The 253,440-nt window shown below is 39.3% G+C and overlaps 5 protein-coding genes and 1 long non-coding RNA gene across 10 annotated transcripts; 2 read left to right on the top strand and 4 right to left on the bottom strand.

Moving 5' to 3' along the window:
• Positions 1-5,591: 5,591 nt before the first annotated feature.
• Positions 5,592-19,003, bottom strand: LOC133635469 (dual specificity protein phosphatase 22-B-like). The gene is made up of 7 exons (XM_062028686.1): positions 18,983-19,003; positions 18,871-18,904; positions 16,683-16,765; positions 15,617-15,666; positions 12,773-12,847; positions 12,521-12,692; positions 5,592-9,107 (listed from the first exon to the last, which is right to left on the bottom strand). Exons 1-7 carry the CDS (start codon positions 19,001-19,003, stop codon positions 8,961-8,963), a joined length of 582 nt encoding a protein of 193 aa, XP_061884670.1. The 3' UTR covers positions 5,592-8,960.
• A 14,358-nt stretch (positions 19,004-33,361) lies between these two features.
• Positions 33,362-51,181, top strand: bphl (biphenyl hydrolase like). Its single transcript, XM_062028144.1, has 7 exons — positions 33,362-33,480; positions 39,605-39,708; positions 39,786-39,952; positions 40,069-40,222; positions 40,332-40,463; positions 44,097-44,220; positions 48,590-51,181. Exons 1-7 carry the CDS (start codon positions 33,410-33,412, stop codon positions 48,690-48,692), a joined length of 855 nt encoding a protein of 284 aa, XP_061884128.1. The 5' UTR covers positions 33,362-33,409; the 3' UTR covers positions 48,693-51,181.
• A 19,955-nt stretch (positions 51,182-71,136) lies between these two features.
• LOC133634879 (uncharacterized) lies at positions 71,137-74,357 on the bottom strand. 2 transcript variants are annotated; one of them, XR_009821985.1, is made up of 8 exons: positions 74,242-74,357; positions 73,913-73,989; positions 72,126-72,198; positions 71,881-71,972; positions 71,688-71,765; positions 71,524-71,598; positions 71,392-71,418; positions 71,137-71,273 (listed from the first exon to the last, which is right to left on the bottom strand). It is a non-coding gene; the product is annotated as an uncharacterized LOC133634879 (long non-coding RNA). The 2 variants fall into 2 exon arrangements; XR_009821984.1 differs by lacking the exon at positions 74,242-74,357 and having other exon boundaries at positions 73,913-74,133.
• Positions 74,358-83,240: 8,883 nt separating this feature from the next.
• Positions 83,241-138,412, bottom strand: LOC133635217 (serine/threonine-protein kinase MAK-like). 3 transcript variants are annotated; one of them, XM_062028138.1, is made up of 17 exons: positions 138,138-138,412; positions 128,128-128,249; positions 125,915-126,071; positions 125,666-125,798; positions 117,176-117,230; positions 107,822-107,943; positions 105,900-105,982; positions 103,619-103,751; positions 101,704-101,875; positions 95,502-95,669; positions 93,879-94,193; positions 90,008-90,204; positions 89,821-89,942; positions 89,496-89,606; positions 87,827-87,928; positions 87,593-87,670; positions 83,241-83,745 (listed from the first exon to the last, which is right to left on the bottom strand). In XM_062028138.1, exons 4-17 carry the CDS (start codon positions 125,764-125,766, stop codon positions 83,594-83,596), a joined length of 1,911 nt encoding a protein of 636 aa, XP_061884122.1. In that variant the 5' UTR covers positions 125,767-125,798; positions 125,915-126,071; positions 128,128-128,249; positions 138,138-138,412; the 3' UTR covers positions 83,241-83,593. The 3 variants fall into 3 exon arrangements, with proteins under 3 accessions (XP_061884122.1, XP_061884124.1, XP_061884123.1); XM_062028140.1 differs by lacking the exons at positions 87,593-87,670; positions 87,827-87,928; XM_062028139.1 differs by lacking the exons at positions 125,666-125,798; positions 125,915-126,071; positions 128,128-128,249; positions 138,138-138,412 and adding an exon at positions 124,194-124,401.
• psmg4 (proteasome (prosome, macropain) assembly chaperone 4) lies at positions 137,963-150,576 on the top strand. The gene is made up of 3 exons (XM_062028143.1): positions 137,963-138,439; positions 141,207-141,282; positions 150,087-150,576. Exons 1-3 carry the CDS (start codon positions 138,263-138,265, stop codon positions 150,206-150,208), a joined length of 375 nt encoding a protein of 124 aa, XP_061884127.1. The 5' UTR covers positions 137,963-138,262; the 3' UTR covers positions 150,209-150,576.
• Positions 150,246-210,312, bottom strand: LOC133635218 (solute carrier family 22 member 23). 2 transcript variants are annotated; one of them, XM_062028141.1, is made up of 10 exons: positions 209,434-210,312; positions 193,682-193,785; positions 189,327-189,481; positions 175,200-175,386; positions 172,565-172,692; positions 167,597-167,699; positions 167,043-167,269; positions 165,166-165,198; positions 164,930-165,053; positions 150,246-153,032 (listed from the first exon to the last, which is right to left on the bottom strand). In XM_062028141.1, the coding sequence occupies exons 1-10, from the start codon at positions 209,842-209,844 to the stop codon at positions 152,612-152,614; spliced, it is 1,893 nt and encodes a 630-aa protein (XP_061884125.1). In that variant the 5' UTR covers positions 209,845-210,312; the 3' UTR covers positions 150,246-152,611. The 2 variants fall into 2 exon arrangements, with proteins under 2 accessions (XP_061884125.1, XP_061884126.1); XM_062028142.1 differs by lacking the exon at positions 193,682-193,785 and having other exon boundaries at positions 209,434-209,600.
• Positions 210,313-253,440: the final 43,128 nt, after the last annotated feature.

Here is a 253,440-nt window from a genome sequence, read left to right as displayed (position 1 = left end):
TGGCATCTTATTTGTCCAGCTTCCATATTCGTTTTTATACACTTTACAAGAAATACATTGGTGGAAAAATCCGTAGCTTGCTAGCTTGTTTGCGCAGGCTTTCGGAGACTCTTATTTTGTTAGCGCAGGCGCGATGGAGCGGCACTTTTATTGTGAAGACAGGAACTGTGCGGTCAGTCTTTAGGCTTTTGACGGGAGGTACAGTTGAAATAAAAAAAGTGTCTTTTTTCCTTTACATTTTTGATTGATTGATTGAAACTTTTATTAGTAGATTGCACAGTACAGTACATATTCCGTACAATTGACCACTAAATGGTAACACCCGAATAAGTTTTTCAACTTGTTTAAAGGCCTACTGAAACCCACTACTACAGACCACGCAGTCTGATAATTTATATATCGGCAAAGCTTCGCCAGGCTGGAAAGCATTAACCGTGTAGTTGCAGGTCCACTACTACCGACCACGCAGTCTGATAGTTTATATATCAATGATGAAATCTTAACATTGCAACACATGCCAATACGGCCGGGTTAACTTATAAAGTGCAATTTTAAATTTCCCGCTCAACTTCCGGTTGAAAACGTCTTTGTATGATGATGTATGCGAGGGACGTCACTAGTTAAACGGAAGTATTGGTACACCTTTGAATCCAATACAAAAAAAGCTCTGTTTTCATCTCATAATTAAAATCTTAACATTACAACACATGCCAATACGGGTTAACTTATAAAGTGCAATTTTAAATTTCCCGCTAAACTTCCGGTTGAAAATGTCTATGTATGATGACGTATGCGCGTGACGTCAATCGTTGAAACGGAAGTATTCGTAAACCATTGAATCCAATACAAAAAGCTCTGTTTTCATCTCAAAATTCCACAGTATTCTGGACATCTGTGTTGGTGAATCTTTTGCAATTTGTTTAATGAACAATGAAGACTGCAAAGAAGAAAGTTGTAGGTGGGATCAGTGTATTAGCGGCGGCTACAACGACACAACCAGGAGGACTTTGAGTTGGATAGCAGACGCGCTACCGTGAGTACAGCTTTGGTTTCCAAACATTTGATCGCTTGCCCGTACGTGCGTGGCGCTATGTGCATGTCACATACGTAACTTTGGGGAAATATATGTTTCTTGCCGACTCTGATGGCGGCCGGGCTGTCGTCGAAAGCTACAACGCCCGCCGCCGCACCGCTGTCCTCACCTTGACTTCCTCCGTCTCCGGGCCGCCGACCGCATCGATGATCGGGTAAAGAAGTCTTTCGTCGCGCCGTCGATCGCTGGAACGCAGGTGAGCACGGGTCGTGATGAGCAGATGAGAGCTGGCGTAGGTGGAGAGCTAATGTTTTTAGCATAGCTCTGTCAAATCCTGTAGCTAAGTTAGCTTTAATGGCGTCGTTAGCAACAGCATTGTTAAGCTTCGCCAGGCTGGAAAGCATTAACCGTGTAGTTGCAGGTCCACTACTACCGACCACGCAGTCTGATAGTTTATATATCAATGATGAAATCTTAACATTGCAACACATGCCAATACGGCCGGGTTAACTTATAAAGTGCAATTTTAAATTTCCCGCTCAACTTCCGGTTGAAAACGTCTTTGTATGATGACGTATGCGAGGGACGTCACTAGTTAAACGGAAGTATTGGTACACCTTTGAATCCAATACAAAAAAGCTCTGTTTTCATCTCATAATTCCACAGTATTCTGGACATCTGTGTTGGTGAATCTTTTGCAATTTGTTTAATGAACAATGAAGACTGCAAAGAAGAAAGTTGTAGATGGGATCGGTGAATTAGCGGCTGGCTGTAGCAACCAGGAGGACTTTGACTTGGATAGCAGACGCGCTAGCCGACGCTAGCCACCGACAGCACGGATGATCGGGTGAAGTCCTTCGTCCTTCCGTCGATCGCTGGAACGCAGGTGAGCACGGGTGTTGATGAGCAGATGAGGGCTGGCTGGCGTAGGTGGAGCGCTAATGTTTTTATCATAGCTCTGTGAGGTCCCGTTGCTAAATTAGCTTCAATGGCGCCATTAGCAACAGCATTGTTAATCTTCGCCAAGCTGGAAAGCATTAACCGTGTATTTACATGTCCAGGGTTTAATAGTATTGTTGATTTTCTGTTTATCCTTCCAGTCAGGGGTTTATTTATTTTGTTTATATCTGCATTTGAGCCCGATGCTATCACGTTAGCTCCGTAGCTAAAGTGTTTCGCCGATGTATTGTCGTGGAGATAAAAGTCACTGTGAATGTCCATTTCGCGTTCTCGACTCTCATTTTCAAGAGGATATAGTATCCGAAGTGGTTTAAAATACAAATCCGTGATCCACAATAGAAAAAGGAGAAAGTGTGGAATCCAATAAACCCTTGTACCTAAGTTACGGTCAGAGCGAAAAAAGATACGTCCTGCACTGCACTCTAGTCCTTCACTCTCACGTTCCTCATCCACGAATCTTTCATCCTCGCTCAAATTCATGGGGTAATCGTCGCTTTCTCGGTCCGAATCGCTCTCGCTGCTGGTGTAAACAATGGGGAAATGTGAGGAGCCCTTCAACCTGTGACGTCACGCTACTTCCGGTACAGGCAAGGCTTTTTTTTATTAGCGATCAATAGTTGCGAGCTTTATCGTCGATGTTCTCTACTAAATCCTTTCAGCAAAAATATGGCAATATCGCGAAATGATCAAGTATGACACGTAGAATGGATCTGCTATCCCCGTTTAAATGAAAAAAATTCATTTCAGTAGGCCTTTAATAGTATTGTTGATTTTCTGTCTATCCTTCCAGTCAGGGGCTTATTTCTTTTGTTTCTATTTGCAGTTAAGCCCGATGCTATCACGTTAGCTCCGTAGCTAAAGTGTTTCGCCGATGTATTGTCGTGGAGATAAAAGTCACTGTGAATGTCCATTTCGCGTTCTCGACTCTCATTTTCAAGAGGATATAGTATCCGAGGTGGTTTAAAATACAAATCCGTGATCCACAATAGAAAAAGGAGAGAGTGTGGAATCCAATGAGCCCTTGTACCTAAGTTACGGTCAGAGCGAAAAAAGATACGTCCTGCACTGCACTCTAATCCTTCACTTTCACGTTCCTCATCCTTGAATCTTTCATCCTGGCTCAAATTAATGGGGAAATCGTCGCTTTCTCGGGCCGAATCGCTCTCGCTGCATTGAAAACAATGGGGAAATGTGAGGAGCCTTTCAACCTGCGACGTCACGCTACTTCCGGTACAGGCAAGGCTTTTTTTTATCAGTGACCAAAAGTTGCGAACTTTATCGTCGATGTTCTCTACTAAATCCTTTCAGCAAAAATATGGCAATATCGCGAAATGATCAAGTATGACACATAGAATGGATCTGCTATCCCCGTTTAAATTTAAAAAATTAATTTCAGTAGGCCTTTAAGTTGTTCAACAGTCTCCGTTGTGGTATTTTAGGCTTCATATTGCGCCACACATTTTCAATGGGAGACAGGTCTGGACTACAGGCAGGCCAGTCTAGTATCCGCACTCTTTTACTATGAAGCCACGCTGTTGTAACACGTGGCTTGGCATTGTCTTGCTGAAATAAGCAGGGGCGTCCATGATAACGTTGCTTGGATGGCAACATATGTTGCTCCAAAACCTGTATGTACCTTTCAGCATTAATGGTGCTTTCACAGATGTGTAAGTTACCCATGCCTTGGGCACTAATACACCCCCATACCATCACAGATGCTGGCTTTTGAACTTTGCGCCTATAACAATCCGTATGGTTCTTTTCCTCTTTGATCCGGAGGACACGACGTCCACAGTTTCCCCCCAAAAAATTAAAATGTGGACTCGTCAGACCACAGAACACTTTCACACTTTGCATCAGTCCATCTTAGATGAGCTCGGGACCAGCAAAGCGTTTCTGGGTAAATTGAAATAATAATGAAATAATTAAATAATGGGTAAATTTGCTTTGCATAGTAGAGTTTTAACTTGCACTTACAGATGTAGCAACGAACTGTAGTTACTGACAGCGGTTTTCTGAAGTGTTCCTGAGCCCATGTGGTGATATCCTTTACACACTGATAGTTGTTTTTTGATGCCTGAGGGATTGAAGGTCACGGGCATTCAATGTTGGTTTTCAGCCTTGCTGCTTACGTGCAGTGATTTCTCCAGATTCTCTGAACCTTTTGATGATATTACGGACCGTAGATGGGGAAATCCCTAAATTCCTTGAAATAGCTGGTTGAGAAATGTTGTTCTTAAATAAACAATTTGCTCACGCATATGTTCACAAAGTGGTGACCCTCGCCCCATCCTTGTTTGTGAATGACTGAGCATTTAATGGAAGCTGCTTTTATACCCAATTACCCACCTGTTCCCAATTAGCTTGTTCACCTAGGGGAAGTTATAAGTAAGTGTTTGATGAGCATTCTTCAACTTTCGCAGTCTTTTTTGCCACTTGTGCCAGCTTTTTTGAAACATGTTGCAGGCTTTAAATTCCAAATGAGCTAACATTTGCAAAAAATAAAGAAATTGTTCCAGTTCGAACGTTAAGTATAGTCTTTGCAGGCTATTCAATTGAATATAGGTTGAAAAGGATTTGCAAATCATTGTATTTTGTTTTTAGTTACGATTTACACAACACGCCAACTTCACTGGTTTTGGGTTTAAGCCATAAAAATATTGCATTGAAGTATATGTCACATCTGGCTTTTAACTTAAAACTTAAAAAAAAGCCTGACACAACTTATTTGTCACTCCATTTTTATGAGTCAAGGAACAATCAACAGCATTGGATTTATAAACTTATTTGGTTTGTCAAACATCCAGTCAAATATATAGAGGCAGTACAGTATGCAGTTGTATTTTCTTCAGAGAGTAAAGACTATTTTAATTTTATAGCGTTTTTCTTTTTTATCTTTTGTGAAGTTTTGATGCGGGCCACGTTCAATTGTATTTTTGGAATTAGCTGTACTCAAATATTTATATATCCTTTAATACAGTCAATTACATTTGTTGACTAATAAGTTATAATAAACAATATGATAAAGATAAAAATACCATTAGATGCAGATATATAGTTTTACCTAATTCATATTACCTCAAAGAGAATATAGTAAAATTTTGAGCATATATGAAAGGACACACATTGCATAACTTGCGGGGGGAAGATATACTTAAAAATTAGCATTTACTTCTTTTCCTCGGTTTAATGCTTGACTGCACTTGGGTGTTGTTTTGACAGTTAGGGCCAAGAACATGTCTTGTCATGGGACTGATAGTGTAAAAAAAAATCCCCAACCATTTCATTGCAAATCCTGTACGATGTGATCAGAGAATAAGTTTGTTTCGGATCTGTGAGGTTACTGAAACATGGATTACGAGTGGGGATATCGATCCAAACTTCAACAGTAACTATATCAAGGGTTGTATCAGGATGACCAAGGTGTGTTTATTTCCGACATGCTCAGCAAGTTACAACAAAGCTCATTACATAAACACAATGTATCATATCCAAATAGGAAGAGGCATAGTTTTAACCCTTCTCCAAATTTTTTGCAATTATAAAAACTTATTTGTCAACTTGACACTTCAGTTTGTGTGTTTAGTTGTTAAAAAGTTTGTCCACTTTAAATACTACCCTTTTTTATTAGGGAGAAAAATAGACAACATGTAAACATACATATTGTTTATAGTTTATTCAGTTATGAAGAAGATAACATTTAAAAATAAATAAACGAAAAATTTAAAAACATAAATAAATAGAAAATACATCAATTAAAATCAAGATAGAAATTAATGAGATACATAAATAGATAATAAATACAGGAGTATAAAAATGTACAGAACAATTATATAATGTGTATCAATACACAGGATATGAATTGTACAACAGCTTATTAAGAAAGTTTGCCAGAGAGTGTTGAGGAAAGCAGAGGACATAATTGGGACTTCTTTCCCCTGTTAAGACATTGGAGACAAACGTTGTTTGGCCAGAGCATGGATCATCGCCTGGAGCCAACACCTGAAGTATTTAAGCCTGCTCTGGCAAGAAGTCCTGCAGTATCGGGTGCATCCCTAATGTCAACGAATCTGTACCTCAAGCCAGAACTGGTACAAACCACATCAGTACTGTTGTAATATTGTTATATACCGTAGTTATATCGTTTATAAACCCTCACATCAGGTACACAAAAGAGCAGAGGAGGCAAAAAGTCAGGATTTGAATAAGAGCCCGTAGCAGTTATTTATTTTGTTTAGTTATTTTGCACTATTAACTTTATTTTGCTCTTATAATTGCGTGTAATAAATGTATAAAAGGGAAGAATTACCATATTTTCCGGACCATAGGGCGCACCGGATTATAAGGCGCACTGCCATGAGCGGGTCTAGTCAGATTTATTTTCATACAAAAAGGTGCACCGGATTATAGGGCGCAATAAAGGAGTCATATTATTATTCTTTTTTTCTAAATTGAAAACACTTCCTTGTGGTCTACATAACATGTGATGGTGGTTCTTTGGTCAAAATGTTGCATAGAATATTTTTAACAGATCATCTTCAAGCCACTTTCTTCAGGATGCGCCATTTTGTGGGCGGTCTTATTTATGTGGCTCCCCTTCGGCAGCATCTTCTCCCTGTCATCTTTGTTGTAGCGGTGTAGCGTGCAAGGACGGGAGTGGAAGAAGTGTCAAAGAATGGAGCTAACTGTTTTAATAACATTCAAACTTTACTGAAATCAATAACGGAGCAGCATCTCCTCATCCGTGGCTCACCAGTGCAACAACAATGCCGGAACGTCCGACCGGAACTCTCTAATAACTAAAGTTCCTTGGGTGAATAATATAAACTCACTACACCGGTATGTTTTAGCGCTTTCATGGCGAGTTTACTGAACTTTACACTACTTTATATTAGAAATGGCAACAGCGGAGGATGAATGTCCCATAACAAGAAGATAGAGAAAAAGAAGAAAAGCTTATCGACTACGGTGTCGGCACGGACTACAATGGCGGATGCGTGCAAATTTTCAGGACTTATGCAGATCCTAAATACAGACCAACAGGTACCAGAAGGTAAGAAAAGTGGCTTTTGCACAATATTGCGAAACAAAACGCCAGATAATATGTCTTACCTTATACACACAGACCATAATAATTGAAGCACAGTACAATCCATCAAGCGGTGTGGCTTCATAGCTTACCAAAGTCATACTAAAACATTTTGATAGATTTTTGAGCGCCGTGTGTAATGTTCTATATTCTCAATGGAACATATAAAATGTTGGTGTTGTTTACTTGACTCATATTGCAGTCTACAGTATCTCTTATGTGTGACTGCCATCTACTGGTCACACTTATCATTTCACCATGTACCAAATAAAATAGCCTTGAGCACAACCAAAATTATAAGGCTCACTGTTGAGTTTTGAGAAAATGAAAGGATTTTAAGTGCGCTTTATAGTCCGAAAAATACGGTATGTTTTGTTGATATTGTTAAATTGTCTCGTATTGTTGTATTTACTGTGTATATTGTTCACAAATACAATTGTCACTAAAAATATTTTGTGTCTGTTTGCCTAAAACAGGGGTGTCCAAACTTTTTCCACTGAGGGCCGCACACGGGAAAATTAAAGCATGCCGGGGCCAATTTGATATTTTTCATTTTCAAAACCATAACAAAATATATGGATTTTTGTATTTATTTATTTTTTTTACCTTTAGGGCTCCCAGGGACCATAAAGGGTCTCAATTATTAGAATGTTAAAATTTGTTAAAAAAAAGTTAAATTATTATTTTTTTAATTTATTTAACGCTTACAGTAAATCTCTACAGTATATCAACTTCAGGTTGATATTAAGTTTAAAAAAAAAAGCCTTTCCTGTCAAAGACAACTTTGTTTTTTATAATAAAACTGAAATATGCAGTATTTCCCCCACTGCCAAAAACATTCAGAAAGCAATGTTTGATGTGAAGTAATTAGAGCCTTAAAAAGATCAATAATGCAGGACACCTATGATTTTAATTTATTATTATTTTTGAGTAATCAGTGAAAAGATGAATAAAATCCCATTAAATATATTTGGGATCCAAAAGGTGCCCCACTCATAAAGTGATACATTTTTATTAGTTGTTTTTACTTTCAACACTTAAGTTACGGGATCAACTTCAGATATATCTGTCAATTTTACGTTTGAACTATTATTTTGTTTGTTTTATGCTCTTTTGTCAAAGAAAATGTTGATATTTGTATATGGCAACCACACAATATATGCAATATTTTCCACATAAAACATTTTAAAGTGAAATATTTTAAATAATTGGAGCCTTGAATAGGTCAATAATTAATCAATTATAACATTGATTTTTTTTTGGATTTTTTTTCTTTGAGCAATGGCAAAAAAAGAAAATAAAGATAGACAAAAGAAAAAAAACAGCCTGCATGGCAGCTTTGTGTCAACATTGCAACTTTTTGTAGTTAGATTCCACCTCATTCCACATTTTTTTAATGTTTTTTAAAATTTTTTGCAATAGCATTTCCAGAATGTGTGGCAACACATTCAATTAGCTGCGGGTCGCAAATGGCCCCTGGGCCGCACTTTGGACACCCCTGGCCTAAAATCTTTATGCTGTATTTTTTTAAATAACATTTTTTTTTTGTAAAATGTATAAGTTTCAGCAATACTGACCGTGTATTTCATTTGTGTCGGATTGACACCAAAGTGTGTAGTATCACCCACCCCAATTAGTTACTGCTTTCTTTGGGTTATTAGTTTATACAGGTTAAAATATTGTAGGCAGTCTTTAGTTAAATGACTTATCCAATCTCTGCTTTTTGCAACACTGGACAACATGTAATTCACTCCTTTGTTGTGGTCATATTTCTCTGTTCACAAGGTTGTGTCGTGGTATTAGTGACAAAGTTTTTGTGACCCACAGTTCTTGTGTTTATAGTCAAAAGAGGGGCAGTAGAGGACTTTGTGACCTCGTTCAAGAGCCGCTTATGGCCAGAGATTTTGTGATACTGGTTGGAAAGTCACTACTGCTGCCATTGGATCTTCGCATTAAAAGTTGTCTCACTTCCTCTTCATCATGGAGTGAGTGTTTGCCACAAAGTGTGCTCCACCAGGTCCGGTGCTAGAAGAGATGAGTAAAAAACACAAAAGTGAGTTACTGTGTGTTAAAATGTAATAAAGGAGAAGGTCACCACTAGACAAACCATTAACATGAATTAACTGTGATGTAAGGCTAACCAGTGGATGGATGGGACTTTTCCATTTGTCTCACATTAAATATGTGTATATTAACCCATAAGAACCTATGGTGACATGCACGTCACTAACAATTGAAATGCCCAAAATGAGTGCCATATAAACGCATGATAAGGAGCCAGTTAATAATCCATACTCATATTTTATTGGTCATTAAAAAGTAAGTTCAAACCCTGTTTAACAAGTCTAATGTTTTACAATTTACAATGTTGGACATTACAATTCCACTGTTTGAACAATTTAGTTTGAATATTTTTTCAAACAACATTAGCTTGGGAAATATAGCTGTGGCATATTGCCATTGGGCTTTTAGCCTGACAAGTATTAGTCACAATAGCAAAAATTACAATAAGCCACTCAATACATTTCACTGTTTTATTTACTTTGAATGTTCTTTTGTTCAATTCATTGCACGTTTGTGGTAATAAGTTGGAACGTTACGATTAAGGGTTTTATGCTGCAGATTCCAATACGATCATCCACAAGTGAGATCGTTCGATACTGATAGCAATCACATGTATTAACTTTAAATTGTTTAATTTATTTATGGTGAGTGCTATTGGCCGTTTAACAATATGAGCACAATATTTCAACTCGTTCCTTATTTTCTTCCTCTTTGTGTAAAACGTTCAGCCTCATCCTCCAGTGATAATGTTAATTGATTAATGATGCTTATGATACACAAAATGCAGTTTATTTGCCGTAGTTGAGGTTGAAGTGGCGAGCACTGGCGGCTTAAAAATAAACAGTGTCAGCCAGAGGAGATTGGCGTTTGTGATCGCAATAAAATGTATTTATCAGCAATAGCGATCACATACTTTTTCACGATTGATCAGCAAATACTTAGTAATACGCACAACAAACTGTCAATTTGACTTACGTTCAAATTAGAAATACATTTACTTTCAACACCCAGTGTAACATATGTAAATGTAACATTACAAATCTTAACATTGAAAATAAAACAGAGAATTGAACTGAGTGTACTACTTGGTCTGAAGTATATCCCCTATATAGAATATAGAAATCATTCAGATATACAAACTCCGTTTCCATATGAGTTGGGAAATTGTGTTAGATGTAAATGTAAACGGAATACAATGATTTGCAAATCCTTTTCAACCCACATCCGGAGGACACGACGTCCACAGTTTCCAAAAACAATTTGAAATGTGGACTCGTCAGACCACAATACACTTTTCCACTTTGTATCAGTCTATCTTAGATGAGCTCAGGCCCAGCGAAGCCGACTGCGTTTCTGGGTGTTGTTGATAAACCGTTTTCGCCTTGCATAGGTGAGTTTTAACTTGCACTTACAGATGTAGCAACCAACTGTAGTTACTGACAGTGGGTTTCTGAAGTGTTCCTGAGCCCATGTGGTGATATCATTTACACACTGATGTCGCTTGTTGATGCAGTACAGCCTGAGGGATTGAAGGTCACGGGCTTAGCTGCTTACATGCAGTGATTTCTCCAGATTCTCTGAACCCTTTGATGATATTACGAACCGTAGATGGTGAAATCCCCAAATTCCTTGCAATAGCTGGTTGAGAAAGGTTTTTCTTAAACTGTTCAACAATTTGCTCACGCATTTGTTGACAAAGTGGTGACCCTCGCCCCATCCTTGTTTGTGAATGACTGAGCATTTCATGGAATCTACTTTTATACCCAATCATGGCACCCACCTGTTCCCAATTTGCCTGTTCACCTGTGGGATGTTCCAAATAAGTGTTTGATGAGCATTCCTCAACTTTATCAGTATGTATTGCCACTTTTCCCAACTTCTATGTCACGTGTTGCTGGCATCAAATTCTAAAGTTAATGATTATTTGCAAAAAAAAAAAGTTTATCAGTTTGAACATCAAATATGTTGTCTTTGTATTTAACTGAATATGGGTTGAAAATGATTTGCAAATCATTGTATTCCGTTTATATTTACATCTAACACAATTTCCCAACTCATATGAAAACGGGGTTTGTACATAGAAATAAAAATACAAGTCATTCAATATTTTGATTGTTTCTTTGCAGAACAGAGCATTCGTCACTAATCAATGTAATATTAGTTAATGTGCTTAGTATATTCGATGGTATTTTCCATTCGATCATTCCATGTTTTTCTCAACTACTTATCCCACTCTTTATATGTACATATATCATATTGCAGGGATGTTACTGACGTCACTTCCAGCCCAATGAATACTGGTGGTGGTGAAGCTAGCTCTGTTTTAATGAGTACTCATCGCCATATAGCCTTTCTCGAAGACGAAATGCCCAATGCTTGTGTTGTTTTCGGCTGTGCGAACAGTTTAAATTGCGGAATGGACAAACGTTTCTTCAGAGTTCCTCGAGAGGTTATCAAAAAGGGCGGAAAAGTACAAGATTTGTGTAAACGACGATGAGAAAATCCTGCAGCTCACACTCTAGTCCTAGCGAACTGTCGGAAAATGGATGAGTTTGCAGTGATCCCTTCAATGGGTTTGTTTGGTATACTTTTAACGGTTATTATTTCCCATTTAAGTATTATCTTGATATTATTTGTATTTCTTAAACACATGTTTGCTAGGAGTGTTTCGAAAAGCACCAACTCGGCGTGTCTAAATAAAAGAAAGCAAATGTGAGCAAAACAAGGCAACAATCATATATGACGCTTTCAGCACATACACAATATTGACATCTATAGTTATATTTTGATAAAGACGGGGGAAAACACGCTACTTGTAAACGGTGCATGCGACAGCAACAAACATGGGAGCTTAGACGCAAAGTTAAATCATGAAATGCAACCTTACCCCAGCAAAAACGATGCATATTTATCCGGGAGAGTCTTGATAACAATATCCTTGACCCAGTCTCACACAAATAAGTTGTGGACCACCAGGCTTTTCCAAGTTTTCATCTATTTTGTCGTGTAGAATGGCGCAAAGCAACGTAATCCTTGATATCAATCTACAAATCTTATTTTCATAAAGTATAGGGATCTATTCCATTGCATAGTTTGATGTGTTGCTCGTATCTGCTTTTTGCAAGAAGATCTAAGCCTCTTTTGTGGGCTGCCTGCTGTACAACAGCCATCTTAGCTTGGTCAACAACCACTGGTTTTCACTTCCGGGGAGAAGTCATGTGACGGAATACCAGCAATATAGTTAAATTCCTTGTTTGTGTGTATTGCTACATTCGTTGCTTAAATGTTACAAATATCTTCAAGTTTACATGATAAAGCACATCAACATTTGTAGTCAAAGCTTTAGCACAATCAGCAAGCATACTGTTTCTTACTTGTTCTAGCTTTGTGTTCTCAAACTCCTCCAACTGACGTAAGAAGCCCAGGTTGGGTCTTGCACATGGCCGGGCTGCCCTCACTGCCGCTAGAGACTCTACCCAACCGTGACCTGTCACGGTCATGATATAGGCCACCACCAGTGTCACACTACGGGAAACCCCTGCCACACTGGGACAAAGGAGCAGTCATATATTCAGACAAGTAGCTTTTGGTAAGAAATGGTAGCTGTCTTTGCTTGCACTACTTACCAGTGGACAAGGCACCCCTCTCCTTTCATTCTGGATTTGTGCATGAATATGATGCTGTCTCTGAAGTACTGAATCCTAGCAAAATCAAGACATTTAAAAAAAATACAACATTGTGATAGCTGCAAAGAAAACAAGTCATTTTATATGTATTATATTTGATTTGATGAACATAAAAAAATATTCTATTCTCCAATACATACTCCCCCACCTCTCCCAAAAAATATATTTATATAATAGTAATATTTTATATAATAAGAGTATAATAGCAGAGACATTGGAGAATGCGGTGGGCCACTTTGATATATTTTCTACATTAAAGAAGCTAAAACCAATTAATTGTAGGTCATTATACCGTACAGTTATTATACATACATTAATCAATTTGAACAAAACATCTTGAATCAACATCTAAGCTATAGGTATCAGCAAATTAGCATAATATCTAATAATAGATATGGATAATGAATTTATTTTATTTTTGCAATATGTCGAGGGCCAATAAAACAACAAGTTGCAGGCTGAAAATAGCCCGCAGGGCACCACTATCTGGTTTGTAACCTTTCTTTTCAGGAAAGTGCAACATTAAAGGCCTACTGAAATGATTTTTTTAAATTTAAACGGGGATAGCAGATCCATTCTATGTGTCATACTTGATCATTTTGCGATATTGCCATATTTTTGCTGAAAGGATTTAGTAGAGAACATCGACGATAAAGTTCGCAACTTTTGGTCGCTGATAAAAAAGTAGAGTGACGTTGCAGGTTGAAAGGCTCCTCACATTTCCCCATTGTTTACACCAGCAGCGAGAGTGATTCGGACTGAGAAAGCGACGATTACCCCATTACCTCCACGACAATACATCGGCAAAGCACTTTAGCTACGGAGCTAACGTGATAGCATTGGGCTTAACTGCAGATAGAAACAAAATAAATAAACCCCTGACTGGAAGCATAGACAGAAAATCAACAATACTATTAAACCATGGACCTGTAACTACACGGTTAATGCTTTCCAGCCTGGCGAAGTTACAATGCTGTTGCTAACGACGCCATTGAAGCTAACTTAGCTACGGGAACTCACAGAGCTATGCTAAAAACATTAGCGCTCCACCTACGCCAGCCAGCCCTCATCTGCTCATCAACACCCGTGCTCACCTGCGTTCCAGCGATTGACGGAGCGACGAAGGACTTCACCCGATCATCTATGCGGTCGGCGGCTAGCGTCGGATAGCGCGTCTGCTATCCAAGTCAAAGTCCTCCTGGTTGTGTTGCTGCAGCCAGCCGCTAATACACCGATCCCACCTACAGCTTTCTTCTTTGCAGTCTTCATTGTTCATTAAACAAATTGCAAAAGATTCACCAACACAGATGTCCAGAATACTGTGGAATTTTGCGATGAAAACAGAGCTTTTTGTAGTGGATACAATGGTGTCCGAATACTTCAGTTTCAACGATTGACGTCACGCGCATACGTCATCATACATAGACGTTTTCAACCGGAAGTTTCGCTGGAAATTTAAAATTGCACTTTATAAGTTAACCCGGCCGTATTGGCATGTGTTGCAATGTTAAGATTTCATCATTGATATATAAACTATCAGACTGCGTGGTCGGTAGTAGTGGGTTTCAGTAGGCCTTTAACAGTGTCACATGTTGTTGGTGACGAACCCCAAGATGCAGAGATGGCAGGCTTGGTGCAGGAAAACATGATTTAATGTTAAAAATAAATGTAAAACACAAACCAGGAACTAGGAATAGCCAAACTGAAAACAGGAACCAGCAAACAGAAAAACTGGAAACAGCTAACGGCTAACTGGATATAGGTAAGGAAAACAAGAAGCTAGGAGACAGCAAAATACAAATAGCTATCAGGAACAGCTTACCGCTACGACGACAAGTAGTAGCCAGGACAGGTAGTAGACATTGACATCGACAAGTATTAGCGACATGTAGTAGCTACAATAACAAGTATTAACGACAATACTCCAGCACAGACTGGCTGGCAAGGCAGGTTTAAATAGCATCTGGCTGATTGACACCAGGTGTGGCCAGGTGCCAATCAGCCTCAGCTGAGGGAACACAGCGCTCAGGGAGACAAGCAGGAAACAACCAAAATAAAAGCGCTGACAGGAAATAAAGACAAACACAGAGGAAAAACTAAAACATAACCAAACTGTCAGGGACAAGCCTGACAAACAGTCTGCAGAAATTATTATATTATTATTAGAACATTAAAGTTCCCTACTGAATTGTGCTGCTTCCTCGAAAAAAGCTACCAGTAGCGTAAAAGGAGATTAAAATGAAAATGTCAGCTACCATTATTTGCGTCAATTTGAATTCCCTCGCCCTATAATTGTCTACATGCTTGCTGGTCAGAAGATACAATGAAATAAACATAATTTAAAATCACTACTCACTGGTACACGAGGCATATAAGACAGCTGTTTCAATTAGTATTTTGTTCGAGGAAAATATTTTAAATATTTGCGTTTGTGCGCATGCATGCTCAGTAGCGTTGGGTAGCAGACATTAATGTGTAGCAGTTATCACACTGCTTTTGTCTTATCCACTTGTCTTTGTCCGTTTATGGATTTCACCAGGAAGGCAAAGTGTTACGAAAACAGGAGACTTTAACGGCGGATGCTCTGGCTTGTCCCTTTGCACGATCATTAGTCATTACTCCTGCTGGCCAAAGGCTGGACTGCACTGTATTTGTTTATGGAGTAGACATATACATGTGGGAAATCGGTACGCCTCTATACCGAAATGAAAATAGTAAAAACTAGTAAAACATTTTATTATGAATAAATGTACCAATACCATAACCCCACTATATTGTACTTACATATTTTGCCTCCTGTGATCAGCTGCAGATATACAAAGATATGTCATGTCCTACAAGAGAGAAAAATACTTTAGACATAAAAAAAAAAATAAAAAAATTTTTTTTTTTAATTTCCAGATAAAAGGAAAAAAGGACATCTTCCAAGAAGAGTCATTAAAATTATTATTTAGGGTGCGGGAACACCCCCAAAACCTTGCCACTCTGACCCTGCAACTGAACACGGGTGTAGTAGCTCATGAAGTAACGACATGTGTCTGAGTGTGTATTTTCTGCACATGCCAGATAGTGAGTACACGCATGGCCCAGAAACCCTGCAATGGCGTAAGGAGGCAACTCATAAAGCCCCTGAATCCCTCTGGGACAGACAGACTTGTGGAAGTGGTACACAGATTATTTACAAACCTCTGTAAATAATTACTTTTCCTTCTAATTGTACCATTACGTAGCTCATTAGTACCAATAAATAATGCTCCTAATAGATATAAACCGAGGCTATATATATTGGTTAATGGGCAAATCTATGTCAGAATAAAAAAATCACATCAGAGCTATAGTCAAATTGACACTATAAAGCTGTGTCTGGTCAACCATTTGTACTGTCCTCCCTGAGGTACGACAACGTTTTCCCAGAATAAGTCAGTCAAATTATCAACAGTTACTAATGCAAATGAACCTCTTCATCTGCTCATTTACAGTGACTTTGCTGAAACGAATCTGAGTCATCAATGTACCACACAGCTCAAAAAGCTGCGCCGTACTGTATGTAAAGAAGAGGGAAACCTCTAATATTCTTTCAATCAATACTTCAAATGCCTAATCTGAAATTATAATACAACCATAAAACCTAATACAGTACATCCTAATTGCATATTTCAGCATTGGTTGTATTTCCTTTTCTATGTTGTAGAATGCTAATGCTAAAATCCTAAGCATCTTCTCTTCGGAAGGACGCAACACAGACTTGAGTTAAAAAGTAAAGTGGTGTTGGAGTTGCTATGCACTGACTGCACTGCTTTATTTGTCACTGAGTAGGTCCAACAGGCTACCAAGACCAAAGGCAATTTACCTCGAACACGGGTGCAGCTGCATCGTGGATGGACAGGATGTGGGTGATGTTGTGCTGCACCAACAGATCCTTGTCACGGGCATCTGTGGATTCAAGCAAAACCACAGGATTATAATTACAAATTACTAAAAGTTCAGTCAAACCTAATAATACCTATTTTTGCCCAACAACAAACACCCTTTCAACTTGTCTCCATAGAAAATGTCAATTCATGGTCAACAATCTTTGCTTGTTTTAAACCGAAAGAAAAACCGGAAAACCAATGTTTCGAAAACGTCTCCCAACTTGGCCTAAAGCAAGAAACGTAAATGTTTTAATCAAATTTTGCTTTTCAAAAGGAAGCTAAGCCTTGGACAGGTGTGTCTTGTTTTCAGGCTTTGCAAAATGCTCATTACACTACCTTGACCCCTGTAACCTCGTCCACTGGGGGTAGGCGGATCGATCCAACTATTGATAGTATCTATACTATCTATACTTAATATCAGAATCGAATGAATACTAGCATGATGAGATCAATATTTTGTTCATTTACACATTGTTACATTTTGGATATTGTTATATTTATATGCTGTTGCATTCCTCACAAACAAAAACTCCCCTGTTCTTGGACAAAAGACTGAGCTTTGAGGGCAAAATACCAAAATATTCAAAAGAGACATCCATCCATCCATCCATTTTCTACCGCTTGTCCCTTTCGGGGTCCCGGGGGGTGCTTGAGCCTATCTCAGCTGCATTCGAGTGGAAGGCGGGGTACACCCTGGACAAGTTGCCACCTAATCACAGGGCCAACACAGATAGACAGACAACATTCACACTCACATTCACACACTAGGGCCAATTTAGTGTTGCCAATCAGCATAGACAATAATAGTTTGTTTGTACTATTGACTTTATTTCGCTCTAACAAATGCATGTAATAAAAAGCAGTCAGTTTTTATTGATATTGCTGCACTGTATTATATTGTCGTATTCATGTATAGTTAAACTTAAAACATGTATAACACATATGCTAAAACTATGTGAATTTGGCTTCAAATCTTTATCCTGTACTGTATTTTGTCAATGATCATGATCAACAAATTAAAAACAAAATAATTTGATGATCTTAAAAAATATTCAAGTAAAGCGTATCAGTATTAGCAAAACCGGCCCAGTATTTACCTGTAATCGAAACAATATTATTTTTAACATTTGCAGTTTCACCCACTGCTACCTTCAAACCGCATCTGCAATCGTAGCATTATTGAACATTTGAAAAGGTGCTTAACATGTAAGTTATATCATATCAGATTTTGAGACTGTACAAAACCAATAATGATATTTATCTTGTTAGACTGAAATAATCAGAATCAGATTTATTAGCAAAGTACATTTAACACCCAAGGAATTTGACTTTGTAGACTGTGCTCTTTGTTGAATGCAAAGAAAGACACAATGACTACGAGAGCGCACAGTACCGTGGCAGCCATCCATGAAATAATACAAATAAGACATGTCCTTAGTTGTCAGTGAGGTATAAAATAGGCTTCCATTAAAAAGCAAACCATTTTTCAGTTTTCAGAATTAGCAGGAACCACATAAGTGAATGTGAATTTCAACTGTGGGACACCCCATCTTACACGACCCCTACATATGAGCGTACCTAAAACATTAGGCTGATTTGATTTGAAATAATTTATAGACAGATTAAAACTGACAGAAGAAGTACAATGATTTTTTGTTTTGTTTTGTCACTATATATGACAACTCTCTCACCAAACGCTCACTCTGAAAGCCCATCTACCCTCAGATTATCCCCCAACCAACAAAATACATGTCCAAAATAAATGTTTTTTCACTGCAGCTATGTAGTAGACCGTGTAGCTGCATTGAAAAAAAGATTACTTACTGTAGATATGAAATTTAAATATCAATGCAAAGTGCTTACGTTAAGTTTGCCACCTTACTTTTTTTGTTTTATGAATTTTTTCATACTAAATGCTGGCCTGAGACTGTACACTTGCTTATGACATTTGCCCCATGTTAGGTCTTGTGGTTTTAATTGTCTTTTGTTTACCTAAAATCAGTTAAGTAAGTTATTTTACCAGACATTCTCTTACCTGGACATGTGTTTATTGACACAGACACAAATAAGAAGCCCCCTAGTGCCAGTTTTAAAAGTTAACTAGACATGGAAGAGATCATTTACCTTTGATATTTCCAACATAAAGATCTGGAAGAACCTAAACGAAAATAGAAAAATAAGTTACACTGTGAATAGAGAGGTCATCAGAAGGAAAAAAACGAGAACTGCTACTAACCTTATTAATGCCATTACCCATGTTTGCCAAAATAATCCAAAAAGCTTTTAAAAATCAAAGACAAAAAGCTTTTTGAACTTCACTGCAAATACAGTATCCCTTCAGCCAAGTCTTGTCAACCGCTTGTTGACCAACGTTGCTCCTCGTCACGTCCATGGCTCCAATGACGACTTTTTAACATGACCCATTGCATCATAAATCTCTCAATGTGGCTGCAGCTCACACCCTTATGTTGATTTGGGATGAGGCAACGTGACCAAAAACAGCAAAACTGTTGCTTGGATAGTTTATATTTAGACTTTATGGGGGTCATAGGACTGATGACGAGCACATTTCAACTCGACAAAGATGGTCACGGACCAGAAGGTATTCATGTGACTTAATAGGGAAAAGTGTCTAGAAAATTAAATTCAAAGTGTCAATCAAAACTGAGCATCATTATCTTTGCGAATGCAGAATATTAGACGCAATCCTTGTGTTGAAGTTCATTTTAACATGCAATTTCACCTAATGAAATTAATCATAGGTGAGTAAGACCGACTTTTCCCAAACACAACATCAAGGAATGAACATTTGCTGAGAATTTTACTAGCGCAACTTGATTGTAACGTGAGAAGCAGTAGGAATAATAACTGTAACAAGTATAATGATAATTTGAACAGTTGTGAATAATATTGAATCTGAATCTAAATACAAAACTAGAATTGCAAAATGACTGAGCAGACAAAACATTAAACTTAAGTTGGACAAGATGCCAAAAAACACTAAATTCAAATGTCAAATAATTTGGTTGAATAGGAAAGAGTTAATTTTTTTAATCAAAAAATTATCAAACTTTCATGGATCATTGATCTTTGTTCGCAAAAACATTTAGATTGTAAAAAAATGTAGATTGTATTACAGATACGTATATGACCCATATGAGGTCACATTACAAGCATGCTCACCACGTGTGCAACTTTGTGACTTTACTTCAGCTTTGAGTATGACTCATTAAATTAGTCAACAACGCATTTACAGAAAATTAGGCTATATCTTAAGAGAAATGTATATATATATATATATATATATATATATATATATATATATATATATATATATATATATATACACTACTCTGCACTGACAGGCAGAGTAGTGTAGGGGCAGCTTCAGAGAAGATATGTCACTCAAAATGTCTTTCATAGCCCTGCTGTTTGCGAAGGGGAATTTGTGCTAGATTCCCGCATACATACAGTACAGGCCAAACGTTTGGACACACCTTCTCATTCACAACACAACTGATGGTCCCAACCCCATTGATAAAGCAATGAATTCCACTAATCAACCCTGATAAGGCACACCTGTGAAGTGAAAACCATTTCAGGTGACTACCTCTTGAAGCTCATCGAGAGAATGCCAAGAGTGTGCAAAGCAGTAATCAGAGCCAATGGTTGCTATTTTGAAGAAACTAGAATATAAAACATGTTATATATATATATATATATATATATATATATATATATATATATATATATATATATATATATATATATATATACACATACACTACCGTTCAAAAGTTTGGGGTCACATTAAAATGTCCTTATTTTTCAATGAAGATTACTTTAAACTAGTCTTAACTTTAAAGAAGTACACTCTATACATTGCTAATGTGGTAAATGACTATTCTAGCTGCAAATGTCTGGTTTTTGGTGCAATATCTACATAGGTGTATAGAGGCCCATTTCCAGCAACTATCACTCCAGTGTTCTAATGGTACAATGTGTTTGCTCATTGGCTCAGAAGGATAATTGATGATTAGAAAACCCTTGTGCAATCATGTTCACACATCTGAAAACAGTTTAGCTCGTTACAGAAGCTACAAAACTGACCTTCCTTTGAGCAGATTGAGTTTCTGGAGCATCAAATTTGTGGGGTCAATTAAACGCTCAAAATTGCCAGAAAAAGAGAACTTTCATCTGAAACGCGACAGTCTATTCTTGTTCTTAGAAATGAAGGCTATTCCACAAAATTGTTTGGGTGACCCCAAACTTTTGAACGGTAGTGTATATATATATATATACACATACAGTATATACATCAGTTTTCAGTAATCCGTCTAATCATGAAAAACCAAAGCAATGTATTTCTCATAGGCAATAATGTACATACAGGACACCACCTCAGTAGCAGTTTGCTACGAGTTCTTTCTTAAATAATTTTTTTGCTGTAAGTTAGGAAATAGAAATATGGCCTTAGTCTTCTGAGTTGAACAGCAAATGTTATATTTGTATAATTTATATTTCTTTATATACTTCTGTCTACTCTTTCTCATTCACGTTCTATTTTAATGTTGTATCAATCATTGTTATTTTGTATTGAGTAAATGAAATACAATCATAACTGTAAATGGAAAAATATGTAACAGTGTTTCTCACTTTCTTTATCAAAGTGCTGGTACTCTGCTTTATATCCAAGAACGCACATGTGCTCATTTTACTTTTTTTACATCAACTGATGCAATCACACACGACACTCACAACTTTCTCTGGTCCCACATTGAAAATATTTTATAGCCAAAAAAACTCCACAGAGGCAATTGGCAGACTAAAACAACAATGCACAGTTTCGAAATGTATAAAATTTGATAAATTTAGATTTTACAATATGTAAACATTTTCTGCATTTTTTTAATATTTCTTGCCACTTCAAAACTAAAACAACTCACGATTTAGAATAATCCGTACATACATTTCCTACCACTTGTCCCTTTTGGAGTTTAATAATAAACTGAATAGAATAAAACGACTACACCTTATAGAAATTATGTTATTTTACAGCACATCCACACTAACTTTGGTATTTCAGAAAGCAGTTTTTCTTACTGTACGTTTTGCACTTGCAACGTCAGTTTCGGCACCTTTCTGCAAGGCTGCAGTCTACCAACTCTGGCATGGCATGGTCCCATGTTTTCTTAACGATGCTTCTCGGTGTGAAATTATCTTTTTAAATGGTGGTCAGAAGATTACATCTACATAAACACACAAAGTGTACGTGTAAGCTTTCTGTAGCTTGAGTTTAGTGAATCACATTGACAATAAATCAATAATAATGGAAAATGTTCAACCTCATGTTGTTCTTTAAGACAAATAAGTGTGATTGTAGGAGAAAAACAACATTGTCTTGGCAGATTATAGATTCACTTGTTTTTCTTTTTTTTTTTTATAATTGCTGATTGTAATGTTGTCTGAGACTTTAATTTAAATTCTAAACCAGGGGTGCCCATTACGTCGATCGCGAGCTACCGGTTGATCGTGGAGTGTGTGTCGGTCGATCACCAGCCAGGCATTAAAAAAATAGACCTCAAAATTAGCGATCATCAATCTTCACTATGACGTCACGTTTGTCACTTGATTGACATTCACGGCACCCGAGGGTCTTGTGAGATGACGCTGGCTGCTGTGAGCTCATTATTAAGAAAAAAATGACAGACAGGAAGGCGAGAAACACTTTTTATTTCAATAGACTCTCGCGCCGTACCTGCCGTCAAAACTCTATAAAGACCGACTGCACAGTTCCTGTCTTCACAATAAAAGCGCTGCTTCATCCTGCCTGTGCTAACAACATAAGAGTCTCAGAAAGCTGGCGTGCACAAGCTCGCAAGCTACGGAGTTTGCCGCCAATGTATTTCTTGTAAAGTGTATAAAAACGAGTATGGAAGCTGGACAAATAAGATGCCAAAAACCAACCATTTTCATGTGGTATTTGACAGAAAGAAGGACTTTTTTTCTCCTCCATCTGAAAATGCGGACGTTATCAGCACTACTGTCTGATTCCAATCAATGCAAGTCATCAGAATCAGGTAATACACCAATTTATATTTTTGTCTTCATGAAAGAAAATAATCTAGCATGCTTGTGTTATCATAAAACACATTTAACTTGTTAACAAAAATGTCTCCATAAATAAATAAATATAAAATATATATTTGAATGAGGTAGATCCCCTCGACTTGGTCAATTGAAAAGTAGCTCGCCTGCAGAAAAAGTGTGGGCAACCCTGTTCGAAATGGATAAAAGCAAATCACATATAGCTTTATTTACAGCAAATGATGCTCAACTTCGACCTGGATCATTTTAGCCCTTATACATTTTTGTGTTCCTGTGTGTGGTCCAGAATTAGGGGAAATGGCCCAGATGCACTGACAGGCAGAGTAGTGTAGGGGCAGCTTCAGAGAAGATATGTCACTCAAAATGTCTTTCATAGCCCTGCTGTTTGCGAAGGGGAATTTGTGCTAGATTCCCGCATACATACAGTACAGGCCAAACGTTTGGACACACCTTCTCATTCACAACACAACTGATGGTCCCAACCCCATTGATAAAGCAATAAATTCCACTAATCAACCCTGATAAGGCACACCTGTGAAGTGAAAACCATTTCAGGTGACTACCTCTTGAAGCTCATCGAGAGAATGCCAAGAGTGTGCAAAGCAGTAATCAGAGCCAATGGTTGCTATTTTGAAGAAACTAGAATATAAAACATGTTTTCAGTTATTTCACCTTTTTTTGTTAAGTACTTAACTCTGCATGTGTTCATTCATAGTTTTGATGCCTTCAGTGACAATCTGCAATATAAATAGTCATGAAAATAAAGAAAAGGCATTGAATGAGAAGGTGTGTCCAAACTTTTGGCCTGTACTGTATGTCAGTTTGGGATTTAAATCGTGTCAAAAAAGGGAACTAAATTTGACAGCATTTATCTAAAATAAAAATATGGATCATATAGCTAATGACCAACTCCAGGAAGATTTAAATTAACATTACACATCTATCAAGAATGAAAGTATCACCGCCTGCTGCCACCTTGTGAGTTCCTGTGTTTCCCTGTGGGCGTAGCTGTGAGACGTGCACAGCTGTGTCCAATCTCACCAGCACTACTTAAGCTGCACCTGGTCAGCTGGATGGCACTCGGCTATTACACTCCTTGACTCTCTTCGTATGAAGACCCCTATGCTCCTTGTATTTTTGCTACGTACCTTCTTGGCTATTTCCAGTGCCATCCAGCTTGGTATGTATTATGATAGTTTGCACGTCTTGCAACTCCGACCCAAGTTTATTTAGTTTTGTATATTAGCTTTTGTTCTTTTTGTCACGGTGCTCTTTTTGTGTTCTCTTTTTTGCACCATCGCTTTTTGTTATATTCTATTTTTGGATCATTGTTGTGAGTGCTTTTTTCGTTAAGTAAAGAACTGTTTACTCACACTCCATCTGCATCCTTGGGTTCCTCTGTTCCACATTTAATTGAACTGTGACAGAATAGCCGAGTCGATTATGGAACCCGCAGATGAGAATCAGATTCAGCTGGCCCACAGGGCTCATGGCCAGCGAATAAGTGATCACGAACAAGCTTTGTTAAACCTCACCACACTTGTGGAGGAGATGCATACACACCTGTTTGTTCCTCACCCGCTCCCAGACTCAGAGGCTGCTCAACCTGCAGCGTCTTCTTACCCCGTGGCCTCGACATCGGTTTTTCCTACCCGGGAGCCCAGCATACCACATCCGCCCAGGTATGAGGGGGACTTTGGACAAAGCAGACTTTTTTTATATCAATTCTCTTTAGTTTTTGCACAGCAGCCTCACACATATACAACAGACTCTGCCCGTGTGGCATATGTACTCAGTTTACTGGCTGGAAGAGCAGCAAGCTGGGCTATGGAGGTGTGTGAGAGTAAACCCGGACTTTGTTCCAGCTTACCCCTATTTTCCGCTGAGTTGCGCAGCGTCTTCGATCACCCTGTGAGGGAACGAGAGGCAGGCAGCCGCCTCCTCGCTACACGCCAGGGGTCCTCATAAACAAATAAACAGTGGTGTGCCATCAGGGCCAGCAAGGCCTTCTCTGCTGGCCTAACATAACCAGAAATTATGATCATAATTAAAGATAAAAGTAATTTTTAATTTACTTTCCCTAAATATCTAAAAATATTAATATTCTCTTCATGTCATATTATGCTCCATCCAGCGCTGTTTTTAGTTTATAGAGTTCTTATCCAATTAGAATTCAGCTGGCTTATGTTGCCATGCTGTACCAAATCTGCCAGAAGCCTTCAGATTCAGCAATGCGGGCGTCCGTGCACTGTAAGCGAATGTGGACATACAATGATAGACAGTTGCAATAGCCAATCAGATCACGCGTAATGTTGTCAGTAAGGCCTTCTAGATGGCCTAAGGCAGATATATAATGATGTTATGAGCCAGGTAACATAAGAACTCCATTACCCCGCATGCCACAGTAGTGAAGAGCATGCGCAGTAGCCCCGTTTAGGTTGTTTAATGTGGACATGCAGGCAGCGGGATGTTTTTGATGAGCACGCTACGGAGTAAACTTTAAGAAGTCAGCCAACATGCCTCGTCTGCATCTTTTATGATTAGACAAGACAACACATATATTTGCAAGGCCATTTTCAAGAAGGATATTTAAAGAGAAACTACATCTTGTGAGACAATGTCAGCCAACCCCGGAAGCTAGGTCAACTGTCGATGAAATTAAAGTTAAAGTACCAATGATTGTCACACACACACTAGGTGTGGTGAAATTTGTCCTCTGCATTTGACCCAACCCCTTGTTCACCCCCTGGGAGGTGAGGGGAGCAGTGGGCAGCAGCGGTGCCGCGCCCGGGAATCTTTTTTGGTGATTTAACCCCCAATTCCAACCCTTGATGCTGAGTGCCAAGCAGGGAGTTAATGGGTCCCATTTTTATAGTCTTTGGTATGACTCGGCCGGGGTTTGAACTCACAACCCACCGATCTCAGGGCGGACACTCTAACTACTAGGCCACTGAGTAGTAAATGTGAGTTCAGATATTTTATTTCTTTATTTTTTCACGTTTAAAATGTTTTTTTGCAATTTAAATTTTGACAGTACAACATATGATATGTTTTAATTGCTGATGCGGGTTTATTGATTTTTAAATGTGCCAGAAAATAACCTGTTTTGTACCATGCCCAGTAGTGCGTAAATGTGTTTCTGTACAGTATTTCTCCAGCAATGGTCATGTGGTGACATAAATTATGGTATTTTGAGAGGTAATCTTTGAAGTCGGACATCACTAAAGGCCTAGGTGGGAAACGCACGGCCCGCCACTGCTTGAAATAAATATTTCATTTTTCACTTTTCATTTTACTCTCAACAACACAAAAGGACAAAAGGGCAATTTAACTACGTTGATTTTTAATCTGTAGATGGACAATGAAGATGATTGTGATATAGCGAAATAAATGTTAAAGGCCTACTGAAACCCACTACTACCGACCATGCAGTCTGATAGTTTATATATCAATGAAGAAATCTTAACATTGCAACACATGCCAATACGGCCGGGTTAACTTATAAAGTGCAATTTTAAATTTCCCGCCACACTTCCGCTTGAAAATGTCTCGGTATGATGACGTATGCGCGTGACGTAGCCAGGGAAACAGAGGTATGGCCCCCCATTGAAGCCAATACAATATAGCTCTGTTTTCATCTCATTATTCCACAGTATTCTGGACATCTGTGTTGGTGAATCTGTTGCAATTTGTTCATTGCATTATGAAGAAAGAAGCTGAGCAAGCAAAGAAGAAAGTTGTCGGTGCGAAGCGGAGTATTTTGCGAGAGAAGTCAGCAACACAACACAGCCGGTGTTTCATTGTTTATATCCCCGAAAGATGCAGTCAAGATCGAAGAACTCGTACAACAGAGACTCTTACCAGGAGGACTTTGACTTCGATACACAGACGCCTGTAGAGAACTGGGACAACACAGACTCTTACCAGGATTACTTTGATTTGGATACACAGACGCAGACGCGATACCGTGAGTACGCAGCTGTGCTTCCAAACATTTGATCGCTTGCCCGGACGTGCGTGTCACGTACGTAACTTTGGTTAAATATATAAGCTTTATGAACCTTGGTCAGGGGTCGGCAACCTTTACCACTTAAAGAGCCATTTTGACAAGTTTCACAAATTAAAGAAAACAATGGGAGCCACAAAACTCTTTTGAAAATTTAAAATGAAATAACACTGCATACAAAGCTTTTTTTGCTTTGTGCTATGTTTTAACCAGGGGTCTCAGACACACGCCCCGGCCCGCACCTTGATATAATAATTTAATGTTGGTGCGACCCAGGGTTTTAAATGTATGGCGCTTGATAGCGACATACTTGTCAACCCTCCCAATTTTTCCGGGAGACCCTCGAGATTTAGAGCGTGATGGCACTGCTTTAAGCACCCTCTACAGCAGGGGTGGGCAATTAATTTTTACCGGGGGCCGCATGAGCAACCCGAGCACTGCTGGAGGGCCACACTGACAATATTTCAATTAAATTTTGCTCAAATTATTTTTGATATACCGTAAGATAGATAATAATAATAATAATAATAATATTTTCATTTAACCTAACTTATCTTTATACAAAAGCAGATGGCTTTTGATGGTTTTATTTTTAACACTTTCTTACACAACACTTCCTGATGTATATTACAATACAAAAATTTCAATTTCTGTCACTTTATCCTGCATCCTCTTTGTTGTAAAACCTTTATTTAACCAGATAAGAAAACGTTGTGAACGTAGCACGTACGCCTGTAAGGTGATTGGCGAAGAAGGAGGAAGCGTTGCTGTTGCGGAAATGAGGAGTGAGGATTGGTTTTCCTTTTGGAAAGAACGAGATAAGTTGAGCTGTGTTAGTATAGCATGCTCAATAAAAGTTTAAAAAGTGCATCAGACTTGGTGTGCACTTCTTCTGGACGCTACAATTGATGTCAGAAGTGGGATGAAATGCCTCCCAGTTCGCCTTGCCATCAAACCTGGGAGTCTTCATTGAGGGCGGAATTCCCCCCGTGGCAAGCAGCGTGGCTGCACCTGTAAACGCTCTCTCTCTCTCTCTGTCTCTCTCTCTCTCTCTTTGCGGCGAGCTCCTCACTTGGCACTTACCTCCCGATGACGTAGCACACAAACAGTGCAGTATGCGCAAAGTTTTACTTCTGCCACCAATTGTAGCGTCCAGAAGAAGTGCACATCAAGTCTGACGCTCTTTTTAAACTTTTATTGAGCAAGCTATACTAACACAGCTCAACATATCTCGTTCCTTCCACACGCACGTCTCCTCACTCCTCATTTACGCAACTCAAGAAGACAACATCTACTTCAGCAGGTCGTTACACTATATTCTTTAAACACAGCAACGTGTGTACCACAAATAAGCACACAGCTTTACCTTTACTTGTCTTGTTGAAAACACGCCATTCGTCATCAACTTTTCTCTTTTTAGCGTTTCGGGGATAACCGCTGTGCGCCTTCCCTCACAGGACATACGCACATATAACACTTTTCAAAATAAAAGCAGCACAGTTGTATTGCACGCACGACAAAGATGCTTTTTTAAATTTATTTTGTAATTTGAGATTGCCGCTGCGCGCACGAGCATACGTCCACACGGAAGTAATACAAATAACGCTTTTCAAAACAAAAGCAGCACCGTTGTATTGCACACTCGAAATAGATGCTTTTTAAAATTTATTTTGTAATTTATAATTGGCCTCACGCGGGCCGGACAGGGACGTACAAAGGGCCGGATGCGGCCCGCGGGCCGCACAATGCCCAGGTCTGCTCTACAGCCTGCTCAAACAGTGTGCCTGCTCGGCCACATGTTGTATACAGCTTCAGCATGCACACGTAATTGACAGCAAGGCATACTTGCTCAACAGCCACACAGCTTACACTGACGGTAGCCGTATAAAACAACTTTAACACTGTTACATTACAAATATGCGCCACACTGTGAACCCACACCAAAAAATAATGACAAACACATTTCTGGAGAACATCCGCACTGTAACACAACAAAACAAACACCCAGAATCCCATACAGCCCTAACTCTTCAGGTCTACCCCCCCCCCCCCCCCACCAAACCCCGCCCACCTCAACCGACGCAGAGGGAGGGGGGGGGTTGATGTGTGGGGGGATTTGGTGGGGGGGGGGGTATATAATGTAGACGGGCTGCATGGGATTCTGGGTATTTGCTGTGTTGTGTTTATGTTGTGTTACGGTGCGAAGGTTCTCCAGAAATGTGTTTGTCAGTGTAAACTGTGTGGCTGTTGACCAAGTATGCCTTGCTGTCTCCTGCGTGTGCAAGCAGAAACTGCTTACACCATGTAGCCGGGCTGGTACGCTGTTTGTACAGACTATAGAGGACAATAGATGCAGTGCCATTAAGGCACACCCTTAATTTAGTTGTTAGGGTGAAAACCGGAGGATATTTGCCCTGGGAGATTTCTAGGAGAGACACTGAGTTCCGTAAGTCTCCAGGGAAAACCGGGAGGGTCGGCAAGTATGCAGCTGAGCCGCAACAGAGTGGTCAAAGAGCCGCATGCGGCTCCGGAGCCGCGGGTTGCCGACCCCTGGGTTAGGTGAACGGTCCTTCGGGCTGAGTGATTGTGTGTGTTGTGCAGGTGTTTGAATTGTATTGGCGGGTTATATGGGCGGGAGCTAGTATACTAGCTGCTATAGCTAGGAGCTAGCATAACAAACACCTAGGTGTTTTTATGCGGGATTAATTTGTGGCATATTAAATATAAGCCTGGTTGTGTTGTGGCTAATAGAGTATATATACGTCTTGTGTTTATTTACTGTTGTAGTCATTCCCAGCTGAATATCAGGTCCCACCCGCGCGCTTCCAAACATTTGATGGCTTGCCCGTACGTGCGTGTCATGTACGTAACTTTTGGTAAATATATAAGCTTTATGAACCTTGGGTTAGGTGAACGGTCCTTTGGGCTGGTTGTGTTGTGGCTAATAGAGTATATATATGTCTTGTGTATATTTACTGTTGTAGTCATTCCCAGCTGAATATCAGGTCCCACCCGCCTCTCACAGCATCTTCCCTATCTGAATCGCTTCCACTCCCCACTAGTCCTTCACTGCACTTTCCTCATCCACAAATCTTTCATCCTCGCTCAAATTAATGGGGAAATAGTCGCTTTCTCTGTCCGAATCGCTCTCACTTCTGGCCGCCATCACTGTAAACAATAGGGAACTTTGCGGAAATGTACAACTGACTACATCACGCTACTTCCGGTAGGGGCAAGGCTTTTTTTTTGTCAGATACCAAAAGTTGCGATCTTTATCGTCGTTGTTCTCTACTAAATATTTTCAGTAAAAATATGGCAATATCGCGAAATGATCAAGTATGACACATAGAATAGATCTGCTATCCCCGTTTAAATAAAAAAAATTCATTTCAGTAGGCCTTTAACGCCGTTCTTACAGGCTGGAGGACAGAGTAAAACAACTTGCACTGAGCCTAGTCTATAAAATTCGCTACACCTCCCTGATACCGAAGTACATGTCAAACTACTTCCATAACGTAAATGACCGCCATAACCACAACACCAGGGGGAGCTCCACAATCCACGTTAAACCCAGATTCCGATCTAACAAAGGTCTTAACTCATTCTCCTTCTATGCCACATCAATATGGAATGCACTCCCAACAGGTGTAAAAGAAAGTGCATCTCTACCCTCCTTCAAAACCGCACTAAAGGAACACCTCCAGGCAACTACAACCCTAGACTAACACCCTCCCCCCACCACATCCCACCTCCCCAGATTGTAAATAATCAAATGTTACTTGTTCTTATGCTTTCTGAACTCACTATGTTCTCTGCTCGCTGTACATATCCTACGAAGTCAGACCTACACTGTTTCAATGTCCATTCCTCAGATGATATAATTGTTGATGACTGAAGTGCTGACATCAACCAAACCTAACCCCCCCGCCCCAACCCCCTCCACATCCCACCCCCCGGATTGTAAATAATTAGAGATGTCCGATAATATCGGCCATCTCTAATTATTTATCGGCCGATATTATCGGCCGATAAATGCTTTAAAATGTAATATTATATTATATATTATAATATTATAATTATCGGTATCGTTTTTTTTTCTATCGGTATCGTTTTTGTTGTTGTTTTTTTTTGGTGTTTTTTTAATTAAATCAACATAAAAAACACAAGATACACTTACAATTAGTGCACCAACCCAAACCCCCCCCCCCCCCACATTTACACTCATTCACACTCATTCACACAAATGAGTGTATATCAATACAGTCTGCAAGGGATACAGTCCGTAAGCACACATGATTGTGCGTGCTGCTGGTCCACTAATAGTACTAACCTTTAAAGGCCTACTGAAATGAAATGTTCTTATTTAAACGGGGATAGCAGGTCCATTCTATGTGTCATACTTGATCATTTCGCGATATTGCCATATTTTTGCTGAAAGGATTTAGCAGAGAACATCGACGATAAAGTTCGCAACTTTTGGTCGCTGATAAAAAAGCCTTGCCTGTACCGGAAGTAGCGTGACGTCACAGGTTGAAGAGCTCCTCACATCTGCACATTGTTTACACCAGCAGCGAGAGCAATTCGGACCGAGAAAGCGACGATTACCCCATTAATTTGAGCGAGAATGAAAGATTTGTGGATGAGGAAAGTGAGAGTGAAGGATTAGAGTGCAGTGCAGGACGCCAGGGTGTATCTTTTTGTCGCTCTGACCGTAACTTAGGTACAACGGCTCATTGGATTCCACACTTCCTCCTTTTTCTATTGTGGATCACAGATTTGTATTTTAAACCACCTTGGATACTATATATATATATATATATATGGTGTATATATATATATATATATATATATATATATATATATATATATATATATATATAAAATGAGAGTCGAGAATGCGAAATGGACATTCACAGTGACTTTTATCTCCACGACAATACATCGGTGAAGCACTTTAGCTTCGGAGCTAACGTGATAGCATAGTGCTTAACTGCGGATAGAAACAGAAGAAACATGCCCCTGACTGGAAGGATAGACAGAAGATCAACAATACTACTATTATTTCTACTATCAGGAGACACCGAACCAAACCCTGGACCTGTAACCACACGGTTAATGCTGTCCAGCCTGGTGAAGCCTAGCAATGCTGTTGCTAACGACGCCATTGAAGCTAACTTAGCTACGGGACCTCGACAGAGCTATGCTAAAAACATTAGCTCTCCACCTATGCCAGCGCTCATCTGCTCATCACGACCCGTGCTCACCTGCGTTCCAGCGATCGACGGCACGACGAAAGACTTCACCCGATCATCGGTGCGGTCGGCGGCTAGCGTCCGATAGTGCGTCTGCTATCCAACTCAAAGTCCTCCTGGTTGTGTTGCTGTAGCCAGCCGCTAATACACCGATCCCACCTACAGCTTTCTTCTTTGCAGTCTCCATTGTTCATTAAACAAATTGCAAAAGATTCACCAACACAGATGTCCAGAATACTGTGGAATTTTTCGATGAAAACAGACGCTGTTTGTATTGGGACACAATGGTGTCCCAATACTTCCGTTCAATCCGTGACGTCACGCGCAAACATCATACCGAGACGTTTTCAGCTGGATATTTCCCGGGAAATTTAAAATTGCACTTTATAAGTTAACCCGGCCGTATTGGCATGTGTTGCAATGTTAAGATTTCATCATTGATATATAAACTATCAGACTGCGTGGTCGGTAGTAGTGGGTTTCAGTAGGCCTTTGACAGTTAATTTGACTCATTTTCATTGATTACTAGATTCTATGTAACTGTTTTTATATTGTTTTACTTTCTTTTTAATTCAAGAAAATGTTTTTAATTTATTTATCTTATTTTCTTTCTTTATTTTTAAAAAGGACCTTATCTTCACCATACCTGGTTGTCAAAATTAAGCATAATAATGTGTTAATTCCACGACTGTATATATCGGTATCGGTTGATATCGGTAACGGTGATTAAGAGTTGGACAATATCGGAATATCGGATATCGGCAAAAAAGCCATTATCGGACATTCCTATAAATAATGTAAATAATTCAATGTATATACTCTGTTGATTAACTTGTGTGATGACTGTATTATGCTGATAGTATATATTTGTACCATGAATTGATTAACGTGGGCCCCGACTTAAACAAGTTGAAAAATGTATTCGGGTGTTACAATTTAGTGGTCAATTGTACGGAATATGTACTGTACTGTGCAATCTACTAACAAAAGTCTCAATCAATCAATCTGAGTCGCGTACGTCATCCTGTCGTGTAGTAATCAAGTCATTTAATCCATAATAATTCAAAGTTTATAAATAAATAATACAAGTTTCAATCAATCAAAAAATATGACCATTATGACCATTTTAAAATTCTTCATTGTTATTTAAAAAAGACAAGAAATAAATCTCATGTAACTGATTTTACCAGCACATTGGGGGAGTGTCCATTTATTTGTGTACTTTCACTTTAAAACAGCGAAGGTTCGTAGTACATTACGGCAGGAGTGTGGACTTTGTTTACCACTTTCCGCGCCAATGGCGACGTTCTTGCGGGCAGGGAGCCTGTTTCACATTCAGAGAACGACGACAGCGATGCAGTCCTACTGGTAACGTGCTCATCTTCTACCGAAAAATGTATCCGCTGAAATACCCTTACCTTGTTTTATGAACACATTTGTGTCGTTGAATGAGGTCGCTCGTTGCATGTTCCTTCGAGATGCGCGACTCATGAGCGAGTCGTTCCAAAACTCCCGAGTGTTCTACTGGATCCGGTCATACGTACCTGTTTTCAATCTGTTTGCTCGTTCGCTTACTCGCGGAGGTGAAACGAGTGTCACTACCCGATCGGTACCGAAAGACCCGATCGGTCCGCGCAAGCGCAAACCATACGTCACTTCGTTCCTGGACTTGCAATATTTTACACAGATCTTCTGCGACGTCAAGTGCTGTGATATTTGAATGCTTTATTATTGTTTTGTATAAAATAATAGTTTACCTCGGCGTAAAAGGACACAACTATATAAATATAAACAAAGGGTAGACTTAAATGTTCAACCACATTGACTCTTCAGTGAATGACGCCAGGGGGTGCCACTGACTAAAGAACAGGCGCCATTTTTTCTACCAATGCAATGGGTGAGGGCCGACATCCGGGCAACTGAGCTACATACGGGTTCTTCGAGCCATAGCAACCAGACTGGCGTTGAAAACAAACCGTTGCCATTACTCTTTAACCTGTCGTCCTACGCTGATTAAACCCGTCATTCTGCCTCCAAAATGCCGAAAAACTGTGTTGTTTTTGGTTGTGCTAACCACAACTGGAAACAGGGAAAAGAAAGGTTGTATTTTGTTCTGCCAAAACGTGATAAAAGCCCACAGAGACGAGACAAATGGCTCGCAGCTTTACACCGGGAAAACGAACGCTTCTACTTGGACGTCAAGCAGAACGCCAAAGGCCGCTTCTTGCAGATAGCCAAAGTCGGGGCCGGTGGCAACAAGAGCCGCCTCACGCTGTCTATGTCGGTGGCGGTCGAGTTCCGCGACTACTTGGGGGACTTCATCGAACACTACGCCCAGGGCATGGTGCAGGATGAGCCGCGGCGGGCCCTGAAAAGCGAGTTCCTAGTGCGGGAGAATCGGAAGTACAACATGGACCTGAAAGAGAACCAGCGGGGACGGTTCTTGAGGATCCGGCAGACCGTGAACAGGGGGCCCGGCTTGGGGTCAGACCATCGCGCTCCCGGCGCAGGGACTTATCGAGTTCCGCGACGCTTTGGCCAAACTTATTGACGATTACGGCGTGGACGAGGAGCCCGCGGAGCCGCCGGAGGGCTCGTCGATGACTGTGGACAACAAGCGCGTCTTCTTCGACGTGGGCTCCAACAAGTACGGCGTGTTCACACAAAGTTGTTGATAACTTCCGCGTCTCTTTCTTAGTAGTGCGCAGGCTAAGCTAACTAGCAAGCTAAGCTAAGCCTGAGAAGCTTTAAAGTTCACTGAGACGAGTCTGACGCAAATAATACATTTTCGTTTTTTCACACGATATGCGAATAAGTAAAAATGCGTAAATGAAGGATTTAACGCCGACTTCCAAGCCACAACGCTCGTTAAATGCTTTTTCTGTCAATGCTGTGTTCGCTGTGAGCTGGTTTGTTTTCAACGAATTCCCGGTTGCTAGGGGATTGGTAGGCGAAAGTGACGTAGGTCCGCCCTCACCCATTGCTGTCGTTTTGAGGTTAGTTTTTCTGACGAAATAAACAAAAACTTTATGTATTTATATTTTTTCAGTTCAGTTCAGTTCAGTTTCAGTTTATTTCGAACATGCATACGATACAATGTAATGCTTCACACAATTCCAGTTGTTTCATTACAGCACGTCCGAAAAGGGGTAGGAAGAAGCAGAGCTCATTTAATCCTACCCATTTTCATACCATAGGAATTGTATCCAATTTCTTTGTTCTCTGTAACAGAACAGTGGACAAGTTAATAGTAAGAAAATAATATACAAATATAAAATACATAAATAATCTTTGTCTCAATAAAAAAAAAGATAAAAAGGAAAAAAAAGTGTTCAAGATGTACTTTGTGAACATTTGTAGTTTGAACTCTCTTAAACTGAATCATATTGGTGCTTTGTTTCATTTATTTGGTTAATCTGTTCCATAATGTAATTCCACATACTGATATACTAAAGGTTTTAAGTGTTGTACGAGCATACAAATGTTTTAAATTAAATATAGTTCCAAACATACTCCAGTTTATAAACTTACAATAAAACATGCTTTAATTCTGTGAAAGTATAATTTTGCGACCTTATTTAATATAGTCTGCTGCTGCATTCATGCAGTGTTTGGTGACAAGCAGGCTCCTGACAGCGCAAGAAATGTAAAAATCAATGCACAGAACGACCAAAAAAAAAAATTTATTACCCTCATTTTGCCAAAATCTCCTTCAGCTTTGGAGAAATTATGTGATTGTCTGAAGCATTTCAACTGTGGTGGCTGTTTGTAAACGCTGTACATGCTATGTCTGTGCTTTTCAGTTTATTTGGAACATGCATACGGTACAATGTGATGCATCACATATTTCCAGTTGTTTCATTACAGCACGTCCCAAAAGGAGTAGGAAGAAGCTGATCTTATTTAATCCTACTCCTTTTCATATCTTAGCAATTGTATCCCCTTTCCTTGTTCTCTGTAACAGAATAGTGAATAAATAACAAATGAATAATATACCATGGTAAGTAAACAAATATTAAATACATAAATAATCTTTATCTAAAAAAAAAAAGGGTTCAAGATGTTCATCATAATTCTTGTTCTGTGTACTTTGTGAACACTTGTAGTTTGAACAGTCTCTTAAACTGAATCACATTGGTGCTTTGTTTCATTTATTTAGTTAATCCGTTCCATAATTTAATTCCACATACGGATATGCTAAAGGTTTTAAGTGTTGTACGAGTATACAAGTGTTATTTGATTTTCCTCTAAGGTTATATTTCTCCTCTTTTGTTGAGAAAAAATGTTGTACATTCTTGGGTAGCAGGTTATATTGCTTCATACATAATTTTAGCTGTTTGCAAATGCACCAAATCGTTAAATTTCAATATTTTTGATGCAATAAAAAAAGGGTTTGTATGTTCTCTATATCCAACAGTATGTATAATTGAAATTGATCTTTTTTGTAACACTGTTAGTTAATAAAGCGCACATTTGTAGTTTTTCCTATATTTCTGCATAATAATTTAGATATGGTAACACTAGTGAGCAGTAGAGAATATGAATATATATTCAATTGAATTTAGGATTTGCAAATCATTGTATTCTGTTTTTATTTACGATTTACACAACATGCCAACTTCACTGGTTTCAGGTTTGTATTAGCTATCTGAACCATTCAAAAGCAAAATATATATTTCATATAGAAACTCTTTAATAAAAAAGCATGCTACACTATTATCAAAACCCATATTACACTTAGTAAATCTATCCATTAAAAATGGTGAATTCCCATAAAGTTTTAAAACAGCTGTTGTGACACCAATTTTTAAGTCTGGTGCAGTAGATGAGGCATGCAATTATTGACCAATTGGTCAATACCACCAGACTTGAGAAGCTGGTGGCTGAACAATTGATGATTCATTTAGAAGAAAATAATTTACTAAATCCTAAACAAATTGGATTCCGGCCCAAACATTCTACTGAAATGGCTGTGTGCCACTTCACCGAAATGGTCAAATGTAGTCTGGACAAGGGTAAATATGTTGGAGCAGTATTTTTAGATTTAAAAAAAGCTTTCGACACTGTAAATCACAGAGTGTTGATGACAAAATTAAAACAATTTAATTCATCAAAACAAACCGTAAATTGGTTGAAATCATATTTTGAATTGCGACAACAATGTGTTCAAATGAATGGTGTAAAATCAGACATAATAAATGATGATTTGGGTGTGCTACAGGGATCTATTTTGGGCCCGCTGCCTTTCAGTATATATACTGTATAAATGACCTCCCCAATATTTGCAAAAATACCATCTGCCAAGGCCGACACCCCTTAACAGGCTTCAGAGATATTGAACAGACAGTTAGCTGAAGTATCAACATGGCTTCAAAATAACTGTTTAACCCTAAATTATAACCAAACAGTCTAAATGTGTTTCTTTTTGAAGAAACAATCATTAAATGAAATTCAGGTCAACATTAATCAAAATAAAATAGAGCAGGTATAGGAATTTAAATATTTGGGTGGTATTTTGGACCCTAAGCTAAAATGTGATGGCCATATTATAAACACGACTAAGTCCATAACAAGAAATATAAATTTTTTCAGGCTTATTAGACCTTGTTTATCTGTTCAAGCTGCACAAGTTTACATGCATGCAAAGGTTTTATCCCATATGCCTCTGTTGTCATTATATAAACAAACACTAAAGATAGTTGACTAAAAAACAATGAAGCATCATCACTGCCATATTACCCAAAAATATAACATGATGAGTTTTGATAATTTAATACATTTCTAATTTTTAAAAGCTATTTTTAAGTGTCTTAATGGATTAGCCCCTGATGTGATGTGTAAAGAAATACAAAGATACAGTAGTGAAGGTGTGCGGACTCGAGCTGCAGTCAGTGGGAGCTGTAGAGTGAAAAGCTGCCAGACGACTCTGAGTCAGTCTGAGTTCTCAGTGAAGGCCTCACATCTGTGGAACTTTTTGCCATTGGAGTTAAAATCACACAAAAAGGTTCATTATGTTTTCTTATTCATGTACTTTTTACATTGTCTCATAATCAGACAATATTTTTGGTAAATTACATGAAAAATTCCATCTAATATACCGAAAATATTGTCTGTTTACAAGAAAATGTGAAAAGTTAAAGTCACAGTCGGACATTAAACTTTTCTCCACAAAACTGAAAAAGTGGCTTAAGGAAAATCAGAATTATGAGCACTAGAACTGGATGTACTATAGACAAATGGGGCCAATTATTTTTAATGTATTTTTATTTTGCCCTGTTTTTCACTTTTCTCAACTTTTCTTTAAAAGCCTAACAAGGGATAAGGGTTGCAAATTAGCCTGTGGCTAGAAGTCCTATTTACTTTAACATCGGTTACCTATGGGTAGCAATGTTTAATTGTACTGTCCCAGTCAAATAAAAAAAACATTGAGGCTATGTTACTGTGGTGTTATAAAACCTCTGCTTGATGAGCAGCTTGCTTTTCTCTGTATTTTATTGTTGCTGCCTGAGCAAACAACAGTGAAAACCTGGTAGCTTTTCCAAAAGTGTTTTGTTTACATCTTCTTTTCCTAAAATGTATATGTTGCAATGCACTGAAGTTTTAGTACTACAATTTGCTCATACATAATAGGGGAACCGCCTGTTTTGTCTGTGTGTATTTAAAAATTAAATACAATAGCATTGTTCTGACACGATGCATGATACATAAAAAATGTTTCACCATGCAAAGATTCAATCTGAGAAACAGCTGAGAAACAATAATCAAAATAAGTATGGTGCCAGTATGCAGTTTTTTTTCAATAAAATACTGGAAAGGATAGAAATGTAGTTTGTCTCTTTTATCCGATTATTAATCAATTAATCTAAGTAATAATCGACAGATTAATCGATTATCAAATTAATCATTATTTGCAGCCCTAATATATATATATATATATATATATATATATATATATATATATATATATATATATATATATATATATATATATATATATATATATATATATATATATATATATATATATATATATATATATATATATGTATATATATATATATATATATATATATATATATATATATATATATATATATATATATATATATACACTACCGTTCAAAAGTTAGGGGTCACATTGAAATGTCCTTATTTTTGAAGGAAAAGCACTGTACTTTTCAATGAAGATAACTTTAAACTAGTCTTAACTTTAAAGAAATACACTCTATACATTGCTAATGTGCTAAATGAATAAAAAGGCAATAAACGGGGACATAAATTTAACTCGGATATATATAAACAAAACAAAACACAGGCGAAAAGCGATAATCGATAAAAAGCAAGTAAACCAGAGTTTTGACCCAGAGAAGGCAGGGTCGGTAAAAAAAAAAATAATAATCCGCCCGTCTTCTCTGATTTCAATGCGTAAAAAGACACATTAAGTGCGTTAACGCCAACAGTGTAACGTAAGACATCTGTTTTTTTTCTGCAGCTCTTCACTGACCTCTGGCAGGCAGCTTGTTAATGGAGTGGGTCTTTACTATGAGAAGACAGGCACAGGGAAACACGCTGTGCTGTTACTTCCTGGTGCTCTGGGTACATACCACAATACAATATATACATAGGAGTACAGTAAATAATCTCATCATCATTATATATATTTTTTACAACAGGAAGCACTAAAACAGATTTTCAACCCCAGCTTAAGTCTTTGAACAAGGAGCTCTTTACTGTTGTGGGCTGGGATCCTCGGGGTTATGGACGATCACGACCCCCGGACAGAGACTTCCCAACAGACTTCTTTGAAAGGGATGCAAGGGACGCAGTGGATTTAATGAAGGTAAAATACATTGTGATTGGAAAGAGCATTTCATACAATTTCCTGTAGAAGTAAACCACTAGCGCAGATAATGCTAATGTATTTCAGCTCACTAATGCATAGTATTTTCATTTTAGACTTTGGGGTTTGTCAAGTTCTCTCTGCTGGGGTGGAGTGATGGAGGAATTACAGCCCTAGTAGCTGCTGCCATGAACCCCATGTTAATCAACAAGATGGTCATATGGGGATCTAATGCTTTCGTATCACAACATGACCTTGACATTTATAATGGTGATTTCCCTGTACATTTCCTTCTTCAACTCGTGTAGATTAGTATATTAACAGGTATGTTTTGTCACGTAATTGTCTTGCATGCCTGTGGCTCTGTGCGACCGCCAAGTGGTCCGTGATGTGTCCAGATGGAGCGCAAAGATGAGACAGCCTATGGAGGAGGTGTATGGTGCAGAATTGTTTGCTAAAACATGGGTGGCCTGGCTGGATGGAATCTCCCAGTTTGCACAGAGACCAGAAGGTACTGATTTTGTGTTGTCAACCATAAGCGAGTAAAAGCAGGATCATAAGGGTGATCCTGGAAAGTCATATAGAAACACACACATATATATATATATATATTAGGGGTGTGGGAAAAAATCGATTCGAATTCGAATCGCGATTGAAATTCGAATCACGATTCTCACATTGTGCGATTCAGAATCGATTCTCAATTTTAAAAAATCGATTTTCTTTTTTTTAATGTATTTATTTAATTTAATTGTTTAAAATTAATCAATTCAACAAAACAATACACAGCAATACCATAACAATGCAATCCAATTCCAAAACCAAACCCGACCCAGCAACACTCAGAACTGCAATAAACAGAGCAATTGAGAGGACACACAAACACGACACAGAACAAACCAAAAGTAGTGAAACAAAAATGAATATTATCAACAACAGTATCAATATTAGTTACAATTTCAACACAGCAATGATTAAAAATCCCTCATTGACATTATCATTAGACATTTATATATATAAGAAAAAAAGAATAGTGTCACAGTGGCTTACACTTGCATCGCATCTCATAAGCAATATTTTCACAAAGATAAAATAAGTCATATTTTTGGTTCATTTAATAGTTAAAACAAATTTACATTATTGCAATCAGTTGATAAAACATTGTCCTTTACAATTAAAAAAGCTTTTTACAAAAATCTACTACTCTGCTTGCATGTCAGCAGACTGGGGTAGATCCTGCTGAAATCCTATGTATTGAATGAATAGAGAATCGTTTTGAATCGGGAAAATATAATTTTTGAATCGAGAATCGCGTTGAATCGTAAAAATCTATTTTGATCGTGACCCCAAGAATCAATATTGAATCGAATCGTGGGACACCCAAAGATTCGCAGCCCTAATATATATATATATATATATGTATCTAAATACAAAACCCAAAACTAGTGAAGTTGGCACATTGTGTAATTCGTAAATAAAAACAGAATACAATGATTTGCAAATCCTTTTCAACTTATATTCAATTGAATACACTGCAAAGCCAAGATACTTAACGTTCGAACTGGAAAAAGTTGTTATTTTTTGCAAATATTTGCTCATTTGGAATTTGATGCCTGCAACACGTTTCAAAAAAGCTGGCACAAGTGGCAAAAAAGACTGAGAACACTGAGGAATGCTCATCAAACACTTGTTTGGAACATCCCACAGATGAACAGGCTAATTGGGAACAGGTGGGTGCCATGATTGGGTATAAAATCAGCTTCCATGAAATTCTCAGTCATTCACAAAAGAGGATGGGGCGAGGCTCACCACTTTGTGAACAATTGCGTGAGCAAATTGTCGAACAGTTTAAGATTAACAGGATTACACCATCTACGGTCCGTAATATCATCAAAAGGTTCAGAGAATCTGTAGAAATCACAGCATGTAAGCAGCAATGCCCGTGACCTTCGATCTCTCAGGTGGCACTGCATCAAAAAGCAACATCCGTGTGTAAAGGATATCACCACATGGGCTCAGGAATACTTCAGAAAACTACTGTCAGTAACTACAGTTTGTCGCTACATATGTAAGTGCAAGTTAAAACCCTACTATGCAAAGTCAAAGCCATTTATCAACAACACCCAGAAACACTTCGCTGGGCCCGAGCTCATCTAAGATGGACTGATGCAAAGTGGAAAAGTGTTCTGTGGTCTGACGAGTCAAATTGTTTTTGGAAACTGTGGACGTCGTGTCCTCCGGACCAAAGAAGAAAAGAACCATCCAGACTGTTATATGCGCAAAGTTCAAAAGCCAGCATCTGTGATGGTACGGGGGTGTATTAGTGCCCAAGGCATGGGTAACTTACACATCTGTGAAGGCACCATTAATGCTTAAAGGTACATACAGGTTTTGGAGCAACATATGTTGCCATCCAAGCAACGTCTTTTTCATGGACGCCCCTGCTTATTTCAGCAAAACAATGCCAAGCCACATTTGCACGTGTTACAACAGCGTGGCTTCATAATAAAAGAGTGCGGGTACTAGACTGGCCTGCCTGTAGTCCAGACTTGTCTCCAATGGAAAATGGTTGGCGCATTATGAAGCGTAAAATACCACAACGGAGACCCCGAACTGTTGAACAACTTAAGCTGTACATCAAGCAAGAATGAAAAATAATTTCACCTGAAAAGCTTCAAAAATTGGTCTCCTCAGTTCTCAAACGTTTACTGAGTGTTGTTAAAAGGAAAGGCCATGTAACAACGGCGTAAAAATGCCCCTTTGCCAACTTTTTTGCAATGTGTTGCTGCCATTAAATTCTAAGTTAATGCTTGTTTGCAAAAAAACATTTAGTTTTTCAGTTCGAACATTAAATATATTGTCTTTGCAGTCTATTCAATTGAATATAAGTTGAAAAGGATTTGCAAATCATTGTATTCTGTTTTTATTTACGAATTACACAATGTGCAAACTTCACCGGTTTTGGGTTTTGTATATATATGCACAGTTCACTTTTTCTACATTTGGTTATATTACTGCCTTATTCCAAAATGGAATAACATCATTTTTGTCCTTAATGTCCATAATGACAATGTGAAAAGGTTTTTGATTTTTTAAATGTATTTATTATAGATAAAAAACTAAGATATTCAAAGATATTCAAGTATTCACAGCCTTTGCTCATTACTTTGTTGACGCACCTTTGGCAGCAATTACAGCCTCAAGTCTTTTTGAGTATGATGCAACAAGCTTGGCACACCTATCTTTGGGCAGTTTCGCCCATTACTCTTTTCAGCACCTCTCAATCTCCATCAGGTTGGATGGGAAACGTTGGTTTTGATCATCGAATTATCAAATGCATATGCATTTCGATTAATCATGATTAATCACAGGTTATTACCCGCATGCATAACGTAAATTAATTTTAAAAAACGGCCCTCTGAAAGCAGCCATTCCTGCGATGTGGCCCTCAATGAAAAAAAGTTTGATAACCCTGTACTATGGTATAGTAGATCTTATATACAGTATAGTAACTATTTCTCAGGTAAACAAGCTCGCAGACAACTACATTTATGGTTATACTAGTTATCCCACAGGTATAATTGTCAGCGTACCGATCAAATGGTTAAAATATCTACATATTCATTAAACTATGTGTATTATATGGTAGCATGTCATTTACTGATGAATATATTCCTTCATAATTAAATCAGTCAATCAATCAATCAAAGTTTATTTACATAGCTCTTGATTACAAATGTCTCAAAGGGCTGCACAAGCCACAATGACATCATTGGCTCAGATCCCAATGGGAACAATGAGAAACCTTAGAAGGTTTGGAAGTGACCGGTGCAATGGATGCTGAGAGGATACAGTTAATACAATAAAACAAAGCTAGAAATCTACATTTCTTCAGAAAATGCTTGTGAGCAGTGAGAGACGTGGTTGCTGAGCCAAAGAAACCAAAATAATTTTAGAACTACAATGCTGATTAATACACCATAGTATTTTATAATATTCCCAATATATGATACGCACATATATCAATGTTTTGAAATAGATTTTTTGGGGGGATGGAAATGTTTCAATATCAAGAATCACATGATACTGGTATATTGTATAGAAGTACATGTCATTTTATTTTGTTCAAATGTCTTGTTTTTAGGGAACATCTGCATTGAACTTCTTCCTCTGATCAGATGTCCGACTCTGATCATTCATGGAGAAAAAGATCCAATGGTCCCCAGCTTCCACCCACACTTCCTTCTCAAACATATCCAGGGATCAAGGTGAGGCAATGTGAAATAGTTGGGGAAAGGAGTATTTGATTCCCTGCTGATTTTGCAAGTATGCCCCATTATAAAGCTGTGAACAGTCCATTATTGTTTATTGTAACAGCCAGACAAACATGTGAAAAAGTCCACACCCTAATTTGGTAGGGGAAACACTAAACCCGAAATACTCCACAAAGTGAAATCTTGTAAAAAGCTCCAGAGTCAGGGCATTTGACTGTTATTTCCTCCATTTTAAAATTATTGCACCAATAGTAGAGATGTCCGATAAATGCTTTAAAATGTAATATCGGAAAATATTGGTATCGGTTTTATCATTACCGGTATGGTTTTTTTGTGTGGTTTTTTTGGTTTTTAAATTAAATCAACATAAAAAACACAAGATACACTTACAATTAGTGCACCAACCCAAAAAAAACTCCCTCCCCCATTTACACTCATTCACACTCATTCACACAAAAGGATTGTTTCTTTCTGTTATTAATATTCTGATTCCTACATTATATATCAACATATAACAATACAGTCTGCAAGGGATACAGTCCGTAAGCACACATGATTGTGCGCGCTGCTGGTCCACTAATAGTACTAACCTTTAACAGTTCATTTTACTCATTTTCATTGATTACTAGTTTCTATGTAACTGTTTTTATATTGTTTTACTTTCTTTTTTATTCAAGAAAATGTTTTTAATTTATTTATCTTATTTTATTTTATATTTTTTTTTAAAAAGGACCTTATCTTCACCATACCTGGTTGTCCAAATTAGGCATAATAATGTGTTAGTTTTACGACTGTATATATCGGTATCGGTTGATATCAGTATCGGTTGATATCGGTATCGGTAATTAAAGAGTTGGACAATATCGGAATATCGGATATCGGCAAAAAGCCATTATCGGACATCCCTAACCAATAGTGATCTCTTTGCAGAGGTGGGTGGTATCACGTTACATTTACTGAAGTAACTTTTTGGATACATTTTACTTTTCAGAGTAATTGTAATGTTGTTTTACTTTTACTTGAATATTTTTGTCAAGAAGAAATGTTACTTTTACTGTTACATTAGACATTTTAATGGAGATTTTCATCTCCATGAAAATCTTCTGCACTTCCATCTGATCCTCTGGGCAGTACGGCCGTATGCAGAACACTGAAACAAATATTATAGTTATAATCATCGTTATAACTATTTATAATTTATTGATTACTACTTGCAAAGACACATTCATTCGGTTCGTTTAGAGAGACTTGTTTCAGCATGCACGGCCACATGACTCTGTTTCACCTAGCCAATGTACAAAACCCAAAACCAGTGAAGTTAGCACGTTGTGTAAATCGTAAATAAAAACAGAATACCTTGTTTTACAAATCCTTTTCAACTTATATTCATTTAAATACACTGCAAAGACAAGATACTTAACGTTCGAGCTTTTAAACTTGGTTATTTTGGGCAAATATGAGCTCATTTGGAATTTGATGCCTGCAACATGTTCCAAAAAAGCTGGCACAAGTGGCAAAAAAGACGGAGAAAGTGGAGGAATGCTCATCCAATACTTATTTGGAACATCCCACAGGTGAACAGGCTAATTGGGAAAAGGTGTGTGCCATGATTGGGTATAAAAGCAGCTTCCATAAAATGCTTAGTCATTCACAAACAAGGATGGGGCGAGGGTCAACACTTTAACAAATTTGTGAGCAAATTGTCCAACAGTTTCAGAACAACATTTCTCAATGAGCCATTGCAAGGAATTTAGAGATTCAGTATTTCAAGATCCACAGTCCATAATATCACCAAAGGTTCAGAGAATCTGGAGAAATCACTGCCCATGACCTTAGATCCCTCAGGCGGTACTGCATCAAAAAGCAACATCAGTGTGTAAAGGATATCACCACATGAGCTCAGGAACACTTCAGAAAACCAATGTCCGGAACTACAGTTGGTCGCTACATCTGTAGGTGCAAGTTAAAACTCTACTATGCAAAACCAAAGCCATTTATCAACAACACCCAGAAACGCCGGCGGCTTCACTGTGCCCGAGCTCATCTAAGATGGACTGATGCCAAGTGGAAAAGTGTTCTGTGGTTTCACGAGTCCACATTTCAAATTGTTTTGGAAACTGTGGATGTTGTGTCCTCCGGAACAAAGAGGAAAAGAACCATTTATGTTATAGGCGCAAAGTTCAAAATCCAGCATCTTTGATGGTATGGGGGTATATTAGTGCGCAAGGCATGGGTAACTTACACATCTGTGAAGGCACCATTAATACATACAGGTTTTGGAGCAACATATGTTGCCATCCAAGCAACGTTATCATGGACGCCCCTGCTTATTTCAGCAAGACAATGCCAAGCCACGTGTTACAACAGCGTCGCTTCGTAGTAAAAGATTGCGGGTACTAGACTGGCCTGCCTGTAGTCTAGACCTGTCTCCCATTGAAAATGTGTGTCACAATATGAAGCCTAAAATACCACAACGGAGACCCCGGACTGTTGAACAAGCAAGAATGGGAAATCATTTCACCTGAAAAGCTTCAAAAATTGGTCTCCTCAGTTCCCAAACGTTTACTGAGTGTTGTTAAAAGGAAAGGCCATGTAACACAGTGGTAAAAATGCCCCTGTGCCAACTTTTTTGCAATGTGTTGCTGCCATTAAATTCTAAGTTAATGATTATTTGCAAAAAAAAAAAATGTTTCTCAGTTCGAACATTAAATATCTTTTCTTTGCAGTCTATTCAATTGAATAAAAGCTGAAAAGGATTTGCAAATCATTGTATTCTGTTTTTCTTAACGAATTCCACAACGGGTTTTGGGTTTTGTACTTCTATAGTTATATGTATATTTGCATACGTTTATATATAATATGTATATGTGTATACAGTACAAGCCAAAAGTTTGGATACATCTTCTCATTCACAACACAACTGATGGGGCCAACAAACCCCATTGATAAAGCAAGAAATTCCACTAATAAACCAGATAAGGCACACCTGTGAAGTGAAAACCATTTCAGGTGACTACCTCTTGAAGCTCATCGAGAGAATGCCAAGAGTGTGCAAAGCAGTAATCAGAGCAAAGATGGCTATTTTGAAGAAACTAGAATATAAAACATGTTTTCAGTTATTTCACCTTTTTTTGTTAAGTACATAACTCCACATGTGTTCATTCCTAGTTTTGATGCCTTCAGTGACAATCTACAATGTAAATAGTCATGAAGATAAAGAAAACGCATTAAATGAGAAGGTGTGTCCAAACTTTTGGCCTGTACTCATATATATATATATATATACATATATATATATATATATATATATATATATATATATATATATATATATATATATATATATATATATATATATATATATATATATGTATATGTATGTATGTATATACACATGTACATGTGTATATATATATATATATATGTATATATATATATATATATATATATATATATATATATATATATATATATATATATATATATATATATATATATATATATATATATATATATATATATATATATATATATACACTACCGTTCAAAAGTTTGGGGTCACCCAAACAATTGTGGAATAGCCTTCATTTCTAAGAACAAGAATAGACTGTCGAGTTTCAGATGAAAGTTCTCTTTTTCTAGCCATTTTGAGCGTTTAATTGACCCCACAAATGTGATGCTCCAGAAACTCAATCTGCTCAAAGGAAGGTCAGTTTTGTAGCTTCTGTAACGAGCTAAACTGTTTTCAGATGTGTGAACATGATTGCACAAGCGTTTTCTAATCATCAATTAGCCTTCTGAGCCAATGAGCAAACACATTGTACCATTAGAACACTGGAGTGATAGTTGCTGGAAATGGGCCTCTATACACCTATGTAGATATTGCACCAAAAACCAGACATTTGCAGCTAGAATAGTCATTTACCACATTAGCAATGTATAGAGTGTATTTCTTTAAAGTTAAGACTAGTTTAAAGTTATCTTCATTGAATAGTACAGTGCTTTTCCTTCATAAATAAGGACATTTCAATGTGACCCCAAACTTTTGAACGGTAGTATATATATATATATATATATATATATATATATATATATATATATATATATATATATATATATATATATATATATATATATATATATATATATATTCAAAAGGTTAAAGGACCCCTGGGATAAGGGTTTTAAGGTACGTTTTAGGGTGTGGCTTTTATCCACATAACACATTGAGATTAGGAACATTTTCCTGTGGGGGTCAGAATGCTTGCTGGTTGGTATGGGATCAAATTAACTTTTTTACTCACATACAAACTAATTCATAACAATGTTTTTCAGTGTTATTAAAATTATGTCCCAAATTTAGATTACACCTGATGCCAAACGGAAAACACAATCTCCATCTGAGGTTCGCTGAGGAATTCAACAAACTAGTGGAGGACTTTCTGGAAGAGGGAAACAATAATTAACACACTGAAATAATCACCATGATGAAGAGGTCATTGCATCAAGCTTTTGAATGTTTTATGTTCATTTTGGTTAACAATTAAGATCTAAGTGTTGTTTCAATTTAATTTAAAGGAAAACTACTTTTAACATTTTGCCTATCATCCACAAGCCGATTATGAGACAAAAACACACAACCTCCCTTTTCTGTGCGTTCTCGATAGTAAAAAAAAAATGCTATAATGAGGTGACTAACAATGCATGTAAAGGGGAGTTTACTATTTTGTTCATAAATCCCTCTACAAAACATTTTAAAAATGGCCAACAACACTCCATTTACATGACGTGGCCTGCATATTAACCAAGCTATAGCAACATTGTTGTTGTAGGAGCTATTTCCGAGGAACTACTTTACTGGCATAGTGACACAGTGTCTTGCTCACAGTGTCCCCGGCTACTATCGAGAGCTGATATGTATGCTAGTAGCTACTGGTGTTGCTGCTAAATCCCCTTAATGAGTTTGAAAAAGTTTGAAACTTAAAAATTCTTCACGCTACCAGCTAAAAAGGGATTTGCTTAGCACCCAGCTTAAAAAACGTGTAGCTCATTGTAGAGGTCGCTTCCTAGCGGTACCACTGGCATACACTTCACAGGAGCCAAGTGTGCGAAGTTGAACAAAGTTTTAATGTACATAGATATTATCAAATTACTTTCTCCAGCAGAACGTGATTTTTCAGTCACGTCTGTATCCTCTCTCTCCTCCTGCTCCCGGCCATTTACTGTTAAAGACAACAGATGATTAGATTAACACGTACCACCTGTGAAATCTAATCACCTGCCAGCTGTATCTCGCCGTCAGCACTGCCACACCCCCGTCTGATGGTACTCTGTCCTCAGCACCATGGACTGAGGCGGTGACCTTTGGTCCTGCAGGCAGCGCTGGCCACATCTCCCTCCACACTCATCCTACAGTATATACTCAAGCTCAAAAAGATAAGGTTCTGGATCATCACTTGTCCCAAAATAGTGATTGTTGGCTCTCACAAAGTCTACCATGATTAGAAATGAATCCCTATGACCTGCATTGTTAGTCGCTTCGCGCTAGCCGTTTTTTGCGTGCCAGCAACTTGAGGGTTCCAGGTTTGATCCCTGCTTCTGCCATCCTAGTCACAGCCGTTGTGTCCTTGGGCAAGACACTTCACCCACCTGCTCCCAGTGGCACCCGCATTGTTTTAATTGTAACTTTAGATAATGGGTTCCAGTATGTAAAGCGCTTTGAGTCACTAGAGAAAAGCGCTATGTAAATATGATTTACTTAACTTCAAAAAAGGGAAACACTGTGTGTTCTTGTCTCACATAGTATAGATGATGAGCAAATTCCTCCCCAAAAATAGTTTTCCTTTGACCATTCAACCACCAGGACAGCAGTAATTAAGCTATTTTACAATTAGTAGACTTTTAACATTTTTTATTTTGTTTTCACTTGCACTGGTCCGCCGGAAATTGGAAAATGATTCAAAGAAACAGATCTCATCATCATCGGCGGTCACTCGAACGAGTATGACGATCCTCCTGGTAGGGGTGTATCCCTTTATGGAGGATGCCTGTGCGTGACTTTCTTTTACGTGGGGAGACTGGTGCACAGACAGTCACCACACGATCCTTGACAGACTCGGGTCAGGGTCCAGTGGCATGGAGTCCAAGACGACTGGGGACCCTTTTCTGCTGCAGCCTTCTTCCGCCATCGCAGCCGTTGTGGTAGTTCTTAAATCTACCGTCTTCCGCCTGCTCCGCCGTTGAGGTCTTCACCGTATCCCTGGCTAGGGGGCAGTCAGGTACTAGCCTTTGCCAAGGGCCACCTGGGGTAACAGTAGTAAAGGGGTTAACCTCCTAGTGCCCCAAGACCCCATAGAGGAGCCTCCACTGCCGGATGCACTTTAACGTCATGCCCAGGACAAAAAAACCCAGATCTATTCCTTAGTGTTTAAGGGGAAGCGTTTTCAGCATTTTTACCCATCGCTGTCCTGAAGTCCACAGAAGTGAAATGATGACATAGTACTGCAGAGGAAATAACACCTCAGCATGGCAGTTTGTAATTCTGTCTGCTTCATATCAACAATTCCCCACCAACAATCAGATGCTCTGTGGGTCATGGGTGCTGTTAATAGGGATGTATATCGCAATCTGTCATTCTTATAGCCAGACCTGTGTGTTTTTTTCCGTACCTGATGGTTTGCTGCTACAACTGTTGCCTTGACAACCTCTAAGGAAGGCAACACTTGTAGCCGAAACCGTCAGGTATGGAAATAACCACACAGGTCTGGCTATAAAAATAACAAACTGCATAATTATTTGAACACCTAATGAACCTATTTGGATTAGGGATGTATATCCTCGAGACTGTGTCCATACCGATACCAATATCGTTATTTCTTTTTGATACCGGTATTCATCGTTACTCTTATCGGTACTATTTGAAATTGGTGAGTAAATAAAGATGTGAAAAAATTCATTTTTTATCACCGTTTTTATTAGCACAACAGGTTGTGCACCACCAACATCATGTAACATCTCAATTCAAATTCAATTAAAACAACTTTCTTAATCCCTCAAGGGGCAATTCAATTTGAGCAACAGCTTGTCGTGGTTCACAAAGCCTACATGGCTCACAATTTAAAAAAAAGGTCAATATATACATAAACAATACAACACTATTGTGGACTTGGAGAAGGCGTTCGACCGTGTCCCTCGGGAAGTCCTGTGGGGAGTGCTCAGAGAGTATGGGGTATCGGACTGTCTGATTGTGGCGGTCCGCTCCCTGTACGATCAGTGTCAGAGCTTAGTCCGCATTGCCGGCAGTAAGTCGGACACGTTTCCAGTGAGGGTTGGACTCCGCCAAGGCTGCCCTTTGTCACTGATTCTGTTCATAACTTTTATGGACAGAATTTCTAGGCGCAGTCAAGGCGTTGAGGGGATCCGGTTTGGTGGCTGCAGGATTAGGTCTCTGCTTTTTGCAGATGATGTGGTCCTGATGGCTTCATCTGGCCAGGATCTTCAGCTCTCACTGGATCGGTTCGCAGCCGAGTGTGAAGCGACTGGGATGAGAATCAGCACCTACAAGTCTGAGTCCATGGTTCTCGCCCAGAAAAGGGTGGAGTGCCATCTCCGAGTTGGGGAGGAGACCCTGCCCCAAGTGGAGGAGTTCAAGTACCTCGGAGCCTTGTTCACGAGTGAGGGAAGAGTGGATCGTGAGATCGACAGGCGGATCGGTGCGGCGTCTTCAGTAATGCGGACGCTGTATCGATCCGTTGTGGTGAAGAAGGAGCTGGGCCGGAAGGCAAAGCTCTCAATTTACCGGTCGATCTACGTTCCCATCCTCACCTATGGTCATGAACTTTGGGTTATGACCGAAAGGACAAGATCACGGGTACAAGCGGCCGAAATTAGTTTCCTCCGCCGGGCGGCGGGCCTCTCCCTTAGAGATAGGGTGAGAAGCTCTGTCATCCAGGGGCAGCTCAAAGTAAAGCCGCTGCTCCTCCACATCGAGAGGAGCCAGATGAGATGGTTCGGGCATCTGGTCAGGATGTCACCCAAACGCCTCCCTAGGGAGGTGTTTAGGGCACGTCCGACCAGTAGGAGGCCACGGGGAAGACCCAGGACACGTCGGGAAGACTATGTCTCCAGGGTGGCCTGGGAACGCCTCGGGACCCTCCGGGAAGAGCTGGTTGAAGTGGCTGGGGAGAGGAATGTCTGGGCTTCCCTGCTTAGGCTGCTGCCCCAGCGACCCGACCTCGGATAAACGGAAGAAGATGGATGGATGGATGGAATACAACACTAAAAAAAAATAAAGAGTTTAAGAGTCTGAGTGCAATATCCCACAGCATCTCACAGCAGGGAAGCCTTTTATCAACACCTGCTTTTTAAGTCTTCAACAAGTCATTTTTGTTTGCAGTGCAATGGGCAATGTAGTTATGTGAAGTGAATTATATTTATATAGCGCCTTTCTCTAGTGACTCGAAGCGCTTTACATAGTGAAACCCATTATGTACACCATTAAGTTACATTTAACCGGTGTGGTTGGGTAATGTGTCTTGCCCAAGGACACAACGGCTGTGAATAGAATGCCAGAAGCGGGAATCGAATCTGGAACTCTTAGGTTGGTGGTACGGCCGCTCTACCAATCAGAGCCCCACCGCCCCCTCATCATTTTGTAGAGACCACACAGCTCAAACACTGTGTTTCTATTCATTGCGATTACACTCAGCTGGAAATCTTATTTATGTATGGCATTCATATGCAGAGCACAGATGGTACATGGTACGTTATATCAACTGTATAATACAAATCAATAGTGTACAACCAATTAGCATGTTAAGTTGGTGTGCATTTAAGCAAGGTGTGTTTTGATGCCAACCAAATGAGGCCTGTCTTGCTCCAGAGCAACTTTATGGATTATTATATCACTTAATTTTAGATTTTAAAAAAGTATCGCAATCTTTTTGTCCATATCATCCGATCTTGATTAATATAAAAAATGTTTACATTGTTTTTAACCTACCATTTTTTCGGCATCTTTAATGAAAACCAAATACACAAGGATTAGTTAAACATTGTATTAACATTCTAGTATTAGAAGCTTTCAAGTTATCATTATTTACCAATGAAGATAGGTTAGCATTAGGAGCACCGTGTTTTTCCACACAGCTTTTGGACGACAAGTAGTTATCAAATTTACAAAGGAAACAAATCACCTGACATCAGAAAGTAATTTGGGAACTTTTCGGCTCTGTATTTTGGAGTTACTTTCGTAGTTTGAGGTGGCCGTTGTCCCAGAAGCCGGCACAGAGATGGCCTGAGAAGGGTATAGGACAGGCCTGGGCAATTATTTTGACTCGGGGGGCCAAATTTAGAGAAAAAAATGTGTCTGGAGGCCGATATATCTATTTTTAGGAACACTAATACAAAACCTCACAATAATGTCCGAATGCTAAAAACGTTATGACAGACCGCCTTAAAAAACGCAATGGAATTTAAATTATTTTTACTGAATGAGACAACCAGAATGTACATGAAAATAAAGAATGTGGGTGTGGTAGTCTCTTGCTGGTGGGTTCACCTAACACCGACAGATCTTCGTGGAAGCCCGGGAGTCTGGTTTTATCAGGACTTTTATTGTGACTTGCACACGCCAGAACAGCACTCCGCTCTACAACTTTTCAGTTTTGCCTTCTGTGTAAACACCCCACGACAGTCTCTTCCCCGTGACTTTGCAGTCTTTCTGGCGTGTCGTTCTTCTGGCCTCCTCTCTCCAGCGTGTGTGCACGTCTGCCCAACAGCTCCAAATCCATCCGTGTGACTTGGCCCCGGCTGCTGCTGATAAGCATGGCAGGTGATTGGATGATCAATCCCAGCTGGGTAATCCAATCACCTGCCAGCTGTGCTTCGAGGCCGGTCCTTAAACACCCCACTCCTGCAGCAGGTGCGCCGACCACGCCCCCCTCAACACTGGGATTTACAATAGTAACTATGAACGATAACACACTGAATATTGACAACATATGAACGTCACACCCCCTCTCGATCGACTTATTTTACAACCAAGCGAAACGCAACACAAATGCAACAAACACAGCGAAATATGAACACGAAGGGTAAAAAAAAAGCCCACCTACCACTAACAGTGGCGGATGCTGGTCTCTCAAGGAGGGGAAGCTAAATATCGGCCTACATCATAAAATGTGTTGGTTTATTTATATGTAAATTCTACCCTTCGTTCCTTTTTAAGAAAGTGACCTGTGACCCTGTCGTACCAAGAAGGCGTCTTTTCCAGGGATTTGACAAGTGTCCTCTCAATGGCCAGCAGAGCTAGGCTCATGGTGTTGCGGGTGTAAGACTTGAGCCCATACTTGCCAACCTTGAGACCTCCGAATTCGTGAGATTGGGGGGGAAGTATATTTATAGCTACAATTCACTGAAATTAAAGTATTTCTTATATATATATATATATATATATATATATATATATATATATATATATATATATATATATATATATATATATATATATATATATATATATATATATATATATATATTGTACAGTACAGTACACAGTAATGAAAACACAGTTGTTCTACTAACTGTACTATAATGCTACTTACCTTTCACTATTTGAGTAGCCTTTGTTCTGCCATTTGAGTACTGGCGAGTGATCTCTGAATCCGGGAACATATCCTTCACGGATTTCTTGAAAACATCCGCAAATGAGAACGGGATGTTGCTTGCAAGGTGGCCCATAATACTGTGTTGCCGCCGCCTTGTGCTTCTCTGACCGTTCCTGAGTGACTATATCCATTCGGCCACCGTGTTAAGAGTTATAGATAAACCTATGGATAACGGAGACATATATAATAGTCTCCTTTTCAGGTGAGAGGGCGCTAAAGGCAGTGCCTTTAAGGCACGCCCCCAATATTGTTTGTCCGGCTGGAAATTTTGGACATTACTACTTGCCGTAGTTTTGAAGCAATGCATGATGGGAATCCGGATGTTGTGTGTCAGTGTATTAACATGACGGCTGGAATAAACACACGCTGAGAAATAGCTCCGTGCCTAACTACTTTATGGGTTATAGATAAACCTATAGATAACTGACACATATATAATAGACTTCTTTTCAGGTGAGAGACGACGCTAAAGGCTCTGCCTTTAAGGCACGCCCCCAATATAGTTGTCCGGCTGGAAATCGGGAGAAATTCGGGAGAATGGTTGCCCCGGGAGATTTTCGGGAGAGGCACTGAAATTCGGGAGTCTCCCGGAAAATTCGGGAGGGTTGGCAAGTATGCTTGAGCCGCTTTAAACAGGAGAAGCTCCTCTCCACACCTGCAGATGTAGCTCCAATCGTTGCCACTAATGACAATAGTTTGTACACTTGTGTGCATTATAAATGTATGTTTGTTGTTCAATAAAAAACAAAACAAAAAAAACAACATTCAAATTATCTGCCATTATGTGCAGCTTGCTACCTCGCTAGCTCGCTAGCTGGGACTGGCGCGAGGCTAGTGCGAAGTGTGTCTGCCTGTGAGTGCTTTGAGACGGTGGAGGAGCTCAGCAGCACCCGCTGCTCGGTAGGGACAGATACTGCAGAGTGAAAGAAGTCTGTCTCCAAACACAAAAAAAACACCACAAATAGAAGCTCTATTTCTCGCTAGTCGTTTTTAACAAAGAAAATGTCGCTAAGAGGATCAGGAAAGTCTCGGGTTCAACTCAGAACAACAGAATGAATATTAAAAAATGCTCCCACGGACATTTACAACACAAGATCGCTGATTCGCTCATTTCGCTGGCAATCAAAAAGGGAATCAACCTTAGACAGATCATCCAATCATCATGCAGAAGTTGAGAGCCCACTGCCCCATAGACCCCCAGAGACGCCGAGCGTCCGATGGACGGGACAAAGCCAAGCATTTATCGAATGACTCGTCTCGTTTCGCTTCCCCATTGAACTCTGTGGACAGCCAGCGTCTATCTACACTGTTTAAAGCACCGTGAAGCCGCGGGAATGAGACAGAGGAAAGCCGCGTCGTTACCAGTGATAAGAAGCTGATTATGAACAAAAGAGCGTGTTGTAGCGCATATTTAGTCAATAACATGTACACACAACACTATATATTTAATCGCTTATTTTTTGACATTTTAGGGGAAGCTGAGCTTCCCTTGCAGTCTTAGAGCAATTGCGTCTGATCACTAAGCTTTAGAACTTAGTTGTAAAAATCTCCTTCCACGTCTGTCCCTGACACCCGCATTTTCAGGCTGGCTCTGGAAACACTCTGTGGAAACGCTCCCCACCCACACCGCTTGGTGCCTCGTCTGAGCTGCTGGGACTTACATTACCATAGTAACTAGTATATCATGCAAAAGTGCAGATTCGAAGCATAAAAATACCTTGTATATTCAAGCCTCCCGTCATTTGAAAACATGACTGCACATCATAATGGCAGCTACAGTTTCAATCATAAAGATCTAAAAAAAATTATTTGGGAATGTCTGGCGGGCCAGATTGAAAAGCTTGCTGGTATAGGGCTACCGACTAGAGTGCTGGGCCCTGGCTGAGTATTTGTCAAAAAAACACAATTTCCCCTTTTTCTCACAATGACAGTATCTTAGTGATATTACGGCAATTTGCACATTTTGATTCTGTATTTGGCGAACCTTGATTCCATCTCCGATTCCAATGACGCGTGTCATAGGGCCCTATAACTCCAAGTTATTGCTGACATTTATTTTGCTGCCTTCAGCTGCGCGTTTAGCTCCAAGTTCGGTCATTGTGTTCATATCTATGATTCTGTTTACTTCTGCGTACCTTGTAACCGGAAGTGGGGCAGCAACAAGTCGACTGCGATTGGCTGTTTTGCCATGCTTGATCACATTAATATATGCTTAGAGTCAGGCCTGGCCTTAACCAACCTGGCGCCCTAGGCAAGATTTTAGGTGGCGCCCCCCCACATCGGCAGTATATACTCACAAGAAACCGAATAGCTTTGTCTTTGACATTTTTTTTTACTTAAAGAAAGCAAATCAACATATTATATGAGAATGTTATGTTATGATTATCTTTAACCGAATCACAGCAGTGCTCAAATTAAAAAACAGCATTCCCTCTCATGTGATATTGCTTCATTAACATTAATGATGTGCACTTTAACAACTAGGCTTACAACTATACCTAATATATAAAGGGGTGGAAAAGTGACTATTACCTGCAGGGCAAACATTAGCTAACCAGAAGGCAATAACAATGTAAACAAAAAACACCTGCTTAAAAGATCTAATACAAATGTCCCTGAGGAATGTAAGGTGGGAGTAATGTAATTACCTAACGTTACATTATTATTTTCCATAACAATTTAGCCCCCTCCACAATATTAACCCGACGTTAAAACAGAACTGGCTATTTATTGATTAGCAATTGCTGAATCATGTAACATTAGCTTAATGCTAAAAAAAACAGGTTATACTGTCACATTCTGTAACAGACAAATAATTTCATGTAGGCTAACGTTACCTACCTGCTACCTCTGTCTTTTTCTCGTTTCCCTCCTCTTCTTTTCTCTTTTTTCTTCCCTGGGCATCTGACAGTTTTGGCCGTTTTGACATCTTGTGTTGAAGGGAGGGAAGGGAGGGGGCGCACCGTAATGTTGTAACAAATAATATTTCTATTAAATAGGCTTTACTTTGCATTTTAATTAACGTGGGAATATTTTTTGTATTTAGAAATAATAGTACCAACTTTCTTTTTTTTTTTTTTTTTTTCTCCAACATTTGTGGCACTGGCGTGGCGCCCCCTGATGGACGGCACCCTTAGCATTTGCCTATACGGCCTATGCCACGGGCCGGCCCTGCTTTGAGTTGATCACCGTGATCGACCTAAAATGTATCAAGATCATCGATCACGATCATATAATCCAGGGGTGTCCAAACATTTTCCAGCGAGGGCCACGTAGAGAAAAATTGAAGGACGCGAGGGCCACTTTTATACATTTTGTACATGAAAAATACTCAAACCAAAACAATGTGGGTGAACATATGCTAACATTTGAAAAACACTTCTACATCCTAGCTTTGTGTTATAGATAACAAAGCAATAAAATCATTAATGATTATTTTAATAATTATTTTATTTGTATTTATGTTAACTGTGCTCTAAAGTAAGCTTGTATTTACTAATATTGCTATTATACCGTCAACTGAAATGCTTTTGAGGGCTTTAGTACACTCAAAAACATATCATGTCTCATAAGAAATCTGTACACTTTTTCATCACGATACCAATATTTTGGTACCGGTACTAAAATGATTTAGATACTTTGATACTTTTCTACGGAGCCCCTAGAGAGACAAGGACAGGACACACGGAAATCATCAAAGACCTCATACAGTAAGACGCTCAGGTTGTCGGCTATTTTGGTTTTCAGGTCCCATTTTTGGGGGGATTTGGTACCGTTGAATTTTTCATAGTTTTTTGTTCTCATTTGATTGATTTGAGTTTTTTCTTGTAATTTGGGACCTGTTTAGTTTGTCTTTAGAATGTGTCGCGGGCCAATAAAAATTGCGCTGCGGGCCGCAAATGGCCCCCGGGCCGCACTTTGGACAGCCCTGATATAATCTATTAGATCCTACCCGTGTCTTCTTTTATGCGTTGCAGCGGCACCTGAATGAATGTGCCAGTGCATGCATGTCATAACTACAACAGTCAGCAGGATTAAAAATATATATATATCAGGGGTCCTCAAGTACAAATCTTGAAGGTCCACAAATGTTATTTTGAAACAGGCTGGGTCCGTTTATTATCGGTCAAACTTATATAGTAGCAGGGGCGCCGAAAAGGGGGGGTAAAGGAGACGGATTCTAGGGGCCCATGATGGAGGGGGCCCAGAGAGGCCCCTAATGATGATGAAATTATAATACAGGGGGCCCTGTAAAGATTCTTTTCATGGGGCCCAAAATCCCTAGCGGCGCCCCTGGCAGGAGGTAGGTAGTAGTTTAACATTTTCTTAAAATTAACAAAAATAAAATAAATATCCAATAAAATACATTAAAGATTTTCTTTGAAACTAAATTAAATAAGAACTGAAATAAAATAAATATTTCAGTACGTCTGGTAGCTGTGGCATCAGAGAGTGGGATTTGATTTATTTTAGCTGTCATTTCCTCCTTTTCTTTGCCTTCTAACATGGCACCCATCACTTCAGTCAAGCATTATTTAATTATTTCTGCACCAGAGAATGGGTTCTTGTGTTTACCCAAAACCCATGCCACTCTGAGTGAGCACTCTGTTGCTATTTGTTGTTGTGTCATAGATTTAACAAAAATCTTGCTTGATGTTTCATATGACTTTTTCAGCCTGGTGATTTCTTTTTTTCTTAGCTCCGAATCATGAGGAAATGTCTCTTCAAATTCGCGGTGCTCTTTCAGATAGTGACGTTTCAGATTTTCACTTTTCACCAGAGCAACAGTACTGTTGCATATTAGACACATTGGTTTGGTACTTGCAGTAGGTAGGATGAAAACATATTGCTCTGTCCATTCTTCCTTGAAACGTCGGTTTTCCCTGTCCACCTTTCTTCTACCAGCCTGAGCCAACTTGGAGCATGCCATTGTGATTTGATTCACATTCAGTGACTGACGAGTGAACAGTTAGCGAAGTAGCGATACGAGACAACTGTATGCCTGCAGCGAAAGGTTCCATGCATGTGGCATGAGAAGCTGTATGACCCAGGTGGTAACAGCCTATCAGCGCGTCGTTGTGATAGAGATGACAACCCATACTCTGATTGGCTGATTCCGCAGCCAATCAGAGTGGCGTTCTCTCGCTCTCACTCCGTCTCTCTTTCTCTCTCAGAGAGAGAGAGAGACGGAGTGAGTGAGACACGGAGAAGTGTAAGGAAACGTGGAGATATTTGACTAAAAACAACAAAGAACGTTGACTTGCGCTAGCGATAATTCAAAGATAAATACAATTATTATATTTTTTTATAATAATTATAATTTTAAAAAAATTATTATTATTATTTTTTTTTTTACTATAATTCGTGCTGGGTCGGACGGACACGTCGCTGGGTCCGGACATGGACCGCGGTCCGCCTGTTGAGGATCTCAATATTAGTAAATACAAGCTTACTTTAGAGCACAGTTAACATAAATACAAATAAAATAATTATTAAAATAATCATTAATGATTTTATTGCTTTGTTATCTATAACACAAAGCTAGGATGTAGAAGTGTTTTTCAAATGTTAGCATATGTCAGAGGTGGGACCAAGTCATTGCTTTGCAAGTCACAAGTAAGTCTCAAGTCTTTGCCCTCAAGTCTCGAGTCAAGTCCCGAGTCAAGACAGGCAAGTCCCGAGTCAAGTCCAAAGTCAAGACTGGAAAGTCTCAAGTCAAGTCACAAGTCCTGCATTTTGAGTTTCGAGTCCTTTCAAGTCCTTTTAACCACAGACTAATATTTTTACACAGATTGTGTATGCTTTTAAACCGCTGTATTTATTTATTAAAACAAGTGCATTTGAAATAGCAGGAAAAAAAATAGTACTGACATTGCAATTCATAATAGCACTATTAACCAGTCATTTTAATAGTTTAAACAATTTTAAACATTTAACTCATTCCTTTACAGAATAAACACATTTGCAAAAACAAGTGCAACTGTACTTATTTGTACAAAAGTGTTAACATTGTATTTCCATGGCATATTGCATTGTAACTAGTTCCACAGCAGTTTCTATTCTGTTCTTACCTTATCTCATTGATCTCATCTCATACTGTATGTGTGTTTATGTGTGCGTACATATGAAAAACATAACAAATACATGAACATAACAATGAACAGAGTTTTACTTTTTAGATGTCAGGGCTTATGCAATATGTACACATATTCTTAATATAGTATACATTTTAACTGACCTTTATTTGACTATGTTTGTCTTTTTGTAGGTGGCTAAAATACACGGTGCTGCTGACCGCCGTCTAACGTTATGTTACTGTGTGTGATACATTGACTAACGTAACGTTAAGTGTAGGTACCTCATGCAACCCTGCTTAAAAAAATCACTTGATAAAAAGTATGAATAAGGTAGCAAACTGCAGTGGACGCAACATATTGCTGTGTTTGAAACTATGTTATAACCATAGACATCTTATAAGTAGACGCAGTATTGGTTGCTGTGACACGAGCATATTGCATCTTGAAGTGGTGATGAGGAGCCGGCGAGCAGCCTAAACTGACAGTTGACAGGTAGAAAACAAAGATGCCGGGCTGGTGTTCAGCGTTTTCCTGCTCAAATGAGCGGACTGTTGAAAATAGGAATCGGGGGATTACTTTTCACAAGTAAGATTTAACATTAATGTACTATTGGTTGTATTTTATGAAAATAACATTACCACAGAGTTGAGAAGGAGCAAAAATCTTCAATATATTTATGTGAAAATCACAAATAAATCTTCTGGGGGAGGATGACGACCCTACAGGGGTTTGCTTTACAAACTTTCAGACCCACCTAAAACAAAATTCACCAGCCGCCACTGATTATGATGCATTCTCATTTTAGGCAAAATATAAGACAATACTTTCTTAACAGTATAATTGTAACCAGGAATAAGTCTTCAAGTAACAATATTCAAATACTAACATTGTTGGGTAAGACAGCATTTGGTTTTATTCTGAATCCAGTGAAACAGATTGGTGGTTTTAGCTGATATAAAGACTTTCAGGTGTTTATATATGTTTAAGTATTTGGCAGACGCTTTTATCCAAAGCGACATACATAAAAAATACATATATAACAATCACTGTAAACATGATCATTTAAGGGAAGAATGTAATACAAAGTATCAATACAAAGTGTCAAGACATAATAAACTCTCTGCTGCTGCAGCAACAGAGATACGGTCTATAAGATATATAGATATCTAATGTATTCATACATTGTTTATGTAGGATATACGCATGTATATATAACGTAATTATATTGTTTCTTCAACTTAAAAAATAGCTGACCTTTTTTCCCCCCCTTCTCTGGGCTTATATTCCCGGTTTTGATCTCGGACGTCTGGTCACTTATAGCATATAAGAATATTATATTACTGTTAAGCAAACTATGAATAATAAAACATGTGTCCGTTATCATAGCTACACGTATGACAAAAAAGCGTGTGAAAATGAGTGGTATTCAGTGAGGTAAAATGAATTAAATGCGCTGACAGTTCATTGCTCCTGCCAAATGAATTGCACTGAGTGTAGCGGATCACCACTCCAAGATGGCGGCCCCGCGTCTCGTCTGCGCCAGTAGGCAGTAGCGCTCGATGCTGTGTACCCTTATAAGATGTCTATGGTTATGACGTTAGCAGTGAGTTTACAGCCTCACTGATTTAACTACACAGCAAATAAAAGTCACGTTACTTAGCCAATAAACGTTATCTTACATTCAAAACTTACCCTTCTTTGTGCAACTTCAAATGTCGAACGAAGTTGGAAGTTGTTGCGTCTCCGTCTGTAATATTCAAACAGCGTGATTTGCATACGGCAATTCCTTTTTTGTTGACCAAGTCGTAGTTTTTATACCCGAACGAAACCAACTTTGGCATAATTGTTTCTCACTGGCGCGTTGTTTGACAACTCTTGTTCATTGGTTGTCCTGCAATTTGATTGGCTGAATGCTGTGTGATGAAAACAATGTAGATCTAATTTGATTGGCTGTTGTACTGAGAGCACACGCGCTGACACGCAGCACACACGCTGATAGACAGACACGTACAAAATGAAAGCTACGGAGCGCTCCCAAATAACTTTTTAAGCTTTAGGTTTTGGGGAAAGTAGCAAGTCATGTCAAGTCAAAAGGCTCAAGTCCAAGTGAAGTCACAAGTCATTGATGTTAAAGTCTAAGTCGAGTTGCAAGTCTCTTTACATTTTGTCAAGTCGAGTCTAAAGTCATCAAATTCATGACTCGAGTCTGACTCGAGTCCAAGTCATGTGACTCGAGTCCACACCTCTGGCATATGTTCACCCACATTGTTTTGGTTTGAGTATTTTTCATGTACAAAATGTATAAAAGTGGCCCTCGCGTCCTTCAATTTTTCTCTACGTGGCCCTCGCTGGAAAATGTTTGGACACCCCTGGATTATATGATCGTGATCGATGATCTTGATACATTTTAGGTGATTCTGGACAATTTTTCTCTACGTGGCCCTCGCTGGAAAATGTTTGGACACCCCTGGATTATATGATCGTGATCGATGATCTTGTTACATTTTAGGTGATTCTGGACAAATGATACGGCTATTAATATATATTATATATCAATAGCCGTATCATTTGTCCAGAATCATAAAGGGGAACTGCACTTTTTTGGGAATTTTGCAGATCGTTTACAATCATTATGAGAGACATGAAGTTGGAGAATCATTTTTTTGTATATTAACATGTAAAAATCAACTCGTTCTATGTAGCTAGCAATGCAGCTAATGGGAGCAATCAATTCTACCACTAAATCACTTTCAAATTGCATTCAAAAACCGTCACCAATACTTCATTTACGTTCTGTAACCTGTATGATAACCAAACTGTGGCAACATTGTTAGTATAAGAGCCTTGGCAAAGAGAAGGCCAGGGTCCAATGGCATGGAGACCAAGACAATTGGGGGCCCATCTTTGCTGCAGCCTTCTTCCGCCTTTGTGACCATTGTGGAGCTTCTATGCAACCATCATCCGCCCACTCCGCCGTTGAGGTCTTTATCGACGAGGGATACGTGCAGACTCCAACGTCACTTCTTTGCTGTGGGGAGCTGTATCCGGTGGCAAGGGAAACCCAGGACGACCGGCACCTCTTCACAGCTGCAGGAGGCTGCAGGAGGCTGCCGGAGCTCCGGTCTGTCGGAGGACCGCCTATGGTGCGCCTACCAGCACTTGCTTTTCTCTCAGGGTGTGCTCCCCTAGCCTTTTGTCTTCCCAGACTAACCCACAAGGCAGGGGGGTATTCCAGTAATACAGTTATACAGTAGTAACTACACTATTGTATTGCTAAAAAGTCCATAAAACAGCTCTGAAAGCTACTTTAGTATGAGCATGCAAACTAATATCCATTATCAATATCCATCACTTTCTCTTGCAGTCCGATGTTATTAGTAATAAAATAACTTAATGCAGCCAAAGTAAGACGACTATTTCAGATGAGTAGGCCAGAATGGCTTAAGATGTCTGATAATGATTTAGATCAGTGGTCCCCAACCACCGGGCCGCGGCCCGGTACCGGTCCGTGGACCGATTGGTACCGGGTCGCACAAGAAATAAAATTTTAAAAAAATAAAAATAATGTATTTTTTATTTTTATTTTTTTTAATGAAATCAACTTAAAAAACACAATATATACATTAAATATCAATATAGATCAATACAGTCTGCAGGGATACACTCCCTAAGCACACATGATTGTGTTTTTTTCTGACAAAAGTTTGATGAGTTTATTAGTAGCAAGGTAACTATCGACCTGTTCATAAACTATTTTCTCCATTACTTTCGAAATGGAACTGAGAATAGAAACAGGTCGGTAGTTACCAGGTTCCAATTTGCTTCCTTTTTTTAAAGAGGGGAGTTACTTTTGCTATCTTAAAATCTTTTGGTACTTGGCCTTGTGTAATTGATAGGTTTATTATGTGCGTGATGATCGGGGCAATGATGGAGGCAGAGTCCCTGAGGAATCTGGAGGGAATATTATCAAGGCCGGTGGCCTTCCCACACAGCAAAAACACTCCGCGGCGGATCCCCCGCGGAGGTATCGCGCTTTCCGGAACGGAACCGCAAAACGGACCCGCATCGGCGTCCACTTGCTCTCAGGAACGTATCCGCCACGGCGGCGGGTCGCGGATCCGCCGTGGCGGCGCGCTAAATCCGCTCCTCATGATCAAAGCCTTATTTCCGCGGCGGGTGCGCCTGGACGGCGCGCTGCATCCGCTCCGCACCCATGATCAAAGCCTAACCTCCCGCCGCGGACCATCAACGGACTCATAAAAACCCTGGCTCATCTGGCCGTTTTGGACCCCTTTATCTTATTTTCAAAATCCCCTCTGTTCTTGCTGTAGGATAAAATAGGAAACTAAAAAATTCACTAAGCCCTACTACAGCAATATAGGCTTACATATGCATTGCCTTGTATTTTTAAACTAACAATATTGTCAATATGCAGAAACAGAAAATGGTCAATTCACTCTATAAAGTAAATATATAATATATAAATATATATATAAAAAGTAAATATACGTATTTAATCTATTAGGCTACAACTTCCCACACAGCAGAAGACTGCTATACGGATCCGCCTTCAAGTCGCCCAACCCGTGATACTGTCACATTCGTTTTGGCTCCGCCTAGAGCAGTGTTTTTCAACCATGTTTTTTCAACCAGTGTGCCGTGAGATACAGCCTGGTGTGCCGTGGGAGATTATGTAGTTTCACCTATTTGGGTTAAAAATATTTTTTGCAAACCAGTAATTATAATCTGCAAATAATGTGCCGTTGTTGAGTGTCTGTGCTGTCTAGAGCTCGGCAGAGTAACCATGTTATTCTCCTCAATATAAGTAGGTGGAAGCTGGTAGCTAATTGTTTTGTAGATGTCGGGAACACGAAGTGTGAGACGATGATGGTTTGTCGTGATTACAATATGCAGGCGACAGCGGGAGGCAGTGTGCAGGTAAAAAGGTATCTAATGCTTAAACCTAAAATAAACAAAAGGTGAGTGCCCATAAGAAAAGGCATTAAAACTTAGGGAAGGCTATGCAGAACGAAACTAAAACTGAACTGGCGACAAAGTAAACAAAAACATAATGCTGGACGACAGCAAAGACTTACTGCGTGTGGAGCAGAGACGGCGTCCACAAAGTACATCCGTACATGACATGACAATCAACAATGTCCACACAAAAAAAGATAGCAACAACTTAAATATTCTTGATTGCTAAAACAAAGCAGGTGTGGGGAATAGCGCTCAAAGGAAGACATGAAACTGCAACAGGAAAATACCAAAAAACAGGAAAAGCCACCAAAATAGGAGTGCAAGACAAGAACTAAAACACTATGCATGGGAGCACAACCAAAAACCTCCAAATAAGTCACGGCGTGATGTGACAGGTGGTGACAGTACACCTACTTTGAGACAAGAGCTATATTGATACATAGTTGGTTATGGTTTGAATTCATATCCAACAATTGCGTCAACAAGTTTTTATTGTCTATTGAGTTTCATTTCTTAATGATTTCTGCTGGTGTGCCTCTGGATTTTTTCAATGAAAAAAATGCGCCTTGGCTCAAAAAAGGTTGAAAAACACTGGCCTAGAGGATACAGCTCCGCCTCTGAAAATTGTACGGTCTGACAGCTGATCCTGAGCGGACTCGTGTCTGATTCGCATACGCAGACGCGACAAACTAAACCGGCGCGCGCCGCCTAGAGTTATAGGCTCCGCCTACGCGCGCTGAGCCGACCAATGTCTGCACCCGCAGACCCGCATATTAATATAATAACAAAACAATGTCAACCTCCCAAAGTTGGGTTATGGATATTTATTTATGCCCCCCACCCCCAACCCCCCGCCGTCGTCATCCAACAGAGCCAAACAAGTACTCGGATCAAGGAACCAAATAACGATATTGTTTGAACATTTTGGATGTCTGGCACACCTATACCCTGATCACAAATTCATAGTTTACGCACCTTATTTTAACCACCTCCAGTAACTTTAAGTCATGTTTTTTTTTCAAATGTAATCTCCTTAATACCTATCACATATTTTGTATTGTGTAAGCATACTTGGCTTTGGATGCTACATACCATAAACATAAACGTATCTGTCTTGTAATCTTGTTTGATTACAGGTGCTGTGAGTAAAAATGTGTTGACAAGGTCAGCCACGGACGCTGAGGTCACCAAACACGCCATCAGGTGGTTCAACTTGGCGGGGGATCGGGCAACGAGGAGACGAGTCCCGCTTCCACCTCCTCAGGAGGAATAGAGATGTATATGTATAAATAAACAACCTTTTATTGGTTGATTGTCATTCACCAGTTATTCATTTTCTGATATGTTAGCTGTGCATGGAGTAGCGTTTCCTTTGCTATCATTCTATGTTTGTATTCGTGTAGGCCAGGGGTGTCCAAAGTGCGGCCATTTGCGGCCTGCAGGTCATTTTTATCGGCCCCAGGGCACATTTTTAAAAAATACGATCGAAATAAATAAAAAACATTAAAAGTGGTATTTAAAGAGCAAACAGGTGAAATGTAACAAGAAAATGTAGCAATGTTTACTCTAATCACACAAAGCTGCCATGTAGGCTGTTTCTTTCTTTAAAAAATAATAATGAATCAAAATCAATGTCATTATGAATTATTGACCTATTCAAGGCTTAAGAAATTTACCTTCGCAATCAGCTGGTCTTGGTTGTGCTTAATAGTTTCCAGCAGGCAAAGGATGTGGATTACCTCAGGCGCTGTTGACAAACAACAGTATAAAATTAACATGTTTCAGTGTTTATCCTCATTACTCATAATCCTGACATTAGCTATTGACCTTAGTTAATGACAAAAGTTATTGACAAAGTTTGAAGAAAATATGTGATTGCTTGTGAATTAGAATTTTTTCCAAAATTTGTGGCACAGAATGACCATCCGGTATTTGTCAGTTATTGCTCACCAGAGCAGGAAATGTTGTCGGCCATTCTTCCCCCTCGCCATGTTGGCCTGTAGGCCAGGCTGGATCCAGGCTCCTCTGTCTGCCACATGTTGAGGGCTGCTGGTGAGGGGGGTGGAGGGAGTCGAGGAGGGACTGCCGTTCCTAGTGAGGTGGGCATTGTGAGAGAGCCATCAGTTAACCATGACTGGTAATACCCAAGGGGCCTATCTATACACTAATATTTCAGAGATCAGTCCCTACCTTGTGTAACTCTCTGCATGTTTAATGCAGGTGCAGGTGAAGGCATATGAATACGTCCTTCCCCATGGTGAGGTGCTAAGGGAGATAAATTGGTATTAAATGGTTGTGATCTGTTAACTTTGGTTACTGGATGCTGAGATATTATTTCAGAGATCAGTCTTTACCTAGAAAGTTATCTCCAGTTGAGGAGTCGAGTTGACAAGTACTCATGACTCTTGCTGGCACTCGGCGAGACGGTGGACCTGGGAGAAGGGATACAAGGAGAGGGGAATATCTTTAGCACTAAGAATGTTAACCATATCTTTAATATTAATGTGGTGGTTTCGGTTTTTTGATGTTAAGAGATTATTCCTTACTCTGCCTGTGCAATTGGCTTGCCAACCCCAGAGATGCGAGGTCACCATTTCCCGGGTCTTCTTCGCTATCATCCGAGTCCCCGAGACGATGGCTGTTGGGTAACCATATCATTAGGATTATTGCAATACCAAAATTGCCAAATATACATATAGTACAAGCATCTCTGGTCTATTTTTGAATGCTACCGGAAATAACCTTCCAATTACTGTAGAAACATGACAAAAACAAGACGGAACACACTTACACTGGCTTCCTGTTCCTTTTTTCTGGCAGCTCCTCGTTCTCTGCCTCAGATTGCAGGTCTGAGGTGTCGCAGCCCTTTCCATATTGTTGCATTATTTTTAATGCGTCTTTAAAGGCCTACTGAAACCCACTACTACCGACCACGCAGTCTGATAGTTTATATATCAATGATGAAATCTTAACATTATAACACATGCCAATACGGCCGGGTTAACTTATAAAGTGACATTTTAAATTTGCCGCTAAACTTCCGGTTCGAAACGCCTCTGAGGATGACGTATGCGCGTGACGTAGACCGGCGAACACGGGTATGCCTTCCACATTGAAGCCAATACGAAAAAGCTCTGTTTTCATTTCATAATTCCACAGTATTCTGGACATCTGTGTTCGTGAATCTGTTTCAATCATGTTCATTGCATTATGGAGAAGGAAGCCGAGCAAGCAAAGAAGAAAGTTGTCGGTGCGAAATGGACGTATTTTTCGAACGTAGTCAGCCACAACAGTACACAGCCGGCGCTTCTTTGTTTACATTCCCGAAAGATGCAGTCAAGATGGAAGAACTCGGATAACAGAGACTCTAACCAGGAGGACTTTTGACTTGGATACACAGATGCCTGTAGAGAACTGGGACAACACAGACTCTTACCAGGATTACTTTGATTTGGATGACAAAGACGCAGACGTGCTACTGTGAGTATGCAGCTTTGGCTTTTTTTTGCGTATGTACGTAACTTTTTTAAAATATATAAGCTTTATGAACCTTGGGTTAGGTGAACGGTCTTTTGGGCTGAGTGATTGTGTGTGTTGATCAGGTGTTTGAATTGTATTGGCGTGTTCTATGGAGCTAGGAGCTAGCAGAGGAGCTAGGAGCTAGCATAACACGTACCGTACCGTACGTGCGCGTCACGTACGTAACTTTTTAAAAATATATAAGCTTTATGAACCTTGGGTTAGGTGAACGGTCTTTTGGGCTGAGTGATTGTGTGTGTTGATCAGGTGTTTGAATTGTATTGGCGTGTTCTATGGAGCTAGGAGCTAGCAGAGGAGCTAGGAGCTAGCATAACACGTACCGTACCGTACGTGCGCGTCACGTACGTAACTTTTTAAAAATATATAAGCTTTATGAACCTTGGGTTAGGTGAACGGTCTTTTGGGCTGAGTGATTGTGTGTGTTGATCAGGTGTTTGAATTGTATTGGCGTGTTCTATGGAGCTAGGAGCTAGCAGAGGAGCTAGGAGCTAGCATAACAAACACGCAGGTGTTATTATGCAGGATTAATTTGTGGCATATTAAATATAAGCCTGGTTGTGTTGTGGCTAATAGAGTATATATATGTCTTGTGTTTATTTACTGTTGTAGTCATTCCCAGCTGAATATCAGGTACCGTGAGTATGCAGCCTTGGCTGCTAAACATTCGATAACTTGACCGTATGTGCGCGTCACGTACGTAACTTTTTAAAAATATATAAGCTTTATGAACCTTGGGTTAGGTAAACGGTCTTTTGGGCTGAGTGATTGTGTGTGTTGATCAGGTGTTTGAATTGTATTGGCGTGTTCTATGGAGCTAGGAGCTAGCAGAGGAGCTAGGAGCTAGCATAACAAACACGCAGGTGTTTTTATGCAGGATTAATTTGTGGCATATTAAATATAAGCCTGGTGGTGTTGTGGCTAATAGAGTATATATATGTCTTGTGTTTATTTACTGTTGTAGTCATTCCCAGCTGAATATCAGGTCACCCCCGGCTCTCACAGCATCTTCCCTATCTGAATAGCTTCAACTCCCCACTAGTCCTTCACTTGCACTTTACTCATCCACAAATCTTTCATCCTCGCTCAAATTAATGGGGAAATTGTCGCTTTCTCGGTCCGAATCTCTCTCACTTCATGCGGCCATCATTGTAAACAATAGGGAACTTTGCGTATATGTTCAACTGACTACGTCACGCTACTTCCGGTAGGGGCAAGCCTTTTTTTTATCAGATACCAAAAGTTGCAATCTTTATCGTCGTTGTTCTATACTAAATCCTTTCAGCAAAAATATGGCAATATCGCGAAATGATCAAGTATGACACATAGAATAGATCTGCTATCCCCGTTTAAATAAAAAAAATTCATTTCAGTAGGCCTTTAAAGTTGTCTAAAATTGAATATGTTAAAATGAACATGAGTTTCAAATTAGCTGTAGAGCTGAACAGAATATTATTATTATTATTGATGATGATAAATCAGGTCTCTCTCTTACAAGAGACCTGGTCAGAACATAGACACAATAGGTTATTCCAAGCATAAAGAGAAGCAACTATGACGTTATTTTTAAACAAGAAGATTATGAATTTGCATACCACAAGTTCGGACAACAGAAACGTCAAATCTTGGCCAGTTTGGCTCATGCTGCTCCTCATTTAAAGCGGCCTTTTCCATTCTGTCGGTGTTTTTATAGCTGGGCCAGAAAACCATCCTATCATCATACCATCCACTTGGGACAACCGCAATGTCCCTGTTCATTATAAATTTAATCAGATGAAAAGGCACCCTTAATGTAGAAAGAAAGAAAAGGGGTATTTATTCATCGTCAAAGGAACAACTTGGACAAAAGCATGCACAGGTGTTAGTGTATACAAATAAGCAAGTAAGATGAGCTGAGATTTTACCTGAATGGTGCCCCAAGGTGGTAAGAACTATAAGAAAGGTAAAAGTACAGGTCATAATAGTCAGAACTTCAGCTCAATCGTAAAGTAGGGTTTGAAATTATGGGTGTAGTGTATACAAAGATCAGTCCCTACCTTGTGTAACTTTCTGCATGTTTAATGCAGGTGCTGGTGAAGGCATATGAATACATCCTTCCCAATGGTGAGGTGCTAAGGGAGATAAATTGGTATTAAATGGTTGTGATCTGTTAACCATGGTTACTGGATGCTGAGATATTATTTTGGAGATCAGTCTTTACCTAGAAAGTTATCTCCAGTTGAGGAGTCGAGTTGACAAGTACTCATGACTCTTGCTGGCACTCGGCGAGACGGTGGAGCTGGGAGAAGGGATACAAGGAGAGGGGAATATCTTTAGCACTAAGAATGTTAACCGTATCTTTAATATTAATGTGGTGGTTTCATTTTTTTCAATGTTAAGAGATTATTCCTTACTCTGCCTGTGCAATTGGCTTGCCAACCCCAAAGATGTGAGGTCACCATTTCCCGGGTCTTCCTCGCTATCATCAGAGTCCCCGAGATGATGGCTGTTGGGTAACCATATCATTAGGATTATTGCAATACCAAAATTGCCAAATATACATATAGTACAAGCATCTCTGGTCTATTTTTGAATGCTACCGGAAATAACCTTCCTATTACTGTAGAAACATGACAAAAACAAGACGGAACACACTTACACTGGCTTCCTGTTCCTTTTTTCTGGCAGCTCCACATTCTCTGCCTCAGATTGCAAATCCCAACTCCATGTTCCTCAGTAATGTGACACAGGAGGAAATAGTTACAATCGTGAAATTTTTTTTAAATCTAAGACTTCAACTGATTGTAACGGAATTGATATGGAAACGATAAAAAAGGTTATTGAAGAGATCTCAGGACCATTGATGTATATTAGTAACCTATCATTTCAAACAGGTAAATTTCCAAACAAAATGAAAATAGCCAAAGTTGCACCAATTTATAAGACTGGAGACAAACATCAATTTACAAATTATAGACCTGTTTCTTTACTTCCACAATTTTCTAAAATCATTGAAAAATTAGAGAGTTTCATGAATAAAAATAGAATACTTGAAGAGAACCAATATGGATACAGAGCTAATGTTTCAACTTCAATGGCTTTAATTGAAATTACAGAAGAAATTACCAATGCAATAGATAGTAAAAAATGTGCGGCAGCAGTTTTTATGGATCCAACTAAAGCATTTGACACAATTAATCACAATATTTTAATCAAAAAACTAGAACGATATGGCATCAGAGGGTTAGTCTTAAACTGGATAAGAAGTTATCTAACGAACAGGAAACAATACGTGAAGCTAGGCGAACACACGTCTACAACGCTAAATATATCCTGTGGTGTACCTCAGGGATCAATACTAGGACCTAAATTATTCAATGTCTATATAAATGACATTTGTAAAGTTACAAAATATTTAAAGTTAGTATTATTTGCGGATGATACAACAGCGTTTTGTTCAGGAGAGAACACACAGAAGATAATACAAATAATAACAGAAGACATTAACAAATTAAAAAGATGGTGTGACAAAAACAGACTATCTTTGAATCTCAGTAAAACTAAAATAATACTATTTGGTAACAGTACAAGAGAAAGTCAAACACAAATACAAATAGACGGAATAGAAATTGAAAGAGTAAATGAAACCAAATTTCTAGGTATAATGATTGATGATAAATTGAACTGGAAATCTCAAGTAAAAAATATACAACATAAAATAGCAAGAAACACGTCAATAATGAATAAAGCAAAACATGTTCTAGACAAAAAATCACTTCATATTCTCTACTGTTCACTAGTGTTACATATCTGAGTTATTGTGTAGAAATATGGGGAAATAATTACAAAAGTACACTTCATTCATTAACGGCGTTACAAAAAAGATCAGTTAGAATAATATATAATGTTGGATATAGACAACACACAAATCCTTTATTTATTGAATCAAAGATACTGAAATTCCACGACATAGTGAATTTGCAAACAGCTAAAATTATAAACAAAGCAAACTATAACCTGCTACCCAAGAATATACAACAATTCTTCTCAAAAAAAGAGGAGAAAAATAATCTTAGAGAGAAATGTAATTTAAAACATTTGTACGCACGTACAACACTTAAGACCTTCAGTATATCAGTATGTGGAATTAAATTATGGAATGGATTAAGCAAAGCAATCAAACAATGTACTAATATGATGCTTACATGTGGAAATAATAATAGTAAATAAAATAATAATAATAAAAAAAGGTAAATAAAGCATAAAATAGTCTAATAATTTAATTAAATAAAAAACAGTATATAAAATATATACATCAGCAAATAACAAAAATATAGATCAAGAAAAAGGATCCTTAATATGTGCAGCAATTTTTCCCACTCACATCACCTCATTTTATATATTTTTTTACAATTAACTATGCCAAAAAACACATAATAGACATACCTTTTTTTTTTAATGGAAACAAAAACAACAGGGCGTCACACACAGCTAGTCCACAGTAAACAGGATCTCGAGCTCCACTAAAGAACAAAGAAAGAAATAATACACACTCATATTAATAGCAAAGAACGGCTGTTTCCACTCCGTTAACGTTACGTTGTTGACTAACGAAGTAACGTTAGCGACCTGGGCCTAAACAACACTGACAATAAAGTAATACGCTTTCGTTTCAAGCAGTTGGAAATATGTAGAATATCGTAGCATGTAACCTACACACATTCACAGCCTCTAACAAAAGATAGCCTAAGTTAACTGTATTGAACGTTACTCACCGGCTTCACGCGGGAAACTTTCAAATTCTGGAGTCGGGGTCCCCCAGAACACAAAACACAGATAAAATCAATCAATCAATCAATCAATGTTTATTTATATAGCCCTAAATCACAAGTGTCTCAAAGGGCTGTACAAGCCACAACGACATCCTCGGTACAGAGCCCACATACGGGCAAGGAAAACTCACCCCAGTGGGACGTCAATGTGAATGACTATGAGAAACCTTGGAGAGGACCGCATATGTGGGTATCAGCTGTGACCATTTCTAATTTGAAATCATCGTTGGATACTCCTAGCTTTCTGTAGAAGGCTTTAATGTGTTCTACACCAAAGCGACCAGAGTGGTGGCACAGCTTGTTGACAAGAGTTGCGGCTATGCTGGTGAAAAATATGTTAAGTCTGCTAGCTACCTCCATTTTGTCTGTAATGAGGGAGTCACCCTCCTTGATGCTGATGTTGGTGAGTCTTGTTTTAAGTTTCTGGCTGCAACCAGGAAGCTGGTTGTTGAGAATTTTCCAGAGCTCACGTGGCTTATTTGTGTTTTCCTCTATTTTGTCGTTAATGTAATTTTTTTTTAAGGATTTAGTCAGGTTGGTTGACTTATTTCTTAATTCATTGCATTGCTTTTTGAGTGTTGAAAGGAGTAATTTGAGGTTGATATTATTGGGTTGTTTATCTACTTCTGTTTTACATTTTTGGTATTCAGAGTATTTTCTGTCTCTGTCTTTTATGGCAGCTAATAGGTCCGGATTCATCCATGGTTCCGAGCGGGCTTTGATCCTGACTGTTTTCACGTGAGCCATGTCATTTAGTATCTTTAGGAACGCCGTTTTGAAGCGATCCCAAGCGATCCCATCGACCAGGTTGCTCGCGAGCACAGGGGACCAGTCCCACTCATCTAATTTTAAATTGAAATTGTCATTGGAGTATTTTTTGAGGGATCTGGATTGGGCTGCTATGTGGCCATTGGCTTTGGGTTTAGCTATTTTGCGGGTCCAGAAGGTTAGATAGTGGTCGCTAAGACCACTATAAAAGACTATTACTACAGTCTGTTACAAATAACAAACTCACCTGGATCTGAAGTACATGTTGAGTCTGTCTCTCAGCAGCAAACGTGCTGCTGCTGCTGTCTGAATAGATGTTGTAGTGTATAACACAAAATGGCACAAATGTCATATCTGCATGCATTGCAACTCTAAAGTACTTCTTGTAATATGAAAACAAAAAATACATTCATATTGTACAAAACCCAAAACCAGTGAAGTTGGCACGTTGTGTAATTCGTAAATAAATAGAATATAATGATTTGCAAATCCTTTTAAACTTATATTCAATTGAATACATTGCAAATACAATATATTTCATGTTCGAACTAAAAAACTTAATTTTTTTTTGCAAATAATCATTAACTTAGAATTTAATGGCAGCAACACATTGTAAAATAGTTGGCACAGGGGCATTTTTACCACTGTGTTACACGGCCTTTCCTTTTAATAACACTCAGTAAACGTTTGGGAACTGAGGAGACCAATTTTTTAAGCTTCTCAAGTGGAATTATTTCCCATTCTTGCTTGATGTACAGCTTAAGTTGTTCAGCAGTCCGGGGTCTGCGTTGTGGTATTCTACGCTTCATAATGCGCCACACATTTTCAATGAGAGACAGGTCTGGACTACAGGCAGGCCAGTGTAGTACCCGCACTCTTTTACTAAGAAGCCACGCTGTTGTAACACGTGCAGAATGTGGCTCGGCATTGTCTTTCTGAAATAAGCAGGGGCGTCCATGAAAAAGACGTTGCTTGCATGGCAACATATGTTGCTCCAAAACCAGTATGTACCTTTCAACATTAATGATGCCTTCACATATGTGTAAGTTACCCATGTCTTGAGTACTAATACACCCCCATACCATCACAGATGCTGGCTTTTGAACTTTGCGCCTATAACAATCCGGATGGTTCTTTTCCTCTTTGGTCTGGAAGACACGACACAACGTCCACAGTTTCCAAAAACAATTTGAAATGTAGACTCGTCAGACCACAGAACATTTTTCCACTTTGCATCAGTCCATCTTAGATGAGCTTGTGCTCATCGAAGCCGGCGCCGTATCTGGGTGTTGTTGATAAATGGCTTTTGCTTTTCATAGTAGAGTTTTAACTTGCACTTACAGATGTAGCGACCAACTTTATCATTGACAGTGGTTTTCTGGAGTGTTCCTGAGTCCATGTGGTGATATCCTTTACACACTGATGTCGGTTTTTGATGCAGTACCGCCTGAGGGATGCAAGGTCGCGGGCATTCAATGTTGGTTTTCGGTTTCTCCACATTCTCTGAACCTTTTGATATTACGGACCGTAGATGGTGAAATCCCGAAATTCCTTGCAATAGCTCATTGAGAAATGTTGTTCCTAAACTGTGGACAATTTGCTCACGCATTTGTTCACAAAGTGGTGACCCTCGCCTCATCCTTGTTTGTGAATGACTGAGCATTTCATGGAAGCTGATTTTATACCCAATCATGGCACCCACCTGTTCCCAATTAGCCTGTTAACCTGTGGGATGTTCCAAATAAGTGTTTGATGAGCATTGCTCATCTATATCAGTCTTTTTTGCCACTTGTGCCAGCTTTTTTGTTGCAGGCATCAAATTCCAAATGAACTATTTGCAAACAATAACAAAGTTTACTAGTTCGAACGTTAAATATCTTGTCTTTGCAGTCTATTCAATTGAATATAGGTTGAAAAGGATTTGCAAATCATTGTATTCTGTTTTTATTTACAATTCACACAACGTGCCAATTTCACTGGTTTTGGGTTTTGTACTGTATTTACCTTATTTTGGTCATTTTCGGGATTGAAACTGATTTCCGTTTCCATAGCAGCGCACTTCCGAATTCCGTAAAAAAATGTGTGTTCCTACTTCAGGAAACAAACGCAAGTGTTTTCTAATCATGGCAGACTTGGTAACAGACAACACATTTTGGACAAATGAGGATTCACACCCTCTGAAGCTATCTTTTTGTTACGGAAGGTAGATAAAGTATTTTTGGCGGTTTTTGAATGCATTTTTAAAGTGATTTAAAGGTAACAGCTGCATTGCTAGCTACCTAGAACGAGATTCTCGTCTCTCATAATTGATTGAAACTTTTATTAGTAGATTGCACAGTACAGTACATATTCCGTACAATTGACCACTAAATGGTAACACCCCAATAAGTTTTTCAACTTGTTTAAGTCGGGGTCCACGTTAATCAATTCATGGTAATCAATTCATTGTTATGTTTCCAGTGAAAACATGTAAGACAATCATTTGATTACTCACAAACACGTCTTTAATGTCATCAGGTAGGACATCAGCTAATGACAGACACCTGGTGGTTTGTTCTTCTTTGCTATATATCAGGGGTCACCAACCTTTTTGAAACCAAGAGCTACTTCTTGGGTACTGATTAATGCGAAGGGCTACCAGTTTGATACACACTTAAATAAATTGCCAGAAATAGCCAATTTGCTCAATTTACCTTTAACTCTATGTTATTATTAATAATCAATGATATTTACACTTAATTGAACGGTTTAAAAGAGGAGAAAACACGAAAAAAAATTACAATTAAATTTTGAAACATAGTTTATCTTCAATTTTGACTCTTTAAAATTCAAAATTCAACCGAAAAAAAGAAGAGAAAAACTAGCTAATTCGAATCTTTTTGAAAAAATAAAAAAAATAATTTATGGAACATCATTAGTAATTTTTCCTGATTAAGATTAATTTTAGAATTTTGATGACATGTTTTAAATAGGTTAAAATCCAATCTGCACTCTGTTAGAATATATAACAAATTGGACCAAGCTATATTTCTAACAAAGACAAATCAATATTTCTTCTAGATTTTCCAGAACAACATTTTTAAAAGAAATTCAAAAGACTTTGAAATAAGATTTAAATTTGATTCTACAGATTTTCTAGATTTGCCAGAATAATTTTTTTGAATTTTAATCATAATAAGTTTGAAGAAATATTTCACAAATATTCTTTGTCGAAAAAACAGAAGCTAAAATGAAGAATTAAATTAAAATGTATTTATTATTCTTTACAATAAAAAAAAATAGATTTACTTGAACATTGATTTAAATTGTCAGGAAAGAAGAGGAAGGAATTTAAAAGGTAAAAAGGTATATGTGTTTAAAAATCCTAAAATCACTTTTAAGGTTGTATTTTTTCTCTAAAATTGTCTTTCTGAAAGTTATAAGAAGCAAAGTAAAAAAATTAATGAATTTATTTAAACAAGTGAAGACCAAGTCTTTAAAATATTTTCTTGGATTTTCAAATTCTATTTGAGTTTTGTCTCTCTTAGAATTAAAAATGTCGGGCAAAGCGAGACCAGCTTGCTAATAAATAATATTTTAAAAATTGAGGCAGCTCACTGGTAAGTGCTGCTATTTGAGCTATTTTTAGAACAGGCCAGCGGGCTACTCATCTGGTCCTTACGGGCTACCTGGTGCCCGCGGGCACCACGTTGGTGACCCCTGCTATATATACTAAAGGAGTCACCTACACACATGATCCCAGCGTGCCCTCTAGTGGCTCTATTATGTACAACAACTATCACCACATCCCTTTTTTTTTTTTAACATTATCTATACCCAGTCACATCTTCACCAGTCGTGGTGTCCTTTGCAGTCTCCGTAACAGCAGTAGTCAAATCTTCTCCAGTTGTGTCTTTAGTTTTGAGCAAACTTCGTCAATGTGTCCGTCTTCAGTTTTGACAATGTAAGATCTCGGAGCTTTTTCTTCGAGGACAGTGGCTTTCCTATTCCAGATATCGGCATCTTCTACTCTCACTGTATCATGTCTAGTCAGTGGCACCAGATTTTATGTAGTTTTATCATAATTTGATTTTTGCCGTCTTTGGAGATTTGTCAATTTCTGCCTCAACTCCTTGTTTTTATTTTGCAGTGTAAGGTAGAGTGGTGCGCAGTTTACGTCCCATCAGTATTTCAGCAGGAGATTTACCATGTTCCAGTGGAGTGGAGCGATACCTCAGCAGAGCCAAATATGGGTCTGACTTGCTGTCTTGTGCCTTTTTCAGTAGCTGTTTGACTATATGGACTCCTTTCTCTGCCTTCCCATTGGATTGCACAAACAAAGGGCTTGCGGTCACATGTCGAAAATCATACTCCACAGCAAAACTCCTTACAGTTGTAACAGGGTCCATTATCGCTGTATACAACCTGTGGGATCCCATGTCGAGCAAATATTGATTTCATGTGTCTTATAACGCAGGTTGCTGACATGCTTGGAAGTAGCGCCATTTTGGGATAATTTGAGAGGTAATCAATCACAATCAAGTAATTATTTCCATCCAAATAGAACAAATCCGTCCCAGCTTTTTGCCAAGGCTCCTCCGGTAAGTGTATAATGGTCATTGATTATTTTGCTTGCTTTGCTTGATGTTTTAGACATGTTTCACATCTTGAAACCATCTTGTCAATATCTGAATTCATTCTTGGCCAATAAATAGCAGTTTGTACTCATCTCTTACTCTTCTCTATGCCAAGATGCTCTAAATCACATATGTCAGAGTCAAGGCCCGCGGGCCATATCCGGCCCGCGAGAAGGTTTTTTACGGCCCTTGGGATGATCTTGATTTATTATTAGAACCGGCCCGCAGACCGCAGATCTTTTTTTTTTTTTTTTTTTTTTTTTTTTTTTTTTTTTTTTTAGACCGCAGATCTTTTACACGCACCAAGCGGATGCCGGTCCAAGGTTCCGAAAGGGGGTGAGCGGCCCGCCGGGACGCGCCTGCCGGCCGAAGGGCTGCAGCCCGGCCGTCAGTCGCGGAGCCCGCCGTGCCACGCGCGCCAAGGGGGCGGGCCGAAACCCTGCCCCGAGGCCCTGAGACTTCTGCTTTGTTTCCCCAAACCGCGCGTCACCGCCGGGCCCGCACCACCGTCGGGCTGCAGCCCGAGCGTCGGTGGCGGAACCCGTCATGTGCCGCGCGCGCCAAGCGGAGCGGGGGGGTCAAGCGGGCCGAAACCCGCAGGCCACCCCCTCACCACGAGGCCCTGAGACTTCTGCGTTTGACCCCTACGCGCGGCCCGTCGGGACGCGCCCGCCGTCAAGCCACGAGGGCCAGCCGTCGGGTCGCGGAGCCCGCCGTGCCACGCGCGCCAAGGGGCGGGCCGAAACCAGCGGGGGGTTTCGGGGCACCCAACTCGCCTCCCTCCCACGGAGGGAGGAGGGGGGTTTAATGTGAACATTACTGTGCAATCACATATTTAGAGTTTTTACTCAATTCAAGTTTAAAAGTTAAAGTTTAATATTTGTTTTCACTGCATGTTACTTTTCCTTAAACAAAGTGTTGTTTTTGATTTATAGATTTTTGCACTTTATTTTATTGTATTTCAATTTAATTATATTTTAAAAATATTTCAGTTGAGTGGATGATAGAAAATTGCTATTATTGTTTTTTTCTTTGAAGTAAATTTAGCCCACTTTTGCTAAAATAGAAAATATAGGCTACTGATGGTGCCTTGAATACCGGTTTCTTTCATTTAATGTTCATGTTATGGGGATTTTTATATAAAGGAAATTTGTCTTTTGTGTCTGTTGAAAATTAAAGATTACTGACAGAGCCATAAGAAAATATTGCTTTATTTATCTGATCATATTGGAATATATTTGTTAGGTTTTCAGTAGGTTCAATTAGGTTCACTAGACTATATGCGTCATTTAAAAATTTTTCAATGAACATTCGAACAGTCCGGCCCTCGGCTTGTAGCTAAATTTTTTATTTGGCCCTCCGTCCATTTGACTTTGACACCCCTGCTCTAAATGAAGTCGTTTAAGCATTTCTAACCTCAGTGACTGCGGGATAAGTGAAGTGAAGTGAATTATATTTATATAGCGCTTTTTCTCTAGTGACTCAAAGCGCTTTACAATAGTGAAAGTCTCAGCGAACATGCGCCTACGGCCTCTACCAAACATTCATTCACATTCATACACCAGTATGAGTGGCAAAGGGAGCAAGGTGGGTAAAGTGTCTTTTGGCTATCCTTCTTTCATACTCCTGATGACTCTTTGTAAACAAATGTCTCTGTTTCAGCTGCGATATGCCTGGACTTCATATCTGATACAGGTAACGATTCATAGATGAGGTTTACATGCAAATTTACATCAGTCTCTGTAGAGCTAATGCTGGGAGCATCACTGTATTTTGTAGCTTGTGACAGAGCACAATGTGCTTCCAGGCGTATAGATGAGGTCGAAATCATAGCGTTGTAGCTTTATCATGAGCCCTTGGATTCTTGGAGACATCTCGCTGAGATTTTTCTTGTTTATTGCAATCAATGGTTTGTGGTCTGTCTCTGCTACAAATGTAGGAAGCTCGTATATGTAACTGTGGAATTTTTCAAATCCATACACAAGTCCGAAGCATTCCTTTTCGATTTGTGCATATCGACACTCCGCTGCAGTCATTGTTCTTGATGCATACGCGACTGTCCGCCTTCACCTTCTGACTGCAGTTTTATTGCAATCAATGGTTTGTGGTCTGTCTCTGCTACAAATGTAGGAAGCTCGTATATGTAACTGTGGAATTTTTCAAATCCATACACAAGTCCGAAGCATTCCTTTTCGATTTGTGCATATCGACACTCCGCTGCAGTCATTGTTCTTGATGCATACGCGACTGTCTGCCAATCTTCACCTTCTGACTGCAACAAAACTGCTCCAATTCCATCCTTTGGAGGAGTCTGTAGATATGTTCGTCTTTTTTGATGGATCAAAGTATTCAAGCACGGGCTCCGCTGTTAATGCTGTTTTTAGCTGAGTCCATTCCTTTTCATGATGTTCTGTCCACTTGAAAACACATCTGTCCAACAATAGTTGTCTCGGGTACATAGCTTTTGAAGAAAGATTTGGAATTAATTTCCCAATGAAGTTCATTATTCCTAAAACCCTCAAGACTCCTTTTTGATCTTCTGGTCTGGGCATTTCTAGTATTGGGCTTATTTTTTCCTTGTCTGGTTCCACTCCAGCAGCTGTGAGCTTGTCTCCAAGGAACGTGAGTGCCGTGAAACCAAACAGAGGCGGGGGAGGAAGATCCCCTGTGGCCCCTCGTGGGCGCGCTCGCGGAGCTGGCGGCGAGTAGCCGCCAGCGGCTGGAGGAGTCCCGCCAACAGTTGCGGCTCCAGCACATGTTGGCGGACCGGACGGGGAGTTGACGAAGGAGTTGACGAAGAAGTTGACGAAGAAGTTGACGAAGAAGTTGACGAAGAAGAAGTTGACGAAGAAGTTGACGAAGAAGAACTTGACGAAGAAGAAGAAGTAAATGAAGAAGTTGACGAAGAAAAAGACGTAAATGAAGAAGAAGTTCACGAAGAAGAAGTAAATGAAGAAGAAGAAGTTGACGAAGAAGAATAAGTAAATGAAAAAGAAGAAGTAAATGAAAAAGAAGACGTAAATGAAGAAGAAAAGGACACAGAAGAAGAAGAAAATGACACAGAAGAAGAAGAAAAGGTCACAGAAGAAGAAAAGGTGGAAAAGGAGAAGACCGGGGCCACAGGTGGACCTGGCCGTCATTACTTCCCGCTCCCTCGGAAAAAAAGGGGGTGGGGGGGGGAGTAGGCTCAGCTGGTCGGAATCCCGAGAGGCGGGGCTGGCAGTCCGACAGCGAGGCAGGGCACACTGGAGCCCGCTCCAAGATGGCGGCGAGGAGGCGTGGACGGCGAGCGAGAGCAGCCGGGATCGACGCCGCAAACAGTATCAGGTGCATGGATCGCCCAGCTGGGCACAATCAAAGAATCCTCTTGAACTGTATAAAAGGGCGGCAGCCGGGGACGTGGGTGAGAGAGGCGGAGATCAGAGACAGAGCCAACGAGAAGCGAAGGCTGAGCGAGAGCGCAAAAGAGCCCAAGGAAGGCGACACGCAGCTGAAAAGCATGCAGCTGAAAAGCTGGAGCGGAGAAAAAAGCAGGACACAGCAAGGCTGAAAAGCAACCCGGAAGAGACTTATTTATTGAAAAATAAAAGAAGTCTACACCTGCTCAACAATGTCGTTCCTTGATGGTCCTGAGAACCCGCACGACGGCTTTGAGACCGTCATATACATACATTTTTATTTATGTATTTGTTATGAATTTATTTTTTGGAATATTTTTTTTTACATTCTGCATTTTGGCACCCCCTCCATAGGATGGCGTCCCAGGCGGCCACCTTGTTCGCCAAGTTACTGCTGCAGACACACTTTGAACTGCTTTGCAAATGTATATCGCTGTGGTTGACAATATTTAAACCCAACTCAAGTAATAGAAAATGGACAACATTCAGTCCTGTACATGAGTCAACCCTGTTCTACCGATTGCCTCCATATTTAGCAGTCCAGTCCACTCGTCCATGCACTGGTGGGATGTTCGTGTTTCTGGAGAATGTATTTATTCCTGTGAAGCCTGCATTTGGACAAGGGACTTGAGGAGATCTGAAGACATTGTGGTCTCTCTGAATCTCTGAAAACAAGGAAGGGTAGATTATTGCAACAGTTTAGACTTTTAAAATATTGTACTTATACATATGCAAAATTAAGTACAGCATTTTAAATGTTGGCAACTATTTTATTACAGGACAGGCCAAAGGTTTGGACACACCTTCTCATTCAATGCGTTTTCTTTATTTTCATGACTATTTACATTGTAGATTGTCACTGAAGGCATCGAAACTATGAATGAACACATGTGGAGTTATGTACTTAACAAAAAAAGGTGAAATAACTATTCTAGTTTCTTCAAAATAGCCACCCTTTGCTCTGATTACTGCTTTGCACACTCTTGGCATTCTCTCGATGAGCTTCAAGAGGTAGTCACCTGAAATGGTTTTCACTTCACAGGTGTGCCTTATCAGGGTTGATTAGTGGAATGTCTGTCATGATCTGTGGTCTGGATCATGTTTTTTGTTATTTTCTGTTAGTTTAAGACTCCATAGTTCCTGTTTTTGTGCACCCTTGTTTTAGTTTCCATAGCGACCTATTAGTTTCACCTACCTCTGGTGTTCGGGACACGTACATGCTCTAATCAAGAGACCAGTATTTAAGCCTGTCTTTGCCTGTCAGTCGGCCTGGCGTCATTGCTTGTGTCATGCGATTGCTTGTTTCATGCTTAGTTCATGCTGCTCGTGTCCAATCCCAAATTTTTGCTAGTTGTTCGATTCATGCTGTGTCCACGTAAGTCATGTTTATTTCATGCCACAGTTTCGTGTTTGTTCCAAGCCATAGTTTATGCTGTTTGTTTCATGCCACAGTTTTGTGTTTGTTCCAAGCCATAGTTTATGCTGTTTGTTTCATGCCACAGTTTCGTGTTTGTTCCACGCCATAGTTTATGTTTGTTTACCTCATGCCCTGCCAAGATTTCTTGAGAAGATTAAAATCATCTCCTACCTCACACTGTTGTCCGAAGTTGTCCGTTCTGCATTCCTGGGAGAACGACCCCGCAGTGAGCCGCAAAACCCCCTCGTGACAATGTCTTGCTTTATCAATGGGGTTGGGACCATAAGTTGTGTTGTGAAGGATAAAGCACTCTAATACATGTCCAACCCCCACTGTAGGTCAATATATCTTTAGCTATCTGTCACTATCTACGCTTGGAGAAATTATTGAATTTTTCCCAATCTCACCTTATTTGGTGAAAAATTATGTTTATCTTCAAATGCAAATTTTGATGGGTATGCCTTCACTTTGGCTGTGCTTGGTTAACAGCATTTCTATATAGGAGCTTTTAACCATGCAGATAAATAGCAATAGTTTAAAAATCGCAATGATTGTTGAATTCTTAAGACATAAAATCCTTATTGCTTGAATCTAAGTATTATTAGTTCCAGCTTTTAGCCACATTTCCAATCTCTACTGAACAATGCCGACAGACTGCTTTCATTGTATTCTCTTGTCTTTTGTCTGTCACGAAGGATACGGGTATCCAGGTTCTGGTTTCTCCTTAAAACTATTGCTTAGTCATGACTTCTGCTACCACACGTTGTGCTGCGCTGTCCAGTATTTTTCTACCAGTATTTTTCTACCGAGTAGACATAAGTAGTGAGGCACTTTCCTGTCCCTCTAACTCGGGGGTCAGCAGCCCGCGGCTCTTTAGTGCCGCCCTAGTGGCTCCTTAGACCGTTTCCAGAGAGTGAGAAAATGGAAAAAAAAGAACTTTTTTTTTTGTTTTGATATTGTTTCTGCAGGAAAACAAACATGACACAAACCTTCCTAATTGTTAGAAATCCAACTGTTTAATGTTATACATGCTTCACTGATGAGAGTATTTGGCAAGAAACGTTTTGTCCTACTAATTTCAGTGATCCTTGAACTCATCGTAGTTTGTTTACATGTACAACTTTCTCCGATGCTGCCACAGAAAGAGGTGTTTTATGCCACTCCTTCTTTGTCTCATTTTGTCAAACAAACGTTCAATGCTGTGTGTGAATGCACAAAGGTGTGTACTAGGGCTGCAACAACTAATCGATTAAGTCGATTAAAATCGATTATCAAAATAGTTGGCGATTAATTTAGTCATCGATTCGTTGGAACTATGCTATGCGCATGCGCGGAGGCTTTTTTTTTTCTTTTTTTTCGCTAATTTTTTTGTTGTTGTTTTTTGTTTTATAAACCTTTATTTATAAACTGCAACATTTTAAACAGCTGAGAAACAATGATCAAAATAAGTACAAAAACAGTACAAAACAGCGCCAGGGCGGCGCTGAGGCTACGTCTCATGAGGTGGCGTAAGCTAGCCAAAGATGTGGTCATGTGCAGCTCACGTGGCGACGCCGTCTCCTTTGCTGGAAACATATGAAAAATGGCGCAGGAAAACACTACCGATAGTTTAGCGGAGAAACATCTTAAGGTTATTGCTTCAATGGAGAAAAGTGTACGACCTAAGTCGTCAAAAGTGTGGGAACACTTCACTTTAAAGACTTCAAAGAAGACCGTTTCCTGCAAAATGGCACGGAAGTACAACATTGCTTCAGGAGCACCTGCAAAAGGAAACATGTTGGAGCCATGGATGAAGGGAACTCATGGTACGTAACTTTTTAAGTCCATAGTGGCAACAGGCATTCATGAGTTCAGCTTTTTTGTGAGTAACGTTAACGTTATGCCTTTGTTGCAACGCGGGGCTGATAATGTGTCTCCGGCACATTTGACTCCGTTTTGAGAGAGAAAACGCACGGTTACCAATTTCGAAATAAACGTAACGGACAGAAATATCTCAGGTTGGGTTCATAATGGATCAATGTAGCCGGGCCGATAAAGCTATATAAATCTATTTAGATTTGAGTGACGCTTTAGTATAACTAAACGTTATGAAGGTGCTGGAATATTTCATGCTATTATTCAGAGGCAGCCTAAAATGAATCCTTTATTATTCACAACAGAAACATGTACAATATCTGATTCAGTTCTGATCTGATGAGTTACATTTCTGTGTTATTATTGGTGTATGCTGCACCCCCAATGTCCAGAACATGGTGCCAGTAAGATGGGTTTTTTCAATAAAATACTGGAAAGGATAGAAATGTAGTTTGTCTCTTTTATCCGATTATCAATCGATTAATCCAAGTAATAATCGACAGATTAATCGATTATCAAATTAATCGTTAGTTGCAGCCCTAGTGTGTACATATTGATTCATTATGCCTCGTTTGTAGGTATATTTGAGCTCATTTAATTTCCTTTACTTATTTCCTGTGGGTATTTAATTTATATTTGCATGTCTCATGACACATTATCTGTATGCAATATTGGCTGCATTTATGATAGTTGTTTGTGTGCCATGTTGTTCCAGACCACAGCAAACATTACCCAGCTTGCAAAGATTGTAATAAATCCATGAGAAGAAGACAGCCTGCCGTTTCCTTTAACTTGGACACACACATCTATACCTTTGGCAATTCTGAGCCAGTAATTTCCAGAAGTTATCTAATCCTGTGAGAAGCCTCTATTTTACTAATGTTTTCCAATGTTGTAAAAATGTGTAGAACATTTTTTAAAATACAACATTTTTGCCAACAAATAATAGTAGGCTAACATAGCTAATATAGACACTTACATCATCTGTTGCCTTCATTATAACACTTATACAAGGCTTTACATTTTTTGCGGCTTCACACAGATTTGTATTTTTTATTTTTAGTCTAATATGGCTCTTTCAACATTTTGGGTTGCCGACCCCTGCACTAACTCAATGTGTACACTGTGAGGAACTTATTCACCTCTGTTCAGAAATCCAAAGTTCTGTGCTGAACATTTAGATTAAAAATAAACATCTACCGTTACATTCATAGTATAAACTTTTATTTTACTTTCTTTACCTTGATGAGAGAAGATCACATTCTTGGACAGTTTGATTTTTGAGTCAATCCTGAGATCAGCAGGGGTTGACAAATCAACTAAGCATGGAGATGAAAAGTCAGTTGGAGGAGTTGAGCAAATGAACACAACAGCTGTTAAGCATTTTAGCCATTTTGTACTACCAGGGGGTTAGTATGCTGATTTATAAAACCGGTAACTAAGATAGTAGCACGTGCTGATATACAGTAACTTACTAGCACAGGGGCCTCCTATCTGAGTCTGTGGGGTTATCAGTTTAGCATCTCTAGTTTCTGACTTCTCACCAGGTGAAATTTTTGTCTTGTACATCAAGGAGTCTGGAAAGAATAATGCAAGTGATGCATAAGTTATTTAGCCACAGGTACCTGCTTCCTTCCTTTCACCTTGTCATTAAACAATAATTAAGTACAAAACCCAAAACCGGTGAAGTTGGCACGTTGTGTAATTTGTAAATAAAAACAGAATAAGCATGTTGCAAAAAAGTTGGCACAGGGGCATTTTTGCCACTGTGTTACATGGCCTTTCCTTTTAACAATACTCAGTAAACGTTTGGGAACTGAGGAGACCAATTTTTGAAGCTTTTCAGGTGGAATTCTTTCCCATTCTTGCTTGATGTACAGCTTAAGTTGCTCAACAGTCCGGGGTCTCCTTTGTCGTATTTTACGCTTCATATTGCGCCACACATTTTCAATGGGAGACAGGTCTGGACTACAGGCAGGCCAGTGTAGTACCCGCAATCTTTTATCATGAAGCCAAGCTGTTGTAACACGTGGCTTGGAATTGTCTTGCTGAAATAAGCAGGGGCGTCCATGATAACGTTGCTTGGATGGCAATATATTTTGCTCCAAAACCTGTATGTACCTTTCAGCATTAATGGTGCTTTCACAGATGTGTAAGTTACCCATGCCTTGGTCACTAATACACTCCCATACCATCACAGATGCTGGCTTTTGAACTTTTCGCCTATAACAGTCCGGATGGTTCTTTTCCTCTTTGGTCCGGAGGACACGACATCCACAGTTTCCAAAAACAATTTGAAATGTGGACTCGTCAGACCACAGAACACTTTTCCACTTTGCATCATTCCATCCTAGATGAGCTCAGGCCAAGCGAAACAGGCGGCGTTTCTGGGTGTTGTTGATAAATGGCTTTTGCTTTGCATAGTAGAGTTTTAACTTGCAATTACAGATGTAGCGACGAACTGTAGTAACTGACAGTGGTTTTCTGAAGTGTTCCTGAGCCCATGTGGTGATATCCCTTACACACTGATGTCGGTTTTTGATGCAGTACCGCCTGAGGGATCGAAGGTCACAGGCTTAGCCGCTTACGTGCAGTGATTTCTCCAAATTTTCTGAACCTTTTGATGATATTACAGACCTTAGATGGTGAAATCCCTAAATTCCTTGCAATAGCTCGTTGAGAAATGTTGTTCTTAAACCGTTCGACAATTTGCTCACGCATTTGTTCACAAAGTGGTGACCCTCGCCCCATCCTTGTTTGTGAATGACTGAGCATTTCATGAAAGCTGCTTTTAAACCCAATCATGGCACCCACCTGTTTCCAATTAGCCTGTTCACCTGTGAGATGTTCCAAATAAGTGTTTGATGAGCATTCCTCCACTTTCTCAGTCTTTTTTGCCACTTGTGCCAGCTTTTTTGAAACATGTTGCAGGCATCAAATTTCAAATGAGCTAATATTTGCAAAAAATAACGTTTTCCAGTTCGAACGTTAAGCATCTTGTCTTTGCAGTCTATTCAATTGAATATAAGTTGAAAAGGATTAGCAAATCGTTGTATTCTGTTTTTATTTACGATTTACACAACGTCCCAAATTTGCTGGTTTTGGGGTTTGTACATTTTGCCATTGAACTTGTCTAAAACTGACCTTTAATAATAGGCAGGTCCCCTTCTTGTTCTTGAGCTAAACCCAGGATGTGCCGCAGGGTTGTACTGACTCCTTGTTTCCCAGTCGATGAGTTACTCTTTGGATCAATGCCTGAAAAAAGGGTCAGCATTAATCCAATTTTGCTATGCTTCTTCATCGGTTTGCACATTTTGCAAAGTTTTACAATATCCATCCATCCATTTTTTTATACATCGTTTGTACCTATTAGGGTTGCGTGAGCCCGACAGAGAAACTAAGACCATGAGAAAATTTGATAACTCAAGTAAGACAAGCATCATGGGAGGACTTGATAGCGTTTTCTCACCTGGTAGATATCTGGACTGCCGCAGATAATGTTGCTTGGGTGACAGTGTTGCGGAATCCCCTCTGTCCAATCTATTCCTGCTTGTTTGTTTTAATGGCGGCGACGTCTTGGACTCTGGAAAACTAGACAGCAGTGTTTTTTTTGGTTTTTATATACTCCATATGGTTACTAAAATGTTGGTACATACCAACTGCTGGCAGCATCAATGGTTCCATCCCTCAAAGAATTAATTGTTGGTTTTTTGGAGATGGACACTCCAATGTCGGCATCATCAGCAATGTCCCAACTGGTGCTTGACTTGATAGACGTCTGGCCCCATCGTCTTCGTCCAGCCCTCACCCTGGTAACACTGTTCTCTGTCCCTGCGGCAGCTACTTTCGTAGTCTTTCATATTTTATTGGAGGATGGAATTACTTCTTTTAAATAATGTTGCTGTGTATGATGGGAAACTGCAGGCGTACTCACACTAGGCCATTTGTACCGTGCTGGACTTGGGCCCCTAACTTTGCGGATTCTTTCCAGTCTGATTAATTACTTGCGAGAAATGAAATGATTTCTTGATACAGTCATGGCCAAAAATATTGGCACCCCTGCATTTCTGTCAGATAATGCACCACTTCTCCCAGAAAATTGTTGAAATTACAAATGTTTTGGTATTCACATGTTTATTTATTTTGTTTGCATTGGAACAACACAACCCCCCCACTGCAAAAAAAAAAGCCAAATCTGATATTATTTTACACAGAACTCCAAAAATGGACTGTACCTTTTCAAAATTGTAATAAATAGTTGTATTCTAAGCATATAATGCTCCTTTAATTTGTAATTAAACTCACCTGTAGCAAGTAACAGGTGCTGGCAATATAGAAATCCCACTTGCAGCCAGATAAAATGGAGAAAAGCTGACTCAATCTTTGTGTTGTGTGTACCACATTGAGCATGGAGAAAAAAAAGAAGAGCAAAGTGTTAGGAACTCGCATGGCTGCCGTTTTTGTGACCCCAAGATGCAAGAACCAGGAGGACGATGAGCAGGTAAGATGATTTTAATTATCATCAACAGAGGAGAAAGCAGTCTTGCATGAAACAGTTCCAACATAAAGGTGATCTTCGAGCATCGAGGAGTGCTCGAGACAAAGCATAAATAGGATACATGTTGATTGGCAGCCGGTGTGGACCGGCTGCCAATCAGCGGCAGGTGAAGAAAAAACAGTGCTTCGCGGAACAAACAGGAAATGGAACAAAATAAGAGCACTGACGGGAAGTAAATAGAAAAACAAGGAAACAAACAGAAATCAAGTGACCGATCGTCACACAAAGAACTCTCAGAAGATTTGAGAACCAAGATTGTGGAAAAAGCATGGACAATCTCAAGGCTACAAGTCCATCTCCAGAGATCTAAATGTTCCTGTGTCTACTGTGCATCATCAAGAAGTTTAAAGCCCATGGCACTAACCTCCCTGGACATGGACGGAAGAGAAAAATTGATGAATGCAACGAAGGATTGTTAGAATTGTGGATAAAGAACCTCGATCCACTTCCAAACAAAGTCAAGCTGACCTGCAGACACAGGGTACAACAGTGTCAGCTCGCACTATCCGTCGCCATCTCAATGAAAAGGGACGCTATGGAAGAAGACCCAGGGGGACCCCGCTGCTCACACAGAGACATAAAAAAGCAAGTTTGGAGTTTGCAAAAACTTACCTGAGGAAGCCAAAATCCTTCTGGGAGAACATCCTGTGGACAGATGAGACTAAAGTGGAGCTTTTTGGTAAAGCACATCATCACACTGTTTACAGAAAACAAAAATAAATCAAAGAAAATAACACCATCCCAACAGTCAAACATGGTGTAAGGTTCACTGATGTTTTGCTGCTTCTGGTACCGGATGCCTTGACTGTGTGCATGGCATCAGGAAATCTGAGGACTACCAAATAATTTTGGGGCATAATGTAGGGCCCAGTGTCAGAAAGCTGGGTGTCTGTCAATCAATCAATCAATCAATGTTTATTTATATAGCCCTAAATCACAAGTGTCTCAAAGGGCTGCACAAGCCACAACGATATCCTCGGTTCAGATCCCACATCAGGGCATGGAAAAACTCACAACCCAGTGGGATGTCAATGTGAATGACTATGAGAAACCTTGGAGAGGACCGCAGATGTGGGTGAACCCCCCCAACCCCCCTCTAGGGGAGACCGGATGCAATGGACGTCGAGTGGGTCTAGCATAATATTGTGAAAGTCCAGTCCATAGTGGATCTAACATAATAGTGAGAGTCCATTCCATAGTGGGGCCAGCAGGAGATCATCCCGAGCGGAGACGGGTCAGCAGCGCAGAGATGTCCCGGACCTGTGCCCCCCCTTCCACAAGGGAGGGGGGGGGGCAGAGCAGAAAAGAAAAGAAACGGCAGAACAACTGGTCTAAAAAGGGGGTCTAATTAAAGGCTAGAGTATACAAATGAGTTTTAAGATGGGACTTAAATGCTTCTACTGAGGTAGCATCTCTAACTGTTACTGGTAGAACATTCCATAGTACTGGAGCCCGAATAGAAAACGCTCTATAGCCCGCAGACTTTTTTTGGGCTCTGGGAATCACTAATAAGCCGGAGTTCTTTGAACGCAGATTTCTTGCCGGGACATATGGTACAATACAATCAGCAAGATGGAGCTAGACCGTGTAGTATTTTATACGTAAGTAGTAAAACCTTAAAGTCGCATCTTAAGTGCACAGGAAGCCAGTGCAGGTGAGCCAGTATAGGCGTAATATGATCAAACTGTCTTGTTCTTGTCAAAAGTCTAGCAGCCGCATTTTGTACCAACTGTAATCTTTTAATGCAGGGCAGCTGTGGCTATGAAAGTAGCTTACCACCACCAGGTGTGAATGAATGATGGGTTCTACATGTAAAGCGACTTTGGGTACTTAGAAAAGCGCTATATAAATCCCAGGTATTATTATTATTATTAATGCTAGACATAGGGAGACCCGAAAATAATACCTTACAGTAATCGAGACGAGACGTTAACGAACGCATGAATAATGATCTCAGCGTCGCTAGTGGACAAAATGGAACGAATTTTAGCGATATTACGGAGATGAAAGAAGGCCGTTTTAGTAACACTCTTAATGTGTGACTCAAACGAGAGAGTTGGGTCGAAAATAATACCCAGATTCTTTACCGAGTCGCCTTGTGTAATTGTTTGGTTTTTAAATGTTAAGGTGGTATTATTAAATAGGTGTCAGAGGTCATGGTTCTTCCAGCAGGAAGAACCCAAAGTATACTTCAAAAAGCACACCTAAATGGCTTAAGACAAAGCGCTGGCGAGTTCTGAAGTGGCCATCAATAAGTCCAGATCTAAATCCTATAGAACATCTGTGGAGAGATCTAAAAACAGAAGTGGGGAGAAGGCACCGTTCAAATCTGAGAGACCTTAAGCAGTTTGCAAAAGAAGAGTGGTCCGAAATTCCAGTAGCAAGGTGTAAGAAACTCATTGATGGTTATAGGAAGCGATTGATTTCACTTATTTTTTCCAAAGGGTGTGCTCTCAAATATTAAGTTGAGGGTGTCAATAATTTTGTCCAGTCCATTTTTGGAGTTCTGTGTAAAATATCAGATTTGGCTTTTTTGTGTGCTGTTCCAATGCAAACAAAAGAAATAAACATGTGGATATCAAAGCATTTGTAATTTCAACAATTTTCTGGGAGAAGTGGTGGATTAACTGACAGAAATGCAGGGGTGCCAATATTTTTGGCCATGACTGTAGTTGCAGGCAAGCGAGCATGCTGTAGGGTTTGGCTTTTTGGATTATTTTGAGTCTTAATATTTTATTTCTAATATGGATGGTATACCGTATCTTTAAAAGCTTTACAGTCGTATTACAGTCATTACAGAAGTTTTTGGTTTGACTTGGATGGGTTGCGTGAGTGCGTGTTCATGTATTCGTGCCGTGGTTACCCTCGTCTCTTGCCAGAGGACAGGAAGTGTGTCATACTTTAGGTTGACAGTAGGCTTGAGGACGGAACCGTTTGCCTGCTGTGAGTAGGCCCTGAGTGATACGTACCGGCATCGACTGCCTGTTTTTAACCAAGCTGAGAGGTTCCTGCTGTTCTTCTGACTTTATGCTCGGACACATTTGTTGTTGTGCGTCTGGCTGCTGGTACAGTTGGATAGGCTGAAGGGGCGGGTGGAGAGGCTGGCTGCAGATTTGAGACTCTAATTGGGTCTTTCTGGGCTCCAACTTGCTTGTCTTACACAGAGACAAAGCTTTTGCTTCCACAGCTCCTTGGGCTGTCATTGCCTGGACATTGTTCTGCTTTGAATACTTGAGTGGGCCTCCAAGTACCTGGCCCACATAGAAATATGGATACCGCAGAGCCTGAAAAACACAAACCATGTTGAGTCATAAATGGTTTTGACTTGACACAGGCAGCGGCAGGTGAAGACCAATTCTTGAGTTTTGTTTGAGGCTTACTGCTCAAGGTGGGGAAAATATCAATAGTATCACAGGTAGTATCAGTATTGAATCAAAGCTAGCATGAGGAAATACATATTTTTCTGCTCTCTTCTATGTTTGTCATAAATATCTGTGTATGTTTTGTTGTTGCGCTCACATTTATACACACGTTTATATTATTGTTATATTGTTTACAGACAAAAACCTATCTAAACGTATCGGGAAAGGAATCTGTGGACACAGAAGAGCTCTGGGCACAAAAAGTCATGGAATGTAATAAAGGGAATAAGAGAATCATTGTATTATTTAGTTTTTATACAGTGTGTTTTGAAGGTCTGAAGGACTGAAACACATTGGGGCCTAAGGTCCATTAAGACATGCCGTGAATATTAAAAAAATTTCAACTGAATTAGCGAGTGCCTTAGTTATTTTTTGCAGTAAATTACAAAGAGCATCTCTTTTCTTGATGACCCTTTTGATGACCATTTCACTTTTTGATGCTCTAGCAGCCTTTTTAAAAATAATTTTCAGATTATAAAAACCTGATTAATCACGCTTGAATTTTGATTAATTGTAAAAAATTTGCAGTAAATTACTTGGTCACATAACTCAAATTAGCTTCACAGAAGATCCCAATATTTAAAAAAAAACACACACAAAAAACATCCAATTATTTTGACAAAAATGCAATTGTATTGTCCAAATTGTCAATGATTGGATGTTTTACCTAAATGCATCTATGTTCTTCCTCAAAACTTGGTAACAGTATTGTCTAAATGGCACTCATCTTTGCACTGGCGTATGCATTGACTCGAACATATAAGTGAACGTATGGCGCCTTTCAGGTACAGTAAACATAAATACATTTTGTGATTAATCTGCGTTTATAAATGATTAATACCCTATATTTTTATTAATTGCATGTCCTAACGCGTTAATTTTGACAGCCCTTAAATATGTGTTTTATTGTGTCTATAATCATGATCAACAAATTAAAGGCAAAATCATATATTATTAAAATTATCAGTATCTGCAAAACTGGCCCTGTTTTTAGCTACTTGTTATTAATGCCAAAATTTGTATTTTGGCCCACCCTTACTTGAGGAAGTTTTTCCTTGCCTCTGTTTCCAATACTCGCTCATGAGAAGTTCTGTTGGTTCGGACATACAGTTTGTAGATCTTTTTGCAGGTTTCTGTCTTAAACTAATTTACCAACACATTTCAATGTACCTGAGCAGCACTTGGCCTTTTCTTCGGATCCCATTGCAGCATGTCTTTCATCAATGTGATTGCTTCTTCGCTGGCGTTGGGAATCAGAGAGCTGAGGCAGGTCGGGACACATTTTGGGAAGCGGAAGTTGATTCGAGTGGCTAAAGTGTAGCCTTCAGACCATTCTGCCTAATGCGGTGAGACACATGATCGAAAGACAGTAGTCAGTATAAGTGATTCTGTCACAAATCCAAGTTAAACTTTCAAACTCAAGACTGTTTTGCTAAAAAAAAAGTTTTTTTTTCTCTGCATGTACGAGATTCTACAGGAATGATCTTGCTAACAATGTAAATGAAATACTTTGATGCTTGTTGTCGATATTAAGTCGCAACCTACAAAACCCAAAACCAGTGAAGTTGGCACGTTGTTTAATTCGTAAATAAAAACAGAATACAATGATTTGCTAATCCTTTTCAACTTATATTCAATTGAATAGACCTCAAAGACAAGATGTTTAATGTTCGAACTGAGAAACTGATTTTTTTTTTTGCAAATAATCATTAACTTAGAATTTAATGGCAGCAACACGTTGCAAAAAAGTTGGAACAGGGGCATTTTTACCACTGTGTTACATGGCCTTTCCTTTTAAAAACTTAGTAAATGTTTGGGAACTGAGACGACCAATTTTTGAAGCTTTTCGGGTGGAATTATTTCCTATTGTTGCTTGATGTACAGCTTAAGCTGTTCAACAGTCTGTGGTTTCCGTTGTGGTATTTTAGGCTTCATAGTGCGCCACACATTTTCAATGGGAGACAGGCCTGGACTACAGGCAGGCCAGTGTAGTACCCGCACTCTTTTACTATGAAGCCACGCTGTTGAAACCCGTGGCTTGGCATTGTCTTGCTGAAATAAGCAGGGGCGTCCATGATATTGTTGCTTGGATAGCAACATATGTTGCTCCAAAACCTGTATGTACCTTTTAGCATTAATGGTGCCTTCACAGATGTGTAAGTTACATATGCCTTGGGCACTAATACAACTTTGCACTTATAACAATCCAGATGGTTATTTTCCTCTTTGTTACGGAGGACACAACGTCCACAGTTTCCAAAAACAATTTGAAATGTGGACTCGTCAGACCACAGAACACTTTTCCACTTTGCTTTTTGATGCAGTACCGCCTGAGGGATCGAAGGTCCGTAATACCATCGCTTACGTGCAGTGATTTCTCCAGATTCTCTGAAACTTTTGATAATATTACGGACCGTAGATGATGAAATCCCTAAATTCCTTGCAATATCTCGTTGAGAAATGTTGTTCTTAAACTGTTCGACAATTTTCTCACGCATTTGTTCACAAAGTGGTGACCCTCGCCCCAACCTTGTTTATGAATGACTGAGAATTTCATGGAAGCTGCTTTTATACCCAATCATGGCACCCACCTGTTCCCAATTAGCCTGTTCACCTGTGGGATGTTCCAAATAAGTGTATGATGAGCATTCCTCAACTTTCTCAGTCTTTTTTGACAATTGTGCCAGCTTTTTTGAAACATGTTGCAGGCATCAAATTCCAAATGAGCTAATTGCAAAAAATAAAGTTTACCAGTTCAAACCTTAAGTATCTTGTCTTTGCAGCCTTCAAGGTTTATTGGCGCTCTGTACTTCTCCCTACGTCCGTGTACACTGAGGCGTTTTAAAAAGTAACAAATGTAACTTTTTCACACAGATACCGATAATTTCCGATTTTACATTTTAAAGCATTTATCGGCATCTCTACTTAGAATAGCTTTCGTCTTCCACTATAACTCACTGAACAAGCAGCATAGGTGGAGTAACATAGATTTTCATAGCTACCAGAGGTGTGAATCTCAAAGGGGTCATATTAGTATTACTTTTCTACATTTAAAACACTTATTTGTGGTGTTTATAACATGTAATGGTAGTTTTGCATAGATTATGTTTACAGACATTTTTCAAGCCGCTGACCATCTCTTAGAGTGGCCGTTTTGTGGGCGGTCTTATTTACGTGGCTGTCACACCCTGTTTGACAATTCAGTCCAGATTTTGCTGTTTTCCGTGTTTAATGCTTAGTTTCTGTCCTTTGCTCCTATTTCATAGTTTTCATTTCCTGTTTGCTTGTCCGTGCAGCACCTTTACCTTGTGGGCCAGAGCACCTGTTATTATTTGTAATCAAGGCGATTTAGGTTCCGTTGTTGCTTCATCTCGTGTCGGAACATTAGGTTTTGTAAATGCTTTGTTTGCTTCCCATTGAGAAACTTTTGCTGTCCTTGTTTACTTTTTAGCCTGTTTAGTTCTTTTGTAGCTCTATCTGCTGACGTCACAAAATGGATTACCCATAAAGGGAGGCAATGTATAAGTATAAACCCCAAAACCAGTGAAGTTTGCACGTTGTGTAAATCGTAAATAAAAACAGAATACAATGATTTTCAAATCCTTTGCAACTTATATTCAATTCAATTTGTGTGCGGGCCCAATCACATAATATCTACGGCTTTTCACACACTCACAAGTGAATGCATGCATACTTGGTCAACACCCATACAGGTCACACTGAGTGTGATCATATAAACAACTTTAACACTGTTACAAATATGCGCCACACTGTGAACCCACACCAAACAAGAATGACAAACACATTTCGGGAGAACATCCGCACCGTAACACAACATAAACACAACAGAACAAATACCCAGAACCCCTTGCAGCACTAACTCTTCCAGGATGCTACAATATACACCCCCCCCCCACCCCACCTCAACCCCGCCTCCCCCCAACCCCGCCCACCTCAACTTCCTCATGCTCTCTCAGGGAGAGCATGTCCCAAATTCCAAGCTGCTGTTTTGAGGCATGTAAAAAAAATAATGCACTTTGTGACTTCAATAATAAATATGGCAGTGCCATGTTGGCTCTTTTTTCCATAACTTGAGTTGATTTATTTTGGAAAACCTTGTTACATTGTTTAATGCATCCAACGGGGCATCACAACAAAATTAGGCATAATAATGTGTTAACTCCACGACTGTATATATCGGTATCGGTTGATATCGGAATCTGTAATTAAGAGTTGGACAATATCGGAATATCTGCAAAAAAGCCATTATCGGACATCTCTAATTCAAAGTGTGGCTTCCAAGCTCGGCCAAGTTTGACCCTTTTAGTATTTTGTCTTGTCAAACTTTTCATGACTTATACTGATCTCAGGCTGTTTGCTTATATCAATAGCTTTGTGGTTTGAATTGTCCTATGTTTTCCTACAATCGATTACATTTAGCTTCCAGCTGACGTTCTTCTATTTACATCTTGTGGAAATGTTTATTGAGAAATTGCCATAGCAACACAGAACTTACCATAGCAACACAGAAATTACCGTAGCAACACAGAAATTACCGTAGCAACACAGACACAACACTTAGAATTTGTCAGACTACTCTACTCGGGAGAGTATTTGATAGTGTGAAAACCACAATTAAGCCTACAGATGTGAAGATAGGGCTGCACGATTATGGCCAAAATAATAATCAAGATTATTTTTTATCAATAATGAAATCATGATTATTAATCATTATTATTTACTATGTTATAGGGTTGTACGATATACCAGTACTGGTATGGTATCGCGGTAGTAATGAATCAAAAACGGTATTGTGGAAGGGGCGTGGTCCACGCGTCACCTGCGGGCAGGGCATGTGCAGGAGCCGGCTGTGAAGCAGATGACAGGTGAGTGGATACCTCAGCTGGAACGAGTTATCTAATCACCTGTCTCTTTATTAGCAGCGTTGGGGACCGCAGAGGGGGAGTTGAAAAGCTGGAGAGGAGAGCCGCAAGGCGAGAGTGAGCAAGAAGAACAAAGAGAGAAAGAGACTTTAAAGAAATAATAAAAAGAAGATTGTAAACCTGGCAACCACGCTTGGCTCCAATTATATCGGTCCTAAAAGAACCACACGACACCAGTCGTTCACAGGTATATTTGAAAAGTAGCGGTTCCCGGGCATGACGGCGCGTCGTCACGTTACGATATTGCTGGTTTGGGAGCAGAGGAGCATGTTCGGCAGCGCACAATCACGGAGTACTTACAAGCAGACAGTGTGTAGACAGAAAAGGGAGAACGGACACATTTTGGCCTAAAAACTAAAGATAAAGGTGAGGTTATAACACTGAAACGCCCTCAGGAAGAGGTGTTTTAAGACATGGCTAGCTATTCGGCAGTGCTTTAGCTACTTCTGAATCACTAATCCTTGCCTCCATGGCAACAAATAAAGTGAGCTTCTTACAAGTATCATCCCTGCAGGACGAGGAATAGCTAAACATGCTTTACTACACACTGTAGGACAGACCTGGGCATTGTACGGCCCTTTGGGCATCCCTGTCCGGCTCGCGTGAGGCCAATCATAAATTACAAAATAAATTTCAAAAAGTATCTATGTCGAGTGTGCAATACAACGGTGCTGCTTTTGTTTTGAAAAGCGTTATTTGTATTACTTCCGTGTGGACGTATGCGCATGTGCGATTGTGAGTGAATTGAACGGCGCAATCACAAATTACAAAATAAAGTTTAAAAAAACATCTATGTCGTGCGCGCAATACAACTGTGCTGCTTTTATTTTGAAATGTGTTATTTATGCCGTATGTCCGGGGGGGAACCTGTGAGTGAAGGTGCATAGAGAAGTGATGAGACGCTAAAAAAAGAAAAGTTGATGACGAATGGCGTGTTTTCAACAAGACATGGACTGGCAAGTATTTCTTTACATAAATTAATGGTAAAGCCGTGTGCTTAATTTGTGGTACACAGCTTGCTGTGTTTAAAGAATATAATTTTAATCGCCACTACACGAAGAAACACGAGGGAAAATACCGGAATGTGTCTGATGAAGCGCGCGCAAGGGAGGCCGATGCGTTGATGGTAAAACTGCAAACCCAACGAGGACTTTTTGCCATATTTCACACCCCCAGAGATGCAGCCGTCAGGACAAGTTTCGTCATTTCTCACAAAAGCGCCAGAAAAAGTAAGGCGTTTTCTGACGGAGAGTTTATTAAGGAGTGCTTATTGGACTCTGTTGCGCTGATATGCCCGGAGACATGGACTGTTTTTCGCTAACTTTGGATGAGAGCTGTGATGTACGTGACACCTCCAGCTGCTCTTCTTCTTACGTGGGATAACTGCAGACTTTCAAATCACGGAGTAGCAGGCAGCCATGCAGTCAATTAAAGAGACAACCACAGGTAATGACTTGTTCACAGAGGTAAATGCGTGTTTGGACATGTTAGGACTGAAATGGGACAAGCTGGCAGATGTGACAATCCAATCCACTTTATTTATAAAGCACATTTAAACAACAAAATGTTTCCACAGTGCTTGCCAACAATATTAAAAACAATATTCAAATATTATCCTTAGCTCCACCAATGACTGAATAAAAAGAAAAAACAATTACATATAAAACCAATATAAAATAAATATGATTAAAAACTATTTTTAACAACAGATGGTTGTCCAAATCTGATGGGGAAAAATGTTGGATAATGCAGGATAAAGTGACCATCAAAAGCAGTCTGCTTTTGTATAAAGTTAAGTTAGGTTAAATTAAATTATTATTATTAATTATTATTATTATTATCATCATTATTATTTATCTTACGGTATATCAAAAATAATATTGAGCAAAATTTAATTGAAATATTGTCGTGTGTCCCTCCAGCAGCGCTCGGGTTGCTTATGCGGCCCCCGGTGAAAATTAATTGCCCACCCCTGAGTTAAAGACTTACGGTCATTTGAAAACATCACTGCACATCATGGCTACAGTTTCCATCTTAATATAAAAAAAAAAAATTGAGGAATGTTCGTCGGGTTGCCCAGGTCTGCTCTATGGGAGAGAAGGGCACCAATGGAATAATGCATTTATTTTTCCAAATCTTTTCGGGAGCTGCAGACGGGCAGCTGATCAACTGTCAGTGACCCTCTCACTCATTCTTACTCGCACTCTCATGAGTCCACTGTCCTTCGGTCGCCCCCTGGTGGTTGGTTGACTGTTGGTTGTGAAAGTACTTGAATTGATATACAGGTACAGCGCAGCCTGCTTTTTAAAGGTTGATATCGCCGACGATCACCCTCATTTAATCGTAACGGCCAAAATCGTGAACACAATTAAAATTCGATTAATTGTGCAGCCCTATGTGAAAGCAGATGTTATTTTATGTTGGCTCACCTTTTTCAAAGTCCCCAGCACCTGACAAATCTTAAAGATCTGATCCACCTCACTGTTGCCGGGAAACAATGGTCGAAGAGCATACAACTCTGCCATGATGCACCCTAATGCCCAGATGTCAATGGGTGAGCTGTATGAGGTGAACTTGAGCAAAATTTCTGGAGCTCTGTACCTGTTAAAACACAGCTCTATACTTATAACATTCTCACATAATTAACAACATTTCACACTTCACATATTTCTCTTCAAATATAGGTTCTGTGTTTTTTTTACAATCACATACTAAATATAAATCCTATATTACAAAACTCAAAACCAGTCAAGTTGGCACGTTGTGTAAATCGTAAATACAAACAGAATACAATGATTTGCAAATGCAAAGAAAATATATTTAATGTTCAAACTGGTAAACTTTGTTGTTTTTTGCAAATATTAGCTCATTTGGAATTTGATGCCTGCAATATGTTTCGAAAAAGCTGGCACAAGTGGCAAAAAAGACTGAGAATTTGGAGGAATGCTCATCAAACACTCTTTTGGAACATCCCACAGGTGAACAAGTTAATTGGGAACAGGTGGGTGCCATGATTGGGTATAAAAGCAGCTTCCATGATATGCTCAGTCATTCACAAACAAGGATGGGGCGAGGGTCACCACTTTGTGATCAACTGCGTGAGCAAATATTCAAACAGTTTATTTATTCTATTGCAAAGAATTTAGGGATTTCACCATCTACGGTCCGTAATATCATCAAAAGGTTCAGAGAATCTGGAGAAATCACTGCACGTAAGTGGCAATGCCCATGACCTTCGATCCTTCAGGCGGTACTGCATCAAAAGGCGACAACAGTGTGTAAAGGATATCACCACACGGGCTCAGGAACACTTCAGAAAACCACTGTCAGTAACTACAGTTCATCGCTACATCTGTAAGTGCAAGTTAAAACTCTACTATGCAAAACCAAAGTCATTTATCAACAACACCCAGAAACGCAGCCGGCTTCGCTGGTCCTGATCTCATCTAAGATGAACTGATGCAAAGTGGAAAAGTGTTCTGTGGTCTGATGAGTCCATATTTCAAATTGTTTTTGGAAACTGTGGACGTCGTGTCCTCCGGACCAAAGAGGAAAAGAACCATCCGGTCTGTTACAGGCGCAAAGTTCAAAAGCCAGCATCTGTGATGGTATGGGGGTGTATTAGTGCCCAAGGCATGGGTAACTTACACATCTGTGAAAGCATCATTAATGCTGAAAGGTACATACAAGTTTTGGAGCAACATATGTTGCCATCCAAGCAACGTTTTTTTCATGGACACCCCTGCTAATTTCATCAAAACAATGCCAAGCCACATTCTGCAATTGTTACAACAGTGTGGTTTCGTAGTAAAAGAGTGCGGGTACTAGACTGGCCTGCCTGTAGTCCAGACCTGTCTCCCATTGAAAATGTGTGGCGCATTATGAAGTTTTAATATACGACAACGAAGACCCCGGACTGTTGAACAACTTAAGCTGTACATCAAGCAAGAATGGGAAATAATTCCACCTGAAAAGCTTAAAACATATGTGTCCTCAGTTCCCAAACGTTTACTGAGTGTTGTTAAAAGGAAAGGCCATGTAACACAGTGGTAAAAATGCCCCTGTACCAACTTTTTTGTAATGTGTTGCTGCCATTAAATTCTAAGTTAATGATTATTTGCAAAAAAATAAAAAATGTTTCTCAGTTCGAACATTAAGTATCTTGTCTTTGCAGTCTATTCAATGAATATAAATTGAAAAGGATTAGCAAATCATTGTATTCTGTTTTTATTTACGTTTCACACAGCGTGCCAGTTGGTTTTGGGTTTTGTATGTACAACAATATCAACCATCAAACCATCAGTATTGTCAAACTAGCCAAGTGCTATCTAATTTGAGTCTCACCATCTGGTGGACACATAATCAGTGTATGGTGGCTGGGAGCGAATTTCTCTGGCAAGTCCAAAATCTGCAATCTTAACCAACTCCGGGCCCATGCAGAGTAAATTCTCCGGTTTCATGTCACGGTGGAAATAGCCTGGATCATCAAAATGAGAAAGTACAATGGTTGCATTTTGACAAGAAATGTTTGCCCTTTTGATTCCAACCTACACTGATCATGTCCACTTCCCTGTTGTATCCCATGTAAACAGGGGTGTTAAAAGTGCCGTTTTGGCACGCAGCTTGTGTTTTGTTGGCCCTTGGCATATTACAAATAATCAAATTAATTCATAATAATGTGTTATAATAGGATTTTTGGCTTACAAAATGTGAGCCAGTGACATAGAGCAGCTTTAAAGGGAAACTGCACTTTTTTTGAGAATTTTGCCTATTGTTTACAATCATAATGAGAGACAAGAAGACAGATGTATTTTTTTGAATGCATTCTAACTCGTAAATAAACGTACATATAAGTCCTCTTACAACGGAGGCAATGTAAGGTCCTCTATTTCTCCCATATCCATCCATCCATTTTCCTACCGTTTATCCCTCTTGGCGTCACAGGGGTGCTGGAGCCTATCCCAGCTGTACTTGGGAGGAAGGCTGGGTACACAATCTGGACAAGTTGCCACCTCATCCAAGGGCCAACACAGATAGACAGACACACTCACATTCACACACTAGCGCCAATTTAGTGTTGGCAGTCAACCTATTCCCAGGTGCATGTCTTTGGAGGTGGGAGGAAGCCGAAGAAGTCAAAGGGAACCCATGCAGTCAGAGGGAGAATATGCAAACTCCCAAAGACCCAGAGCCTGCATATCGAACCCAGGACCTTCTTATTTTTAGGCGCTAACACCTCTGCCACCATGGTGCCTATTCCGCCCATAAAACCCTCTAAATAACCGGCGAAAAAGCACCAACAATATTTAATTTACATTTCGTGACCTGAAAATTAACCAAATATTAGTGATATTGTTATTATAAGCGCTAATGCAGAACAACTAAATCAAGCGCCACCGTGATCACAGAGAGTAGCTTGTGCTGATATTGAGCTACTTTCTCGCCTCTGAGCTCGTGAAAGTTTATTCTAGCTCATAAATAATGCCTCTCACCAGCATAGTAGAAGGATGAGGACATAAAACGACAGGGTGGTAAACTTTGGCATCCGATTTAGACCCGGTAATGGCAAGAAAGACACAAAAAGATGTTTAGTTCCACACTGTCCGGTTCAAACACTGATGACATCTATTGAACGAGACAAGAAGCAAAGAAATAAACAGAGACAGAATTTAATTTGGCTCGATTGAGGAGAAACGCGGAGACTGTACTCTCTGTAAAGTCTTCCATCACACTCTGGCAAAAGATTGTACGCCACCTCTTTTTATTTGGACTTTCCCTGTTTACATAACAACAGCTGTTTTCTAAAGGAATGGGGAGTATGTAAACAGTCACTGTTTTCGGTCACATTAACACAAAAGAAAAAGATGCTTCGGGCTTGGGCTGGTCCTGGATTCAGCTTGGGCAAGTCTTGGATCACAATAGATAACCCCCATCCCATCTCCTCACATCGTACACAATGGAATTTTCCAAGCCTTTGCTTGGTGCAACAAAGACAACCTCTTGTCTGTTCATTGGGAACTTAGAGAACGGAAAGTTTTTTGATAATTTACATACAATTTTTCTACAATTTTTCTGACATACACCCTTTTTTCTTTGCGAGGATTATGAGTCATTTTTCATCCAAATAGGAATATATCAACATCCTAACAGTCGATAACCCAGCGAGAGCAGACATTGTACAGTAGGTGATGTTTTATTATGTTTGTTGGCTCTCATGAAGTCTGCAGTCAGTAGTAATCAGTAGTAAATGTGCCTGTTACTACATTACATACTTACAGCGTGTGTATAAAACCTTAAAGGAGGTGTTTGGATGTTGTTTAAGGGCTTTACAGGCAGAATAGAGCGACTCCCAGAGGCTCCATTGTAAGCGGACCTTTGTTCGCATTTATATACTTGTTTCAATTCATTAAAAATAGAACAACATATGGGAGCTTGTCTTACATAAGGATTGAGAATGATAGGCGAAATTCCCCCCAAAAAGTGGAATTCCCCTTTAAAGTGACATTTAAAGTGATCAAGTTAACCTGACCACCAGGATTTGTAGATGTTTCTGTATGCATTCCTAAATTATTTAAGTAATTGGTCAATTAATATCATATAAAGGCAAAGAAAATGATTTTCTTACCATGTTTATGCATAAACGCTAAGCCGGAAAGCACTTGAAACATGATGTTCCTTATCTCGTTTTCAGAAAACATTGCGCAGTTCCTGGAAGCAAAGTAACAAAAGACAACAAATACAATGAGATTTGAGTTCAAAAGAATATTCAGTGGAAACACATGCTGTACGGAAATGAAAATGATAGAAAGACATATAAGCTCAAGAAACTAAACGAGCAAATTACACCAGCAGCTTTAAATATCTTTAAATAATAGTCTTCATGCATTTTTTTCCCTTCAGATTAGAGATGTCCAATAATGGCTTTTTTGCCGATATCCGATATTCCGATGTTGTCCAACTCCTAATTACCGATTCCGATATCAACCGATACCGATATATACAGTTATGGAATTAACACATTATTATGCCTAATTTTGTTGTGATGCCCCGCTGGATGCATTAAACAATAAACAAGGTTTTCCAAAATAAATCAACTCAAGTTATGGAAAAAAATGTCAAAAGTCACAAAGTGCATTATTTTTTTTAACATGCCTCAAAACAGCAGCTTGGAATTTCGGACATGCTCTCTGGTTGAAGTGGGCGGGGTTGAGGGGGTGGGGTTGAGGTGGGGGGGGGATAGTGGGTAGCGGGGGGTGTATATTGTAGCGTCCCGGAAGAGTTAGTGTTGCAAGGGGTTCTGGGTATTTGTTCTGTTGTGTTTATGTTGTGTTACGGTGCGGATGTTCTCCCGAAATGTGTTTGTCATTCTTGTTTGGTGTGGGTTCACAGTGTGGCGCATATTTGTAACAGTGTTAAAGTTGTTTATACGGGCACCCTCAGTGTGACCTGTATGGCTGTTGACCAAGTATGAATGGCATTCACTTGTGTGTGTGAAAAGCCGTAGATATTATGTGATTGGGCCGGCACGCAAAGGCAGTGCTTTTAAGGTTTATTGGCGCTCTGTACTTCTCCCTACGTCCGTGTACCACTCCGTACAGCGGCGTTTTAAAAAGTCATACATTTTACTTTTTGAAACAGATACCGATATTTTCCGATATTACATTGTAAAGCATTTATCGGCCGATAGTATCGGCAGTCCGATATTATTGGACATCTCTACTTCAGATGTTTGGCAGTTTTCAATTACTTCATATTGTACATTTCCACCAACAATAGGCAATAGACAATAGAAAATACCACAGATTCACATAACAATTGGGAATAGTGCCATATTTGCATGGCAAGAACCCATAAAATTCTGGTGCACATGGGAATACAAATCTAAATATTGGCTATTCATTTGTCTGCACACAAGATGTCACTAATGTTAAAAGATGAAATGCAATCTATCCATCCTCCCAACACACCTGCTATATTTAGGGGGGGCTCAGCAGGTACTCAACACGCCTCCCTCCCATAGAGGGTGGTGTGGTGTTTAATGTCAGACGACTGCGAGGTTGATAGTCAAAACAGACTCCTCCGAATCGAATTGCATAATTGATAAAATAGTCCTATTTCATGTATTTGCAAATTCTGTGCTATTGCCATCATTTCTGTCTAAACGCTGCTACTTTTTTCCCTACACGTTGAACCCTGCTCTTTGTACAATACTGCGGCTAATTTATGTGTTTTTCCGGGGTAACAAAGCACCTCCGTCCCTGAAGAGTGGCAGCACATTCAAACACACACATGACTTTAATTCCCTCGCAACCTGCTGTCAAGGCCATTATATTAGGAATACCAGTGATGTCATTTCCCCTCTCTACCCTCTGTCAAATACAACTCTAATGTGCACAATCAAATATGTTTTTTCGCCCACAAGTTGACAAAATGCACACGATGAACGCGAAAGCGACCTGACCATCAAAAAATGAAGGCTGTCAAAGTTAAGGCGATAGTAACGCGTTAACTATACATTTCAATAACAGCACTGGTGATTTATCTTACCTGTCATTCATGAGCTGGTAGAGGTTTTCTTTCATATATTCAAAAACAAAGAAGAGATTATCATTTTCCCTTATGACCTCCTTCAGTTTTATTACATTGGGATGATTCAGTTTCTTCAGTGACTGTACAGAAAGGACAATGAAACAATTAAAAACAGTTAAAATTTCCAATAAACTCAATTGACAAAATCCGTAAAGAAGAAATTACGGACTTTATCAAACTTCATCAATCAATCACCGTATCAATTAATCAAAAAAGCTTTTCTTGACCACAGAAATAAATCTGTAAATCATTTATCTACCTAATTGCCAACATGCTGGCTCCAAACTTGGGCACAAAATAATGACATTGAATAAAAGTTGTGTATTAAAATATGATAATACAGACATGGATGAAATTGATTTCACCCTTCGTTAATAAAGAAAAACCCACAATGTTAACCGAAATACCTCAATACTGACAGAGGTGATCATTTAAAAATGTTGGGGGAATTTGCCAAAATGCTCATTAGCGAGTCACATCAGTTTATGGATGTTTATGGATGCAAAAATGAAACAAACCAACCGTGAAACAGGGAGAAGACTTGGTTATGTTCCAGTGTTGCTTTGCAGCAGCCAACACCGTGTATTTATTTCATAACATGAAATTAAATCTAATCTATGGAAAGAGCTGAAAACACGCAGTCTGAGGAAGGCAACTATCAAAAATACCTCAACAGGTGCAAAAGTCCCATTGAGAGTTACAAGAAGCACGACTGCAATAATTGCTTCAAAGGGTTGTGAAACTAAATCTTTGGTTAATGGTACCATCATTTTTGTCCAAGCCCGTTTCAGAATTATTATTTTTCACATATTTTAAAGTTATCAAAACAACATTCTACGAGCAATGTCTGATTTCCATTTGTTTCCTATTATTCCAATGATTCCGTGTTTTTTTTTTAAAATTTTATATAAAGGGGTCATACTCAATTATGATTATTGATGTATATTTAAAATAGTCCTACATGGTCTATATAACCTGTAATGGTGGTGCTTTGGTGAAAATTGTGCATACATTTTGCTTCACTGACCCATTTTAAGCTCCTTTCTGAGTCTCTCTCGAAAACAAGCCGTTTTAGGGGCCAATCTTTTACGCTGTCTCTTAAAAGTATCGTATTTTCCGGACTGTAAGGCACACTTAAAATCCTTTTTTTCCCCTCAAAACTCAACAGTGCGCCTTATAGTGCGTCTAATGTACGGAATAATTCTGGTTTTGCTTACCGACCTCGAAGCAATTTTATTTGGTACATGGTGCAATGATAAGTGTGACCAGTAGAGGGCAGTCCAACATAACAGATACGTGTAGACCAGGGGTCCCCAAACCTTTTGACTCGGGGGCCGCATTGGGTTAAAAAAAATTTGGCCGGGGGCCGGGCTGTATATATATATATATATATATATATATATATATATATGTATGTGTGTATATATATATATATATATATATATATATATATATATATATATATATATATATATATATATATATATATATATATATATATATATATATATATATATATATATATATATATACAGAGGTGGGACCAAGTCATTGCTTTGCAAGTCACAAGTAAGTCTCAAGTCTTTGCCCTCAAGTCTCGAGTCAAGTCCCGAGTCAAGACAGGCAAGTCCCGAGTCAAGTCCAAAGTCAAGACTGGAAAGTCTCAAGTCAAGTCACAAGTCCTGCATTTTGAGTTTCGAGTCCTTTCAAGTCCTTTTAACCACAGACTAATATTTTTACACAGATTGTGTATGCTTTTAAACCGCTGTATTTATTTATTAAAACAAGTGCATTTGAAACAGCAGGAAAAAAAATAGTACTGACATTGCAATTCATAATAGCACTATTAACCAGTCATTTTAATAGTTTAAAGAATTTTAAACATTTAACTCATTCCTTTACAGAATAAACACATTTGCAAAAACAAGTGCAACTGTACTTATTTGTACAAAAGTGTTAACATTGTATTTCCATGGCATATTGCATTGTAACTAGTTCCACAGCAGTTTCTATTCTGTTCTTACCTTATCTCATTGATCTCATCTCATACTGTATGTGTGTTTATGTGTGCGTACACATGAAAAACATAACAAATACATGAACATAACAATGAACAGAGTTGTACTTTTTAGATGTCAGGGCCCTATGCAATATGTACACATATTCTTAATATAGTATACATTTTAACTGACCTTTATTTGACTATGTTTGTCTTTTTGTAGGTGGCTAAAATATGCGGTGCTGCTGACTGCCGTCTAACGTTATGTTACTGTGTGTGATACAATGACTAACGTAACGTTATGTGTAGGTACCTCATGCAACCCTGCTTAAAAAAATCACTTGACAAAAAGTATGAATAAGGAAGCAAACTGCAGTGGACGCAACATATTGCTGTGTTTGAAATGATGTTATAACCATAGACATCTTATAAGTAGACGCAAATTGCATCTTGAAGTGGTGATGAGGAGCCGGCGAGCAGCCTAAACTGACAGTTGACAGGTAGAAAACAAAGATGCCGGGCTGGTGTTCAGCGTTTTCCTGCTCAAATGAGCGGACTGTTGAAAATAGGAATCGGGGGATTACTTTTCACAAGTAAGATTTAACATTAATGTACTTTTGGTTGTATTTTATGAAAATAACATTACCAGAGTTAAGAAGGAGCAAAGATCTTCAATATTTGTATGTGAAAATCACAAACAAATCTTCTGGGGGAGGATGACGCCCCTACAGGGGTTTGGTTTACAAACTTTCAGCCCCACCTAAAACAAAATTCACCAGCCGCCACTGATTATGATGCATTCTCATTTTAGGCAAAATATAAGACAATACTTTCTTAACAGTATAATTGTAACCAGGAATAAGTCTTCAAGTAACAATATTCAAATACTAACATTGTTGGGTAAGACAGCATTTGGTTTTATTCTGAATCCAGTGAAAGAGATTGGTGGTTTTAGCTGATATAAAGACTTTCAGGTGTTTATATATGTTTAAGTATTTGGCAGACGCTTTTTTCCAAAGCGACATACATAAAAAATACATATATAACAATCACTGTAAACATTATCATTTAAGGGAAGAATGTAATACAAAATATCAATACAAAGTGTCAAGACAGAATAAACTCTCTGCTGCTGCAGCAACAGAGATACGGTCTATAAGATATATAGATATCTAATGTATTCATACATTGTTTATGTAGGATATACGCATGTATATATAACGTAATTATATTGTTTCTTTAACTTAAAAATAGCTGACCGTTTTTTCCCCCTTCTCTGGGTTTATATTCCCAGTTTTGATCTCGGACGTCTGGTCACTTATAGCATATAAGAATATTCTATTACTGTTAAGCAAACTATGAATAATAAAACATGTGTCCTTTATCATAGCTACACGTATGACAAAAAAGCGCGTGAAAATGAGTGGTATTCAGTGAGGTAAAATGAATTAAATGCGCTGACAGTTCATTGCTCCTGCCAAATGAATTGCACTGAGTGGAGCGGATCACCACTCCAAGATGGCGGCCCCGCGTCTCGTCTGCGCCAGTAAGCAGTAGCGCTCGATGCTGCGTCTACTTATAAGATGTCTATGGTTATGACGTTAGCAGTGAGTTTACAGCCTCACTGATTTAACTACACAGCAAATAAAAGTCATGTTACTTAGCCAATAAACGTTAGCTTACATTCAAAACTTACCCTTCTTTGTGCAACTTCAAATGTCGAACGAAGTTGGAAGTTGTTGCGTCTCCGTCTGTAATATTCGAACTGCGTGATTTGCATACGGCAATTCGTTTTTTGTTGACCAAGTCGTAGTTTTTATACCCGAACGAAACCAACTTTGGTATAAATCTTTCTCACTGGCGCGTTGTTTGACAACTCTTGTTCATTGGTTGTCCTGCAATTTGATTGGATGAATGCTGTGTGATGAAAACAATGTAGATCTAATTTGATTGGCTGTTGTACTGAGAGCACACACGCTGACACGCAGCACACACGCTGACAGACATACACGTACAAAATGAAAGCTACGGAGCGCTCCCAAATAACTTTTTAAACTTTAGGTTTTGGGGAAAGTAGCAAGTCATGTCAAGTCAAAAGGCTCAAGTCCAAGTGAAGTCACAAGTCATTGATGTTAAAGTCTAAGTCGAGTTGCAAGTCTCTTTACATTTTGTCAAGTCGAGTCTAAAGTCATCAAATTCATGACTCGAGTCTGACTCGAGTCCAAGTCATGTGACTCGAGTCCACACCTCTGTATATATATATATATATATATATATATATATATATATATATTCCGAGCGCGATGTCACGTTATCAATGGGGAAATGCATTTTTAGACAATATGATTTGCCTGAGTGGCTAGGAGACGCCGAGAGTAACAAGCGGTAGAAAATGGGTTAGAAAGGATAGATTTAGAAATTATAATATTCATTTTATTTTTCTTTTAACTTGGGACTTTCCGCGGGCCGGATTTTGGACGCTGGCGCGTAGTTTGGAGATCACTGGTGTAGACTACTATGATGGCAATATGACTCAAGTGAACAACACTAACATTTTATACGTTCCATTGAAAATATAGAACATTACACACGACGCTCAAAAATCTATCAAAATGTTTTAGTACGACTTTGGTAAGCTATGAAGCCGCACCTCTTGATGGATTGTCGGCGCATTAAACATACGAGTATTATTATGGTGTGTGTATAAGGTAAGACATATTATCTGCCGTTTTGTTTTGTAATATTATGCAAAAGCAACTTTTCTTACCTTCTAGTACCTGCTGATGTGTATTTGGGATCTGCATAAATCCTGACTCCGTAGTCGATAAGTTTCTTCTTTTTCTCTATCTTCTTGTTATGAGACATTCATCCTCCACTGTTGCCATTTCTAATATAAAGTAAGTGTAAAGTTCTTACTTATATCTGTCAGTAAACTTGCCACATAAGCGCTAAAACATACCGGTGTAGTGAGTTTACTACATTATTCACCCAAGGAACTTTAGTTATTAGAGAGTTCCGGTCGGACGTTTTTTCACGGGACACATTTCCATGAAATGTGTTCCACTTGTTGTTGTTTCCGGATGAGGAGACGCTGCTCCGTTATTAATTCAAGTAAAGTCTGAATGTCATTAAAACAGTTGGCTCCATCTTTTGACACTTCTTCCACCCCCGTCCTTGCACGCTACACCGCTACAACAAAGATGACAGGGAGAAGACGCTGCCGAAGGTGAGTCACGTAAATAAGACCGCCCACCAAACGGCGCATCTTGAAGCGACTGTCAGAAAGCGGCTTGAAGATGATCTGTATATGATCTGTATATGATCTATGCAACATTTTGACCAAAGAACCACCATTACATGTTATGTAGACCACAAGGAGTTGTTTTACATTTATGTCTCCTTAAATGCGCCCTATTATCCGGTGCGCCTAATATATGAAAAAAGATCGAAAATAGACCATTCACCGGCAGTGCGCCTTATAAGTCCGGTGCGCCCTATGGTCCGGGAAATACGGTATACAGGCTATTATTAATATTATTGTTATTAAGATGTCTGTCTCCAGAAATGACATACTGGATGTAAATAAATATGTCTCATTACAAATTGTCTGTCTAATGTTATTAGACTTACTGCTTAATTTTATCTATCGTTGCCATAAATAATAGAGTATAGGCATTGATCTCGCCATTAAATGTAGTGTCTCGGAAAATGCTTCTTAATTTTGTTGGTGGATATTGGTAAAGCAGCCGTCTTCAAATCGGTTTGTGCGTACACACGAAGACTCATTTAACCGAAACACAAACTTAAAATAACCAGGAACTTCTTCCGATGAGGTTGGATGATTTTGTAGTGGCATGTGCTGGTTCATACCACCAAAAACAGCGCATTATTGATCATTACCCGATGAACATGTTTCTGTTTGGACTAAAAAAATAACATTTGCAGATTCAGTTACGTTGTGCGGGAAACATTTATCACATATTGAGATATCCGCTGGTGTTACAAGTCGGGGCAAATCTCAAAAAGCTTGTTTGGAACAGGGCAAGATTATTTTACAAATATCTCTGCAGCACCTAGGGTTTGCACCCCTTTGAAGATACCAACAATTGTGACCATGTGTGTACACCTAACCCAAAATTTGAGCCATATTGGACCAAAAATACAAAAAAAATCTGTCTGGAGCCGCAAAAAAATAAAAGCCTTCTTTCTATAAGTGTTACAATGACGTCAACACATGATATAAGTGTGTGTATTAGCTATAATAGCCTACTATCAAAATGACTATGTGTCGCAGGCTGAAGCAAATCTTTGTTGACAAAACGTTGAAATGTTATATTTATTCTACACATTTTTACAACACTAGAAACCATTAGTAAATTAGAGTCTACTCAGAAGGTGAGATAACTCCTGGAAATGACTGTCTTAGAATGGCCAAAGGTATAGGTGTGTGTGTCCAAGTTAAAGGAAGCGGAAGTCTGTCTTCCGTCGATCTGTCCGAAATACTGTCAAAGCGCTTTGAGTACCTTGAAGGTAGAAAAGCGCTATACAAGTACAACCCATTTATCATTTATTTATTTATCTTCTTTTAATAGATTGCTATCTTTGGCAAGCTAGGTAATATTTGCTGTGGTCTGGAACAACATGGCACACAAACAACTATCTGAAATGCAGCCAATATTACATACAGATATGTTTCATGAGACATGCAAAAATAAATTATATACAAAGAAGATAAAAATAAAGGATATTAAAGGCTTACTGAAATTATTTTTTTTTATTTAAACAGGGATAGCAGATCCATTCTATGTGTCATACTTGATCATTTCACTATATTGCCATATTTTTGCTGAAAGGATTTAGTAGAGAACATCGACGATAAAGTTCGCAACTTTTGATCGCTGATAAAAAAAGCCTTGCCTGTACCGGAAGTAGCGTGACGTCACAGGCTGAAGGGCTCCTCACATTTCCCCATTGTTTACAATGCAGCGAGAGCGTTTCGGACCGAGAAAGCGACGATTACCCCATCAATTTGAGCGAGGATGAAAGATTTGTGGATGAGGAACGTGAGAGTGAAGGACTAGAGTGCAGTGCAGGACATATCTTTTTTCGCTCTGACCGTAACTTAGGTACAAGGGTTCATTGGATTCCACACTTTCTCCTTTTTCTATTGTGGATTACGGATTTGTATTTTAAACCACCTCCGATACTATATCCTCTTGAAAATGAGAGTCGAGAACGCGAAATGGACATTCACAGTGACTTTTATCTCCACGACAATACATCGGCGAAGCTCTTTAGCTACGGAGCTAACGTGATAGCATCGTGCTTAAATGCAGATAGAAACAAAAGAAATAAACCCCTGACTGGAAGGATAGACAGAAAATCAACAATACTATTAAACCATGGACCTGTAAATACACGGTTAATGCTTTCCAGCCTGGCGAAGCTTAACAATGCTGTTGCTAATGACGCCATTGAAGCTAACTTAGCAACGGGACCTCACAGAACTATGATAAAAACATTAGCGCTCCACCTACGCCAGCCAGCCCTCATCTGCTCATCAACACCCGTGCTCACCTGCGTTCTAGCGATCGACGGAAGGACGAAGGACTTCACCCGATCATCCGTGCGGTCGGCGGCTAGCGTCGGATAGCGCGTTTGCTATTCAAGTCAAAGTCCTCCTGGTTGTTTGCTACAGCCACCTGCTAATACACCGATCCCACCTACAACTTTCTTCTTTGCAGTCTTCATTGTTCATTAAACAAATAGCAAATGATTCACCAACACAGATGTCCAGAATACTGTGGAATTTTGAGATGAAAACAGAGCTTCTTTGTATTGGATTCAATGGTGTCCGAATACTTCCGTTTAACTATTGACGTCACGCGCATACGTCATCATACATAGACGTTTTCAACCGGAAGTTTTGCGGGAAATTTAAAATTGCACTTTATAAGTTAACCCGGCCGTATTGGCATGTATTGCGATGTTAAGATTTCATCATTGATATATAAACTATCAGACTGCGTGGTCGGTAGTAGTGGGTTTCAGTAGGCCTTTAAATGAGCTCAAATATACCTACAAATGCGGCATAATGATACAATATGTACATACAGCTAGCCTAAATAGCATGTTAGCATTGATTAGCTTGCAGTCATGCACTGACCAAATATGCCTGATTAGCACTCCGACAAGTCAATAACATCAACAAAGCGCACAGCATAAAACGTTTGGTGGACAAAATGAGACCAAGAAGGAGTGGAAGATTTTACATGTAAACAAACTGTTGCGTCACAGTCCACACTATGGTGAGTTCAAGAACCGCCAAAATGTGTAGGACGAAACGATGTTCACCAAATACTGTCATCAGTGAAGTATACACACAAACATATTAAACAGTGGGCTTTTTAACAATTGGGAAGGTTTGTTTCATGTTTGTCCTCAAAGAAAAAAAATACTAAAACAAAAAAATGTATATATATTATATATATATATATATATATATATATATATATATATATATATATATATATATATATATATATATATATATATATATAATTATTTTTATTTTTAATTATTTTTCCCGCTTTTTTTTCAACGCTTTTTTAAAAATGCTCCAGGGAGCCACCAGGGCGGCACTAAAGAGCCGCATGAGGCTCTTATCTTATCTTGCTGACCCCCGGCCTATGGAAACAAATGATAATATTTATATTGCCGAAAAAGTATGAATTTAACAATACAGTATGTGAATTATTATGGTTATAAGTTGTAGAAAGAGGTTCCGCAGCCTCGGTAGCAGAACCTCCAGGTTCTGTAACAGCTTCTTCCCTCAGGCCGTAAGACTCTTGAACGCATTTTATTAATCCCCTCAATTCCCCCAAAAATTGATTAACTCGCTGGAATATAAAGACAATATAACATACATCCATAAACGTGGATGCATATGCAAAAGTGCAATATATTTATCTGTACAGTAATCTATTTATTTATATCTGCACCTTATTGCTCTTTTATCCTGCAGTACCATGAGCTAATGCAACGCAATTTTGTTCTTATCTGTACTGTAAAGTTCAAATTTGAATGACAATAAAAGGAAGTCTAAGTCTAAGTTTAAGTCTAATGGTGCGGAACTCAGAGGCTACCACCGTGAAGGGTGAAAAATTAAACATTCAGTTTGTTGCATCGCACCTGAAAGTACGATAATACATAAGAAAGGGTCTCTATAGATTGTGAAGGTCAATCTGATATAGTGCTCAAAGACCCAAAAGTGGTGAAAAAAATGTAATAAAATAACTTGTTCGAAATGTCACCTTTAACTCCCTCAGATTCATGCACTCTTCCCAAGAGTAAAATTTCCTCTTCATCCTGTAAAATGACATGATTTCAAACCTCATTATCAATATTACAGACTTATTTACACATCTCAAACAAGTACAATGATATCTTAGTTTGTATATGCCCCGGTTTTAGTACAATTCAGTTTTAGGCAAAAATATTCACCAAAAATATGTCTCAGTTTTCATCATACACTGTCTCAGTTTGAATATGATAATACACACTTTGTTGACTCAGTGCCTGTCCACATGGGAGCATTTTTAGGTCAGAACAGTTAAGAATGATGTCGTTGTCACATGATCAGAAGAAGAAGAAAGACTTCAAGTCAGCTTTCTCCTGATTGTTGTCTTACATGCATTATTTAGATTTCACCATTTGCATCTGGATGTATTAATTGACACGTGTGTGGACGCAATTTTTTCCACCTGCTAAAAAACAAACACGCATAGTACTGACTACAGCTGCAATAACCCACCATAGAGACAAATAAAGTTGAAGCATACAGTTATAGTCCAGTCTAGGGTTGTACAGTATACCAGTATTAGTATAGTACCGCGATACTAGTGAATCATATTCGGTACTATACCGCCTTTAAAAAGTACCGGTCCCCCATCTCCTCGAACCCCCCGTCGTCGTCACGTCGTGTCATTGTTGGTTTTATGAGCAGAGGAGCATGTTCGGCAGCGCACAATCACGGAGTACTTACAAGCAGACACAGTGTGTGGACAGAAAAGGGAGAACGGACAAATTTTGGCTTTAAAAACTAAAGAAAAAGGTGAAGTTATAACACTGAAACGTCCTCATGAAGAGGTGCTTTAAGACATGGCAAGCTAGCTAGTGGCTAACGTTCATCCCCAGTCGGCAGTGTTGTAGCTACTTCTACATCACTAATCCTCGCCTACATGGTGACAAATAAAGTACGTTTCTTACAAGTTTCTTCCCTGCAGGACGAGGAATAGCTAAACATGCTTGTGTCATGTCTGTGTGATCATGTTTTGTTTTAGTCATGTTCGGTTTTGTTTTTGGACTCCTTGTGCACTTTTGTTTGCGTTGTCACCATAGTAACCCATTCGTTTGCACCTGTCATGTCACGCACCTGTTTTCACTGATCATGTCACTATTTAAGCCTGTCTGTTTCTGTTGTTCGTCCTGGTGACATCCTCTATCATTTCATACCATGCTTCATCTATCCATCCATGCTACTGCGACCCACGGAATTAATGTTTATTATAGTTTATTTTTCATGCCATGCCAAGTAAGTTTTTGTTACTGTTCATAGTTTTTTGGCCTTTGTGCATGTCTTTTGTTTTCATAGTTAAGTTTTGTTCTTCCGCCATTGTGCGCGCCTTTTGTTTATTCTTTTTTTGAGTGTTAATATTAAATCATGTATATAAATTCACGTCTTGCCCGCGCCAACTTTCTGTTGCCTTCTGGAAAAACAAATCCCAAGGACCAAGTCCTGACAGCTTCACTACACACCGTAGCTCAGCGGCGTCACAATGTAAACAAACGCCATTGGTGGATCTACACCTGACATCCACTGTAATGATACCAAGTACAGGAGCGTAATTAATCGATACTACTATGATTACATCGATTTTTTTTAGCATCACAAAATCTTCTTTCGTTTTAAAAAAATTCACATTATGTTTATAAACTCAGGAAATATGTCCCTGGACACATGAGGACTTTGAATATGACCAATGTATGATCCTGTAACTACTTTATATCGGATCGATACCCACATTTGTGGTATCGTCCAAAACTAAAAAGTATCCAAACAACAGAAGAATGAGTGATTATTACATTTTAACAGAAGTGTAGATAGAACATGTTAAAAGAGAAAGTAAGCAGATATTAACAGTAAATTAACAAGTAGATTAATAATAAATGTTCTACCACTTGTCCTTAATAATTTTAACAAAATAATAAAATGATAAATGACACAATCTGTTACTACATATGTCAGCAGTGTCACGTGGGGGTTTACGCTTGCTGCGGTTCGTTCTCTCAATGCAACAATGGACGGTTCTGGACGACAGCGTGAAGGTAGGCTTTGGTTTATTAAACATAAATAATCCAAACTACCAACAGTACAGGCAACACAACAAAAAGAAAGGCAGGCGTGCCTAAAACACGAGAGGCTAATCACTTAAACAGATGCTATGACATGGAACTACAAAACTTACTTGGTACAGGCGTGATACAAACAATGAAGCCACACCGAGTGACCGGAAAAGGCAGAACTACATAGAGTCTCTGATGAGCAACAGGTGTGCGACAAGTCAGGTGAAAATCATAAGTAACCATGGTGACTAAACTCAGGAAGTGCATAACCAGGAACTAAAAGGAGTCCAAAACAAACCGATAACACAAAACATGATCCGACCACGGATCATGACAGAACACCCCCCTTAAGGACAGATTCTAGATGTCCTAAAAACAAAACACAAGCAGGGTCAAAAGTCACGGGAGGGCGGAGGGAGGACTTGGCGGGGGGTCGCCAGGCCAAGTGTCCCCGAATCCACCGAGGACAAGTTAAGTGGCGGCGGCGAGTGGAACGCCGCTGCAGCAGGCGAGGCGGGCGACCCGGGAATGGCCACATTCGTGGCCGGCGGGGAGGTGGGTGGACTTGGCGAGGCGGACGTCTGCGTCGTCGTGGCAGGCTTGGAAGTAGACGACGAGTCAGGCGTGGACGCAGCAGCAGACGAGTCAGGCGTGGGTTCGGCAGGCGGCGAAGCTTGGCGTGGTGCAGGTACAGGCGGCGAAGCTTGGCGTGGTGCAGGTACAGGCGGCGAAGCTTGGCGTGGTGCAGGTACAGGCGGCGAAGCTTGGAGTGTCAGCCGAGGTGCAGGAACAGTTAATGTCAGACATGTGAGCAGTCCATGCTTCCAGTTTGGATGACCGAAGACAACTCTTTCACATTCACATGAGCAAAGTTGCTCCAAATTCAGTCCCCAGCTTATTTTGTTTTTTTGCTGCTGGCAAAACATCCATCCATCCATTTTCTACCGCTTGTCCCTCTTGGGGTGGCAGGGGGGCTGGAGCCTATCCCAGCTGCACTCGGACGGAAGGCAGGGTACACCCGACAAGTCGCCATCCATTAATGGAAAAAATTCCTTGTTCTGTATTTTCAGTTCCTGTACTTAATTATGTGTTTAGTAGTGTTGTCCCGATACCAAAATGTATTTTGATACTTTTCAATACTTTTCTTAATAAAGGGGACCACAGAAAATTGCATTATTGGCTTTATTTGAACAAAAATTTTTAGGGTACATTAAACATATGTTTCTTATTGCAAGTTTGTCCTTAAGTAAAATAGTGAACATACAAGACAACTTGTCTTTTAGTAGTAAGTAAACAAACAAAGGCCCCTAATTAGTCTGCTGACATATGCAGTAACATGTTGTGTCATTTATCATTCTATTATTTTGTTAAAATTATTAAGGACAAGTGGTAAAAAATTAATTATTAATCTACTTGTTCATTTACTGTATCTGTATCTGCTTACTTTCTCTTTTAACATGTTCTATCCACACTTCTGTTCAAATTTAATAATCACTTATTCTTCTGTTGTTTGGATACTTTTTTGGATGATACCACAAATTTGGGTATCGGTCCAATACCAAGTAGTTACAGGATCATACATTGGTCATATTTAAAGTCCTCATGTGTCCAGGGTCGTATTTCCTGAGTTTATAAACATAATATACATTTTAAAAAAACGAAAGAAGATTTTGTGATGCTAGAAAATATTAATGTAATCATAGTAGCATCGACTAGATACGCTCCTGTACTTGGTATCATTACAGTGGATGTTAGGTAATGGCGTTTGTTTACACAGTGATGCCGGTGAGCTACGGTGTGTAGTGAAGCATGTTTAACTATTCCTCGTCCTGCAGGTATGATACTTGTAAGAAACGTAATTTATTTGTCGACATGGAGGCGAGGATTAGTGATTTAGAAGTAGCTAAAACACTGCCAACTGCGGCTGGTCTTTAGCCGCTAGCTAGCTAGCCATGTCTTACAGCACCTCTTCCTGAGGGCGTTCCAGTGTTATAACTTCACCTTTTTCTTTAGGTTTTAAGCCAAAATGCGCCCATTCTCCCTTTTCTGTCTTCACACCAGTGGCGTGCGGTGAGGTTCATGTCAGGTGAGGCACTGACTTCATCACAGTCAGATTTACAAACATATGAACCCTAAAGAGTATCTTATTCACCATTTGATTGGCAGCAGTTAACGGGTTATGTTTAAAAGCTCATACCAGCATTCTTCCCTGCTTGGCACTCAGCATCAAGGGTTGGAATTGGGGGTTAAATCACCAAAAATGATTCCCAGGCACGGCGCCGCTGCTGCTCACTGCTCCCCTCACCTCCCAGGGGTGAACAAGGGGATGGGTCAAATGCAGAGGACAAATTTCACCACACTTAGTGTGTGTGTGACAATCATTCGTATACTTAACTTTAACTTTACACTTACAAACTGTAGCACACAAAAAAGCACATTTAATAAAAAAAACGTTATTATGGTCTTACCTTTACTTATAAGTGCGGGAGCAGTGGTGTTCGTGTTGGAAGAGTTGTGAATGAATGAAATATGAAATCCGCGCTGCATTCTGCAGGTGTACCTAATGTTGTGTCCCTATTCACGGCTCCTCCGGCGCGCCGCACGAGCATTGTTGTTTTTGCACTTTTTGGCTTCTTGTTAAGTGACTTTTTTTGGGTGGATTCGGTCTTGCACGTGGAGGGTTTGGGTGTGGGCTTTGGTTGGTGTGGCGCTCCCGTCGGGCGGTGCATTCTGCGGCGGAGGTGCTTGGCACCATGAGGCGGGGTTATGAGACGAGCCTCCAGTTTTATGATCGCTCAGCACAAGAAATACGTTACACACATACAGTTGTTGACAAAATACACTGTACATTATATACCTCAGCTAACTAAACTACGGAAATGTATAATATAATTCATATAGCAATACGGTCTCACTGCACAGCAGGCCAGCAGTTAGCCGAATCATTGCGCAATCCATGTTGAGGCACAACTGAGTGACGTGCCTCAACTGGCTGCTGATCACCGTCTCTTCTCAGTATTTGAACGGCAAATGTGAAAATAAAAATAAAAATAATCTAAAACTGGTGAAGTTAAATGGAAAATAACTTTAGTATAATCACTGGATACATATAACAATTTAATTATTATTTTTTTCTTATTACTTTTTTTTTTCTTTCCATGATGGCAGGTGAGGCTGTGCCTCCCCTGCCTCTAGTGACTGCACACCACTGCTTCACACTGTGTCTGCTTGCAAGTACTCCGTGATTGTGCGCTGTCGAACATGCTCCTCTGCTCGTAAAACCAACAATGACACGTGACGACGACGGTGGGATGGGGGACCGGTACTTTTTAGAGGTGGTATAGTACCGAATATGATTCTTTAGTATTCATTAGTACTATACCAATACCGGTATACCGAACAACCCTAGGTTTAGTTACTTCCACTTGCTGTTCTTTATGTCTTCTTCTCAGATCACCTGCCATTTTTGCTTGTTCTGTTCTCCTGGGGGACTTGTTGCTTCGTCCCAGCTTGTTTTATTGCTTGTTCATGTTACGTTATTTCACGGTGCCATTTGAATGCGCTGTGGCTTCTTGTCATCTCTCTATTTTCTTAAGTTGTATTTTTTGTAGACTATCCTGCAATCCTAAGCCAGTGTTTATAAAAGACTCTTTGTTGCTCTTTCTTGTGTTGTCTCTGCATCTGTGGTCCACGTAGGTACAAATACAACATTTGCACAGTGCAAAGCCACTTCTAAGTTAGCAATCCTCACCTCCATGGTGGCAATTACACTGTTTCTTACAAGCATCATCACTGGAGAACGAGGAATAGCTAAACATTCACTACACACACTGTGAGAGGATATGCTAACCTAACCTCTAACCGCAAGCCAGCGCTCTTGAATGTAATCAAAGGTAAGTGGATATATACAAATATTGACATTAACGATACCAAGTAGTATAGTATCAGGTCGATTCCACAGTGATTAAATTAATATTTTTTTTTACCATTAAAACATCTTTTGTAATTTTTGCTATTGTTTACAAACTCAGGAAATGAATCCCTTTACAGAGGAGAGCTGTCCGCCAAAAACCAGATTATTTCAATCAGAGCCAATAGTAGGAAATAATTTAAATATTTAATTTAGAATCAGCAAATTATATTGTTACACTGCAATCCTGTGTTTTTAATAATTCAATGATCTTGAACATTTGTTCAAGATCAATAAAGTAATTTAGTAGAATGTAAAACATATATATGGATATATATATACTGTATATATATATATAGTAATGTGTATAGTTATAAGCTCACACAAGTTCTGTAAATATTTTAAATTTGGAGCATAGCATTATAGTTTTTTAAACCCTTTTTGGTTGCTAGGTAGCGTTTTAAAGTAAAGTTCTAACTCTTTTTTTAAAGGCACAAAAAACAGGTTGGGTTTTGAGAACCTTACATTTATGAATATAAAACATAGTCAATAGTATAATGAGGTTGCAAAAGTAAAATTCCTTTTCAAGTTTTTTCTCATACAGTGTAAATCCAAATAGCAGATCTTTAAGATGATACTCGCAGATGTTGATTCAAACAAACGTGACATAGTATCGGCTGGTTTCGGTGGGTGCCAAAAAAGTACCAGATCTGGTGCCCATCCCTATTGACAAAGCATGATCGTAGTGTAATACATTTTTATTTTGTTTATGCAGTTAAACCGGCTGTATAGCGTAGCGCTTTTATTTTGAAGCCAGAAAAGTGACTGGTTTGATGTTGGATGGACTGTTAGCAATAAAAAAAAAAGTCTCCTTTCGACTTCCTGCCGACCGTCTTTCATTTCTGTTGCGCTTTTATGTCATCTTACTTACTAAATCAGTCACAGCAACAATCTAAATGTTATGTTATCACTGCACCTTAACCGTAACCTGAACACGGAAGTGAAGCACCACCCACCTCTGCTGCAGGGATGTCATCTCTTCTCACGGAGAAAAATAGTCCTTTCTTGTCGGGAGAACAACTTGCCATGGCTTTGAACCTGATATTTCCATAAGGTAGACAACTTTTCTTTGTCAATTTCTGCTCGCTTGTGGCTCATAAGTAGCAAGAGAACTGCAGACAAGTTCGCCCCCGCTACGGCACCGCCCGATGGTCAAAAAGGACGTGTGTGCGTTAATCGCCTGTTAAAAAATCTGTGCCGTTATTAAAATTTATATAGCGCTTTATTATCGCGTTAACAAGGACCGTAAGTGGTAAAGATGCGTTTTCTATGAGAAAAGAACTGCTGACAAAGACCTTTCTTGAAAAGGTGAATAGTGAAGACGGTGGTCTGGAGTACATTGCTGTACGGTGCAGAAACATAGACACTTCGCAAAGAAGAGATCAGACAACTGAAAAACTGTGAGATGTGGACGTGGAGGAGCAAGCATCATGAACATACGGTGGTCAAAAAAGATAAGTAATGAAGTGCTACGGCAGGTTGGAGAAGAAAGGGCTACAGTGTACATCGTCCAAAGAAGGCAGAGAGCCAGGCGCTACGTCCCGTAGATCTGCTAGTGTTCATGATTGAAAGTAGAGTGGAGGGCAAGAGGCCTCTGGGGGGGAGAAGATCTGGAATGCTACATAGGGTAAAGGATGGTGGCGGGCAGCTCCTACGAACATGTCAAGAGGAGAGCAGTGAAGCGGATGCTTTAAGGACTGGACCTACCTTCGGGCAGATGCCTAGAGAGAGATTGCCTATCCCTTTAAACTAAGTTAAATATGCTTCCATTTTTTTCTACAACCTGTTTTGAACATGTTTCTTTGATTTGCCATTTTCTAGTTCCAGGGGTATGCAAACTGTGTGTTAAAGGTCTCGAAAAACATTCAGCTATCCCCATTTGCCTAGTCTTGCAAAAGTAATTAAGTAGAATGAAGGCAATAATCAAATCCTTAAAACGAGAAGATTTAAAGTGATCATTTATTAAAAATACAGAAGCTATACCACACTTTGAGGTATAACTATGTTTGTATTTCTAAATGTGAGCTCTCTGACTGTCACTCCTTAAAATAACTTGCTTTGTCACAAACTGCTGCATTGACTTATCAAATTTGCTGCAAAGAACACAGTCAGACCCTGTTACATAATAAATATGAATGGGTTGTACTTGTATAGCACTTTTCTACCTTCAAGGTACTCAAAGCGCTTTGACAGTATTTCCACATTCACACACACATTCACACACTGATACAAGGCACTACCAGCAGCCATCAGAGGCAAAGGGTGAAGTGTCTTGCCCAAGGACACAACAGACGTGACTAGGAAGGTAGAAGGTGGGAATTGAACCCCAGTAACCAGCAACACTCCAATTGCTGGCACAGCCACTCTACCAACTTCGCCACGCCGTCCCTATCTTCTTATTGTGCACACATTAGTGGTTTGAACTTGCCTTTTTATGGCAACCAGCTCCCCGGTTTCATTGCTCCTGCCTAGGAGCACACTTCCATAGGTACCGTCCCCCAGTTGTTTGAGCATGACATAGCGGTTCATTTTCCATAGACTGTCACTCCAGCAAATAATCCCTATAAGCATTGCAACAAAGTATGTCTTCAGACTAGCGAGTATGTTAATACTCTGCACTTCCTAATGGTTTTTACTCAATTAATGAATAAAAAAACTATGGCCCTTTTTAATCTACCTTTTCTCCCTGGAGATGTAGGCTCGTTGCTTGGCTGCAGGTTCCAGTTGCTCTTATCCAACCGAAGATAAGCCTTTCACAGCAGACAGAAAATCCCCAATGAAGGGAAGTGGATTAAGTTGACATGTGGTTCAGAATGCGCGGGTCAGGAAACAAACTAGAAGGAGGGTCGGAGAAGGGGTGATTGTTAAGTCTGCCAAGCTTGAAAACTGCAGCAGGTTGTAATGCATTTACAAACCCCAAAACCAGTGAAGTTGGCACGTTGTGTAATTCGTAAATAAAAACAGAATACAATGATTTGCAAATCCATTTCAATGTATATTCAATTGAATACACTGCAAGGACAATATATTTAATGTTCGAACTGAGAAACTTTTTTTTTTTTTTGCAAATAATCATTAACTTAGAATTTATTGGCAGCAACACATTGCAAAAAAGAGACATTTTTACCACTGTGTTACATGACCTTTCCTTTTAAAAACACTAAGTAAACGTTTGGGAACTGAGGAGACCAATTGTTTAAGCTTTTCAGGTGGAATTATTTTCCATTATTGCTTGATGTACAGCTTAAGTTGTTCAACAGTCCAGGTCAGTTGTCATATTTTACACTTCATAATGCGCCACACATTTTCAATGGGGGACAGGTCTGGACTACAGCAGGCCAGTCTAGTACCCGCACTCTTTTACTATGAAGCCACGTTGTTGTAACGCGTAGCTTGGTATTTTCTTGCTGAAATAAGCAGGGGCGTCCATGATAACGTTGCTTGGATGGCAACATATGTTGCTCCAAAACCTGTATGTACCTTTCAGCATTAATGGTGCCTTCACAGATGTGTAAGTCACCCATGCCTTGGGCACTAATACACCCCCATATCATCACAGATGCTGGCTTTTGAACTTTGCGCCTATAATAATCCGGATGGGTCTTTTCCTCTTTGGTTCGGAGGACACAACGTCCACAGTTTCCAAAAACAATTGGAGTTGTGGACTAGTCAGACCACAGAACACTTTTCCACTTTGCATCAGTCCATCTTAGATGAACTTGGGCCCAGCGAAGTGTTTCTGGGTGTTGTTGATAAATGGCTTTTATCAACTTGCACTTACAGATGTAGCGACCAACTGTAGTTACTGACAGTGGTTTTCTGAAGTGTTCCTGAGCCCATGTGGTGATATCATTTACACACTGATGTCGCTTTTTGATGCAATACCGCCTGAGGGATCGAATGTCCGTAATATCATTGCTTACGTGCAGTGATTTCTCCAGATTCTCTAAACCTTTTGATGATATTACAGACCGTAGATGGTGGAATCCCTAAATTCCTTGCAATAGCTCGTTGAGAAATGTTGTTCTTAAACTGTTCGATAATTTGCTCACGCAGAGTGGTGACCCTACTCCCATCCTTGTTTGTGAATGACTGAGCATTTCATGGATGCTGCTTTTATACCCAATCATGGCACCCACATGTTCTTAATTAGCCTGTTAACCTGTGGGATGTTCCAAATAAGTGTTTGATGAACCTTCCTCAACTTTCTCAGTCTTTTTTGCCACTTGTGCCAGCTTTTTTGAAACATGTTGCGGGCATCAAATTCAAAATGAGCTAACATGAGCTAAGGCAGTATCTTGTCTTTGCAGTCTATTCAATCGAACATAGGTTGAAAAGGATTTGCAGATCATTGTATTTTGTTTTTATTTACGATTTACACAACATGCCAACTTCATTGGTTTTGGGGTTTGTAGGATATAATTAATACAACTCCAGGGTTGTTATACTGCACTTATTAACACATTTGGTCAACGTATGCTTATTTCCACTGTCCACAATTTATTCTATATTCGATTGTATGGAGATGGAGCCGCTCAGAGCTGAATTTGTGGCAAGGGCAGACTACACCATGGGCTGGTTGCCAGTTGCAGGACACATATTGCCCCTTAGAAACCAGATCCATTTCTATATGGAGAATAATGTGTGTCTTTATTAAAAAAAGCTTTTTTTGGACACTGAATTCATTTTTGGGTTAAATTTAGTGAACTGATTTTTTTTTTTTACATCAAATTATTCTGACAATTTCATTGAATAAACATTTCTGAGGAAAATGTGTGTGTTTAAAAATTCAGTTTGTTAAAATACAGTGTTTTAAATTTCAGTGTAAAAAAAATCAGTGTATAAAAATTCTGTGGAGAAAATTTTGTTCCTTCAAAACTTAAGACTCACTTGGTAAATCAAAGATCCTGTATCCGAACCAGCCAATGAGATGTCAAGTTTGAAGCCATGTGACATGGGTCTTGCTGAGCAGCAAAAATGCAGTTTATGCAGCACAACACTCTGCAACAGACCTAGGCATAATACAACATAATACACATGTTAATCCAGCCCGCAAGATGTTTCCGAACTATAGAAACAATTCCAATGGTTAGAATTTGCACTTTTGAGTGACTTGGGTTAATACGATAATCTAAGTTACACTGCAAACCAATTATGATTTTTTTTGCACTCAAGTATCACGGATCAGATACATTTTGCCAGTCTAAAGGCTCCCAAGTGCTTCAAATCTGATCTTTTCGTATCAGGCCCCGTTTACACTGCACACTCGTGTTGTCCCGATACCAATATTTTGGTACCGGTACCAAAATGCATTTCGATACTTTTCGGTACTTTTCGATACTTTTCTAAATAAAGGGGACAACAAAAAAATGCATTATTGGCTTTATTTTAACAAAAAATCTTAGGGTACATTTAACATATGTTTCTTATTGCAAGTTTGTCCTTAAATAAAATAGTGAACATACAAGACAAATTGTCTTTTATTCGTAAGTAATCAAACAAAGGCTCTGAAATTAGTCTGCTGACCTATGCAGTAACAGATTGTGTCATTTTCCATTCTATTATTTTGTCAAAATTATGAAGGACAAGTGGTAGAAAATGAATTACTAATCTACTTGTTCATTTACTGTTAATATCTGCTTACTTTATCTTTTAACATGTTGTATCTACACTTCTGTTAAAATGTAATAATCACTTATTCTTCTGTTGTTTGGATACTTTACATTAGTTTTGGATGATACCACTAATTTATAAATAAATGATAAATGGGTTGGTTATACTTGTATAGCGCTTTTCTACCTTCAAGGTACTCAAAGCGCTTTGACAGTATTTCCACATTTACCCATTCACACACTGATGGCGGGAGCTGCCATGCAAGGCGCTAACCAGCAGCCATCAGAGGCAAAGGGTGAAGTGTCTTGCCCAAGGACACAACGGACGTGACTAGGAAGGTAGAAGGTGGGAATTGAACCCCAGTAACCAGCAACACTCCGATTGCTGGCACAGCCACTCTACCAACTTCGCCACGCCGTCCCTTTAGGTATCGATTTGATACCAATTAGTTACAGGATCATACAATGATCATACTCAAAGTCTTCATGTGTCCAGGGACGTATTTCCTGAGTTTATAAACATAATATAAATATAAAATATAAAAACAAAAGAAGGTTTTGTGATGCTAAAAAATATCGATGTAATCATATTAGTATCGACTAGATACGCTCTTGTACTTGGTATCATTACAGTGGATGTTAGGTGTAGATCCACCAATGGCGTTTGTTTACATTGTGACACCGGTGAGCTAAAGCGTGTTTAGCTATTCCTCGTCCAGCAGGGATGATACTTGTAAGAAACATACTTTATTTGTCGCCATGGAGGCGAGGATTAGTGATTTAGAAGTAGCTAAAACACTGCCGACTGCGGATGGACTTTAGCCGCTAGCTAGCTAGCCATGTCTTAAAGCACCTCTTCCTGAGGGCGTTTCAGTGTTATAACTTCACCTTTATCTTTAGTTTTTAAGCCAAAATGCGTCCGTTCTCCATTTTCTGTCTACACAAATTGTCTGCTTTTAAGTACTCCGTGATTGTGTGCCGGTACTTTTTAGAGGCGGTATAGTACCGAATATGATTCATTAGTATCACGGTACTATAATAATACCGGTATACCATACAACCCTACTGCACACTTAATTGTATTTTTTTGCCCTCAAGTGACACAGATGGGATTTATTTTGCCAGTCGAAACTGTCCAAAGTGCTTCGATAATATCCGATTTGGGCCACATCAGGAGAACTTTGCACTACTTTATATTAGAAATGGCAACAGCGGAGGATGATTGTCCCATAACAAGAAGGTAGAGAAAAAGGCAAGGCTTATCGACTACGGTGTCGGCATGGACTACAAAGGCGGCACGTGCAATTTTTCAGGATTTATGCAGATACCAAATACACATCAGCAGGTACCAGAAGGTAAGAAAAGTTGCTTTTGCATCATATTGCGAAACAAAACGCCAGATAATATGTCTTACCTTATACAAACACCATAATAATACTCGTATGTTGAAGCACTGTACAATCCATCAAGCGGTGCGGCTCCATAGCTTACCAAAGTCGTACTAAAACATTTTGATAGATTTTTAAGCGCTGTGTTTAATGTTCTATATATAAACCCCGTTTCCATATAAGTTGGGAAATTGTGTTAGATGTAAATATAAACGGAATACAATGATTTGCAAATCCTTTTCAACCCATATTCAATTGAATGCAGTCACACCTGGGTGATGTCTGGTCTGGGTTTCGTCTGGTTTCATGTTTTGTCATTTCCTGTTTTATTTTGAAATGCTGACTCTCCCTCTCATTTCAGGTCACTTGCCCTTCCTCCTGTTTCCCTGGTCTGACGTCTTTCCTGATTGCCTGATTGCGCCCACCTGTGTCACCCTCCCTCATGTGTATAAATGTCTCATCCTCCTTCTGTCCTGTGCCAGAGTGTTTCGTATCGTCTTGTGCGTACCTCCAGCGTTCCTTGCCACAGTCTTGTCTTCAGCCATTGCCACGTTTTTTTGTACTTTTGATCCACGGGAGATTCTTTGTTTGTAACCTTTTGTCAGGTAAGCTTAGCTTCTTAGCATCGCCTCCGTTGGAGCGCCTTTTGTTGTATTTGTTAGTTTTTGTTCTTTAGCCCCTTTTTCCCTCCGTAGCCGGAGCGTTTTGAGTTGTTAATATTTTTGTTAGTTTAGTAGTCAGGTTAGATCTGTTTTGATAGCCAGTTTTGTTTCTCCCGTTTTGGACCCCTCCCCTTCTGAGAATAAACTGTTTTCAGTAATCCTGCATCTGTGTCCAGAGTCCTAGTCGGGTCGTGACAAATGCACTACAAAGACAAGATATTTGATATTCAAACTCATACAATTTTTTTTTTAAGCAAAACCAGAATTATTCCGTACATTAGGCGCACCGGGTTATAAGGCGCATTGTCGAGTTTTGAGGGGGAAAAATGATTTTAAGTGTGCCTTATGGTCGGGAAAATACGGTACATAACCTGCAGCATGTAGTGCCTACAAGCGTGATACCCCTTGGCTGGTTCTGAGATGAGACAGATTAGTTAGGTCTTAATTTATCGGAAGTGTGTCTTGAGTTTCTTTGAAACTAATATTTTTGTCCTGAACTTTTCTGCACTTTTTTTTTTACACTGAATTTTTCTATAGTGAACTTTTACACATTCAATATCAAGACACTGTAGTTAAAGGCCTACTGAAAGCCACTACTACCGACCACGCAGTCTGATAGTTTATATATCAATGATGAAATCTTAACATTGCAACACATGCCAATACGGCCGGGTTAACTTATAAAGTGACATTTTAAAATTCCCGGGAAATATCCGGCTGAAACATCGCGGTATGATGACGTATGCGCGTGACGAAGTCCGAGTAACGGAAGTTATGGTACCCCGTAGAATCCTATACAAAAAGCTCTGTTTTCATTTCATAATTCCACAGTATTCTGGACATCTTTTGCAATTTTTTTAATGAACAATGAAGGCTGCAAAGAAGACAGTTGTAGGTGGGATCAGTGTATTAGCAGCGGACTACAGCAACACAACTAGGAGGACTTTGTTGGAGCGCTAGCCGCGCTAGCCGCCAACTTCACCTTGACTTCCTACGTCTCCGGGCCGCCAAACGCATCGGGTGAAGTCCTTCGTCCTTCTGCCGATCGCTGGAACGCAGGTGAGCACGGGTGTTGATGAGCAAATGAGGGCTGGCTGGCGTAGGTGGAGAGCTAATGTTTTTAGCGTAGCTCTGTGCAGTCTGGTTGCTAAGTTAGCTTCAATGGCGTCGTTAGCACAGCATTGTTAACCTTCGCCAGCCTGGAAAGCATTAACCGTGTATTTACATGTCCACGGTTTAATAGTATTGTTGATTTTCTATCTATACTTCCCGTCAGGGGTTTATTTATTTTGTTTCTATATGCAGTTAAAGCAAGATGCTATCACGTTATCTCGTAGCTAAAGCATTTCGCCGATGTATTGTCGTGGAGATAAAAGGCACTGAATGTCCATTTCGCGTTCTCGACTCTCATTTTCAAGAGGATCTAGTATCCGAGGTGGTTTAAAATACAAATCTGTGATCTACAATAGAAAAAGGAGAGTGTGGAATCCAATGAGCCAGCTTGTACCTAAGTTACGGTCAGAGCGAAAAAAGATACGTCCATCGCTGCCTCTCAAGTCATTCACTGTAACGTTCCTCATCTACGAATCTTTCATCCTCGCTCAAATTAATGGTGTAATCATCACTTTCTCGGTCCGAATCTCTCTCGCTCCATTGTAAACAACGGGGAATTGTGAGGAATCCTAGCTCCTGTGACGTCACGCTACTTCCGGTACAGGCAAGGCTTTTTTTTATCAGCGAGCAAAAGTTGCGAACTTTATCGTCGATTTTCTCTACTAAATCCTTTCAGCAAAAATATGGCAATATCGCAAAATGATCAAGTATGACACATAGAATGGATCTGCTATTCCCGTTTAAATAAATAAAAATCATTTCAGTAGGCCTTTAAAGAAACAGATTTTTTTATACACACAATATTTGCACACCAATTGGTATTCAATTGTCAGCATTATTTGTTATAAAAAAAAAAAAAAAAACTAAAAATCCAGGTACATAAATTCCATCCATCCATCCATCCATCCATCTTCTACCGCTTGTCCCTTTCGGAGTCGCGGGGGGTGCTGGAGCCTATCTCAGCTGCATTCGGGCGGAAGGCGGGGTACAGCCTGGACAAGTCGCCACCTTATCACAGGGCCAACACAGATAGACAGACAACATTCACACTCACATTCACACACTAGGGCCAATTCAGTGTTGCCAGTCAACCTATCCCCAGGTGCATGTCTTTGGAAGTGGGAGGAAGCCGGAGTACCCAGAGGGAACCCACGCAGTCACGGGGCGAACATGCAAACTCCACACAGAAAGATCCCAAGCCCGGGATTGCACTCAGGACCTTCGTATGCACTAACCCCTGACCCACCGTGCTGCCCGTTACATAAATTAATTTTTGAAAAAAGCTTTTGTAATTAAGACACACATCTCCGTACATTTTTACTTAAAGAAAAACAAGTGAGGAATATTGTTATATATATACACATTAACCCCCATTTGTATACATTGGCATATACACTATATTGCCAAAAGTATTTGGCCACCTTCCTTGACTCACGTATGAACTTCAAGTGCCATCCCATTCCTAACCCATAAGGTTCAATATGATGTCGGTCCACCTTTTGCAGCGATTACAGCTTCAACTCTTCTGGGAAGGCTGTCCACAAGGTTGCAAAGTGTGTTAATAGGAATTTTCGACCATTCTTCCAAAAGCGCATTGGTGAGGTCACACACTGATGATGTTGGTCGAGGAGGCCAGGCTCTCAGTCTCCGTTCTATTTCATCCCAAAAGTGTTCTATCGGGTTCAGGTCAGGACTCTGTGCAGGCCAGTCAAGTTAATCTACACCAGACTCTGTCATACATGTCTTTATGGACCTTGCTTTGTGCACTGGTGCACATGTGATGCCTTCACAATGTGGGATGTATATGTTTTCTGTCAATCACTTTTTATTGACAAAGGTTATAGCCGTTTTCCATCCATGTGAGTGCAAAGACAGAAATGAAGAGCGGAACTAATGTGTAGTGAAGTAGTTGCCTGTAGGTCCCTTTTTAGGTAGGGGTATTTCCTCCCCTTCCCCTCAGAGGAAACTTGGGAAGCTTCAAGGATTGTTTGTGTCTTCACTCTTCTTAAACATTGCCTGTGTTTTCCAGGAGTTAGACTATGAACACAGTCTTTTGTCTACTGAACTCACACGCCTGTGAGACCTGTAACACACAGTCATGTTAGAAGAAGGGGCCCGCTCCAAACTGTTCCCACAAAGTTTGGAGCATGGATTTGTCCAAAATGTTTTGGTATCCTGGAGCATTCAAAGTTCCTTTCACTGGAACTAAGGGGCCAAGCCCAACTCCTGAAAAACAACCCCACACCATTATTCCTCCGCTGACCACTCTCAGTCAGTACGTGGCCTATCACTTTGTGGCTGAGTTGCTGTTGTTCCAAAACTCTTCCATTTTCTTATAACAAAGCCGACAGTTGACTTTGGAACATTTAGGATTGATCGATTGATTGAGACTTTTATTAGTAGATTGCACAGTACAGTACATGTTCCGTACAATTGACCACTAAATGGTAACACCCGAATAAGTTTTTCAACTTGTTTAAGTTAAAAACAAGTTGAAATAATCAATTCATGGTATAAATATATACTATCAGCATAATACAGTCATCACACAAGTTAATCATCAGAGTATATAAAAGGAATTATTTACATTATTTACAATCCGGGAGGTGGGATGTGGAGGGGGTTGGGGCGGGGGGAATTAGGTTTGGTTGATATCAGCACTTCAGTCATCAACAATCATATCATCTGATAAATGGACATTGTAACAGTGTAGGTCTGACTTCGTAGGATATGTACAGCGAGCAGTGAACATAGTGAGTTCAGAAAGCATAAGAACAAGTATATACATTTGATTATTTACATTTGATTAATTACAATCCGGGGAGGTGGGATGTGGTGGGGGGAGGGTGTTAGTCTAGGCTAGTAGTTACCTGGAGGTGTTGTTTTAGTGCGGTTTTGAAGGAGGGTAGAGATGCACTTTCTTTAACACCTGTTGGGAGTGCATTCCATATTGATGTGGCATAGAAGGAGAATGAGTTAAGACCTTTGTTAGATCGGAATCTGGGTTTAACGTGGTTTGTGGAGCTCCCCCTGGTGTTGTGGTTATGGCGGTCATTTACGTTAAGGAAGTAGTTTGACATGTACTTCGGTATCAGGGAGGTGTAGCGAATTTTATAGACTAGGCTAAGTGCAAGTTGTTTTACTCTGTCCTCCACCCTGAGCCAGCCCACTTTGGAGAAGTGGGTAGGAGTGAGGTGTGATCTGTGTTGGAGGTCTAGAAGTAACCTGACTAGCTTGTTCTGGGATGTTTGGAGTCTAGATTTGAGGGTTTTGGAGGTGCTGGGGTACCAGGAGGTGAGCGAGGAAATTTCACAACTGGATTTGTTGCACACACTGTCCTAAGACAGTTCCACGCTGAAAATCACTGAGCTCCTGAGAGTGGCCCATTCTTTCACAAATGTCTGTAGAAACAGTCTCCATGTCTAAGTGCTTGATTTTATACACTTGTGGCCGGGCCAAGTGATTAGGACAACTGATTCTGATCATTTGGATGGGTGGCCAAATACTTTTGTTGACTTGGATAAGGGACGGTGTGGCGAAGTTGGTAGAGTGGCTGTGCCAGCATTCGGAGTGTTGCTGGTTACTGGGGTTCAATTCCCACCTTCTACCTTCCTAGTCATGTCCGTTGTGTCCTTGTGCAAGACACTTCACCCTTTGCCTCTGATGGCTGCTGGTTAGCGCCTTGCATGGCAGCTCCCGCCATCAGTGTGTGAATGTGTGTGTGAATGGGTAAATGTGGAAATACTGTCAAAGCGCTTTGAGTACCTTGAAGGTAGAAAATCGCTATACAAGTATAACCCATTTATCATTTAATTAACGAGTGTTGTTGTATGTACTACAACCTGTGGCCAAAGGGAGGCACTGTTGGAAAAATTAAAGCATGGCTGCCACCCGGACTCCCCAGAAATCGTGTGTGTTTGGCTTCGTTTTAAAGGAGCATATCTAAACTTACGTCACGCCAATATTTCCACAGCCGTTTTCAAGTTAAAGCCCGAAACGTCGTGTACAGTATCAATAAGTGCAATGCAGTACAAACCTCATCGAGCTGGATGCAATCTTACTTGGAGGGGAGGGAGCAGGTGGTAGCTAGGTGAACGGCACCGTGTCCCCCCCCCCCCCTCAGTAAGCTGTGGAGTCCCCTAAGGCAGTATATTAGGGCCTTTACTGTTCCTAATATACATAAACGACATGTCATCAGCATGCGACTGTGAATTGTTCCTGTTTGCGGATGACTCGGCCCTGCTGGTATCCGGCAAGGACAAGTCACAGGTGGAGAAAATCCTCAGTGCTGAACTCTGTAGAATTTGCACCTGGCTCGCTGACAACAAGCTATCCATACACTTGGGTAAAACGGAATCCATCCAATTTGGGTGCCACATCAACCTTAAGAAAGTCAATGACTTCATGTAAAAGTGGGTGACATTGTTATCACCAGGAAAGATGAGGTCACCTACCTAGGTTCCATTCTAGAGGCTAATCTTTCCTGTGATAAAATGGCAACCAAGGTAATCAAAAAGGTCAACCAACGTACGAGATTTCTCTATAGAATCTCCTCTCTGGTCAACAAAAGCACCATGAAGATTCTAGCGGGAACTCTCATTCAACCCTTTTTCGATTACGGATACCCTAGCACCTCCAAAACCCTCAAATCTAGACTCCAAACATCCCAGAACAAGCTAGTCAGATTACTTCTAGACCTCCACCCCAGATCACACCTCACTCCTACCCACTTCTCCGAAGTGGGCTGGCTCAGGGTGGAGGACAGAGCAAACATCTTGCACTGAGCTTAGTCTATAAAATCCACTACACCTCCCTGATACCGAAGTACATGTCAAACTACTTCCTTAACGTAAATGACCGCCATAACCACAACACCAGAGGGAGCTCCACTAACCACGTTAAAGCCAGATTCAGATCTAACAAAGGTCTTAACTCATTCTCTTTCTATGCCACATCAATATGGAATGCACTCCCAACAGGTGTAAAAGAAAGGGCGTCTCTACTCTCCTTCAAAACCGCACTAAAACAACACCTCCAGGCAACTTCAACCCTTGACTAACACCCTCCCCCCATCACATCCCACCTCCCCGGATTGTAAATAACCAAATGTAAATAATCAAATGTATTTCTAATGTATATACTTGTTCTTATGCTATCTGAACTCACTATGTTCTCTGCTCGCTGTACATATCCTACCAAGTCAGACCTACACTGTTTCAATGTCCATTTCTCTGATGATGCAATTGTTGATGACTGAAGTGCTGATATCAACCAAACCCTCCTCATCCCACCCCCCGGATTGTAAATAATGTAAATAATTAAATGTATATACTCTGATGATTAACTTGTGGGGTGCCTGTATTATGATGATAGTATATATTTGTACCATGAATTGATTTACGTGGACCCCGACTTAAACAGGTTGAAAAACGTATTCGGGTGTTACCATTTAGTGGTCAATTGTACAGAATATGTACTGTACTGTGCAATCTACTAATAAAAGTTTCAATAAATCAAAAACCACACCATAATTCCTTTGCTGACCCCTCTCTGTCAGTTTACGTGGCTGAGTTGCTGTTGTTCCCAAACTCTTCCATTTTCTTATAATAAAGCCGACAGTTGACTTTGGAATATTTAGGAGCGAGGAAATTTCACGAATGGATTTGTTGTACAGGTGGCATCCTATGACAGTTCCACGCTCAAAATCCCTGAGCTCCTGAGAGCGGCCCATTCTTTCACAAATGTTTGTAGAAACAGTCTCCATGCCTAAGTGCTTGATTTTATACACCTGTGGCCGGGCCAAGTGATTAGGACACCTGATTCTGATCATTTGGATGGGTGGCCAAATAATTTTGGCAACATAGTGTACATTGACTTGGATTAACGAGTGTTGTTGTATGTAATACAACCTGTGGCCAAACGGAGGCACTGTTGGGAAAATTAAGCATGGCTGCCAGCCGGACTCCCCAGAAATCGTGTGTGTTTGGCTTCGTTGTAAAGGAGCATATCTAAACATACGTCACGCCAATATTTCCACAGCCGTTTTCAAGTTAAAGCCCGAAACGTCGTGTACAGTATGAATAAGTGCAATGCAGTACAAAGACCAGTAGGGGGCGGGAATTCACCTCATAGATGAGATTCTCCCAAGCACCGGATGCATCGATGGCTTTGACCTGCTTTTCTGTTCCCAACCCGGAAGCTGTTTCTGTAATTTGTCGTCTCTGCCTACGTAAATAAACATTCGAGGAAAATGAATGAAGTACACAACGGTGAGATTTTGAATCCCATTTCAGTTCACAATTTTTCTGAGAGGATCCTGGAGCAGACGGTCCACTTTCACATCATGAAGCTCAGCGGCGGCTTTTTCCTGTGGATTGGTTCGAGCCCACTTTTGTCCAACTTGGCGGTTTCAATGAGCAGCAAATACGTGAGGAAACACGTTGGTTGTTTTTGACGTTTTTGTTTTTGATTTCACGACTACGTTCCAAGAGGTCGTCATACAAGCTATGCATGTGTTGCCTTTGATTTGCTATTAAGGAAATACTAAATGGCAGTTTGATGATAACTATTGTATGTTCTCCTTTAACGCCACACTACATTATATTACGAAGTATAGAATGACAGTGCATCCATGCAAAGTTGTATTCGCATTTGTATTATGCTATATGCGTTTTTTTATAAATGTACACAATTTTAAACTCCTCAAGGGACAAATTGTTCGATATTCATTTTCAAATGTATTTCAAATTCCATTGCAAAACATCATTTTCACTACAAATTGATGATAAAAGGACATCGTTTTCACTACAAATTGAGGATAAAGGGAAGCATGCTAGCGAATTGCCACTTAATTTTGCCATTAAATATAATTTTAAGCCAATTAATAAATTGTAATGCTTTAATAGTGTTACTATACCATACCGTACCATACCAACTTTATTTATAAAGCCCTTTAAAAACAACCACAGTTGAAGAACAAAGGGCTGTACACCACAAAGAAATAGAGGCAAAGTACAGACTAAAAATTAACTTAAGACTTAGACTTAGAATTCCTTTTTATTGTCATTCAAATTTGAACTTTACAGTACAGATAAGAACGAAATTTCGTTACATAAGCTCATGGTAGTGCAGGATAAAAAAGCAATAAGGTGCATATGCGGTCCTCTCCAAGGTTTCTCATAGTCATTCACATTGACGTCCCACTGGGGTGAGTTTTTCCTTGCCCGTATGTGGGCTCTGTACCGAGGATGTCGTTGTGGCTTGTGCAGCCCTTTGAGACACTTGTGATTTAGGGCTATATAAATAAACATTGATTGATTGATTGATATATAAATAAATAAATAGGTTATTGTACAGATAAATATATTGCACTTTTTCACATGCATCCACGTTTATGTATGTATGTTGTATTGTCTTTTTTATTCCAGCGAGTTAATCCATTTTGGGGGGAGTTGAGGGGATAATTATGATGCGTTCAAGAGTCTTACGGCCTGGGGGAAGAAGCTGTTACAGAGGTTCTGCTTCGGAGAGAACATCTAAAACAGAAGTAAAATACACATTGATAAAGCAAATACAAATTACCCTAAGAACAATTTGTTTGATAAAAAGCAGTTAAAAAGTTAAAAACAGTTAAAAAATTTAATAAACAGTTTAAAGTCTCATGCTGGGTTAAAAGCCAGTGAATAAAAATGCGTTTTAAGAAGGATCTTAAAAATAGCCAAAGAAGGGGCCTGTCTAACATGGAGAGGGAGATCGTTCCAGAGTTTGGGACCCGCAACAGAGAAGGCCCTGTCCCCTCTGAGCTTGCGCTTTGATTTGGGTACCTCCAGGATCAGCTGATCAGCTGACCTGAGGGACCGGGTGGGGGCATAGAGGTGGAGCAGCTCAGAGAGGTAAGGTGGGGCAGGACCACGTAAGGATTTAAAAACGAGTAAGATCATTTTAAAATGGACTCTAAAATACACAGGCAGCACTATCCATCCACCCATCCATTTTCTTCTGCTTATCCGAGGTCGGGTCGCGGAGGCAGCAGCCTAAGCAGGGAAGCCCAGACTTCCCTCTCCCCAGCCACTTCGTCCAGCTCCTCCCGGGGGATCCCAAGGCGTTCTCAGGGCAGCCGGGAGACATAGTCTTCCCAACGTGTCCTGGGTTTTCCCCGTGGCCTCCCACCGGTCGGACGTGCCCTAAACACCTCCCTAGGGAGGCGTTCGGGTGGCATCCTGACCAGATGCCAGAACGACCACATCTAGCTCCTCTCGATGTGGAGGAGCAGCGGCTTTACTTTGAGCTCCTCCCGGATGGCAGAGCTTCTCACCCTATCTCTAAGGGAGAGCCCCACCACCCGGCGGAGGAAACTCATTTCGGCCGCTTGAACCCGTGATTTTGTCCTTTCGGTCATAACCCAAAGCTCATGACCATAGGTGAGGATGGGAATGTAGATTGACCGGTAAATTGAGAGCCTTACTTTCCGGCTCAGCTCCTTCTTCACCACAACGGATCGATACAGCGTCCGCATTACTGAAGACGCCGCACCGATCCGCCTATTCGATCTCAAGATCCACTCTTAGTGTTACTAATCACATTCAAATTGTTCTCAATGTATCTCTTTAATTATTATAAATCTATTTACATAATACGTTAAATGGAAACTTGTAATATGCCACTCATTAAATGTGTTACTTAGTTACAGAGTCATTATTATTATTATTATTATTATTCATTTTAAAATAAATACATTTTCGACAAATTTTAAGTGTTTAAGAATAAACCCAAATGTGTTTAATGTGTTCAATTTGATCCGTGGTACAACACACATCAAAAGAGTCTGGGATTTTATGGGCTAAATAAAATACATCCTGCCCTAAAACTGATTCTATTTTTTGGATTATATATTCAGATGTATTATATCCAGCTATTAAAAGATAAAGTGAATTGTAAATTACAATGATACAGATTATACATTTGCATTGCACGCATTTAAGTGATACGCGTAAAGTATATGAGCTAATACAATGTAACTTAACCTGTTTATTATTGTATGGGCAAATTACAAAAATCTGTCCACAGAAGAGGCATCGTCTCTAAAAGTGTTGAACATTATAACTGTCTACTACTATCGGTATCAAAAATGAAATGCACAACAATGATATCAAGCTTGATTGAGTCCTACTTAAACGTGTCTGTCTTTTCTACAGGACTCCATGCCATTATCGACATTAGTGATGGGGGACCCTTCCAACACTGCTCCAAATTCTTTGGCACAGAGATTAGGTATTGCTGGGTGCTTTATTGTTTTTTTTAACTACACAGTAGAATGTCCAAAGTTGACCTTTATCTGTTCCATAACACAGGTAAACTTCTTGTTTACCAATGTAGTTTAAAGCTTATTTATTTTCTATGGGGATCAATTGTAAAAAAATAAATAAAATAAAACTGTTCCAGTGTTAAACTGTCACTTCACCAAACGTTACCTATACCAGCAATGTTTTTGATCATTTTTATTTGAAACAGTACTAACCGTCAAGAGTTTTACAGCTGTTTATAATTAATACCAGTAGATGTTACAACTAATTCATGCAGCCTGACTTGGTGTTAGAACGAGACATGTAAGTAGCGTTCTTTTCTACACCGGATAACCCGCTGCGCCTGATGTACGGAATAATTCTGGTTTTGCTTACCGAACTCAAAACTATTTTATTTGGTACATGGTGTAATGATAAGTGTGACAAGTAGATGGCAGTCAAACATAAGAGATATGTGTAAACTGCAATATGATGGCAGTCACACACAAGAGATAGGTGTAGACTCCAATATGACTCAAGTAAACAACACCATCCTTTTATATGTTCCGTTGAAAATAGAACATTACACACTAAAAAATCCATCAAAATGTTTTAGTACGACTTTGGTAAGCTATGAAGCCGCACCTCTTGATGGATTGTACCGTGCTTCAACATACGAGTATTATTAGGGTGTGTGTGTGTATAAGGTAAGACATACAGTATTATCTGGCGTTTGTTTCGCAATGTTATGCAAAAGGTACTTTTCTTACCTTCTGGTACCTGCTGATCTGTATTTGGGATCTGCATAAGTCCTGAACAAATGTGCACATCCGCCATAATCGATAAGCTTCTTCTTTTTCCTCTACTTGTTATGGGACATTCAACCTCCGCTGTTGCCAATTTTAATATAAAGTAGTGTAAAGTTCTAACTTATATCTGTCAGTAAACTCGCCATGAAAGCGTTAAAACATACCGGTGTAGTGAGTTTACATTATGCACCCAAGGAACTTTTGTTATTAGAGAGTTCCGGTTGGACAGTTTTACACGGGACACATTTCCGGCGTTATTATTGCACTAGTGAGCCACGGATGAGGAGATGCTGCTCCATTATTGATTTAAGTAAAGTCTGAATGAGGCACAGGCCTCCTAATAACTCCAAAAGTCCGAACTCACACCCACGGCTCACACCCACGGATGGGGAAGCGTCATTTAAAGGGGTCACCTTACCATTTTTTTTCTACATTTAAAACACCTCCTTAAGGTCTACATAACATGTAATGGTGTTTTTTTGTCAACAATTTGCATAGATTATGTTTTACAGACCATTTTCAAGCTTCTTTCTGACTACTGTCTCTTCAGGATGCGTGGTTTTGTGGGCTGTCTTATTTACATGGCTCTAAATTGACGTCTTCTTCTCCCACCATCATTTTTGTAGTTTTTAGCGCTTCCATAGGTAGTCTCTTTATAGATTAGTTTCGAACAATACTCTACTTTGTATTAGAAATGGCGACATCAGAGGATGCGTGTGCATTTTATGAGCCAGTCTGCTTCACAACAAGAAGATAGCGAAAAAGAAGGAGCTTATTATTACAATGGTGGACACGCGCAATGCTTTTTGGGTAAAGCTTTACCATATATGGGTAATTTGCTGATGTCACCAATAGGGAAAACTTCTCTAATGGGGCAAATTCCAAGTTCAAGTATGAAAGGAAGACAACACTGTTTTTTAAAAACCTCCGCAATGCCTCCACGTTTCAATTTAAAGTTGTGGGACTTATGCAAACTCCAAATAGACAAAAGCAGGTACCAATAGGTAAGAAAAGCTGGTTTTGCATTATAGGGCGCCCTTAAGTATTACCGTATTTTTTAAGGCGCACTTAAAATAATTTGTTTCCTCTCAAAACTCGATAGTGCGCCTTATAACACGGTGCGCCTAATGTACGGAATAATTTTGGTTTTGCGTGCCGATTTCGAAGCCATTTTATTAGGCACACGGTGTAATGATAAGTGTGACCAGTAGATGGCAGTCAAACATAAGAGATATGTGTAGACTGCAATATGATGGCAATATGACTCAAGTAAACAACACCAACATTTTATATGTTCCATCGAAAATATAGAACATTACACACGGCACTCAAAAATCTATGAAAGTGTTTTAGTACGACTTTGGTAAGCTATGAAGCTGCACCGCTTGATGGATTGTCGGCGTATTAAACACACGAGTATTAATATGGTGTGTATATGAGGTAAGACATATTATCTGGCGTTTTGTTTCGCAATATTTTGCAAAAGAGACTTTTCTTACTTTCTGGTACCTGCTGATTTGTATTTGAGATCTGCATAAATCCTGAAAAATTGCGCACGTCCGCCTTTGTAGTCCGTACCGACACCGTAGTCGATAAGCTTCTTCCTTTTCTCTATCTTCTTGTTATGGGACGTTCATCCTCTGCTGTTGCCATTTCTAATATAAAGTAGTGTAAAGTTCTTACCTATATCTTTCAGTAAACTCGCCATGAAAGCGCTAAGCGGCTTTAAGATGATCTGTAAAACATAATCCATGCAACATTTTGACCAAAAAACCACCATTGCATGTTAGACCACAAGGAAGTGTTTTAAATTCAGAAAAAAATTCATAATAATATGACTCTTTTAATGCGCCTTATAATCCGGTGCGCCCTATGGGCCGGAAAATATGGTACGCAAGTGAAGCCACCTGCCGGAGGACTTCAGGGTTGCAGAGAATGTTAAATTTTTTTGAAATAACCTCAAGACCTACTATTTTAACTTGGTGTTTGATTAATATTCCTGTTCCTTTTATTATTCTGGGGGTGTTTGAGACTGGGGTTGTATTTATATAATGAGGGTGGAACCCTAGGAGGTACGTTTTTTTAAAATGCTTTTAATGTAAAGCACTTTGTGTTTCATTTTGTATGTATTAAAAGCGCTTTACAGATTAAGTTATATAGATTGATAATTTTCAATAACGAAAGGCCTAACCACGACTTTACTGTTCTGATCCTGACTTAAAAACGAGAGATGGGAATCTTTAGGCACCTCACGATTCGATTAAAAATCGTTTCTTGATGCATCCTTAATTTATGTATATTAATGCAGTTTTAAATTTATTTTTGTTTCACTAAATGAGTGTTTATCATATGCAACTTTTGAAAACAGTGCTTTTGTAATTAAGAAACAGTAAATTGTGCAAAACTGGAACATGTGAACAGGCCCCACGTTTCCACATGTTGATTTCTATCCTAGGTTCACGCGATATAGACAATATAAATTATATAAATTTGGCCGACCATACAGCTTTTAATGCTATCGTTATATCGTGATAATCTAGTTGATGATGACACATTCTAGCTGTGTCCCTCAACAGCGACAATCAAGACGAATGTGTCCTTAACGCACTGTAGCATCCTTGCTGAGAGGCGCAGCTAATGTCCCTCCTGTGTTCAAAGCCACTTATAAAGTCAGCAATCATCGCCTTAAAGGTGGAAAATACAGTGCATCTGGAAAGTATTCACATAGCTTCACTTTTTCTTTTTTTGTTGTGTTACAGTTGTATTCCAAAATGGAGTACATCCATTGTGTCCTCAAAATACTACACACAATACCACATTATGACAATGCAATTTTTGTATTTATTTTTGCAAATATATTATTTGCTGCACCTCTCAAGCTCCATCAGGTTGGATGGGAAGCATTGGTTTTCATCCCAGATATCGCTGTACATTGCTGCATTTGGTTTAGTCAGGGAGGTGACCAAGAACTCGATGGTCACTCTGTCAGAGCTACAGCATTCTTCTGTGGAGAGATGAGAACCTTGTGGAAGGACAACCATCTCTGCAGCAATCCACCATACAAGCCTGTATGGTATTGTGGCCATACGGAAGCCATTTCTTAGTAAAACGTTTGCCAAAATGCACCTGAAAGACTCTCAGACCATGAGAAACAAAGTTCTCTGGTCTGATGAGACACAGATTAAGCACCACTCATCACCAGGCCAATACCATCCCTACAGTGAAGCATGGTGGTGGCAGCATCATGGTGTGGGGATGTTTTTTCAGCGGCAGGAACTGGGAGACTCGTCATGCTAGAGGCAAAGATGAATGCAGCAATGTACAGAGACATCTTGGATGATCACAAACACTTCTCTTTCAACCTGATGGGGCTTGTGAGGTGCTGCAAAGAGGAATGGGCGAAACTGCCCAAAGATAGGTGTGCCAAGCTTGTGGCATCGTATTCAAAAAGACTTGCGGTTGTAATCGCTACCAAAGGTGCATCAACAAAGTATTGAGCAAATTCTGTGGATACTTATGTGCATGGGATTTTTTTTTTAGTTTAAATCAAATTTTTAAAAAAAACCTCATTGTCATATGGGGTATTGTCTGTAGAATTACCAGGACAAAAATGTATTTATTCCATTTTGGAATAAGGCTGTAGCATAACAAAACATGGGAAAAGTGAAGCGATGTGAATACTTTCCGGATGCACTGTAAACTACGTTTCTTACAATGTCATCCCTGAGGGCCAAGGAATAGCTAAACATGCTACACTAAACCCATACTTGCCAACCTTGAGACCTCCGAATTCGGGAGATTGGGGGGGGGGAGTAGGAGTATATGTATAAAGTTAAAGTTAAAGTTAAAGTTAAAGTACCAATGATTGTCACACACACTAGGTGTGGTGAAATTTGTCCTCTGCATTTGACCCATCCCCTTGTTCACCCTCTGGGAGGTGAGGGGAGCAGTGGGCAGCAGCGGTGCCGCGCCCGGGAATCATTTTTGGTGATTTAACCCCCAATTCCAACCCTTGATGCTGAGTGCCAAGCAGGGAGGTAATGGGTCCCATTTTTATAGTCTTTGGTATGACTCGGCCGGGGTTTGAACTCACAACCTACCGATCTCAGGGCGGACACTCTAACCACTAGGCCACTGAGTAGGCTAGTATAGCTAGAATTCACTGAAATTCAAGTATTTCCTATATATATATATATATATATATATATATATATATACTACCGTTCAAAAGTTTGGGGTCACATTGAAATGTCCTTATTTTTGAAGGAAAAGCGCTGTACTTTTCAATGAAGATAACTTTAAACTAGTCTTAACTTTAAAGAAATACACTCTATACATTGCTAATGTGGTAAATGACTATTCTAGCTGCAAATGTCTGGTTTTTGGTGCAATATCTACATAGGTGTATAGAGGCCCATTTCCAGCAACTATCACTCCAGTGTTCTAATGGTACAATGTGTTTGCTCATTGGCTCATCTGAAACTCGACAGTCTATTCTTGTTCTTAGAAATGAAGGCTATTCCACAAAATTATTTGGGTGACCCCAAACTTTTGAACGGTAGTGTATATATATATACAGTATATATATATATATATTATATACCGTATTTTTTGGACTATAAGTCACAGTTTATTTCATAGTTTGGCCGGGGGTGCGACTTATACTCAGGAGTGAGGATTTAGCGATTAGGAGTGACAGATTGTTTGGTGAACGTTTAGCAGGGGTCACCAACCTTTTTGAAACCAAGAGCTACTTCTTGGGTACTGATTAATGCGAAGGGCTACCAGTTTGATAAACACTTACATAAATTGCCAGAAATAGCCAATTTGCTCAATTTACCTTTAACTCTATGTTATTATTAATAATTAATGATATTTATCTTTGTGGAAACACTGATCATCTTAATGATTTCTCACAATACATATATATAGAAACAGATAAATATCAATATGCAATACTTTATTTTTATATTTTCTCTAAGTGCACATTTTTCAAATTGAACATTTTCAAATGATGATGATCACTTCTAAGACAGTCTTGTGAAATCACAATATCCCATTTTAACTAGCTAGCCACTAACATTTTTTAACAAATCATGAATTACTTTGCACCATGTTTGTACAAATAATAACTCATGTAAAATACAAAAGTCAACTCTCAAATTTTTAAATAAATCATGTCACACTTTGAACTGGACACCAAATCTGTTATCTGTTTCTTTGTCAGTTAGTAGGAAGCCTGGCATTGCATAGGTATATGTGTTTAAAAATCCTAAAATAATTTTTAAGGTTGTATTTTTTCTCTAAAATTGTCTTTCTGAAAGTTATAAGAAGCAAAGTAAAAAAATTAATGAATTTATTTAAACAAGTGAAGACCAAGTCTTTAAAATTAGTGAGTGTGAAGCGACTGGGATGAGAATCAGCACCTCCAAGTCCGAATCCATGGTTCTCGCCCGGAAAAGGGTGGAGTGCCATCTCCGGGTTGCGGAGGAGACCCTGAGTTCAAGTACCTCAGAGTCTTGTTCACGAGTGAGGGAAGAGTGGATCGTGAGATCGACAGGCGGATCGGTGCGGCGTCTTCAGTAATGCGGACGCTGTATCGATCCGTTGTGGTGAAGAAGGAGCTGAGCCGGAAGGCAAAGCTCTCAATTTACCGGTCGATGTACGTTCCCATCCTCACCTATGGTCATGAGCTTTGGGTTATGACCGAAAGGACAAGATCACGGGTACAAGCGGCCGAAATGAGTTTCCTCCGCCGGGTGGCGGGGCTCTCCCTTAGAGATAGGGTGAGAAGCTCTGCCATCCGGGGGGAGCTCAAAGTAAAGCCGCTGCTCCTCCACATCGAGAGGAGCCAGATGAGGTGGTTCGGGCATCTGGTCAGGATGCCACCCGAACGCCTCCCTAGGGAGGTGTTTAGGGCACGTCCGACCGGTAGGAGGCCACGAGGAAGACCCAGGACACGTTGGGAAGACTATGTCTCCCGGCTGGCCTGGGAACGCCTCGGGATCCCCCGGGAGGAGCTGGACGAAGTGGCTGGGGAGAGGGAAGTCTGGGCTTCCCTGCTTAAGCTGCTGCCCCCGCGACCCGTCCTCGGATAAGCGGAAGAAGATGGATGGATGGATGGATGGGTTTTATCAAATAAATTTCCGCAAAAAATGCGACTTATACTCCAGTGCGACTTATAAATGTTTTTTTCCTTCTTTATTATGCATTTTCGGCCGGTGCGACTTATACTCCGGAGCGACTTATACTCCGAAAAATACGGTATATATATATATATATATATATATATATATATATATATATATATATATATATATATATATATATATATATATATATATATATATGTATATGTATATATATATATATATATATGTATATGTATATATATATATATATATATATATATATATATATATATATATATATATATATATATATATATATATATATACACAGTATATAAAAAATAAATACTTGACTTTCAGTGAATTCTAGCTATATATATATATATTTATTTTATTATATATATACATATATAAATAAAATAAATACTTGAATTTCAGTGTTCATTTATTTACACATATACACACATAAAAGTCTGATCTACAAAATGTGCAGGCAGCATACCCCTTCCCTTCGAGCTGTCCTGGATGAACTGAAATTATTTTTTCCAATCATTTTGGAACTTGCAAGCGTACTTCTTCTTACTCGTCGTCGCCATGTCTCTTCTTCGTTCTTCTGCTTTAGTACTTGCCGTAGTTTTGAAGCAATGCATGATGGGAATCCGGATGTTGTGTGTCAGTGTATTAACGTGCTGGCTGGAATAAACACACTCTGAGAAATAGCTCCGTGTCTGCCTACTTTATGGGTTATAGATAAACCTATGGATAACGGACACATATATAATAGTCTCCTTTTCAGGTGAGAGAGGACGCTAAAGGCAGTGCCTTTAAGGCACGCCCCCAATATTGTTTTCCGATTGGAAATCGGGAGAAATTCGGGAGAATGGTTGCCCCGGAAGATTTTCGGGAGGGGCACTGAAATTCGGGAGTCTCCCAGGAAAATCGGGAGGGTTGGCAAGTATGAGCTAACCTCAAGCTAAAGCTTTTGAATGTTAACAAATTTGGGCGAGCGGTACAAATATCGACAGTAACAATACCAAGTATAAATTCAATATATGGTCGATATTGCAGTGGCTCGATCGATATTCTATGTTTATCAGAAAATATTTTGTTGTTTTTTGTTACTGTTTACACTGGAAAAGGAGGGCTTTAAGGGGGAAAAAACAAATAATTTCAAAAAGCATAAATCAGAGCCAGCAATAGGAAATAATTGAAATATTTAATTGATAAAGTTATATTTAGAAATTTTTTTGTGATCAAAAAAGGAATCATATAATGATCTTGAAAATCTGACCCTGTAACTACTGGATCGATAGTCACATTTGTAGTACCGCTCAAAACTAATGTAAAGTATAGAACAACAGAAGAATACCTACTTACTACATTTGAACAGCAGAAAGTAACCAGCTTTTAACAGTAAATTAACATGTAGATTAATAATATTTTTGAGAAAACAATACAACTGGAAATTATTATTACAAATCTATTACTGCATACGTCAGGAGCAAAATTATGAGCCTTTGTAACCCATAGTAAAGTGATTCTATTATAATTTACATACCAACTAATATTTTGTGATATATATCGTTATTGCAGGAGGTAGCAATATCAGACTTAGAATCAGAATTATTGGCCAAGTATGTTAAACACACAAGGAATTAAACTTGGAATTTAGATTTTAAGCCATATTGCCCATCCCTAGTCCACATTCAGTAGTGTTGAAATAAAACAACTTCAAATGTCTTAAACAACCTGGAGAAAACATATAAATACAAACTTAAATAGAAATGTAGGTTTTGAGAACCAAACTTGACTAAAATGTAAAACTTGCTCTCTGTTTCTGCCATATTTTGCAGCAAAGAAGACCAAAAAGCAAGTGTTCGTGAGTTACAGTCTTGCAGCGACAGACTCCAGCCTCTCTCTGCTTGTTGAAAACAGAATAAAAAAGGAGCTTGATCTTCATCCGGATAAATTTTGATCCATAAGTAAGATCTTCCACACAGTCTCATTCAGTGATTTTTTTTTTATTGACATAATAAATTAGGTGATTTTTTTTATTATCAAAACATGTAGGCCTATGGCTTTTGTACAAATGTATCATTAAAAAAAATAACACTTACAAAACAGTATTAGTGGCTGAGTATTTTTTTTACAAACTAGCAAATTGTACAGGTTGGTTAAAATGTGAGTAAATGCTGAAGAAAGATGGTGGACCCTAAGACAAAATGTTTTCTGTTACTATGTAATGTGCTTATATACTATATCTAACTATAAGGTGGATGTTTCACACATTATCATTAAAAGGTACATTGACACACCTGTATGCAGTCCAAAGGGATATTTTGTATAAATAAACACTTAACAGTGAGCCCAAACCTAGGCATACTGGTCTAGTCTAATCACAAAGATTGTGCTTCCTGTCTAGGTTTAGCAAAGGAGCTGGATTACATCATTACCACAGTACAAAGAACACAGTGAGATTTGGAGTGGGATATTTGCAAGAAAAGGATGCAATTCAGATGACAAAATTGTCCTCGCTAGTGTGAAGGAAAAAATACTGGTTTTCCAAAATGACTAATAACGAAATTCAAAAATGTTGAGATGCTTCATAAGACATCGAAAATATACTTTCAATGTCCAATCAACTCTCAGGTCTGTTAGCATTCCCAGCAAGCGACACTTATTGTGTGCATTAAGGTCTCCGGTTGTTCGCCCACGGCACACAACCATCATACACCCTCACAAACAGCTGTAATGCTTACTTTAAAAAAAAGAAAATGTCTTCACTGACCTCCCCGTGACCTGTCAGAGGATAAAGTGCCACTGTGGACCACAAATAACAAGAAAAAAACATGTTAAACTTTGTGCCCATTCATGCAAAAACAGTGGTAGTGGTTTTAGGCCAATCCCTGCATCGCCGCATTGGTTGAAAAACACATACACTTAATTGTGTCCCCTGACATTTAGTGCAAACGAAAGAATCGGGTATGACTGCTGAAGAGCTGAGGCTGAACTGACATGCTGCATAGAAAATCTGGAATTACGGGAAAATTCGGAAGTTTGGACTGGTGAAAAATTGTTGGGTTTGACAGGAGGGCAACGGAATTTGGGGAAATACCCACTCATTCCAATGGCGATATTTTTGCCTGATTAATATGGAATCCTGACAAAACTGAGAATTATTGAAGTGTGGAAAATAAATGTCCCCATTTCAACGGTTTTGACGTTGAAACGGTTTGAATCAGTTCAGTTAAGTGGAAGTAGAATACTTTGAATTCTCCAAATCAAAGGGAATTTGTGTTACCTACGCAACTGTGTTATTATGGGAAAAGTAGACATTTTTGGGACGCTCTTCAGCATTCATAATTAGAATATACAGTACAGGCCAAAAGTTTGGACACACCTTCTCAATCACAACACAACTGATGATCCCAACTCCATTGATAAAGCAAGAAATACCACTAATCAACCCTGACACCTGTGAAGTGAAAACCATTTCAGGTGACTACCTCTTGAAGCTCATCGAGAGAATGCCAAGAGTGTGCAAAGCGGCAATCAGAGCAAAGGGTGGCTATTTTGAAGGAAGTAGAATATAAAACATGTTTTCAGTTATTTCACCTTTTTTTGTTAAGTTCATTACTCCACATGTGTTCATTCATAGTTTTGATGCCTTCAGTGACAATCTACAATGTAAATAGTCATGAAAATAAAGAAAACACATTGAATGAGAAGGCGTGTCCAAACTTGTACTGTACTGTACATGAAACAAAATCTACTGATAACTGTTCTATTTGCCTTCATTGACTGCTTTGACCTGAAAGACTCTTTAAAAAAGTTGGCCGCAGGAGACTTCAGATAAACTCAAATCAGCTTGACTTCTGCACTGGAACTTTGGCAACTCTTCATCTGTCATTTTTTACCACAAATCATCAAAAAATATTTCCATCTCCATTTCAGCCTTACTATTCCAACTGATTATCAGGCCTTTAGCAGAACGTTTTTCCAAATGAAAATACAGGCCGTGTCTCAAATCAAATACTTCCGTCAATATTGTAGATATTGAGGGTTCCAATTTTGACAAAGTAGTGTTGCCCCAAATTGTGCATTTATCATTTATCGTCATTAGACACCCGGCAGTTGCAAAATATGCCGTACAGTTAAAATAAGGATACAAGAAATCTTTTATTGGTACGACTTTTTTCCTCTTCGCTACTTAGCCAAGATGGTATTTTAAGTGCGACATCTGGTACTGACTGTGCACTACTTTCTGCACTCAAAAGACCCAAGTATGGAAGTGTGCGAGTTAGGACACAGCCGCAAGTCACACATTTTTTTAGGGCTCCAGTCTTCTTAGTGGTTGCCCAACAAATCGTGGTTAGGTTCATACCCCATTGGCTATTGCGTGGTTGCCAATTACCTCCCCGCCAGTGGCCAAGGAGTACGAGGCAGGTACCGCTGCCAGAGCGGTCGCTGCTGCAACAGTAGCACTCCCGGTGGCGGACAGGTGAAGTGGTGTGTCGTGGACGCGGGAGTAGTCCCTGTCACTCTTGGCGAGGAGAAGGTGCTGCTCGCCGGGGTGGAGCAACGTTCGACGAGTAAACGTCTCTCCGTCGGCCAAGGTTTCGGGCAAAGGTTGACCGCGAGGCTCGGGGAGCAACAGTAGGCAGATGATACATAGTAGCGTGCAGCAAGCAAAGATCACATGATGCAGGAAGTAGCCCTTCTGGTTGTGGAGCTCCATGATGGGCGCAGTGAGCATGCCAAAGCCGGCACTTGCCAGGACCAGGCCGAGACCTCCACCCCTAATCCAAGACAAAAAGGCTTTACTAACGTGTCATTCATGTATATGCCACAAGGTCTAACCAGTATGCAAAATTTGATGTGTGCCTCAAATCGCAGTATCTGAGTTAAGCCACGTCTACACTAAGTCGATCAACCCCTTAAACCAGGGGTGTCCAAAGTGCAGCCTGGGGGCCAATTGCGGCCCGCAGCTAATAGTTTACCGGCCCGCCAAACGTTCTGGAAATGCTATTGCAAAAATTTTAAAAAAAACATTTAAAAAAGTGGAAAGAGGTGAAATCTGACCAGAAAAAGTTGCAATGTTGACACAAAGCTGCCATGCAGGCTGTTTTTTTTCTTTTTTTTTGCCATTTCTTAAAAAAAAAGAAAAAAAGAACTCAATGTTATAATGAATTATTGACCTATTCAATGCTCAAATTATTTCAAATATTTAACTTTAAAATGTTTTATGTGGAAAATATGGTGTGGTTGCCATACAAAAACATCAATGTTTTCTCTGACAAAAGAGCATAAAACAAACAAAATAATAGTTCAAACGTCAAATCGACAGATATATCTGAAGTTGATCTCGTAACTTAAGTGTTGAAAGTAAAAAAAAAAACTAATAAAAATGTATCACTTTATGATACAAACCTTTTGGGTCCCAAATATATTTAATGGGATTTTATTTGTCTTTTCACTGTGATTACTCAAAAATAATAATGAATGGTGTCCTGCATTATTGATCTTTTTAAGGCACTAATTACTTCACATCAAACATTGCTTTTTGAATGTTTTGGGCAGTGGGGGAAATACTGCATATTTCAGTTTTATTATAAAAAACAAAGTTGTCTTTGACAGAAAAGGCATAAAACCTTTTTGTTTTTTTTAACTTTATTTCAACCTGAAGTGGATATACTGTAGAGATTTACTGTAAGCGTTAAAAATATATGTATATATATATAATAATTTGACTTGTTTTTTTTTACATTTTAATGACTTTAATGCTTTAATGACCATCCCTTTATGTTCCCCGGGAGCCCTAAAGGTAAAAAAAAAAAATCCATATATTTTGTTATGGTTTGAAAATGAAAAATACCAAAATGACCCCCGCATGCTTTAATTTTTCCGTGTGCGGCCCTCAGTGGAAAAAGTTTGGACACCCCTGCCTTAAACGAATAATTGTTTAGGCTAAGCCCCGTTTCAGCCACACTGAACCAGCGTTTAACGTCGATATTTTTGGGCCATGTCACGATACACGATATATAGTATCTCGATATTTTGCCATAGCCTTGAATGAACTCTTGATGCAAATAATCACACCAGTATGATGATTCTATGTGTCTACATTAAAACATTCTTCTTCATACTGCATTAATATATGCTCATTTTAAACTTTCATGCAGAGAGGGAAATCCCAATTAAGTCAATTTACCAAAACTGTATTTATTAAACAGTTATTAAGCAGTGGCACAAACATTCATGTAATTTCAAAAACAGAAAGTGGAAGATTGTCAGAGATATTTTAAAACAAGCTATTAGTGCACATTTGTGCATGATGTCACTAAGATGACATATCAAAACAACACTAGTGTTTCCCACACATTCATTTATTTGTGGCGGCCCGCCACGAAAGAATTACCTCCGCCACAAATTTTAAAAAATATATATTTTTTATTTTTTTTTGTCCTGTCCAGCTTTTCAGGAAAATCATATAGTTGATGTAGATGCCCATATAGGCTGTTCAGATTTACTTTACAAAAGAGAAGTGTAGGATACTTCTCTTGTTGCCTTATTTGTATTTGACCACTACTGTTTTCTGTTTATTTGTTACTGACTGTGGCAGGACACCTCTGCCTCTGTTTCACTTTATGTTGCTGGTAAATAATATGGTTGTAGTAGTAGGCTAAAGATAAATTATTTAGTATGCACTAATTAAAGGGGCAGAGCTTTAAGAGACATTCTAGCTTTTATATTTTATAAGATATATTTTTTGTAAGAACCACAATTAATAAATATATTTCAGTGAATAACATATTGTTCAAATCTGTATATAAATATGTACATAAAGTGTTGTAATTATATTGTAAAATGGATGGATGGACGTTTAAAACAAAACTGTTATTATTAATTAGTAAGTATACATTTTTTGAGCCTTTTTAGAGAAAATCATATCATTGTAGTAAATTATGCAAATTACTCGATGATGTCATGGTGACCACGCCCATAGCCACGCCCCCACCGCCACAGGTATCTTGGCAGTTTATGGGAAACACTGAACACTAAATTAAAGTGCACTTTTTTGTACAGAACGCCACTACAATAGTTAAAAACAAATAAAGTGCACTTTTGTGCATGATGTCACACAAGATATTTCAGTAACTGTCAAAAAAAAAAATGCTGCATAATAGGAAATCAAATAGTGAATGTCCTTCGTTCTGTGGTAGGTTCCTGCGGACGTTATCTCCTTCTGTTGTTGATTTTTTTTTTCATATGGTGTTGATCTGGAAATAGTTGCTTCGGCATTTTGTTGGTGTGGCACCGAACAGAGATGTTGACATGCAGTTTCAAGCACTCTTCATTCTCTAGCGGGTGACTTTTCAAATGATGCTACAAATTAGCAGTGCTGCTACTTTTTGTAGCAACGCTTTTGCCGCATAATTGTTCAACATCTTCCCGCTTGAAGCCAAACCGCCGCCAGACGCCGCCGTGCTGTTTTTCTTGGGAATTAATTATTCCTCCATTTGTTACCAGATTCGCACCTTCTTTCTCTCGTATTACCACTCGCACCACACCGTTAGCATCCCAGCTAGTGTTACCCATGTAGCTACCTCTCTGCTTGGGGAGGGCGTGTGACGTTGCACGTGTGACATATGTAAGAAGGTGCTCTTGTTTATGTCTCTGTGAGAAGGAGAGACAAGAAAGAGTGGGAAACGCATGTAGTGTAATGCCCGCAGCTAAAAGCAACTGTGTGAGAACGTATACTCCAATATCACGATATAGTCATTTTCTATATCGCACAGAGACAAACCCGCGATATATCGATATATCGCCCAGCCCTAGTAGCATGTGTTTTGTATTACCTGGTCGTCGAGAGAAGACGAGGGAAAACTACGGAAATCAGCGAATGCATTTGGACTGGCAAAGCAGACTGTATCAGTTATTGTCCGCCATGTATGTCGCGGACTCGACGTCTAGGTCCAGAGTATATGAAGTCACCATAAACGAATGGACAATGAAGGTGCAGGCAAAAGAGTGAGGAGTGTCCTGACCAGATATCTAGATCCCTAGTTTGATTGATTGATTGAGACTTTTATTAGTAGGTTGCACAGTGAAGTACATATTCCGTACAATTGACCACTAAATGGTAACACCCGAATAAGTTTTTCAACTTGTTTAAGTCGGGGTCCACTTAAATTGATTCATGATACAGATATATACTATCATATATACTATCATCATAAAAAGTCATCACACAAGATAATCACATTGAATTATTTACATTATTTACAATCAGGGGTGTGGAGGGGGTGAGGGGTAGAATATGGACAGCAAGTAGTGGACATATAGAGAAAAAGAGAGCGAGAGAGGGAGAGAGAGATCAGAAGGCATAAGAAAAAGTATCTGCATTTGATTGTTTACATTTGATTATTAGCAATCTGGGGAGGGTGTTAGTTTAGGGTTGTAGCTGCCTGGAGGTGAACTTTTAGTGCGGTTTTGAAGGAGGATAGAGATGCCCTTTGTTTTATACCTGTTGGGAGCGCATTCCACATTGATGTGGCATAGAAAGAGAATGAGTTAAGACCTTTGTTAGTTCGGAATCTGGGTTTAACGTGGTTAGTGGAGCTCCCCCTGGTGTTGTGGTTATGGCGGTCATTTACGTTAAGGAAGTAGTTTGACATGTACTTCGGTATCAGGGAGGTGTAGTGGATTTTATAGACTAGGCTCAGTGCAAGTTGTTTAACTCTGTCCTCCACCTTGAGCCAGCCCACTTTAGAGAAGTGGGTAGGAGTGAGGTGGGATCTGGGGTGGAGGTCTAGAAGTAACCTGACTAGCTTGTTCTGAGATGTTTGGAGTTTAGATTTGAGGGTTTTGGAGGTGCTAGGGTACCAGGAGGTGCATGCATAATCGAAAAAGGGTTGAATGAGAGTTCCCGCCAGAATCCTCAAGGTGCTTTTGTTGACCAGAGAGAAGATTCTGTAGAGAAATCTCGTTCGTTGGTTGACCTTTCTGATTACCTTGGTTGCCATTTTATCACAGGAAAGGTTAGCCTCTAGAATGGAACCTAGGTAGGTGACCTCATCTTTCCTGGTGATAACAATGTCAACCACTTTTATGGGGAAGTCATTGACTTTCTTAAGGTTGATGTGGGACCCAAACAGGATGGATTCTGTTTTACCCAAGTGTATGGATAGCTTGTTGTCAGCGAGCCAGGTGCAAGTTCTACAGAGCTCAGCACTGAGGATTTTCTCCACCTGTGACTTGTCCTTGCTGGATACCAGCAAGGCAGAGTCATCCGCAAACAAAAACAATTCACAGTCGCATGCCGATGACATGTCATTTATGTATATAAGGAACAGTAAAGGTCCCAATATACTGCCTTGGGGGACTCCACAGCTCACTGAGAGGGGGGGGGGGGGGGGGGGGGGGGGACACGGTGCCGTTCACCTCTACCACCTGCTCCCTCCCCTCCAAGTAAGATTGCATCCAGCTCCATGAGGTTTTGTTAAATCCGATTGCTCTGAGCTTATCCAACAGTATAGCGTGGTTAACGGTGTCAAAGGCCTTCTGAAGGTCCAGCATGACCATGCCGCAGTATTTGCCCGCGTCCACCACATGTTTGATGTGGTCGGTCAGATAGAGAAGACATATGTCAGTGGAGTGGTTAGTTCTGAAGCCGGATTGGAATTTGTACATGAGTTTATTAGTGGCAAGGTAACTATCGACCTGTTCATAAACAATTTTCTCCATTACTTTCGAAATGGAGCTGAGAATAGAAACAGGTCGGTAGTTGCCAGGTTCCAATTTGCTTCCTTTTTTAAAGAGGGGAGTTACTCTTGCTATCTTAAAATCTTTTGGTACTTGGCCTTGTGTAATTGATAGGTTTATTATGTGCGTGATGATCGGGGCAATGATGGAGGCAGAGTCCCTGAGGAATCTGGAGGGAATATTATCAAGGCCGGTGGCCTTGTTAGGGTGGAGCGCGCTCAATTTTTTAAACACCTCATCAGCTGGGACCATTTCTAATTTGAAATCATCGTTGGATACTCCTAGCTTTCTGTAGAAGGCTTTAATGTGTTCTACACCAAAGCGACCAGAGTGGTGGGACAGCTTGTTGACAAGAGTTGTGGCTATGCTGGTGAAAAAGATGTTAAGTCTGCTAGCTACCTCCATTTTGTCTGTAATGAGGGAGTCACCCTCCTTGATGCTGATGTTGGTGAGTCTTGTTTTAAGTTTCTGGCTGCAACCAGGAAGCTGGTTGTTGAGAATTTTCCAGAGCTCACGTGGCTTATTTGTGTTTTCCTCTATTTTGTCGTTAATGTAATTTTTTTTTAAGGATTTAGTCAGGTTGGTTGACTTATTTCTTAATTTATTGCATTGCTTTTTGAGAGTTGGAAGGAGTAATTTGAGGTTGATGTTATTGGGTTGTTTATCTACTTCTGTTTTACATTTTTGGTATTCAGAGTATTTTCTGTCTCTGTCTTTAATGGCAGCTAATAGGTCCGGATTCATCCATGGTTCCGAGCGGGCTTTGATCCTGACTGTTTTCACGGGAGCCATGTCATTTAGTATCTTTAGGAACGCCGTTTTGAAGCGATCCCAAGCAACATCGACCAGGTTGCTCGCGAGCACAGGGGACCAGTCCCACTCATCCAATTTTATATTGAAATTGTCATTGGAGTATTTTTTGAGGGATCTGGATTGGGCTGTTATGTGGCCATTGGTTTTGGGTTTAGCTATTTTGCGGGTGCAGAAGGTTAGATAGTGGTCGCTAAGACCACAGATCATGACCCCACTATTTTTTATTTTAGGCCGGTCTGAAGTGAGAATGAGATCTATGGTTGATTGGGTGGAATCACACACCCTTGTAGGTAGCGCTATTAGCTGGGAAAGACCGTGCAGATTACAAAACTTGCTGAAGGATCTGAAGACAGGCGCATCTTTGCGTTGAATATCTGTGTTCAGATCCCCAGTTATAATTTTCTCCACGTTGTCTAGTTTGATTGATGTCAAATGTTCTTTATCAAATTGTTTATGTGTCCATTAAAGGCCTACTGAAACCCACTACTACCGACCACGCAGTCTGATAGTTTATATATCAATGATGAAATCTTAACATTGCAACACATGCCAATACGGCCGGGTTAACTTATAAAGTGACATTTTAAATTTCCCGGCAAACTTCCGGCTGAAAACGTTTCGATATGATGACGTTTGCGCGTGACGTCAATGGTTGAAGCGGAAGTATTCGGACACATTGTATCCCAATACAAAAAGCTCTGTTTTCATCGCAAAATTCCACAGTACTCTGGACATCTGTGTTGGTGAATCTTTTGCAATTTGTTTAATGAACAATGGAGACTGCAAAGAAGAAAGCTGTAGGTGGGATCGGTGTATTAGCGGCCGGCTACAGCAACACAACTAGGAGGACTTTGAGTTGGATAGCAGACGCGCTTCCGATGGTAGCCGCCGACCGCATCGATGATCGGGTGAAGTCCTTCGTCGCGCCGTCGATCGCTGGAACGCAGGTGAGCACGGGTGTTGATGAGCAGATGAGGGCTGGCGTAGGTGGAGCGCTAATGTTTTTATCATAGCTCTGACGAGGTCCCGTAGCTAAGTTAGCTTCAAAGGCGTCGTTAGCAACAGCATTGCTAGGCTTCGCCAGGCTGGAAAGCACTAGCCGTGTAGTTACAGGTCCAGGGTTTAATAATATTGTTGATCTTCTGTCTATCCTTCCAGTCAGGGGCTTATTTCTTTTGTTTGTATCTGCATTTAAGCCCGATGCTATCACGTTAGCTCCGTAGCTAAAGTGCTTCACCGATGTATTGTCGTGGAGATAAAAGTCACTGTGAATGTCCATTTCGCGTTCTCGACTCTCATTTTCAAGAGGATATAGTATCCGAGGTGGTTTAAAATACAAATCCGTGATCCACAATAGAAAAAGGAGAAAGTGTGGAATCCAATAAACCCTTGTACCTAAGTTACGGTCAGAGCGAAAAAAGATACGTCCTGCACTGCACTCTAGTCCTTCACTCTCACGTTCCTCATCCACGAATCTTTCATCCTCGCTCAAATTCATGGGGTAATCGTCGCTTTCTCGGTCCGAATCGCTCTCGCTGCTGGTGTAAACAATGGGGAAATGTGAGGAGCCCTTCAACCTGTGACGTCACGCTACTTCCGGTACAGGCAAGGCTTTTTTTATTAGCGATCAATAGTTGCGAGCTTTATCGTCGATGTTCTCTACTAAATCCTTTCAGCAAAAATATGGCAATATCGCAAAATGATCAAGTATGACACATAGAATGGATCTGCTATCCCTGGTTAAATAAAAAAAAATTCATTTCAGTAGGCCTTTAAAGATTTGATCAATTTATGATGGCTCAGGTGTGATTCACTACAATAGGGCCCCACAGCACACTGGATTCCAGTTAATTGAAATACCACAAAACTGGATATTGTTCAGATAAGTTAAATTTAAGAACTTGCACACAAAGCAACACTGGAGATGACTATGACGTGCGCATTTTCCGCGCATGCGTACTAGGTCGCATTGCGCCGGCGGACGGAGAGTGGCGGGGGTCTTAAAACGGTGGCATTGTTGTGTGTGGACAAGGATAAAGTTAGGTGTGATTTACCCTGGATAACTTGGAGTTGTCTTTATTTTTAAGTTATCATGCCAGGATTTTACCATTCCGGCCCACTTCTGAATAGATTTTCCTCCATGCGGTCCATGAGGGTGATGGGTCAAATGCAGAGAATAATTTCACCACATCTAGTGTGTGTGTGACAATCATTGGTACTTTAACTTTTTAACTTTTATCCTCATCTTAATGGACATTTTTTGGTGTTAATTGAAGCAATTAAAATAGATTTGATAGTAAGTTTCTTTTATCATTTTATTTTGTGTGATGTACGCTGCATCCGAACCTCAAGTGCAACATAATGTTTTTTGTTCTTATTGTAACCTCAGAGGCGCATATAACAAAAGTACTTAAGTTGATGAGAGAATACGCGGAAGGCCAGATTTCACTGGGAATGCTCACATTTAAGGGTTTTGCCCCTCATAAAGGGAGCATCTAAGATGAAGGCGTGTAGTGATAGACTTAATTAGAGGGGGAAAGTGCTATGCGGCCAGAATCCACACAATTTTTCACTTAAACCCATGTGTGAATAGGGCTCTCAGTAACTTATATTAACTTCTAAATATTTTAGCAACTATATTTAAGAAGAGAGGAAAAGAAGCATACGGTAATAATAAAATGTCTATTTTATTGCATTTTGGGTAAAAATTACACCCAATGGGTCGTTTTACGCATTAGCACTGGCTCCATCTAAAACACTCATTTACATTTCAAAAATATTGACTTGTGAAATGACTTTCCCTCCTTGTTGGTGTTAACATGTCATCTTTTTTCTTTTGTGAATTTAATATTAGGGGTGCATTGTGAGTCCTCCACAGAGATTAGCAAACCGCTACGATGATCGATTGATGAGAGTGCATAAATGCAAAAGTCATCTGGCCTCTAATCGTATCATCTTGATCAGTGGTTCTCAAAATTTTTTCACCAAGTACCGCTTCAGAAAAAAATGTGACTCGCCACATACAACCCTAATGACCAACATTAAAATACAGTAGCGTGGTAGGCCTAAATATTCATGAAAATCAATGCAGAAGTTTTTTTAAACAGGTATATTTAATAGTTTTGGCCAAAGTAATATTTAACATGGTTTGAACACTAACACTGTGTTTGAATATAGAAAAAAAAAAGACTGTACTTTAATTAAGTGATTATTTGGCGTACCACTGGGTGGAGCCCGCATACCACTAGTGCAGAGCTGGGCAAATATTTCAACTCGGGGGCCACATTGGGAGAAATAATGTGTCTGGGGGGGGGGGGGCTATGTGTATGTGTGTATAAATGATATATACACATTTAACTGTAAAAATCTACTGTACAGTATGTGTGTTTGGGTCCCTTTTTTTCAGGAACACTAATACCAAAAGTCACAATGTCCGATAGAGTTCTAAAAAAGTTATGACAGACCACCTCAAAAAAACGGAATGGAATTTTACAGTTTTTTACTGAATGGGATACCGAAAATGTACATTGAAATACAAACCCCGTTTCCATATGAGTTGGGACATTGTGTTAGATGTAAATATAAACGGAATACAATGATTTGCAAATCCTTTTCAACCCATATTCAATTGATTGCACTACAAAGACAAGATATTTGATGTTCAAACTCATAAACTTTATTTTTTTTTGCAAATAATAATTAACTTAGAATTTCATGGCTGCAACACGTGCCAAAGTAATTAGGAAAGGGCATGTTCACCACTGTGTTACATGGCCTTTCCTTTTAACAACACTCCGTAAACGTTTGGGAACCGAGGAGACACATTTTTTAAGCTTCTCAGGTGGAATTCTTTCCCATTCTTGCTTGAAGTACAGCTTAAGTTGTTCAACAGTCCGGGGGTCTCCGTTGTGGTATTTTAGGCTTCATAATGCGCCACACATTTTCAATGGGAGACAGGTCTGGACTATAGGCAGGCCAGTCTAGTACCCGCACTCTTTTACTATGAAGTAGTTGATGTAAAGTTCATGTAACACGTGGCTTGGCATTGTCTTGCTGAAATAAGCAGGGGTGTCCATGGTAACGTTGCTTGGATGGCAACATATGTTGCTCCAAAACCTGTATGTACCTTTCAGCATTAATGGCGCCTTCACAGATGTGTAAGTTACCCATGTCTTGGGCACTAATAATCCCTCATATCATCACAGATGCTGGCTTTTCAACTTTGCGCCTATAACAATCCGGATGGTTCTTTTCCTCTTTGGTCCGGAGGACACGACGTCTACAGTTTCCAAAAACAACTTGAAATGTGGACTCGTCAGACCACAGAACACTTTTCCACTTTGTATCAGTCCATCTTAGATGAGCTCAGGCCCAGCGAAGCCGACGGCGTTTCTGGGTGTTGTTGATAAACGGTTTTCGCCTTGCATAGGAGAGTTTTAACTTGCACTTACAGATGTAGCAACCAACTGTAGTGGGTTTCTGAAGTGTTCTTGAGCCCATGTGGTGATATCCTTTACACACTGATGTCGCTTTTTGATGCAGTACAGCCTGAGGGATCGAAGGTCACAGGCTTAGCTGCTTACGTGCAGTGATTTCTCCAGATTCTCTGAACCCTTTGATGATATTACGGACCGTAGATGGTGAAATCCCTAAATTCCTTGCAATAGCTGGTTGAGAAAAAAATTCTTAAACTGTTCAACAATTTGCTCACGCATTTAGTGACAAAGTGGTGACCCTCGCCCCATCCTTGTTTGTGAATGACTGAGCATTTCATGGAATCTACCCAATCATGGCACCCACCTGTTCCCAATTTGCCTGTTCACCTGTGGGATGTTCCAAATAAGTGTTTGATGGGCATTCCTCAACTTTATCAGTATTTATTGCTACCTTTCCCAACTGCTTTGTCACGTGTTGCTGGCATCAAATTCTAAAGTTAAGGATTATTTGCAAAAAAAAAATATGTTGTCTTTGTAGCATATTCAACTGAATATGGGTTGAAAATGATTTGGAAATCATTGTATTCTGTTTATATTTACATCTAACACAATTTCCCAACTCATATGGAAACGGGGTTTGTACAGAAAGTGGGATTTACAATAATACCGGTAACTATGAACAATAAAACACTGCATATTAACAACATATGAACATAGCTCCTCTTTTACTTCTCAGACCAGCTCCTCCATAGACATCTTTTACAATCAAGCAAAACGCAACAAAAATGTAAAACCAGCAAAATATGAATGCAAAGTGTAATAAACACCTACAATATGATATATTATCAGTTTTATGCAGAAATTTGCTGTAAAAATCAGCTTCTGCATCTGTTCCTGACACACGCGTTTCGGGCTGGCTGCTCTGAAAACAAACCCCGCCCACTCTGCTTTGTTCCTGGTCTGAGATGCTGTGACGTAAATTACCGTATTAACTTGTATAACACTCAAAAGCGCAGATTTCCATCTTTGAGATACTTTCTATAGTTCAAGACTCGCGGTCATTTAAAAACAGCACTGCACATCATAAAGGCGGCTACAGTTTTGATGTTAAAGGTCTAAAAAATTAAATAGAACATCCGGCGGACCGGATTGAAAATCTTAATGGGCCACATGTGGCCCGCGGGCCATATTTTACCCATGACCTGCACTAGTGGTACACGTACCAGTTTGAGATGTGTTCATCCACCCATTCATCCCTGACCGTTAAAAAGTCCAACAATTCAATTTAAGTGTTTTCATGCGTTTTTGACAACTAACTTTTTAGTGCATGTCCAATTTTTAATGTACTCGATTAGTACACGCAACAAAAGCTGTAATTTATTTTAACAACTGGCTAGCAGTTGCCAAGCTTGGCCAAAACATTGGAGTTCAAAATTAAAGGTTGAGCAATATTTAGTTTTAGTAATTTTGAATTCCTGAGATCCTTTATTCACTGAGGAACAGCATTTCATTTTATTTTATTTTAGAATACATATTTGAATGAAAATGTATTTTTGTCTCCAATATACACTATTGTGGCTTCTCTCACATGAACAGCTTTGACAAATGGACCTTTGACTTTTTACAAAATGTCTACGTGGCCCCTAAAGATGAGTACTTGAGTACGCCTAGTCTAGGCTTACCTGATAACTGTCGGTGTGATTTCAGCACAAAAGAAAATGCTGAGGGTGCTGACAGCATGAGAAGAGAACATGCCAATGATGGAGAAGGCCACAGAACATTTTCTGTTAAGAGAGTCTCTCAAAACTGTCCAAAGAAGGATGAAAACAAGTAAGAAACAATCAACACATGCAATACCTCCACTTCAATCTGACTCATTTCTAAAGGTTCTCATAATGTTCGGTCCAAACCAACTTACCCGTGTCATGTCGGAGACTGTATTTCCCAATCACTGGTTGACGTGTAGAGGACAAAAAATAAACAATTACAGTGATGGCAATACAGTACATCCTCATACTGCAAACAGAACATACGGTGCACGTACAAAACCTAAAACCAGTGAAGTTGGCACGTTGTGTAAATCGTGAATAAAAACAGAATACATCCCATCCATCCATCCATTTTCTACCGCTTATTCCCTTCGGGGTCGCGGGGGGCACTGGAGCCTTTCTCAGCTACAATCGGGCGGAAGGCGGGGTACACCCTGGACAAGTCGCCACCTCATCGCAGGGCCATCAATGATTTGCAAATCCTTTTCAACCTATCTATATTCAATTGAATGCACTGCAAAGACAAGATACTTAATGTTTGAACTGGTAAACTTTGTAAATTTGCAAATACTAGGTCATTTGTAATTTGATGCCTGAAACATGTTTCAAAAAAGCTGGCACAAGTGGCAAAAAAGACTGAGGAAGTTGAGGAATGCTCATCAAACACTTATTTGGTGAACAGGCTAATTGGGAACAGCCATGATTGGGTATAAAAGCAACTTCCATGAAATGCTCAGTCATTCACAAACAAGAACGGGCGAGGGTCACCACTTTGTGAAAAAATGCGTGAGCAAATTGTCGAACAGTTTAAGAACAACCTTTTTCAACGAGATATTGCAAATAATTTAGGGATTTCACCATCTACGGTCCTTAATATCATCAAAAGGTTCAGAGAATCTGGAGAAATCACAGCACGTAAGCGACAATGCCTGTGACCTTCGCTTCCTCAGGCGGTACTGCATCAAAAAGCGACATCAGTGTGTAAAGGATATCACCACATGGGCTCAGGAACACTTCAGAATACCATTGTCAGTAACTACAGTTGGTAGCTACATCTGTAAGTGCAAGTTAAAACTCTACTATGCAAAGCCAAAGCCATTTATCAACAACACCCAGAAACGCCGCTGGCTTTGCAGGGCCCGAGCTCATCTAAGATGGACTGATGCAACGTGGAAAAGTGTTTTGTGGTCTGCGAGTCCACATTTGAAATTGTTTTTGGAAACTCTGGACGTCGTTTCCTCCGGACCAAAGAGAAAAAGAACCATCCGGACTGTTATAGGCGCAAAGTTCAAAAGCCAGCATCTGTGACGGTATGGGGGTGTTTTAGTGCCCAAGGCATGGGTAACTTACACATCTGTGAAGGCACTATTAATGCTGAAAGGTTTTGGAGCAACATTTGTTGCCATCCAAGTAACGTCTTTTTCATAGACGCCCCTGCTTATTTCAGCAAGACAATGCCAAGCCACATTCTGCACGTGTTACAACTGCGTGGCCTCGTAGGAAAAAAATGTGCGGGTACTAGACTGTCCTGCCTGTAGTCCAGACCTGTCTCACATTGAAAATGTGTGGCACATTATGAAGCCGAAAATACCACAACGGAGACCCCTGACTGTTGAACAACTTAAGCTGTACATCAAGCAAGAATGGGAATTAATTCCACCTGAAAAGCTTCAAAAATGTGTCTCCTCAGTTACTGAGTGTTGTTAAAAGGAAAGGCCATGTAACGCAGTGGTAAAAATGCCCCTGTGCCAACTTTTTTGCAATGTGTTGCTTCTATTAAATTGATAATTTGCACAAAAAAAAAAATTACGTTTCTCAGTTCGATCATTAAATATATTGTCTTTGCAGTCTATTCAATTGAATATAAGTTGAAAAGTAATTGCAAATCATTGTATTCTGTTTTTATTTACGATTTACACAACGTGGCAACTTTACTGGTTTTGGGGTTTGTAGTTAGCATGTCTCCTCACTTCAAGGACGCTCACCAATTTTAACAGTATAAATATATGTCTGTATGATAACTCACGATTGAGCAAGCCTAGCTGCAGTAGTGATGCAAGGGCCGTGATGATCATGAAGGTTAGAAGCCCTCCACGTCTACCCATGAGTCCCACCATGGGACACAGTGCCAGGCATGTTGCCACGGCGATGCCAGCCATTGTGTAGTAGTCTGTGTGGCATAAAGCAGTCGGCTGGGCCTCAGGGTCCATCATACTTCGTGCAAAGCAGTGGTGGATCCCATAGCCGGTCAACCTGCAAAAAGTAAAAGACAGACACAACGAAAAGGCAATGTTTGTCAAATTAATACATTTATCACAATTAATTAATTACAGTCATGTAACAGACAACCGACAGACAGACAGACAGACTCAAAACACAAGTTAAAGAATTAACTGTGGAGCAAAATGTATGCAAAATTGAAACACAAAGCTTATCCAAAACATGTTTCATCAATCGCTTTAAATGCAAAAAAAAAAAAAAAAAAGCATCACAAGTCCCCTTTAGCCTTGGATACCCTGGGCAAGACTGCGTTGCTACAATCCAAGTGGGAAGCAAAATAAAGTGAAAATGCACACTTACGAGTTTACACATAGCACTACAATGTTTTTCCACAGGTTCCTGGTGCTCATCATCTTCACAATGCAGGCTCTCTGGGGTTTCTTGTGCAGTTCTTGCTCCAGCTCTGGTAGGAAACATGACACTCACACCTTGAGACATTTTTCTTTTCAGACTGAAATGAGGCTGTGACCACTGAGAGACTCAACTTTACTCTACCTAAGAGAGACCAAAGCCGCTTATAAATAGTAACGTAACTTCACTTTGACATCATCTGTGTCTGTTCCGTCCCTCAGAGTTCAGTTGGTCGTGCAGTCTAAAGAAAATAATGTATATAAATTAGGGGTGTATTTATAGGGGGACGACTCGGTTGGTAGAGCGGCTGTGCCAGCAACCTCAGGGTTCCTGGTTTGATACCCATCTTCCGCCATCCTAGTCACGTCTGTTGTGTCCTTGACAGGCATGTCATTTGAACTTAATGAAAAAGACTGAAAATAAGCCGGGGGTCTTGGAGCCGCAGCCAGGTCCAACAACTTGTGTTCACATCCACAGAAACCACATGGGTTAGCCTACTCAGAACCCTTACTAGTGTTCACTTCACATCCACAGATGGTTCATTTAGTTATTTACATTATTTACACATTTATTTGGTTCATTCACACATCACTTTGGCATTTTTGCTTTGATGGCTCTGACATGAGCCTTCCTGACAAATTTCTGAGCAGCTTGCATTTTCTTTTTTGTTTCTGATTTAGTGGATTCTGCCTTGGATTTTATAGCCAATTTCTGTCTCTTTGACTCCCTCTCCACTTCTAACTGCTCCAAATGCAAAAATCATAACGAGTACAAACAATGTTTATTCTATTAGCAAACTTCCTTTATCTGAATAGCCATTTGTGATTTATAGCATGAAATAACAAATATTTTGCAGTCATGTTGTTTATGTTTCAAAATGATTCAGCTATTCAATGTCAAAATTAGAGATGCCAATAAATGCTTTAAAATGTAATATCGGAAATTATCGGTATCGGTTTCAAAAAGTAAAATGTATGACTTTTTAAAACGCCGCTGTGTACAATGACGTAGGGAGAAGTACAAAGTGCCAATAAACCTTAAAGGCACTGCCTTTGCGTGCCGGCCCAGTCACATAATATCTACAGCTTTACACACACACAAGTGAATGCAAGGCATACTTGATCAACAGCCATACAGGTCACACTGAGGGTGGCCGTACAAACAACTTTAACACTGTTACAAATATGCGCCACACTGTGAACCCACACCAAACAAGAATGACAAACACATTTCGGGAGAACATCCGCACCGTAACACAACATAAACACAACAGAACAAATACCCAGAACCCCTTGCAGAACTAACTCTTCCGGGACGCTACAATATACACCCCCGCTACCCGCCCCCCCCAACCCCGCCCACCTCAACCTCCTCATGCTCTCTCAGGGAGATCATGTTCCAAATTCCAAGCTGCTGTTTTGAGGCATGTTAAAAAAAATAATGCACTTTGTGACTTCAATAATAAATATGGCAGTGCCATGTTGGCATTTTTTTCCATAACTTGAGTTGATTTATTTTGGAAAACCTTGTTACATTGTTTAATGCAGCCAGCGGTGCGTCACAACAAAATTAGGTATAATAAATGTGTTAATTCCACGACCGTATATATCGGTATCGGTTGACATCGGAATCGGTAATTAAGAGTTGGACAATATCGGAATATCGGCAAAAAAGCTGTTATCGGACATCTCTAATCCAGACGCATACATTCGTCCAAATGTGGCCAAGTAGACGCATTGTGGGTTTCCTGGACTTCGTCTACATCGCTAAAAGAAAAATCTAAGGAAGAGGATCCCTCTGCCATCTTCCACTAGTTTTTTTAATATATAAATCGCCCGCTTGAAAATTCCCTCTTCTCTTCTCCGACTCTCTCGTCGTCCTTTGGGATGTGCGGCTGTTGTGTTTTCTCTTCCTGGTTCGATGACCCGCCCTATCTTGCCTCTGATTGGCCTGTCCGTAATGTTTTGCCCTATTCTTAACCAATTGTGACTCATCATAGAAAACCAACCAACCAATCATGGATTTTCTTATACGTAAAACAACCAATCATCATTGATCTTTCAACGATAGTTTGTCCCCTGCCCGTGGAGTTGCACTAGCCCACTTCCCTCTTTCTCTTCTCCCTCTCTCTTCTTATGTAGCATGTAGCTCAGCTAACCGCTACATGGGTCTAAAAATAGCTAAGCTACGGAAATCGCTACTTGTTTAAAAAGTAGCGAAGCTACTGGGAAATGTAGTTAAGCTACGTAGCTTTGATTAAAGATTAAAGATTAAAGTACCAATGATTGTCACACACACACTAGATGTGGTGAAATTTGTCCTCTGCATTTGTCCCATCCCCTTGGGGAGCAGTGGGCAGCAGCCGCGCCCGGGAATCATTTTGGTGATTTTTAAGGTAATCATTTTTAATGGAAAACCGTAGTTTTTACCACGGCAGCCGTAAATTGGAATGGATTATCAAAAACCGTACTCATTGCGGGAACACCGTGGTTGTTGGCTGGTATGGCAAAGAGAGGGATCAAGATTTTAACACACATTGTAGGTCGGAAAAAACGAAGAAAAACGGAAAATATTGTTTTATATTTTTACAGAGATAAAACAGACGGATTTACGACCATAGACGGAAAAATCCCATGGTCGCCTTGAGCAAGACACTTCACCCTTGCTCCTGATGGGTCGTGGTTGGGGCCTTGCATGGCAGCTCTCGCCATCAGTGTGTGAATGTGGCAATAGTGTCAAAGTGCTTTGAGTACCCTGAAGGTAGAAAAGCGATAAACAAGTATAACCCATTTACCATTTGTATTGATTCATTTTAACATCGATTTGATTCAGTTTTTGTGGTTGTTGATAAGATTAGGGAAATATATTACCGTACTTTTTTAGAACGATACAATGCGAATCAATTCAGTGAGTTGAAACCGATTCAGTAGCTTTTTCGAAAAAAAAAAAAAAAAATCATGCAGTATGACTGTGAAATAAATACTGAATACTGCAGGTGAAGTTTCCTATATTCTTGTTATTTCTTGTAAGAAAATTGGGTAAAAAATAAAATATTGATTAAAACAAGCAAGTAAACAATTAATGGCCAAATGCATTCACATCTTATTTGAATAAAGTGCAACTAACAAAATAGGTTGAATTAACAAGAGGAAACCTTCTCACATTTTCAATAAAACTATGGTAACCAACACTTTAACAGTAGATTTACCGGCTAAATAAAGTTTTCCGACCGGGCCGTGTCTGTAATCTGTTCTACGCCCTGTCGCCCCCGATGATGGACAGTGCCCCAGGTGTGCGGAAGGAAGTACCGTATTTTTCGGACTATAAGTCGCAGTTTTTTTCATAGTTTGGGGTGCGACTTATACTCAGGAGCGACTTATGTGTGAAATTATTTACACATTAACGCAAAATATCAAATAATATTATTTAGCTCATTCACGTAAGAGACTAGACGTATAAGATTTCATGGGATTTAGCGATTAGGAGTGACAGATTGTTTGGTAAACGTATAGCATGTTCTATATGTTATAGTTATTTGAATGACTCTTACCATAATATGTTACGTTAACATAGCAGGCATGTTCTCAGTTGGTTATTTATGCGTCATATAACGTACACTTATTCAGCCTGTTGTTCACTATTCTTTATTTATTTTAAATTGCCTTTCAAATGTCTATTCTTGGTGTTGGATTTTATCAAATAAATTTCCCCCAAAAATGTGACTTATACTCCAGTGCAACTTATATGTTTTTTTCCTTCTTTATTATGCATTTTCGGTCAGTGCGACTTATACTCCGGAGCGATTTATACTCCGAAAAATACGGTATGTATGTTGGTCGCGACTGTATATACATACATCTATATATACATACATATAAACACATATATACACGAATACACATTTTTTTTACATAATATAAGAACAAAACTTGATTCTGTACTTGTACAAATTTTTATTACAAAACATAATTTATTAAATAATCTTTACTTCAGTTAATTGATCAGTAAAACATGCAGTTATTTATATATATATATATATATATATATATATATATATATATATATATATATATATATATATATATATATATATATATATATATATATATATATATTTATATATTTATATACTCTTGGCCTTCTCTCGATGAGTTTAAGCACACTTGTGAAGTGAAAACTATTTCAAGTGACTACCTCTTGAAGCTCATCGAGAGAATGCCAAGAGTGCAAAAAAGTAATCAGAGCAAAGGGTGGCTATTTTGAAGAAACTAGAATATAAAACATGTTTTTAGTTGTTTCACCTTTTTTTGTTAAGTACATAACTCCACATGTGTTCATTCATAGTTTTGATGCCTTCAGTATATACAGTATATATATATATACATACATAATCTCACAGAAGTGAGTACATATTAATATTTCAACCATTTTACATCTTCAAAAAAGACAATACTTCAGAAAGGAGACTTAGATATAACGTAGTCAGTGTACAGCTCAGAAAGCAGTAAATATATTTTCTTTTAGGGATCTCGGTGCATATTTTAGAACAGGGATATGCAACTTTTGTTATTCTATTTGTAACATCAATCAATCAAGGTTTACTTATATAGCCCTAAATCACGAGTGTCTCAGAAGGCTGCACAAGCCACAACGACATCCTCGGCTCAGATCCCACAATCAATGTTATTGCAAATGTTAAAACTCCCTCTGTAACTTATTTTGTAAAAGCTCCTGCAAAATCAGGCATTTAGGGTCACAACATTCTCAAAAAAGGCCCAAAAATCCAGGGTCCTTCATGTTTCTCTCAATAAACTGCAGCACTAATTAAATTTTTAGTAAGCAGTACATCTTTACTGCTCGACAAGCTGTACGCTGGACTTTGCAGCACTGTTGACCCTGCCTAAAATATTGTTTTACCTGAAAAAACTCCGCTTGGTTCGCTTGTCATGTCAACTTGGTTCTTTCTTGCGATACGGAGCATCATAGCTTTTGAGCGTCTGTAGTGCTGGGTGGTCAACAACCAGCGTAAAGACTCAGGAAAGATCCTGCCGTGAGAAAAAGAAACAGTACACAGGGCTTAACATTCTCTGTCAATTGCAAAAAATACATCTAAAAAACAAACAAACATTTATTTAAAAGAAAACAACAAACATCCGGATACTGTTCTTTGGTCACAGCGAGTACATGCTAGCCCAATGCTACTAAGTAGTCAATACCTCAAATAGAGCTTATGCACAAGCAAGGCTAACGCCGCACATTTCAAGCATAGCAGTATTAACAGAAGTGAGTGTGTTGTATTTGAATGCAACAATGTTCTGGGGATCCACAAATTGGTCAGTGACGCATGTTATGTAGGCTTACTTTGCAAAACCAAAATGACGGAAACTACGTCACGACGTGGCTCGGTTGAGAGAGCGGCCGTGCCAGCAACCTGAGGGTTCCTGGTTCGATCCCCGGCTTCCACCACCCTAATCACGTCCGTTGTGTCCTTGCGACTGATGGGTGCTGGTTAGCGCCTTGCATGGCAGCTCCCGCCATCAGTGTGTGAATGTGTGTGTGAATGGGTGAATGTGGAAATACTGTCAAAGCGCTTTGAGTACCTTGAAGGTAGAAAAGCGCTATACAAGTATAACCCATTTATCATTTATTAAAACAGTTAGCTGCATCTTTTGACACTTCTTACACTCCCGTCCTTGCACCCTACACCGCTACAACAACAACAATAAGACCGCCCACAAAACGGCGCATCCGGAAGAGACTGTCAGAAAGCGGTTTGAAGATGATCTGTAAAACATAATCTATGCAACAGACCAAAGAACCACCATTATATGTTATGTAGACCACAAGGAAGTATTTACCGTTTAGAAAAAATAAAAATAATAATATGACTCCTTTAATGCGCCCTATAATACGGTGCGTGAAAAAAGATTGAAAATTGAAATTGAAAACCATTCATCGGCAGTGGTATGGTCCGGAAAATACGGTACATACCAGCACAAAATAACTATATATGTTGAAGTTGATCAATTATGTGGTTTGAGCTTGTCGTCAAATTATTACGTGATGCTTCAAGAAATGTTTTTGCAATGGACCATCCTGGCACACCTGCAGCCTCTTCCCAATTACTGGTGTTGAAAAGCGCTATGGCAGAACGATGCTCGATTGTTCATCTTTGTCAAGAACTGTGAACATTGTATCTTGTTCTCGTCTTCCTCAAGTGTCTTCAATCAATCAATCAATGTTTATTTATATAGCCCTAAATCACAAAAGTCTCAAAGGACTGCACAAGCCACAACGACATCCTCGGCACAGAGCCCACACAAGGGATGTCGATGTGAATGACTATGAGAAACCTTGGAGAGGACCGCATATGTGGGTAACCCCCCCTCTAAGTACAGTCCCTAGTGGATCCACATAATAGTGAGAGTCCAGTCCATAGTGGGGCCAGCAGGAGACCATCCCGAGCGGAGACAGGTCAGTAGCGCAGAGACGTCCCCAACCGATGCACAGGCGAGCGGTCCATCCCGGGTCCCCACTCTGGACAGCCAGCACCTCATCCATGGTCACCGGAACCGGAATGAGGTGTAATATTTTTGTACTTATTTTTATAGCTTACCGTGTTTTCCGGACTATAAGCCGCTACTTTTTCCCCCACGCTTTGAACCCTGCAGCTTATACAAAGGTGCGGCTAATCTATTGATTTTTCTTTGCCAATGGCTAAATTATGAAATGGGTTAAGCAACGAAATCAAACAATGTACTAAAATTATCCACTTTAAGAAACTGTTCAGACTTAAAGTGTTTACAAAGTGCAAGGAAGAAGACCCTATCAAAAAAGAAGAACAACGTATTCATCTAATAAAGGATGAATAAAAACATAAATGGCTTTTCTGTTTTGTTTGATTAGCCGTTTTACTGCAATGTTACAGGCACCGTGTGGAAACAATTGAAGTACGTAAATAAACATTTACAAAATATTTCTATGTTAACATCTCATATTACAATGTACCAGGATAAATCTGCGGCTTATAGTCCGTGGCTGGTATTATACGAAAACATATATTTTTCTTCTACTATTTAGTGGGTGTGGCTTATATATTGGTGCGGTTTATTGTACAGAAAATACAGCATATTAAGCTTAATTCTCCCACAGAGACCTTTTCTTCCTGTCATTCTTGTTTCATTAAGTATTTTTTGTTGTTGTTAAAACCAAAAACAGCACTTGGTCTGAAATGTTAAACCAAACACAGTCTTTAATTATTCAGATATAACTATTCCAAAGCTATAACATCACTATAAATGGTATTAGGGACGTGGGACCTCTTAACTGCTGTTTTATAACATGTTCTGGTCACATGATGCACATACCACACAATACTTTGCCTATTGCTTTTTGATATTAGTAGATATCCCACTATTGCACACTTGGAACAGCAACAGAATGTGTTTCTGAAGCAAGTGAAGGAAAGAGAATAGGGTACTGTATAGCTCAAAGAGGCTGTGTAGTACAGTATGTAATGTGTGTGAGGTACAAGCTGGTTCAGTGAACTCACCAAACGTAGGGCAGCATCAACACAAAGGGGCTTATTATTACAATCTGCAGGACCTGCCAGTCATCCCGATTTGGCCAGTTGCGGCACAAAGCTGCCACTCCTGGCATCAGTAGCTGCCCGCCCACCATTAGGAAACTGGCCACCATGGTCATGGAGAAACGCCAGCCAGGCAGACAAAGCTCGACCCCTGAAATAAAGAGACAGCCAGAAGAGAAACATTCTCAGAAATTGTGACAATTACAGTCATGTAGAAAAAGAAAAAAAAACGTTGTGGGCCTTTATGGATTGTGCTCAAAATGCATTGAAAGACATGGTACCGAGAGATCCTTAAAGTTTTATAGTTAGTAGAAAAATGTTGCAAAGATGCTTTGGTTGATGGCTGTCATTGCTCTCAAACAGTCTTGCTCAGATTTGGCAGACGTGTGTTTGTCAGTCTGTGAAATGAATGAGCTGAAATTCCGTCCATCCATTCATTTCCTGCCGCTTGTCCCTGTCGGAGTCGCGGGAGGGCTGGATAGTATCCCAGCTGCATTATAAACTGAAATGATGCTGTCAATTGCATTGAACATTTGTGATAAAATGTGTGTTTAAAATTATGTTTGTTAAAATACAGTGTTTTCAAATTTAGTGAAACATTGGAATCGTTTCTTTCGTTCAAGACTTGCGGAAATTTGAAAATGGTACTGCACATCATATAGATGGCTGCGGATTTTTCGCCATTTCCCACTATGCATTGCTGTCAGCCATATTAGAGGGCTTCGTTTGTAAATACGCTTGTTGCTGCTGCTATGACGACTTTGTGTTTGTTCTGCTCATTTAATTTCAGGGACTTTGATAGTATTTGTATTGATCAAATAGTACTCACTTCTTTCATCTGTACTACCCTCCACATAAAACAAAACTGAAGCTAAGATGGCCTTAGATTGGTTATCCGTGATTATCCAGGGTGTCAAACTTGGGTCAGTTAATCTCTGCGAGTGCATGACTCGAGCCTTGACAACACGATGTTGACTGGGTTTTTACAAATAAACACAAACATTACGAACCGATCCGCAAACAAAGCGGTCATCGCTTTCGAGACTCGTATAATTTTGAAAGTCCTGGAAGGTGTAACTGGGCTGGGTTGAAAAATTAAGTAGTTCCAGTGTTGGCGCTAGGAATTTTCAAAAGGGGTGCCAGGGACCCCATCAAGTCATAAAAATGGGGTCCCACTTTTTTGTAACCGTTTTGAAAACAAATGATAAATGTATGCATTATCCTGTTATATCTCACATTTTATATTGTGTTTTCGAAAAAGGTTGTCATTAACGTTACTTAATTCATGAAAAAAATAATACAAAAGAAAACAAATGTTTATGCATATGTAAATGTATTCAGTTATAAACATTCATTCACTTCACTTCTATTTAAGAAGTGTATTTAACATTTTGGCCACCGTAACATTACACACAGTTTAAACAGTAACATGGTGTTTGAATATTAAAAAAGCAAACTCTAATCATTTAATTAAGTGATCACTAAATGAAGCTAGCATACCACTAGTGGTACCCGTACCACAGTTTGAGAATCACTGCTGTAAGCCATTTACCTGTTTATTGATTAATAAAACACCTTCCAGAATTTTACGCAAAAAAATAGTATATAGCTACACAATAGCATAGTATATTCAGACATGAGCTGTATAAGACCCGTTCCACTCTTATAAGATGTGAAATGATTTTGCTAAAATATTGCTGACTTCACAACTATTCATTATATCAGGGGTCCCCAAACTTTTTGACTCCGGGGCCGCATTGGGGTAAAACAATTTGGCTGGGGGCCGCGCTATATATATATATATATATATATATATATATATATATATATATATATATATATATATATATATATATATATATATATATATATATATATATATATATATATATTATATGTAAATGTGTGTGTGTGTGTCAGAACAAAAGATGTATATGTATATGTGTACATATATATATATGTATATATGTGTTTATATGTGTATATATGTATATGGGTCTATATGTGTGTGTATATATATATATACAGTATATATATATATATATATATATATATATATATATATATATATATATATATATATATATATATATATATATATATATATATATATATATATATATATATACATATATGTATTCATACATATATATTCCTTGCGCACTAATTGACTTAAAAAGCGCACTTGCTGCATGTCACATTATCGATGGTAAGATGCATTTTTAGACAATATGATTTGCCTGAATGGCTAGGAGATGGTAGAAAATGGACTAGTAAGGACAAATTTAAAAAAAAAAAATATATATATATATATATATATATATATATATATATATATATATATATATATTTTTTAACTTGGGACTTCCCGCGGGCCGGATTTTGGACGCTGGGGGGCTGTATTCGGCCCGCGGGCCGTAGTTTGGGGCCCCCTGCATTATATGCTCGTATTACCTACTATTATTGCTGAGTGAGCAATACTTCAATGTCGTCTAACCTTGTTTTTAATAATATTGAACATACTGAGGGTTAGGGCTATTTTTCCTATGAAAGACTATAAAATGTAACATGTTTGTGAGAATGCACGTGCTATTCATTTCGCTTTGTTACCCTGCCTCTGTGGTGTAACAGATACTGTTGTTTCACATCTTGGAAAGATCGGTTACGTATCAGACTGAGCATGACGCACACAAGAGAAATCAAATGTACTTTACACCGACCTCACAAAACAAAAAACAATCCCCAACTCCCTGTGGAGGTTTTCTCTGCTGCAAACTCAACTGGGATATTGCGCTCACACAGCCAAAAAAAATGCAAACACACACGTAGATCTTTTGTTCTGACCCAGTTGGAGAATGGTCCTCCTTGTGCTGATTATCTCACCACCCCTAACCATGACACTATTTATCTTGTTGGCTTCCTTCGTCGCAGGTGCACAGATTTTTTTAGCAAAGTGCACGTCATGCGACGCTGGAGGATTTGGAGGCGAGGGAGAAAGCCTGCGTATACACTGTTCCTATAAACCAGCCTTAACTTACTGCTTCTAAGGTGGCTCAGACTCTAAGTTCCCAACCCCCACATCTACCAACCCTCTTTGGTCATCTCCCCCTCATTCATTACCAGGGTCTTTGTCATTGTCTTAGCCACTTAAACAGAAAACAAAAACGGTCGTTAAAGAAAGGGGAGTTAAGAGAACAGAAGGCGAGAGATGTCAACATACTGTATGGTCCAACCCATCTTTGACGACAACTAGCTGACTACCACTTAGCGCACTTCTGCACTTATTACACTTAGCATTTTCAGTGCATTTAACAGAGAGGGTAAAACATGTCCAGGGCAGCACGGTGGTACAGGGGTTAGTGCATGTGCCTCATAATACAAAGTTCCTGAGTTTGGGATCTTTCTGTGTGGAGTTTGGGTTCCCTCTGGGTACTCCGGCTTCCTCCCACCTCCAAAGACATGCATCTGGGGATAGGTTGATAGGCAACACTAAATTGGCCCTAGTGTGTGAATGTGAGTGTGAATGTTGTCTTTCTGTGTTGGTTCTGCGATGAGGTGGCGACTTGTCCAGGGTGTACCCCGCCTTCCGCCCGAATGCAGCTGAGATAGGCTCCAACACCCCCGCAACCCCGAACGGGATAAGCGGTAGAACATGGATGGATATATACAGTATATACCTGTATGTATATATGTATATATATATTAAGGGTGTAACGGTACGTTTATTTGTATTGAACCGTTTCGGTACGGGGGATTCGGTTCGGTTCGGAGGTGTACCGAACGAGTTTCCACACAGACATATTAAGTAGCGTACCGCACGTTGTGTAAACAATGCACACTGAGGCACAACACACGGCATGCTAGCAGTGACCGGGCTACTACAACATGCAAAAGCCAGAGCTGGAAGACCCTCCTGCCTCGTTAAGATCTCCCGTTTGGGAACATTTCGGTTTCGCGGTGCGATACAACAATGGATAACATCGCTTCAACGAAGAGAAAGACGAACAAACACAGCTCCCACCGCATGCAAGCAGCCTCTCCTCTGCGAGTCAGGCATGGCTAAAGCAATAACAAATGCTGTTGGTGTTTTTATAGCAGCAGATGTAAGACCATATTGCATTAAAAACTAGATTTTGACCCACTTCTATGGTGGAAGAACAATGAGCCCATACATCCTCTTACTGCCAAGTTAGCCAGGCAGTACCTCACCATACCTCCTAGCTCCGTGCCCAGTGAAAGAGTATTTTCCACAGCTGGAGACATTTTAACTGCAAGCAGGTCTGCTCTTTCTGCAGACAATGTGAATAAACTGATTTTTCTGGCAAAAAACATGAACATTGAGTGAAACACACCAGGGTTAAAGGCTGGGGGGGAAAAGAAAAGTTAATCTGAGGCTGAGTTGACTCGAAACTGTTTAATGTTGCACTTTTTGTATGCAGAAGAAAAGTTGTGTCATTTTATTTAATCTGAGCAACAACTTGAAGCAGTTTAATGTCGCACTTTATATGTGGAAATATTGCACTTTATATGTAGAAAAGTTTTGTTAAGAAACCAATTCTGAGCCTTATCTTATTTAATTTTTATTTTATATATGTTGACTGCATTAACCCTGGCAATCGACCCTGTGTGTATATGTATGTTATTGTTATGTTAAAAGGATAAAGCCATTGTTTACAAATTTTGGGAAATAAATAACCAGAAAATGTATATTTAGTTTTTTTCTTACTGTACCGAAAATGAACCTAACCGTGACCTCTAAACCGAGGTACGTACCGAACCAAAATTTTTGTGTACCGTTACACCCTTAATATATATATAGTCGTGGTCAAAAGTTTACATACACTTGTAAAGAACAAAAAGTCATGGCTGTCTTGAGTTTCCAATAATTTCAACAACTCTTATTTTTTTGTGATACAGTGATTGGAGCACATACTTTTTGGTCACAAAAAACATTCATGAAGTTTGGTTCGTTTATGAATTTATGATGGGTCTACTGAAAATGTGAACAAATCTGATGGGTCAAAAGTATGTGGTGGTTACTTGTCCCTTGGCAAGTTTTACTGCAATAAGGCACTTTTGGTAGCCATCCACAAGCTTCTGGCAAGCATCTGGTTGAATTTTTGACCACTCCTCTTGACAAAATTGCTGCAGTTCAGCTAAATGTATTGGTTTTCTGACATGAACTTGTTTCTTCAGCATTGTCCACACAAGAGGAGTGGTCAAAATGTCAACCAGAAGCTTGCCAGAAGCTTGTGGATGGCTACCAAAAGCGCCTTATTGCAGTGAAACTTACAAGGGACATGTAACCAAATATTAACATTGCTGTATGTATACTTTTGACTCAACAGATTTGGTCACATTTTCAGTAGACCCATAATAAATTCATAAAAGAACCAAACTTCATGAATGTTTTTTGTGACCAACAAGTATGTGCTCCAATCAATCTGTCACAAAAAAATAAGCCACATTTTTTTAACCCAATGCGGCCCCTGGGTCAAAAAGTTTGGGGACCCCTGATCCAACCCATCTTTGACGACAACTAGCTGACTACCACTTAGCGCACTTCTGCACTTATTAGACTTAGCATTTTCAGTGCATAACTTTTTTCACACTGTGAAGTACGACAAAATGCTGATAGTACCCGAATTTTACACTCGAAAACTGCCAAAGTGGTGTGCAATGATGGACTTCAGTAGCTGCCATCTTAGTTAAGTAGTGTAACAGGATAGACTGACTTTAAATAATGGCGACCAAGGAGCAACCTGTATTAAAGAAAAGTAGTGAAAAGTAGAAGAAAGAGCAGGTAAATATTGCGATCAACGTTGAGAAATAGATTTCTGACAGAACGACATTGTCAAAATTCAAGCTGTTAAAATGGGACAAGCAGTAGAAAGTGGATAGATGGATGGAGGGACAAAGAACACAGTGTACATGTTGAAATGTACAGAGGGATTTATTGGATTTGAGACACAGCCTCTTTGTGTTGTTTGTTGTTCTTTAGCGGACCTTAAGGCAGAACCACTTTCTGTAAACTCTCTTGTACAAATGCAACAGATTCAGCATTCATTGGCTGTGCCTTTTACACAGAACACAAAGTGGGATTATGCTGTAACTGAGACTCTGCTTCCCACAGTTAGGTACTTTGATGTCCAGTGTGTGATGTATACAAACACTTGCACGGTGGGAGAAGTGTGTCTCAGCATTGGAGAATAAGTCCCGCCTCTTGTATGGCTCTAATACTGTTCTGCATCAGGAACATTGCATGTTGGTGCAGTACGCAAAGAACAGTGACTGAAAAAAAAGGGCATTTTAATGGCGTTGTAAAACGGGATTGTGTTTTTCTAAATTGTAGCTCATGTTCAGTTTTAACTTGAAGAGGTTCTGTTATGCAAAACCAACTGTTGGTACCTCTTTTTTTGTACATTTGGGATCCCCATAAGTCCCACAAATTTGAAAACAAACCATGGAGGCTTGGTGGAGATGTTTATAAAACAATCTTTCCTTCTTCCAAACTTGCTTCAAACCAGACTTTCAGATTTTGAGTCTTTAGTGACATATTTTGCCTTCGTTAGGTAAGTGGATATCTCCATATATGGTAGAGGTTTACCTGAAGAGATTTGCACAAGTCTGCCATTTTTATTCAGCTGCAGTCAATAAGTTCCTTATTTTTCTCTATCCTCTTGTTGTAAGGCAGTCTGGCTTGACATGCACATACATGCTGAAATCCTCCGCTGTTGCCGTTTCTACAAAGTAGCATATATTTCTTGAATAAACGTTGCTTGTACCGACGGTATTTGTAATTAGTCTAGCTCGGGGGTCATGCGGCGCTTTAGTGCCGCCCTTGTAGCTCTCTGGAGCATTTTTTAAAAAAGATTGAAAATGGAAAAAGATCATTTAAATCAATCAAATCATAAAAATGGGGTCCAACAGTAAATTTTTGGGGTCCCACTTTTTTGTAAATATTTTTTTGTTTTAGTATGTTTTTTGTTTGAGGACAATCATGACACAAATCTTCTGAATTGTTAGAAAGCCCACTGTTTAATATGTTTGTGTGTATGCTTCACTGATGACAGTATTTAGTGAACATCGTTTTGTCCTACTAATTTTGGCGGTTCTTGAACTCACCGTAGCATAGAACATTGCCTTTCTAAGTGGCAGGCACTTTTATTTTTATTATTTTATATTTTTACTTACTTTTTTACTTACTTTATTACTGTCAGGAAAAATAGAATTGTATTTATTTTATTTTTGTCAACAAACAAGAGATGGGACTCCACTTGTTTTAGTGTTGTTGTTAACTGCAATGCAGAATCTCATTGTCTTAGTTCTATTGGCCTACTTTATATATGCCGTGTTGGACAGACATTTGTTTTCATTTTATGAAATATTAATCAAAATATTTTAAATGCTTGTTGTCTATTAATGAAATAATTGAAAAGTTGAGGAATAATACATTCCAAAAAGTATTTACTTTAAGCAACGATTCTAGTTTTTTGCACGGGTCAGAATTATAGCAGGAAGTGTATTTGTACCCAAATTATAGTTAATTTCGTAAAAAAATATCAGTTGACCTTATCCTTACAATGGATTTGTTATGTTTTTGTTAAAGTGTGTACATTTTGGGCAAAAGTATGGACAGTTAAATTTATTTAATCTCACAAAATCTTATGTAAATACAGTATACACAAATAAATATTGGTTATCGTTATTGGTTCAAATTTCCATTATCGTGCATCCCTGATATTATTTTAAGCAAATACACAGACAATATATTACAGCTTTAAGAAGACTGATTTTTTTTCTTTACACAACACAAAGACTTGTTTCATATTCTGTTGGAAGCCAACAGAAAGCCTTTGTTTGCACATTGACAACGCTCTAATTGTATGCACATTTAAGATGGACAAATAACATAAAGGTCTGTAAAAAAAAGATGTTTACAATACTACTGTAAATGGAATGGTCATATGAATGTACAGGTTTTACAGGAGATTATACACACTACTACTATATAGGGATGTGCCCAGGACTGCCTTAACTTAAGGGTGAGGGGCCCCCAAACCCATACTTGCCAACCTTGAGACCTCCGATACCGGGAGGTGGGGGATGGGGAGGCGCGGTCGGAGTGGGCGGTGGCGTGGTTGGGGGCGTGGTTAAGGGCGTGGTTAATAGGGGAGTATATTTACAGCTAGAATTCACCAACTCAAGTATTTCATATATGTATATATATATATATATATATATAAATGATAAATGATAAATGGGTTATACTTGTATAGCGCTTTTCTACCTTCAAGGTACTCAAAGCGCTTTGACAGTATTTCCACATTCACCCATTCACACACACATTCACACACTGATGGAGGGAGCTGCCATGCAAGGCGCTACCAGCACCCATCAGGAGCAAGGGTGAAGTGTCTTGCCAAAGGACACAACGGATGTGACTAGGATGGTAGAAGGTGGGGATTGAACCCAAGTAACCAGCAACCCTCCGATTGCTGGCACGGCCACTCTAACAACTTCGCCACGCCGTCCCCCATAGATAGATAGATAGATGGATAGATAGATAGATAGATAGATAGATAGATAGATAGATAGATAGATAGATAGATAGATAGATAGATAGATAGATAGATAGATAGATAGATAGATAGATAGATAGATAGATAGATAGATAGATAGATAGATAGATAGATAGATAGATAGATAGATAGATAGATAGTACTTTATTGATTCCTTCAGGAGTCAATAAAGTACTATCTATCTATATATATATATATATATACATATATGAAATACTTGAGTTGGTGAATTCTAGCTGTAAATATACTATATATATATATATATATATATATATATATATATATATATATATATATATATATATATATATATATATATATATATATATATATATATATATATATATATATGTATGAAATACTTGACTTTCAGTGAATTCTAGCTATATATATATATATGTATATATATTTATTTTGTTATACATATAAATAAAATAAATACTTGAATTTCAGTGTTCCGGGGGCTATCCAGTAGATGGCAGTATTGTCCTCTTTAACTTCTCCTCCGTTCATGACTCGGCCACCATGTTCAATGGAGAAGTCTGTTCAACAAAATGTACAGGCAATATACATACCCCTTCCCCTTCGAACTGTCCTGGATGAACTGAAATTCTTGTTTCCATTCGTTTTGGAACTTGCAAGCGTATTTCTTCATCTTGCTTGTCGACGGCGTCGTCGCCATGTCTGTAACTTCCTCGTTCTTCTGCTTCGTCTCCTTGTTGTGTGCGCAGTTGTGCACTCTACTCTCTAAAAGCCGTAGATGTTATGACGTCATTGGGCAGGCAAGCTGTTTATATTGTGGGAAAGCGGACGTGAGAACAGGCTGTCCCCACTCAGGTCCGCATTGAGCTGGAGGGGGCGTGGCCTCCAGCTCCGGCTGAATACCGGGAGTTTGTCGGGAGAAAATTTCTGCCGGGAGGTTATCGGGAGAGGCGCTGAATACCGGGAGTCTCCCGCTAAAAACGGGAGGGTTGGCAAGTATGCCCAAACCTCAACAAACCCTGGGTCCCAAGTTTCAACCAATCATTGAATTCCACCATCCGAACTGGGGGCCCCTGATTGGGTGGGTGCCACTGGGCATCAGCCCAGGTACGCCTGTGTATTGGCGGCCTTGGATGTGCCAATCGATTAGCCACCTATCAGTATCAAAAGGCCGAATAATGCTTTTCAATTCTCATCATAAAGCATCTGGCTGAAACTTTTTTTAGTGCCCCTGGCTATCAGCTAATTATGTGAGTGTGGACCTAATAATGAGCAACTCCAATGTGGCAAATAAACAACATTTCTTAGTATCTGAAGTGTCATTAAAAACCTTATCTCTGGAGGACGAGGCACACCAACAGCAAGCCAGGAGCAAAAATGCTAACTGCTAAGCTAGCTTTAAACTAAGAAAAAATGGCAGACAATAAGCGGATATTAACAAGTCATTAACAAGTAGATACTGTGAGTCTAGACCAGTAGAGAGAGGATAATATAACAACAATTGCTGGTGTGTCAGCATTCTCACTCAGTACATGACGCGTAAGAAGATGGCCGATCAATCTATAAATTGGTAGTGTCGATCAGTGACGTGCAGTCACTGGAGGCAGGTGAGGCAGGGCCTCACCTGCCATCATGGAAAGAAAAAAAATGTAAAAAGAAAAACAATTTATTAAATTGTTATATGTATCCAGTGATTATACTAAAAAGTTATTTTCCATTTAACTTCACCAGTTTTAGATTATTTTTATTCAAAATCGCTGAATTTTCACATTTGCCGTTCAAATACTGAGAACAGACTTGCTGTGATCAGCAGCCAGTTGAGGCACGTCACTCAGTTGTGCCTCAACATGGATTGCGGACTCGGCTAACTGCTGGCCTGCTGTGCAGTGAGACCGTATTGCTATATGAACTATATTATACATTTCCATAGTTTAGTTAGCTGAGGTATATAATGTGCAGTGTATTTTGTCAACAACTGTATATGTGTAAAGTATTTCTTGTGCTGAGCAATCATAAAACTGCTGCGAAGACGCACTGGCTGAGGCTCGCAGTAATCCCGCCTCCTGGTGGTAGAGAATGCACCCCCGCCGTAGAATGCACCCCCTGACGGGAGTGTTATATCAACTAAAGCCCACACTTAAACTTTCCACGTGCAAGATTGAATCTATTTTAAAAAGTTATTTAATAAGAAGCCAAAATGTGCAAAAACAATAATTGTTCGTGTTGGAGGACTTGTGAATGACTGCAGGGCCACAACATTAGGTACACCTGCAGACTGCAGCACGGATTTCATATTTCATTCATTCACAACTCCTCCAACACGAACATTATTGTTTTTGCACTTTTTGGCTTTTTATTAAATAACTTTTTTAAATAGATTCAATCTTGCACATGGAAAGTTTAAGTGTGGGCTTTAGTTATAACACTCCCGTCAGGGGGTGCATTGTACGGCGGGTGTGCATTAATCCAGCACAACAGCGGCGCATGGACTTTATTTATAAGTAAAGGTAACACCATAATAATGTTTTTTTTAATTAAATGTGCTTTTTTGTGTGCTACAGTTTGTATGTGTAAAGTTAAAGTTAAGTTAAAGTACCAATGATTGTCACACACATACTAGGTGTGGTGAAATTTGTCCTCTGCATTTGACCCATCCCTTGATCACCCCCTGGGAGGTGAGGGGAGCAGTTGGCAGCAGTTGGCAGCAGTTGGCAGCAGTTGGCAGCAGTTGGCAGCAGCGGCGCAGCGCCCGGTAATGATTTTTGGTGATTTAACCCCCAATTCCAACCCTTGATGCTGAGTGCCAAGCAGGGAAGAATGCTGGTATGAGCTTTTAAACATAACCCGTTAACTGCTGCCAATCAAATGGTGAATAAGATACTCTTTAGGGTTTATATGTTTGTAAATCTGACTGTGATGAAGTCAGTGCCTCACCAGCCATGAACCTCACCGCACGTCACTGGTGTCGATACTAAATGTAGTAATAGTGATTAGGTTGATATTTTTGTTTTCTCAAAATATACAGTACAGGCCAAAAGTTTGGACACACCTTCTCATCCAATGTGTTTTCTTTCATGACTATTTACATTGTAGATTGTCACTGAAGGCCTCACAACTATGAATGAACACATGTGGAGTTATGTACTTAACAAAAAAATGGTGAAATAACTAAAAAACATGTTTTATATTATAGTTTCTTCAAAACAGCGACCCTTTGCTCTGATCACTGCTTTGCACACTCTTGGCATTCTCTCCATGAGCTTCAAGAGGTAGTCACCTGAAATGGTTTTCGCCTCACAGGTGTCATAGTTTTGATGCCTTCAGTGACAATCTACAATATAAATAGTCATGAAAATCAAGAAAACACAATGAAATGAGAAGGTGTGTCCAAGCTTTTGGCCTGTACTGTATACAGTATATGTTTTGTTTATGTTAACAAACTCAGGGAACTATTGACTTAGTTTTTCTCAAACAATTGTGATAAAGGAAAATGAGAAGCTAGTTTAAATACTGTGTTGATATTTTTAAAACTGTCCATAGCACTCACCATAAATTAATTTTTAAAAATGACAGTCAAGACATGTGATCAGTATCGATATTGGTATCGGCCGATCTCACTCATGGATGATCGGTATTGGAATCAGCAGCACTACTTATTCTTCCAACATTTACATGGCATCATTACTTTTTTTTCACTCTATTGTATGTAAAACAATCCAGGAGAGTACAGAACCGACTCGGTGCAGTTAATATTTCCACAGTAACATATTGTGATCTTAGTCACAGCAGATGTACAGACTCCTCAGCTTGCTTAAAGGAATGTGCTCTTTTATTTGGGAAAGTAATGGCCAACACTGAACTCATAACAAGCCTGTCATTACAATTAAACTGTGGTAGGATCACTACACAGAACACTTACTTACACTTACCATTACTAGCATAAAATGTTTTGTGCAACTCGTACAAGTAGTTGTGTCGGGTGATGCAGCATATACAGTACAATACCAAAATTGTACTGACTTCAGGTATTTATTGTGTATAACATACTGTAAATGTGACACAAAATAATTGAGTTTGGCTTTGTTTTGGGGTGTACACCAGCAGAGGATAGGTTTATTTGGTTTCTGCAAGTTTTAATGTGTTTTGTTGTCATAAATGTAGGTCAGCCATGGAATGCACTGTACATGCTGTGACAACAGCTGCTGTAGAAAAAGGCAAATCCTTTTGAGCTGTCTTTTGATTACAAAGCATACAAATCCCTCAGAAGATGCAATAAGTTTACATAAACTTTACTCATCATGGGCATTAATACCATATTAATTTTGGGCCCTCCATTAAACCGTTCTTTTTGCAGGATGCCTTGAGTATACTACACGAATCATTAGTGTTTTTTTAATATATTTAGGCGGACACGTATTATTGTATTTTTTAATTGCATAGAGTCACAATTATTAAAGGTTCAAATGTATATATAGTACAGGCCAAAAGTTTGGACACACCTTCTCATTCAAAGTGTTTTCTTTATTTTGTAGATTGTCACTGAAGGCATCAAAACTATGAATGAACACATGTGGAGTTATGTACATAACAAAAACAAGGTGAAATAACTGAAAACATGTTTTATATATACACTCTTGGCATTCTCTCGATGAGCTTCAAGCACACCTGTGAAGTGAAAACCATTTCAGGTGACTACCTCTTGAAGCTCATGGAGAGAATGCCAAGAGTGTGCAAAGCAGTAATCAGAGCAAAGGGTGACTAATTTGAAGAAACTAGAATATAAAACATGTTTTCAGTTATTTCACATTTGTATGTTAAGTACATAACTCCACATGTGTTCATTCATAGTTTTGATGCCTTCAGTGACAATCTACAATGTAAAAAGTCATGAAAATAAAGAAAACACATTGAATGAGAAGGTGTGTCCAAACTTTTGGCCTGTACTGTATGTTAAATGTCCCTGAGGAAAATTCACCTCGACCAGATCCTTTTATGTAAACATCTCTTTTATTTTTATGACCATTCTTTTTGGTAGAATTGGTGGAGTTCTTTTGTATAGGTTGGTTTCCTGGCAGATATCTAGCTTTTAGCCTAATATAGCTTAATATTAGCCTGCTTCATCCATTCCGAAAGGATTTCTGATTAGATCATTGTCTTGTTGCAACACCCAATTGTGGCCAAGTTTCAGCCATGTTGCGAACAATTTTTTGCTGTTTAAAAAGTCGGAATTCTCGACTAGTGGTTCTCAAACTTTTGTTGGCGTACTGATATTCAGCATATATTCTGCATATTCATGAAGGCTCATAGTGCAATGAGTCTATACAAATATGGGTTTCACTCCCTGAAATAAGTGACATTTAACTTTTTCATGGTAAAACAAACAAAATATTGCAAGCACTTAAAGATCTAACCTTCGTCTTTTTGTATTTTCTATACATGTACATATAATTAAACACAAGCAAAGAGGGGAAATGGACAAGGAATTGTAAGAAAGCAGAGAAGCAGACAGGTTGAGGCGTGTACTTACTTAGCACGTAGAGAGAGAGAGCGAGGCCCGCCAAGCAGAAACCCTCAAAAAAGCGCAAGGTGCTGAACATGGTGACGTTTACAGAGAAGGCAACACTCAAACCAAACACCAGCATGAAGAGCACAGAGAGAATCAACACTGGCTGTCGACCAAACCTTCGAATCAGAGAGAAGAAGAAAGACAAAGAGTTTCAAATTGAGAATAGAAGTCAGTCAGCTAAACAAGAGCATTGTTGCCTCTCTGGTTTAAGGGGGTCATTGGGTCAGTACAGCAGGTTAGCGCAAAGCCTTGGTGCCCTGAAAATGTCTTTACATAGTTTCCATGGTTACTGATCCATAACACAATGCAAACGCTTTTTTTCCCACGAGGGAGGCTAGTTGGTTTCCCATAATGATCTGACTTAAAAGTTCACTTCAATTAAGAGACAAATGTTTTGCTAGTCTAATACAATGTTGTGATGATGACTGATGTCAACCCAAAATAAACAGCAATTTTCCAAAATATAGTTGTACTGTAGATAAAATAGACAGGTCTTAACTGAAAACTACGTTGCTTGACCAACTTGGATTTTTGTATTATAATTCTCAACTTTAAACTCTTGAACATTATGTTTGCGGTCAATCAGGCATGGACCAGGCATTGTATGTATTTATTGTGTTGTTTTCACAAATATCAAATTCAATAATTTAATTGTGAACTTACTTGACAGTTTGATCTGTTCCATAAAAATGGAAACACAAAAATGTTTTAGTAGTTTAGTAACGGTCAAGGCCTTGGTTTAAAACATCTGTATTCAGTGGTTGTATAGTATTGGTAGTTCACTGTAAAAACCAATGCCAGACATTAAAAGATTTCAATTACAGGTGTCTTTTGCCACATCACACTTTCACTTTAAATTGTTTTAGTAATAATAATCATAAAAATAATACATAGCATGTCACGGTTCCTTGCTGTTTTGCATTTGACTACGACCAGTCGTCAAATGTTTTGATTAGTCAAAACATACGCCTATTTAACAGGGCTGTAACTAATTATTTTTATAGTCGATTAGTCGACTGGTTTTCATTGAGGGCCACATCGCACTTATGGCTGTCATCAGAGGGACGCTTGTAACAGCGAATAATGTATGAATATGCCTCTGGATTTCATTATTAGATGTATAAATTGTTTTAAGTAGACTGTCGATTTTACAGTAAAAACTTTACATTTACAAAATGTTACTGTATAATAGTGTTTTTTTTAATTTCCTACAACATTTTACTGTAAATTTAAAAACAGTACCACTGTTTTGTTTTTTGTTTTTTACGGAAAAAGCTGGCAGCTTAGTTGCCAGAATTTTACTATTAAATTGTTTTTTTTACAACATTATATTGTTATTGGAAAAACAGTACAAGTTATTTTTTTTATTCTGGCAATTTAGCTGCCAGTTTTTCTACCGTAAAAACAAATGGGCCCAGCAAAGTCGGCGACATTTCTGGGTGTTGTTGATAGATGCCTTTGGCTTTGTATTGTAGTTTTAACTTGCATTTACAGATGTAGTGACAAACTGTAGTTACTGACAGTGGTTTTCTGAAGTGTTCCTGAGCCCATATGGTGATATCCTTTACACACTGATGTCGCTTTTTGATGCAGTACCGCCTGAGAGATCGAAGGTCTTGGCCTTGCCGCTTACGTGTAGTGATTTCTCCAGATTCGCAGAACCTTTTGATGATATTACGGACCGTAGATGGTGAAATCCCTAAATTCCTTGCAATAGCTTGTTGAGAAATGTTGTTCTTAGGCTGTTCGACAATTTGCTCACGCATTTGTTCACAAAGTGTTGACCCACGCCCTATCCTTCTTTGTGAATGACTGAGCATTTCATGGAAGATGCTTTTATACTCAATCATGGCACCCACCTTTTCCCAATTAGCCTGTTCACCTGTGGGATGTTCCAACTACCGTATTTTCCGCACCATAAGCCGCACCTAAAAACCACAATTTTTCTCAAAAGCAGACAGTGCGGCTAATAACCCGGTGCGCCTTATATATGGATTAATATTAATATTTATTTTCATAAAGTTTAGGTCTCGCAACTACGCTAAACAGCCGCCATCTTTTTTCCCCGTAAAAGAGGAAGCGCTTCTTCTTCTACGGTAAGCAACCGCCCCCATAGAAGAGGAAGCGCTTCTTCTTCTACTGTAAGCAACCGCCAAGGTGAGCACCCGCCCCCGTAGAAGAAGAAGCGCGCGGATATTACGTTTCATTTCATGTGTGTGTTTCCGTAAAGACAACAAAATGTCTCCTACTAAGAGACACGCGTACAAGGTTCCACTGACTTTTGATATTCATGTGAACCGCACTGTGGATACAACGGGAACACGTACGGTGAATATTCGCACCACAGGGAATGAGAAGTCGTCCTACTGTGGTTCTAGCTTGCCATGCTAACGGCCAGAAACTTCCACCCACGGTGATATTCAAAAGGAAGACCTTGCCGAAAGAGAACTTTCCAGCCGGCGTCATCATAAAAGCTAACTCGAAGGGATGGATGGATGAAGAAAAGATGAGCGAGTGGTTGATAGACGTTTGCGCGAAGAGACCGGGTGACTTTTTTCACGCAGCGCCGTTCCTGTTGATCTACGACTGCATGCGCGTCCACATCATCGATGGTGTCAAAAAACAAGTGAAGCACACCGAAGAAGAAGAATTCGAGGGATTTGTGGATGAGTAATAACTTCAGAAAGTAAGCTTTAAATGTTTATTTTGTGTGTTGTGTGACATTAACGTTCGAGCAACATTGAGTTATTGATGTTGCTATTGCTCTGCACTATTTTGAGTGTTACTATTTTTGTGATTGCACATTTGCACATTACATTTTGGGAGTGAACAGAGTTGTTAGAACGCTGGTTTGTAATATATTATTAAAGTTTGACTGACCTATCTGACTGTTTTTTTGACATTCCCTTTAGCGTAGCGTAGGTGCGGCTAATAACACGGGGCGGCTAATAGGTAAACAAAGTTTTGAAATATGCCATTCATTGAAGGTGCGGCTTACAACACGGGGCGCCTTATGGTGCAGAAAATACGGTAAGTGTTTGATGGGCATTCCTCAAATTTCTCAGTCTTTTTTGCCACTTGTGCCAGCTTTTTTGAAACATGTTGCAGGCATCAAATTCCAAATGAGCTAATATTTGCAAAAAATAAAAAAGTTTCTCAGTTCGAACATTTAAGTATCTTGTCATTGCAGTCTATTCAATTTAATAAAGGTTGAAAAGGATTTGCAAATCATTGTATTCTGTTTTTATTTACGATTTACACAACGTGCCAACTTCACTGGTTTTGGGCTGTGTACATTTACATCAGTGTGGGTGACACTGGGAACAAGGTGGGTGAAGTGTCTTGCTCAGAACATGTATGGCAGTGACTACGATGGCGAAAGCTGGAACTGGGAACCCTCAAGTTTATGGCTGCCCGCTCTACCAAGTCAAATGCCAAAACCATATTTAGAAAGTCATAAACTGTTTTGAGGCTAGAAATATGAAAATATTTGATGTATTAATCAAATCAAATCAAATCAACTTTATTTATAAAGCACATTTAAAATTTACCACAGGGGTAGCCAAAGTGCTGTACAATGGGCAGGTTAAAAATAATACGAGAACCGAGCAAACACAACACAACACAAACAGAACACGATAAAAAATAAATAAATAAAATATAAAAACATAAAAACAGGTTCACAGCAGGTGTATTATGGGGCGCCATTGCAGGATGGATATCACTCAGTGTTAAAAGCCATGGAATAAAAGTATGTTTTTAAGAGAGATTTAAAAACAGGAAGAGAGGAGGCTTGTCTAACACTCAGAGGTAGGTCGTTCCAGAGCTTGGGAGCAGCAGCAGCGAAAGCTCTGTCACCTCTAAGCTTCAGCCTTAATAGGAATCTTACTTCACGAAAATGGTCAAATCATGGTCAACTCCGTAACAAGAGACTTGTGATAAACAAGGGACGGCTGGACTGTAATGTCTACAGTTATTTTCTGTCAATCCTAGCTAAGAGATCACTACAAACTCACTGCAATTAAATTATGTCAGCTATTATATTATTATTTTGTTGGCCTGCCAATGCTGTTACTACAATCTCCTGTGAACTGATAAAAAAAACTATTACTTTTATGCAGACAATTATTGTAAATGGATTCATAATATTTTTCTTAAAAATTTACTGCCGAAAACCAAGTTTTAATTGTAACATGTACCCTTTCCAGCAAAATTCTGATAACTGAGCTGTGTTGTTTTTTAGTGTATTAACAGAAAACCAACACAAGCGTCACAGAAAGCAAGCAATCAATCAAAAAACAGTAATGAAAGCCTACCAGTCAGCCATGACACCCATCACAAGGTAGCCAAATATTGAGCCCACCAGCAAAGAAAATTTGGCAATGTGGACCTTCCAGGCTGAGTCACACACCAGATTCCACTGTAAAAAAAAACATTGGATATTTGTCAGGTTTTTCATCACTATCCCCATGTGATGAAAGGGAAACATCAGCAGATAAACAATTTGCATTTAAAAGCTGCTGATTAAACAGTTCAAATTCAGTTGCTCCCACACTTTTGAATTACTAAATTTGGATGTGTATCCTAAGCATGGACATGTCAGTGTGTCGGACAAACACATTTCCGCAATGTGGGCATATCAAAAATCAATACAGTAGTTTCTTCCAAACCCATGGGTCAGTTCACACACATTGCAGCTCTCAGCATCTGAAAGTCAGTCAAGGACAAGTGTGGGGGAAAAACGCTGCGTGTGAAATTTGTGATAGAGTTCGGCAGAGATTTGCGCAATATACCCCCACACCAAAAGAGGTGATGCAGAGAGAGAGAGAGGAACATGATGATTATTACTATAACATGGCTGGTGGTAGTGATAAAATATACAAGGCGGTGGGCTGAATTTTTTCCAACCAGAAAACCTGAAGAAAGCTGAGGCCACTTTGGTACATTTTGTACATTAAAAATGCTAAAACCAATCCAATGTACCATATTTTTCAGACTATAAGGCATACTTAAAATATTTTCATTTTCTCAAAACTCGACAGTGCGCCTTATACCTCGGTGCGCCTAATTTACGGAATAATTTTGGTTGTGCTTACCGACCTTGAAGCTATTTTATTTGGTACATGGTGAAATGATAAGTGTGACCAGTAAATGGCAGTGAAACATAAGAGATACGTGTAGACTGCAATATGATGGCAGTCACACACAAGAGATACGTGTAGACTGCAATATGACTCAAGTAAACAACTTGAAAATATAGAACATTACACACGGCGCTCAAAAATCTATCAAAATGTTTTAGTACGATTGGTAAGCTATGAAGCCGCACCGTTTGATGGATTGTACTGTGCTTCAACATACGAGTATTATTATGGTGTGTGTATAAGGTAAACATATTATCTGGTGTTTTGTTTCACAATATTATGCAAAAGCAACTTTTCTTACCTTCTGGTTCCTGCTGATATGGGCCAGACTTTAGACACCTGCGACCAATATGATTTTAAATGATAGCTAAATACTGCAGGAAGTATATCACTGCAAAAAAGAGCTGACAAAATATAAGAGAAAAAGACAAGTTAATTTTACTTGATAAGACATCCTAGATTAAAGTTTGTATATCTGGAAAGGTATCTAATGGGGTGGTATAGCTCGGTTGGTAGAGTGGCCGTGCCAGCATACTTGAGGGTTACAGGTTTGGTTCCTGCTTCCGCCATCCTAGTCACTGCCGTTGTGTCCTTGGGCAAGACACTTTACCCACCTTGTTCCCAGTGCCACCCACACTGGTTTAAATGTAACTTAGATATTGGGTTTCACTATGTAAAAGTGCTTTGAGTCACTAGAGAAAAGCACAATATAAATATAATTCACTTCACATCTAAAATGAGCAGGACTTTAAAGACAGAAATTAATATTTTATTGTGAAAACAAGCAGTATTCAACTTGCAATTCTTAAATTAAGCATCCTTGGGATGTTGCAGAATCTTTAAAAAGGATTTTCTCTGTGGGGAATATCACTATATCTTATTTGAATAGTTATTTTCTCAATTTGAACCTCTTCAACCTAGAATAAATAAAATATTCATGTTAAAATTAACATTGTTATGTAAAGCACGGTGGCAGAGGGGTTAGTGCGTCTGCCTCACAATACGAAGGTCCTGAGTAGTCGTGAGTTCAATCCCGGCCTCGGGATCTTTCTGTGTGGAGTTTGCATGTTCTCCCCGTGACTGCGTGGGTTCCCTCCGGGTACTCCGGCTTCCTCCCACCTCCAAAGACATGCACCTGGGGATAGGTTGATTGGCAACACTAAATTGGCCCTAGTGTGTGAATGTGAGTGTGAATGTTGTCTGTCTATCTGTGTTGGCCCTGCGATGAGGTGGCGACTTGTCCAGGGTGTACCCCGCCTTCCGCCCGATTGTAGCTGAGATAGGCTCCAGCGCCCCCCGCGACCCCGAAGGGAATAAGCGGTAGAAAATGGATGGATGGATGGATGGATGTGAAGTCCATCCAGTCATCCATTTTTCACCGTTTGTCCCTCTCGGGGTCGCATGGGTGGCTGGAGCCTATTGCAGCTGCACTCGGGGTACACCCTGGACAAGTCGCCACCTCATCGCAGGACCAACACAGATAGGCAACATTCACACTCACACACTAGGGTCAATTTAATGGGTCTACGTATTTATTTTAGTTTGCCTTTTGGACCACCCCTATAATGTTATTCATTTTCTCTGACTACAGTAAAAAAAAAAAAAACTAATTTACCTACATCTTGACAAAAAAAAAACGATGCCTTGTGTGTGTTTGGGAAAAACAATTGGTAACGGTTATGTGCAGTAAAACTTTTCATGAACTCAACCCACCTTAATGTGTGTTCCTAAATTTGTGTTAGACGTATTAGATGAAGAGAGCAGTTATGATTTTGGTTTACAGAGTAAACAATTAAAAACTAAGGTTTGGGGCGTTGTTTTCTTAAACGCATACATTTGGCCAAATGAGGACACACATTATTATAGGTTTCCTGGACGTCGTCTTAATCACTAAAGGAAAGTCTATTCTGCGGGAGAGAATCCCTCTGCCATTTTCAGGTATGTTTCTTTGTTTTGAGTCGTCTGCTTGAAGCATCCCTCTGTCTCTGACTCCCTCGTTGTCATGTGACATGAGTGCATGTCTGTTATGATTTTGCCTTATCTTGCCTCTGATTGGCCAGTCCATAATGTTTGAGTTTGAGTTTGAATTTATTTCGAACATGCAAGCATACAACATGATACATCACAATTTCCAGTTTCTCTTTTCAACATGTTCGAAAAGGAGTAGGAAGAAGCAGAGCTTATTTAATCCTACCCCTTTTCTTTACATAACAGTTGCAAAACTTTTTTTTCACTTCCTGTTCACAATTTTTTCACAATAAACTCCATAAGAAATCACAATAAAAATAAATAAATAAATAATAGTAAGAATTTAATAATAATAATTGGTGAAGTAAGTCATTTTTCATATGATGAGATAAGTAAGATTACTTTAAGAATGAATGAATGGATGGATGAAATAAATTGAAAATGTTTGTCATGGTTCTTCTTCTTTGTACTTTGTAAACACTTTAAGTTTGAAGAGTTTCTTGAAGTGTATCATATTAGTACATTGTTTGATTGCTTTGCTTAATCCATTCCATAATTTAATTCCACATACTGATATACTGATAAAGACTTTGGATTCCAGTAAGCTTCCGGTTCCGGTTCACCGTGCGTGACTGCTCGCTGTCTGTTCGCTGTTGCGAAAAAGGCTAAGTATCGCTCTATCTGTGTGCTTTTAATTGTTCTACGGCTTTCTTTATCACTTCTCAAACATATTTAGTGGTACTATTTAACTTGCAAATCACCCGATCTCTGTCCCACCACCCTTTCCTCAGCTAGCTAGCTGCTAAGCTAGCGCGGAGAAAGGCAGCGCCGGTCAGAAGGTAAGTAGGAAGCTACTCCCGCAGACCGCGACCACTTCCCTGAGGACAGCAGGAACTTCACTCGGTGACAGAAAACACTGTGAGTAATGGCTTCCTGCGCGTCTTGCACCATACTCACGGAGAGGTTGGCTCTGCTAGAGGGCCGTGTCCGCCAGTTAGAGCAGAGTAATGTCGTAACTTTAGATGTTGCGGACACATCTGCTAGCGTTAGCTGTAGCGAGCTAACTAGCCCAGCTTGTAGCAGTCCTAAGCGGTCTACAAGCTACGGTGTACCGGTTGAGACGCATAATAGATTTAGCTCTTTAGCTAGTCCTACACCCCAGTCTACCGGGCACCACACCTTAGTCATAGGGGACTCCATCACCCGAAACATAAAGCTTAGCAAACCAGCCACAATAAAGTGTATCCCCGGGGCCAGAGCACCTGACATTGAAGCTAATCTTAGGGAGCTAACTCGCAACAGGCCTAGTAAACACGTACGACAGGCTAATCGCACCACTAATTATGCGAATATAGTTGTACACGTTGGCTCCAATGACACTAGAATGAGACAGTCAGAGATTACAAAGAGAAACATAGCCAGGACTTGTGATCTCGCCAGAAAGATGTCCAGGCATCGAGTAATTGTCTCTGGCCCCCTGCCTGCGAGAGGCAATGATGAGAGATATAGCAGATTAGTCTCGCTTAACGAGTGGCTGGCTATCTTCTGTAGGCAACAGGGACTAACGTTTATTGATAACTGGCCCTCTTTCTGGGGCAAACCAGGCTTGCTGATGAGAGACGGCCTTCACCCTAACCAGGAAGGCGCCATCATCCTGTCTAGAAACATAGACTACTATTTAAGTCTCACTTGACTGACTACACTAGAGCAAGCCCGGTCACAGGCAATTACAATGTCTGTTAGTCCGGGTGAGGAGTCAGTTAAGCTAGAACTAGCCAGCGCCAGGCTGGATAATCCATGTACGCATAGCAATTCTCTTAGAATAATACACAATTCACATAATGTTTTTTCTGTTGTGTCTGTGTCAGAGGTGGACATGCATTCTACTGAGGTGGCAAATTATGATATGTCCAGTCTATTGCAGCACCAAGCAAACAATCGGAAAATTCCCGTCATATCAATTCCTAGATATGGTCGAAACTATTTAAAGTGCACTACGCATAATAAACGCAACATTGTTAATATTGCTACTACGGATAATCTTAACAAAAACTCGTCAAAACAGCCCAATACCTATAATATGGGCTTTTTAAACATAAGATCATTGTCTCCCAAGGCGTTATTAGTTAATGAGGTCATTAGAGACAACAATCTTAACGTCATTGGTCTTAGCGAAACCTGGCTCAAACCAGACGAATTTTTTGCGCTCAATGAGGCATCTCCTCCTAACTATACGAATGCGCATGTTGCCCGTCCTCTTAAAAGGGGAGGGGGTGTTGCACTAATATACAATGAAAATTTCAACCTTACCCCTAACCTAAATAATAAATATAAATCTTTTGAGGTGCTTACCATGAGGTCTGTCACACCGCTACCTCTCGACCTGGCTGTTATCTACCGCCCCCCTGGGCCCTATTCGGACTTTATCAGTGAATTCTCAGAGTTCGTTGCTGATCTAGTAACGCACGCCGACAATATAATCATAATGGGGGACTTTAATATCCATATGAATACCCCATCGGACCCTCAGTGTGTGGCGCTCCAAACCATAATTGATAGCTGTGGTCTTACACAAATAATACATGAACCCACGCATCACAACGGTAATACAATAGATCTAGTGCTTGTCAGGGGTGTCACCACCTCCAAAGTTATGATACTTCCATATACTAAAGTAATGTCCGATCATTACCTTATAAAATTTGAAATTTTGACTCATTGTCAACAAGCTAATAATAATAATAACTGCTATAGCGGCCGCAACATTAATGCTGCCACAACGATGACTCTTGCTGACCTACTGCCTTCGGTAATGGTACCATTCCCAAATTATGTCGGCTCTATTGATAACCTCACTAACAACTTTGACGATGCCTTGCGCGAAATTATTGATAGTATAGCACCGCTAAAGCAAAAAAGGGCCCCTAAAAGGCGCACCCCATGGTTTACAGAAGAAATTAGAGCTCATAAATTATCATGTAGAAAACTGGAACGCAAATGGCGCGCGACTAAACTTGAGGTTTTCCATCAAGCATGGAGTGATAGTTTAATAACTTATAAACGCATGCTTACCTTAGCTAAAGCTAAATACTACTCAAATCTCATCCGCCTCAACAAAAACAATCCCAAATTTCTGTTTAGTACAGTAGCATCGCTAACCCAACAAGGGACTCCTCCCAGTAGCTCCACCCACTCGGCAGATGATTTTATGAATTTCTTTAATAAGAAAATTGAACTCATTAGAAAGGAGATTAAAGGCAACGCATCCCAGCTACAACTGGGTTCTATTAACACAAATACGACTGTATATACGACGGACACTGCCCTCCAAAATAGTCTCTCTATTTTTGATGAAATAACATTAGAGGAATTATTACAGCGTGTAAGTGGGATAAAACAAACAACATGTTTACTTGACCCACTTCCTGGGAAACTTATCAAGGAACTGTTTGTATTATTAGGTCCATCAGTGTTAAATATTATAAACGTATCACTTTCCTCCGGCACTGTTCCCCTAGCATTCAAAAAAGCGGTTATTCATCCTCTGCTCAAAAGACCTAACCTCGATCCTGACCTCATGGTAAACTACTGACCGGTCTCCCACCTTCCATTTATTTCCAAAATTCTCGAAAAAATTGTTGCACAGCAGCTAAATGAACACTTAGTGACTAACAATCTCTGTGAACCTTTTCAATCCGGTTTCAGGGCAAATCACTCTACGGAGACAGCCCTCGCAAAAATGACTAATGATCTATTGCTAACGATGGATTCTGATGCGTCATCTATGTTGCTGCTTCTTGATCTTAGCGCCGCTTTCGATACCGTCGATCATAATATTTTATTAGAGCGTATCAAAACACGTATTGGTATTTCAGACTTAGCCTTGTCTTGGTTTAACTCTTATCTTACTGACAGGATGCAGTGCGTCTCCCATAACAATGTGACCTCGGACTATGTCAAGGTAACGTGCGGAGTTCCCCAGGGTTCGGTTCTTGGCCCTGCACTCTTTAGTATTTACATGCTGCCGCTGGGTGACATCATACGCAAGTACGGTGTTAGCTTTCACTGTTATGCTGATGACACTCAACTCTACATGCCCCTAAAGCTGACCAACACGCCGGATTGTAGTCAGCTGGAGGCGTGTCTTAATGAAATTAAACAATGGATGTCCGCTAACTTTTTGCAACTCAACGCTAAGAAAACGGAAATGCTGATTATCGGTCCTGCTCAACACCGACATCTATATAATAATACCACCTTAACATTTGACAACCAAACAATTAAACAAGGCGACTCGGTAAAGAATCTGGGTATTATCTTCGACCCAACTCTCTCGTTTGAGTCACACATTAAGAGTGTTACTAAAACAGCCTTCTTTCATCTCCGTAATATCGCTAAAATTCGTTCCATTTTGTCCACAAACGATGCTGAGATCAGTATCCATGCGTTCGTTACATCTCCTCTCGATTACTGTAACGTTTTATTTTCGGGCCTCCCTAGGTCTAGCATTAAAAGATTACAGATGGTACAAAATGCGGCTGCAAGACTTTTGACAAAAACAAGAAAGTTTGATCATATTACGCCTATACTGGCTCACCTGCACTGGCTTCCTGTGCACTTAAGATGCGACTTTAAGGTTTTACTACTTACGTATAAAATACTACACGGTTTAGCTCCAGCCTATCTCGCCGATTGTATTGTACCATATGTATATCTGCGTTCAAAGAACTCCGGCTTATTAGTGATTCCCAGAGCCAAAAAAATGTCTGCGGGCTATAGAGCGTTTTCTATTCGGGCTCCAGTACTCTGGAATGCCCTCCCGGTAACAGTTAGAGATGCTACCTCAGTAGAAGCATTTAAGTCCCATCTTAAAACTCATTTGTATAATCTAGCCTTTAAATAGACCCCCCTTTTTTAGACCAGTTGATCTGCCGTTTCTTTTCTTCTCTCCTCTTCTCCCCTGTCCCTTGCGAGGGGGAGTTGCATAGGTCCGGTGGCCATGGATGAAGCGCTGGCTGTCCAGAGTCGGGACCCCGGGTGGACCACTAGCCTGTGCATCGGTTGGGGACATCTCTGCGCTGCTGACCCGTCTCCGCTCGGGATGGTTTCCTGCTGGCCCCACTATGGACTGGACTCTCGCTGATGTGTTGGATCCACTGTGGACTGGACTTTCACAATATTATGTCAGACCCACTCGACATCCATTGCTTTCGGTCTCCCCTAGAGGGGGGGGTTACCCACATATGCGGTCCTCTCCAAGGTTTCTCATAGTCATTCACCGACGTCCCACTGGGGTGAGTTTTTCCTTGCCCATATGTGGGCTCTGTACCGAGGATGTCGTTGTGGCTTGTGCAGCCCTTTGAGACACTTGTGATTTAGGGCTATATAAATAAACATTGATTGATTGATTGAATAAGTGTTGTACGTGCAAACAAATGTTTTAAATTACGTTTTTCTCTAAGATTATATTTCTCCTTTTTTTTTGAGAAGAATTGTTGTATATTCTTGGGTAGCAGGTTATAGTTTGCTTTGTGCATAATTTTAGCTGTTTGCAAATTCACTATGTCGTGGAATTTCAGTATTTTTGATTCAATAAATAAAGGGTTTGTATGTTCTCTATATCCAACATTATGTATTATTTTAACTGATCTTTTTTGTATCACCGTTAATGAATGAAGTGTACTTTTGTAATTATTTCCCCATATTTCTACACAGTAGCTCAGATATGGTAACACTAGTGAGCACACTAATCACACTAATCTTAGCCAATTGTGACTCATCAAATGAACACCAACCTATCTTCATGGATTTTGTCCGTATGTATGGATGCTAAGGGTGTAACGGTACGTGTATTTGTATTGAATCGTTTCGGTACGGGGGTTCGGTTCGGAGGTGTACCGAACGAGTTTCCACACGGACATATTAAGTAGCGTACCGCACGTTGTGTAAACAATGCACACCGAGGCACGACACACGACATGCTAGCAACGACCGGGCTACTACAACATGTAAAAGCCATAGCTGGAAGACCCTCTTGCCTCGTTACGATCTCCCGTTTGGGAACACTTCGGCTTCGCGGTGCGATACAACAATGGAGGACGGAGGTTTGCTGACATTGTTCAGCAGCGGTAGGGTATGGTTCTGACAACACGACAAACATGCTAACCCATTTGAAGCGTCACCACCACCAAGTAAACATCGCTTCAACGAAGAGAAAGACGAGCGTCGTGCAAACACCGCATTCAAGCAGCCTCTCCTCGGTGAGTCAGGCAGGGCTAAAGCAATAACAAATGCCGTTGGTGTTTTTATAGCAGCAGATATGAGTCCATATTGCATGAAAAACTAGATTTTGACCCACTTCTATGGTGGAAGAACAATGAGCCCACATATCCTCTTACTGCCAAGTTAGCCAGGGACTACCTGGAGACATTGTAACGGCAAGCAACTGATTTTTCTGGCAAAAAACATGAAGATTGAGTGAAAGTTACCAGGGTTAAAGGCTGGGGGGGAAAAGAAAAGTTAATCTGAGGCTGAGTTGCCTTAAAACTGTTTAATGTTGCACTTTTTATATGTAGAAGAAAAGTTTTGTCATTGTATTTAATCTGAGCAACAACTTGAGGCAGTTTACTGTTGATTAACGTGGACCCCGACTTAAACAAGTTGAAAAACTTATTCGGGTGTTACCATTTAGTGGTCAATTGTACGGAATATGTACTGTCCTGTGCAATCTACTAATAAAAGTCTCAATCAATCAATCAAAAAAAGCACTTTATATGTAGAAAAGTTTTGTTAAGAAACCATTCTGAGCCTTATCTTATTTAGTTTTTATTTTATATATGTTGACCACATTAACCCTGGCAATGGACCCTGTGTGTATATGTATGTTATTGTTATGCTTAGCATTCATGACTGCCTGCTGTTGCACTGATCAGCCTAGTGGTGGCTCACATCCATCACACACAGAGCTATTTTGGGCAGAATTATTATAGTGTTCCCAATGTTAAAAGGATAAAGCCATTGTTTACAAATTTGGTAAATAAATAACCAAAAAATGTATATATGGGTAAATGTGGAAATACTGTCAAAGCGCTTTGAGTACCTTGAAGGTAGAAAAGCGCTATACAAGTACAACCCATTTATCATTTATCATTTAACATGTAAAGCAACTTTGGGTACTTAGAAAAGCGCTATATAAATCCCAGGTATTATTATTATTAGTTCCGGTCGGACGGTTTTTCACAGGATTTCCGGCGTTGTTGCACTAGTGAGCCACGGATGAGGAGATGTTGCTCCGTTGTTGATTTAAGTAAAGTCTGAATGTCATTAAAACAGTTAGCTCCATCTTTTGACTTCTTCCACTCCCGTCCTTGCACGCTACACCGCTACAACAAAAATGATGGGGAGAAGACGCTACCGAAGGTGAGCCATGTAAATAAGACCGCCCACAAAACGGTGCATCCGGAAGCGACTGTCAGAAAGCGGCTTGAAGATGATCTGTAAAACATAATCTATGCAACATTTTGACCAAAGAACCACCATCACATGTTATGTAGACCACAAGAAAGTGTTTTCAATTTAGAAAAAAAATATTAATAATATGACTCCTTTAATGCGCCCTACAAACCGGTGCCCCTAATATATGAAAAAAGATTTAAAAAAGACACCATTCATCGGCAGTGCGCCTTCTAATCTGGTGCGCCTTATAGTCGGGAAAATACCGAAAGTACTTTTTGAACATATTTAAAAATACCACCATAATAATGAGAACTGTGGTCATTTTGGTCACAATAACCGTGATAATAAATGTTCATACCGTGACATCCCTAGTTGTAATACACTTTTCTACTACGTGCGGCAGTATAGAAAATCTCAAACAAACAGAAGAAGCCTGGAGCCAAAGTCAAACAGGAGTATCTTCAGGGCAAAAATTATGACTGAAGCAGTTTCAAATCTACTTTAAGTATTCTAGCATGACATAATTGAATGTAAATGTATTTTTGGACAGTTATTTATGAGCCCCTTGACACATGGTTTCATATCATGTGTAGGTTAGATACTGAATATGATTCAAATCAAGAGTAAGATTACTAATTCAGTGTTCATACTTGAGTCGGCCCCAAGCCCTTCTGTAGTGGAAAAGTTGTGCCCAGAAGGTCAAAAAGGTTACGAACCCCTGCTTTAGCATTCATATACACACGCACTTCCTATTCCTAACATTAGGAGACACACACACACACACACAGACACACACACATTTATGTATTTGTTACCTTCTTGAGACCTCTGAAAAATGCCTACCTCTTTAGGACCACCCTTTCTTGATATATAAAGATTTGTATTTACAACATTAATAATATATATACATACTATGAAAATATAAAAAAAACATAAAAAATGTGTTGGAATTTCACAAGAAAAGGCTCACAATTTCACAAGAAAAACTTAGAATTTTGTCAGCATTATAATAAAAGTCGTAATTTTACACAACGCAAGTCAAAATTTTACAAGAAAAACTGAACACTTGTGCAATATAATGATAAAAGTTGGAATTTTACTCAATAACAGTCGCAGTTTTACAAGAAAAGCTTAACATTTTGGCAATTTTAGGAAAAGAGTCGTAATTTTACTCGACAAAAGTCACAATTTTATTAGAGAACTTAAAAATGTTGGCAATATTATAATAATTATCAGAATTGTACTTGGCAAAATTATGACAAATGTCATAATTTTACTCAAAAAATTGTGATGAAAGTCAGAATTTTATATTACAAATGTCACCATTTTGCATCTAAAAGTAATAATTTTACGAGAAAATATTGCAATATTACAGAAACAAAGAATGAGAAATTGTTCCCAATTGTATAGGAAAAAAGTCGACACAATGTGAGAAAAAGACTGCTTTTAGTTAATTTATTTATTTATTGTTTGTAATTGGTTCTTAATCTTCATTATTTACTTCAAGTTATTACATTATGTACTGTATTTCTGTACATGTTTTTTTTTTTTTTTTTTTTAATTAATTTTGGCCAAATTTTGTACACACACATGTTATTACATACTGTATGTTGGTCAGAGGGGGAGCACTTCTAATTTTTACACACACTTGTTATTTCATATGTTGACCAGAGGGGTAGCACTTTTAAAACCGAAACAGTCAATTTGAAAACTCCCTCCTTTTTGGGACCACCCTCATTTTGATAGATTATACCACCAGGGGTGCAAATGAGCTGTCTATTTTTTGTTTTTTGTAATGTGCTTAAAGCCGATGACAAACGAGTCACGGACCACAAACGGCCCCTGTGCCACACTTTGGGCAACCAAGCTGTAGAAGCTAACTGACAATGGCCACTATAGTCTTAGTACCGTAGTGTATTTGTTCATCCTACGGTCACTTATGTCAGCGCCGGAAGTCGTAAAATCAGCTGTTCACCTGGCGGGTTTTTTCTGGGATTAATAGGGAAGTCCTTCTTTAGCTGTCGTCTTGTTTTATCATATATTGCTGCCTTTGCATCTGTCAATGTTTACTTTTGTATGCACATTAAATCAACAAAAAATCCTGACTTTGGAGCAATGTTCATGGACTCTAGTATTTGGCTCTCTATTACGGTGTTTTTCAACCTTTTCTGAGCCAAGGCACATTTTTTTTCATTGAAAAAATTCTGAGGCACACCACCAGCAGAAAAAAAAAAAAAAAAAGAAACTCTGTAGCCGATATTGACAATAAAAAGTCGTTCTCGCAATTGTTGGATATGAATTCAAACCATAACCAACCATGCATCACTATAGCTCTTGTCTCAAAGTAGGTGTACTGTCATGACCGGTCACATCACGCCGTGACTTATTTTGAGTATTTTGGTGTTTTCCTGTGTGTAGTGTTTCAGTTATTATCTTGCGCTCCTATTTTGGTGGCTTTTCCTCTTTTGTTGGTATTTTCCTGTAGCAGTTTCATGTCTTCCTTTGAGCGCTATTCCCCGCACCTGCTTTGTTTTCGCAATCAAGACTATTTAAGTTGTGCTGAAGCTATCCTTCTTTGTGGGGACATTGTTGATTGTCATGTCATGTACGGATGTACTTTGTGGACGCCGTCTGCTCCACACGCTGTAAGTCTTTGCTGTCGTCCAGCATTCTGTTTTTGTTTACTCTGCAGCCAGTTCAGTTTTAGTTTCGTTTTGCATAACCATCCCTAAGCTTCAATGTTTTTTTTTAGCGGCACTCGCCTTTTGTTTATTTTTGGTTTAAGTGTTAGTAGATACCTTTTTACCTACACGCTGCCTCCCGCATATTGTGATCACGACAAACCATGTTCCCGACATCTACAAAGCAATTAGCTACCTGCTGCCACCTACTGATATGGAAGAGTATTACACGGTTACTCTGCCGAGCTCTAGACAGTAGTGATGGGTTGATGAGGCGTCATGAAGCGTTTCGACACATTGCAAAACTGTATTGATACTGTGTCGATACTGTGTCACTAAATACTGACATCTGCTGGACATTAAAAATCCCTACAGGCAACCTATGGACCGACTCAACTGACACTGATTTTATGACCTAGTATATACAATAATATAAACCAAGTCTTTGTATTTCATTTAGGATTATTTCATATCTTCATTTAAATAAAAATATATTTTTAATTTTTTTAGATACAGTCAATAAATAATGTGAACATGTATCATAACATGGAAATCTAAGAGAATGTGTTGTGAATGAGGATGCTTGTGGACTGGGAATTTTTTTGTTTGTTTGTTTTTTACACATTTTTATTTTAAAAAAAACAGTTTTTCCAACGTATTAAATTTTAGACGATTTCTCTTCTTAGTTATTATTTCTCCGGCTGTAGAAAAGACCCGCTCACAGGGCACAGAGGAGGCGTCAGTGCGACACAGTTCGCGTATCGGTCACGTGACCGAAACAGCTCATGATCGGTCACGTGACTTTCTAAAAGCGGTACACAGGGTTTTGCTCTATGAGCTCGACGCATGCGCCGATGCATCGGTGTTGCCGGACCCATCACTACTAGACAGCACAGATACTCAACAACGGCACATTTGCGGATTAAAATTACTGGTTTGCAAAAAATTGTTTTAACTCAATTGGGTGAAATCACATAATCTCCCTAGCCTACTCAGTGGCCTAGTGGTTAGGTCCTGAGATTAGTAGGTTGTGAGTTCAAACCCCGGCCGAGTCATACCAAAGACTATAAAAATGGGACCCATTACCTCCCTGCTTGGCACTCAGCATCAAGGGTTAGAATTGGGGGTTAAAGGCCTACTGAAATGAGATTTTCTTATTTAAACGGGGATAGCATGTCCATTCTATGTGTCATACTTGATCATTTCGCGATATTTCCATATTTTTGCTAAAAGGATTTAGTAGAGAACATCGACGATAAAGTTCGCAACTTTTGGTCGCTGATAAAAAAAAGCTTGCCTGTACCGGAAGTAGCGTGACGTCACAGGTTGTGGAGCTCCTCACATCTGCACATTGTTTACAATCATGGCCACCTGCAGCGAGAGCGATTCGGACCGAGAAAGCGACGATTACCCCATCAATTTGAGCGAGGATGAAAGATTTGTAGATGAGGAAAGTGAGAGTGAAGGATTAGAGGGCAGTGGAAGCGATTCAGATAGGGAAGATATTGTGAGAGGCGGGTGGGACCTATTATTCAGCTGGGAATGACTAAAACAGTAAATAAACACAAGACATATATATACTCTATTAGCCACAACACAACCAGGTTTATATTTAATATGCCACAAATGAATCCCGCATAACAAATACCTCCCCCCTCCAGTCCATATAACCCGCCAATACAAATCAAACACCCGCACAACACACTCAATCCCACAGCCTAAAGTACCATTCACCTCTGCAAAGATCATACAGCACATATATTTCCCGAAAGTCCCCAAAGTTACGTACATGACATGCACATAGCGGCACGCACGTACGGGCATGCGATGAAATGTTTGGAAGCCGCAGCTGCGTACTCACGGTAGCGCGTATACAACTCAAAGTCCTCCTGGTAAGATTCTCTGTTGTCCCAGTTCTCCACAGGCCAATGGTAAAGCTTGACTGTCATATTTCGGGAATGTAAACAATGAAACACCGGCTACGTGTTTGTGTTGCTGCAGCCCCCGCTAATACACCGCTTCCCACCTATAGCTTTCTTCTTTGCTGTCTTCATTGTTCATTAAACAAATTGCAAAAGATTCACCAACACATATGTCCAGAATACTGTGGAATTTTGCGATAAAAACAGACGACTTAATAGCTGGCCACAAAGGTGTCCCAAAATGTCCGCTACAATCCGTGACGTCACGCGCAAACGTCATCATACCGAGACGTTTTCAGCAGGATATTTCGCGGGAAATTGAAAATTGCACTTTACTAATCTAACCCGGCCGTATTGGCATGTGTTGCAATGTTAAGATTTCATCATTGATATATAAACTATCAGACTGCGTGGTCTGCAGCAGTGGGTTTCAGTAGGCCTTTAAATATCCAAAAATGATTCCCGGGCGCGGCACTGCTGCTGCCCACTGCTCCCCTCACCTCCCAGGGGGTGAACAAGGAGATGGGTCAAATTTCACCACACCTAGTGTGTGTGTGACAATCATTGGTACTTTAACTTTAACCTAACTTAATCTCCCGCGGCACACTTGTGTGGTTGAAAAACACTGCTCTATTATACGCAATGGTTGTCCGTATTGGGACCATGACTTCAGTCCTAACTTGTTCACCGGTCCTCATATGGAAGGTACTTTTCCTTGTTGATGTTTCAAGAAGGTTAAAAATACAAGAACACACACACACACACACTGAGATTGAGGTCAGTGGGTGAGTTGTATTAGATGCTGCTGTAGTCAACGTTCACACAAACACTTGCATATTATATAATAAAGATATTATTATAATTTTTTTGGTGGGTGTATGTCGTGCTCTGTCGTTACCTTGGTAACCACATTCTGACTTAGCCCAGTTTGCAGCTCCAGCCTCCTCTCCTCGCAGGCGCAAAGCACACCACTACCGTCGTCGTATCCCTCCCCGGTAATGTTGACCGTGAGGTCGGTACCGGTCACCGCGGGAAATTCCACGGTCACATTGCTCTCGTTCGACAAACGCTGCAAACACGTGCCGTTGGGTTGTGCCAAGAGGAAATAATCCGAGAACTGGCTAAAACCGATGAACAACGCTGGTATCCAGGTCAGAACTACAAGCTGCTTTTGATGCCTCCCGAACCCCCCGAGAGACGGTAGAACCGAGCCGTCGACGTGCTGCAGCAGCCTGGGTGGCGGGAGGTCCAGTTGGGCGAAGCCGTTCTCGGGCGGGTGGTTCTGTGCCTGGGGGCGGCCGGCTGCCATCACTGCCGACCCCCGGGAACAGCTGGGCGAAGCAAAGCGCCTCCGAGTTAAGCCCTTGTCGGAAAACAAAGGGGAGCCCGCGTCGCCGAGTAAAAAAAAAGTGCACCAATTCACCCAAGAGTCGCCCTCATGGTGAAGGGTCCTGGAGCGAATCCGAGAGGACAAATCTCCCTGAGAGAATCGGGCTCGGACAGGCAGGCATGTTCGTCAGCATCGGCTTTGTACTCCATGTGTGCGCCGACCATCCATGCGGGGCTAATCCGAGCCTCGGCGCGTAGGTGGAATGCGGGGGATACAATCCATATTGCACCGCAACGGCTCTCCTTTATGACCCCTGAAGATGCGCGTCTACTCGGTCCTCAAATCCGGAGTACCTCGACTGTACCTCAGATTGCGCGCCCCCCTTGCATGTCTGCGTGATAAAGTAAGACGCGGAGGAATATGTTGGTGCCGACTGTCGAGCCAATGGCACACAGTTGGGGAGGAGGGGGATATCGACACAAGGGTAGCGTCGGTATCAGACCGATAATTACAGCGCCGGCATCGACATTTTTCTTTTGTTTATTCTCATATGCTTGCAAACAATAACTATATTCGAGGAGTATTCGAGGGGATTTGGGGGAAATAATGTTTCCCTATGCCAGTGGTTCTCAAACTTTTTTCACCAAGTGATAATGACCGACATTCAAAGACCGTAGCGAAGTAGGCTTAAGGAGGCCTCAAATTGTAACTTTTTAAGGTCAAGGCAAGTATTGCCTTGTATGTGTATATATGTATATATACACTACCGTTCAAAAGTTTGGGGTCACCCAAACAATTTTGTGGAATAGCCTTCATTTCTAAGAACAAGAATAGACTGTCAAGTTTCAGATGAAAGTTCTCTTTTTCTGGCCATTTTGAGCATTTAATTGACCCCACAAATGTGATGCTCCAGAAACTCAATCTGCTCAAAGGAAGGTCAGTTTTGTAGCTTCTGCAACGAGCTAAACTGTTTTCAGATGTGTGAACATGATTGCACAAGGGTTTTCTAACCATCAATTAGCCTTCTGAGCCAATGAGCAAACACATTGTACTATTAGAACACTGGAGTGATAGTTGCTGTAAATGGTACCTATGTAGATATTGCACCAAAAATTTGCAGCTAGAATAGTCATTTACCACATTAGCAATGTATAAAGTGTATTTCTTTAAAGTTAAGACTAGTTTAAAGTTATCTTCATTGAAAAGTACAGTGCTTTTCCTACAAAAATAAGGACATTTCAATGTGACCCTCTTTTGAACGGTAGTGTGTGTGTGTGTATATATATATATATATATATATATATATATATATATATATATATATATATATATATATATATATATATATATATATATATATATATATATATATATATATATATATATATATATATATATATATATATATATATATATATATATATTAGGGCTGCAAATCTTTCTGTGTCCCACGATTCGATTCAATATCGATTTACCCACATATGCGGTCCTCTCCAAGGTTTCTCATAGTCATTCACATTGACGTCCCACTGGGGTGAGTTTTCCTTGCCCGTATGTGGGCTCTGTACCGAGGATGTCGTTGTGGCTTGTACAGCCCTTTGAGACACTTGTGATTTAGGGCTATATAAATAAACATTGATTGATTGATTGATTGATTCTTGGGGTCACGATTCGATTCAAAATCGATTTTTTTTTTCAATACAACACGATTCTCGATTCAAAAACGATTTTTTCCCAATTGAAAACGATTCTCTATTCATTCATTACATAGGATTTCAGCAGGATCTACCCCAGTCTGCTGACATGCAAGCAGAGCAGTAGATTTTTGTAAAAAACTTTTATAATTGTAAAGGACAATGTTTTATCAACTGATTGCAATCATGTAAATTTGTTTTAACTATTAAATGAACCAAAAATATGACTTATTTTATCTTTGTGAAAATATTGGACACAGTGTGTTGTCAAGCTTATGAGATGTGATGCCAGTGTAAGCCACTGTGACACTATTGTTCATTTTTATTTTTTTAAATAAATGTCTAATGCTAATGTCAATGAGCGATTTTTAATCACTGCTATGTTGAAATTGTAACTAATATTGATACTGTTGTTGATAATATTCATTTTTGTTTCACTACTTTTGGATTGTTCTGTGTCGTGTTTGTGTCTCCTCTCAATTGCTCTGTTTATTGCAGTTCTGAGTGTTGCTGGGTCGGGTTTTGTTTTGGGATTGGATTGCATTGTTATGGTATTGCTGTGTATTGTTTTGTTGGATGGATTAATTAAAAAAAAATTTTTTTTCATTAAAATTTAAAAAAAAAAATCAATTTTTTACAAATGAGAATCGATTCTGAATCGCACAACGTGAGAATCGCGATTCGAATTCGAATCGATTTTTTCCCACGCCCCTAATATATATATATATATATATATATATATATATATATATATATATATATATATATATATATATATATATATACTGTATATATATACTGTATATATATATATATATATATATATCTATATATATATATCTATATATATATATATATATATATATATATATATATATATATATATATATATATATAGATGTATATATATAATTGTAAATATACATATATATATATATATATATATATATATATATATATATATATATATATATATATATATATATATATATATATATATATATATATATATATATATATATATATATATATATATATATATATATATATATGTATATATATATGTATATATATATATATGTATATTTACAATTATGACCAAAGTAATAATTATGATTATTGTTATCAATTTTGAAATCATGATTACTGATTGTTAAGTAAAGCAGTGTTGGGGTGTGAACGTAATACCATCATGTCATTTGTAATGTCTAATAAAAAGACTATAGATAAACGTTATCCATATATTTATAGAGAAATATCAGGGTTGTTTTTTTTCATAATAACATCAACTTGTCACCTTTTTGTCATTACATGATGCCTTTATCACTATTTTTACATTTTGATAGAGAGAGTTTTTATTTTATTTCTTTTTTTAAAGTTATGTACATCATGTAGATCAGTGTTTTTCAACCACTGTGCCGCGGCACACTAGTGTGCCATGAGATACAGTCTGGTGTGCCGTGGGAGATTATCTAATTTCACCTATTTGGGTTAAAAATATTTTTTGCAAACCAGTAATTATAGTCTGAAAATGATGTGTTGTTGTTGAGTGGCCGGTGCTGTCTAGAGCTCGGCAGAGTAACCGTGTAATACTCTTCCATATCAGTAGGTGGCAGCAGGTAGCTAATTGCTTTGTAGATGTCGGAAACAGCGGGAGGCAGCGTGCAGGTAAAAAGTGTCTAATGCTTAAGCCAAAAATAAACAAAAGGTGAGTGCCCCTAAGAGAAGGCATTGAAGCTTAGGGAAGGCTATGCAGAATGAAACTAAAACTGAACTGGCTACAAAGTAAACCAAAACAGAATGCTGGACGACAGCAAAGACTTACTGTGGAGCAAAGATGGCGTCCACAATATACATCTGAACATGACATGACAATCAACAATGTCCCCACAGAAGGATAAAAAAACTGAAATTTTCTTGATTTCTAAAATAAAGTAAATGTGGGAAATATCGTCAAAGGAAGACATAAAAACTGCTACAAGAAAATACCAAAAAAAGTTGATGTTATTTGAACACTGATACAGTTTGCAGTTAAATAAAGGAGGAGTGAACATCCCAGTAAACAAAGTAAAGACTTTAAAAACAAGTTGTGACAACGTTCACGACACATCACCTGCTGCAAAACATCAAATAGTTTTCTCCTTCGCTGTATACTTTTAGTGTTGGGACAAGGGTCTCCAATATTGTCCACACCTGTCTCCATCTAAACACAACAGTGTGCTCTTAAACACACGGCAGGAAGCGAGGGAAAATTACGTTAAACCAACCGCTTGGCGCCGTTTAATCCGAGGGGAAATCTCCGCAGCAAAGTCGGTGTCGTTGGTCCGCCATGATTATCAAGCCAAACGACGGTAGTGCGAATGCGCCTGACTCTGTGTTGCCGAAAATGCATTAATAAATGATGTTTTTTCGGTCATTAAAAAATTATAAACGGTATTACTAACCGTCGGGAATTATTGCAAATTATCATTATACCGTTTATTGTTACATCCCTTGTCCATTAACAAGTAAAAAGTCAAGGGCGGTCACGACATGTTCTTGCCGCAAATGTTGGTAAATGTTTTGGGCATTACGGCAAATGATTACAGCAGATTATTTATTTAACAATAACATTTTAGATTTTTGGCCACACAGTTTGAACAGTAACACTGTGTTTGAATATTAGAAAATAAAACACTGTACTTGTGTCAAATTACTCTTTGGCGTACCACTAGACTGGGGTCAGCAACCCGCGGCTCTCGAGCCGCACGCGGCTCTTTAGTGCCGCCCTAGTGGCTCCCTGGAGCATTTTTAAAAAAGGATTGAAAATGAAAAAAGATGGGGTGAAAATATTTTTTTTGTTTTAGTATGTTTTTTGTTTGAGGACAAACATGACACAAACCTTCCCAATTGTTAGAAAGACCACTGTTTAATATGTTTGTGTGTATGCTTCACTGATGATAGTATTTGGTGAACATCGTTTTGTCCTAATAATTTCAGCGGTTCTTGAACTCACCACTCACCATTCTTTGTCTCATTTTGTCCACCAAACGTTTTATGCCGTGCGTGAATGCACAAAGGTGCGCTTTGTGGATAGTATTGACTTGTTGCAGTGCTAATCAGGCATATTTGGTCACTGCATTACTGCAAGCTAATCAATGCTAACATGCTATTTAGGCTAACTGTATGTACATATTGCATCGTTATGCCTCATTTGTAGGTATATTTGAGCTAATTTAATATACTTTACTTTTATCCTCTTTGTATATAATTTAGTTTTGCTTGTCTCATGACACATTATCTGTATGTAATATTGGCTGCATTTCAGATCGTTGTTTGTGTGCCATTTTGTTCCAGACCACAACAAACATTACCTAGCTTGCCAAAGATTGTAATAAATCTATTAAAAGAAGACAGCCTACCGTTTCATTTAACTTGGACACAGAAATACTGTATATACCTTTGGCCATTAAAAGCCAGTCATTTCCAGGAGTTATCTCACTTTTTGACTAGCCTCTGATTTACTAAGGGTTTCTAATGTTGTAAAAATGTGCAGAATAAATATTACATTTCAACATTTCTGTCAACGAAGATTTGCTTCAGCCTGCAACACATAGTTTTTTTGATAGTAGTCTATTATAGCTAATATAGACACTTACGTCATGTGTTGCCTTCATTATAAGACTTATATAAGACTTTAAAGTCATTTTGATAGGCTATTATAGCTAATATAGACACTTACATCATGTGTTGCCTTCATTATAAGACTTATAGGAGACTACGCTCCATCCAGACCCACACCTCCCGCCACCTGAACAGTTTTTTCCCTTCGGCCATCAGGCAAATGAACAATAACTCCTAACAGTAGCTCATTGAATTCCTTGAATTCCTTCTAGGTCTATCTGATAGCTCAGTTACAGCTCTTTTTATTACCAAATATGTGTTATATGTGTTTTATGTTGCACGATTGCACCAAGAAAAATTCCTAGTTTGTGAACCCGTTCTCAAACAATGGCAATAAAACTATTCTGATTCTGATTCTGATTCTGATTCTGATATACGGCTTTTCATTTTTTGCGGCTCCAGACAGATTTGTTTTTTGTATTTTTGGTCCAATAGAACAACAGAACAACTAAAATGAAATAACTTATTACCCTCATTTTGTCAAAATCTTCCCCTGCGATGAAAATGGATGGATGGATTACTCACTATGTATTAATCTAAGTGATCTTTCTTTTGTGTAACATGGCAAGTGAATTAGTGTATTTTTGTAGTTATTTCCCCATATGTCTGCACAATAACTCAGATATGGTAACACTGGCGAGCAGTAGAGAATATGCAGTGATTTTTGGTCGAGAACACATTTTGATTTATCCATTATTTCTTGACACTTTACGTTGTATATTTTTATGAGATTTCCAGTACATTTTCTCATTTATTAGTGCAAACAAAATTTGGTTTATTTTACTGTTTCAATGTCCGTCTATTTGTATTTGGGTTTGACGTTATCTTGCACTGTTACCGAGTTGCGTTATTTTAGTATTACTGAGATATAAAGACAGTCTGTTTTTTGTCAAACCATCTTTTAAATCAAGCCTGGGCAATTATTTTGACTCAGGGGTCCAAACTTAGAGAAAAAAATGTGTCTGGGGGCCGGTATATCTATTTTTAGGAACACTAATACAAAACCTCACAATAATGTCTGATTGAGTACTAAAAACGTTATGACAGACCGCCTTAAAAACGGAATGGAATTTTAAATTTTTTTACTGAATGAGACACACCCAGAATGTACATGAAAATAATGTGTGATTTACAATATTAACTATTAACGATAAAACACTGAATGTTGACAACGTCACACCCCCTCTCGATCAAAATATTTTACAATCAAGCAAAACGCCACAAAAATGCAACAAACACAGCGAAATATGAACGCGAAGGGTAAAAAATAAACCCACCTACAATCTGATACATCTAATATATGACTAAGCTTTAGAACTTTGCTGTAAACATCTCCTTCCACTTCTGTCCGTGACACCCGCATTTCAGGCTGGCCACTCTGGAAACACTCTGTGGAAACGCTCGGCCATTAAAAGCCAGTCATTTCCAGGAGTTATCTCACCTTTTGAGTAGCCTCTGATTTACTAATGGTTTCTAATGTTGTAAAAATGGGTAGAATAAATATTACATTTCAACATTTCTGTCAAGGAAGATTTGCTTCAGCCTGCGACACATAGTCATTTTGATAGTAGGCTAATATAGCTAATAAATACACTTACGTCATGTGTTGTCTTCATTATAAGACTTATAGACGGCTTTTCATTTTTTGCGGCTTCAGACAGATTTGTTTTTTGTATTTTTGGTCCAATATGTCTCTTTCAATGTTTTTGGTTGCCGAATCATGCCCTAAATAGTTAAAAAAAAACAAAAAAGTAGTTAAAAAAAAGCAGACAAATTCAATATAAAGTGGACAGAATATGAATTTTAATGATCATATACTCACTCAAATATGATCGGAGTGTAAAGTAGAGATATTTGAAAACAACATATTTATGTGCAATGTGATGCAGAAGAATCATTCTTATGAGACTTCCTTCCATGCTGCTAAATAGATTAATCATATTACCTTTCTTCTATCCAACTCATCTTTGTTCCAAAATGCTGCTGCGTGTGAATGCTTCAATGTGAGTTTTGGCGACGTTATGGCAGTGTTGAGTGGAATATGTCATGATGGCTTTGCCTCTATCCAGTTCCAATCAGCAATTTTGTATTTTCGATAAGGGATGTTGTAGGTCCCAGGGGCCAAACTCAAGGCCCGGGGGCCAGGTGTGTCCCGCCACTTCATTTTATTTGGCCCTCGAAAGCCTGGAAATAATATATATCAATAAAGTATTGTAACTTTTTTTTGCTAAATGTATTCTTTCTTTCTATTTTGGGAAAAAAAAAAAAAAATTACTCAATGTAATCACAAATTATGTTCGCTTAAATATTGTCTAAATATGTAAAAATATATTATCAAACATTTTTTTTAAATAGAAATAAATACTAATACTAATAATAATTTCGAAGCAATAGTTATCCATCAAATTGTGCAATGTAAAAGTAGCAATAGATTTCATGGTAAAATTGTGAAATTTACTGTAATTTATACAGAATTTTTCTCTAATGAAAAAAAAACAGTACTTTTTTTTTTACTGTAATAACTTGTGGTGCCTTTTTGGCATTTACAGTAATACACCAAAAAATCTACAGTTGTTGATTTGTGATTAAAAAAAACAAACAAACAAACTGGTAGCTCAGGTGCCAAAATTTTACTGTAAAATTGCAGTTTTTTTTATTTACAGTAATAAAAAAAAAGAAGCAAATGTTACAGTAGAATTCTGTAGTTTTTATATTTTTTACTGCAAATAAACAACTGTAGATTGTTCTGTGTATTACTGTAAATGCCAAAATGGCACCAAAGTTTATTACAGTAAAAGAAAGTACAGTTTTTTTCATTTAGAGAAAAATGCTTTAGATAGATAGTACTTTATTGATTCCTTCAGGAGAGTTCCCACAGTAAAATTTAAAAACCACAGTAAATTTTCACAATTTTACCATGAAATCTATTGCTACTTTTCCAGGTGCCAACACTTTACTGTAAAATTGTTTGTTTTTTTTACAGTAAAAAAACAAATGTAAAGTTTACAGTAAAATTCTGGCAACTGAGCTGCCTTTTTTTAACCATAAAAACAGCAGTACTGTTTTTCCATTTACAGTAATATACACTCAATTTTGAGGTGGAATAATTGCAATTTACCATATTTTGTTTTACATTTTAGTTTTTTTTAAGGGCCTACTGAAATGATTTTTTTAAATTTAAACGGGGATAGCAGATCCATTCTATGTGTCATACTTGATCATTTTGCGATATTGCCATATTTTTGCTGAAAGGATTTAGTAGAGAACATCGACGATAAATTTCACAACTTTTGGTCTTTGATAAAAAAAAGCCTTGCCTGTACCAGAAGTAGCGTGACGTCACAGGTTGAAAGGCTCCTCACATTTCCCCATTGTTTACACCAGCAGCGAGAGCGATTCGGACCGAGAAAGCGACGATTACCCCATTAATTTGAGCCAGGATGAAAGATTCGTGGATGAGGAACGTGAGAGTGAAGGACTAGAGTGCAGTGCAGGACGCATCATTTTTCGCTCTGACCGTAACTTAGGTGCAAGCTGGCTCATTGGATTCCACACTCTCTCCTTTTTCTATTGTGCATCACAGATTCGTATTTTAAACCACCTCGGAAATGGTATCCTCTTGAAAATGAGAGTCGAGAACGCAAAATGGACATTCACAGTGACTTTTATCTCCATGACAATACATCGGCGAAACACTTTAGCTACGGAGCTAACGTGATAGCATCGGGCTTAACTGCAGATAGAAACTAAATAAATAAACCCCTGACTGGAAGGATAGACAGAAAATCAACAATACTATTAAACCATGGACCTGTAACTACACGGTTAATGCTTTCCAGCCTGGTGAAGCTTAACAATGCTGTTGCTAACGACGCCATTGAAGCTAACTTAGCAACGGGACCTCACAGAGCTATGCTAAAAACATTAGCTATCCACCTACGCCAGCCAGCCCTCATCTGCTCATCAACACCCGTGCTCTGCGTTCCAGCGATCGATGGAGCGACGAAGGACTTCACCCGATTATCAATGCGGTCGGCGGCTAGTGTCGGATAACGCGTCTGCTATCCAAGTCAAAGTCCTCCTGGTTATGTTGCTGCAGCCAGCCGCTAATACACCGATCCCACCTACAGCTTTCTTCTTTGCAGTCTTCATTGTTCATTAAACAAATTGCAAAAGATTCACCAACACAGATGTCCAGAATACTGTGGAATTTTGCGATGAAAACCGAGCTTTTTGTATTGGATACAATGTGTCCGAATACTTCCGTTTCAACGATTGACGTCATGCGCATACGTCATCATACATAGACGTTTTCAAGCGGAAGTTTAGCTGGAAATTTAAAATGGCACTTTATAATATTTAATCAATCAATCAATCAATGTTTATTTATATAGCCCTAAATCACAAGTGTCTCAAAGGCCTGTATTGGCATGTGTTGCAATGTTAAGATTTCATCATTGATATATAAACTATCAGACTGCGTGGTCGGTAGTAGTGGGTTTCAGTAGGCCTTTAAATCTACTAATAAAAAGCTTTAAAAAAAGTTGTGTAATAATAGTATTCACTGTTAGAAGCGGCCCTCTGGGGCCAAATATAACTGTGATGTGGCCCTCAGTGATAAATACTTTGACTCCTCTGTTGTAGGTAGTCCGAGACATTCTTTATTTGATTTGAGCAACCTTATTACTGAACTTTCATGGGTATTTTAGTTTTAAATAAACATCTATTAGGTTTAAAAATAAAAATAAATTACATATTTAAATTGCGGATAAAAAATATTCTAACTTTACAAAAGCCCAACTAGGTCCCCACTTACACCCCCACTTGTATGCGTCCACAGCTTTGATTTTGGATCGTGTGTGGAGAGTTAATTTGAACATTTATTGCTGGCTGTTTTTTTCCCTGTTAGATAGATAGTCCTTTATTGATTCTTTCAGGAAAATTTTGTTGCCAAATATTCAATCCCCAGCTTCGAATTAAACGCAAAATCACAAAACCAATTTTAAGATCTTGAAGTCATTCAAGTTTGGGAAAAAAAAGCAATGGTATCAGTACCGTATTGACTTGGTATCAACTCGTTACCAAACTGTGCAGTATCACCCACCCTTACGCAGGCGGCCCAATGGGTTGGGGTCATCAAGCCCCGCCCTCCCTGGTCGCGCTATGCGCTGTGATTGGTTAGTCTGCAAAGGGAGACTTCTGCAGCCAACAATGACCCTTTTTGTGCGGCTTCTTGCCCGGCAAACAATCAAGCAGCCTCGTTACCAAATTGTAAAGATTTACTCAGGTGTTGTATTATTTTTTTATCCTCCATTTTCATCCGTGTTTTTTTTTTTTTTTTTTACCTTTTCCGTTCACGGCAACATTTGCTGATTTGAGGAGACAATAGAGGGGCGTTTAAGTGTTTGGGGGGAATGTTACCTCGCATTTAGCCACTAGGGGGAGACAAACAATCACAACACGCAAACACCCCTACTCGTGTTTTGAAGCAGTTTATTATGGTTTATTAGACATTTTTGACACATGAAGCTATTAAGGAGCGTTTGTACTATGTTACAGGGAACAGAAGACATGCATTTAGAGTGGGAGGGGAATGTATGTGAATGTGACGGAGCTCTATCCTGTAATGATTGATTGTACGTGACCTTGAGATTTACGCTGACGTCAAAGAAGCGTTTTCAAGACACAACATTTACACATCCAGCCATTCATTTTTCACCGCTTGGTCCTCTCGGGTTTTGGGGGTGGCTGGAGCCTATTTTAATTATTTGGTAAAAAAAAATAAAAAATATTTTTTTTTTTTAAATGAACAAAACCCTTTTAGTAGCTCTTGAGCTCACCAAATATAGGGTGTCGAATGTAAACGTTCAGTCACAATTTTCTAGGAGATATATTTCTCACATTTAGCTCACTTTTCTCACATTTAACACACTTTCCTCACGTTTGACACACTTTTGAAACATTTAGCTCTTTTTCATCACATTTAGGTTTAAATTAAATGTTGACTCTATATATAATATATAAATGTTAAATCTAAATTTTCTAACTAAATCTTAAATCTAAATGTGGTGTCCAAACCTAAATCTTAAATATAAATATACATTTTACTCACTAAAATTTTATAAAAATGTATAACTTAATAAATGTTAAACCTAACTGATATATATAAATCCAAATGTAACATCTAAATGTTGCATCTAAACCCACATCTTGAATCTAAATCTAAATTGTACTTATAAATATAAATGTTAAACCTAACTGATATATCTAAATGTAAATGTTAAATCTAAACCTAAATGTTGAATTTAAATGTAAATGTTAAATCTGAATCTTAAATGTAAATGTTAATCTAAACTTAAATGTTAAATCGAAAACTTAAATGTGAATGTTAATGTGAAAGCTAAATATTAAATCTAAACCAAAATGTTAAATCTAAATATCAAACTTAAATCTAAATGTGAGTGTTAAATGTTGAATCTAAACCTAAGTGTTAAAATTAAATGTAAATGTTAAATCTTAAATGTAAATGTGTATCTAAACCTCAAAACTTAAATCTAAATGTTAATGTGAAAGTTAAATGTTAAATCTAAACCAAAATGTCAAATCAAAATGTTAATCATAAATCTAAATGTGAGCGCTAAATGTTGAATCTAAACCTATGTTAAACTTAAATACAAATCTTAAATCTAAATACAAATTTTAAATTTAAATCTAGACCTAAATGTTAAATCTATATGTAAATCTTAAATCTAAATCTTAGATATAAACTTTGAATCTAAGTGTGAGTGCTAAATGTTGAATCTACACCTGAATATTGAATCTAAATCTAAATGTTAAATCTAAATCTTAAATCTAAATGTTGTATCTAAACCAAATCTTAAATATAAATATACATTTTACTTATAAATATAAATGTTAAACCTAACTGATATATCCCAATCGAAATATTAAATCTAAACCTAAATGTTGAATTTAAATGTAAATGTTGACTCTGAATCTTAAATGTAAATGTTAATATAAACTTAAATGTTGAATCGAAAACTTAAATCTAAATGTTAATATGAAAGCTAAATGTTAAATCTAAACCGAATGGTTAGATCTAAATATTAATCTTACCTCTAAATGTGAGTGCTAAATGTTGAATCTAAACCTAATCTAAATATAAATGTTGACATTTAAAGTCAACGTTTAATTTTCACTTAAATACAAATCTTAAATCTAAAAACATATGTTAAATCTAAATTTAAATGTAAATCTAGACCTAAGTGTTAAATCTACGGTATATCTACATCTTAAATCTAAATCTTAAATATAAACTTTACATTTAAGTGTGAGTGCTAAATGTTGAATATACACCTGAATATTGAATCTAAATCTAAATGTTAAATCTAGATCCAAATCTTAAATTTAAATCTAAATGTGAGCACTACATGTTTCACCAAGTGTAAAGATGAATATTTATAGAATGTCAATATTCTACCAATCCGAGTCATACCAAAGACTATAAAAATGGGACCCATTACCTCCCTGCTTGGCACTCAGCATCAAGGATTGGAATTGGGGGTTAAATCACCAAAATGATTCCCGAATGCGGCCACCACTGCTGCTCACTGCTCCCTTCACCTCCCAGGGGGTGGAACAAGGGGATGGGTTAAAAGCAGAGAGTAATTGCACCACACCTTAACTTTCACTTTAACATCTCTGCCTCTCAGTGCTGGACACGTCGACACATTTTTCACTGCGTAAGAAGGAAACATGACAGATCCTTAATGACAAATTAATGCCAATAAAGTTTCATAGTTTTAAAAGTGAATTGACTTACGTGGACCCCGACTTAAACAAGTTGAAAAACTTATTCGGGTATTACCATTTAGTGGTCAATTGTACGGAATATGTACTGTACTGTACAATCTACTAATAAAAGTTTCAATCAATCAATCAAAAGTGTTAGCTTCAAACGTGTGAGTGTGAATGGCCCTGCCATTCTGGGACCCATCCCTAATCTTGACTGGTAGGTTACTGTTTATTTTTCTGAATTATTAAACCTGTCTGAGAGGGTCACCGAGATGCTACAAAATGTGTTGTCAGTCTTGTCTTCCTGCTTCTCAGGGACATATTAGCTTGAGGAGAAAGATGGCTGTGTGCGTGTCATCTGTTAGTCAACCACACCCTTATAACACATACCAAAGCTGGCTGAGGCATTCCTGGTGCTCCAAACAGAATGGCTCTCAGTTTGGCTATTACTACTATTGTAGTATTTATAGTACAATTATTTTGTTGCTATATTTATTTTGTAGGCCAAATTTACTTGTTCAGATAATATAAGAAAAATATTACCAGTCCGATCCGATCTAAAACCCCAAACTATGACGTGAATGTTCAATATGTTGTAAACAGTAAAACTTTACAGTAACAGTAAAAAACTAAAACTATCATGACTAAAATAGTATTGGCCAGTAGAGGAGCACAAACCATTCAATCGTTGCTGCAACGTGAGTCAATCAACTTTGTGGCGTTGTCATATTCACTGTGTGGAGATCATACTTGCCAGTCTTGAGACCTCCGAATTCGGGATATTTGGGGGGTGGGGGGTTTGAGGTGGGCGGGGTGGTCCAGGGGGCAGGGTTAAGGGTGGAGGAGTATATTTATAGCTAGAATTCACTGAAATTCAAGTATTTCTTACATGCCGTATATATATATATATATTATATATATATATATATATATATATATATATATATATATATATATATATATATATATATATATATATATATATATATATATATATATATATACACTACCGTTCAACAGTTTGGGGTCACCCAAACAATTTTGTGGAATAGCCTTCATTTCTAAGAACAAGAATAGACTGTCGAGTTTCAGATGAAAGTTCTCTTTTTCTGGCCATTTTGAGCGTTTAATTGACCCCACAAATGTGATGCTCCAGAAACTCAATCTGCCCAAAGGAAGGTCAGTTTTGTAGCTTCTGTAATGAGCTAATCTGTTTTCAGATGTGTGAACATGATTGCACAAGGGTTTTCTAATCATCAATTAGCCTTCTGAGCCAATGAGCAAACACATTGTACCATTAGAACACTGGAGTGATAGTTGCTGGAAATGGGCCTCTATACTCCTATGTAGATATTGCACCAAAAACCAGACATTTGCAGCTAGAATAGTAATTTGCCACATTAGCAATGTATAGAGTGTATTTCTTTAAAGTTAAGACTAGTTTAAAGTTATCGTCATTGAAAAGTACAGTGCTTTTCCTTCAAAAATAAGGACATTTCAATGTGACCCCAAACTTTTGAACGGTAGTGTATATATATATATATATATATATATATATATATATATATATATATATATATATATATATATATATATATATATATATATATATATATATATATATATATATATATATATATATATATATATATATATATATATATATATATATATATATATATATATATATATATATATATATATATATATATATATATATATATATATATATATATATACATATATATATATATATATATATATATATATATATATGTATATATATATATATATATATATATATATATATATAAATAAAAAAAATACTTGAATTTCAGTGTTCATTTATTTACACATATACACACACATAACACTCCTCTACTCATTGTTGTATTTGAACATGCAATGCTTTGCAGCCAGTAGCACAGCCTTTGAAGGAGCATAGGTATGGGCAGCATCTGTGAAATTTAATGTGCAGGAAAGGAGTGACTTTAGGGTTGAATTGTCCATCCTCGTTCTATTCTCTGTCACTATCTTTCTAACCATGCTGAACACTCTCTCTGATGATGCATTGCTGTGTGGCACGCACAAAAGTGCCTTCCTCAAATGCACCAGAGTCTGGAATCTTCCATCTTTCCCTAGCATACTTTCCCCTTTGAGCTGTCCTGGATGAACTGAAATTCTTGTTTCCAATCATTTTGGAACTTGAAAGCGTACTTCTTTTCTTACTCGTCGTCGCCATGACTGTCTCTTCTTTGTTCTTCTGCTTCGTCGCTGTTATGTTTTTGGACATTACTACTTGCCGTAGTTTTGAAGCAATGCATGATGGGAATCCGGATGTTGTGTGTCAGTGTATTAACGTGCCGACTGGAGTAAACACACGCTGAGCGATAGCTCCGTGCCTGCCTACTTTATGGGTTATAGATAAACCTATGGATAACGGAGACATATATAATAGTCTCTTTCTTGTTGTGTGTGCAGTTGCGCACTGAGCTCCAAAAACCGTAGATGTTATAACTCAGGTCCGGCTGGAAATCGGGAGAAATTCGGGAGAAATTCGGGAGAATGGTTATCCCGGGAGATTTTCGGGAGAGGCACTGAAATTCGGGAGTCTCCCGGAAAATTCGGGAGGGTTGGCAAGTATGGTGCAGATGGTGCACAGAACAGAAAACATCACAGTGCAATTTTGGCAACAATTGCGTTTCAAGCAGTAGCAGCAACATTGGACATTTCAACACCTCAAATTTGATCAAACATTTGCAAAATCGTTTCGGCTAAGAGCATGCAGAGTTTTTACAGTCAACCAGTGCTAAGAAGAAAGTTGAGTTGTAACACAGCTGTGTTAAAAAGATCGACCAACCTATAAACAGCCCTATTTGGAAGTCACATAAACTACATTTCTTTCTGCACCTTCACCTTGCAAAATAAGTTGTATCTTCAAAATGTCTTAGAATGACCTTTTGCTAAGCAATAGCCTAAAACACAGAGCACGACATTTTCCTGATGCTGCTTTATTAAATTGAGTGCAACATGTCACTTTTTTGTGTGCATTTTAAAATATTTTAGCTATTTATAAAAGTGATTATGGGTAAATAATGAGCTTGGGGCAGCTGTATAGGCAGGGACGCCTAAAAGGGATGTTATTATGCAAAACCAACTTTTTATAACTGTTGTTACCTGATTTTGTGTATTTGGGATTCCAATAAGTCCCGGAAATTTGAAATCAAACCATGGAGGCATGGCAGAGATATTTATTAAACAATCTTGCCTTTTTTAAAACTTGCTCCCAACGAAATATTCTGAATTTGAGAATTTAGTGACTTACCGTATTTTTCGGACCGTAGGGCGCACCGGATCAAAAGGCGCGCTGCCGATGAGTGGGTCTATTCAGGGTTTTTTTTCATACAAAAGCCGCACCGGATTATAGGGCGCATTTAAGGGGTCATATTATGATTTTTTTTTCTAAATTTACCATAACATAACATGTAATGGTGGTTCTCTGGTCAAAATGTTGCATAGATTATGTTTTAGAGAACATTTTTAAGTAGCTTTCTGAGCGTCTCTTCAGGATGAGCCGTTTTGTGGGCGGTCTTATTTACGTGGCTCACCTTCGACAGCGTCTTTTCTCCATCATCTTTAATGTAGCGGTGTAGCGTGCAAGGACGGGAGTGGAAGAAGTGTCAAAATATGGAGCTAACTGTTTTTTGTTTTCACTGACTATAAAGCTGCCCCCTGTCCCTGTGACAACAGTATCAGCTTCCTAAATGACCTTAACAACTACTTTGCAAGGTTTGAGGCACTTAACACCACTCCGGCGAGAAAATCCATCCCTCGCCCTGATGAGCAACCGCTCAACCTGGTGGACATAGCGGATGTCCGGAAAACCCTGAGGAGAGTGAACCCCCGGAAAGCACCGGGACCTGATGACATTCCGGGCAAGGTGCTTAAGGGATGTGCAGACCAGCTGGCTGGGGTTCTCACAGACATCTTCAACATCTCGCTGACCCAGGCTTTGGTACCATCATGCTTTAAGACGGCCACAATCATTCCAGTGCCTAAAAAACCCACAATCTCCTCCCTCAATTATTACCGCCCTGTTGCACTCACCCCCATCATAATGAAGTGCTTCGAGAGGCTGGTAAAGGAATATATTGTCTCCAGACTTCCCCCCACATTCGACCCATACCAGTTTGCTTATCGCCCTAACCGCTCCACAGAGGACGCCATCTCCTCTGCACTCCACCTGAGCTTAGAATATCTGGAAGGAAAGGACACACATGTGCGGATGTTGTTTCTGGACTTCAGCTCAGCATTCAACACCATCATCCCGCAGCACTTGGTGAGCAAACTGGCCCCCCTTGGATTCAGTACCCCCCTATGCAACTGGCTGCTTGACTTCCTCACAGACAGACCCCAGTCTGTGAGAGTGGGCAACAACACCTCCAGTGCCATCTCCCTGAGCACCGGCTCCCCCAGGGCTGCGTCCTGAGTCGGCTGCTGTTCACGTTGATGACTCATGACTGCTGCGCCAGGTCCACTACTAACCACATTGTGAAGTATGCGGACGACACGACAGTAGTGGGCCTCATCCGTGACAACAACGACATGGACTACAAGGAAGCGGTGAAACATCTGGTTGAGTGGTGCAGAACCAACAACCTGGTCCTGAATGTCGACAAGACCAAGGAGATCATCGTTGACTTCAGGAAGCACCAGTCCAGCCCCGCTCCACTCTACATCAACGGCACAGCGGTGGAGATAGTAAGCAGCACCAAGTTCCTGGGGGTGCAGATAACTGACAATATGACCTGGTCCCTACACACCGGAGCTCTTGTAAAAAGAGCTCAGCAGCGCATGCACTTTTTGCGTCGGGTGAAAAGAGCACAACTCCCTCCCCCCATTCTCACCACATTCTACAGAGGCACTACAGAGAGCCTGCTGACCAACAGCATCTCTGTCTAGACTGGAGCCTGCAATGCTTCAGACTGGAAGTCTCTCCAGAGAGTGGTGAGGACGGCGGAAAAGATCATCAGGACTCCTCTTCCTCCTATCCAGGAGATCGCAAAAAGCCGCTGCCTGACCAAGGCTCAGAAAATCTGCAAAGACTCCTCCCACCCCCACCAAGGACTGTTTTCACTGCTGGACTCTAGAAAGAGGTTCCGCAGCCTCCGAAGCAGAACCTCCAGGTTCTGTAACAGCTTCTTCCCTCAGGCCGTAAGACTCTTGAACGCATCATAATTATCCCCTCAACTCCCCCAAAATGGATTAACTCGCTGGAATAAAAAAGACAATATAACATACATACATAAACCTGGATGCATGTGAAGAAGTGCAATATATTTATCTGTACAGTAACCTATTTATTTATTTATATATGCACCTTATTGCTTTTTTATCCTGCACTACCATGAGCTTATGTAACGAAATTTCGTTCTTATCTGTACTGTAAAGTTCAAATTTAATGACAATAAAAAGGAAGTCTAGGTCTAAGTCTAAGTCTTTAATGACATTCCGACTTTACTTAAATAAATAACAGAGCAGCATCTCCTCATCCGTGGCTCAATAATGCAACATCAACGCTGGAAATGTGTCCCATGAAAAAACGTCTGACTGGAACCCTCTAATAACTAAAGTTCCGTGTGTGAATTTTGTAAACCCACTACAGTTTTTTAGTGCTTTGATAGCTAGTTTTCTGACAGATATAAGTAAGAACTTTACACTACTTTATATTAGAAATGTCAACAGTGGAAGATGAATGCCACATGACAAGAAGGTAGAGAAAAAGAAGAAGCTTATCGACTACAATGGTGGGGGCGCGCAAATTTTCAGTACTTATGCAGATCCCAAATACACATCAGCAGGTACCAGAAGGTAAGAAAAGTTGGTTTGGCATAATATTGTGAAACAAAACGCCAGATGATGTCTGCTAATAGGTGCCATTTTGCGGTCCTTATACACACACACCATAATAATACTCGTATGTTTAATGCACGGACAATCCATCAAGCGGTGCGGCTTCATAGCTTACCGAAGTCGTACAAAAAACATGTTGACACATTTTTGAGAGCCGTGTGTAATGTTCTATATTCTTAATGGAACATTTAAAGTTTTGGTGTTGTTTACTGGCGTATCTCTTATGTGTTACCACCATCTACTGGTCACACTTGTTGTTACACCATGCACCAAATATAATAGCTTTGAGGTTGGTAAGCACAACCAGAATTACGCTGTAAATTAGGCACACCGGGTTATAAGGCGCACTGTTCATTTTTGAGAAAATTAAAGGATTTTAAGTGCACCTTATAGTACGAAAAATATGATATTTGGCCTCAGTTATGTCAGTGAATATCTCCCTTTATGGTAGCGGTTTACCGAAAAAAGTTTGCGCGAGTCCGCCATTGTTATTTGTTTGTAGTCCAAAGTTGTAGTGAATAAGTTCCTTATTTTTCTCAATCCTCCGGTTTTGAGGTAGACTAGTGCATGCAGATGCATTCTAAAATCCTCCACTGTTGCCAATTCTAATAAAAAGTAGCGTATAGTTCTTATACTGTATCTATCAGTGGACTGGATATGGAAGCGCTAAAAACTACAAGATGGCTGACGGTGTGAATACATAGTCGAGGGGGGGTTAGCCTGGAGGAGGACTTCAGCATGGGTGAATGTGTGTGTGTGAATGGGTGAATGTGGAAAATAGTGTCAAAGCGCTTTTGAGTTCCTTAAAAAAAGGTAGAAAAGCGCTATATAAGTACAACCCATTTTACCATTTTTTTACCATGTAAATAAGGTCAGCAAGCAGCTTGAACGTGGTCTGTAAAGCAAAGTCTATGCAAATGTTGACCAAAGCACCACCATTACATACAATGTACACAAGGAAGTGTTTTCAGTGTAGAGAAAAACTTCTAAATATGACTCTATACTTTAAAGTACCAGTAGAGTGGAAAAACAAGTTGACTTTATATGCTTAATTGTGTTTCATTGTACCCAATAAACTATATCCAATCATATTTACGATCCGCAAAGTATGTAAAAACACTGTTTAAACATAAAGAAATGCCACAAATTCAGTCAGCCATTTTGAATATTCTGCTCCGCATACCTTTGGCTATTAACGTAGATTGACGTCACTGGAGTAACATTTCTGAACCCTGACCATAGTATCAGATCAGTCATAATGGAAGTACACAAATATTAGACAGAGGTGTGCTGTCTATAATTCACAATCCCTATATAAGACATGAACACATATGTTTTCTTTTTTTTAATGCATTCTAAGTCGTAGATAAATAAATACATAAAAAGCCAGCTAACAATGTAGTCAATGGGTGCTCTCTATTTCGACCACAAAACCCTCGAAATAACCATCCAAAACCCGCCAATGATACTATCTATGCATATTGGGACCTGAATATTAACAACAACTTTAAGAGTGCAGTCTCTGATAGCCCTCAGCTGGATTGGGAGGCTGTTCCATAGGTGTGGAAGCAGAAAGCTCGGTCTCCCATGGTGGAGAGCCTTGTGCTGGGGACTTGGAGGACCAGGGTGGTGGTTTGTGGATCTGAGGGTGTGGGTGGTGGATTCTAGGGTAATGAGTTCTTGAAGCTAAGTAGGTGCCTGTCCATGGAGGCATTTATCAGTGAATAGCATAATTTTGTAGTTGATCTGGACTGAGACTGGGAGCCATCGTAATGATCGAGAATGGGGGTGATATGCTCATGTTTACAGGCTCTCATCAGGACCCTGGTGGCGCTGTTTTGGATGTATTGCAGCTTCTGGATGGTCTTGCCAGGTATCCAGATGAAGAGTCCGTTACAGTAGTCCAGCCTTGAGGAAATGAAGCCATGGACCAATTATTCTGCTTCTGGGAGGGATAAAGTGGGACAGAGACTTGAAATGATGCGGAAGTGGTGAAATAAGGTTTTGCACAGATGTTTTATGTGGTCGTTAAAGGTCAAGTAGGGGTCGGGCCGAACTCCCAGGTTTGTTGCTGAGGAGGAGAGAGGAATGACCTGTACGTCGAAGGTAAGTTGAGATATGGATGAGGAGTGATTTTTGTTTATGAAAGTGCATATGGGTGTATGCAAAGGACTTCCTGTCAGGATCCTTCTGTAATTGAAACCATTTTGACACACACCAATTCAGGATGTGTCTTCATATCTGGTCTAAGCCAACAAGGCTTACTGAAAAAAAAAATCATACACAAAGTAAACATTTTAGGGGGACAGTTCAACCCTGGCAACTGAGTAGGCTTCTCGTGTGAATATGTAAACAGCTACATATTAAATCTATGTCGTTGAATGTGAAGACACAAATATGAAGATACAATATCAACCAAAAAATTCAGTCATGCAAATGTATTTTCATGTAAGTACATTATTTTGGTGTACCTGGAGGTGGCGCAGCACAAATTATTTCCTCAGGCAGGCTCAGGTATCATTGAAGTACTGTGATGGCCCCTTCTTTTCAATCAACCTCTTCCACCCCCTCTTCTACTCCGAGCCACTGACTCCACATCCCAGGAGGCATATTCATGTCACCTTACTGCACAGGTACAGCACTGTCACAGGATTATCTGACTGGAACCCGTCTGCTCTCCTGCAACATATAGTGGAGTAAGTATTAGGATTAGATGTCTTTAATTGTCCCTATTGTTGGTGAGAAAGTCTTCAATCCATCGGCGAGAGGTGTCCCTGGAATCAGTGTTTGCAGTTCGATGATGAGTTTGCGTGAATTGATGGAGTTGCATGCAATGCTGTAGTCAATGAACAGCATCCTGACATAGCTCTGTGCACTTATTTAATTTTGTACAAAACCCAAAACCAGTGAAGATGGCACGTTGTGTAAATCAGAATACAATGATTTGCAAATCATTTTCAACTTATATTCAATTGAATAGACTGCAGAGACAAGATATTTAATGTTCGAACTGAGAAACTTGTTTTTTTTTTGCAAATAATCATTAACTTAGAATTTAATGGCCGCAGCACATTGCAAAAAAGTTGGCACAGGGGCATTTTTACCACTGTGTTACATGACCTTTCCTTTTAACAACACTCAGTAAATGTTTGGGAACTGAGGAGACCAATTTTTGAAGCTTTTCAGGTGGAATTCTTTCCCATTCTTGCTTGATGTACAGCTTAAGTTGTTCAACAGTCCGGGGTCGCCGTTGTGGTATTTTATGCTTCATAATGCGTCACACATTTTCAATGCGAGACAGGTCTGGACAACAGGCAGGCCAGTCTGGTACCCGCACTCTTTTACTATGAAGCCACGCTGTTGTAACACGTGCAGAATGTGGCTTGGCATTGTCTTGCTGAAATAAGACGTTGCTTGGATGGCAACATTGTTGCTCCAAAACCTGTATGTACCTTTCAGCATTAATGATGTCTTCACAGATGTGTAAGTTACCCATGCACTGGGCACTAATACACCCCCATACAATCACAGATGCTGGCTTTTGATCTTTGTGCCTATAACAATCCGGATGGTTCTTCTCCTCTTTGGCCCGGAGGACACAACGGCCAAAGTTTCCAAAAACAATTTGAAATGTGGACTCGTCAGAGTACAGAACACTTTTCCATTTTGCATCAGTCCATCTTAGATGAGCTCGGGCCCAGCGAAGCCGGTGGCGTTTCTGGGTGTTGATAAATGGCTTTTGCTTTGCATTGTAGAGTTTTTACTTGCACTTACAGATGTAGCGACAAACTGCATTTACTGACAGTGGTTTTCTGAAGTGTTCCTGAGTCCATGTGGTGATATCCTTTACACACTGATGCCGGTTTTTGATGCAGTGATCAAAGTGATCAAAGGTTACGAGTATTCAATGTTGGTTTTCGGGCTTGTCGCTTACGTGCAGTGATTCTCCAGATTCTCTGAACCTTTTGATGATATTACGGACCGTAGATGGGGAAATCCCTAAATTCCTTGAAATAGCTGGTTGAGAAATGTTGTTCTTAAACAATTTGCTCACGCATTTGTTCACAAAGTGGTGACCCTCGCCCCCGCCTTGTTTGTGAATGACTGAGCATTTAATGGAAGCTGCTTTTATACCCAATCATGGCACCCACCTGTTCCCAATTAGCGACCCTCGCCCCATCCTTGTTTGTGAATGACTGAGCATTTAATGCAAGCTGCTTTTATACCCAATCATGGCACCCACCTGTTCCCAATTAGCCTGTTCACCTGTGGGATGTTCCAAATAAGTGTTTGATGAGCAATCCTGAACTTTCTCAGTCTTTTTTGCCACTTGTGCCAGATTTTTTGAAACATGTTGTAGGCATCAAATTCCAAATGAGCTAATATTTGCAAAAAATAGCAAAGTTTACCAGTTTGAACGTTAAAGGCCTACTGAAATGAAATGTTTTTATTCAAACGGGGATAGCAGATCCATTCTATGTGTCATACTTGATCATTTCGCGATATTGCCATATTTTTGCTGAAAGGATTTAGTAGAGAACAACGACGATTAAGTTCGCAACTTTTGGTCGCTGATAAAAAAAAAAAGCCTTGCCCCTACTGGAAGTAGCGTGACGTCACAAGCTGGAGTGCTGCTCACATTTCCCTATTGTTTACACCAGCAGCGAGGGAGATTCGGACCGAGAAAGCGACAATTACCCCATTAATTTGAGCGAGGATGAAAGATTCGTGGATGAGGAAAGTGAGAGTGAAGGACTATAGTGCAGTGCAGGACGTATCTTTTTTCGCTCTGACCGTAACTTAGGTACAAGGGTTCATTGGATTCTACACTTTCTCCTTTTTCTATTGTGGATCACGGATTTGTATTTTAAACCACCTCGGATACTATATCCTCTTGAAAATGAGAGTCGAGAACGCGAAATGGACATTCACAGTGACTTTTATCTCCACGACAATACATCGGCGAAGCACCTTAGCTACGGCGCTAACGTGATAGCATCGGGCTTAACTGCAGATAGAAACAAAATAAATGAACCCCTGACTGGAAGGATAGACAGAAAATCAACAATACTATTAAACCCTGGACATGTAAATACACGGTTAATGCTTTCCAGCTTGGCGAAGATTAACAATGCTGTTGCTAACGACGCCATTGAAGCTAACTTAGCAACGGGACCTCACAGAGCTATGATAAAAACATTAGCGCTCCACCTACGCCAGCCAGCCCTCATCTGCTCATCAACACCCGTGCTCACCTGCGTTCCAGCGAAAGACGGAAGGACGAAGGACTTCACCCGATCATCCGTGCGGTCGGCGGCTAGCGTCGGCTAGCGCGTTTGCTATCCAACTCAAAGTCCTCCTGGTTGTGTTGCTACAGCCAGCCGCTAATACACCGATCCCACCTACAACTTTCTTCTTTGCAGTCTTCATTGTTCATTAAACAAATTGCAAAAGATTCACCAACACAGATGTCCAGAATACTGTGGAATTTTGAGATGAAAACAGAGCTTTTTTGTATTGGATTCAAAGGTGTACCAATACTTCCGTTTAACTAGTGACGTCACTCGCATACGTCATCATACAAAGACGTTTTCAACCGGAAGTTTAGCGGGAAATTTAAAATTGCACTTTATAAGTTAACCCGGCCGTATTGGCATGTGTTGCAATGTTAAGATTTCATCATTGATATATAAACTATCAGACTGCGTGGTCGGTAGTAGTGGGTTTCAGTAGGCCTTTAAATATCTTGTCTTTGCAGTCTATTCAATTGAATATAAGTTAAAAAGGATTTGCAAATCATTGTATTCTGTTTTTATTTACAAATTTCACAACATGCCAACTTCACTGGTTTTGAGTTTTGTCGTATTTTTTCCGTTTTATCGTTTTTTATAAAAAAAATATGTCCAGAAAAAAGTCAATAAATAAAGGTTAATCATTTTTATTTGATCCCAAAGCAAAACTCTAGTTAGCACTTGGTAGAGAAACCATTGTTGTCGTGTACACAGGTCACAGATTGGGAGATTGTAGTCATTACAAATACTCTTCGTCCTACCAAGTTTCGATGTTGTCGCTTGGCAGTTCACACTTTCAACATCGTGTCCCCCCCCTCTCAGTAAGATGTGGAGTCCCCCAAGGCAGTATATTAGGGCCTTTACTGTTCCTAATATACATAAACAAACTTGTCATCAGCATGCGACTGTCAACTGTTCTTGTTTGCGGATGACTCGGCCCTGCTGGTATCCGGCAAGGACAAGTCACAGGTGGAGAAAATCCTCAGTGCTGAACTCTGTAGAACTTGCACCTGGCTCGCTGACAACAAGCTATCCATACACTTAGGTACAATGGAATCCATCCTGTTTGGGTCCCACATCAACCTTAAGAAAGTCAATGACTTCACTATAAAAGTGGGTGACATTGTTATCACCAGGAAATATGAGATCACCTACCTAGGTTCCATTCTAGAGGCTAATCTTTCCTGTGATAAAATGGCAACCAAGGTAATCAAAAAGGTCAACCAACGAACGAGATTTCTCTATAGAATCTCCTCTCTGGACAACAAAAGCACCATGAGGATTCTAGCGGGAACTCTCGTTCAACCCTTTTTCGATTACGCATGCACCTCCTGGTACCCTAGCACCTCCAAAACCCTCAAATCTAAACTCCAAACATCCCAGAACAAGCTAGTCAGATTACTTCTAGACCTCCACCCCAGATCACACCTCACTCCTACCCACTTCTCCAAAGTGGGCTGGCTCAGGGTGGAGGACAGAGTAAAACAACTTGCACTGAGCCTAGTCTATAAAATCCGCTACACCTCCCTGATACCGAAGTACATGTCAAACTACTTCCTTAACGTAAACGACCGTCATAACCACAACACCAGGGGGAGCTCCACTAACCACGTTAAACCCAGATTCCGATCTAACAAAGGTCTTAACTCATTCTCTTTCTATGCCACATCAATGTGGAATGCACTCCCAACAGGTGTAAAAGAAAGGGCATCTCTATCCTCCTTCAAAACCGCACTAAAACAACACCTCCAGGCAACTTCAACCCTAAACTAACACCCTCCCCGGATTGTTAATAATCAAATGTAAATAATCAAATGTAGATACTTTTTCTTATGCCTTCTGATCTCTCTCTCTCCCTCTCTCTCTCTCTCTCTCTCTCTCTCTCTCTCTCTCTGTCTCTCTCTGTCTATGTGTCCACTACTTGCTGTACATATCCTACCAAGTCAGACCTACACTGTTTCAATGTCCATTTCTCTGTTCTCAATTGTTGATGACTGAAGTGATGATAACAACCAAACCTAACCCCCCCCCCCCCCGCCCCCCTCCACATCCCACACCCCGGATTGTAAATAATGTAAATAATTCAATGTATATACCCTGATGATTATCTTGTGTGATGACTGTATTGTGATGATAGTATATATCTGATAGTATATATCTGTATCATGAATCAATTTAAGTGGACCCCGACTTAAACAAGTTGAATAACTTATTCGAGTGTTACCATTTAGTGGTCAATTGTACGGAATATGTACTTCACTGTGCAACCTACTAATAAAAGTCTCAATCAATCAATCAATCAATCAAACCTCTCCCAATATATGTTCAATGATATTAAGACCCACAGAGTGGATACGCCACACCAGAATCTTACTGTGCTTTTTCTATGAGTCACTCCTTTGTTGCCTTGTTTGAGAACATTGTCATGATGGAAGACCCTTCCGCAGCCCCTCTTCATGTCTGGCTATAGCCAGAAGGTTCTCATGAAAGTTTCAATGCCTAATGGCCCCAAAAGAAACAGCCCCAAGACCGAATGTTTTGATAGTAAGGATAGGAGTTTTGTAAGCATTTGTCTGCATCCAAACAAGTCGAGATGATCTCAACACATCACATTCTCCTTAAGACTTTTCTGAGTTGGGTGTCTAGTGACAAACTTCAGCTTGGCCTGTACATACATGTGTCTTTTTGATCAGGGTAAACTCTCGGCCCTCAATCCATCACAGTGTTACCAATGTTTTTTTTTTAGGTGATGTGGTCCCATATCTATATGCATGGAGTTCCAGAGCAGCTCATGCCATCTTGTATTTATTCATGTTTTAATCTTTGCATTATTTGTTTGTTTTCTGCTTGCATGGGGACTTTGCAAAATTCGATGTGGATTTAGGTGCAGTAATTAAGTCTTGTCTTTGTATGAAAGACCAGTTCTTACTCTCTCCCAACAAGCCTCTACATGTGCAAATTATTACCCGACTATGACTGCAATTGAGTCCCGAGTCAATGAGCTTTATAAAGAAGCTACCACAAACGGCTCATCATATTGCCACTCCGCTTTATCCCTGTTTTAGCTGAGCTACACTCTAACCTGTCAAGAATACATTTTAGTGTCTAAAATACTGAAAACTGAGTTTTACCATTAGCTGGCTGATTGTTTCATCGGTTTAAATAAGTTAAATGAAAAGGATTGTAAACCTCAAAGCTTCAGGAACTGTACACTTTCATACAGTTAGATTTAACTAATTGCTAATGCTGCTGTTTAAGAGCAATATGTTTATGCACTGATGGAATGAATTGCCATTGAACATTTGTAAAGGCAGGCCTATTGAAAAAAACCCATTTTTTTCACCCTCTGCACATAATTATATAGTGCTGCAGGAACAGTAGCCTCCAGTGACGTGCGGTGAGGTTCATGGCTGGTGAGGCACTGACTTCATCACAGTCAGATTTACAAACATATGAACCCTAAAGAGTATCTTATTCACCATTTGTTTGGCAGCAGTTAACGGGTTATGTTTAAAAGGTCATATCAGCATTCTTCCCTGCTTGGCACTCAGCATCAAGGGTTGGAATTGGGGGTTAAATCACCAAAAATTATTCCTGGGCGCGGTGGTGAGCAAGGGGATGGGTCAAATGCAGAGGACAAATTTCATTACACCTAGTGTGTGTGTGACAATCATTGGTACTTTAACTTAACTTTAATTTTACACATACAAACTGTAACACACAAAAAAGCACATTTAATAAAAAAAACGTTATTATGGTCTTACCTTTACTTATAAATGAAGTCCATGCACCGCTGCTGGGCCACAACATTAGGTACACCTGCAGACTGCAGCACGGATTTCATATTTCAGTCATTCACAACTCCTCCAACACGAACATTATTGTTTTTGCACTTTTTGGCTTCTTATTAAATAACTTTTTTAATTAGATTCAATCTTGCACGTGGAAACTTTAAGTGTGGGCTTTAGTTGATATAACACTCCCGTCAGGGGGTGCATTCTACGGCGGGGGTGCATTATCCACCAGGAGGCGGGATTACTGCGAGCCTCAGCCAGTGCGTCTTCGCAGCCGTTTTATGATTGCTCAGCACAAGAAATACGTTACACACATACAGTTGTTGACAAAATACACTGTACATTATATACCTCAGCTAACTAAACTATGGAAATGTATAATATAATTCATATAGCAATACGGTCTGACTGCACAGCAGGCCAGCAGTTAGCCGAGTCATTGCGCAATCCATGGTGAGGCTCAAGTCAGTGACGTGCCTCAACTGGCTGGTGACTCACCGCAAGTCTGTTCTCAGTATTTGAACGGCAAATGTGAAAATTCAGCGATTTTGAATAAAAATAATCTAAAACTGGTGAAGTTAAATGGAAAATAACTTTATAGTATAATCACTGGATACATATAACAATTTAATGATTTTTTTTTCTTTTTAAATTTTTCTTTCTTTCCATGATGGCACGTGAGGCCCCGCCTCACCTGCCTCCCCTGACTGCACGTCACTGGTAGCCTCCATGCAAAGGTGTTAACACAATGCCTTTAGGTTAACACAATGGAGGGATGCACCAACTCTGTTCACTATGCAGACTGTTAAAGAATAGCATCAATGTGACACATTCCAGGGTTTGAATTTAACCATGGCAACCAGGGGACGGCGTGGCGAAGTTGGTAGAGTGGCCATGCCAGCAATCGGAGGGTTGCTGGTTACTGGGGTTCAATCCCCACCTTCTACCATCCTAGTCACGTCCGTTGGGCAAGACACTTCACCCTTGCTCCTGATGGCTGCTGGTTAGCGCCTTGCATGGCAGCTCCCGCCATCAGTGTGTGAATGTGTGTGTGAATGGGTGAATGTGGAAATACTGTCAAAGCGCTTTGAGTACCTTGAAGGTAGAAAAGCGCTATACAAGTATAACCCATTTATTTATTTATTTAACCGTGACAAGTGCCGCAACTTTCCGTAATGCCCTAAAAAATTGACCAGCATCAACGACAAGAACATGCCGTGACCGCCCTTGACTTTTTTATGTGTCAATGGACAATTGTAACGTAATTGTTTCGTCGAATAATAAATAACTTCTTTAGGTTCATAGTTTAAATGAAGTGCTAAATTAGTCGATCGTTGGCACTCGAAACTCAGCAGTTCTAGACCCGTCAATGTTGTTTATGTGCTGTATCGTAAATGTTTATTTTGATTTGTGGCTGTCCAAGACCACGATTTGTTTACTTTTTTGTCAACATAAGTCGCTGATGTAAACAATAATGGAATGAAAATTGCATGGCGTTTTATATATTTGTTTGTACACAATTTACTAAAGTTTAGTACAAGTTAGGTCATACACTATATGATAGTCTATTTCAATTTATTGACATTTGATTACTTGTATGTGTGTATGTAAATATATATATATATATATATATATATACATAGTCAAGGTTTCTGTGGTTTATCCGTTAGACAGCGTTCAATACCGAGGTAGAGCAGAATATACGTTAGGTCAGGAAAAAACACAGAGGCTATTTCATCCCTACAAGCCTGTTTCACAGGTTTTGCTGCTCTTCAGGGGATTTTATTTAATAATAAATAAATAAATAAATAAAATCCCCTGAAGAGCAGGGAAACCTGCTAAAAAAGGCTTGTACACTACAAAAACTGAAATCTAAGTAAGATTAGATATCTCAAATAAAGGTGATATTTGCTTATTTTTTATTCTTCTCACTAAGCAGATTTTATGTTAGAGTGTTTCACTTGTTTTAAGGGTTTTGGTCCTAAATGATCTCAGTAAGATATTTCAGCTTGTTGCTGAGATTTCATGACCTATATTGAGTAAAACATGCTTGAAACTAGAATATCAACTGTTGCGAAGCTGTGTCATCAACACTCACAAGTACAAAACTACTTTTTTAAAGTAATAATTTCTTACTTCAAGCATGAAAAAATATCATTATGTCAAGATAATGGCACTAGCATTTACTTAATTTAAGAATATTTTTCAACATATTGAGCAAAAAGGTCTCTTTTTTTTCTACCAAGAAAAGTGCTCTTGTTATTAGTGAGAATATACTTATTTTAAGGTATTTTTGGGTTCATTGAGGTTAGCTAATTTTACTTGTTTTGGAAAGTCTTGACAAGCCAAATGTTCTTGTTCTATTGGCAGATAATTTTGCTTAGTTTAAATAAAATACCCCTCATTTTTGTATTTTTTTTTCTTGTTTTTGAACACTGACTTTTTGCAGTGTAGGGATGAAATAGCCTCTGTGTTTTTTCCTGATCTAACGTATATATACAGTATATATACACAGTATATATATATGTATATGCATGCTTTGGAGCCCCTGCATCCAAAGAAAATAATGTTTGCCTTGGTGCCCTAAAACAGTGTTTTTCAACGACTTTGCCGTGGCACACTAGTGTTATAATTATGCAACTTCACCTAACTGGTCCAAAAAATATTTTTTGCAAATCAATAATTATAATCTGCAAATAATGTGCCGTTGCTCAGTGTGTGTGATGTGTAGAGCTCGGCAGAGTAACCATGTAATACTCCATGCCAGTAGGTGGCAGCAGGTTGCTTTGTAAAAGTCGGAATGTGTCGGGTGAGACGAGGATGGTTTGTTGTGATCCCAATATGCAGAGCACAGCGGGAGGCAGTGTGCAGGTAAAAACGTATGCAATGCTTAAACCAAAAATGAACAGAAGGGACAGGGAAAGGAAAAGGCAATGGCTTTACAAAACAAAAGTAAAACTGAACTGGCTACAAAGTAAACAGAAACAGAATGCTGGACGACAGCAAAAGCGTACGGCCTCCACAAAGTACCGTAATTTCCGGACTATAAGCCGCTACTTTTTCCCCTCGTTCTGGTCCCTGCGGCTTATACAACAGTGCGGCTTATATACGACCTGTTCTTCTCCGACACCGACGAAGAGGATTTCGGTGGTTTTAGTACACAGGAGGAAGACGATGACACAATGATGAAAGACTGACTTTTCATATACCGGTAGGCTGGTTATTTTGATAACGTACAGGCGAGCACTTTGTATTACTTTGCACCGTTGTATTATTTGTACTCTGCATGAATGCTGTTCGCCATGTCAAAGATGTGAAAGTTTGATTGAATGATTGAAAGATTTATTGTTAATAAATGGGACGCTTTGCGTTCCCAAACAGTCATCTCTGTCCCGACAATCCCCTCAGTGGTAGCAGGAACCCCTATATACTACGGTAATTACACATCAAAACCCTGCGGCTTATAGTCGGGTGCGGCTTATACATGTATGTGGAGCAATCTGTATTTTTCCCTAAATTTAGCTAGTGCGGCTTATAGTCAGGTGCGGCTTATAGTCCGGAAATTACGGTACATCCGTACATGACAATCAACAATGTCCACACAAAGAAGGACAGCAACAATGTAAATAGCCTTGCTTGCTAACACAAAGCAGGTGCGCGGAATAGCGCTCAAAGGAAGACATGAAACTGTTAGAGGAAAACACCAACAAAACAGGAAGGGCCACCAAAATAACAGCGCAAGACAAGAACTAAAGCACTACACACAGGAAAACACCAACAAACTCAGAATAAGGCACAACGGCCTGGTGGAGTTTCATTTTTTAACTTTTCCTGCTGGTGGTGTACCTCCGGATTTTTTAATGAAAAAAATGTGCCTTGCCTCAAAAAACGTTGAAAAACACCTAAAGTATGAGCCCTCCTTTAAGGCAACACTTGCCTTGACCTTAAAAAGTAAAAAATTCGAAAACTGACATTTCAAATATTTCAGGGAACAGATGCCTGAATGCAATGTTACACAAGCAGCCGCACCACACAGCAATTTTCAGCATAACTCAGCAACACCAAGATGATTGAAAACTTTCTCCTGACACATATGCACGCACACACACACTTACCTGCGCACACACACACACGCTTGCGTGCGCAGACATGCATTCTTACACCTGCAGGACCTGCTGGTTGTCTGAGAACTGGCATGATTATTTCTGTCAGTGTAAAGGAAAACAATTACACACGTCCTCCCTAATCATGTCAAAAGACAAGAAATTAGTTGCCATTACATGCAATAATCAGTCAGGATCATTACACTACAACCAGTATTACATTTTCACAGCATAAAAATAAACTAAATACTTTTTTGCAGGGGTGGAGTATATATGTACCCAAATGTTTTACTACCACTATATTTCTAGTTAGTACTAAAATATTTTGATGTTTGGTGGTCACATATGACCACCAAATGATGTGTATGTTGTTTTATCAGTGTTAAAAAGTCAGTTTTGCATACTGTATCAAGGGACCTTTACAGCTACACTTTTGCTTTCCTTTGCTATTATTGAAAACACGTCGGCGTGGCACGGTGGGAAAAAGTGGTAGTGCCACCAGCTTGAGGGTTCCAGGTTCGTGGTGGGCGGAGAGGCAGTGGGCGCAAATTGGCTGCCATGCTTCCGTCAGTCTACCCCAAGGCAGCTGGGGCTACAAATGTAGCTTACCACCGTCCATGTGGACACTGCAAAAACTGAAATCTAAGTAAGATTAAATATCTCAAATAAGGGTGATATTAGTTGATTTTCTGTCTGATAAGATCATTCTTCTCACTAAGCAGATTTTATGTGAGAGTGTTTTTACTTGTTTTAAGTGTTTTGGTCCTAAATGATCTCAGTAAGATATTACAGCTTGTTGCTGAGATTTCATGACCTATATTGAGTAAAACATGCTTGAAACTAGAATATCAAGTTTTGCAAAGCTGTGTCTTTAACACTCACAAGTATAAAAATACTTTTTTAAAGTAATAATCTCTTATTTCAAGCATGAAAAAAAAAAAATCATGACTTTGACACAATTGTGTCTCATAATTAAAACGGATGGACTTTGCTGTTTTATTTTCAATGAAACAATAGAAAATACTTGCTGGCCCTATAAAGAAGTAAAGTTGGCACAGTACAGTAAACTGACAGTTAATATTTAAACATTTAACATGTGACATTTCTAACAATTTTGAACAGAAATAGTTCATGCACATTCAGATGAATTCTTCAAAATTACAATAAAAAATGTTTTGGCCGGGGGCCGGGCTGTATATATACATATATTGATATATATATATACATATATATAATATATATTCCTCGCGCACTAATTGACTGAAAGAGCACACACTTGGCGCGATGATGTCATGTTATCGATGGAAAAATGCATTTTTAAACCATATGATTTGCCTGAGCGGCTAGTAGACCTCGAGAGTAACGAGCGGTTGCCTTGTTGCCTTTCCATTAAGAACAATAAATTAGTTTTTAGTATAAATTTGCTGGTTTCAAGAAATGTAATGCCGAGCGCATATCATTATGTCAAGATAATGGCACTAGCATTTATTTAATTTAAGAATATTTTTGAACATATTGAGCAAAAAGGTCTCTTTTTTTTTTTTCCTAACAAGAAAAGTGCTTTTGTTATTAGTGAGAATATACTTATTTTAAGGTATTTTTGGGTTCATTGAGGTTAGCTAATTTTACTTGTTTTGAAAAGTCTTGACGAGCCAAATTTTCTTGTTCTATTGGCAGATAATTTTGTTTAGTTCAAATAAAATACCCCTCATTTTTGTATTTTTTTTTCTTCTTGTTTTTGAACACTGACTTTTTGCAGTGGAATGAATGAATGACGGGTTCTCACTTCATTGTGATGCACTTTGACTGTCGAGAAAAATGCTAAACAAATCTAATCTATTATCATTTTTGCATATAATAACATACTATCCTAAGTTATTGGCCAATATACAAGCCCTATCCTGTCTCTTGAATGCAGGAATGAAAGGTGGCAAACCCGGCCCATGGATACACGCCTAGACATTATCTGACTCATTCCCCAAGAGCTCATTTATTATGGCCGACAACCGGTTATTAAAACATGCTTACACAGACACCATTTGAGTTGAAAACTTAACATTATTAGCTGTCAGAGTTTTAAATAAGACAGACTAGAAAGAGAGTGCTGCTTTTCAGAAGGTGAAGCTGCAGTGGAATGCTGTTCTGCAAATGTTGCCGTCCATATGATTTCACAAGCTGCTAAAATGTGAGTTCTCCTGTATCTTTTGCCCCTGGGCAAAATCTGATGGGAAGGTGAGACTTAAGTTGCAGAAAAAGAAAAATACAGCAATTTGCTTTATTTAGGAATCATTGCTGTAAATAATGTATGCCCGGGTTAAAATGCCATGAAGACTTAGCAGCGCTGTTGGAGTAGTTTCCCAACATATAATGGTTCAAATGAGTCTGCACCCCTCATAAGAGCTTCAAATTTTGCTTGATAATAAATTAAAAACAATATTTCACACACACTTGCTCAGAGTTGATGCCAATGCATAACTCCTGATCCCACACACTTACATGGCACATTCCTCGACAGTGGTTGGTTTTACTAGATCAGGGTCTCCTCCACCATTATATTAGGGGATGCTGTGGTGTGCCGTTAGGGCCAGCAAGGCCTTCTCTGCTGGCCGAATATAAATCGTGAGAGATGCTACCTCAGTAGAAGCATTTAAGTCCCATCTTAAAACTCATTTGTATACTCTAGCCTTTAAATAGACCCCCTTTTTAGACCAGTTGATCTGCCGTTTCTTTTCTTTTCTCCTCTGCCCTCCTCTCTCTTGTGGAGGGGGGGAACACAGATCCGGTGGCCATGGATGAAGTGCTGGCTATCCAGAGTCGGGACCCGGGGTGGACCGCTCGCCTGTGCATCGGTTGGGGACATTTCTGCGCTGGTCTCCTGCTGGCCCCACTATGGACTGGACTCTCACTATTATGTTAGATCCACTATGGACTGGACTTTCACAATATTATACTAGACCCACTCAACGTCCATTGCATCCGGTCTACCCTGGAGAGGGGGGGGTGGGGGGTCACCCACATCTGCGGTCCTCTCCAAGGTTTCTCATAGTCATTTACATCGACGTCCCACTGGGTTGTGAGTTTTTCCTTGCCCTTATGTGGGCTCTGAACCGAGGATGTCGTTGTGGCTTGTGCAGCCCTTTGAGACATGTGTGATTTAGGGCTATATAAATAAACATTGATTGATTGATTGATAATCATAGATTAATAAAAGTTAATTTTAATCTACTTCCCATAAAGTATTCATCATGTTCTCTTCATGGGGGGGGGGGATTTTCTAATACGTCTGGTATCCGTTATGGGAAGGGGGGCTACTGTCAGGGTTGCCCTGACAGTTTGGTTGCATTTGTCTTAGTTTCCTGTCAGTGCTTTTATTTTGTCTTCATTTCCTGCTTGTATCCCTGAGTGCTTTTTCCCCTCAGCTGCGGCTGATTGGCACCGGGCCACACCTGGTGTCAATCAGCCAGATGCTATTTGAACCTGCCTTCCCCTCCAGTCAGTGCTGGATTATTGTCGTACCTACCTGTCGTGTCGATGTCAGTGTAGTTGTATGCGGTAGTGGTAAGCTATATTCTGTAGCTGTTTGTAGCTTACTGTTTTTTTGTTCCTATAGTCCCTGTTTGCTGGATCCCTGTTTCCAGTTTGTCCTCCTAGTTCCTGGTTTGTGTTTTTTGCTTTATATTGAACATTAAATCATGTTTTCCCGCTCAATGCCTGCCGCCATCTCTGCATCTTGGGTTTCGTCAACAACACACCTTGACACTTCAAGACCTTGAAGAGCTGTTGCACCAGGTGGATTGACATGAAACATGGCTCCAACACAAAATGTGTCGATTGAAACAAAATAAATGATTATCAAACTTCTTCACAAAGGTAAATCATCATGCAGTGTTGATGAAATATCTTGATTGTCCAGTTAGCTGTGTCCAAAATCTAGAGCCAGTACAAACAACATAGGAAGGTATAAAAGGCAAACATACTGGTTGACTAGGGAAAACATCTTAGGGTCAAAACAGAAAACTTACAAAACCCAAAACCAGTGAAGTTGGCACGTTGTGTACATCGTAAATAAAAACAGAATACAATGATTTGCAAATCCTTTTCAACTTATATTCAATTGAATAGACTGCAAAGACAAGATATTTAATGTTCGAACTGAGAAACTTTATTTTTTTTGCAAATAATCGTTAACTTAGAATTTAATGGCAGCAACACATTGCACAAAAGTTGGCACAGGGGCATTTTTTCCACTGTGTTACATGGCCTTTCCTTTTAACAACACTCAGTAAACGTTTGGGAACTGAGTAGACACATTTTTGAAGCTTCTCAGATGGAATTATTTCCCATTCTTGCCTGATGTACAGCTTAAGTTGTTCAACAGTCCGGGGTCTCCATTGTGATATTTTAGGCTTCATAATGCACCACACATTTTCAATGGGAGACAGGTCTGGACTACAGGCAGGCCAGTCTAGTACCCGCACTCTTTAGCTACAAAGCCACACTGTTGTAACACATGCAGAATGTGGCTTGGCATTGTCTTGTTGAAATAAGCAGGGGCGTCCATGAAAAAGACGTTGCTTGGATGGCAACATATGTTGCTCCAAAACCTGTATGTACCTTTCAGCATAAATGGTGCCTTCACAGATGTGTAAGTTACCCATGCCTTGGGCACTAATACACCCCCATACCATCACTGATGCTGGCTATTGAACGCCTATAACAATCCGGATGGTTATTTTCCTCTTTGTTCCGCAGGACACGACGTCCACAGTTTCCAAAAACTTTTTTAAATGTGGACTCATCAGACCACAGAACACTTTTCCACTTTGCATCAGTCCATCTTAGATGAGCCGGCGGCGTTTCTGGGTGTTGTTGATAAATGGCTTTCGCTTTGCATAGTAGAGTTTTAACTTGCTCTTACAGATGTAGCTACAAACTGTAGTTACTGACAGTGGTTTTCTAAAGTGTTCTTGAGCCCATGTGGTAATATCCTTTACACACTGATGTCTGTTTTTGATGCAGTACCGCCTGAGTGATCGAAGGTCACGGGCATTCAATGTTGGTTTTCGGCCTTGCTGCTTACGTGCAGTGATTTCTCCAGATAATCTGAACCTTCTGATGAAGTTACGGACCTTAGATGGTGAAATCCCTAAATTCCTTGCAATAGCTGGTTGAGAAATGTTTTTCTTAAACAATTTGCTCACGCATTTGTTGACAAATTGGTGACCCTCGCCCCATCCTTGTTTGTGAATGACTGAGCATTTCATGGGAGCTGCTTGTATACCCAATCATGGCACCCACCTGTTCCAAATTAGCCTGTTCACCAGTGGGATGTTCCAAATAAGTGTTTCATGAGCATTCCGCAACTTTCTCAGTTTTTTTTTGCAACTTGTGCCAGCTTTTTTGAAACATTTTGCTGGCATCAAATTCCAAATGAGCTAATATTTGCAAAACATAAAGTCTATTCAATTGAATACAAGTTGAAACATATTTGCAAATCATTGTATTCTGTTTTTATTTACGATTTACGTGCCAACTTCACTGGTTTTGTGTTTCGTAAATGAACATCCTCCAGGACTGATGTGAGTGACAAGGCTAAACAAGCAGTATCCAGAATTTTTATTTATGAGATACAAAAGGTACTCAATCTGTAACAACGAAATGAAAGAAAAGGTGCTTGAATAATTTACACACAGAAAACTTAAAGGCCTACTGAAACCCACTCCTACCGACCATGCAGTTTGATAGTTTATATATCAATGATGAAATCTTAACATTGCAACACATGCCAATACGGCCGGGTTAACTTATAAAGTGCAATTTTAAATTTCCCGCTAAACTTCCGGTTGAAAACTCCTTTGGATATGACGTATGCGCGTGACGTAGCCAGTAGAACAGAGGTATGGCTCCCCCATTGAGGCCAATACAAAAAGCTCTGTTTTCATCTCAAAATTCCACAGTATTCTGGACATCTGTGTTGGTGAATCTTTTGCAATTTGTTTAATGAACAATGGAGATTGCAAAGAAGAAAGTTGTAGGTGGGATCGGTGTATTAGCGGCTGGCTGTAGCAACACAACAAGGAGGACTTATTTGGATAGCAGACGCGCTAGCCAATGTTAGCCGCCAACCGCATCTGTGATCGGGTAAAGTCCTTCGTCGCGCCGTCGATCGCTGGAACGCAGGTGAGCACGGGTGTTGATGAGCAGATGAGGGCTGGCTGGCGTAGGTGGAGCGCTAATGTTTTTATCATAGCTCTGTGAGGTCCGGTTGCTAAGTTGCTAAGTTAGCTTCAGCGTCGTTAGCAACAGCATTGTTAAGCTTTGCCAGGCTGAGAATTATTAACCGTGTAGTTACATGTCCATGGTTTAATAGTATTGTTGATCTTCTGTCTATCCTTCCAGTCAGGGATTTATTTATTTTGTTTCTATCTGCATTTGAGCCAGATGCTATCACGTTAGCTCAGTAGCTAAAGAGCTTCGCCGATGTATTGTCGTGGAGATAAAAGTCACTGTGAATGTCCATTTCGTGTTCTCGACTCTCATTTTCAAGAGGATATAGTATCCGAAGTGGTTTAAAATACAAATCCGTGATCCACAATAGAAAAAGGAGAGAGTGTGGAATCCAATGAGCCAGCTTGTACCTAAGTTACGGTCAGAGCGAAAAAAGATATGTCTTTCACTGCATTCTAGTCCGTCACTCTAATGTTCCTCATCCACAAAACTTTCATCCTCGCTCAAATTAATGGGGTAATCGTCGCTTTCTCTGTCCGAATCGCTCTAGCTGCGTTGAAAACAATAGGAAAATATGAGGAAGTGAACAACGTCACGCTACTTCCGGTAGGGGCAAGGCTTAGTTTTTATCAGAGACCAAAAGTTGCAAACTTTATCGTCGTTGTTCTCTACTAAATCCTTTCAGCAAAAATATGGCAATATCGCAAAATGATCAAGTATGACACATAGAATGGATCTGCTATCCCCGTTTAAATAAAAAAAAATCATTTCAGTAGGCCTTTAAATCTAGTAGTACCTGCTATCCTGTTATTGCCTCAGCTCTTATATATCCAACCCAAAGACACTATTGTGCATGGTTGACAAACTTGTTTTTCCTCAGGGCGACACCCATTGGCTGGAGGCAAGTGTGTGTTCGTGCGCGTATGTGACAAATAGTGAATGATCTGGGTGTGTGGAGCTAAAGTAAAGGTTTGAAAATACCTGTGGTGGAGAGTAGTGGCATGCAGGGTGTTGGTTTATTTAATTAAATTCTTCAGATGCATTATTGTAACTTCTTTCTATCTCTAACACTCAAACAACAAAATGTAGGTATTCTGTTTTGTGAAAATTCCCTACTTTGCTTTACGTCCTGCTCTTATTTAGGAAGTAAAAGTCCTAGATGTGTCATACCACATCTTGGAGGAATGAAGAATCCGGTTTGTTTATATAGATCAAATAATTATTGTGGGTTACTGTAATATTCATGTACAGTTCATCCAGAAAACCTTTTCCACATCTTGTTATTTTACAGACTCATTTGAAAATGGTATACATTATTTTTTGTTCTAAACATTTTACAGCCCATACCCCATAATGACAATGTGAAAAAGTTTTTTTTTTTTTAATTTTGCAAATGTATTAAAAATAGAAAACAAAAAAAAATGAATGTACAAAACCCAAAACCTGTGAAGTTGGCATGATGTGTAAATTGTAAATAAAAACAGAATACAATGATTTGCAAATCCTTTTCAACCTCTATTCAACTGAATACACTGCAAAGACAATATACTTAACGTTCGAACTGGAACAATTTGTTATTTTTTGCAAATATTAGTTCATTTGGAATTTGATGCCTGCAACATGTTTCAAAGAAGCTGGCACAAGTGGCAAAAGAGACAGAGAAAGTTTAGGAATGCTCATCAAACACTTATTTTGAACATCCCACAGGTGAACAGGCTAATTTGGAACAGGTGGGTGCCTGTTTCATGAAATGTTCAGTCATTCACAAACAAGGATGGGGCGAGGGTCACCACTTTGTGAACAAATGCTTGAGAAAATTGTTTAAGAACAACATTTCTCAACGAGCTATTGCAAGGAATTTAGGAATTTCATCATCTACGCTCTGTAATATCATCAAAATGTTCCCAGATTCTGGAGAAAATACTGCACGTAAGCGATAATATTACGGACCTTCGGCGGTACTGCATCAAAAAGCAACATCAGTGTGTAAAGGATATCCCCACATGTGCTCAGGAACACTTCAGAAAACCACTGTCAGTAACTACAGTTCGTCGCTACATCTGTAAGTGCAAGTTAAAACTCTACTATGCAAAGCGAAAGCCATTTATCAACAACACCCAGATACCCAGCCGGTTTCGTTTGGCCCGAGCTCATCTAAGATGGACTGATGCAAAGTGGAAAAGTGTTCTGTGGTCTGACGAGTCCACATTTCAAATTGTTTTTGGAAACTGTGGACGTCGTGTCCTCTGGAACAAAGAGGAAAAGAACCATCCGGATTGTTAGAGGCGCAAAGTTCAAAAGCCAGCATCTGTGACGGTATGGTGATGTATTAGTGCACAATGCATGGGTAACTTACAAATATGTGAAGGCACCATTAATGCTGAAAGGTACATACAGGTTTTGGAGCAACATATGTTGCCATCCAAGCAACGTCTTTTTCATTGACGCCCCTGCTTATTTCAACAAGACAATGCCAAGCCACATTCTGCCCATGTTACAACAGCGTGGCTTTGTAGTTAAAGAGTGCGGGTACTAGACTGGCCTGCCTGTCTTCCTGACCTGTCTCGCATTGAAAATGTGTGGCGCATTATGAAGCCTATGATACGACAACGGAGACCCCGGACTGTTGAACAACTTAAGCTGTGCATCAAGCAAGAATGGGAAAGAATACACCTGAAAAGCTTCAAAAATTGGTCTCCTCAGTTCCCAAACGTTTACTGGGTGTTGTTAAAAAGAAAGGCCAAGTAACACAGTGGTAAAAATGCCCTTGTGCCAACTTTTGTGCAATGTGTTGCTGCCATTAAATTCTAATTTAATGATTATTTGCAGTCAACAATTACGTTTCTCAGTTCGAACATTAAATATCTTGTCTTTGCAGTGTATTCAATCAGGCATGTGATTTGACCACAATGAAAAAGACTGAAAACATTTCCGGGTGTCTGGGGGACGAAGGCCCCCAGCCAGGTCCAGCCAGGTCCCCCCACCAGTGCCCTGGTGGGCTGGTGGGGGGACAAGGGGAGCAACGCCCCCCGAAGCTCCTGGTTTTTCACCAATTTAACATGCTAAAATTAACAAAGACAGCACCATTTGAAGAAAATATTTTAGTGTTTAAAGACATGAAAACATCATTAATAGAACATACATAACCCAATTATCCTAATGAATCACTGTATATGGTTCAGTCCCAACAGTATTTAGTCACTAATATTTACATCTTGTGTTCATTTCACATCCACAGGTGTCACATTGATCAGTGTTATTATCTACAATTTATTTACAGTATTACCACATTACGTCAGTTCACTTCACACATTAGCTTTCTCGGAGAGCCCAGCCCTAACATGAGCTTTCCTTGCAAATGTATTTAACAAAATACCAAATGTAAACATTTCATTCTTTTCGCCAAAATAGGATATCAATTTATGAAAATAATTAATTGTGTTTAGTATTGTTTACTCATATTTGAATATAGGAAATAATAATAATGTGAGGACACTGACATATTGCATGAAACAAGTGTGAAAATATTTACCTTCAAGATTGTTACACCACTGACAATAGTTTCAAGAGACTACATAAGAACTTAATATTACAAAATAGTATTATATGCAAATGTATTTCAAATAAATTGTTAACTGGATTCAATAATGCGACTCTTTGAATTTCTGTAATTTCATAATATATTTTCACGTGGCTTTTTATTTTTAGAAAAACCCATTTATATTTCGCAAAGCAATAATTGGTTAATATTTAAAACAAACATGCGTATTTCGCAAGCAAATATTTTTTAACTTACCTCATTATTAACAACCCTGTCTGCAACTGTAGTGGGTTGTTTGGGTGGATCTTTCCTCTCGATGTAAACAAAGGATGAAGTCCGTAATGTTTGCTCACTTTCGGTTGACATCCAAAAGTACCAGCTAGTGAAAAGTTTGTTTTCCTTGCTTCAAGTTGTTTCATGTTTTTGGCGTTTCGCATGTACTTCCAAAGCCTTGAAACCTCGTGATCCATAGTCAATATTATCATGACACCACATGCACAAAACCTTTCCGGGACGATCGATTTTCCGAATAAAATCACCGAACAAAGTTGTAACTTCCTTCTTCCCAACAGTATCAGTGATTTCCCTTTCCATCCAGTCCCATCGAAACTTATTTTTGACATGTTTATCAATTTATTTTACTCGTAAAGCGTCCTTTCTCTCGAGAACCGACATCGTTTACATATGGAAAATGGCGGTATGATGACGTTATTAACGTCATCATTCATAACAGATGTCCTGATTGGTCACAAGGAACATATCGACCAATCAACTACGGCTTAATATAAACTACGTCTCGAATATTGATTTAGGGTCGGAAAAAAAAAAGAAAAACGGGAGATAATTTTTTTTCCCCCCAAGATTAAAAAAGACGGAATTCCGACTTTAGACGGAAAAATCACATGCCTGATTCAATTGAATATAAGTTGAAAAGGATTTTCAAATCATTGTATTCTGTTTTTATTTACATACTACACGTGCCAACTTCACTGGTTTTGGTTTTTGTACTAAAGTATTTGCAGCCTTTGCTCAATACTTTGTTGATGCACCTTTGGCAGAAATTACAGCCTCATGTGTTTTTGAATACGATTGCACAAACTTGGCACACCTATCTTTGGGCATTCCTCTTTTCAGCACCTCTCAAGCTTCACGGAGTTGGATAGGAAGCATTGGTTTTCCTCCAGGATGTCTCTGTACATTGCTGCATTCATATTTCTTCCTGTATTGTTAAAATGTAGGTTATCGGTAGCCTGTATCGTTTTTATTGTGCCACAAAGGTTCTTGGTGAGAGATAATTCAAAATAATGATGTCACTGTCAAAGCATTGAGAGAAAGTACCACATTATAGAACGTTTACTGTGAAAACACAACCCAGATGAAATTTTAATAATATTTTGGGTAACACTTTTGTTTGGGGAACACATGCATGTTAATAAGCAACTAATTAATGGTGAATATGTTCCCCATACTAACAAATTCTAAGTAACAAAGACTTAATTTAGAGTTATTTGGACACTAGGGGAACATATAAGGGTTAGGGTTAGGTTAGGGTTA

Source organism: Entelurus aequoreus, linkage group LG19 (genome assembly GCF_033978785.1).
Source record: "Entelurus aequoreus isolate RoL-2023_Sb linkage group LG19, RoL_Eaeq_v1.1, whole genome shotgun sequence".
Classification (NCBI taxonomy): domain Eukaryota; kingdom Metazoa; phylum Chordata; class Actinopteri; order Syngnathiformes; family Syngnathidae; genus Entelurus; species Entelurus aequoreus.
This window is presented reverse-complemented; position numbering and strand designations above follow the sequence as displayed.

What these genes read in the sequence shown, in the direction of transcription:
- LOC133635218 (XM_062028141.1), bottom strand. Translation starts at nt 209,844, where the DNA reads ATGGCAGCCGGCCGCCCCCAGGCACAGAACCACCCGCCCGAGAACGGC. An exon ending in GTCAGAATGTGGTTACCAAG is followed by an intron (nt 193,786 to 209,433) that starts GTAACGACAGAG and finishes TTTTTTTTACAG; the next exon opens with TGGAATCTGGTGTGTGACTC. An exon ending in TTGATGCTGCCCTACGTTTG is followed by an intron (nt 172,693 to 175,199) that starts GTGAGTTCACTG and finishes TTCTCACGGCAG; the next exon opens with GATCTTTCCTGAGTCTTTAC.
- LOC133635469 (XM_062028686.1), bottom strand. Translation starts at nt 19,003, where the DNA reads ATGGGTAATGGCATTAATAAG. An exon ending in TTATGTTGGAAATATCAAAG is followed by an intron (nt 16,766 to 18,870) that starts GTAAATGATCTC and finishes TTGAATCCACAG; the next exon opens with ATGCCCGTGACAAGGATCTG. An exon ending in CAGCTGCACCCGTGTTCGAG is followed by an intron (nt 15,667 to 16,682) that starts GTAAATTGCCTT and finishes TCTCTCTTGTAG; the next exon opens with GACATGACATATCTTTGTAT.
- psmg4 (XM_062028143.1), top strand. Translation starts at nt 138,263, where the DNA reads ATGAATGAAGTACACAACGGTGAGATTTTGAATCCCATTTCAGTTCAC. An exon ending in TTTCAATGAGCAGCAAATAC is followed by an intron (nt 138,440 to 141,206) that starts GTGAGGAAACAC and finishes TCTTTTCTACAG; the next exon opens with GACTCCATGCCATTATCGAC. An exon ending in TTCTTTGGCACAGAGATTAG is followed by an intron (nt 141,283 to 150,086) that starts GTATTGCTGGGT and finishes CATATTTTGCAG; the next exon opens with CAAAGAAGACCAAAAAGCAA.
- LOC133635217 (XM_062028138.1), bottom strand. Translation starts at nt 125,766, where the DNA reads ATGAACCGCTATGTCATGCTCAAACAACTGGGGGACGGTACCTATGGA. An exon ending in AGCGTTTATGCATAAACATG is followed by an intron (nt 103,752 to 105,899) that starts GTAAGAAAATCA and finishes TTGATGATCCAG; the next exon opens with GCTATTTCCACCGTGACATG. An exon ending in TGTGATCTTCTCTCATCAAG is followed by an intron (nt 83,746 to 87,592) that starts GTAAAGAAAGTA and finishes CCTTGTTTTCAG; the next exon opens with AGATTCAGAGAGACCACAAT.
- bphl (XM_062028144.1), top strand. Translation starts at nt 33,410, where the DNA reads ATGGCGACGTTCTTGCGGGCAGGGAGCCTGTTTCACATTCAGAGAACG. An exon ending in ACGCAGTGGATTTAATGAAG is followed by an intron (nt 39,953 to 40,068) that starts GTAAAATACATT and finishes TTTTCATTTTAG; the next exon opens with ACTTTGGGGTTTGTCAAGTT. An exon ending in GTTTGCACAGAGACCAGAAG is followed by an intron (nt 40,464 to 44,096) that starts GTACTGATTTTG and finishes TCTTGTTTTTAG; the next exon opens with GGAACATCTGCATTGAACTT.